We start from the raw sequence: 258,304 nt of genomic DNA on the forward strand, positions 1-258,304 counted from the left end.
AAAGACACAGAAGGGATGGATCCTACTGACCCAGGCCCAAGGCTCCCCTCCCCCAGCAGACGCAAAGATACGCTGCTGGTGGGTGGTTTTATCACGGATTTATTTTCACCTACTTCTTGCCAGCGGCGGCTGACCCACAGAAGCAGCACAGACCGGACCCCTGCTTTGATCCCAAGGCCCAGCCCCTGGGAGGAGACGCGGTCAGACGGAGCAGGGAGCCCATGGGATGGGCCCCTGGGGCCTGAGACACGGTGGCCCTCAGGCACAAGGCAACATGACCGTCTTTCGAGCCAGAGGGCACTGGCTCAGGCTGTCACTAGACATTGATCCTGACCTTGGGCGGCTGCTATTTAGATGCTCCTGGAGGGGCACCTGGGTGGCTCCATTGGTTAAGCCTCTGCCTTCGGCTCAGGTCATGATCTCAGGGTCCTGGGATTGAGCCCCACGTCGGGCTCCTTGCTCAGCGGGGGCTCTGCTTCTCCCTCTCTCTGCTCATGCTCTCTCTGTCTCACAAATAAACAAGTAAAATTTTTTAAAAAAGAAGAAGAAGAAGAAACTGCTGTAGATGCAGGTCCTTGCTCTCTAAGTGAGCATTAGGTGTTCTGTCAATGGCCCTGGAAGTGGCCCTGGAAGCCAGGAGACTGGAGTCTTCCATATGCCCTAAGGTTCTCCGCATTTGGAGGCAGGCGAGCAGAGACGGAGGCTTTGCTCATGATTATATTACACAGTCACATGTATCGACCATATCTGGGCTTCATGCCGCCCGTTCAAGTCTCACACTGGCCCAGGGTCAGCCCACCTTGCAGATGAGGGACCTGAAAGCACAGAGCAGTCAAGTTATTTGCCCAAGATCACACAGTCGGGAGCTGGGAGAGCCGGGCCCTGAACCTGCGTCTGACTCAGAAGCCGGTGCTCTCTCCCACAGCGCATGAGGTTGGAATCCCACGGTGCGGACGGAAGGCAGCCACGGGAGGGCCCCGGGTTGGGGTGTGGGGACTGGTTCCGGAGCCCACCCACCCCGGAGAAGCAGGAGAGCTTAGGACCCTTCTCGGCCTAGGTTGGCCTGACCCCTCATTTATGCAGCAGAAACTTCCCACTCCCCCCGCCGTCCTTGGGGTGACGGGGAAGACACAGACCAGACAGTGGGCCTGAACGCGTTGGGACACGTTGCCTGAGCTAACTTGTGGGAGACATCATGGACCAGTGGCATGGAGGCCGGAAACAATGGGGGGGGGGGTGGCCGCTAGAAAGAGCACCTGTTGCTTCCAGGGACCAGGTGCCCTGAGTTCGCCAAGCCCGTTCCCTCCTTCCGCTCCTGGGCTGCCTGCTCCAGAGCCAACCTCTGCCTCCCTGATGACCCTGACCCTGGCTTTCTGCCTCCATCGCCACTAGCTGCCCATCTTCCCCACCCTGCCACCAGCACCGCTGCCCTGAAAACGGAACCAGGACCTCTCTCTTCCCCGCCTCGGCTCCTTCCGGGATCCCCACTGCCCTGGTCTGAGCTCCATGGTGGGATCGAGAGCCTCCCACTATCCCGGCCCTGCTAGCTCCACGCTCTCTCCTCCAGGGCTCACCCTGAAAACCGCTCATGCTCCCCGAAACCTGTCTCCAGGCCTTTGCTTTCCCTCTGATTGATGCTGTTCCCTCTGCTTATATTAAGCTTCTGGTCCATCCTTCAGGACCATGTCCAGCTTCACCTTTCCTGACCTCCGGGCAGCTGGGCGCTGCCCCCCTCATTCCCCAGGGCGTCCAAGTGCAAACGGTCTGGTGCATGGAAACATCTGTGTGCCCGTGGGCCCTGGCCCAGCAGGCACGGGGCCCTCCTCACCCTCACAGCCCGGTGCCCCCATCAGAGCCCAGCCCAGAGTCGCCATCTGCCAACAAGGGCTGACCACCCGCCCGGCGTGCAGGCTCACGCGACCGCCGGGGTGGAGTTAGGGTGCCAGTGGGAACCGGGCAGGCCAGGCAAGAAGGTGCTTGTCTGAGCCCAAGCCAAGGGCTGACCTCACTGCTGACTCGGCCTCGCAAACACGAGGGTGGGGGCCGCCCTCCCAGGGACGGGCGGCGCCCTTGACAGCTTTAACAGGCAAGGTGCGCGCTTGGGGGCTGGAAAGCAAGGTGATGAGTCAGAGAAGGGGAGACGCCTTGCCCTAAAAAGGGAGCAGCTTCCCTCCCACAAGTCCCTACCGAGCATATTACACTCATTAAAAGAAAAAGAAAAGAAATAGGAGGCGAAAGGCATGAGTCCCATGGCTGGCGCTTTTTCTCGGAGGTAATTAATGATCACTCGTAAAGAATGGATGACAGCATCCCTGGTTTGAGCCAAAAAAACAAGAGCCCCAGGTGTGTGCCAGGTGGAGGGCCCCGAACCCAGCCCGAGCCTCCTGTGCCAAGGACACCGCCCCGCCTTCCGGACGCATCCCTCGCCCCCCATCCCGTCATTTCCCGAACATCTGCCTCCCTCCCGGCCCCCAGGGGGAGGGGTTTGTGAGGCCTCTGTGCGCCCCTCCCAGGCAGACTGCGGCTTTTCTACCAAGACACCTCAAAATGGGATTCAAACTGCTGCCTCTCCCTGAGCCCCTGCCGTGTCGCGGGCTCCGTCCTCTGGGCTGTCTTGGAAGCCCCAGAACCCCTCGGCGGGCCAGGGGGAGAAACAGACCCCCGGGTGGGGGCAGAGAGGGGACTCAGGGTTGGTGGCTGGGCAGTGGCCGCGCAGGAGACAAACCCTCTCTTTCAGCACAACACGGGCCCCACGGCAGCATCCTTTTGGGAAAAGGGACAGTATCTGTTGCCATTCCCGGGCAAGGGCTATTCCCGAGAGCTCCTTACAGGACCCGCCACGGGGAGACGGAGCTGGGTGGGTGCGGGTGGGAGTGGCCGCCCCCTCCCCTCGGAGAGGGTGGGCTATGACATAGCCAGAGGTCAGGGTCTGCATCCCCATCAAAGTCCCACTGGGACTCTAGCCCTCTAGGGACCTGCCGGGCACCACATCCTGAGAACCACTCTGCCTCCTTCTGAAGTTTATGGGGAGGGGGCAGGAAACCCCTCCAGAGCAGCTTCATCTGCCCCTGGACAGAGCCGGGCGCAGACAAGTGTCTCTCAATGTCCCCCAGCTGACCCGGACCGAAGGGAGCCTTTCGGTAGGGCCCGAGTTATGGTTGAACTGAGTCCCCAAAAGGTATGCTGAAGTCCTAACCCCCCCGTATCTCAGAACATGGGCTTCTCTGGAAATAGGGTCTTCATGGAGGTAATCAGGTAAGATGGGGTTGTGAGGATGGGCCCAACCCATCGTGACGGATGGACTTTTAGAAAGAGGATATTTGGACACAGAAGCAGACGTGCTCCGAGGAAAGAGGACGTGAGGGCCTCAGGGAGCAGACGGCCGGGTGCAGGCCGAGACTGGATGCTTCTACAGGCCAAGGGCGCCATGGGCTGTTGCCCACCCCAGCAGCTGGGAGACAGGTCGAGAGCAGAGGGTCCCTCGGAGCGCTGAGAAGCAGCGAGCCCCTGCCGACGACGACGCTTCTAGCCTCCAGAACTGGGAGACACACGCCCCTGTCATTTCAAGCTCCCTGATTTGTTAGAGCAGCCGCTGGGAGTGAGCAAGCCGGCCCGTGGAGGGCGGAGGAGGACCCTGCCTGGGGCCCTGTGCTCCAAAGTGTCTGCTTGGAATAGTGTCTTATGTCCCCCATCCCTAATTCTTAACAACTTCTGAACAAGGGGCGCACATTTCCGTTTCGCATGGGGTGCCCGCTCATTGTCTAGCCGGTCATGTTTTCCGATCTCCCCGGCAGGACCCCACCTGGCACAGATATCCACCCCCTGACCCCCCTACCGTCAAGGCCCGGCTCGGCACCAGGCTGTGACCTTCATGGGACCCATCAGGGCATGGTGGGGGGCCGGGGGTGGGGTGGGGGCCTCCTGACACCTCATTTCTCCAAGGACCTCCTCAGGACGAGATACCTACCTCTGGCCCTTAAATCAAGACCCCTGGGGTCTCTTGCCAAACCGTCCTGGTGGGGAGCCCAAAGCAAGTCAAACATTAGATTTTGCAGAGCAGGTGGTCACCGGGAGCCAAGACTTGGCCACGCATCCTGGCCCCCTTCCTGCGGCACTGCGACTTCCTTCTGCTTTGCGCTAACTCGGGTCCCATCAGCTGGCGTTTCTGGACCCCTCCCCAGAGTTCAGCACAGAATACTCAGTACCTTCTGGGAGCTCGCCATAGGGTGCAGGAGTCCGTTTCGATTTATCGCTTATTTTAAAAGCAAGCAAACCCTCCTGGGAGGCAGGTCACCTCCTAATGGAGGAGGCGGGCTCTGCGGAGAACCGAGGGCTTTGTCCCTCACGGCCCGGGTGAGCTGGATCCGCCCCCTTGACCAGGTGGCCCTGGGGATGCCCCCGTAAGAAGGCCGGGGCGGGGTGGGGGTGAGGGGCGGCATCCAGAAGGGAAAATGGAGGCTGTTTCTCTGGGACGCCTGGTTCCTGCCCAAAGCAATATCATAGATAATCCCATTAACTCCCGCAATAAAGCCAGGAAGAGATAGACAGATAAACTAAAGCCAGGATAATTGAGGCTCCCAGATAATCCCCATAGCTGATTTTGGCTCTGAATTTCACCGCACAGCAGCCTCCCACTGAGTGGCTGGTGAGAATTCCCTTTCTCACCTTGCCCCCACCTGGTGACCGCGTACAGTGGTTCTGGGAGGAGGTGAGGGGCAGGATGGAAGGGCAGGGGAGAGCGTGACCCGGGGGGTGCTGGCAGCCCTGCGGTTCCCTGGCCCAGACTGTCTTTCTCCACTCCCTCCCCAGCCAACTCCTGTGTTGCAAGCATTGCCTCCTCCGGGCAGCCTGCCCTGATAGAGCCATTGCGCACCCCACCCTGTCTGCCCCCCTGCCCCACTCCTTCACTGGACACGGTTCACCGGGATTCTTCCCTTTCCCGTCTTTCTTCCTGACCCAACGATGCATTCTTTCAAGCCAGGGTCTTGCTGATTTAACGTTTGGCCTCTGTGCTCTGTGTGGGGCCAGGCGCAGAGAAGGGGGTGTGCCCTGAAGCGTCCTGGGGGAGAACAGGCCAAGGGGAGGGGAGAGGAGACCAGAAGAGCGGTGAGGAAGGCCAGGCAGGAACATGCAGCCAGCCACTGGGTACCGGGATGGAGAAAGGAACGAATGGGTTGATGACGGAGAGAAAGATCCCAGGGCCCAGTGAAGACACAAGCCTGGAGTTCACAAGGGCGGCAGGTTTTGCAGGCCAGTGACTGTGCCCTCTCCCCTTCATCAGGACCTCAGCACGCGGGCATGATGCAGCCTTCCCTGGAGACCAGCCATCAGAGAGCGACAGGTACTGGGTCAACCCCTGGGGCTCTTTCGGGCCACTTCCTGGCACAGACCCTGTACCAGCGACAGGAAGAGATTCCCCACCCCACCCCTACCAGCACCAGCACCAGCACCACAGCTGGAACAGCTCACACCAACCAGGGCACCCGTGGGCAGCTGTCAGGCCGTGCCTGGAGAACGTTCCAGTGCCTCTCAAGAAATTAAACTAACCCCGAGGGGACAGGCAGAACCATGCTGGGGACCCACCGGGACAGGCTTTGCTCAGGAGTGTGGAAGGATGCAGTAGGCTTTTCATCGAGGCCACACTTGGGGACTGTGGAAATGGCAGAGAAGTGATCATGGGTCCCCTGCTCCCACCGAGACAAGTGTTGTTCTATTTGGGTGCCTTTCCTTCCAGCCCTTTCTACGTGTGGTTTTCCACCCAAGAAAAAGCAGAGGCAAGGGATCCCCCCACAAAGCCACGAAGGGGGGAGCTGTCCCACCCCCCCGCCCCACCCCCACTGTTGGGCCCCACAGGATTCGTGCTGGGAAGGGCTCAGTGTCCCTGTTTGCAGAGTTGTGACCCTTCCCCTGTGGGGCCCCAGGTCTCCACCTGGCCTCCGGGCATATTGTGACAAGGCCAGTGAGTGTCAAGGACCCCAAGGAGAGAAGCAGGAGGGGGTTGAGGCTGTCGGGGACAAATAAGCAGAGAACATTGCTTCTCTGAGGGTCTGCCTGCAACCCCCCTCCCCGACCCGCCCCTGCATCCGTTCACTACGTTGGTCCGTCAGCCAGTCAGTCAGCAAACCTGGGGATCCGGAGAAAACTAACAGAGCCCCTGCCCACTGGGAGTTCTTATCTGAGGGAGGAGACAAGCAACCAGAGACAATTACAATCCGGAGAGCTGGAGGCACCGTGAGCTGCCAACCCCCGTGGTCAGGAGGTTCCCAGGGAACAGGGACTCCGCTTCGGTCCCCTGCCAGGACAGCGGGATCCGGGAGAGCATCAGACCAAGGTCGGACTCGGTCGAGAGCATCAGACTCAGTCGGCAGGTCTGTCGCATCCGCCCAAGGATACCGGAGAGAGGAATTCTACAGAAAGTTCCCCAAGGGGGGAAGGACGACCTACTCAGCTAGTTCCCTGGCAGCTGGGACCACGTCCCTCCTCGCTAGAACCTTTACTTCATGAGGGTGGTGGGTAGAAAAACCCTGGATGAGGCTGGGAGCAGAGACAGGCATTTCCACACTGGCAGCCTCCTGAGGGCAGGGGCTGTGCCTCCACCATCAGACCAGGAACCCCTGAGTCAGGTCCCATCAAACTGGAGATTCCTGTTTCAATTCAGTGGTTCCCAGAGGTTCTGCACCCAAACTGTGCTCTGTGGACCCTCCTGGACACTTACATGGATGCCGATGGCCCCTCCCCTTCAACATAAGGGCTGAGCTGACCCCACTGAACACTTTCTGCTTCTTAGAAAGAATACCCAGCTGGACTCTGCCATCTGAGAGCACTTCGTAAACCATGTATGAAACCGTTTATTCTATCACATCATACAGGAGATAACTTTCCCTTAAATTTACACAAAGTGTCAATGACTTTGATATAGACTCGCGATCTTGGGGTTAGAAGGAAATTTGCTGTTCTGTCCTCAAATGTGGGACCCCCAGATGTTGCAAATACCCACACGCTCTGCCAGCCCCGCCAATCGATTAAGTCCGAATCCACAGGGTTGTGATCCAGGCATCCAGGCTTTATAAGCTCCTGGGGATTCCTCTATGGTGGCCACCATAGTGTGGTTCCCTTCCAATACAAGAATCACGGTTGTTTATTCCACAGCCATGTACAAAGCACCTACTCTGTGCCAGAAACCAGGATTATCTTTTTTTTAAAGATTTTGTTTATTTATTTGATAGAGAGAGATCACAAGTAGGCAAAGAGGCAGGCAGAGAGAGAGGAGGAAGCAGGATCCTTGCTGAGCAGAGAGCCCAATGCAGGGCTCAATCTCAGGACCCTGGGATCATCACCTGAGCCGAAGGCAGCAGCTTAACCCACTGAGCCACCCAGGCGCCCTAAGAAACCAGGATTATCTTAACCTCTTCCAGAACAACTATGTTGGTTCTCCGGTTTTGTTTGTTTGTTTGTTTGTTTGTTTTGGATACTTCCAATAATGGGGAACTCACTGCTTCCCATGGCAGATTTTTTCCCAAGAGCTGGTTTTAGGGAGTATGTAGGGAAGGGAGATGTGTTGGGAAGCGCAGACTCAGATGCTTTGTGTCCCCCTGTGTGGGATACTCTGCACGTACCCTTTCTTTGAAGCCTGACACCCGCACTCCGTGAGGCGAGGAGTACAAGCACGGGATTACAGAGGGGGGATCTTGAGCTCGGAGGAACCAGGGACCAACCCAAGAGCACTCAGTTTGTGTGTGGTGAAGCCAGATCCATACCCCAGAGCATCGCTTCAGTGGGGGGTCAGGGCTGGCTGGCCTGGCAGGGCAGGAGTCAGGAGGAGAGATCAGGCGTTATATCCGGGTGTCCAGAAAGAACATTTCAGGTCTCTCATTCCCACATTTGAGGCACGTCCGTGCCCCCCGTTTTCCTTCCCTCTGTCCCTCAAGGCTGGGAGAGTCTGTGCAAAGTCATGGGGACCTGAGAACTACTACTCCCCAACAAGGTGTACTTACACATCAAAGGACTCAAGTTGGGCAGGGCAATGTTCAAGCCAAAGGAATGACTATCTAATAGTAATACCTGACCACATCCATCCTGGACATCGAGACTTGGCTTCCCAAATCATAGCCCAGAGGTGACGTCCCACCCTGCCCACCCTCCCAACGGGCACATCTGTGCAGCGGGTGCAGCTGTCACCTGCTTCTTGTGCTCCTACTGTGTGCAAGGCGCACCCGCAGATTCCTGCCCAGCCCTTACAACAGTCCCAGACGACGCGGGATGAGCGTGTTCCCTTTCAGACAGAAACCAGCACAGGCAACTCTGTCCCCAGAGCCTGAGTTCTGGCCCACAGAGACCAGTTTTTCAATCTGCAGGTTGTTACCCATTAGTGGGGTGTGAAGTCTATGTGGCAGACTATGAGCAGCATTTAAAAAATAGAGGCAGGAGTGATCCGAAGGGGCATGTGCACAGAATGTTTATAGCAGCAATGTCTACAATAGCCAAACTATGGAAAGAACCTAGATGTCCGTCAACAGATGAATGGATAAAGAAGATGTGGTATATATACACAATGGAATACTATGCAGCCATCAAAAGAAATGAAATCTTGCCATTTGCGACAACATGGATGGAACTAGAGCATATCATGCTTAGCGAAATAAGTCAATCAGAGAAAGACAACTATCATATGATCTCCCTGATATGAGGAAGTGGTGATGCAACATGGGGGCTTAAGTGGGTAGGAGAAGAATCAACAATGAAACAAGATGGGACTGGGAGGGAGACAAACCGTAAGTGACTCTTAATCTCACAAAACACACTGAGGGTTGCTGGGGGGAGGGGGGTTGGGTAGAAGGGGGGTGGGGTTATGGACATTGGGGAGGGTATGTGCTATGGCGAGTGCTGTGAAGTGTGTAAACCTGGCGATTCACAGACCTGTACCCCTGGGGATAAAAATATATTATCTGTTTATAAAAAATATTTAAAAAGATTAAAAATTAAAAAAAATAGAGGCAGGTAGAAAAGAGTTTTAAAAAGTGCGCCTAGTAAGAGACGGCTTGCTTCATAAACAAGGTGTGTATGTACTGTATGCCAGATCATGATGAAAAATATATTTTTTATGGTGAGTTGTGGTCAATTATTCGAAAGTCCATGCCCCCCCGCTTTGGTCTACCTGACGTTACTATCGAGTGGCTTCTGGGAATGGGATGACCATGTGCTCTGGGAACCCAGAGGTGAGGGCTCAGGAGACCCCAGGGAGAGATCAGGCCTGTTGAGTGCTTAGGGATTGCGGGGGATCCAGCAGCCACCATCAGGGAGGTGAGGAGCTGCTCCCTCTGCTAGGAGCTCCCCCATTCCAATGTTCCATGGGGTTCTTTCATGACCCCACCACACCCGTTCTTGAGAAAACCCTCGGAGGCCAGCCTCGGGGGCAGAGGCCCCCACTGTAGCATGAGGGGTATGGGTTAGACACCAGGAAGACTTTGAGGAGACAGAGCTGGAGTCCCGAATGAGCCAAGTCAGTTGGGTGATAGTGCTTCCATCGCAGGACGTCTTTAGAGGCCGAGGTGGGTTTTCCATCTAGAACAGCACAGCGGTGTTTGCCTCCAGCAGACAGGGTTGGTCGCAGAGGCCTCTCAGAAATCACCGGGGGCCTGGGGGGGGAGATCCACAGACGTGGTGGTCTTGGCTATGAGCATGGAGTTGGTGCAGGTGCGGAAGGGGCAGCTGGTGAGCGACAGGCAGAGGCACAGTGGCCTGGAGAAGTCAGCTCTGGGGTCAGTCTCTTTATCACCTGGGGTAGCCCCCCTCCCATCTCCGGAAGCAGCCCGGGGGCGGGACTTGGAGGCTCAGCCCCGCCCATGGGAATCCTGAAATTAAGCAAATCACACCTCTGAGCCTCCCTTGCCTCATCTGTAAAATGGGATAATGGTCTAGATCGGCATGGTCTGGGGGAAATACGGCGTGAGTCACAGATGTCCTGGTGGCCATATAAAGAAGGAAAAATCAACAGGTGGAATTTATTCTAATAATACATGTTATTTAACCCACTATATCCCACATGTTATCAGCCCAACACACAGTCGATATCAAAAAGCAGGAAGGAGATTTTTCATTCTTTGTTTGCACTATAACTTCCGAATCCAGTACCCAGTTTCCACTTTGAGCACAGCTCAACGTCAACAAGCCACAGCCCCAGGGCCCCACGGCCACGTGGTGAGAGGCCACCACACTGGACAGCGCTGGTATGGACAACCTTCAGGGCAGCCCCTAAAGTTACGGGACGGGATTGAAGGCTGGGCTAGAGTCCCTAGACGTTTGCCTCGGGTTGAACCCCAGGGCCCTGGCCGGCCCGGGCCGGTCCCAGCTGCAGAAAGCCATTCAGGTGATGTGCTGAGAGCCATAAAACGCCACTCGAGTGGCAATAAAATGGGTCATTGATTCTGGAATGACACCGACCTGGCTTGCTCAGCAGTGTGCCCTGGGCAAGTTAGCCATCCTTTCTGAGCCTCAGTTTTGCCATCTGTGACACGGGGATCCTCACCATCGCGGACCTTACAGAGCACCGGCCACGGGCCCGGCACTGCCGTTCTAAGCCCTAGATGTGGGTCAGTCAGCTTCTCATGCAAGAGTCCGTCATACGGCATCCCAACTTTGCAGGATCCTGGAGGCACAGAGAGGGGAAGTAACTCGCCCAAGGCCACACAGCAAGCATGTGGCAGTGCTAGGATTTGAGCCCAGGCGCCTGGCTCTGAGTCCCTGTGCCCACACGGCCAGTCCCCCAGGGAGATAGTGTACGTTAAGCCAAGGACTCCCTTGAAAGTCCCTGGCGAGGTGCCTGGCACCCAGTGGGTAGGTAATGAATGGCCGCTGCTACCCTCAACGGGGGCAGAGATTTGTGGGAAGAGCCCCGGGGTGACCTCCAGGCAGCTGCGGCCCAGCCGGGTCATGACCCGCAGGGAGGCAGCCCCTTCTGAGCCTTCCTTGTGCCTCGGGCAGCCAGAGGCTGAGCGGGGAATTCGGCTGGAAAGGCATCTTCCTCATAGCTCAGGTGCAGAGGCCTGGGTGGGTGGATGAGTCAGGGTCTGAAGTGCCTGGGGTTGGGGCTCTGGGGGCGGTGGGTGGGCTAAAGGGGGTGGCCCTGGGGAGAAAGGCAGCCCCACCAGTTCCAAGGGCTGGGCCAGGAGCCCCGTGTGGGCGCCTGCCCGGGTCTCACCGCCAGCACCTTCAGAGGGTGGCTGCTGAAAGCAACCCAGAGAGGCTCAGAAGTCAAAGTGCCAAGAGCCTGGAAGCACCCTGCGGTTGCAGGGGAAGGAGCAGGGTATCCCGCGTGCGCAGGGAGATGCTCTCACCTGCGCTATGGGGTGGCTGAACTAAAGATCTGCCCCAAACAAGAAGCCAAAAGTCAGGCAGCTGCAGGTGAGGCTGGATACAGCTGCTCTGAAAACCACCAGGGACCCACCAGGGACCCACCGACCTTCCCCCTACCCGGTGCTACTCATGGGGGGCTCAGTCCCGCCCCCGAGGCTCCTCCCCATCACCCCCCCACAGCCCTGAAGTTCGCTCTTATTGGTCCTTCTTTGGTCACGTGCCCACCCTTGAGCCAACCCCTGGGACAGAAGAAATGGAGCCCACGGATTGGCTAGTTTGGATGACCCTCTCCCACCCCAGTGCCCCACCTGTAATGCAGAATGGGGGAGATGTGCGCTGGTGGGAGCGGCGAGCTGATCTCTACTCCGTTCGGCTCTGGTGGCGTTTCTGCCACTGCTTGGCCAGTGACCTCGGCAATCCATTCCCCTCTCTAGGCTCAGTGGACTCGAACAGATCTTTTAAAACCTCGTTTTAGTTTAAAAGAAAAAAAAGATTTTTTCCCAAGTCTTATGTAAATCAGATCCAAGTGGAGACGTTGGGGTGGAAGCCAGGGAGGGGGAGGCAGGACCCTCACCCTCCAGTCCCTACCCCTTCCTACAAAGGCCCCAGGAGTCCCCCTTGTTCCCTCCACCTCTGGAAGCCCAAGCCCCCTGAGTCAACATGGTCAAGTTGGTGGACCTGCCCAGGTAGCGTCTGGGGAAGCCTGGACAAGGTCAGGCGTTGGAGTGGGGTCTCGGACTACAAAGGAGAGTTGGGGGAACTGTGAACCCCATCGCTCCCAGCCCCCCCGGCACCCTCAGCACCCTGGGCCCTTTCAGGAAGGCTCTGATATCCACTGTGACTTCACACCAAGGGGGAAATGGTGAGCCAGGAAAAGCACAGAGTCTCCCCCAGCACAGGGCCACTTTTGTCCTCCCAGTGTCCCCTGAAGGATGGCCTCTGCCCCCTTGGCCACTTCCTGGTCCCCAAGAGCAGGTGAGGCCGATGCTGAGTTGCTTCGGAATAACAATAGAGGAGTGACAGCGTTGCCGGCCGCGGCAATTCCGTTTGTAAAGCATTTTCCTACCCCAGGTCCCCTGGATTTCCTCAACAGCCAGGAGCGGAGGCAGGACCCAGGTGCGGCCCTACTGTCTGGGTTGACGCGAGTCCTGGGCCCGTGCCAGGTGCTTCCTGCACACTCCCCCGTGCCAGCCTCACGCAGGGAGAGGAGGTGGGCGCTCCTGTTAATCCCTGTTCTCTACAAGTAGCAGAGCTGGGCCTCGAACCTGGGTCCGCAGCTCAAAGCCACGGGAGGAGCAACCAGAGCTGTTCATCTTACATAAGGGTCAGCTGTGGGGTTCCTGTCGTCACATCCTTGAACAGAGTGGAAGAGAGGGCCTGCCTGGGAATCCCAAGGACAGAATTCCTGTCTGACACAGAGATGCTACAGGGAAGCCGATTGCCATTCGACGTGAGACAGACACTACGTCACTCAGAGGGACAGAGGATAGGACAGCCTGGACAGAGGAAGGGAAATGCCTGACCTATGAGCGTCAGGTCCCAGGCATGGGCAGGCAGAGGCTGACCAGTCACTGGGCACAGGGGGACGGGCATTCCACACTGCTGAGGGTGCGACAGACCCACGTGGCCTCGGGGCTGGGGCTTCAAGGTTCCTCTCATTCACCGACCAAGCGCCCCCCACCTCCTGACCCGGCATCTCCAGTCTCAGCCCTGCCAGCCCACTCCCCACCCCGCAGATCGGGTGAGTTTCCCAGAGCAGCCCCCCCACCCTGTCGGCCCCCTGCATGCATCCTGTGGCCTTTGGCCACCTGTGCCGGTTGCTAGAGCCCAGCAACAAAGCACCGACGACTCAATGCCAGGAAACAACCACGTGACTGCCCTCCGAGTCTGTGGGTCAAGCGCCGACTGGGCAGCACTGGGAATGGCTTAGTTCTGCTCCATGATGTTTGGGGCCTCGGCTGGGGAAGCTGGAAGGCGGGGGTGACTTGAGGGCTGGGCCTGGGAACCATCTGGAGGAGTCTTTGCTCACACGTCTGGCCGTTGATTGGTGCTGGTGGTCAGTGGGACCTCGGGGTGCTGTGGGCCGGACACCCACACATGGTCTGTCCCAAGTGGACTCGTCTGAGCTTCCTCACAGCGTGATGGCCGGGTTCAAAGAGTGAGTATCCCAAGAGGTGAGATGGAAAGGCGTTTCTATGACCTCACCTTGGAGATCACAGAGTGCCAGACTCTAAGTCCCGCCATGTACAAAGCTCCACCCACGTTCAAGGGAAGGGGACGTAGGAGACCCAGCATTGGATGTGAAGAGTGTCAAGGTCGTGTTGGAAGAAGAACAGGAGAGATGGGAAATAGTGCTACAAGCCCGCTCTGGAAAACCAGAGCCTACCTCCCGTCACTCTTCAGCTGGGGTCCAACCCTTCAGCATGGCCACTGAGGCCCTTCTATGTCACCAGCTTCATGGGTCTTTACAACGGCTGTCCCTTCTGCCCAGACCAGCCACCTGCCCAGCCTGCTCCCACCCCCATCTCTTGGACTACCTTCTCTCCCCCTTCAGGGCTCAATGGAGACGTCCTCTCTTCCCAGGAGGCCTGCTCTGATCCAAGCCCCACCTCAACTGAGTTGGGGCCCCTCTTGACCGCTGCCTCCTTTGCCCCTGACTGCACTGGTTTCTCTACTTGTTGGCCTCCAACAGACGGAGCCCCACGGGCCATGGGTGGTGCCCCCGTCCCCATCTATCTACCATTACATCTCCAGTGTGGGGCCACATTCCAGCCCCTTTCTGGATTCTGCCAATGGCCATCTGGCAACCACCTCCTCCAGGAAGGCTCCCCAGATTATCCCAGACGGTGGGAGGCATCGCCCCTGCTCTCCCACAGCCCCCTGAGCAGGTGTTTGGGAATGCCAGGATGAAAGGAGACGGGTCCACCCCCTGTTCCCAAGCCAGAGCTTGTCACTGCAGTAAAAGCAGCAGCAAATTACCAGGCAGCTGGAAGCTGTAATGAGTAAAACAAGGCCATTGTTCTCGGGGCTGCTAATTGCATACCTGAGGAGTGAGGCCCGCTCAGCCCACGGCAGTTAACCCAGACCTCAGCCCTCAGCCGCAATGCCAGACCCAGCCTGGCAGGGAGCCAAACACAGAGGTGACAGGGGCAGGAGGGGGCATCTGGGAGCCAGGTGTCCCCACGGGGGTAACCGCATCCATCTCACCTGGGGCCCTGTTGAAAATTTAGAGTCCCAGGCCCCACCCACAAAGTCTGTGTCTGGTGGGGGTGGGGGTCCCAGGGCCCAAGAACATGGATTATTGGGAAGCTCCAAGCCTGGGGTTTCTAACTTGCCCCACCTTAAAGCCAGACAGAGCCCCACCCTCCCCTGCCCCCACCCACTCTGAGATGGTGGCAAGATTCAGAAAGCGACCTGGGGAGAGAACAGGAGAGGGAAGTTTCCTGGGAGTTCGGGTCAAATCTTCCTTGTGAACTGAGAGACCCAGGACAAGTCACTGCACCTCTCTGAGCACAGGTAAATTCGCTGGGGGACAAGGGGGCATGAGCTCGCAGAGCCCCCAAGGCCGTGATCCCAGCCTCCACAATGGGCTCCACTCGCTTGTGTGTTTGTCTAATTTGCAAAAGCAATATATTAATAAGTATTTTGTGATTTGTCAGACTTTCAATTGATTCTCTTACTGAGTTATAGCAAGAGGGACCCATGGCTGCTTACTGTATTCAACAGCTTACAATCCATTATCACCATTGTTTGTGATCGTAGACATAGCCAGGGCCTGGGGTGACCCCCTTCAGGTGGTTCCTGGGGCACACTGGGGCATGTCTCCATCATTCTCTGAGCATTTCCTTGCTTTCTGCCACAAGATAACCCAGTCGGATCGTATACTTTCTCTTAGAATCAGCCACGTCTCCAAAGAACCCTGGTTCCTATAGTGGAGAATGGTACCTAGAAGCCAACATCTGAGTGCTAGATGTGCTCACTGCGAGTGGGAAGTTGCTGCCCCCGGGCCCTCTCAGCAGACAGAGCAGGGGGCAGGGGCAGGGGCAGGAAATCTATCTGTACAGACACACACACATGTATATACACGTGTGTCTGCGTGAGGAATACCCTGTGCACACATTTTTTTTTAAGATTTTATTTATTTGACAGAGATCACAAGCAGACAGAGAGGTGGGAGTGGGGGTGGGGGAAGCAGGCTCCCCGCTGAGCAGAGAGCCCAACATGGGACTGGATCCCAGAACCCTGAGATCATGACCTGAGCCGAAGGCAGAGGCTTAACCCACTGAGCCACCCAGGCGGCCCCTTATGCCCCCATTTCAGTCTGTATTTATTTCCGTATTCTCCCACTGAAAACCACGCATGCACACAGATACCTAGAATTGCAGTCCGACCGCACAGGGCTCCTGGGAGAGAACTCTGCAGCCCCCTTCTCTGTTGACAAAGTTTGGCTTCCTTTATCCTTACCATATTTACCAACTTGGCTGCTCACCTGTTTCTCACAGCTGTCCCCACCTCACCCCCTGCGTAGCCCCCTGGGCACACACGGGGTGCCCTCCTCACCCCTCTCGGGTTCTGGCACCCTTTGGGGCCATTCCCCCACGTGGGCAACCTTTCACCCCTTTGGGCTCTGGTACCCCCACTGGGCCCGCCCTCCATGGGGTGGGCCTTCTGCCCTTGCGCGGGCTCTGACTGTCCTTGGGGTCACGCTACCCCCGTGGGCGCTCTCTTTACCCAAGCCAGGAAATAGCAAACCGCAGATTCCAAAGCAGATGTCTGGGCTGCAGACCCTGAGCCCACCACTGTGTCCTCCTCCAAGGCCTGAGGAGCGGCACGCTTTGTCTCCAAATGAGGACCCCCCGCTGGAAATTGGAACTGGGGTGGAGGACGCCGTCAGCCTCAGCTGGGACAGGTTCTCCTGGGGAGGGCGGCCGGGCACCCCCACCTCGGGACGCGGAGGAGCTCAGGAATGACAGACCTGCCTAGGGCTGTGATAAAACAGCTCACTATTTTGCTGCCCTTGACAGTGTACAAAGCCCTCGGTAAACTCGCCGAGCCTCCACAGCAGCTCCAGGAGGGCAGGCTCAGCAAACCCGTTGTGTGGTCAGTGAAACCAAGGCTTGGGAAAGAAGCCTGACAGCTGGTGGTGTGAACGCAGCGATCCACCACCAGATCCACCACCGGCCCTTTACCCTCCCCTCCCCCGAAACCCCACCCCTCCACTTCCCTCGGCCCTGAGCCCCTCCCGAGGACCCCCAAGGGTGTGACCACAGCTGGTCACAGCTGGCAGGGCCAGGCAGCTCAGTCCCTCCCCTTCCGAGCTGGTCATCCGATGGCGATGGCGGGGGCTGGAGCCACGCCCGTTCTCCCCAGAAGCCTGGCCTCTGACTTTCTTTAACCAGCCAACTAGAGGGGAGCTGGGTGTTGCGTGGGGTTACTCTTCACTTGCCCCATTTTCCTCTGTGAATGCCAAGAGCACCAAGACAGACGTCCTCCGCCGAGGGCGGACCCAGCCCCGACGCAGGACGAAACCCCAAGTCAGCAGGCCCAGGGCCAAGGCCTGCCGGTGAGTGAGGGCAGCACCCCCAGCCCTGTGCCTGTGACTCCACTCAGGCCTCGTCACAGGCAGGGGAGCCGGGCAGGCAGGTGGCCCACTCCAGCCCGCACGTGTACGGGGCCCCGTGCCACCAGGCTGCCTCGTGGGATCCCCAGGGAGGCCAGGCTCCTGCTGCCGGGGCGACTCCGCGGGGCCCCTGGGAGAGGCACCTGCGTGAGTCAGCCCCACCCTGAGCTCAGCACAGAGCCTCCTCTCTGGCCTGCCAGGGACACCACTCCCCATGGTGGGAACAGCCTTTGTCCCCCAAAAGCCACGGAAGGGGCACTGAGTCTCAGCACGCTCCCCTCCTCACAGCCCCTTCAAAAAGCTAAAGGGACCCCCCCCCACGGGGCATTACCCCCCTCCCCAGGGTATGGAACAAGGCCAAAGCCAGCCCCAGGGGCCATCAGAGGCTGACTTTGCCCCTGAGGGTGCTCCGGTGTCCCAGGAAAAGGCGGGCCACACACAGACGCCCCCCACTGGCGGGCAGGGATACATGGTGGGCGGGGCATGGCAAGGCCAAGGGGAGGGGGCCCGTGCACAGGTCCCGTGGCGCTTCCAGGGCCCGTCCCTCCCGTCAGGCCTCAGCTTCCCCATCTGTAAAACTAGACTGTTATTTCTGCCCAGGGGTAACCATTCTGTTCTGCAGCTGTGGGCCACTATTTGGGGAGGGGGCACGCCAGGCAGGTAGGGCTCCAGCTCCCCCTGGGACAGTGTCCCCAGACCTAGACCTTGGGCTGCTCTTCAGGTACGGGCTAAGGGTGAGTTGGGCACCGGGCTTTCTGTAGGCTTGGGCTAGAGAAGGATAAGGTATGAAAACCACTGACCGGGGAACCTAGGAGCCTCCCACAGCTCACTCCACTCCTGGTTTCCTTCCCTCCTCCTTCGTCTTGAGCTCACTTGGCCCTCAGACTACACAGAGGGGCCCCCGGGAGACACGGCCCCAGCCAGGCACTAGGGCCCATTGGGGCACACCAGCCACCTGGTGCCTGTCCCGGGATAGTCAAGAAAGTACCTGTGAACAGGGAGGGCCAAGCTCAGGTCCGGAAGATGGGGCTGGGGACAGAAATGAGTTGAGAGCTGCCTCAGTTTCCCTTAGGTGCTCGCTTGAAAGGCCAAACTCACGTGAGGCTACTGGTAGAAATACCCCCAGGTGTCCCCAGTTCAATGCCAAGAGCACGGAGAGAACGGGATTGCGCTCCTGCCTCAGCGTCTCGGGTACCGGGGAGCTGATGCTTACCGCTGCAGTCACACCCAAGCCGGAGAGAGCTGCGACCAAGACACAGCCAGACAGGGGCCAGCCATTAACAAAGAACCACGCAGTCCATCTGGCAACTTCAGAATGGGACAGGTGGCACAAAGATAATAAATTAGGGTAGAGAGGATGGGGGACAGCCCTGGACAAGTGCCTGGGAAAGGTCCCTTTGAGGAGATGTCACGTGCACAAGCCTCAAAGGCCATGAAGGAGTCTATGAAACTCAGGAAGGAGTGTTCATCCCAACCAAAGGCCCTGGGGTTGGAAAGGGATTGGCTTGTTGGGGGAACAGAAAGTTCAGTGTGGGTAACAGCTGTTTCCTCACAGGCCAGGCAGTCCCACTGCCTTTGGGGGGCACCTGCCTGACCCCCCACCATCCCTACCCTGGCACTTAGGAACAAGCACCCAGCGAAATCTCGGCTTCCTCCGTCTCCTGAGACTCAGCTACCCTAACTCTAACCTTTGGATGCAGAGTCCTAGACAAGAATTCCTGCACCGTGGAGACCAGGGTCCGGGCCATCAGGAGAGGACCGTGGCCTGCACTCATGAGACTCGAGAGACAGGGACCTCAGGATCCTGGCTGCGTGGCTGCCTCCCTGTCCCCGCAGCCTGCCTGGCTCAGGTGCCCCGACACGTGCCAGCCTCTCCCTGGCGGGAACTCCGCCCTGGCAGATGAAGCTTGCCCAAGAGGAGGTGATGTCACTGCCTTCTGGCCGGGGACCTGCTTGATCGGGAGCAATGGGCAGCCTGTCCTGGTGGCGGGGCAGGAAGAACAGGCTGCCCCCGACTCCAGAGGGAGGCGGGCCGAGATGCATCACATGCTTGTGTCACAGGTCCCAGACCTCTCACCCTTCCCAGGCCTGTCCACACACCGAGGGGCCGTTTCGGGGCTCACGTCCATGTCCGCGAGGAGGCCAGGAGCCAGGAAACCCTCGGGTTTTGCCAGCGAGGCTTTCCGGAAGACGAGGTACAGGGAGGAGGACCCCCTCTGAGCAGGTTTCACGATGCCTGGGCTGGCAGGTGCTCCAGATAGAGATGTCACCGTGGAAGATGTCATCGAGGAGACTCGTGGGAGGCAGCCCCGCAGTTCCCACCCTGGCAGGTGGCTCCTCCCGCAGCTCAGCTCACCGAGGTCTCACAGGGCCCAGCCATGGGCTTTGGGCCCCACGTCCCTCCCGGGGTGGGGGGTGACCCCAGTGCTCCCCGCTCACCTGCAATCCCCCATCACCCCATGCTACTTCCGACCCTGCCCCTTCGGCCTCTGCTGTCTGGCCCCAAATGCCCTTCCCTGGTGCCCCTGCTGCCCCACCCACCCTGGTCTCACTCCTACTAGCTGCTTAGGACTCCGTCCTGGTGTCTCCTCCCTCTGCCCCGCAGTCATCACCCCTTCCTGCCACTAGTGTCTCCTCCATCCCGGCCTCTAGCCTCCAACACAAGCCCTAGCTCCTGTCCACTCCTGCGCTCAGTGGACACCAAGAGGAGCGTGCTACGTGATGCCCTCCTTGACCGACTGACCAACGGCATCCCTAGAGGCCGGGCCCTTGGACCTGAGGGGCTGGCAGTCACCATCCCCAGCCTCAGCTGAGTCTGCCGGCACGTCGTGACGAGACCCCACCCAGCCGCCAGACCTGCCCTCCCCTTCACAGGACAGACAGTGGTGGGAAGCAGCAGCTGAATGAGCTTTCTCGGTGGCAGCCGGACAAACCCAGGTGGGAACAGCCTCCAAGACCACTGGCCTGAAAGCTTCGGAAAGCCATTAGCCGGAGGGCAGAGCTGTCTGGGCCAGGTGGAGAGCTTCTGGAAGAAAAGTGAATTTAAAAAAAAAAAAAACAAAACAAAAAACTGAAGGTTACACGTAAAGAAAAGAAAAAAGCACCCATCAGTCTCTGGAAAGCACTCACTGAGCCCTGCCCTAAAGTTCCCCTATCACCCCTAACTGGGACCTCAATTTTCCCATCTGTAAAATGGGTGAATAAGGCTGCACGAGGCCATGGAAAGAGCAGGCAGAGTGGCAAGAGACAAAGATTGCCCAAAGCAGGGGGCTGGGGCCAGAAGACCCTGGTGGCCGCCCAGGAAGGACTGTGGCACGCAGTAGGGTTGGGCAGCCCCTCAAGCTCACACGGGTGCTGGGGCCTGGGGGCCACCTCCCCCCAGAAGCACAGGAGCCAGGACTCCACTGCAAGCAGTGTTTGCACTTCGAATCTTGTGGCCGCTAGCAGCCCCCGGGGAGGGTCCCTGCCTGAACTGCGGGCGGTGGCCCAGGCCCAGCGCACACGCGGTGAGGGATCACTGCAGTCCGGGGTGTAGCTCCTCCATCACGCTTGTGACGGGCAGGGGCGGCCTTGTCCACCTCTGAACCCCAGGACTCGGGACGAGCCACACATTCACAGAAGAAAGGGTTGTATGATCACTCGCGCTGCGGGACAGTTCCCACAGCCGGCCCGGCACATGAGGGGACAGGGCTGGGGGTGCCCCGGAACCTGCACTGTTGTCCAGCTCCCCTGGCAGTCCTTGGGGAAGGACGGGGGAGCCTCTGGGGGCTGCCAGGAACAGCTGGAGAAAGGGCTGGGCTCATCCAGTCCACCCCCTCCATCAGCTGCTGACCCGCCACCCTTGGGGGCTTGGCCTCTCTCGAGACATCCCCACACAGACATCCCTGGTCCCTCTTGAGGGTCTGTTCCCCTGACCTAGGAACCCCCACCTCGAAGGTTTCCTCCTCCCCCTCGGAGAAATCCTCCCGACGCTGGCACGCCTCCGCCAACCTGTCGGGGTCTCCCTCTCTCTCCCACTTTTCCCTCCGTCCACTGGGACTCTGAGTCCTGGCTTCTGAGGAGCCTCCCCTGGATGCCAGCCCTGCGTCCTGTGAACCAGGAGGGCACCGGCGGCTCCCGGTGACGGCTGCAGGGTGGTTGGTGACAGCACTGCTCAGTGCTCAGTTGTCATCATATCACTTAACCCTGTTGTCCAGGGTCTTATGTCCTCCTGGAGGAAGGGACTCAGGCCGGCTGAGGCTGAAGCCGCCCTCTGATGGGCACTCTCTGTCCCTCCAGGTAACCGCCAGTCTGTCTGAAGTGGACGGCTGTCGTTCTGTCTGGCCTCCTGACTACCTGGCATCTGAGTCTCAGGGGCCCTGCGTCACTGCCCCCGAGGCTGTCCAGGATCTCGCCTTCCCAGCCTCCCTTAGCCACTCGGATGCCCCTGCCCAGACTGAAGCCAAAGCAAATAGAAACAAGATCCTCAGGGGATCGAGTCGGGGACCGGCGGGGATGGCCGTGGCCATGGGGCACAGGCTTGTCCAGGTGGACTGTGGTGGCCGACGTGACCAGTTCTGTTAGCAAGCGCGCAGGAGTGAGGTGAGCCGGGGGGCCCCAGGATGGATGGGGCAGGCACAGTCACTGCCCACCCGACAGCACCCCGCCTTCCCCTTGCTGGGGGAGCCCCAGAGACACGCGGGTTTGTCTGAGCCAAGCTCTTGACCCGAGACCGGAGGGGAAACCTCTGGAGGCTTCCGAGAGAGACGTTTCCCAGGAAGAGGACACAGGAATCACCACAGGCTGACGTGACGCCTGGACCCCGCGGGCAGCCAGCCCGGGGCAGAGCCGACAGACAAGACCGGTAGAGCCCCGGGCCTGACGGGATCTAGCACCCCAGGACCTCCACTCTGGACGTGCTGGTGGGCGAGACAGTGGGGTCCCCTCACTGCTTGGGCTGACTGGCGCTCACCGCGGGAGCCTCTCGGCCACTCCGACTCCCACAGCAAACGCCAACGGCCCATCCCTGGTCACAGGGCTATTTCCCGAGGCCCCGGGCGGACCCAGGGACACACTGGGGAGTCAGCCTGCGGGGGTTTCCCAGCAAGGCGATGCTCAGCAGCGTGACCTCGGGCACAGGATGGCTTAGGGTGTTAGCGACTTGGGATGTGGGGGGTCAGTCCGCAGGCCGCCTCCCTTCTGTAAGCCACCAGACCCTCCATCCGAACCAGGCTGGGCCAACACGTTCTCCAAGGAGACGCATGGTAGTGTTTGGGGCTCGACCAGCCACATACGGTCTGTGTTCCATGTTCTTTGTATTTCTGCCAACCTTTTAGAGACATGTACAAACTATTCTTACGCTCGGGCTATACAAACACGAGCCAGATGTGTCTCGCGCCCTGAAAACCCTTCTTGAACTGATTTGCCACGTTTGGCCTCTGGGACATCGAGAAGCTCTTCCTGACGGACTCCACCCCTCCGGCCGCTCAAGGCCAGACGTCTCCAAGGCCAAGTCCGGCTGGGACGGGCCGGAGGTGAGGTGGCAAAGGGTGAATGACTCTGCACTGAGACCCCAGGTGGACTTGGACTCAGCTCTGCGCTGCCGCTTCTGATCTGACAGGGCGGCCTCAGTTTCCTTCCCTGTGGAAGGGGGATGACTTATCCAGGAACGAGGCACCGGGCGTTGGCTGGCAGGTATGAGGTAGGGATGGGTCCTGTGGCCCCAGAGGTCTGGGGCCTCTGCTCCGCCAGCTTCTTGATGAGGCTGCCTGCCCCACGACGCCGATACCCATGAGCCTGTGCGAGTCCCACCCCTCTCAGGCCTCAGTTTCCCCAAAAGTTGCTAATTGGACATCATTCTGTGCACCTCCACCCTCCAGTTCATAAAACGAAAGCCTTGGCACATGTGTGTGTGTGTCCTGTGCCAGCAGCTCCCCCAGGGCCGGAGCAATCTGGGGCAGCACAGAGCGGCATGGAGGGCAGCCTGGCCCGATGCCCAACCTGCCCGTCAGGCTCACAGCTGCCTCAAACCACGGAGCCCAGACTGGGGCCCCACAACCCTCCCAAGGGTGCTGGGGAGCTCCTGGCGGTAGGCGGGCTCTCTCCTCTGACCTGCCACCTCCCCCAGGTCCCCTTTGGACTCTAAGTACACTTGGGTGACTGTCACTGCAGCCTTGCCCCACCTGCTGGGGGACAGCCAGAGTGACTGGGGAGGGGACATGTGGCTCCTGGCAAAGCCTCCGAAGCCTCCGTTCCCACACTGGGGAGATGCTTCTCAGAACCTACAATTCGTGGGCATCTGTTCTGTGCTGGGCACTTTGCAAACACAGTCACCTTTGCTCTGGGAGGCAGCCCTACTGATCGCTTTCACAGGGGCCTAAACTTGAGCTGCAGGGTGAGGCCAGTAGGGGGCCAAGGTCACACATGGCAGAGGAGGCAGAATTAGAACCCAGCACTGTCTGACCTCAAAGCCCCTGAACTCCTCACCTGCTGCCCAGCCCTTGAGAGTTGGAAATGACCTTCGACAACATCATCCCCCTTATGGCATGTCTGATGCACAGCTCTGGTGGATGCCTCCAATGATAGGAGATTCATTCCCTCCAAATGGCTTGTCACTGCAAGAGCCCTGCCGGCGGCTACATTTTCTTCAGTGGAAGCCAAACCACATCTGCGAAAGCCCCTCACGGAGCTGAGTCATTCACGAGCCCAACACATCATGTTTGCAGAGCCTCCCCTCTGCCAGGTACTGTGCAAGTGCCTTCTTGGTTCACCAGATGAGGCACGTTCATCTTATGTAGGAAGGAACTGAAGCCCGGAGAGAAGGACTGGGTCCTTCAAACATGACCCCAGAGCTGAGCGGCTTTGGTGGGGCAGAGAAGGGGGTGCGTGTGCTGGGGAGGGAGTTGGGGCCAGGCCCTGGGGTCTCCGCAGAGTCCAGGGACAAAAGGCCAGAGCTGAGGCTTCTCACCCCTGCGTCCCCCTGCTCACCACCCTTCAGGCTCCTCCCGGCTCTCAGGAGGAACCTCTTCACCAGCCCCGGTGCCCCCTCCCCTATACTCCAGGCCTGTGGGGCTGCCCAGGCACACCAGGCTCCCTCCAGCTTCCAGGCCAGAGCACCTGATGCTCCCTCAAGCCCACTGTAGGGGTTTGCATCTGGGACTTACCTCAAAGTGGAAGGGGCTCCCTCAAAACCGGGGCCTGGGTTTGTTTCAATTTGTGTTTGACAACCACTGGAATTAGAGTTGCCAGGCCTAGCAAATAAAAATGCAGGCCATGCACTTAAATGTGAATTCCAGATCAATAAATAAATGTTTCAGTATGGTATGAGCATGTCCTAACCGTTGCATGGGATATACTTGTAGTCTTAAAAAATGGTCCTATGCAGTAGTTAGGAGATACTTACACTGCAAGTTTCTCGTCATTGATTTGAAATTCAGATTTGGCTTGGTCCTCAGTGCTTCCTCGGGCGACCCTTACCAGAGGGCCAATTCTGGGTGAGGCACTCCCCCACCCCAGCCTCTAGTCCCTCTTATCAGAGCTGCTCCTGCCCACCTCCACGGGTGCCCGCGTAACAGGCGTGTCGGGCGCGGCAGGCAGGGAAAGCAGAGGAAGGGAAAAGGGAAGGCTGGTGGGCCTGGTCCCTGCAGGCTGGGACCCCCGCCTGCGAGTTCACTGAGGAAGCCGGAGCCCCTCTGGCTTCTGGGAGCGGGAAGGAGGGAAGGATTGGCGTCCGGTGCCATGAATAGAATCAGCCCACCGGCCACCACTTCCAGAGCCAGGAGAGGAAACAAAGGGTCTTTGTCTTGCTGCGTGCAGTCACGTTCCCCAGGGCTGTGACCTCGTCCCCATGAACGCGCAGATTCCTGCCCCACGAAGAGGGGCTGAGGGGCAGCATGTGACTGGGGACCGGGCTGCTGGCCGCTCGCTTGCAGCTCCCAAGCCTGGCGCTCGGGCCCCACCAAACAAAAGCTACCTCCTAATGGCCCTGTTTGCCCTGGCATTAGGGCCAGTGGGGCCCACGGATCCGCCCTATCAGCCCAGCCAGGAGCTTGTTCCCAGGGCCTCGCATCCCGTCTGTCCCGCCCTCTGCACGGTTCCCAGCGTGTGGCCCCCATCTGCCTGTGGGCACTTGGCTGGGCCCTGGCTCCCAGAGCGGTCCCTTGTGTGGGAGCTGGGCGGATGTGACCAATCCATGCCCAGATCAGGTGAATGAGCAGGGGTCCAGCTGGCTGGACCCCCTTACGGGCTGTGCAGCCTTGGGCCAGTGAACTCACCTGAGTGAAAGAACAAGTGACCAAGGCCGAGATCACGTCTGACGCAGTGCTTGGCCCGGAGCAGCTTCCCGGTACATAGGAGTATGGGGGGGCGGTCCCTAAATATCTAAATTGGTGAACAGCCTGAAGGGGTCCAGCAGGAGCCCCTCGTGAAGACCGAGCAGGCTGGGGGACAGGGGGTAGAGGGGATAACAGGGACGCTGGGCAAAGGTGGCAGAGAGACCTGACGCACAGGGTCCGGAGAACCAGCAGCGAGCCCCTCGAGTCCCATCTCCTTCAGCGCTGCCCACACCCAGAGCGCCGAGCCCTGCGCTGGGAGTTCTGGGCCCACTGGCTGATTGCCCTGTGAGCTGGTCACCCCAGGCTAACTCTGGCCCTGTCCCAGCCCCCTGGCATCGCCCAGCTCTTTTCTTGCTTGGGACATCCCAGGCACTCAGCTCTCCTGCTCCTGGGGGGCCGGGCCAACCCCCCACCCCACTTCAGGCAGAAGCACAGGGCCCGTTGCTGATGCTGAAGTTCATGCACTCCATACCCCACTGGCCACTTTCTCTTCCCAAAGAGAACATTCCCTCCTCTGAGCCCATCCCTGGCCCCTCTTTCTTGTTGTCAGCCAGTGTGGAAATCATTCTTCAGGCACTCAGGGTGACAGGCCAGGAGTAGTCCCTGGGCCTAATTGCCCTGGACCCAGGGGCATGGGACGTGGGCCTCAGGCAAGTCCCCCTTCCTCTCTGCGCCCCCAAAGCCAGCAAAGGGGCACAGGTGAGAGGTAGGAGGATGCCAGCCCTGACCAACAGTGGCCGGGCACAGCCCAGGGGTCGTCCGGGACAGTGCAGATGGCAGGCTCCTCCCCTCACCGCCTGGGCCCCTGTGCTCTGCCCCTGGCAGGCCTTACACAGCCGCTCCAGGCTTCTAGGAGGCCAAAGCGGGCGAGCTCCAGGCCGCAAGGCTCCAAGATCCAGCAACAGACAAGGCCGGGCAGGAAAGGGAGCGGCACCCGGGACAGGGAATGCAGAGCGGCAGGGGCAGAAGTAACTCGGGAAGCAAACAGAGTCACCAAAGCAACGGGCTCCGGGGCGGCTGTGGGACGAGTGGGCACGTGCCCACGTGTGTATGCGCGTCCAGGCCGAACATCCGCCCGACAGCCATGACGCGAAGCGGGCACACTCCCAAGCACTCCCGACCTCGGCCGGTCTGCAATCCCTGATGTGACGATCCACTAATATGATCAGCTAAGGGGACCTGTGCCTGGGCCGTGCTCAGTTCTAGGAACTTCTATGGCATCACTTCCCTTCCCGCTCACTCTGAGAGGACACCGGCTGGTGCACAGCACAGCTGAGCCTTCTCCGAGCCCCTGCGCATCCCCATGACATCACACAGCTCACAGCCGGCAGAGTGGAGAACAGCACCACGACCTCGGAGCTCACGCGGCAGACCCCTTCAGCCTAGCTGCCTATGCCAGCAAAGACCGCTGCAGGTTCCCCTGGCCTCGGGGACAGGAGGGAGCAAGCTGCATCCCACCCGCGAGCCCCTCCCCGGAGCCTCCCGCTCGCGTTAGTGTCCCCAGCTCTCTCCCCGCCAGCCCTCTCTGATGAGGGCTTGACAGAGGCGCCGCGGACGAAGAGCCTGGTTCTCGCGGGCACTTAGGAAAGACTCATCCTCATCCTCTTACTTGTCCAGAGGCCGCCCTGCTCCCTCCGCTGCATCTGAGCCTCGATAAACCAGGCTTGAGGCAGAAAGAGGGTCGAGGTGGCCTAGAGAAGTTGGAGGAGTTGGTCCTGGCCTCGCCCCCCATCTGCCATCCCCTTGGTGCTGCTGGGACGGTGAGGGACAGCAAGCGCACAGCAGGGACTCCCCCTGGAGCGGCGGCGGGGGGGGGGGTTGAACAGGCGGCCACGGGCTGGGGGCAGAGCCGAGGCTCCACCGTAGAGGGGAATGCACGAACTGGGAGTCCAAGTAAGGTAGCATCAGCCTGAACTCAGCCCGCTGCACGGGGCGGAGAGGAAGCAGAAACAGCCATGAGGGGTCTCCTAGACAAGGGTGCAGCCATGGTGACCGGTGGCTAGAGGAGGACAGGACAGTCTGTACTCTGAAACCAGAAAATAGAGTGAATCTCCCTATCGGGCTGGGCTCTGAAAGTGCCTACCTGGCCACAGCAGCAGGGACAGCTGGGAGCCGAACACAGACCCGGTGCCCTGCTGGGGTTGGCCCCTTCCAAGTGGGCGAGAGGACATGGCGTGGGTGCGCTAGAGGGGACGCGCTGACCCGACTGCCCCATGTTCATCCTGTGTGGTGGCTGTAGCCCCGTACTGCCACCTGCCTGCCCACCTTTACCTGTTCCTACCTAGTGCCCCTTGCTGGAACCTTGGGCTCTATGGGGACAGAGATGATACGCCGTCACACCCTCAGCACGTGCCTGGTGCCAACTGGATGCAAAGACCTGCGAACAGAAGTCAAGTAGGGGAGGGGAGACCTCTCTGGAGTCCCACCCACAGCTCCTGACCCCCAGCAGGCAAGACACTCCCTCTGGTGGCTGTCACCTCAAGCAAGGTGGGTTAAGACCATAACCTGCAGGGTCCCCGTGGGAACCACGTGCAAAGGACTTGGCCCAGCCCCCTGGTTCTCAGCAAACGTAACTGGGGACAGGGGAGGGGGCCTTGTGAAGACGGGGCCACCCAGCCTCCCAGGTAGCCCCTCACAGCGAACTGAACTCAGAAAGCCAGCCGCCAGGAGAGATATAACGGAGACTGAGGACGCCAGAGGCTTTAGCGACCCCAGGAGGAAAGCGCTAACATGCCATCTACAGACTTCAGGGGCTGACGCACTGCAGGGCCCAAGAAGCAATGAGCCCAGAAGATGGCTCAGGGCAGGAAGGCACAAAGTGGCTTTCTGCCGGGGATCCCTTGACGCTGAGGTCAGGAGGCAAGGGCTCGGAAGGCCGAGTTTGTCCCTGGACCAGTTCCCTCTCCCGCCCAAGCTCTGCCTAAGGCGCCACCTGGGACCAGCACAGGGCCTGTGCGGCCACCACACCAGCTGCCCATCTGGGATGGCGGCAGTCACAGAAAAGCTGCAGCAGTGAAAGCAAGAGGCTGGGGCATTTGGGCTGGAGCCAGAGTTCCCCGAGGCCTCTGCAAGAAATACAAAAATGAAGGGCAGAGAAAAATAAACCAACACCTTACAATGAGCTTTGGCAACTCCGGCCTGCAGGCCAAAGGAACCAGACTGTGGATAAGCGTCTGCAGGTGCCCTGTCCACACTCACGACACCCTAAGGGGTCACTGTGAAGGTGGCTCCACCTCCAGTGGTGCTGAAACAGCAGGCCCAGCACCTGGTAAGCAAGGGTCATCCCAACTGTCGACCCTGGCCCCTTCCCCCACTCTCCCTGCTGGCTTTGCAATCTCTCCCCTGCTGGAAGGTCACCGAACAGCGATCCAGCACATGAGCATGTACCTGGAACAGGCCCTTGGGAGACCAGCAGCCTGTGGGAGGCGAGGGCGAGAGCGGCTGTGAGCTTGCTACAGTCAGTGGTAGCAGCCTGTGTCCCTAAGACCAAGGACCTTCATCCTCCTCTACTAGATCTACTTGGATCTCAGCTGAGACACAGAGCTTTGCCAAAAAAAAAAAAAAAAAAAAAAGGCAAGCTCAGGTAGACTGAAAATTGATTCATTAATAGGAGCAGCCATTTCCTTATTACACGGCAGGCAGCTGAGCCCCCGGCCCCACAGCTGCCCTCCGCTGCCCCTGCCGACAGTCCCATCTTACAGGACAGGCTGTGGAGACATGCGAGGCAGCTGAGCTGGCATCTGAGCAAAGGAGGGAGAGCCCCTCCCCAGCACCCATCAGTGCCCCAGAAAGCTCCTCGCCTAGCACCAACACTGACGTGCTCTTGTGCACGCGGGCACACACGCTCCCGCCTATCTGGGCCACCAGCTGGGCTTTTGCCACCGATCGCCTTTGTGTCTCTGGCAAAGCCCCAAGCAGGACACTCCCGCCTGCCTGTGGCCATCTGGTCAGCAGCTCTGAGGGAGGGACACCAAGTCCTCCTGGATGTGCACATCTTCTAAAGGGGCCCAGAGGGACCTCCTGTCCCAGAAGGTCTGGCCTGAAGAACGAGCCACATAAGCTGGGCATCAGGACAGTGGCAGTGGTCTTCAGAGAAGGCTGGCAGAGTGGCTCGTGGAAAACAAAAGATGGCCATGAGCAAGCTCCTCCTCCCCACGAGGCCACACCTGGCACAGCCCTGCCCTAGAATCTGGAGAGGAGGCCTTATGCATCCTGCTACCTCACTAGCCACAGGGCCGCTGCCCAGGAGCACGGGAAAGTGGCTTTCAAGGCCCCCAGAGGCAGCTGCCACCGTGGTGCGGGACACAGCTTCGGGGGAACAGACCCGCCAACGATGCCCGTCCCCAAGCCCTTTCCTTCAGGGCCACTGGGAAGACCAGAAGTGCACGCGTGCACACACACGCACACACACGCACACACACGCCCCGCAGAGACTGGAGCGCAGCAGAGAGTGGCTCGGGAAAGGGCAGCAATGACCCCGGGCCCTCTCCTAACACAGCAGCCCTGAAGCAAGTCGCCAAAGGCTCTCCGACGCACAGAGAGCAGGAACGTCAAGCGCCCTCACTCCACCGCGCCTGCCTCCGGCCGAGGACTGCAGGCACCCGCTTCGCGAGTCTTTGGGTTCCAGCTCTTAAGGCCAAAAAACTAAGAGAGGCCGAGGGGTCTGTTTTAGGAAAGCTCACACTCCTCAAACACGTTGCCCCGGCTCGCCGGCCAAGAGCAAACGGGCTCCGTCTGGTGCTGACAAGAATGATGACTCGGCTACATCAGTCTTCCTGCGCTCACACCAGAAAGCGCCGCGGGGCCAAGGACAGCGTCCGGCCAGGGGCACTGAGGGCGGGTTTAAGCAGCAGGCGACACCTTCTCTCTCAATGTGTAGTCAGTCAGTCGTTTATTTCTCAAGATGTGCACACTCAGGTGCTGAGTCGGCCAGGCCAGCTCGTGGCTCCTAGGTACGTACGGGTCCTTCCGTGGCTCGGGTTACAGACAACTTCATAGCTAGTGCAACACACACACAAGATAAAACAGGAAGCCTAAAAGCCCCAAGCCACTCCAAGAAGACATGAGAGGGGGAGGGAGGAATGATGCCGCAGCGTCCCGCGGGGGGAGTCAATGCACAGGAGGGAAGAACACGGCGGACGGAAGGCAAGCTAGCTTCGGTCTTTGCCCGCGGCAGCTTCCGTGGGGTGCTCAGGGGACTGAGTTCAACAGGTCCTTCAGGAAGCTCTCGGGATCGGTGACTTCTGATAACAGGCCTGGAAAACGGGAGGGCAGAGGTGGTTAGGCACCGGCACACACAGCCCCCGGCCCCACTGAGTCACGGCTGCCCCATCTGTGCAGAGAACATGGTGTGCCCCGACAAGCTCCGACACGGCCGCTCTCTGGGGAGACAGTCACCAAGAAAGCACTCTCGTCCTGTCAGAAGAGTTAGCTGTGTTCCAGGACTGGGCGCCACTGCGTGTTTAAAGGTGTTAACACAGCAGAGGCCGACCCTAAGGCTGCCCGGAGCAGAGCTCCAAACCCGGGTCCGTGGACCACCGCACAGGGGCAGGAGGTGGGGCGACACCTCCAGTCCGCTGACACCGAGTGCGAAGCAGAGGGGCTGTCTGAGGGGAGCGAGTCCACAGCATTCAGCCCACTCTCGGAGGGGTCAGGGCCAAGGAAAAGCTAACACCGGCGCCCCCCAAGGGCGGGGAGGAGGAGGAGAGCAGGGTAGTAGGCCGCCCCCCGCCGGGCTCAGCTGGGCTTCGTCCCAACCTCTAGTGAGCCGCCAGAGCCCCCCCTCACCAAGCAGGGCGCTCCCGTTTCAGTCCTGAGTGGTCAAGCCCGAGGCCCGGTGCCACTAACACCAAAGTTCTCTCTGCAGCACCACTAGCGGAGTGAAGCCTGGCACCCATCACCCCTTGTTGGCTTTGGAAGCTGTTTTTGCCTTTGCATCGAGTAGGGTGTGTCTGATGTTCTGAAATTTTCTACCAGTTTAAACAAAGCAACAAAATTGTGCTATAAAACCCGGACCTGAGTGAAGCCAACAGAGGCTCCCCGCCCGTCGGGCTCCCGCTCTCCCCGGCTTCAGGCCACGGGCGCTGCCATGAGCTGCAGGGCGGCTGGGAAGCCCCGGAATGAGCTGAACACCTTCCACCCCTGCCACCTCCTCCCCTTTTACTCAGACTCTTCAGTTCCCACTCACAGCCTGGGTTCAGACAGCCCCAGGGCCTTGGTGACGGGCAGAGCGCAGCACTGAGGACACACGTAACCCGGGCCACCTGCTCGTAGGCAGGGACCGCTCCTGGGGCGAAACGTCAAAGCTAACAGTTAAGACACTGAGCTGAGCAGTGCCAACGTGTGACCGCCAGATCCCAGGGTCGGCCCCAGGCCAACAAAGGCACGTGGCTATGCTCAGCTTCCACGGAGGCCACCTCAGAGCATGGCCACACTAGAAGCTCCAGAGCACGTGGGGCACTCCATCAGGTGGCACTGAGCTGGGAGGAAGTGGCATTCCCAAGGAGCATCGCTCTGGACCTCTGAGGGTATGGCTCCCGGTGGACAACAGATAGGAAAATGCTAGTGGAGGCTTTCTCTTCACAGAGAGATCTGAGGAGATTTTTTTTCTAGCTTCTTCACACTTCACAAAAAGCAGGAGTGAGGCAGGTCCTGTCCCCTTGGCCTTGGCTCTGGCAGCTGTCCCCCGGCAAGGCCGGCAGTGACCGGATTCTGCTGCACCAGCGCCCGCAGCCTGACGGGACCTTTACAACCTGCTTGCATTTCCCCAACCACCTCTGCCGCCGTCACTGGGGCTTGCTGATGAGATGCCATGTTTGCAAGGAGGATGACAAGTTTGTAGGCAGCATCTGCAGCCAGGAAAGAACTAGAACTTCCTTCTCACCAGCTGTGGGATGAGGGACTATCTAAGGGTGTCTCGAAAGACAACAGTTCAAAGTGCTGCCGTGCTTTTCCCAAGCAAGAGGCTCTTTGCTCTGTTTTGATATTTACCACTTATTTTTAGAATTCGAGTTGAACACTCCCCTCTTTGCCCCGGGTAGCTGTGACAAGTTTCAGTCCCCAAAAGGCAGGAAGAAGGCAGGTCAGCTCAATGTGAATTCTCTGAACTGTCATAAAAAGCCAGGAATTTAAAAGAGGCGCTACCAATTTTTTAGGTATGTCCCACAGGAAAGAACTAATCCCCAAAGCCTCAGTTACCCCATCTGTAAAGTGGGGGTAACCGTGGTACCGCCTCAAACACGTGAGCAGCCCAGGGCCTGGGAGGCAGGAAGTCCCCACATGCCCCACCCGCTGTGCTTACTACCAGGGCCTGGTGTTTACATCTCCCTCCCAGATCTTGCTTGTGTGTCTGCTGCTGAGAAGATGAAAGCTAAGATCAGCCCCACTAAGATACACGTGGATTCTGCTGGAAAAGATCTTTGATGGATAAATCCTTGACACTGACCAGCCGCATCGAGGAACTCCGAGAAGGTCTCCACTGGCATGAACTCCTCCTGGAAGGTCTTCAGGGCTTTGTCAGCAGCTTCGTGGATGGGCATGTCGTTGTGGCGGATGTATTCCGCTAGAGAGCAGGACCAGCCTCCCTCCGTGTTACTGGTAGGCACCTTCTACAAGAACCAACAGGAGACAGGCCCGGGGCTGGATTACTTAATGCCTCGAGTCAGTCAGGCGCTCTCAGTGCCAAAAAGCAGCCCTCCTCCTTCCCCCCACATCAAAGTTTCCCTGGAGGACGTGTTTTGCTTCTAGGAACAACAAAGTCTCGTGTCATTCCTCTTGTAGCCCCTTAATGATGCACCACATCACGTGACCTCCAAGCTACAAGTGACCGCTCTTCCTGGCACAGGACCCATCTGCATTTCCCCAGGAAAGGGACACTAACCAGGCCTCAACTGAGCGGCACCCCCCCGACCCCAGGGTTCCCTTGAGGCAGAGGGCAGTGTCCGTCCTGTGAGCTGGGCCGGAGTGAGTCACACTCGCACCAGGCAATGCAGGTCACCCAGACAGAGCGGACAAGAATGAACGAGGGCGACGCGGAGGGCAGCGCGGCCTCGGCTGCACTCGTGCATCAGACGGCAGGCTCTCAGTGAGCATGCGGATCCTTCCCAGGTCGGTGGTTTGCCGCCGGTAAGAGGCCGTGGAGGAGCCGCCACCAGGCCACAGAGCACACGTGGCGCCAGCAGCACAGACCTTTCCCACCCTCGCAGAAACCAGCCGAGTTTCCAGCGGCTTCCCTACCTTAAACATGTTGTAAATGAGATCGACGAGGGCCCAAAAGAGAAGGGAAGAGCGGTACGCAGAGTAGTCCTTCACGGCCTTGTCTGTCAGCCTGGAAAAGAAAATCCGATGGCGTGCCCATGAAGACCCTGGCCCGACACGCACGAGGACAGAGCAGAGCAAGACGGCAGCAAGGCCAGGGTGGCATTAATCTGTGTGCCACTCCACTCCTGCCGCCTAGCTTGTCAGAATAAAGCAGCTGTGGGCAAGAACCTCTGAAGCCGGGACAACGATGCATGACATACCCGACACACCCGTTGTACGGACTCTCTTCCAGATCAGGGTGAATCAGAACCGGGGGGACATAAGGTGCACGTGGCAACCCAAGACATGCCAAGGGGTCCCACATGTCCCGGTCTTCAGCCCCCACACAAGCCCTTGGACTTGATGGCCCTCATAAACGAAGTGGGAGACAGGGTTTTTCCTCACTCCTGACATTCCCCCGGGAGAGTTTTCGCACACAGCAGACCCAAGCCTGCCAAGAATAGGGATTCGGCAACCACAGACTGTGTTAGAAAGACAGCAAGCTGGCAGGGGTGGGGGCGCAAGAGTAGTATGTAGGACAGCTCCTCAGTCCTGGTTAATCCCAGAGCTGCCACCACACCCTCTGCCCCTGCCCAGGACCATCTCCACTCAACCCAGTGATTCAGTGTAGGAAGAAAGGCCAGTAGGCCCTCAGAACGCTGGGGGTGGCCTGTGACACCGTCCCCTGCCCTCTCGGCAGACAATGCTGGTGTGAGGAGCAATGACCCTGAATCACAGTGGTAAAGCCACTGTGACAAGACAGCCCTGACCCCCTCTGCACCGGCAGTGAAAGATCAGCGCAAGGGCTCGGTTACTACCAAGGGTTTGGTTTTGTTTGCAAACTGCCTCACATCCGAAGTAAAAGCTAGATGAGCCCTTGTCGTGGGAATCCTGTATCTCAGAACACACTGGAACAAAGCTCATAACTAAAGGGACTAAAATGTAGTATTAAGTGTATGTAAGAATCAGCGAAGTGAGACAGGCAAAGAGATTACCACCGAAGCCGAGACGATCCCGTATGGGCCTCAAGCAGAGACTGCTGAGCGGGGCATGGGCCACCCAAGCCCACACGCAACAAACATAAATTAACTAACAAAAGTAAGGTAAAACAATAACAAAGTGAGACAATTCTGTTTGCTCAATATTCTTCCTGTTCCCTCCCTGCACTCCACTGTCCTCCAAAGCACCCGCTCTCTCCAGCGGCCCTGAATGGGGACCCTGCAGCCTCGAGTGAAGTTGGCTGCTAGACAGGCCAGGGGACCAGGGGGACATCCGCCCCTCTGCAGCTATGCACGCTGCATACAAGCCACCAGATAAGGCTCTGACGGAAGCCTAAGAAGTCCCAGGCCTCACTACTGGCAAGCTGCTGGCAGAGGAGCCCTTCTTCTGTGTAAAACACGTGGAAGGGGCCAGCTTCTCTTGTGCAAATCCCTAGATTTTTCTATCAGCTGCTGCCTCCCACCCCATCATGGACTTACAACAAAGCCTCCTGCCAGGGACACCCTCTGATGTCACCCTCTGAGTGTCCCTCCAGCACAGTCTCTCCTCAGAGGGTGTCCCAATATGGGGCTCACGCCCGGCACCTCCCCGGCTCTGTCTCAGGGGAGTCCGCTCGGGCCTCCGCCCCACGCCAGGTTTGGTGGCTGCCATGCTGTGCTAAGCAGGAATCATGAGTGACCTGCCCAACTTAATTATTTTAGGCTAATTAGCAAAGGTGACTAAACCGCCACAGAGAAAACAGCAGCTTGGGAGCAGAGCCCACACTGGCGTTTCTGCATAAGCTGTGGCCACACGTGCCTCTCCTGAACTGCGTGGGACAGTGATGAATTCTGGTCTCTTCACTGAAAGCAGAAGAGCTCCTGTGGGTTCAGATTCCACACCTGCCACTGACAGCCAGTGCCCCACAAAGAGCCACTTTCTGAGCCCCGGAGACGGGCTGAGGCTGGCTTATCAACAACCTGTTCTCTTCCAGATCGAACTTTTGACTTCTAGCAGCTAGTTCCGCATGAATGCTTTGGACTCCGGGAAACACCAGAAGGTGCTACGTCTGGAATGGGGGAGGGGTGAGGTGGCTGACAAGATTCGCTGCCTCCTCCTCTCCACAGAGCAGCAGGTACCGGCCAGACTCAACAGCAGAACCCCAACCTGGTCTCTCTGAGGGTGGGAGGCACCTGTGGCCAGCAAAGTGGCCTCAATCAGAGCTGGTGGGGGTTGAAGTACCGGATGTGCCAATTCAGGCACACGACTCTCGCCCCCGCCGGTCTGTGCCCCTTGGTCTGTCATTGTTAGGGGCTGGAAAGCTCCTCCTCCGCTCCCTGGTTGGCCTACAGATGTGGAAATGTTTCCTCAGATTCTAGCAAAAGCAGACAGACAAGCCCAGATCTTCCACTCCAGGGAAGTGGCAGAAGCTGACAAACCTACAGCCTACTCTGGACTCCAGGACAGGCAGAGACTGCGCGGGGCCACCACGCACCTAGAGGAGTGCCCACGGAGTCCACGCAATGTGTGGAAATCTGCGGTCATCTCTAAGGGCTTCTTGTTGTTTATAGTCATTTCTCTTAAGATGCCGCCCATCTGACCCAAATCACAGCACCAGGTCATGAAAACAAAGACACTTCCTTCCTGAAATGTCATTCCTTCTTTGGGACACGTCCACATGAACAGGACAAGAAAGGCTCGTGGAACATGGGGCAGACAGGATAGGAAATGTGACCAAGGAGATAATGAGCATTTCGTGATCCAAAGAGAAAATCCCCAGTGCAGCCATGTGGAAGCCTTCCCAATTAAAGGCCAGCCCAGCAGGACTGGGAAAACCCAGTTACCTGCCCCAGCTCCCTGCTGGCCCTAATCCTCCTCATCAGTAGCCTCGCCCTGTGCCAGGCTGGCTGCTTCTCTGCAATCATCCAGACTGGAGCCTAGCTCCACCTTTCTAGTGGCTGAACACGAGACCCAGAGGTGGCCAGGCACCTGCCAGCCACTGGGCCTAGCCTCTCGGCATGACAGACGGAGATGAGAAGGGACAAAAGGCACTGAGTCGAGGGAGCAGGCCCTCACGCAGAACAAAGGGAGTACACAAACCAGACATTAGGAAACCCGGAAGACGGTACCCCCGAAGCAGAGACTGACCTGGTGGCTCCCCCTGGAGCCACTGCCCGGGCGTGAGAGGTCACCAACAGCCTCCGCAGGATTTCCACACGTGTGGCTCTCCACTTCTCGGGGGGAAGGATGTGGAGGGCCAGGACTGTGAAATAGTGGGGCCCATCCACTTCAAAGGCACTCTCTACCCACTTCTCCCTGGGCTGCTCCAGAAAGCCCTGGAGATTCTTCTCTTCTCGCGAAGTTGCTCGGGTTCTGGAACAAATGGGACACAATGAAGCCAGGGTAGAAGCAAGGCCTCAGCAGCAAGAAGAAAGGAAAGTTGGTCAATTTCTCTTCTTCTTTTAAGCTTCTGGAACGCATAGATCATGGAACACAGCCACCCATTTTGACTATCTCTCCCATCCCCGCTCCGAGGGCTGCTGTTTCCTTTCCAAGCCCTTCCCGGTGACACGTTCCTTTCCCTCACCAGCGCCCACCCCCCATTCAGCTCTGGAACAATTTCAAACAACTTACTGGCTCTTGGGCCCCCTTGCACATGGAGGGCACATTCACAAACACTCCCCCATCAAAGGTCTTAACAACTCTGGAAGGTGAGAGTTGGCACCTTTTTACCACAATACCTGAAGCCCAGAGCAGTGAACTGACCTTCCCAAAGCCAGCAGGTCAACAAGTGAAGGAGCCAATGTGAGCCCAGACTAGGACTCTGTGAGCCCGCCTATGTTCTCGCTCAGTCCACGCAGTCCTCACAGCTAGGCTGTCTGTGCTACGTGTACACTGGTCCCCTCTCTGGGCACTTGGGCACTCCATTTCGGTGTTTCCTTATGTGTCTACGACATCTACTTCTGGGAGAGCAATGCCCCCTGTTCTCCCTCTCGCCTGAAGTGTGGCGATGTGATCATGAACCTCACCACCAGGCACCACTCTGGGGAGCATAAAAAGGATCATCTCACCTACTCCTGACAACGGCCCTAGGACAGAGGTAATACCCTGATTCCACAGAAGGGAAACAACAGAGAAGAGGAATTTGCAGAGAAGGTAACTATTTTGCTGGAAGTCACACACTGGGGAGTGGAAGACCTAGGCTTCGAACCCCAGCAGTCCAGATGCCAAGCCGAACCTCCACATTCTCAATCCCCGTGAACCCTGCACACCACCCCCCCCTGCCCCGGCACCAGCTTCAGCGAGTAGCCACAGGAACAGCACGGGGACACCACTAGAGACCTTCCTAATCACATACTCCTGCCTTACAGCCTGAATGGTGCTCTCACAAGGGCACTGATGCTCTATCCCCATCCTGTGGGAGGAAAAGAAAGGAGGTAAGGATGGAAGTCACCAGGCCTGCAGACAGCACTAGCAAACATCGCACTGTGGGGCTGCAGGAGGAGGCCGTGGCCCTGCTTCCTTCCGCTCCCGGAGAACGGACATGGATGACAAAGACGAATGCTCCCAGCTTGACTTTCCACAACTGGGAGTCGGAAGCTCTCTGCCACTACAGTACCTGCCCAACTCTGCTCTGGTTCACAGTGTGACCTCCGTACCTGTGGACACAAATGTGCCACCCAGGCCCTGCTGTGACCAAGCTCACCCTACACTGAAGTGACCAACGAGGGAAGTGCTTGGTGGCTGGGCAACAGCGCCTCTCCACAAAGCTTCTGGTCAGCTTCTAACGGGCCTCTGAGACACAGCGGAATCCCTCCCTGAGCAAGGGACTCGAGCAAGAGTTACTAGTATCTGGCACCTGGAAACCCAGTGCCACCAAGTCGCTGGCTCTCTTCTGCCGGGCGAATCCCACTGCCTCCGTGCCCCCCTTGGAGTGAGAGGTCCACTGGGCCTCACAGCCGCCAAGAGGCAGGTCTCCACAAAGCCACGGGCTCTGTCAGAGGCCCCACGAACACCAGTAATTAGCACCGCTCAGGCCTGCAGCAGTCTGGAGAGTGGGAACATCTGTGCTGTCAATGATGTGGGTGTTTCTTCTGACGGTCTCAACAGCTTAGCAGATGAGGTCACCCACTGACAGAGACCTGCCTATGCAGCTTTTTAACAATGAGGGCTGCGGCTCAAGGTCAGCCTTCTATCTCACCGGGAAATGGGAGGGAAGGGGAAAACAACATTGTTGAAGACAGAAAACCAGAAAGGACAAGAGACAAATTGTCTGCTGCCTCACCTAGCCTGCAGCTGCCTCGGGCAGACGGTACACGGCCTTTCAACAGCCGCTGATTCCCTGCCCTACACAGGTGTCAGACTCTTGTGGGAAAACAAGGCCTAAAGCACGAAACTGTCCAAACTAAGAGCTCAAATATATTAAATCTCCTAATTCACTTTTTAAAAATCTAGGCTGAAATGAATACTATTCTCTCCCCTAATTGCTTCTTTAAAACTATACTTTTCACTATCAGCCTAACTGTTCCATGTGGGACAGCTAAAACAGATATAAACACAGGCCGTCTCTCCTATCACCAGCTAACCTGCTCAATAATCTTCAACACTCCCTGCCCCTCAACTTGCCAGAAGCACTGTTCACCGGACAGGAAACAGGTATGGCAAGTCCAGTCTCCATTTATGAGAAGGGTCTCTGGTTCTGCCGCAGGCCCTGGTCGTGAAACCCTCTCCTGTTACACCTTGTGTGCCCTTGACAGTGACTGTGTCAGCTCTGACCCACGCACCCCCCCCATCCAAGAGCTCCGAGTCCCATGAGGAGAGGAAGCGACAGGGCAGTGGAAGCTAAGGAAGTCTGGTGGTCTGGCCTCGCCCAGTTCCTGCTCCCCTCTGGGTAAGAGACCGTCCAAAGACACAGCCCTCGGCTGTCCAGAAAGTGGAGACCTCGTTGGGCAGAGGGGCACAGGAGGACCGGCTGGCCTCTGCCCATGGGGCTGAGATACTGACGTGTTCAGGACGTAAAGCACAGTGTGAATGATGTAGGGGATCAGGTGGATGTTGCTCTCCCGGCCGCCCCCACCAGTATCCGCGCTGAACGACTGCTCCATGGCGAAGCGCAGGAAGAGCAGCTTGAGGTCGTGGATGTTGAGCTGGTACGTGGGCTCCCGCTGGCCCGTGCACTCCTGGAGGTAAGTGTTGTGCCTGGGGAGCAACAGAGCAAACATCGGTGAGCAAAACAAGTTCCCTGGGGACAGCCTGGCTTGGAAGGCAGAGGCCCCGGCACAGCATGGCCTGATGGCTGCAAAGGCCACGCAGGCAGAGGAGAGAAGGGCCGAGCCGAGGATGGGAACGGGCACCCGCAGGAAAATGGGAACAGAGGACATTTCCTTTTCTGCTAGGATGGAACAGGATGCTCTCCAAGCTCTGAGTGGAGCTCAGCAGTTTTGGGCGGCCCACTTCCTGATGGACAAATGTCACAGACTGTATCATAGCCAAATCTGAAAGTACATTTTGGAAGAAGAAATGTGGAAGGTATTAACTCTGACAAGGTGATCTATCCATAAGTATCTTTCCTCAACTTCCAAACGAAAGGTATTTTTCTACATCAGTGTATGCCATTCATCAGCCTGGGCTCTGTGTGTGTGACCTTGGTGATTTACCTGACCTCTCTGTGCCTCAACTTCTTCATCCAGAGAATGAATGTGTGTAGTTAACAGCACACGGTAAGCATTTCAATACACTGCCCATCATTACTACTGGTAGGTACCTTTCCATCCCTGAGCCTTCTAACAGGACGCGGGGTGGGGCACCACTCCCCAGGGCACCGGCAAGAGCAGGGACCTCATCAAAGCTTTAACGACTCGACTCTGAGGAATGAGAGATGCCTGAAAGGAACCTGATACTCCCATGCCACCCAGCTATTTGCATTAAACCTTAGAGGCACACGCTGCAGAAGAGAAATCTCAGAAATGTCGACTTTGGGGACAAAGTCAGGGTCCCATGTTTTATGCCCTGAGATCGACAAGGGAGAAGAGGGAATGGATAACCAGACGTTTCACGTGGTGTACCAGATGCTGAGGGTGTTGGTCTCTCGCAGCCGAGTTCTTCCCTCTTTCAGACGCAACTTCTCTGCCAGCACGCAGAGAAACCAGGGTTCCCAAGGACAGCGACAGGTCTCCGGACCAAGCTGATCGCTGATCTCCCCCCTTCTCCTGGCAACCCCCTCTTTTCTGCCATGCACACTGCTCAACACTCACCTTGCCAAGCAGGTGGCAAAAGCGGATTCAGGGACATGGGGTCCCCAGACCGGAAGGAGCCCATTGCACTTAGTGTTGGCGTTCTGAAGCGCAGCACTTTCCCACTCTTCCCGGCCACGAGCCAACCTGGATTGGGAGGACAGCAGGGACATGTGACTGCTGGGACTGCTGTGGCAACCTGGGCGAGTGCAGGTGGGGAAAGGCCTGCTACCACTAAGGAGAGAAGCTTGCCCACGCACCCGGCTCCAGAGGGCTCAGCACTCTCCATCGCAGGGCAGTGAGCGCTAACTGCTGCTTCGGGGAGGTGAGGTTGCTTTCTCCAGCCTTAGGCCACAAGCCCAGCAGATTTCCTAGTCTTAAGGCATGGGTGGCTCTTGGGCCTGTGTGGTGTAAGGCATGACACCCTACTTCTGAGACGAAAAGCTCACGGTCAGAATCCTACCTCCTCCCAGTACAGGGCCCTGGGCAAGCTGCCCCCACTCTGACGCAGCACGGGCCTGGCAGAAACAGCTGAGGAAGCAGCCTACAGAGGAGCCCGGGCCTACCTGACAGCAGCTAGGTGGCAATCGTAGTGCACGATGTTGAAGTGAGACACGGTGCTGTAGCCCTGCTGTTTCCGGGGCTTGTTCTCCATCTCTTCCAAGGCTACCCGCTTGGTGAAGGTATAAATGCCCAGGACTTTTGCGGGCTGTAAAGACACCAGGAGAAGGTGAGGTGACTCCCAAGGCAGGCTTTGGGAGGAGGCAAAGCCAAAGAGAGGGACCCGCAGGCTTCCCCCACCAAGAAGGAATGTACTCAGAGCAGCGGTGCTGGGTCAGCACCTAGGTCTCTTGGTTACGCACTTGGCCAGGCACAGCCCTAGGGAGACGAGGAACATGGGGAGCAACCAAAGTAAAGCAGAGGCTATGCGAATGGGAAGGCAGACATGGAAGTCTGCATTGTCCCTCTTTTCTTTTGGCTGCTTTATACAGCTGAAAAGAAAGAACAAAGTGCCTTCTGGGTAAGTCACTTGCTTTACAAAACTTATCAGGCTGTTCCCAGGAGCCTGTGCCATCAGCAGGACTTAGAAAGCTTGCAGTCCTTCAGTAGCATGGACACTAAGCAGGACGTTCGAGCTGGAAGGGACGAGGATGCCTTGTAGGCCTTTAGGGGTATAAATGGGTCACTTGCTGCTCTGCTCCTTTCAGTTGTAAATCTAGTCTGGTAGAAGTCCTGATATCCAGGATACCAGATATCCTGGTTAGAAGCAGAATGATGTATTTTTTTAAAGCCCCAGGTCTGGAGTCAGAGAAGCATGGGCTAGAATTCTGGCTTTGTCACATGACCCTTGTTTTCCCATCCATAATTTAGGGGTTCTGTAGCTTTAAAGACAAAATTACAGAAAACTCTGGGCACTTGGACTAGCATACAGAAGGAATTCAGTGAGTGGTGGTTCCAACGATGATGGTGGTGGTGGTCATGGTGGTGGTGGTGGCGGCAGCGGGGGCAGTGGGGGCGGTGATGATGGTGATGATGGTGGTGGCGGTGGGGATGGTGGCGGCCGTGGGAGCCGTGGGGGCGGTGGGGCGGTGGGGGTGGTGATGATGGCAACGTGGTGGCACTGGTGGTGGTAGCAGTGGTGGTGGTGGTGGTGGGGGCAGCGGTGGTGGTGATGGTGGTGGCGGTGGCAGTGGTGAGGATGGCGATGGTGAAGACTCATGTTCAGAGCAGTCTGCCTTCCTCCTTTTAGAAAGGACAGCTGGCCCGGAGACAAGCCTCGACACCAGCTCATCTAAGAATGAGGAGGTGCACAGGAGAACGATGCCACCGAAGCAAGCAGCCAGGCTGCCCACCAGGCTCAGGCCAAGCACTCTACCTGGAACTTGTACCCTTCCCTGCAGATGCAGCACGTGAGGCCCGGCTCCTCAATCAGCTCCTCCATCTGCTTCAGGAGCGCTGTTTTGGTCACGACCTGTCCCTTCTCGTTTGTCTGTGGGGGAACCCAAGTGGCATGTCAGAAAGTGATTTCCACCCGCCCCCCACCCTAGCTTGGGATGCTCAGGAGCTTCCCTTCCACAGACACTAGAGGGAGGATGCATGGAAAGGAAACCTCTGTAGGTGGCTTCCAATGAGGGTAAAGACCCAGATTCTTCTGCTATTCTCTTCCTGCAGGCTGCCATGCGCCACCAGAAAAGCCCCCTTTCTTTGTGCCAGCACTCCCAAGTCTCAGCCACCAAGGGTTTTAGCACTAGGATTCACTTCACGGTTCCCATGGGAGTTCTCAAGCTGCCGACACCCGACCTGCTGCTCTGGAGAAGGCACTCACAGAACCACTGCTGCTTCCAACGTGGGGCAACAAGAGCAGACTACTGTGTCCAAGAGACGTGCATTCACGCTCTTGTCCACCTCTTACTAAGCATGCGCCTTGGCCTACTTCCTTCAATTCTCAGCCTCTATTACTTCAACCAGAAAACGAATACAGTAATACCACCCTCACAGAACCACAAGAGAGCTTAAATAAAGTCTTACAAGTAAGGTACCTAAGCATAGGGCCTAGCAAACAGTAAATCCTCCATGAGCAAGGGTTATCATCCCCATTTTTAGTGTTTCCCTGAATCTGTTAAGTTATTTAACCTCTGAGTCCGATCTGTGCAGCAGGACCATAGTCACACATCTTGCTGAGGGCTCTCAGGAAGATCACAGGAGGTAAAGAACCTGGCACGGAGCCTAGCACACCTGGTTCCCTCTTACTCCTCGCCAGCCTTCACCTCCACTGTCCCCAACCCAGCTCTGTCCTGAAGCATGGCTATCTCCTCCTCAGCAGCACAGACGAGAACACGGGGACTCCTGGAGAGTGGCTTTACCGTCATGCCCAGGGTGCCCAGAGCCTTCTGCCTCATTGCCATGGCCATGCGTTTCTTCTCAGCACGAGTCTCCCTGCGGGCAGCGTCAATCTTCTTGTTTACATCAGGGTGCTCCCGCAACGCCTCCAGCAGGTTCTCCGCCAGGGTCCCAATGCCCTCATCGCTGGACACCTGCTCCAGTTTATGTAGGTTTGTGATGGAGTCTGTGCCAATCAGAACCTACCAAGCAGAGACCGGGGAGATATATGCTTCCAGTTAGGTAAACAAGTATTCTATCCAGGAGCTTGTAGGTTTAGAAAACTCAACAGACTGTACTCAATCTCATGTCATCTGTTCAGTTTCAATCAGATCCTTTGTGTGCTTCAAAACTTTCAACAAATGGAGGAGGGTTTGACCCTGTCATTGACCTCTGACAGGTCACTCTCCTCTTTGGCTCCAGTGCCCCCATCTATAAAAGGGGATAGTGGGGACACCTGGCTGGCTCAGTTAAGCATCTGCCTTCAGCTCACGTCATGATCCTGGAGTCCTGGGATCGAGTCCCTCATCGGGCTCCATACTTAACAGGGAGTCTGCTTCTCCCTCTCTCTCTGCCTCTCCTCTGGCTTGTCACCCCCTCCCCCCAAATAAACAAAATTTTAAAAAAAGAGGATGGGGCGCCTGGGTGGCTCAGTCATTAAGCGGCTGCTTTTGGCTCAGGTCGTGATCATAGGATCCAGAGATGGAGCCCTGCGTCAGGCTCCCTGCTCAGCAGAAAGCCTGCTTCTTCCTCCCACACTCCCCCTGCTAGTGCTCCTCTTGCTGTGTCTCTGTCAAGTAAGTAAATAAAATCTTTAAACAAATAAAAAAATACAATAAAAAGAATAATGTCATGGTTGCAGTGAAGATTAAGAATTAGTCACAAATATTCAGATGTAAAGCACCCAACACACTGAAAGAGAAGGGGGCTCAGGTAAGATTCCCTACAGCAGCAGCACCCAATGAGGCCTGCGTGGTGGGCTCAGGAACTCGAGTAGAGCAGACCTTGACATTCATAGGGACTATGCTAAGTTCTTCCTCTGGGAGCCCTGTGTCCACACCAAACACAGGAACACAGGATTTTCTCAACCAAGGGATGCTAGAGATACAACTACAAATGGGAGTGGGGATAAGAAAACACTTTTTAAAAAACATCTATCACCAGGGACACCTGGGTAGCTCAATTGGTTAAGCGTCTGCCTTTGGCTCAGGTCATGATTCCAGAGTCCTGGGATTGAGTCCTGCATTTGGCTCCCTGCTCATCGGGGAATCTGTTTCTCCCCCTACCTGCTTCTCTCTCTGCCTACCTCTCTCTCTCCTCCCCTCTCTGACAATATAAATAAAATCTTAAAAACAAATAGTTATCATCCCGAAACCCCCGTGTTTGAGAAAGCTGGCAGTCACTGTATGACTGCATCATGTCACTGACATGGGCGGGAGAACGGAACTCGGAAACCAGGACAGGTTTGACAAAGCTCTCCAGGTGAGTGGAGAAGGAGCCCTGTCCCACCAAAATCCCCCCACCCCCTGCATAAGTATGTTAATGGTAATTACTACCGTATGGATTTGACAATAAATGCCAAACAATAGAACCAACTTGCAGTGTGAAAGCTTAGCACTCAACTGAGATCATTCGCGGCTTATAAACCTGTCCTCATAGCCGGTACGCTTCCAACCTGCACCTCAGCAAAACTACAGGTCACCTCCTGTCTCCTGCTCGTAAATGCTGAGCCCACAGTACAATGTTCCAGGGAACCCGTGCACAAGCACCCCGACAGCCTCTCGCTGGGCGGTCGCTGCATGCGTGCGTGTGCACACATCCACAGGAAGCCGTGCATCAGGTACTGGGGAGACAAAGGCCTGATCCTCCCGAAGCTTACACTCTAACTGGGCGAGCAGACGCACATCAGCAGTCTGACGGAACAAGCCCTCCTGCTTCGAACTTCCTAGGATATCCTTCAGGGGCACCATCACTCCCCTGTCGCCCAACCCCAAACTGAGCAGAGTTCTTGACTCATCCAGCTTCTTCACCCTCATGTGCAACCAATCCCTAAATCCCCTTCATTCTGCCTCCCACACTGCGCTGAGCCCCGCCCACTGTCCACCTCACGCGCTAGCTCAGCTGCCCTCACCTCTTACCTGGATTACGATAAAAGGCAACCAACTGTCTCTCCTATCTGTCATCTCCCCTCCTTCCAGTTCATGCCCTGGGTCACAGCCCTCGGGAGAAAACACATACTCCTCTCTTTGGGGACTGTGCCCTGGTCCCATGCTGCATCAGGGTCGGCTCTCTCCGGCCCCGTCCGCCACCAACTCCCGAGCACTCCCAGCGGCCTTCTGCTCCTGAGCCTTCGCAGATGCCATCCTTTCTTCCAAAGCATCCTCCTTCTTTTGGCCCCTTTCCCACTGTACTCGTCACCGGGTACGTGGCTCTACCTTCCACCAGTGAGCTCCCAGAGGCACAGGCTATGACCACCCTGGTCGCCAGTGTCACCTTGGCCTACCACGTCACAGGTACACAACAAGCGCTGAACAGCATGCCGCTGGTCAAGTGTGAACGCCGACTCCCTAACTAAAGTCTTCGTCTGAAGAAAGTCATCTGACTTAGTAACTCCAAAGGCTGGAAATCAGCAGGCCCGAGCATGGCCACATCACAGCCCCACTCCTGGACTTACCGGCATATAAACAGATGAGACAGAAGCATAGAAACTAAGGTATGTGGCGACTCCCATGCTAGAAGAATCACCTCCACAAAGGTGTGCTAATTATGAACACCCCCATCAAACTGAACAGAAATCTGAAACACCAGAGACTGGGTGAGACGTAAGAATCCTATAGCCAAGCTACCCTACCCTACTTTTGGAATGAGCTATCAGAACCGATCACCAAGTAAGAACATGGGTTTACATTCCATGAAGAACACCATTCATAGAAAAAAAAACCAGCCACGAGGACTTTCAAAACTCAGTATCCAAAAAAAAAAAAAAAAATCCAATTAGGAAATGGGCAAAAGAGGGACGCCTGGGTGGCTCAGCCGGCTGGACGACTGCCTTCGGCTCCGATCATGATCCTGGAGTCCTGGGATTGAGTCCCGCATCAGGCTCCCAGCTCCACGGGGAGTCTGCTTCTCCCTCTGACCTTCTCCTCGCTCATGCTCTCTCTCACTCTCTCTCAAATAAATAAATAAAATCTTAAAAAAAGAAAATGGGCAAAAGATATATGCAGGCAGGTCACTGAAGACATGCAAAGCACATGGAAAGATGTACAGCACCATTAAACATTAGGGAAATACAAATTAAAATCTCCGTGAGACATCACCATCTACCTATCGAAGTGTCTAGGTGCCCCCAAATGCCGGTGACGATGCAGGGCCAGCAGCTCACTCGTACTGCTCGTGAGAACATAAAATGAGGCAGCCACTCTGGAAACCAGATTGGCAGTTTCTAATAAAATTAAATCCGCCACCACCGTACAACCCAGCAACTCCACACGTACGCATTCACCCCAGAGAAATGAAGACTGCTACACATACACAAAACGACTGCATGTGAATGTTCACGGCAGTCTCATTTGTGACTTCCCAAAACTGGCAACAGCCCAGTGTTCTTCAACGGGTGAATGGTGGGGCAGCCTGCGGAACCCACAGCACGGAACGCTACTGAGCAACACAAAGAACAGACTGTCAATACATACACCCCAGGAGGAGCCCCCAGAACGATGCCGAGTGAGAAAAGCCAAGCCCGAAAGGCTCCGTGCTAACTGACATAACACTCCTGAAGGGACAGGATTTTGGCCACGGACAGCAGATCAGGAGCTGCCGGGGATCAGTGGCAGGGTGGATGAGGGTACAAAAGGGAGTTAAGAGGGAATCTCTGCGATGACGACTGCCGTGAATCCTGACTACATCAGTATCAATATCCCAACTGTGATACTGTATGTGGCTTCATACAATGTTATCATCAAGAAATGGGTACATGGGATTTCTCCTTAACCAGTGCAGGTAAACCTACAATTACCTCAAAATGAAGTTTAATTTAGAAAAACTCCAGCCTGACCGCCTGTCTGGGCCGGTGACGATCTGTGAGGGGTACCAGATACTCCCACTCAGTGCAGGGAGATAGATCAGGGATAAGCAGCAGAATGGAATGGTGGGTCTCTCTGAGAACGAAGTTTCCAGCTGCCCGAAGCAGAGCAGGAGAGGGCGGTGATGGTTCTGTAAATGTCCCAAATGACCCCAACGACTACAGCCAGAAATCATGATTGTTTCACACTCCGGCCAGCCACACCTGCAGCTACACCACTGCTTAGCTGACCCATGGGATAATAAAGCCCCATGTAAGAAAGAGTCAAAGATGAAGTCAGTCACTATAGTTACTCCTCTCCACACAGAGCTGAATCAGGAAGATGACCCCTGAGAGGCCCCTCTACTCTAGGGGTCTTACATGCTGGGGGAAGTCACATCCTAAGGCTAATCAAGGTGGTTCTCTTCATTCAGCCACGACAATGAGACCACAGTGTGTGGTTCCTTCAGCATACATGTCCCGCCTCCAGAGTGAGGTCCATGGGCACACTGGCTACTCACTCACCTGGGTGGCAGGGTGCTGGACAGCCAGCCCACGAAGAAGCCTCAAGATGAATGGCAAGGCTGGGCGAGATAAGAACTTTTTCCAGATGTCAGCATCCAGACTGAAAAGGAAAAGCAGCTGATTAGCAGGCCAGAGGAGCAAAACCTACCTAAAAACCAGCTGTTGATTCTATTCCAGCTTCTTTAAAGGGGACCCTTCCAGAAGACCTTCAAGAATCACGAAGCATCACCCAGATAAGCTAGGCAGCCAGACGGAAGTGAGTATTCTAAACAGGAACCACTAGGCTGCCCCCACCCCGTTCCCAGCCCCAAAGGGCTCTGCGGTGGCTGAGTGTGACTTTGATGGTTTCTAGAAGGGGAGGGAGACCCTAAGGAGGGTCAAAGGGGACTGCATGGACCTTTAGGCCACAGCAATGGAGAAAAGGAACCAGAAGAGGAAAGGAAAGTGGTCACCCTGACAGAGCTGTTTCTTACTTCTTGGCGCTGGGAATGTGCTTTTTCATATAGTCCAGCGCACTCTGGGTGATTCCCTTCTGGAGAATCAGATCCTTTAGCTGATGCCCATTGCTGCTGTTTTTGATGCCAGCTGCGATCTTACAGAAGCAGTCCAGGAAGACTTTATCATCGCCACTGTGGTCTTCATCGTACCTGGAGCACAGAGCAGAGCCCCAGGTGTGAAGGAGAGAACACATGTGCATCATGTTGTCCTCCTGGTTAACGATTTTCAATAGTCTACAGGATCGAGTTTAGACTTCTTGGCATGATACAAGAAGCCCGCTGATCTGGTTCCTGTCACTCCTCCTTACCTGCTATGTCTCCCACATGCCCAAGGTTCTCTCGCGTTTTCATGTTGTCGCACACATGACTCTCTCCATCTTGTCATGCCCCTGTCCCATCACACCAGTCCCTTCACCCCCTCTGCTGAGCCAACACAACATACTGACTCCCCACTTACAATGAACCCCTTAAAGGTGGGACAAGCAAACTAAAATCTAACAGAAATCACGATTCCTCTCCTAAGTCTCACAGAACTAGCTCAGGGTGTTGGGGAGGACCTTCACGTGGCCATCTGAAATCCAAGCACATACTTGTCAAAGCTACAGTATGGTTTGAACCGCTCCACCAAGATCTGCATTTTCTCCACCTCGCCGAAGGACAGGTACGGGATGATACGGAGCAGGCCCTGCAGCACACTAGGGTTGGAGCGAACGAAGGTGCTGTTGATCTGGTCCAAGAGCATCACAAGCTGATCTTTGTCACCCGTCAGCAGGAGGTTGCCCTGCAGTAGAAAAGAGGACAAAAGGCTCAGAAACAGGGACAGGGCTTTGGCCAGCCAGTATCTGAACCCCAGATGTCACCTACCTCCATCAGAAGCTGCCTAGAAAAACTGTCTCAGTACTTCCTGGAGATTAATGAACAGTGTGAGTTCTAACTTGATACTAGTTTCTAAGTTTCTGTGTGGCTCTACTCATAGTCTCAGTCAAAAATATTAATACAATCTCCCCTCTCCCAGGAAAACAAAGGCTGCCTCATACTCAACTTGTTCACACCTCTAGCCAAAACACTGAGTACCATCGGGGACAAGAGAAGGTAAGGGTGAAATCAGTGGAGAAACACTGAACTGGGAAGCTGGAGACCCAGGTTCTCGGCCGGACTCTGCCAGCAGCCAACTACAGAACACTGAACAGCTCCCTTTACTTCTCTGGGCTGGGAGTTCCCGCTACTGGACAATGAGGGGCCGGGCTAAGGCCTGATCAGCTGGAACACGCCAGCAGTCTGTTAACGAGCAGCTTGCAAGTCAAAGAATATCCTTAGCGGCGTCGTTTCCTCCAAAGCCACAGACTTCAAGTTTCAATGCCATCACATCACCATTAGTTGAGCTTTGTCATTTCTACGACCAGAGCACGTCCAGTCATTCCTGGGGGACACAGCTGGACACACAAACAAGCCTGTTGCTCGCAACAAGACACAGTATGTACCCCCAGTGTCTGCACACAGATGGACTGGTCCCACGCACCTTGTCCTCATTCAGGGGCTCGGCGTTGGACTCATCCAGAATGATCTCCATGATGCTAAGCACCTGCTCGGCCACAGCTGCACCACCACTGTCCTTGCTTTCTTGCTCAGCTACCAGGGCCTGCAGGAGGAGACTCAGTTACTCTGAGTGTAAGACCACAACCACTCACTGCTGATGGCATTTGCTCCTCACCAATATCCTTCCTGGACTTATTGCCAAAGACGTGTGTGTGTGTGCGCGTATGTGTGTATCTGTGTGTGCGTGTGTCTGTATCTATGTGTCTATGTGTGTGTGTGTGTGTGTTGAGAGATAAGTGTGTGGACTCTTGCAGACAATGAAATCGTAATGTTCCAGATCTCTATCTTGGTTGACCCGAGGACACTGGTATTACTTCTCCAACGCTGTGCAGTCTGGACTGTTTCACAGACTAACTTCCTCTTATCTCTGATCTGAATTCAGGAAAGGGACCAGGAATGGTCTTACATGTCCTGGCAGCAGTACAGGGGTGAGCCAGCAGGAAAAGAGACAATTTAAATGATCCATGCTCTGGGGCAGTCATCCAGATAAAGATAAAGGGTTTGAAAAGGCCACAAACCCATTTCATCTGAGCCCAGAGTTGAGATGCCCCTCCTCCACCCAGGACTTCTGAGGCTCACTCTGTCATCTGCAGCCCATACTCCTTACCAGGTTTAGGGTCCCCAGCATGACATTCAAGGTGTTCATTTCCAGCTTGACCAGCTGCTGTCGGTTGACTTTTACCTTCACGCAGTAACTGAACAATTTCAGAAGCACCTGCCAAGAAAAGCCGGTCAAAACTCAAGAGGCCAACTAAGAGTATAAAACGTGGGGACAAGCAAGAAAAAAATGTCTTAGAGGGATCATGTACAATCAGTAGGCACTCTTCCCGAATTGTAGGAACAGTAAGGAAAAGTGTTTCTTGAGAAGACATATAGTAAGGTGAGGAGGCTCTCCAGCCAGACTGGCATCTTAAATAGCAATGTTCTCTGGCAACAGTCCACGTGGGCTTGGCATGTCTCTACTATCTCTAAAAGTATAACAATGACACCGATTCCCAGCAGAACAGGTGACACTTCTGTTGTCTCGAGGAAATTCCACTACTAACTCAGACTCTAAGAGTAAACAGAAAGTCCCAAAGATCATGGCCTATGGGAACTCAGAACCACATAGGTCATTTATTTTTTTATCAAGTAAGACTTTCCTTTTATCAAAATATGAAAGGTTTTTTTACATTTTCAGATTTTAATTCTTTTAATGCTTTTTAAAAAATCTTCACATAGGTCAGTTAAAACATGATTATAATAACACACATTCTCATGTCTTCCAGACCCGAAAATAATAGTGTGATATTTATGGTGCCTTTGGGATCCTCTACTCCTTAGGAGACAAATGAAAGATCCAAGCAAGATCCTACCAAAAAAATGAAAGAACTACCTAGAACATCAATTTAAAAGGCAACAGCAGAAATAATGGACTCAAGTGCAGTTTGGCGAGGAAAAACAGGCAGGAACTGGCTCCACAGGTGACTGAAGAGACGCAGCTGAAAGCACCAGTGCACTGGCTCTGGTGGGGAGACGAGAGCCAAGAAGCGGGGGACGGTGGGAGACACCGACGACACAGGACACCCAAGGGACCAGAGGGCTCAGGGAGGCTACCAGGCCCTGGGCTGGCTTGCCCCGGCCTGTGGCACCATGCCGCCCTCTAGAGTTACACAGCACAGCGGCCACAAGCTTCTCTCCCTAAGGGCTGCTCTCAAAGCAGAGGGCTGCTCCCACCTTGTTGCCCCCAACTCACGGTGAGAAGGTGGCGTCCCTGCTTGAAATCTTTGATCCCAGCCAGTCTGTTGAGCATGCACTCCAGGCCCCCACACTGGGCCATCACCCCAGCCATCTTATACACTTCTTCTTCATCCTCTTCTTCATCTGAGGGAGAAGGGAAGCCAAACAGAAATGGAAGGGAAGGATGGAAGAAAACAGATAATCCTCTTCCAGGCTGAGAGCTAGTTCCCTCTTTCTTATCTCCAAGAAAAGCAATAGAAAGTAGCAATGGGAAGTATCGAAACTGGATATTAAACTACAAGACTGAAGCCAATTACAACTACTGTATGTGAAAATACAACCACCACAACCACAACCACAACCACCACCACCACCACAAAACAAACACACACACACACACACACAATCTAAACTAAAAATAAATCTGAACTCAAGTGTGTTGCTAACTACACTTTATCCCTAATTTGTTGTTGTTTTAACTCCCGAGGGATCGGAATCGAGTCATAGATGCCTGCACTTTTCTTCAGTTGGAGAAGTAACCTCCCATCAATTCCAGTTGGAGCTAGAGAAGAATGTGTTCAGAATACCCCTAAATCCCAGGTCGGGAACCACTCACTGCCCCAGACCCCCCCCCCCACCCAAGGCGCAGCAGTGTCTGTGGGAAGGGCCTACCTGTAGTGGAATCCAGGGACTCGATAAACTCCTCAGTGGCATCGCCCAACAGCCCTCGCATGCGGTACACAATCCTCATGGGTTCCCCCTGAGCAGAGGCAGTGGACAGAGATGCTTGTAAACAGGTCCAGTAAATGCAGGGGACTCAACATCTGGCCTCATTCTTCTATTTCTCTACAAGACCTTAACCACATCTAGAATCCAAGCGTGTTGCAATTCACGTAGAAGAAAAGCAGCTAATTTTACGTAGTGTCTACTATGGGCCAGGAGTTGTGTGAAACATTTTATAAACACAATCTTGCTTAATTTCATTAAAACTGTACGTAACAACGATAATCACTATCATGTACTGAGTGTTTTACTCTGTGCTAAGTTCTATGCTGACCCAGCACTTCACATCATCCTCTTACACTAGGTGAAGCAGCTTTTTCAGAGTTATCCAATGATAAGCACAGTCTAATTCCAAGCCTGTGCCTCCTTCAGGAGCATGAATTCTAACCAACGGGGACTACTTCCCAAAGAACCAACACAAGCAAGATCAATCAGATCAAAGAGCTTTGATTCAAGACTCAGGAATCAAAAGCAAGAGCATAATCCGATCCTGAGGTCTTCGTGTAACCATGTAACAAGGAAAGAGTTCTTCCCAAGTTACTCAAGGCTTTACTGGAGGATCGTGACAGGTCCCTGTACACTGGGTACTAAGTTAGGCACTCTCCCATCTACATCGTTCTCATTTTGGAGATAAGAAACGGGTCTGAAGTCACCCTGTAAGAAATGAAGTAGAAGAGCAAGCACCACATTAATTCAGTTACCGGCCCCTAAGCCCCATGCTGAGCTTCAGGAGAGGAAACCCTTGTGGGAAAGAACCTCCCAGTCAGAAAGGCTGCTTGTAGAAGTATTCCCAGCTATGGGAGCCCAATGGGAACTTACAGAAAGAACAACAGGAGAACAAAGGCAAAAACAGAGACAGAGAAAACAGAATAGGCTCAGGGCACCTAGCTAGCACAGTCTGTTAAACGTCTGACTCTTGATTTCAACTCAGGCCATGATCTCAGGACCATGAGACTGAATCCCTGTCAGGCTCCCCACTCAGCATGGAGTCTCCTGGAGATCTCTCTCACCTTCCCCCTCTGGCCCTCTCCCCATTGGTGCGCTCTGTCTCTCTCTCTCCCTTGAGCACCTCTCGCTCTCTCAAATAAATGAAATCTTAAAAAAGAAAAGGAAAATGGAACAGGCTCTAGCCAGCAGCTAAGGAGACAGGCTGTTGATCTATGAAACAGAAGAGTGGAGCAAAAAAAGCAAGTTGATGAAGGCCCTGATAAAAAGGTACCACAAACTCTGGACTTTGCCAGAAGAACCCATCGGTGGACTGAGTCCTAATGTGAAAGGCAGGGCCCCCTCAACTTCTTCCTTGCCTCGTGGTTCAAAAGGGGAGCTGCCCATGGATGTTCTTTGGGTTCCGTGCCACCATTTCCAAGGGCAGCCATACAAGCTTGGTCTTTCATTTTTGTGTACCAAGGATCACATCTGTACCATTCTGCACTGATGCTCAAGTGTCAACAACAAGATCACTAGATGGGGCAACCTTCGATGTGGACCTCTGCCAACTGGCAGCAGTACCAACTGACCAGGACTCCCAGCACAGCAGCAGAACAGAAAGGAAACAAGCAAGAGCCTGTGTCAGACTGAAGGCCAAAATATACTAGCAGACATTACCAATGTAGTGTCTTAAACTCTCCAGAAATACTGCGACTAAACACAGAAAAGTTCACCGTGCTTCAGCAGCACACTGGCTCGCCCTACTTTTGGTTCCTTGTTTGACTCACTGACTAAAAATTACCCCACCAAAGGAACGCAAAGAAAACAGAAGGAAGGGAAAGAAACAGAAGAGGAGGAAAGGAAGGAACGGGAAAAAGGGAAGAGAAAGAGGAGGGAGGAGGAAGCGGAGTATCTGAGACCCTTAGGACGGGTCAAATAGGACTGAGGGGCCAAAGGACCAGAGCAGCGAGTGTCCTTCACTTCCCTTCCCCCTCCTCAAGAACAACTGCCTGTTTGCGTCTCAATTCCCCGGCTAGTAACACGGAACCATGCGCGCTCCTTGACGCCGCCACAGGAAAATGTTCTAAGTGACCAGGCCCCTAGAAGCAGAGAGTTCGTCTCAGTCAAGAAGTGTCCGTGTATAAAGGGTATAAAGGGTATAAAGCAAGCACACCCCATCACATGCTTCCTCCAACACTGCCCAGTCCGACCACACACGGTCAGAAACGCTCATCTTTCCCTGAAGTTCTTCTACCTCTAGTCGGGTGCCTCAAAAGGAGAACAAGACGACTGGTTTTATCCACAACCACCAACAGGGAAGGCCAGCTGTGGGAGTGCGGTCACCAGCGGAATAGCGATGATTAACAGTGCCTTCTCCCGGTACAAGTCCACATTAAGTCAGAAAAGTAAAACCCCACATCCACGCAAGGAAACAAGCACATACCTCATTCGTGGTACACCAGACCTTCTTGTAAACCTCGGCCACAGGAAGGTCCAAACTAATGATCTTATTGTTCACTAGAAGCTGAACAGCAGAGGAGATGAGCTGTTATTCCAAATAATTATAAGGCAAGGACATTTCAAGGTCAAAGGACACTTGAAGCAGTGGTTGATAACTCATCGTTTTTGTGTTCTGAACCCATCGACTCCTCATCTCTAAAAACTACACGTGTGTGCACAACACACACAATCTGGGACACAATTTCAGAGGCAGCAAACACCCTTATCCCAAACCACGGACTCGAGGATCCCACCCAGAGACCCCCTCAGGGGAAAAACCATTCTCTATTTTCCCCAACATGCTTTCCACCCCTAGGTGACAAGGCCAGACCCTGAAGGTCGTCTACCACAAGGTATCAGACAAGGGCCAGAAATCTTCACAGGGGCCACTATACTAGTTTTAGGGAGCTTAATTAACTTGGAATCTCTGAAAAGTCTCTGTCGGAGCAGTAAGAATAACAAACTCCTACTCCGTGATAAGCAAGAGCCACTAACCATTTGCTTACTGCATGCTAGGCACTGGGCAGAGCCCTTTATAGGTAATTAACCTTAACACCAGGTAAGGTACGTAGGTGGGACCCACTGGCCCCGTTTATAAAAAGGAAGCTGAAGCAAACTACCTGCCCAGGGTTAATCGGCTACTAAGTAGGGAGGAACCTGGATATGATCCCAGCCCGAGTTCTTAGCCATAGTAGCAACATCCTATGCTTGTTACCTCCATCCCGCTGTCATCCTCCAGGAGAGCCACCAAGTCACAGTCCTGGCAAATCTTGTTCTTTATATCCCTCATAAGTGGCCCAATGCCTGGCTCATTGCTGCTATATGGGTTCCCGGGCATCCTGCCCTGTAAGAAGTCTTCTTGCTGGGGGTCCTTCTCCAAGGTCACGAAGAATTCAGTGACTTCATTCTCCTCCTGAAGGACAGAGAAAAGGACACGCTGGCAGGAACAGCAGAAGACATCACAGAACGACAGGAGAGACCTTTCAGATTTAGACAACGCTACTTCGTTCCAAGGACACTGAGAGAAACACAAACTCTCCCGGCCCCTTACACATTTTAAGATATAATGATAGGAAACTCAGAATGGATTCCAAATGCACTTCAAACAGCCTTCAATATCAAGCATTTCCTCTGAAACTCAAGGGTGGGAGAGGAGAAAGCCTACCACAATGAGCACATGGGCAATGCATCCAAGCCATGGTGCTGAACAAGGGGAGGGGGGCTTCCCTCCTGCTCGCCTCAAGCGATGCTAACCCATCCGCAGCTGGACAACTCTGCCACTGATAATCCCCACGTCGAGAGGAGGGTCCTTCTATTACATAAAGCTCAGGTGCGCCTAACCCCAAAGACCTCTCATCATTAACTGATGACGCTGGTGGTTTTCACCCTTGTCGTTAAACCACACCATGCTCTTGGATAGCTAGGCGAGAGAAACACACACACAAACGTGTGTGTACGTACCAAATACAGGTGTGGTAACAAAGAAGAGTGATTTCTTCTCACTTTAGCTGCATACTGCGTCTTTCATAACATACTGAATGGGTAAAGCAACAGGATCTTAGCAATCGGAGGTTAGACACCATTTTTAAGAAGACTGACCTAGACCTTAAATCTAGGAAGTAAGACCACGAAAGGAAAGCCATCAGATTTCCCATCATTAGGAGGAGGAAAATTAGGAAACTGTGTCATCAGTGGAGCTTTCTAAAATGCCGATTAAATGGCCGACAGCTGATCAGAATGCCCATGACCAAGACGCTTCCCGGCAGAATGGCACACACAGAAACCCTGGAGGCACAGGAAGAAGCCCCGCTTACAGGATAAATGATGCTGCAGAGCCTCTCGAAGATGAAGACAGGCGTCCGGTAGTCATCCAGGTTGTAGCGCTTGGCTGTCTCAATGCACACAGCCATGAAGGCCTTGGTTTCCGATTCTGTACCTGCCAGAAATCAGTGGCCACGTCAGTTAGGAGAGAGCTTCACACACACACCCAATGAGACTTTATAAGTACAGTCACCAACAGGTTCTTTCTTCCTGGTCAGTTTTCAAATGCCCTCCATGGCAGTATCAATATTTCAATTGGAAACTTGAAGCTAACTGACTCGATGCTCAGACCACATTCCATATGAAAGCCCCAGCACCCAAGTCAACACAGTCCATCATAGTTGGCTGTGTACACCTCTTGCTTCCTCTTCAAATGATCACCTCAAGGAAAGGAACTGTGCTTTACTCAGCTAGTATCCCCCTTGCCTAAAACAGGTACTCCAAAATGTCAAATAATAATCCTAATTGTACTCCAGGAAAATCAAAGGCAAGTTATAACTTGAGCTTCAGTCTTAAAACAATTAGGTGGACGGCCTTCTCTACGCCAGAGATAATCTCAAGTCACAGAAGAAGGAAGAGCTGTGCTTCAAAAGGGTCCAACTGTGGGGCGCCTGCGTGGCTCAGCTGGCAGAGCATCCAACCCTTGGTTTCAGCTCAGGTAGTGATCTTAGGGTCCTGGGATCAAGCCCCATGATGGGCTGTGCGTTCAGCATGGCATGATGAAAATACATCAAAAGGGCCTCCGTGTCTGGTAACGTGGCAGACCACACTTCCTGACCTACTCTCACTCCTCATAGCTTAAAAATAATGTAAAATATTAAATAATGTTTATCAGTGAACTGCCATACTAGCAAAGATGAAACAAAAACCAGGTGAAATTCAAAACCTATGCAGGTTAGCAAAACTCTAAAGTTGGTGTCTGAGCTTTGGTTTCCACAACCCGCCAGGATTTGAAAGCTAGATGCAAAGCCCCAGGTTGGCCAATGTGGAGAACCCAATGGGAATGCCTCTCTCACAACAAAAGTATGAGGCCCCAAAAGAACTATACCGTGTCACCAAGGTCAACTAGAAATAACTCTCCATATCCCCCAGGCAGGTCACTGAAACAAAATTTCTTTCCTTACAATGTGGCATTGAGTAGAGGGGGAAAATATCTCCCTTGAGAGAACTAACAGGCTGCCCTTCTCGGGGGTTGGTGGCTCAAAATCCATCCTACCTATGAGGTCTGAGAAAGCTGAAGCTCAGAACCTCCTTTAAGACCACCCTGTGACAGCAGTGCTGGGAGCTGCTTCACAGGAGCAGCCACAAATCCTCACTGGAGAAATCTGTGTTTGGCTTGGCTCCTAAAGAATTTCCACAGAGGGAGCCTGGGAGGCTTAGTCAGTTAAGTGTCCAACTCTTGGTTTCAGCTCAGCTCAGGTCATGATCTCAGGGTCTTGAGATCAAACCCCACATCAGGCTCTGGCACTGACCAGGGAGTCTGCCTCTCTCTCTGCCCCCTTCCCCCGCTCATCCTTCCTAAAATAAAAACAAATTTTTCCGAAAAATTAAAAAAAAAAAATTTCCAGAGATAAACCCCTTGAAACATGAGTTGCATGAGCTCACAGTCAAAAATCACAAAATACAAAAAGATTTAGGCACCAGAAGCAAGAGCTGGAATAAAAAACAGCAGAATCAAATGGATAAGTATTTCAAGCCTTAGAATTACCAGACACAAATATGTTTGCCATTTTTGCAAACTACAAGAGTAATGGGAAGTGTTAGTGAAAAACAGACTATAAAACCTAGAGAGAACCACAAGGACTCAACAGTTTAAGACTAAAGAACACAGTGAAGAAAAAAATTAACAAACTAAATGAAAGAACTGAAGGAACTCTCCAGAGTCAACATAAAGAGACCATGAGATGAGCCCCATAACGGAGCGGTAAAGAGACAGATGCGAGAGCGGCGTCTACAAGGATGACAGAGAGACCGGGACAAAGGCAACAGAGGAAATGATGGCAGAGAATTTTCCAGAACCAGCAAAACACACTAATCTGAGGACACATAGTTCCTTCTGTTCTATAAGCTTATATAAAATGTCTAAATGGGGGATGCCTGGGTGGCTGAGTCAGTTAAGCAACTACCTTCAGCTCAGGTCATGATCACAGGGTCCTGAGACGGAGCCCCACATCGGGCTCCCTCTCCCTCTGCCTACTGCTCTGCCCATTGTCTGCGCATTCCCCCACTCTCATCAAATAAATAAAATGTTAGATAGATACATTAATTCATTAATTAAATGTCCAAACAGACTGAGCCCAGCTCTGGAATTTCACAGCTCTGAGAACCAGAGCTGCTTGCCCTCCCTCCTCAGATGTGGAGAGACGCCTGCCCCCGTCCTCCAGCAGGAACAATGTCCCCGCTCCGGGCCACTGGGCGGTGCTACCTGTCGTCATGTCCTCCAGCATCTCCAGCAGCATGTCCTGGGTCTCGTCGATCAGCTTGGTCCTCTGCACCACCAGCTTTCGCAAGCACAGGTACCCATTCAGCACGGTACCTACCAAGCGACTCTTAAAGTGTCTTTTGATGGACTCCACCTCGACAAAGGAGGAAAGAAGGCCTGTGGGGACAGGAAAAAGCTACTGCGAGGGCTCTGAATGAGAACGAAGGCGAGGAAGGTCCACATCTTCCAAAGGTCATGAGCAATTCCAAGGCAATTTCCGAGCACAGAGTGGGCACTCAAGGAAGTGAACTGCTCAATTGAGAACAGCTGTTCAAAAACATAAACCTACCTAAAGAGGGACACGAAGAGCTTACATGTGTGCTGAGTCAACACAGGAGGACACCGTCAACCTCCGTGCCCTAGGAACTAAGGTCAGCCCCCAAACTAGACCCAGGGTGCCTAAAGGAAGGGCACAGTGGCTATGTCTACCTGTGAGACTTTTGAGGGCATAGCCCTGCTGCAGGTCAGTGCTCAGGGTGGCCTCCTCCAGGGCCAGCAAGCGGGCGATTTCCTACACAGGATGACAAGCAATTAGTGACAGCACTGCTGACGACATCGGCCCCCTCCAGCTGTGGTCCAGGAGCCAACAACAGCAACCGGACACTCCACAGTCACTGTTCTATTCTAAAGACCCCTTGAGCTGAACCCCTGCAGAACTCCTGAGAAGCCGAGGGAAGTGGCAGTGACGTTAAGGGATAGCTTAAAGACTTGGAACAGCCACAATACCCCAGCAGGTTGGTATGACAGAGCCAAAAAGATCGATTTTGTCCAACAAATATTTCTTCTTTGGAAAGAGGAGTAGCCTGAAATCTACATCAGGGTACTATGATGAGAGCAAAGCTGGGGAAGGGCTCTTCAGGGCAGGGGTGGCTACCTTGGTAATGAGGTTGCCCACGTAGGGCAGGACTCCCCGAGCCGCCAGGTAGACTTTCCAGTGGGCCGAAGTGATGAGCTTCTGGTAGAGAGCCAAGTACTCGGCGGCACACTCGCCAGCTATGCTCAGCTCGTCCAGGTAGCTGCCACAGAAGACACAGGGCACAGTGAGAACACAGCTCCGGGACACCAGCTCTTCCCCTCTCCTCCCCCCATCCCATGTCCTCTGCTGTCCTGGGCTCCCCCTTCCTTCTGGGCACCTGAGAAAACCCCAAAGGTCCCCCTCGGGAACTCCCCACAGGTGGGGACAATCCGGAGCACCAAAGACGAACGTGATGCAGTCAGCTATACCCTTCTGGACCGATTGCACAGTGCTTCTCTGGGAGGTGAAACAGAGGTTTTGAGCAGCTCAGAGAGAAGGCAAGAGTGCCAGAGTTTAGTGGCTGATGGCAAGGGCTTTGGAAGACCACTGCCTTCCAATCCTGCCTTCAGCAGACAAGTCCTCCAGCCGCAGCAAACCCAGGCCACCACGAGGGTGGAAGAAGATGGCATGGGCTATGCGTTTATATGCTCGTTAGACCTCCGGCATTGCTGCTCTGTTACCACTCCCAGCGCGACCACTCAGCTTCTAGGCCTCTCCCGTTCCTGCGCTCTTCTACACAGCACGGCATGGGTACGGAGCCCAGGTGTGCCTTCCGCCACCCTGACCTACTGACTCTCCAGGAAACATGGGGAAGGCTGACCCCAGGTGAAGCCTGAGCCGTACCTGGTAAGGAGGTCGAGGACCTGCTGCTTACGGCTGGGAATGGTGGCAAGAGCTTCCACGATGGTGCAGGCCGCCTGCCGCGCGGCCTGCGTCGCCGGAGTGAAGAGCACCTGTGGGACCCGGGAGAGAAGCCCCAGCTCAGGTGACAGCCGGTCTCGCCAGGCCCCCAGCAGAGCACAGTCCACTGCCACCCTTCAGAAGGCCTCTGGGCACCTCTCCAGCGAAAGGTCAAAGGTGACAACCACCAGCTAATGCCAGATGCAACTGTGGCTGCTCAGGAGCCCGAAATTTCACAGAAAGTTTCTCCCTCAAGGAATCTGGAGAACACGCCTAAGATGACTGCGCTAGGGAAAGAAGCCGGCAAGTCCTTTCCTCGGCACAAATTTCTACTAACTGTATTCTGGGGATAGTGATATGCTAACGGCTTAGGCCTAACAGTATCTTTCTCGTTTTATGTATTAATGAACCACAGATGCCCTTAATTACTTTAATCCTTCACAGGGTTCACTAGAAAGAAGAGAGGGAGGGCAGCAGGAGGTAGAGATGAGAGGAGGCGAAAAGGGGGGGACGGCACCAAGGCTTAGTTCTGGAAGGTGGCCGGGGGGGGGGGAGTGGCAAGCCCACCAGCTTGATGAGAACGGCACAGAAAAATCCTGTCTTGGCCAGTCTACCACGCTGGCGGCTGCCGCCAAGAACGTCCCTCTGCTGCAAGCAAAAGCAGAACAGACACGTGGGAGGAGCAGAAATGTGCTGTTTGGCTTCGGGGGCCGGGGCAGCGGGGACAGGGTGGAGGGGGAGGTCACTCACTTGCCGCAGCCAGTTGTTATGGCCCAGCTTGAGATCCAAGGGGGGTGTTCTCTTCCCACGACGACTCAGGAACTGCTTCCACCTCCACACGTACTTCTCAGTCAAATAGAGGTGGCGGAGCTCTGACTTGCTGGGGGACTTCCCATCGCCGTCAACCCCTGGCAGGCACAGGGGTGCAGCGAAGAGTGAGGAAAAGGAAGTGAAAGAAAGGGGGCAAGGCCCGGCTGTCAGGACAGGGCTAAGAGGGTATGTCTTGAAAACACAGACAGACCTCTGATAGGAAGACATTTCTTCCAGGCTTCATAGGACGCTTTGGGGTCTCTCTTGAGCCACAGCTGGGCCTGGGCATGGATCTCATTGCAGTACGGCTTAACTGTGGTGAGGGCCTCGACGGGGACATCCTGCAGTGTGAAAGCCAAACAGGGTGGGGAGCTTCAGAGCACAGATGAAAGCTGGGCTCCAATACAACAACACAGACGCCCCAGAGGGACAAACACAAAAGCAAGAAGATCAGAAGAATCAACATTCATATCAGGCCCCAATATGTGTTCCTGTTAAAGCACTTTGGCCCAGTTTAGTTAGCAGCAGCATCTCCGTGCTGGGCTTATAGTCGCTGCTTTGACTATGCAGGATCAGATGCAGCTGGCTTCCTCCAGACCATCCTATGGCCGCAGACAACAGCTCCTATCCCAAGCCCAACTCAGTTTCCTAAACGTCAACCTTCAAGGAGTCCCCAAGTGGTCTCCAGAATTTTAAGAGCCATTACTGAACAGAACGAACATGCACAATAGAGAGACCCACACAGAACTCTAAGCCAGCCAGCCATTCTCAAGCTTTTTGGCCTCAGGACTTGTTTACACTCTTAAATTACTGAGGACCCTAAACAGCTTTTGTACATGTGGTTCTAGCTATCTACCAATAATTACCATGTTAAAAATTAAGCATGAGAGATCCCAAAATATTTACCAATTCCATCTTAAAATAATAATTCCACTACCTATGTACCTAAATGAGAAGATCATCTAAAGGAATGGAACTACTTTATGTTTTAAAAAATTTGCCTAATGACTGCCTTAATAAGACAACTGGACTCTCCAACCTGCTTCTGTGTTCCAAGTGTTGGAAAATGTTGTTTGGGTTAAAGTCCGCGAAAAACACCCAACTGCACACAAATACATAATTAGAAAAGAGAAGACTGTTTTAATAGCCTTCTCATTTAATTGCAGGTTTCCTTCTTTGATACTACTTTCAGCAAGTTCTAGGTTCTTAAAGAGCAGCTCTTACATGAAGACTGAAATCACCTGATAAACTTCCCATAGTCCTTAACACTAAAACTCAATCTTTTACCCATGCGTGATTCTGCAGCATGTGCTGGTCATTCAGAAAATACTGGCTCACTGAGTTATGTCAATTCCTCTGGACATGACAGGCCCGCTTCTTTCATTTTTCAAGAAAATGTCTCCCAACCACCCAATCCGGAATAACCAAAGCTGGCCTGGCACACATTTTCCCAAGCACACAGGGGCTGTGTAAGAAAAGCATCTGACTCAGCCTGCATCTGAAACAATCAACCATGTGCTTCTCAAGACAAGCGCCGCACTTCGGTGGGCGGAGGAGCACCTCTGTGTCCTTCCACGCTGTCACCTGAGTGTTCAAAACATGAGGACCCCCGAGTCAAGATCTACTAATAGCCACTTGGGCTTCAAGGATGCCCTTGAGCCAAAGTGCACCGCAATGGAAGATCCCAGCTAGGAGGGTAGCTGGGAGCCACTGCCTTTCCCACCAGGGCCCTGGCAGCCTCACCCTCTGGGCACCTCACCCCTCCGGTGACTGTGCACCATCAGTACCAACAGTGCCAGACCACAAGGGGGCAAACAGGGTCATGGGATAACCTCAGAGATTCCTAGATAGTCTGGGGAATACCCAGGCACCTGGGAGCACACATTTTGAGAACTGATGCTTTCCCTAGGCTAAAACTAAGCACAGCACGAACATCAACTCTGGGCTCCAGTGCTTAGAAGGTAAACAACTCTGAAAATCTGTGCCTCATTCAGGAAAAAGGGAGTAAGCGATGTGCGGATGGGGTTCCTCTTTAATCAAGGACTGATTTTATCTGCTGAGAACGAGCTCTGAAGGGAAATAAACCTCATCAAAGAGAAGGAAGGTGGGAACCCTCAAACCTGCCTTTTCCTAGGAAGACGGGAGCCAAGGAAAACGTAGTCAACTCTTCAGGATGCAGCTTCCTCCCTAGTGTTTACCACTCAGAAAGCAGCTTCCCTGAGATGATGAGGACTCTGTTTCTATCAAAGGATTCCATCAGGAAATGGAGGAGTCAAAAGGCCCAAGGACCACAGAGGGGTAAGGGACAGAGAGCCTCAGGCATGGCTGAGAGGAAGAATTATGGCCAGGGTTTTCCACAAACTGGTGCAAGGAGGTCAATCTGGGGCTCAGTTATGGTTATTTTAAAATAAAAACTGGGCTTTTCTCATTCACTTACTGATTCACTGAGTAACTATCATCTGCTAGGGATTACAGTCTGCCCTGGACATAAGAAATACTCCTAAACGGACATCCCTGGATTCAACGAGCTCACACTAGCCAAGGAGAGAACTGGATCTTCTAGAGAGCCAAGCAGCTCACAGAGAGGGCAGGTCCTACATAGAGCAGACTGCACACAGCCACAGCCAGCATTCATTGAGGACTAAGGTGAGCCAGCGTTCAGTGCACGGACCTGCATCAAATAACTGATTCTCTACAACACTTTAATGTGTTGTGTCCTCATTTTAGACCTGGGCAGACTGAGGAGCCTGAGTTAAGAACTTGCCCAAAGTCACAGGCGATTAAACGGGAAGAGCTGAGACGTGAAATCAAGACGTCCACTTCAGAGCCTAGGACCTTCACCACTGCGCAATGCCGCACAGGCAAACACACGGGGACAGAAAAGGACACCGTGCTTTCTGGAAGCTAGGAATCCTTCAACATAACTGGAAAGATAGTCCTCCAGAAAACCACCCTGTTCCAGGCTCTCGTATTTTCACGTTTATCTTACTCCTGACTTTCCTCCGAGAAATCTTCCTTCTAGGGGCGCCTGGGTGGCTCAGTGGGTTAAGCCTCTGCGCCTTCAGCTCAGGTCATGATCTCAGGGTCCTGGGATCGAGCCCCACATCGGGCTCTCTGCTCAGTGGGGAGTCTGCTTCCCCTTCTCTCTCTCTGCCTGCCTCTGCCTACTTGTGATCTCTGCCTGCCAAATAAATAAATAAAATCTTAAAAAGAAAAATCTTCCTTCTAGAAAATCCCAAGTCCTGTCTGCTGAACTATGGTAAAGGAAGCACTGGTGCCCTGCCACGGGCAGGCTGAGTGCAGAGTAAGGCAGACCTTTACGAGGCAGGACACGATGCTGGCCGGGGCGGGAGGGGGCTACCGTCCTGCCCTGCCCTCTGTGATCCCCTGCCCAATACCTTGTTCTTCTTGCTGGTTGGAGCAGGTGGTTTAATCAGCTTCTGCAATATCCGCAGGCACATGAGGGTAATGTTCTCCACAACCACAGGAGTCTTTATGTTCACGGCCATGAGGAAAAGGCTGAGAGCTAGGAATGGGAAGGACAGGCCAAGTTGCGGTCACAGAGCACCCTGCACCTGGCTCCAGCAAGGCTGTGCGTGGCAGCTGTCCCACCTCACCTCCTCTGTAGCTAAGACTATACCCAAAGCCCCCATCCCTCTCTGAAAAGCCCCTAACCAGAGGTGGCCCAAGCTCACCACAGCGTAAGCGGAGTTCCCAGCAGCTGTCCTCCTTCGAGATGGAATCTGTCAGCAACAGCATTTCATATTGAAGGCTGCTTGCCTAGAAGGCCAAGGGAAGGAGACATGAGAAGAGGAAGGTCTGCAGGTGAGAATCAGGACTGGGGCTTATGTCCAAGCTCTGCTCAGGGGACTCGGATTGAAGATGTCTGGTACTTGGTGGCACCGTCAGAAGGAGAAAGGAATTGGGTGTCTGGGTGGCTCAGTCAGTTAAGTGTCTGCCTTCGGCTCAGGTCATGATTCCCAGGGTCTTGGGATCAAGTCTCACATCAGACTCCCACCTTACTGGGGAGTCTGCTTCTCCTTCTACCTACCCTCCCCTGCTTGTGATCTCTCTCTCCCTGTATCTCTCAAATATACAGATCTTTAAAAAAAAAAAAAAAAATCTTATGAAGAAAAAGAGAAAGGAGAAGTGGAGACCCCTGTCCTCCATCTGGCCAACCACCCATTCCTCCTCTCCCTCTGGGGCTGGCTCTGACCTGGGACAGTCATGCTAAGGTGAGAACTCTGCAGACTGCTGCTCCTTCCCTCCCCAAACACCCCAGGGAGACTCCTGGAAAGAAATCAAGGGAATGCAGAAAGAGAAAGAGGAAAGAGTCAAAGAGCCGTTGTCCTGCTCACCAGATCAGGATTGGCCCAGTGGCCCTTCAAGGCAGTGGAGACTTTGCCAATAATCAAGTCATTCATTTGCTGGGTGGCTTCTGGATTGTCTCTGGAGAAGCAAAGAAATAGGAGTCCTGTTATCTACCACTGTCCCACCTTCCCACCTGAAGGAGCACAGAGAAAAGGCATTTAATGCCCAGGGTTACCTGGCCTCCCCAGGGACCTGACCACAAGACTGGCCCCACAAGACATGGGTCTGTAACAGAGTGCCCATCACAGACGCCTTTCCCGCAGCTGTCACTGAGGGGAGAGCAGCACCAGCAGCCAGGAGAGCTCCTCCCTGTGCACAGCCCAGGCTGCAGAGCCCCCAGGTGCTGCCTGGTACACCGAATCCTCCAGCCTCCGCATCTGACGGTGTCTCACCAGGATGGGTCACGACACTTTCCTCATCTTCTCCATCTGCCTCCAATTTATCTCCCACAAGGTACCCACACTTCCCACCAACACCCCACTATAACAACATCTATATTAGTCCTGACAATGTCAACTGTACCAGATCACTCTCTTCCTTCCTACCCCATTTTGAGTAAAATCCCAAGTCCTTACAATGGCCTAGATCGCCCAGGACCTGTCCCCCAGCGACTCCTGGTTCTCCTGCCTATTTCCCGTGCGGGGCCTTCACTCCACCTACATGGGCCTCTGGCAGCTCCTGCTCCTTCCCTGGCAGAGCCCTGCCTCTTGCTTTTGCACATGATGTGCCCTATGTGCATAGCCACAGCTGAGACATCTGCCTGGCTTGTCCCCAATTGCACGCACGCCTCCTCAAGCATCACCCCTCAGAGGTCTTCCCTGATCCTCTTCTCCCAGAAGCAATCCCTGCTGTGGTCAGGGGCACCACCCCAGCTGAGCCTCTCTTCACAAGCCAATCTCCTGACAGACACCAGACTGTGCATGTATGCTTCTGCAGTTCTCCCCAACTGGACTGCAGGCTCCAGGAAGCAGGGACTCCACTCCATTTACTACTGCGCACTCCGAGTCCAGAAAAGCGCCTGGCATTCAGCAGATGCTCAAAAAAGCCCCGCTGTATGAGTGACTAAGACAGCAAGAAATGGTTACCCATCACCTAATGTGTTCCAGAACTTACGCCACACACTCTGTAAATCCAGCTCTGGTGACTGCACTGGCACATGATAAGTACTCAACAATATGAGCCACTGCCCACAGGACTTACTCCATTCCACCCTCACCACAAGCCTTTAAGGCATTTACGACCATCAGTATTTTTCAGTCAAGGAAAATCTCAGCTCAGAGAAGTTAGCTAAGCTGTCCAGGGCACAGAGGATCAGACACTGAACCTAAGCTTCATCTCTAGGCTCCGCCTCTTCCATGTGAATCTGGAGTCCAAGTGCCTGATCACTCCCGTCTCCTCTCTCACCAGAGCCCAGAGACTGTTCAGGGAACCTCACTGGAACCAACAAAGTACAAACCAAATATTCTATTTACAAGGAAACCTGGTCCCAAATGCTCACGGAGTTCACTCACCCAGACCTTGGGCATCTCTCCCTCTCCCTCCCTCATGACAAACCCCCTAAGCTCCTAGGGTCGCTGCAACCACCCACCCCCGAGCTAGCAGGGGTTACTGGGCCCACAATCCTGAGGCAGGCTCTGACCGAGTTAGCAGGCACATGAGCTGGCGGACCTCCTCCCGCATGGCTGCAGAGCCTCGGCGAAGATTGTAATCAAAAAGCTCCCGGATGAGGCCCTGGGAGACGAGGATGTGCCTCAGGGCCGGATTGGTGGCCAGGGCTCGGAGCAGCGTGATACAATGTTCTGTGACAGCTGAGGCGCAGCCATAGCATTTGGTGGAGGATGTGTGGCCACAGCCCAGGACAGATAAGGCGCGGTACTGGCTGGCAGTGAAGGTGGGCTGCACAGAGGTTCGGGACGACTTGGTGGCTGCTTCCCTCTGCTGCAGGTCATATTCCAACAACTCTTTGCGTGAAGCAAAGACTTTCTAACGATTAAAAAAAAAAAAAAGGATAAAAGAAAAACAAATCAGCAATTAAAAGAAGTTAGAAGAGAAAGTGAACTGAAAGTCAGCTTTGGTCTGAAAAACCACTTTATATGCATTATTTAACTTTTCTGATGACCCCACCAATTGGATACTTCATCATCATTTTACAGAGCAGGAAGCTGAGGCTTAAGAGGACTGGTTTGCCTAAGGCAAATGGCAGAGGCAGAAGTCAGCCCCTGATCACAGGCACATGTCCTTAACTCCCACGCAATGCTCTCTCATAGCAAACACAAAGATCAGAGATGCAAGCCCATGCACCAAAGGCAATTCTTGGGGGCAAGGACCCGGCCTGTCTGCGGCCAGCTTCCTGTCCCAGGGAGATTAGGTCGGTAAAACTCCACTGGCTGCCCGGCCCACCCTCATTGACTGGCTTCGGTGTGCCATCCCCTTCCAACCTACAAACATGGCTTATCAGAAAAAGAGGAGGGAACAGAACCCTAACACCCTGTTTTTTTAAAACTAGTAAGCCCTCTACTAAAAGATGGGTTGTGAACGGGTCAAAGAAACCACATGTGTAATAATCTGTTACCCTCAAGTCTCTGCAAGCACCAACCTACAGTGGGAGAGAAGTTATATGGTGCAGCCACCCAGACCCTGCCTTTCCAGCCAGTCGGACAAGGGAAACCCGAGACTCAGCTGCTGGAGCGGGGCAAGAGGACGGCTCTGCAAACAGCATGGGGAATGCTTGACAAAACACTCTAGAGTGGCTCCCATTTCTCTACCTGGATGATTTTGGAGAGCTCATCGAAAGAGTTCTTGCAATCTCCACAGTACTCCTGAGCCAGCTGCAGGATATACCGATTTACGCTGGCTGAAGTGGAGCTGATGCCCCCAGCTGTCCCCGAGTCGTCCTGCAATCCAAGGAGCATGCTGTGAGTCCCCTGCTTCTGACCCAGAGTCCTTTCCACCTGCCCCTCTAGCTTGGGGTTACCTGTGGTTTTTCGGGGGCTGCCTCGTTTACTTTGCAGAGCAGGTTCTCCAGCTGTGGCCGGTGTCCCATCAGCTGGTGATACACTCGGTCAGCTTTGTCCAGAAGCGTATTGATGTTGGAAACCGCCTGGCAGGAAAAGACAGCGGCACATGTGAAGGCTTCTCCTTGAGTGATCCCAATTGCTAACCATTTCCTGAAATACTTCCCACAGGTCAGGCGCTGTATTTCACACATCCATTATTTCTATTCCTCACAATAATCCATGGTGTTTGATGTTATTTGTAACAACTGTATAACGTATATAACGTATATAACTGTGTAACATATTGTATAACAGCATACAACATAAGCATGCAATACTTAGAGAAATCACTGACACTCGGTCATACACCAAAAAAGCACAACCGGAACTGGAACTTTTGTCCTTCTGACTCCACAGCTAAATGCTGTCCTGCTTCCCATGTGCTGCTTCTAGCAACAATCCCAAAAGCTCCCCACTTTTTTTTTCTTTTAAGATTTTATTTATTTGACAGACAGAGTAGGCAGAGAGGCAGGTAGAGAGAGAGAGGAGGAAGCAGGCTCCCCACTGAGGAGAGAGCCCGGCATGGGGCTCGATCCCAGGACCCGGGATCATGACCTAAGCCAAAGGCAGAGGCTTTAACCCACTGAGCCAGCCAGATGCCCCAAAAAGCTCCCCACTTTTGACTGCCACCTAATCCCCAGTCCCACCACACCACGCAAACTGAGAATCAGCCCCCGGATAAGCAGACACCGAGGAAAGGCCAACAGCTGTAACACGAAGACATCTGCGGAACCAATGCAAGGCACTCATCTGACTCCTGCATTTCCAAAGCTAAAGTCATTTGCCCCTGCAGACATCCTAATTCATTCCCAACCAACACTTCTCGGAAGTGCTACACAAAGCACGTGTTCCAATACACTCTCTGCCATTATTTGCTCACCCCCAAAAGCTGGGCCCTGGAGAGAGAGCTGAGCTGAGGAAGACTCAGGAGAGAAGAAAAGCATACTACCCTCCACCAGCCCTGCTGCCCAAAGCTCCCATTAAAGACACTGCCCTGAGTCTAGATCGGACCCAGCCTCACCTTCTTCCTGTCTTCTTCATTCTCAATGGGATCCACTGCGCAGCAAGGCTTCGCATAGAGCATAAAGTCGAAGCGAGCGTATTTACAGAATCCACAGGCATTACAGAGGAAGGGATCCTTTTCATCATAGTTGATAGACCTGAAAAACCGAAGTGTTTGCGTCAGAGGACAGCAGAGGCTGGGGTGGGGGAGGGGGACTATGATTGCCACACACATTCTCTGGAACTGTATCGGGACGACAAGGGGCAAGGGTGACTCATACAACCAGGTAACAAGAAAAGAAGACCTGGATCTAGTCCAAGGGACACCCCCCACTCCTGGACCACCATGGGATGGACGTATGCACCATTCTTCTCGCCCCCGCCTTCCAGGCTTGGACTCCACAGACCCATAACCCTCTAATTATGATGAAGGCAGCAGACACTGAAACTGCCCACACTGAGACTCTTGCAGGAGATACAAGGAACGTACACGGCCCTGGCCGGGGCGCCACTCCCTCCCTCACCTGCACTTGTGACACTGGTAAACATTCTCTCCGCAGTTGCCACAGACCCCCGGGTTGGCAGGGACGGAGGCACTGCAGCGTGGGCACTGTAAGGTCTCTGTGGAGGCCTGGTAGTTCTCATAGAAGTCCGCAAACTCAATCATCAGGTTGGAAGCCACAATGGGCAGGGGCAGGTCGATCTTCACCTCTGTCTGCCCAGGGGTCAGTTGAACCTTCTTGGCCTTATGCCAGCGGGCCGGCCTAGAAGAAACAGTGGCAGCTAGAGGGGCAAGGGCCTGAGAGCCATGCACGTCCCCCCGCGAGGGCAGTCTGAGGAGACAAAGAGCAAGACTGTCCTCATGCGTTCTCCTAAGGCAGTGAAATGATTCCTTTAAGAAAAGGAGATCTGGCAAGTAATAACAACCTGATTTTTAAAATATTCTCTATAAAAAAGGATATAACACAAATGCTTTAAAATGCTATACAAGAGGGCGCCTGGGTGGTTCAGTGGGTTAAGCCACTGCCTTCAGCTCAGGTCCTGATCTCAGGGTCCTGGGATCAAGTCCCGCATCGGGCTCTCTGCTCGGCGGGGAGCCTGCTTCCTCCTCTCTCTCTCTGCCTGCCTCTCTGTCTACTTGTGATCTCTCTCTGTAAAATAAATAAATGAAATCTTAAAAAAATAATAATAAATAATAAAATAAAATGCTATACAAGATAATTTTTCAAATTCTAGAAAAACAAGAAAATCTATATCAAGGGAAGACATTGCTCTGAAAGTATGCCACCCAGACACTTATAATCCTAAGAGGTGCCTTGTACCATGTGCCACGTAGAGGCAGAAAAAGAAAAGGCATGTAATCACTTAGAATAATTATAGTAATTACAAACAACATTTATTGGCCACTTACTGTGTGTAGGTCTGTTCTCAGCACTTTACACACACCAAACTCAATCTAATCCTTAAAAAAATACCCTGAGTGGGCTGATCTCCACTTTACAGTTAAAGAAGCCAAGGCTGCACAGTTTCTCCCATGTCACGAGACATGAGGGGTGCAGAGTCAGTTTTACCAGCTGGGCTGACTCTACATAACAGAAAATTAAATCTTCCTTCTCCTCCAAAAGGGAATGGGTAATCCCAATGGGCAGCTTCTACCTGCAGATCACCAATGTGAACTGCTCTGCAAATGAAAAACGCTCCAGCAGGAAGAATTCCGTTTGCTGATGTGGTGAACTCTAGCTACATTCTGCCTCTCGGAATAATACCAATACTTCCATTCCGTGCAGAACAGCACCTTACTATTCAAGCAGCACCTCCCCACATCCTCTAGCTGACAGCAACACCTGAGATTTCAACAAGAGCACTGTCTCCAGAAGTCAACACTCTACCCCATGCTGGCACCTTCGCTGGCCCACATACAGTGTGCCCCCATTCAGGCACTGGGATACATGAGCTAGAAAGATCCAACACTGGCAGATACAGAGGAAACGTGCCACGCAGAAATGGAAGGACTGTGTGCCAGAGAAGCTTCCTGGTACTGCCTACACTGGGAGCAAACAACATCTTAACCCAAGAAATGACAACTACTCCCAACAAGGTGTTACATAAAACTAGAACTGCCCTAATTAACATGGGTAAGGAAAAGCTTGAAGTCCCCACTCAGCACTCCTGAGACAGGCTGCTGAATTGCTTCCTTAGACCCCATAGGCTCCACTGGACAGGATTTTAAAAGAACCTTTGTCAACACCCTTAGGAACTGTGTTCTGTGAACACCCTTAGGAACAGCCTTCTGTGAATATTCCTTCAACTGAAACAGAAATCAATCAAGACCACATTAAAGCCCAAGGAAAAGTCTTACTGGAAAAGACTTTGGTCTTCTACTGTCTCGCTGATACTGCCCAAGAAGACCCCACCAGGGTCATACAAAGCTGGGCCTAACTCCTACAAGTTTCCACAAGCTCACTTCTGTCCCTTGTCAGGACTCCAGTGGGTAAGAAGACATACCAGTCCTCTCTCTAGGGACATGCTGCTTCACCCAAGTACAACCATCAAAGCCAACAACTGGTGTTAAGCCTGACAAGCTGCCCCTCCCCAAGTCTGAAGAGCCGTACTTGTTTTTCAGCTCGACGATGGCCTGCACGGTTCGGTTGTTGTAATAGAGGTTGATGGTCCGCACCATCTTTGTCCGTTTCAGATCTCCAATCTTCACTGTCACTTTGCTGATGGTGTGGCTGCCGATGAGCTTCACGACCTGCTGGGTGGTGGTGTACCGCGTGTCCACTTTAACGGAAGACAGCTTGATATACTAGACATGGGAGTAACACACAAAACACTCTATCAGTTCAAGGCCACGGGTTCATCCTGCCTCCTTTAAAACTGATCACTGCAGCCCACTCTTCATCCACAGATGAAGTTTCTATTCAAGGTGGTAAGTGTGGCAGGTAAACATTCATACCACTGGTGACTGAATACCTATGCGGCTACACTCAACCTCTGCAAACAAGAAACCCACGGGCCCTCCAAGCCTCACGATCACCCAGGTGAAAGACGGCACTTACACAAAACGGCACCTCTGGATTATTACACACCAGGCAGGGATCGCTCTCCAGGTAATAGCCATCAAATTCCACTAAGCCAGACAAGGTGCTAAAGAAGAAACCAGTCTCAGCATAAGGAAATCTTCATCTTAGAAAGCACTGAGCTTCACAAAGAAGCCGCAAATGAGCCACAATTCAACATTCCCTAAAGCGAGCCCCACCCTAGTAAGAACACAGGAGAAAGTAAGAAATCCCAATAGGGCCTTGAAGTCACAAGAAGAGAATTTCAACCAATCAACCCTTGATGTTTCCTATTTCTGAGCTGTTCTAAGGCCAGAGGAATCCTAAAAAGCAATATTAAAATCTGACTCCAAGAAATTTTATAATTAAATTTACTAAAAATCTTTGAATTGTACACTTAAAATAGGTGAATTCTGTGGTACATAAATGATGCCTCAATGAATTTTAGAGGAAAAAAAAAGAGTCACCATTAAACCAGAGAAATAAGTTTTTTTTTAATATAGCCATTTTCTTTAAGCCTATCTTACCTAACTTAGACTTAGACACTTGAAAATCAGAGGCATTCTCAAATGACTGCATACCAAAACCTAGATCAGCAGTTATATTTTGAGTACCCTGTGTGTGCAACGCCCCAGCTATGAGGGGGGTGATTCAAAGACCAAGCAGAGAGAGGTATATCAATTCTTGGGTAAGAGGAAACTGATGTGGAGAGAGCAACTGGGACTGTTAATGGAGCTTCAAATAGGGACAAAGCAGAACAAGCTCACTTGTAAATGTTGGAGTTGGGATGGTTGGTAAGAATATGGTTCTGGGTCCGCAGAATCTCCACAGCCTTCTGTGAATATTCCTTCAACTGAAACAGAAATCAATCAAGACCGCATTAAAGCCCAAGGAAAAGTCTTACTGGAAAAGACTTTGGTCTTCTACTGTCTCGCTGATACTGCCCAAGACCACCCCACCAGGGTCATACAAAGCTGGGCCTAACTCCTACAAGTTTCCACAATCTTTGCAACAGCCACCTTTTCAGACCCTGTGGATGAAAGTCATTTTTATTCCCATGCAGAAGTAATGAAATGGTTATCCCGTTGCAGAGACATTTTTAGGGATGTCGTCAGGGCTGCCAGGAAAACCAGGGTGACACCTTCTTTCCAAAAGCAATTGTAATGGGTTGTATTATCCTCCCCACCTGATCTCCTGCTGGCTAAGGCAAATTCAGCCTGTACTTAGTTGCATGTGTCATCTGTGTGAGGCAGATGGTGGCTGTGCTTAAGATTCATCTCAAGAGATTTCACATGGGTACCCCCTATGCAGGTTAATCACAATGTCCTTAACTCAAGCGAGAAAAAGGTCAAATACGCAAAGTGAGCCCCTCTAACCACATATCAGCTATTACCTTCTTCTCTGTTTGTGGGGTTTTCAAGGAGAAATAGCCTAGCAGGTCCACAAACTGGGCAGCCTTACGACCATAGGCTGGGAGTTCTGGCCATATGGACCACATCAGATCTAGCAGGAGTTCCTGTTGAGATTTGCTAGAGTTTCTGTAGATAAAGGACAGTTCATGTTACCAAGCAGAAAACCCTGAGGTTCCTTTTATTTATCAACAAGGCCCAGGTATTGCTTCTGTAGATATGTCTATGTCCCCACAGCAAGGGTTTAAGTTTGAGTCATTTTGCACTCTTTCCACAGCAGATCCTAACAGGTGTAGCTCAGTTCCTTTCCTGTCTCTAGAAGGTGGCCTAAAGAGTCAAGCCTGGTCACTTTACAAACTTCTAAACAGTCCTCTCACGGAATAAGTGATCATGTCTTGCTTATGATGTCAGTTTAATGGCTAAAAGCAGATAACCAGATGAAGACATCTGTAAGTCAAGGGGATCCAGGCTGATGTAAATACGGGCACCATGACCATGAGTGTGTAACACAACGCCAGAGAGAACTACATTAACCGCTCATCTCCTGGACCCATGCAGACCATCAAAACTTAGCCCAGGACCTTACCTGTAGATGTGCAGGGTCAGACAGTGGGCCTGCCAGCGCACTGAGGAAGAATTGGACTCTAACAGGAAGCAACGCAGGAACTGAACCAAGGTCTCCTTATCTGCAAATTTGTTCAGCTGGTTCACCAGAGCTGTGCACAGCTGGTCCTCCTGGCTGCCCGAGCTCTCACCTGCAAGATCATGGAAGACCTGAGGACTGGAGAGCAGGAAGCAGGCTCTAGGGTCTTAAAGCCAGTGCTACCAGATGGAGAGGGAGGGAATCTAAGAGTTGAAAGTTTAAGCTTACTCAACGAAATGGTTCTAATTTGAATATAACTTTGACTGGTGTATTGGAAAACCAAAGCCAGCCCCATATGAGACATGCGACAATAATGCTACCAAAAATCACAGGGAAAAGTGCCAACACAGGCCTGACACTGAGTACATGCACAGCCACCCTGAAGGGACACCGAGCACACGCACAGCTAACCTGGAGGAGGCATTTCCTTTCAGAGGTTTGCTACCCAAAACAGCTAGCTGAATAATTTACTGGGAAAAGGTAAGCCACCTCCACTGCTCATCACCCGGATCACCCGTCCTAGGCCTCCAAGGACCATGAAAAGCAGTGAAGCAGAAGAGGCTTTTGTCTTTCTGATAATAAGGAATCAGCTAAAACAACTTCATATATAGAGCATTTAAGAGTTCACAAGGCATGTCTGCAAGCATCATTTGACTCTGACAAACTCTCCACGCAGCCAGTGTCATTTATTATTTCACAGGAAAACAAACTTGGCTTACTAAAACCATTTAGTACACTTTAACCATTCCTTGGGATGGGAAGCCACATGTTCAAGGTGTAACTGACAAGGACACGAAAACTAGACACTGGATAGCATGAGAATTATAGGTCCTAGTAAATCGGAATAAAAGCCCTTTCTGGTGCGCCTGGGTGGCTCAGTGGGTTAAGCCTCTGCCTTTAGCTCAGGTCATGATCTCGGGGTCCTGGGGTGGAGCCCCACATCGGGCTCTCTGCTCTGCAGGGAGCCTGCTTCCCCCTCTCTCTCTGCCTGCCTCTCCGCCTACTTGTGATCTGTCTGCCAAAAAACTTTAAAAAAAAAAAAAAAAAAGCCCTTTCTAAAGAGGAGCATAAGCCATGTGATCCAAGAGAAATCAGAACACCTCGCCCAGGTCACCAAGACAAGAGAGTGATGCTTACCCTCTTTCTCCTTTTCCTTTTCTTCTTTCTTGCTCTTCTTTGTGGAGGACTTGGACTGTGTCGTGGCCTGTCCGGAGCTGGCAGCCACAGGCGCTGCAGAGGAGGAGGCACTCGAAGAGCCGGCTGAGGCCGCCAGGGCGGCAAGGACTTTGCTGCCACATAGGGCACAGGAAAGCAGCTGCAGCAGCACCGGGGACACTCCCTCGTCCACCAGGAAGCTGACTTGGAGGAGGAAGTACAGGACGGCTGCAGGCAGAGGAGATGGGGGCTCAGCTCAGACACAAATGCACTGGACAGACAAGTCGCAGGAGCTGTGTCTGCCCGCGGCCAAGACTGCTCCCCTCCCCACCAGCTTGTACTCCGAGTCCTCTCTGCCAGATGTTGCCCAGAACTCCCGCCCTCTGTAGAAATGAGCTGGTAAACGTCCTAACAGCTACCTAAGGATCGACTCCCAGCCTCCACTTCTTCAACTAAGAGGATTCTCTAGATTCCACAGGTTCCTCTTTAGCTTTCACTCCACAATCTGGAGGTCAGTGACTCCTACTGTACCCCCACAGCACCCCACATTTTATCTATGACCCTTATCACTCTGAAGTTCTGACTTGTCTTCTCAGCTGAACAAGAGTTCTATCTTAAGAACTCGAGAGGTCTTAGGGTCTTAGTGTCTCGCTCATAGCCTCATCTCTGGTCTCCAGTTCAGTGCTTGGCACAGGGCAGTCCTCAACAAACAGTACTCAAAGAGATGAATGAATGAACAACAGCCACCAAAAGTCGTGCACTGCTTACAGTCGTCTTTGATGCAGAATTTCTGCCAGTTGATGGTTCGCTGGGCAGCAATCTCGGCACAAGCCTTCAGGTGCTCCATCTGAAATGGAAACCGACCTCCCCAACTGAGTAGGGCCTCCAAGCAGCCTGCACCTACCACACCTGCTGCCTTGAGGGGTCTGTGCGAGGCTGCTGATCCAGTGCCCTCGGGAACCTGGGACCAAGGCCCACGCACTGTCGCTTTTACTGAGCCTCCTCCATTCAGCTCCTACCACACAAATGCCCTTTGTTTGCAGGGGCCCATCACACCACTCAGTAAAGCAGCAGTAAAGATAGACCACGACGGGAAACTACAATCCAGTTTACTTTTTTCTTTCCTTTCCTTCCTCCCCTCCCAGTTTACTTTTTTCTTGTCAAAGCACAATAGTAAGGACACTAGTTTAGGAGAATACTAAAGATATTCTCACCTAGAGCGACCATGCAATATACTGTTTGCTTCCTCAAAGTCTGAACAATTTACCTTCAGACCCATCATTTCTTTAGTATTCAAGGGCAAAAATCAGAGGTTGGCAAATTCCAGGTCAGTCCTGCCCATATGAGCCAATGACACAGGTAAGAAGCCCAAACCACTCCTCCTCATAATGGAGGTACCACTACCAGGTGGGAGCGGGAATGGTGAGGGGGAAATCACAGACCCTGAAGCCCACTACACTTAATATGCAGCATTATGGACCACCCTGAGCTCAACTGCAGCTGTGACGTTCTCTGAATATATACAAGCCCTGTACTCCTCCAGCCGACTGCCTACCTCCCTGAGCCACATCACATGAGGCTCCCTGCCTCACCGTCCCCCTCGCCACTCGTACCAGGCTGATGAGTGTGTCATACTGCAAGGCAGAGCCTGAGCTGGCTGTAACCACACTTGCCCGGAGGAATATCCCCTGTTCCTCCAGCAGCTTCTTGATCCCACGCACGTGGGAGTCCAGCGTGTGCAAATCCCGGAGCTGGCGGTACTTCTCCTTTGACCCACAGATGAAGAGCAGAAGTTTGCGGACTTGACGGCGCACAAATGGAGTTTGCTGGATCATCAGGTACTTGAGAGGAAAGGCAACACAGAGAGTCAGTGACTCAGGAACTGTGTCAACAGCAGTGCCCTGGGTTTTCTTGAACTTTTGTTAGAAACTTTTAAGAAACACACACCAAGCTATTTCCTCATAGCCAAGATAGACTCTGGTGAATTCAGTACTCCTTACAGAGTGGACAGGAAAAAGAAAACTGTCAAAGAGGGGAAAAGAGCAATATTCCCACTCCCCTCCTGGAAGTCCTTTGGAATCTACAAGGAAGATGACCTCGACTCCAGCCCACCCAGAATGAAATGGTCAGGAAAACCTCTTCAAAATCTTTCAGGTCAAAGAAGTGGGGAAAAGGTTAGGTTGTTGTTCCATCCATACAACCCAGAATGGTCACTGGGGGCTTGCTAACATGTCAGTCTTCCCAGAGTAAATCTTAAGCTCGCTGTGATAACGTGATGGCAGCTAACTGTGAGCTACCGTCCCTCAGCTGCCTCCAACCTCTCCCCACCACCCTGGCTACACACTGCTCTGCTATGGCCAGACCAAAAGTGCACTAACTACACTGCTTCTCTGCCAGCTGGCTCCGCGTCCGGTCCTGCCAAGAGGGAACAAAAAGGGATACCAGAGGGCCCGAGGAAAAAACACTGGCTCCTTCCTGTCTGCCTGCTACCCTGACAGCAGCCCTTCGTTCTGGAAGCCTCCATCAGCTCTCCAGTATTCAAGGACAAACCAACTACAGTTGGTTCTAATCATCGGCTTTTTTCCATACTCCCAGAATCAACCGCGTGACATCCCCTCAGAGTTTCCTGGGGAGCAGTACCCCCTCCTCAGGTCCACCATACCGAATCCTCTTCAGACACAGGTCTGGGGTGGCTGCTGCCTGCAGCTAGAACATTACCTCAACATTCCCTGTTTTTCTTTTCGGTTCCTTAGTGGCCGTTCAGCCAACTCCCTATGTTAAAATCTCTTTGTAATTCAACTAGCACATTTTCTGTTTTCCAGGCAGGATCCAAAATTATTATTATTTTTTTTTTTTAAGATTTATTTATTTATTTGACAGAGAGAGAGAGAGAGATCACAAGTAGACAGAGAGGGAGGCAGAGAGAGAGAGAGAGAAGGAAGCAGGCTCTCTGCTGAGCAGACAGCCCGATGTGGGACTCGATCCCATAAACGTGAGATCATGACCTGAGCCGAAGGCAGCGGCTTAACCCACTGAACCACCCAGGCGCCCCAGGATCCAAAATTAGTAAAAACTCATCCCTTACCATCATACACAGAAACAGTCAAACGTACAGAATCAGAAACTAAAGCCACGGCTTGTTCTGACAGCCATCTTCCCCCGCTTCACCACACAGCTCACCCGGCGCAAGACCGACATGGTGTGAGTGGCGCGGCTAGGGGAAACGCTTCCTGACAGTGAGGACAGGAGGGGGCCATAAAGGCCATCAGAGCCAGGGTGCCTGAGTTGGTTAAGTGTCTGCCTTTGACTCAGGACATAATCCTGGGGTCCTGGGGTCCTGGGATCGAACCCCGCACTGGGCTCCTTGCTCAGCAGGAAGCCCGTTTCTCCCTCTCCTCCTCACCCCACCCCCGGTGCTTGTATCCACATGCGCTCTCAAATAAATAAATAAAATCTTAAATAAAAGAAAAAGAAAAGGAAAAAAAGGCAGTCACAGCAATGTCCTCTCCATGACTGGCGCACTGCCTGGGCTTCACTTACCTCTGAGAGAAAGTAAAACCATGAATGATCAAAGACAGGAGGTGGGATGCGGGCGTTCGTGTCGGCAATCTTCTTGATTTGGTAAGGAAGCCTCAGGACCATCTCTGTCAGAAGCTGCGTATAGGCCTCAAACACATCAGCAGCATGTCCCTGGGGGAAGAACGTCTGTGTAAGAACCTGTGACAGACAGGTGTCCACGACCACGGTCAGGAAAAGGGCGGGCTTACTGCTCATTAGGCACAGCTTACACCAGAGCCGTAAACGGGATCTTTCAAAGCTGGAGCCATCATTGCCCGACAGCTTGGTTTAAACCCAGCAAGGCCCCAGGCTCCAGGACACAGACCCCACTTGTCTCAAAAGTCCCAAAATTACACTCTGGGAAAAACAGTGGCAGTGAAGGATTTCTGACTTCCTGTGAAAGATGCAGTCTATTCCCTAGTACCAAAACCTTCTAGGATATCAAGAGACATTAAATAAACTGGGTGGCTCAGTCAGTTGAGCGGCCAACTCTGGATTTCAGGTCAGGTCAGGATCTGAGGGTCCTGGAATAAAGCCCCACCTCAGACTCTGCGTTCAGCAGGGCGTCTGCTTGAAGATCCTCCCTCTCTCTCTCCCCTCCCCCGCATGCACGCGTGTGCGCACGCATGTGCTCACTCCTGAAATCAATCAATCTTATAAAAAGAAAGAAACCAACCACCCAACCAAGGCGGCCAGGATCACTTAATGCATAGCCCACAGAGGAGGGGAAGCTGAGGGGTGTGAGGACGGTGGAAGCAGCAGCTAACCCACAGGCCACATGGTCCCCCAGGAAGAGCCTACAAGAATTTGGGGCACAATTCAACCACTAGTTACTCATCGGGACTTTGCCAAGCAATTAGGGGTGCAAACAAGGGGAAGATGCCATGTGTGCACGGGGCACTCTGGGGACCGAGGGCAAGACCAACTTGATCTGACCTGCTAGCAGGAAGTGCACGTTGGAGAGGTTTTTCCCAGGACCCAGTGTGTGAGCAGGGTCTTGCAAGACTAGGAATTAACTCAGAGGGGAAGCAAGCAATGCAGAGGAAGAGCAGCTCAGGACAGGAAACAGGAAGGCAGTATGCCGCATCTGGGGCAAGGCACAGGACGGGGGCTGCATGCCGGGGGCAGTAGTGACACAGCTAGAGAGTTAAGTTCATAGCTGGGGTACTCAAAGAACTTTTTGGCCTAAAAGTTCTAGAAAACCAGCAAAGGGTTAAGAAAAGAGAAGAACATGATGCGATTCACATTTTACGCCTGTTCTATCCATGTTGCAGTCAAAGCAGTTGGGAGTGTGCCGCAAGGGGCACTCATACCACTGCCCAGACACAAATGTGCAGAAAAGGCACTGATGATGGACGTGCACAGGCCCTGGCACGCTCAGCGCTGGGCTTTCCTGCGTCAGGTCAGCCAGTGCTCACAACGACCCTACACAGCAAGCCCTCGGTTTCCAGGTGTGCAAACCGAGGCATGCAAAAGCTGCACATAAATTGTCTGAGCTTCCCAGCTGGTAAGCAGGAATGCTTGTTCCCAAACTCACCTGATCAGAAAGCCCATCTTCTAAACTAGCTCCCTCAACGGCTTCTAATGACAGCAGGGGGAGTTCCTGACACACACACACATACACACCTGTGACATTATCCTGCTCCCCTTTCTCTAAGGAACTTAACATGAAAGGCCAGGTCTATCTGATTTCGTTCAGTTCCTCTGCTTTACAGTCAGGAGTCCAAACCCCAGCAGAAGGGCGGGAAAAGTGGTTACTCACTAAACGACACCACGATCAAAGCCTCCGGCAGCCCCTTGCCCTGGCTCCTTCAGCCCTCCTCGCAGAGCGGAAGGAGGAGAGTGCTCTGGAGGAGGGCAGGAGCAGTCCTTCGTCCGGGAAAAGGCCTCACCTTCACATACTGGCGGAGGAAGAATGGGCTCATGTCGGGCGGGGATGAAGTGGTGTGCGGTTTCAGCAGCTGGCTGGTGGCCACGGGCTCGTCGTCGTTCTGCTGGCTCTTCCAGTACTCCAGCAGGGATTTGAGCACGTGCAGGCAGTAGTCCACAGCGCCGGAGCTCAGCAGGGCTGCTGCTGTGGCACTGGAGATGAGGGAAGACGACTGGGGGAAATAGGGAGGGAGGCAGAACGGCCTGTTAAGACAGCGGGGGACAGGGGTAGGAAACCCACCAGTGATCGTCTCAGAGTGGGCCACTGGGGGAGGGAGCTCATCTTTTGAGTTAGAAGTCCCCCAACTAACTCAGACACTCCCCATCTCTTTCCAACAATGACATGTTAGGAACCAACCAACCCCAGGTCCCGGCTCTACTCGCCCACGTGCACATGCTAGAAGCCAAGGGGTCAAGGACTGGATACCTTTCCCCTGGTAGGGGCAGGTTCTCTTCTTCCCTGGGCAACCAGAAAAGAAGCCCATTTCGAGGAGAGAGAAAACTTTCTACTCCAAGCACTTTTTAGCAACCCCACCCTCCAGACAGGGGCTCTCCCCACCAAACCAGCTTCTAAAGGAGATGGGGTAAGTGATCCCATGAATAAAAAAAGTGGGAGAAAAGCCACTGTAAATAAAACCATTAGGAGAGCCTTGCCAATCCCTGCAAACCCCACAGCTCATAAGCTCATTAAGATTGGATGCAGTCCAGCCTCCATTTCTACCTTCTCTGCTTTGTGTTAATCTCCTTTCCACCACACACACACTGCTTTCTCTCTGCTTTATTTCCATACCTTATAGCAACACACAGTAGGGGAATCCTCTTAGCCACCCTGCGCCTGGCAGAACTGTCCCCCCTTTTCAATAATGGAACTTCCAAACCCTGTAACCCCTCCAATGGAGGGATTGCTGGCAAAGATCAGGGCTTGGAAGGGATTCTGGAAAAGGTGGTGGCTCTGCTCTTAAAGAAGTGACAGCTTAGACTCCTTTCTCCTCTACAGCGACAATAGCCTATTCTAACTATCACCTCTGCCCATAGTCCTAGCTGACAATCCTCTTACCTTCCCCCACACCCCCGTGCTCAAAGCGATAGTACCTCACAGATGGAAGACTTGGATCCGGATTTGGTCCGGGACATGAAGACACTCAGGAGTCTCATTACGACCAGATGGACTTCATTCAGGGCACTGCGCTCATTCTTCTTGGAGACGTCCTGTAGGCAGACGCAAAGCCCAGAAGCCCACACTTACTTTAAGCTTGAGGCGTCCACTCAACAAGGTTCCCCTCAGCCTATCAGCACTAACTGTTCCTCACCTGGAATTAAGAGTCAAAACAGGTGCCGGCAGGACTACATTCGGATTACCTAGAGCCCAATACCCTTAAGAGACTGTATTAAGAGACAAACAACTAATTTACTGTTTTCAGCTTAGGGAACTACAAAAGGTCTGTGAGGGCAGCCACTCAGTCTGTTTCTCATTTACATCCAGATCCAACAGGAGGCCTGGGCCGAAGAAGGCACTGCCAACATTTTTGTTCAATCAACAGAACTAGAGCCCTCAGTGGGTGGTTATCCCTGAAACTAAGTGAAGTTCCTCTAAGAGAAGGACCTCAGTCCCTGTTTCTCACATGTCCGGACTCTCCAATCTTACCTTTTTGTCCATGCCCAGTTCAGCAATTAGCTGGGACAGCAGGTTGTCCAGGGCCCCCTTGTCTTTCTCATCTTCTCCATCCAGATCTGTAGTGAGCATCAGGATGACCTGGAAGTCAACAGAGAGAGAAAACATGAGTGCCAGGACCCTAAAGAGGACTCCAAACACACAGGGTTCAGAGGAAATCCCAATCTTCCTGACTATCCAATCAATCATAAATATAATCCCAAGGTATCCAAAGGTCTTTAAGTGTCCAGAGTCAGAAGAGTCAATTTTGGTACATGCCAACCTTGGCATCACAAAAAATGTTTTGCAAAGAGTTTGCAAAACGAATTGACTAAACTACATTATAACCAACCAAAGTGGCTTAACAGAGGGTGAAGGGCTGTGCTCAAAACTAAAGAACTTTCCGCTTAAGGGGAAGGCAGCTAGTGGGAGAACAGCTACCAGGCCACATTCCAACATGGTGTTAATAAAGACTCATTACACACTAAGAATCTTGGGGGCAGACATTTGCTCCTGGATCTGTCAATAACTAGCTGGGTGACTGCAGGCATCTCTTTCAATTCTCTGACCCTCCACCTTTTCATCTACAGCGTTAAGGGCTACAACTTGCAGTTCAAAATTGCATTCCATTATTCTATGACCTAACACCAAACAAAGCCTTATAGAGCCTCTAGAAGAGAGATGTGAGCATGCTGAAGGGTGGTCTGACCACAGTGGGACAGACCCAGGTGAACTGAGGGATACCTGCATGTACGGGATGGCCCGGACACCTCCAACATTTCGTAACTGGGGCAAGGTTTGCAGAAGTCTCTCCAACAGCATCAGACGGACCATGTGCAGTCTAAAAGGCCAAGGAAAATACATGAGATGTGAGCTAGTTCACAATCACGAACTGGCTGAAAACAGTTCTTTCCTCCTGCTACCAAGGTAAACAAAGAGCCTACTGCTTAGAAACAATCCTACCATTAGCAAAGTGTTCAGAAATGCCTATCTGGTAACACCACCAACACAGAAGAAGGAGAAATCTCGCTCTGTTAAAAGGAACGAACTAGTCCAAACTACAACGGATGGCCCTGAAAACCTGTTACAGGGGAAGTTAGCATTTCTCAAGCAATCAGCCCTAGCTATTCTCAGTAGTGCACTCTGTGGCCTTTTCCAACACATGACCCCATCCTGCCTCCCGGCACTATCTTCTGGGACCCCTCCATCTACAAAGTCTGTGTCGTCCAGTTGCAGTGACCCAGTCCTTTTTTTTTCTTGCTTCCCGGAAAGTCTGGCACTGCTTTACCCTCTCAACTCGCCGACCCTTTTTCCTAGTGGAAAATTCAATCTCAACTCTACCCTTTCCACACTGGACCCATGAATTCTCCCATATACTCAGGAGGGCACTAACGTGGCGGGGCTTCCCTACTGTATGTGTGCCTCTGGCGCTCTAGTGAATACGCTGCTTCGAGAGAGGACCGAAATGAAAAGGAATTAAGTACAGTCCTGATGACAATCTGGTTGGCAGTCCCAACTAACACACAATCGTACACAGATGAAAAACATGTTTGCGGCATCAATTAATGCCTTCACTCTCACAGTTCATAAACTGTTCTTGATTCATTTTACTTTACAGACTGTGTATAATAAACCACAGGTGTACATATGCCTAAAAAACTGATTTTCATGTGTAACATATACCCAGGAGATAACTAGATTATTTTCAAAATATTAAAATTTCAATCGAAGTATGGGGTATTGATTGATAAATGACCATGATTCCAAAAATAACTCAAAGGAATGAGCTGTTAAAAGTCCTTCAGGGGCACCTGGGTGGCTCAGTGAGTTAAAGCCTCTGCCTTCAATTCAGGTCATGATCCCGGGGTCCTGGGGTCGAGCCCTGCATGGGGCTCTCTGCTCAGCCAGGAGCCTGCTTCTCCCTCTCTCTCTGCCTGCCTCTCTGCCTATTTGGGATCTCTATCTGTCAAATAAATAAATAAAATTTTTCAAAACATAAATAAATAAATAAATAAATAAAAGTCCTTCAGAATACAGTCACACGTAAAAGTTCACACATACATCCAAAGAATAAAGCAAGCTGTGTAGGGACCAAATGAGTAAGAATTGCTCAGAAATGGGACGCCTGGGTGGCTCAGTGCGTTAAATCCTCTGCCTTCGGCTCGGGTCATGACCCCAGGGTCCTGGGATCGAGCCCCACATTGGGCTCTCTGCTCTGAGGGAAGCCTGCTTCCTCCTCTCTCTGTCTGCATCTCTGCCTACTTGTGATCTCTGTCTGTCAAATAAATAAAATCTTAAAAAAAAAAAAAAAGAATTGTTCAAGAATGTACAAGACACAGCAAAGAAAATAGGACAACGGCAGCTCAAATTTAGCAGTTCAGTTTCTACTTGCAGGATAAAACAGCAAGCTTTGAGATGGATGCAAGTCTTCAGATCGGCAGAACATACTTGTGAATGCACATGTATGAGAGAAAAAGGCAACAAAATGAGCAGAGTCTGGACCTGGACCAAGATGCTGCCAGACTACAGCTTTTTAAACTCTTAGAATCTCACAAAAAAAGTAAACTCTATACCAAAGATTACAAGTTCCATTTGTTTAGTGACTTAAAATAAAAACAAGTTAGTTACTATATTATTTAAAGTAAGTCATTTAACAATTACTCAATTAACTTATCCTTGAAAAATAAAAGTTTAATTATAACCACATTAGGGGCACCTGGGTGGCTCAGTTGGTTGAGTGTCTGCCTTTGACTCAGGTCATGATCGCAGGGTCCTGGGATCGAACCCTGTTGTCAGGCTCCCTGCTCTGCAGGGCAGGGGGGAGCGGGGGAATGCCTGCTTTTCCCTCTCTCCACCACTCCTGCTCTCTCTCGCTAGCTCTGTCACACTGTCTCTCTCTCAAATAAATAAAATCTTAAAAAAAAAAAACACTTTAGACTTCTACTAACATGGGTAGGTTACCTAAAACAATCCTCCTAAAAAACATTAAAATTCCAAAAAAGACAGAATATCATTTTAGAAGCAATGTGGTGTCTCAAGAAACTTGAAAGGATTAAAATCACACAGTATGTTCCCTAACCACAGTAAATTAAATTGGTAACAGAAAAGTAATTAGAAATTCCCCAAAGGTATGGCAATTAAGCCACATACTTCTAAATATCCCATGGGCCAAAGATGAAAATTACAACAGAATTTAGAAAACATTCTTAACTGAATAGCAATAAAAATACAACACATCAAAATATATGAGTCCCAGCCAAAGCAGACTTTAAAGGTAAGTTCAGAGAGAAATACCTAGTTTTAAATACGTATTTAAAATGAAAAGTTTGGGATGCATGGGTCAAATGGATCCTGAACATGCAGTGGGCTCAAAAAGGCTATAGAAGGGCACCTGGGTGGCTCAGTGGGTTAAGCCTCTGCCTTCGGCTCAGGTCATGATCTCAGGGTCCTGGGATCGAGCCCCACATCGGGCTCTCTGCTCAACGGGGAGCCTGCCACCCCCTCTGTCTCTGCCTGCCTCTCTGCCTACTTGTGGTGTCTGTCAAATAAATAAATAAAATCTTAAAAAAAAAAAAAAAGAACCCATTATTTAAAAAATAAATAAATAAAATTTAAAAAATAAAATGAAAGGTTTAAAATCAGTGATTCAAGTTTCTCTTATTAAGCTAAAAAAGAAGAAAAAATTAACTCTCAAAAGGTACCATAAAAGCTTATTAAGCAAAGAAAGGAAATATGAAGAATGGAAATAAAACAGAAGAATGGACATAAAACATAAAAGCAAAAGTTGGTTCCCTCTAAATAAAGTTGGTAACTCCAAGCAAAGCTGACCTTTGAAAAAAGAACATACATATAAGTTACCAACATTAAAAATGAAAAAAGGTACATCGCTACAGACCCTAAAGACATTAAAAGGATGATTAAAAAAAATTATAGGGGCTCTTGGTGGCTCAGCTGATTAAGCATCTGACTCTTGATTTCGACCCAGGTCATGATCTCAGGGTCCTGGGATCAAGACCTGCATCAGGCTCCCTCTCTCTAACTGCCTCTCTGCCTACTTGTGATATATATCTGTGTCAAGTAAAGGAGTAAAATCTTAAAAAAAAAAAAAGTCCAGAACCAGATGACTCCACTGCTGAGTTTTTACAAGAATTTACAGGTGTACTAACAACGACATCACACGAACTCATCAATTTTTTTCTTGCTTCCAAGAGTCAGACACTTAACTAACTGAGCCACCCAGGAGCCCTCTATTTCATGTTTTATGCCTGCTACTCAAATAGATCTTAAGAAGCCAAAAATAATTAAGCACAGTAATTTTTTTTTTTTTAAAGAAAAAAAGATACCATGAGACATGGAAAAAAGACTATGATAGTAAAACTATGTGAATAGAGTCCCAGGAAGAAAAATGATAGAAAATGAGGCAGAAGCAATATCTAAGGAGACTAACAGATGAGCATTTTTTAGAATAAAAGACTCTAACCCAAACATTCCGGAGTCCCTCTTGAAGCAGAATAAATATAAAGAAATCTATCCTGGGGCGCCTGGGTGGCCCCATCGGTTAAGCATCTGCCTTTGGCTCAGGTCATGATCTCAGGGTCCTGGCATCCAGCCCCACACATGGGTCTCTGCTCAGCGGGGAGTCTGCTTTTCCCTCTCCCACCTCCCAATCGTGGGTGCACACATTCTTGCTCACTCTCTCCCTCTCTCTCTCTCAAATAAATAAATAAAATCTTAAAAAGAAAGAAAGAAATCCATCTGAACTATATCCTAAATAAAGATCTTATAAGCAGCAGTAAGGACACTATATTCAAATAAACAGCGGTTATGACAGCAGGTCACTTCTCACTGGCAGTAACAGTGGATATCATTTTCAATTTGTGGGGAGAAAAACTACCGACACAAAACTCTATACCCATCAACAACATGCCCACAAAATGTGAGCTGAATGAAAACATTTCCAGACTAAGAAAACCTGCGATTTTATAAGTAGTGGCCCTTCCCTCATGGAAAATCTAAATGACGCACTTCAAGAAGAAATGATCCTAGACAGAAGGTCTGACACGCACGGGCAAATATTAAGCACAGAAAGTGGTATGCATGTGAGTAAACATGAACAAACACTGACCACACAAACTGTACAAAACAGCAATAGTACCTTGGAAAAGCTTCAAAAGCCTTTTTTGAAAAAGAATTAAAACACACAAAAATAACAGCTTGAATTGATAAGAAGGGATCAAGTCTCCAAGGTCCTCTATATTATGCAGGAAGAAGATGCAACTGTGAGATAAATTTAGTTTTGGTAAGTTAAATGTACATGTTGAATGACCAGGGTAACCACCAAAGACTGGAAACCGTGAACAACCTGCAAATGTAGGAGAGGGGCAGAAAGAAGAAAAGAAAAAGGGAGGAAAACATAGCAAACTGACCCAAAAGAGGACTTCAAAGACAAAAAAACAGAAACAGGCAAAACAAATAAGCAACAGGAAGTAAATGGTAGGCATAAATTTCAATTCATCAGTAATTAACACTTATCACAAATGAACTTAACTGTTTGAATTCGCAAGCAATGGCAGACTGGATTAAAAATGTTTTAAATAAATTTCAAAAAACAAAAAATTGCAAAGACCACATCTCCAAACACATGGAATTAACCTAGGCATCCTGTTAAGAGAAAAAGAAAAAGATTAAGTAAAAACCCCTTTATGGTAAAATGTTAAAAAACAGACTCCATCAAAATATCATCATTTAGTGGAGCCAGAGGTCACCCTCATCCAAGAGATGTTCCAAGAACTGAAGCTGAAGCAGTAGGAAACAGGGAGTATAGGAGACACTCCTTGGAAGTCCTCTGAAAATGTCTTATGCCTGCCAGTTTCAATGACCTTTTATTTGGATAGAAATCATAGAATCCAAAATGCTAGTTATTTCTGCACTGCACTAATGTGAAAATTTGGGGCCTCAACAAATTTAACAAACATTAAATCGCAAATGTGTTTCTCCAGTCTCCCCTTCTCAGTTAACAGCTATGTTCACTCCACCAATCCAGTAGCAACCACCACCAGAACTTCTTGAAGGGGATGGAGCAGGATTTTATAAATTACTTCCAGTTTGCCAAATGCCCTCCCACTGATATTTCTAGACGTAATTGGTCTGCCTTATTTCTCTGTTACCTTGTAGACACACTGAACAAGGAGCCATTTCTAGCATATATGTAATAGCCATCACTGTGGAGCCTAGAAGAGTGCCACTTCTAAAGAGAATGCTACAAAGTGAGTTTATGGGGAATGATGAAACAAGAGAGAGCTAAGCAGGAGGATACAAGTTTTCAAGACAATCACTTTACAGTAATAAGGGATATTGAGGGGCCTTAAGAGAAGGAACATGTTGTATTCTCTCCACAGTTAATTTGATGTAATTCTAATTAGGACAAAGAAGACAGGCCTAGAATGTTTCCTAGGATCTTGAACCGTTTCCTGAGTTTATTACCTGCATATTAAAAAAATAATAATACACTATTAACATCTCTGCACCTCCTGCAACTGCTCCATCACCTTATTCCCGAAACACTCTCCCATAGCCTCCTGACTGCAAATGACCAGGTCCTAACCTGTTGCTAGTGTGGACATCGCCTTCCCCTTCCCCTTCGCCTTCTCCCTCGGAGCCATCTCCCTCCTGGTGTCCGGTGGTGGTGCTGATGGCGCCAGTGCTGGAGCTGACACTGCCTGGTCCAGCTGGGTGCCCCTCCACTGTGGCATCACCATAAGCACTGCTCCGGCCAGATACTAGAGGGAAATGGTTAAAAAAAAGTGTAAATCAAATCCTCAAGCATGATAGAATCCAATACACACTGAAGTCAGCAATAGTTCAGAGACGCCTGTTCAGAGAATTTTTTCTTCTCTGTGAAGAAGAGAATAAACAAGGACTGAATTCAAGATTCTGGCCCCAGAGCACTATGCTACAAGACTCTCAGGGCAGCCCCTCACCCTTCTGTGGTAGGTAAGATCCACCTACAAGAACAACCTCTGCTGTTGATGCATTTCCATCCCCTAACCCAGGGGAAATGTACACTGATTCGGGAATCTAGGAATTATCAGCTACTCTTAATCCCTTCCCTAAAATATTTTGTTATCTGATTTTTAACCACAGGTTGGTTTATAAGATCAAATCAAAACGGCATGCTTCCTCATTCCACAGCCCCACCGTGTCATCCGCAGACAGTGAAGGCAGCCCGCTATGTTAAGAGGAAGACTGCCCGACAGCTTCCCCCAACAGCGGGGACAAAAGCCACAGTATGATGGATTTCAAGGTTATACCATAACTATTTTAGATTACTCCTGATTTGGGATAACACATATCCTTGCTTTCTTCCAATAAGACACAATTAAAATCTGCCTGTAAAATGTTCCAACATTAACCACGTCATGCCTAAGCTCCTATCACTAAACATTTGAAACTCCAGTATTTAGGTCAAGTTAATCCCACCAGACTTTCAGTGAGCCCTCAAAATTTCCCTTTGCTGACATCAATCCCAGGAGCCAGTGAGAGATTCCTAGTGCGTTTCCACCCCTGCCCAAGGAGATCAGGACCTCCAGCCACATTACCGCTGTGCTCGCCAGCCACCGAGTCCACGGCGCTTCCCCCGCTCTCCGAGCCCACGCTACCACCGTGGTCAGCAGGGGAGGTCCGAAGGGTGGAGCCATCAGTCGCTGCCGTGCTGCCCTCGTCATCCGAGGCTGGAGCTGAGAGAGTAACGAGAGCTGTTACAGGTAAAAAACCCCTCCTGGGGGCGACAGCATCAAACCACACAGCGCAGAGGACACGATGCAGTTTATACACCGTGTCATTGAAGGAAAAAGGGAAAGATCTGCTTTGCTGGTTCATCACCAACAGGAACAAACACTACACATGGAGCGTTGCAAACAGTACTGAGACAGAGGGAAACCCCAGCTTGCTGGGCATTTCCTTTGCTGCTACACTATAGTGCAAGCAGCGCAGAGATCCAACGAGAATCTGTGAGTTGGACGCTCAGTTTTAGCTAGAATGCCCCATGGCCACCACTGTCTAGGTGTTACTGACACCTGCTGAGATCAGAAACTACCCATGACCAAAGCATGGGACTCTCAATTTTAATGAGATTTGTTTTGCAAGCAGTTAATTTGTGCTTATGGTAGAAAATCACTTGTCATGAGCTCTTGAATCAACCTTGTTGGTTTGTTGGTTGGTTGGTTTGGTCAGGTGGTCCAGAGGGGAGCTCATGGGGAAATTTCACCCCTCCTCATCATCCTCCTTAGACACTAAGAGTGAAGCAAGGAAATCCCCCAGAGACAGCCACAGCATCCAGGATCAGGGCTGAGCTGAGACAGGAGGAAAATGCTGAATGAAATACATGGGGGAGGAAAGCCAAGACAGCCACAGAGCACAAGAGAACACAATTGGCACAGCATGACAGCCACCTCCAATCCTTCGGGGACAACAGCTAACAAGAAGTGAGGAAAGCGACACGCATGGCAGCAGGTGAGAGGGGACAACCAATGTCTCCCTTTCTCTTCTACCCAGAGTAACACTCCCAAGAGAAGAGAAAGAAAGGGAAGAAAAGAAGAAAGAAACACAGGGAAGCAGCACTCGGGAAAACTCTAACCCAACCCTTCCACTCCTCAGGAGGTGATTTTCTAGGGGATCATTCACGTGTTCCCTCCTCCTCTATTTGGTCCAACTCTCTACTCAGGACATTTTCTTTTCCTTTACCAGATCAGCAAAGAGACTGAGTGCAAAGACAAAACGACATCTGAAGAGTTACTACGCATTTTAACTGTCCACATACCACTACCTCCCAAGCTCACAGCCCTGACGGTGAGCCACGCTGACCTGAGGCAGGACTCGGCTTCCTGCAGCTTCACTTTTACTTGTAAATGAAGAGAAAACAGTGCATGGCACGAGCTCTACTTCTCCCTACTCCTGTTGTCTAAACTGTCCAGACTCTGGTGAAGAGCCCTAAAAGCTGTCACTGCACCCCTACACCCTGCAAGCCGCTCTCTTGGCCTCTCCCTGGGAACCAGCAGGAGCCAGGCAGCATGCAAAGTGTGAGGAAGCAGAGCCATGAGCGCCTTTGCCAAGCTGCAGCACTGTGCCCTCCATGCCCATATTTCTAAAGCAAAGGCAGAAGCAGGAAGTCCAGAATGGCCTGTCAAAGCAGCTGCCCGTTCCACTCTCACAGCACTGGAAACAAGGCTGGAGGGTCCTGGGGCCCTGAGCCGTGCTCCTTGCTGTGGACAGTTACCTGATGCTGTGGTGTCAGAGAGGGTTCCTGCGTCCAGAGAGGAAGAGCTGGGTGCCTGGCCGGACAGCCCCAGGCTCTGCAGGCCCAGGGCACTGCTGCTGCTGCCTGGGAAACAAGTGGAGAGTGAGCACAGCATTCCCTCCAATCCCCCTCCACAGCACTGCTTTGGCCACCTGCTGCCCTCGGGAGCCTAAACTCACCAGCGTGTGACCCCCTCTGGCCTAGAGGAAGTTCATCAACAGCCACCACCGTCTACCCACCAAGTTTGGCTACAGACATGGTGGAAGGCTTCCTTCAGCTCAGGCAAGACACAGGCTGGAGTAATCTAACACATTTGGGAGGAAATAATCCCCAAAGACCAAACTAACAGAAATGAGGAGACGGACTCCCAGATAGCAAATCCCACCACGTCCCTCTCACTCTCCACCTGTGTCTCTGAACAGCTCTCACCCAGATCAACCTCTCCCCAAATCTGGGGACAAGCTAAGTCAGCTGGGTATCAGTAACTGCCAAACCCTCTTTGCTGTGCAAGGCCACCGGGCGGCTCTGTTCCTGGCATGGCCTCTACCTTGCTGGTCCTGCTGCAGGCTCAGGGCAATGGCTAGTTCAACCATGGTCTCGTCATCTGCATCAGGTGGGATGTCCAGCATGGGGGGGAAGCCCTCTGCGCCTGCCAGCAGGGCCTCCAGGGGAGAGGGGTTGCCATTGTTGACATTTTCGGCTGTCTCCAGCACCATCGACTCAGACTGCAGAGAGAGAGCTCTGTCAGTGTCCCATGGTAAACGGCAGCTTTTACAGGTGCACAGAGTGAGAGCCGGAAGAGAGCTGTGAGACTCGTCTTCCCCTCTCCTGCTGCCAGAGACTCACCACCATCTCAAAATCTCCATGGTCCACCTCACTCTGTTCCTGGCTTTCCTGACGGATGTGACCACCATTCGGAATCCCTGATGACTGCATTTTCTCGTCTGCATCATCATCGTCATCATCATCCTTGTCTCCTGAGTCAGAGAAACCCCAGTCACCTGAAGATGCCTGTTCTTTCCTCCCTTGGCATATGGTGCGATAAGTCACAAAGCAACACAAACCCGAGACAAGCTACCAGTGAGAGCCCTATGCTTCAGAGGGAAGCTTCGAGGTCATCCCAGCCTTGTCCTCCCACTTCCTGGACCCAGCAGGATCTGGGAAGATGGGGTTGGCAGTGATAGTTTGTCCCCTTAGGAAAATACCTTCCCATAGCCGATGATGTGACAAAAACAAAAACAAAACAAAACAAACAAACAAACAAAAAACCTTGGATTCCCAAGAGATTTCCAAGGGCAGAGAGATAAAAACCAGGAGACCCCATGAGCTCCTGCCAACTCCCAGGAGACCTTAGGCAAGACCAGGAAAATAATACACCAGAGATGTTTATCTGTGATGTCATGGTAGCTCAGAGTATCATTTTACTCCCATCCAAGATAACTGGGTCAGTGTAGTTGTTTCCACGCTACATAATCCTTACAAGAAGAACAAGAACTGAAATGTAAAACCATCGTGGGGAAGCTGCAGGACACCACTGCAAGTCCTGCCCAAGCTGGCTTCTGTGTGAAGAAAGCCCTCCGCATAAAGGAGAAGTCAGGGCTAGACTCCTAGTTGTCAGGAGAGGGCGGAGCCCTCAACTTCCACTCACTGGGTTGTGCGGATGTGAAAACAGGCGACCGCCACCTGGAAACACCACTCCCTGTACTCGAGCTTCTCGCAGCATACACAGTTGCCTAACTCAAGCTTATGTCAACAAAAGATATTCAAGGAAGATTTATAGAAGACCACCAAGTTGCACACGTTCCTTTAGATCTGCAACTGTACCCCCAGCCACGTGTGGCTAGTCCAAGTGGAGATGTGGTTTTAGTGTAAACTACCCACTAGACTCTAAAAGCAGTGCAAAAAAAATTTATAGAAAGGAAGATTTTTCAGGGAACCTAAGTGGCTCAGTTAAGCGTCTGCCTTCGGCTCAAGTCATGATCCTAGGGTCCTGGGATCGAGTCCTGCATCAGGCTCCTTATTCGACAAGGAAGCCTACTTTTCCCTCTGCCTCTGCTCCTGCTCATGTGCTCTCTTTCTCGTTCACTCTCTCAAATAAATCAGTAAAATCCTTTAAAAAGAAAAGGCAACACTTTTTTTTTTTTTTATTTTATTTATCTGACAGAGAGAGATCATAAGTAGGCAGAGAGGCAGGCAGAGAGAGAGGGAAGCTGGTTCCCCGCTTAGCAGAGAGCCTGATGTGGGGCTCGATCCCAGGACCCTGAGATCATGACCTGAGCTGAAGTACTAGTAGCTTAACCAACTGAGCCACCCAGGTGCCCCCAAAAAAGGGAATCTTTCTCATTAATTTTTCATATTAACTCCCTTAAAATGGTATTTTTTTTATATGCCAAATATATTTCTCTTTGCTCTTTATAATGGGGTTAATAGAAAATTAAAAATTACACATGTGACTTGTGGTGGAAATTTCGTCTGGAGCAAAATCAAACAACACAGAGTTATATAATAATGCTGACATTCAGATACTTTGCAAAACTGCTTTAACTAAAATGTTCAATGTTATGCCCTTGACTTATGTGCAAGTATATCAGGAGGGAAATCTCATGCGATATTTGCTATCAAACCAATTGTAGGTTAAGTTCACTGGGGCTACTACCCCTTACGCAGCAAAGCTGGCCCTTAATGAAGAGTTTTTTTATGCCACAAAAAATATGGTTGTGATTTTTGTGACTATTTTTCTTTTAAAGATTTTATTTATTTATTTAACAGGCAGAGCTCACAAGTAGGCAGAGAGGCTCCCCGCAGAGCAGAAAGCTCGATGTGGGGCTTGATCCTAGGACCCCGGGATCATGAACCGAGCCAAAGGCAGAGGCTTAACCCACCGAGCTACCCAGGCGCCCCTATTTTTGTGACTATTCTTAATTTTGCTATAAGCTCTTGGGACGCTTTCAGTCGAAGAGAAGACCCTCACTTAGCAATAACACGAGACACATCAAGAATCTCATGACAGAGATTTTCTGCACCAGGGACATCTGGGTGGCTCAGCTGCTTAAGTGTCCAAATCTTTTGATTCTGGCTCAGGTAATGACCCCAGGGTCATGAGATGGAGTCCCGAATCAGGCTCCATGCTCAGCCAGGTAGTCTGCTTAAGATTCTCCACCCCCCCGACTTCTGTCCCTCCCGCTGCTCACGTGCATGCACGCACTCTCTAAAATAATTAAATCTTAAAAAATAAAAAAGACATTTTCTGCATCCTTGACTTGCTTTTACTATTACATCTTTATTTTCCTATGGCCTCAATTTTTTTTTTTTATTATACTTACCATATGCATTTTTAAGTGTCACCGTAAATTCTTCATGGAGTAAGGTAGGGTAAAAACAATGGATACATAAACAGAAGTTTCCAGGACCTTGGTCCACATGAGCAATCCCTCCTAAGGCTATACCTCCCTTTCCCCCAGCCCCACCACATGCACACACAAGCCTAAACCCAGACCTCACATTACCCATTGGAGTGTTGCTGCGAGGGGAGGAGGGCAAGGTCACGTGTCTCCGCTTGTTCCTGGGCCTTAGGACTCGAATTAGAGCTTGTTTACAAGAGAAGCTCACAGCAGGATCCTGATGTTAAAAACAAACAAAAACATGCTTACGTTTTACATTTGTAATTCATAAATAGTCTATAAAGGACTTTCTTTTCTGGCCAATCACTGACACACATGTGAAGTATCTCTCTACCTACCCTCACCTGCAACTGTGCTGACCAAGTTCAGTATTAATCCCACTTCCTGATGTGGCATAGGTAAGACCCTTCCCCCATGTCCCCGAATCTCAGTTCCTGGTAAGAGGAAGGTCATTTGCTACTGAGATCACACTGGCTCTCCACAAATGGATTCTGGCTTTTCATGGGATAGCAGATTCATCTTAAGCACTGGGCTAAAGTCAGTACTTCTAACGCTCCACCTCTATGACACCGTCCCTGGAAATGCATCTTGATGATGTTCATTCATAGGCTCATTTAAGTAACACTAACAGCACTAACAACACAGCAACCACCAGTACATTCCCTTGGGATTTAGCACCGAACAAGAAAAACAAAACCCATCTCCATTTCAAACCCTTCCCTTGCATGGAATGAATGAGATCATAAAGCTTTTATCAACACTTAAAAACTTTCTTCACACAACCTTCTACTGTATTTCATTAATTTGACAAACTTGTTTAAAAGAAAAATTTCTAGACACTCCCAGACCAGTACAAAATCATCTGGGATGAATGATACATACAGGACACAGCAGCATCTGCATGTAGATCTTGGCTGCTGTATTAATACAGTCCAGCTCACAAGTACAGTAGCCGTGAACGATGTCTACCAGGGCATTGACGGTAGCTTCGATATGAGTCAGGCCTACAGGGGAGGAAAACATGGTAGGAAAACGTCCAGCTACTTGAGAATCTAGAATAAAGGTGAGTGCCAGTTCTGATCCCCACATAAAGGTCAGACTAACAAAAAATTGAAAGGTGCACACACAGCACACACGTACAGATTGTAGGCTGTCAGCATTATTTGTCACTTGCTATATTAACGCCTCCTCATCTCCGAAACGATCTCAAAAGCCCTTGCAGGTATCCTGCTTCACAGAAATAAGTAACTCTCTACTCTTGGAAATCAAAAGACAGGGCAGGAAAGTGTGAAGAGGTGAGCAGATTGTACTTGTTCCCCACAATCCCCAAACCTTAGGTGATGATAAACTCGGCTTCTGACCTTTTAGGTTAGCCCAAGCAACCTCAAACACAAATGGGCACCAGGACTTGCTCTACTTTCCTAGACTGCTCTTCGGATCCTTACCTTTCCACTTAAGCTTTGGACAGTGAGAAGTCAGATGCCAAACACAGGAGTAGCTGGGAAATAAAACATTCTCAAGGTGATGCTTCACTCTCACCTTCTGAAGTAGCTTTGCCCAAGCTTTCAAAACACTTTTAAAACACTTATAACTACCACTGAGGACACACAGGAACATAAAAATTCCTCTTTATGTGAAATATTCAACCCCACAGGAGGAGCTACAGTACCAGAAAATCCCACTTCTCTGCCATACTGCTATAACTCCTGTGTCTAAAAGAATGCACTGATCTTCCATTAATTCTGGAAGAGACAGATGATGAAGCAAAAAGATAAGGGTTCAGCCTGTTCGAAGACAGAACTCAGACTGGGCTTCAACGACCCCTTTAAATATGGTACCTGGCAGGCAGGCAGGTGCCAAGAAGGCATTCTTGGGTTTGGATGCATGGAGTTTCCAGAAGTGGTTCACCAGCTGGGTGATGAAACTACAGCAGTCTCCTTCCAGCTGCTTCTGAGGTTCTCTCCCCTCATCCACTCCTTCTAATAGAACAGGAGAAAGAAAATGATTAACGATGGTAAATCGGACATGGAATTTAATTTGTTTTAAGGTTAACTCAGGTCAAGGAAGCTTGCCTGGGGAGGGAGTTTCAAGTGGGGCCCCAATCAATATGCCAACTATCCCTAGACTCCAGCAGGCACATCTAGGAAAAAAACAGTCTGGGAAAGGAATATCACAGAAAACATTGTATGTTAGAATTAAGTAGAAAGGGGAGCATTCAGGATCTTTACAGCAGACTCAGGGATTTCAGGTCCAACTGCTCAACTTCTAAAAACTAGGGGAACAGCTGAGATTTTTCTGACATAATTCCTGGATAAGAACATCAGGAGGAGGAACCATACGACAACAGCAAATGGGAGTATGCAAGTAACAGAACTGTAAAGGCATCAATAAGCTCTATGTGATAACGCAAAACAAGTCAGGTACCCAGCCAACATGAGGACAGACAAGGAAACACAATCAAGCACTCAAAAGCCCACAGCAATGGTAAGAAAACACTGGCCAAAGAATAGCACGAAAGCAAGATTTGACCCTATTTTTTTAAAGCAACGGGGCCAAAGCTTAGCTTTGCCCTGAAGATCCCAAAGAGATAGGTAGTTCAGAGACAGATTATATCCGACATGCAGAGCACTAAATAAACTCAAGATTTTCCAAGGGGTAAGCAGTGGGAAAAGTATTTGCTTAAATGGTAAAATCTAAATGTCAAAAGCCCTACAAGGTACAAAGACAAGAGTAAAACCCATCTCACAGCATGCAGTCGGGCAGAGGCCAGAAACAACAAGAAGAGGAGGAGAAGGTATAGAAGATGCATCAAGCAGATTTCAGGACCACGACCATGTAGGCCAAGTTCACCTGTTTCCATTGGGGGCAGCTTGGACTCCGTAAAGTGGACAAGGTTGTTAGGGCGCATGATGGCAATGGAGCGAGCTGTGATCACCAGCCTCTGGAAGACCTCAGGGTCCAAATCCTTGCCTTCTTTGCTGGATGTGTTGAGACACTGCACAGCTTTGCTCAGCAAGGCCTGATCCTATAAGAAAGGATCGCAGGGGATGAACCAAAAGCAAGGGCTGGGTAGAGTTAATACCTAAAACAAAGAGGAAAGGACAGCTGGCAGGTCATCAGGATGGCCACCTCCTCTCAGGAGAACAGGTTAGTTACCGCCAACTACCTGGAACAAGTCTTCAAAGCAGTCCAGTACAGGTAAACTTCTTAAATCATGAAACATTAAAGGCACAAAATTCGAAAGTCATTAAGTACTGAAGTACAATGGGAAAATGTGGAACCGCCTGATTCTCTAGAACTGTAACATCCCAGATGATTCTGCTAGAGTAGAAGAGCCATTTCTCTGTAAGCTCCTATTGCCCAAGGACTCTGTTTCTAAACCTGCCATCCCTCAAGAGGTTCAGCAGGTTAAACTTACATTTCGCAAGCCTCTGGGCTGGAGGCACAAAAGCTCACCGAGGCGCCTGGGCTGCTGGCTTCTTCCTCAAGGAACTGAAACAGTCACCTTTCCCATCTATGGCAACTGGCCCAGTGTACTGCCCTCAGCCCCCACTCTCAGTATAAGTGAGACCCAACCCCCTCCCCCGACCCCAGATCTCCCCCTCAGAATCTCTCCAACAAACATTCAGCAATTTCCTCACAAACGAGGACACCTAAGCGAGAGCTGTGCCACAGCTGGAGGAGGGACCTCAGTGATTCCCCTGCCCTTGCTCTTTTCCAGAGAAACAAGTCTCACTTAGATCTTGTGGCTCCTACTAGTGACAAAAAAAATCAATGCAAACCAGTGGCCCATTAGTTGGCTTGTCCCCAGTTTTGAGGGGGAGCTGTTCATTTCTCAGGAGAGACTTTAGAGAGTGTGGGTATCTCATCTCAATGACTTCACTGTGTCCTCCTCGCTTTCCATATGAAAAGCCAGGTGGCCTGATTCCCTGTCAGTACCAAAACTTCCAAACCTTGCCCTGCTACAGAGGGCATCCAGGGAGGGAACGATTACCTTGTGGCTGTGATAGGCCGAGCGGCTGGTGTGCAAGCTGGCCAGAAGGCTCTTAGACTGCTGCTGAACGCTGGCAGGTGCTGGCAGGGACAGCAGCAGAGTGGCCAGCTCCTGAGCTGCATTCTTGTTTCTCTCCTGATGCAGAAGACAGCAGGGTTAACGCTGACCCCACCAAATCCATGCAGAACTAACTGTGCACACGCTGCCCTTCCCCCTTCCTCTCTTCTAGACCACAAGGGCTAGATTATGCCACATGAACTGCTAAGAGCAAAATGAAAAATTTCAGAAATTACAATCCTCCCACAAGACAAGAGCAGGAATTGAGTCCAAGCCTACGACTCCTGGAAACACTGTTCTTTTTGCCAGCACTCATCCTAGTCCATGAAACACTCTCACAATGGATCCCCCAAAAGTAGGACAGAGGCCTTAAGCTATATACTTCTATGGAGCTTTCTTACAAATCAAGATCATGCTATAAACACTCTTCAGCTGCAAGGCCTCAGGCCTCTGACAACTGCACTGACTTCCTGCCTCTATGGAAAGCTCCCATGCGCTTTGAAAAAGTCACTTGCCTTCTCGATGATTGGGCCAACAGCAAAGCAGCTTTCCAGAGCTTCTAAAGAACTCACAACCAGCCTAGGGAGACAGAAAAGCAGGATTGAGTACAACCACCACCCCTCTCTCTGGTTGTGCTTTAGCCTGTGCAAACTATAGTCAGGGGGACCTTGGGGATAGCTAATGAATGCCAAATACAGAATCAAAGCACAATAAGACCTGCCACAGGCACCATGCATATCGTTTCCTTGTGTTACAGGCCAGAAGAAACCTGGCTCCCACTTGGAGATCAACCTAAGGCCATGTTCATAATCCGTAACTGAAAGACAGGGCTTTTCTTCCTCAAAGCGGATAAGTGTGCTTCCTTCTGCTGCCTGTGGCAGGGATCACTGAGAGGGGCTTAACAGTCTTGATGCAATGGGACCCAAAGCTCAGGTGCCCACAGATCAGAAGGCAAAAGGATATGCAAAGGGAAAGGTTAAAACCATCTGCTTATACTGGGAAGGTACACATTATATTTTACGTATATCTCCAAGAAAATGCACAAAGGCACTTCCCGTAAGTCCGTTAAGTATGGGGAGAAAACAAACTGTTTTCAGGAGCATGCCAATTGCCAACATTCACAGGGCACAACAAAGCATCTTTAGAAAACTGAGCCACTATCTCCTGGGAAAGGAACTGGAAACCCCGCTGTTAAAGGGCACCTAGCAACATGCTCCTCAGGGCTTACTCCTGGGAGTTTACTGTGCCATGGTGAGAAGACCAGCATCCTGAGGTTGCCGAGGCTCCGGGCACAAAGGGAACAGTATGGAGAAGGCAGCTGGAGAGAAAAGGGTCAAGGGGTAGCTGAGAGCAACCAAGAGCAAGGGAAGAGGGGCCTGAGGCATAAAACGAAGTTGGGCAGAACAAGCTCTCCGCTGACTTGTCAGATGCTAGGATTTTCCCATCATCCCACTGCCCACATCCGCCTCCTTCTCACCCACTGTGGAGAGGGAGTGGAGGGACGGGGTATGGAAGAGAGAGCTAGCAGGTTCTGGAGCGGCTACCACCAAGTGTGCACGTACAACCCTCCACACACTCCACTCTTACACAGGATAGCTTTGCAGCCATGCAAGGACCAGAACAGAAAGAAGCAGGAAGACTCTTCCACAGAAGCAGAATCAACGCGAAGCCACACCATTGGTTACATTGCTCTCTGACACACACTCACCCGTGCAGAGAAAAGAAAGAGGGCATACTAACCGGTCCAGCTTGGTTAGGGACTCAGTTTCAGAACTTGGGGGAGAAGCAAAGGAAAAAAAAAAGGAAAAAAATGTGAAGCTCAGAGAAACCTAGAAACACATCCTAAGCAAACAATGTAAGAACAGGGGAGGGGGGGAGAAAAGAAACAGAGAGAGAGAGAGAGAGAAGGGAGGGGGCAGTCTGACGGTAGGAGGAGGCAGTGATTTCAAGCCAGGCTACTCTTCCGACTTAGGATGTAAGAAACTCAGCGTCTTACATCATGAGTTGCCTCATCTATCACGGCAAACCAGCAGACGCCTAGCACAAAGAAGCCAAGCGCAATGCTTCAGAAGGCCACTGGGGGGAGCCCGGGGAGGCTCTGAACTCTGCTGTAGGTGCTGCAGCCAGCATCTGGCCAGCAGTGCCATCACCACCTAAGTGGCCGCTGCAAAGAGAAGATGATGACATCAGAAGGAACAGAAGACTCTCCCCTCTAATTTCAGCAAGACTGGACCCAAATCTCTAGCGGCGACTAGAGCATCTTCTACTCCACAACCTCTGGCTCGTCCAAAGGGTGCCTAAGCATTAAGAGAAGGCACAGACACCCCAGGCCGACTAGGATCCCATGGCTCTCAGCACACCGCCAGGTTCTGTGCTCACAAAGGAGACAGGGTGTTGGGCTGCTGGGGGACGACCTGAAACTCACAGGCTACACTAGGGGTAGTTGCGAGAGGCTACTCTCTCAGAACAGGCTATGCCGGGAGAGGGGTTGCGTAAAGGCGAGGACAAGGGCTGACCCCTGCCAGCACGGGTACCTCTCCAGGACAGTTCCACTGGTGGTGGCAGGGGCTGCGGAGTCACTGTCTCCAGTGCCATTGCTCTGGTTCAAGTTGGAAGGGCAGATGTTGCTGACAGAAGCAGAAGGGAACTCCTCCGGGGGCTCGTCAGGCCAGCCAAACTGCTCCTTGGTCTTGCCGTAAATTTTCACAGCATCAATCATGGTGACGCCAGCCGGATCCACCGAGGCCCCAACTGCAACAAGTGAGAGGAGCTCTAGGAAGCACGTCCCCTACAGGGCCAAAGTGAGCGCCTCCAAAACAGAGACCAGACCAAGAGGGCAAAGTAGCAAATCCCACCAATTTTCATCAGGGAGGAACCTTGTCTCCTGTGACTCAAACAGCACTTGAACCCTGAGGAGACACTGACTATATGTGAAACAGTCCCACTGACCAAAGGCCTAGGAAGTCCAGCTCTCAGAAGAGCCCCTTGTGCCTGGGTAGCTCAGTGGGTTAAGCCTCTGCCTTCAGCTCAGATTATGGTCTCAGGGTCCTGGGACCAAGCCCTGCATTGGGCTCTCTGCTTGGCAGGGAGCCTGCTTCCCACCCCACCCACCCCCTCGCCTACTTGTGATCTCTTTCTCTCTCTCTCTCTGTCAAATAAATAAATAAATAATCTTTAAAAAAAAAAAAAAAAAAAAGAGCCCCTTAGCATCACAGCAGGACTCTTCCAGTGCTGTCGGGGCACTGCATCCCCCAGCTTCCACTCCCCAGAGAGCTCTAAGCTTGGTTCAAAACACAAATCATCATTCATCCTAACAGCAGCTATTTCTAGGAGCAAGAGTATCAGACAGGCGGTCAGTAAATGGCAGAGGAAGACGCCAGGCTATTGATAGGCTCAGGGAGTTGTTCTCCGAGGGTTTAAAGTATTCGACAGTTCACCAAGCCCAGGCGCTACTACACATCCCTCTCGAGGAGGCACGTGAGCAAGGCCCTCATCTGTGCTTTAAGAACACCTGCTGCTTTCATGCACTGCCCTTGCCTCCTCTCTGCCCACCCACGTAGGCAGCCAGGCCGGCAAAGCTGAGCCAGGCCCACCAAAGCAGACGCAGAGGCAGGGTTTGCCCTGTCTTCACCCCTCCCGTTCTTCAGCACGCCCCTCCCCTGGCCATCTCCAGGGAAGTTCAGACGTTGAGGACGGCAGAGACCACTGAGCAGCAGAGAGCAGAGGACTCCCAGAATACCAGACAGCCATGGAGAAATGAGAAGGGGAGGCCATGCCAGGGGGTGGCGACTCACTGAAGAGGTTCAGTTTTTTGTCGGCCTGCAGGGCTTCCTCTCTGGTGAAGGGGAAGTCAAACCAGCGGGAGCGACTCAAGTTGAGCTGCATGGTCCTGCCGAAAATCTCAATGTACGACGGAGCCCGTTCAATGGCCTGGGTCCCGATCTGGATCCGCATGCCTGTCATCACCATAGTGCTGTTGTTGTTGCTGATCTCGATGGTGAAGCCACCGGGCTAGAGGGAGACAGGCACAAGTCAGACAACAAGTTCTTTAGGGTAAACCTGTAACCCTTTGTCTGCTAGCGCCAAAGTGTGTGACCCCAGGCAAGTCCATTACCCTCCTAACTTCTTGGTAAGGATTTCCTTACTTCCAAAGATGGTGGGGGGCGGGGGAAGGCAGGGTGTGGGACAGTCTCCAGTTTCAAGCTACTTTCTCTCCATCACTAACCACCTCCTGCTGCTAATACTCGAACAGGAGCCCTTCCGTGCAGAAGCTGAGAATAGCCATTTATTCCAGGGACCACTTAGGAAGAACGCAAGGGTTAGTGACTCTAAGTATCTATTTCACACCTGCGTTCTAAGAGGACAGGTGTTTTCCAGCCACACTGTCCAGAAGTCCTTCTACCCAGGCACAGCCCCCACACAGCGCAGTCCTCACCTTGGTGTTGGCCACGTACATGCCAGTGGAGTTCAGCCGGTGCTTTATCTGCTGCGCATTGTACACCTGCAGGAGATCATTCCCACCAAACTCCACATCCGTCAGCTGCTGGTTGTGCTCAAAGAAGTCAATGGGGAATGTCACCTGGCTAGATGTGCGGGTTGCTGTGGGGAACAGGACCAGTAGACACAGAGCATCAGTAAGTGCGGCACTCCCACCTCTGCACCCATCCCTCAGGGAAAGCCTCTCCCAGAATGATGCCACACTCCTAACCTCTACCAGGTTAGGACACTCTAACCTCTTCCAGAGGACCGGGATGTGAACGTGTGCATCAGTGTGATGCCTGCACGCGGCCCACAGGCCAACAGTCACCATCCCTAACCACACCCCACCACAGTAGGACAAAGAACTCAGGTGTGGTACTGAGTACAGTTAGTAACAACAGGCTCCCTCCTGACTGGTTGATTGAAAATAAACAACTCAGGGGCGACTGGATGGCACCAACGGTTAAGTGTCTCCCTTCAGCTCAGGTCATGATCCCGGGGTCCTGGAATAGAGCCCCAGGGCAGGCTCCTTGCTTAGCGGGGAGTATGCTCTTCCCTCTCTTGCTCATGCTCTCTCCCTCTAATAAATAATTTAAAATCTTTTAAATAAATAAATAAATAAACAATAGAAACTATTCCTTTACAGGAGAATGAGCTGTATTGTCATCTCAAACATGGACTCTAAAATTTCAGGGGCACCTGCATGGCTCAGTTCGTTCGTTAAGCAACTGCCTTCGGCTGAGGTCATGATCCCAGGGTCCTGGAATCGAATCCCACATCAGGCTCTCTGCTCAGTGGGGAGTCTGCTTCTCCCACTGCAGCTCCCCCTACTTGTGTTCTCTCTCTCTCTCTCCAACAAACAAATTAATAAATAAAGTATAAAACAAACTTCAGTCACGGGACTGAAAAGGTCTCTGCTTAGCCTCCATCACTCATTCCTGAATTCAGGTCTCCACACCCTGAAGCGTCCTCTATCAGACAGGAGCAAGATTCCCAGCTCAGAGATCTATGACAGGTTCTTCACTACTCAGTGGGAAACTGACGAGTGGAAGCAATCTATCCTCCACTGGTTCATTCTCAGACTTCACATCAGGCAAGCTGCATTCCCCAAACCCAGAGAAAAATCTCTCTCACTAGATGCATGAGATCATTCTTTCCTGGGCACCACAGAACTGCAGATCTCAAGTGGAGAGCGAATGAGCGCTTGTCATTTGTACGACGAGTCTCTAAAAGCCACAAGAACACTGCTGGCCTCAGGAAACATGACACTGCTTTGGGGAAATCAGCTAGCATGTATCTCTACCTTTACGAAACAGGCAAGTGGGAGAGTCACCACTTCTTTTTTTTTTTTTTAATTTTATTTATTAAATCTTAAATTAAATTTAAGATTTTATTTATTTATTTGACAGAGATTACAAGTAGGCAGAGAGGCAGGCAGAGAGAGGGGGAAGCAGGCTCCCTGATGAGCAGAGAGCCCGATGTGGGGCTTGATCCCAGGACCCCAAGATCATGACCTGAGCTGAAGGCAGAGGCTTAACCCACTGAGCCACCCAGGCGCCCCGAGTCACTTCTTCACACTTAGCTCCATCTGCTCCATGTCTCGACTAGAAGACTGCCATCGCACCCCCCCACCAGTCTTTGCAGGAGGGCACTTACTGACGGTTGCTGTCTTGCGCTTCCGAACAGGCTTCATTATGCTGATGACACTGCTGGGCTGCAGGGACGGCTGGAGCCAGTAGGAGGTATTCTCCACGTTGGCCATGTAGATGCGCAGGCTGCCATCCTCACACAGGAGGATCATCGTGGTCCGCTGCTGCTCGTTGCAGGCCGTGTGCCGAATGGCAACCATGTCTTGGATCTGACAGAGGGGACAAAGGAGGGTGTTAGTTCCCATAACCAGAGATCAGAAAGAGGCAGAGAAGCAACTGGTTCCACAGTCATTTAGGGGGTGCAGAAGAGTGACAGGGAGAAAACGGGCAAAAGTTCTTTCATAAGCCTCTTCTAACGAAAGGGTCAGGGAAGGGACAAAATATACAAATACAGAAATACAGAATTAGACCAGGTTCACAGCCAAGTGGTGGGATCTCTGGCACGGACCTTTGCTTTTGCAGGCAGAGTCTTAATCTCTTGGATAAGAAAAGTGTCTGGTTTCACCATCACTACCAGTGGCACACCTGTAGTTTGCTGGACACAACACACCAGGCCAGGGTGGTTCATCACCTCGGACCACTGGCAAAGAGCAGGAGACGTCTTACTGCCACCATTGGAACTGCAGACAAGAAAACTGGCCACAGTCAGGGTGTCAATCACCAGCTAGTCATCCTCTTCTCGACTTAAAGGCCATACCTACCAAACACCTGACTCCCAGAGCAATGTATGTGCCCAGGGACTTTAATCACCCACGAGTCTCAGCTCTATTCTGAGCCATGCATACACTCACACCCGCCCCTCCCCTCCCTGTTCCCACGGCAGTAGTCCTGGTTTAGAAATCTCCCCTGCTGGCTCCCACTGTCTGAGGGAAGAGGTGGCCCAATGTGCCTAGAGGTCATCTACTGCATGGAGCTGGCTGAGGCGCATGACCCCTGGGCCCATCAAGCATCTGCAGGCACACCAAGTTCTGTGCGAACGGCACCCCATTTGATTTCATCTCCAACGAGGTAATCTTTCACAACACAGAGGCCAGAGAAACAATGCCTACAGCACTTTTAAGGCTCTTCAGTGGCAGATAGGAGAGACAGGAAGAAAGACTAAGCTGCTTCTCCCTAGCTCCCTAAAACAACTCAGCACCTCAAATGCACCTCTACTATCCGGACACCGATGCAAGCCTCTGTCTGCACCGCCCCCCGCCGACCCCCGACCATACCCTCACTGCTGACACCATGCTGTGTTCTGATCAACTATCCCAGCAGGGAAACTTAAAGGGCACTTTGGCTGCATCAGTGTCTAAGAGCAACTACCATTTCCCTCTCCAAACTCAGTTATCACCCTCAAGTGAGGTATGCTGCCTTGACTAGATATGCTTCTCCTGAGTGACAGCAGTCCCCAGACTACCTCTTACAGCTTGGGGTCTACACGGAGGACAAAACCATGCAGACAGCCAACCTGCCAACACTGGGTGCCTCTTGCCTTCAAAAGGGAGAGGCCTGCTGGGGCAAAGCTTCACCAGATTCCTAACAGACACCAGTGTTGGGCCAGAGGAGCCTCCTGCTGAACGCAGGCACCGTGGGAGCTCGGCCTGAAGCGCGCCTTCCCACCTTTTGATGTTGATGGAGAAAAGCTGCAACACTTCCAGAGTTGTCCTGCTAACGGTGGCTGCAAACGATTTGCCTTGACAATAGCTGAAGAACAACATCTGCAGCACGTGGGAGTAGTAGACGGACACACCGCCACCGGCCACCTGGCTGTTACTGTCCTGTCGGGGCATAGACACAACACTTGCATTAACCTCACCTGCTGCCTCCAGGACCAGCACTCAGTTTTGCAGCTTATTAGTTTTAAATCATGACTGTGGCTCTCATAATCTAAGCCATGTGGGCAATTCTTAGAAAAAGCATGAGAGTCAAGAAACTTCACAGTGAATCAGTTTGGTCCTAAAGGACAAGAGTTTCTACTAATAGAGGACAAGTCAGAGACTGAAGAAAAATGAAAAACAATGGAGGAGCTACCAAGCTAATCCATCAGGAAGAGGAGGAGAAGCGACACCTGCCCGAACCTTCAGGTCCTCGTGGTTGATTTCCAGCACATTAGTGACGTAGAAGGGCCCCTGCTGGGCACTGCTGGCCTCTTCCATGAGCTGGGTGTAGATGTAACCAGCTGAAGACATTATAACAATGATGTTCTTTCCCTCCTCATTGAAGAGGAAGGTAACATCTCTTATCTTTGAGCTTGGCAGAAGAAAGTAGAAGGTCGGGCTCAAGGCATCAACAGACAGGTCGTAAATCTGCAGGACAGAAGGAAAGGAAATCTAGTTCAGTCGCACCACCAAATCACCCTGGCGAATCCGAAGACCTGCCATCGGTGAGTAAGGGATATCAATTCTCACTCCAACAAGTGTCTGCAAGTATCAGGCACAGAGCATACAAAGATGAGTATCTTTTTACTTTCCCTCAAGGAATGACTAGGAGAGAGAAAGGCATCTACATCTTCTGTGACAAGATCCATGCACTTGGTAAAGCAATGTCATACTGCCTACACCCAGAAAGCTCTAGCCCACACCCTGAGAGAAGCTAGTACATAATAATAATAACCAGCCACTCGGGATTTAAAAACAAAACAATTTTAGAACCACAACACCGAAGAGCAGTAACTGTACCTTGACAAAGTCCGCAGTGACAATGGCTAACTCGGTCTGTGACCCGGGTAACCACACAGCCTTGATGATGAAGTTGCCCGTCGCCAACTGTGGGTGCAGAACCAAGTGATCCGAAACAGAGCCGGAGCTACTGAAGGTCAACACGTGGCAGTCCTGGACAGGGTTAAAGGAACAGACTAGTTAAAAGACGGCGGGAAGTACATGAACCCATTTCAGCTCTCTCAAGTCTTCCCTGACATTCCCTGCCTCCGGGTATTATTCACACTGTCCAGTAATGCACTCGGCTTCCAAGAACACACAAAAACCATTTCCAATAGAAGAAAGATCTGCAAGAGCTGGGAGAAATCCAGAGTAAAAATCCTTTTATATTCCAAAGGCTTTTAGATTTTCATCTTAACAATGAGTACGAGAAAGCGGCACCGACAACGGGGGAGAGAAGAGGGTCCACGGCGTGGACCTGCATCAGGTTCTGCATCAGGTTCTTACCTTCAGCCCGCACACAGCCAGGTAGTCTTCCTTGCAGGGGTTCCCAGTGAGGCTCAACACAGTAAACGGGACGGGGGCAGAAGCCAGGCGGGTCAAAGTCAACTTCCTTTTGCTGGAATCTGCTTGCTTCAAGAGCGCAGAGAGCTGCAGAACAGTGATCTGCAAGGGGACAACTGCCAGTTTATTCCAACCCACATCCTCTTAGAGAACACAGAGCCTGACAAAAGCTCCTTCCCTGCGACCCTAGTCCATAGCTAAGTCTCTTAGGAAAACCCTCTCTCCAGGTGGAGAGAGATGGAATGCCTTTCACTTCCTCCATCAGGTGCCCACAAAAGAGAGGAGTAATGAAACCAGCTCTTTATACACAGTTCATGAAAACAATTACCCAGTCCCTATGTACTATCGTCCTTTCTAGTTTTCCGTACAACTTTTTGTTGTACAGATTGCTAACAGATACCAGCGCTGGGCCACAGCAGCACTGCTGTATTGGTTTTTTTTAAAGTACTTTTGTTTTGTTTTTGTTTTGCTTTGCAGTAGTTTAGAGGGATCTTACAGACTTATCAGATTTCTAGTTTGTTTTTCACTTAAACTTAAACAACTTCACTAGTACTAGAGAAGCCAGAATACAGAAAAATGTTAAGACACCTGCCACCCTTCCGACTTTTACTGACTGGCTCTCTAAAATGACATAAGCTTCCCTGTGTCCGCAGCAGGCTGGGAGGGCAGGAAAGAACTAAATAAGGAACACTGTGTCTTCCCATGAAGACTCTCATCTCTTGGCGTGTGCCCTCCCCTCCAGCATAACCAAACCATGCCACGCCTGAGAGCCGTGCTGTCGTCGGTAATCACTAGTCACAAGCCCTTTCTCAAGGGCCTGAAGGATAGGTTTTGAGTAAGAAACTACTCATCACAAACAGCAACTGTTCTAGTCACATTGCTTCTAAGTTTAATCAACCAACTCAGAGTTGGAGTAGAAAAGCTCATTGAGCTCTGTCCTGTAAGGCATTCTTGGAACCCAAAAGACTTTTTCCCAGGGGGCCAGTCTGAGCATAGTCCTCTGTTTTGTTAGCACTTAAGATAAACATGACCTAAAATGAGTAGGAAAGAACTGGAAACCCACCTTCCCTTTCTCATGGCTAACAGCCAAATGCTGGCGGCGCCCATGCGGAGAGGAGAGCACACACATGGCCACACGCCTGAGCACGTGGGCGCTGATAAGCTGTCGAATAGTCTGGCCTTGGTCTCCACTGTAATTCATCCGAACATTCTCAAAGGCGCCTTCCTGGGAGCCTAAGGTGGGAACCTGGCAAAGAAGGAAGCAGAGAATAGGCAGGAGTAAACCAAAGAAAGCCAGTGGATTCATCCACTATTTATGGATAAAGACAACTATGCAGACCAAGATGCTGCACGATGCCGTCATTCGAAAAGTAACAGGTTCCAGTCTCTAATCCAGGGACAGTCAGGTAAGCCTCTCAAAGCAATTTTGTCAATCTGATAAAAACAACGTAGTGAATGTTTCACAAAGCTAAATTTAATTAATACAAAGTACTGGCTTCTTAAAATGCTAAAACACCCTTTTTGGAAGTCGAATGATGGAGGTAACAGATAGGAATGTTTTTCATTGACCCAACCCGGCAAAACTGAGTCGACAACTTTATGAATCACCATCCCAACACTTACTTGCTTCATCTTTAATAGCTCGAGGTCTAAAAGCCACTACTATAAAACTGGGACTCATTTTCACTACAATACCAGAGTATCTGTATGCACGTACATGTGTGTATTTCTGAGGGAATACTTTTCCCTTAGAAACAGTCTCCTTGGGGCACCTGGGTGGCTCAGTGGGTTAAAGCCTCTGCCTTCAGCTCAGGTCATGATCTCAGGGTCCTGGGATCAAGCCCTGAATCAGGCTCTCTGCTCAGCAGGGAGCCTGCTTCCCTACCCTCGCCCCCCACCTGCCTCTCTGCGTACTTGTGATCTCTGTCAAATAAATAAATTAAATTAAATTAAATTAAAATCTTTTTTAAAAAAACAGGCTCCTTGTGATATCTAGTCCTATACCTCGTTCATTTGTACACTTCCCTTTCAGAAGTACAGACACTTTACATGGTTTCTACTATTTTACACTGTTGCTAAACAGGATAGGCAATACACACCAGAACTCCTATTCTTGGTGCTGAGCAATAGGTTTTAAAGTAGATACTGACTTACAACTTCTAAATCATTTCTTCTTTTTTTTTCTTTTTTTTTTAAAGATTTTATTTATTTATTTGAGAGACAGAGAGAGAGATCACAAGTAGGCAGAGGCAAGTGGCGGGGGGGCGGAGGGAGCAGGCTCCCTGCTGAGCAGAGAGCCCGATGTGGGGCTCAATCCCAGGACCCTGAGATCATGACCTGAGCCAAAGGCAGAGGCTTAACCCACTGAGCCACCCAGGTGCCCCTTCTAAGTCATTTCTTATTAAAGAACTAAAGACAGTTGCCCGAAGGGCTATAAGCAGAAGACAACAAACATGATTTCTGCAAGCCACTGAAACCTTAGGTCTCCTACTTTATATACCGAAAAAAACGTCTCACTAGTCTAACTGTCCCCAGATGTTGTTCTTCACATCTTGGGGGTTCGTATATCCTTATGAAATGAAAAGTGGACTTACTCACTGAGTTGGCCCAAATGAGCTCTTGTGTCTTCTGAAGACACACCTCGCATGTGGCTCTCCAGCTGGCTAGCTAGGGAATGGCCATCCTCAGGATATTCCCCAGATGATCCAGTACACCGCGCCATCTCAGCTAATGTGCTGTTCCTGCCACACTCACCATCAGCTGGTCAGTCATCTCAACCACCTTGTCCACTGTGTGCAGCTCCCGGAGGGCTTGCTGAGCCCGGCTGCTGCTCCCCACAGCTGAAGCCTGCTGAAAGTTGGTCTGAATGGCATCCATGAGGAAATTGAGCATGTCTAACACGAGAGGAGCGAAGGAGAAATTGGCCTGAGAAAAATCCAAATACACAAGTGGGGAAAAAAAAAAAAGAAAAGAAAAAAATAATGGATCATACTATGATAATACATCTTGCCAATAACACCCTTCAGAATATAGAAACCCATTTGGGCACTTCCAATTTAATATTCGAGCCACCTCTTCCTCTCAGTAATACTGGATTCGTGCTACTAACTCTAGAGCAATCTTTCTAAACCAGGAGTCCCATGTTGACACCCTAATGCTAGAACACATTCCTCACACAGAATTAGCTGAATTCTCTCCCGTGCATCTAGAATTACTCTAGTTACGTGCCATCTTGAAAAAACTGCAGAAACAATCATGTAAATCACTTTCTGTATTCTGTGCTTTAGATGAGGAACCCTGGCCAAGAAAGGAGATCTGGGGTATTACACAGCTAAAACACACCCTCCCACAACCCCCCCCCAGGGCTCCTCAGTCCCAAATCCCTCCCTATGAGGCAAGAGCTTACAACACACCCTATCAGATCCATCCCGTGAAAATGAGTAAACTCAGAAAGGAGAAAACAACTCTCAGCCCCACCAGGGGCATTGCAAGGAGAACCCTGCACATGGCTTGCTCGGGAACCAACCAACCCGGCTCCGCACTGCCCGCAGCGTCCCCGGCACCACCAGAACCCTCACCTGGTTCTGCAGCTCCTCTCGGCAGCCCTCCACTGTGCGGCACAAGCTGCTCTTCTTGGGCTTCTCCTCATCAGCAACCTTCCCATCGCTGATGGTGACTTTGGCCTTGTCCGCTGGAGAAGTGCTGGTGTGGCGCACCAGACTCTCGGACACCCTGGGTTCACTCTGAAAGGCTGACTCCTTCATGGTGGAGCTCATGCCACTGCTGGGAGTTCGCTTCACCAGCGCCTGGAGACAGAAAATGTCAGAAACCTAAAGCTTGAACCACAAACACAGATTACACACTGCCTAAGATCTTGGTGGGAAATCCAGACCTGGAGGAGAAATTGGCCAACGATCGAAATGATATCCAAACACCTGAATTCTAAGCTTCATGTATACCTCTAGTAACAAAAATACTTCACCACTCACAGCCACAGTTCTTAATTACAACATCTGAAACTGTGGCAGGTCTTAAAAGAAAACTGCAAGGTGCTTTTTTTTTTAAAACTACAAGATTTTTAAAGACCTTGCAAGTTCTAACATTCCAAGCAAAGTGCTTATTAGGCCATGATCAGTGACAGACCCAGAACTTACTCCTAGACCCGGGCCACCATGAAAGTGATATGGCAGTTTCCTAGTTTGGCTTCAGCATTCCCGTGTCACTAACAAGTCACCCCTCCTAACCCAGCAAATGTTCCAAACTCTCACCAAACAGCTGCCATCTTCCTTGGCTCCACAGTCACAGAAGAAGGAGCCATATTTGGCGTAGGAAATCTCATGATCCTTGTGGCACACCTTAGCACAAACTGTGCACACACCTACCCCATCTACCATTTTACAGGTGTGACAGTGGTACCTACAAAGAATAAGAATGAGCAAATGAGCCCAGCAGTGCCAACGGCCCAAGACCCAACAAATACTCAACTGAAAGAAAGAACTTCACTTACCAATGCTGATTCATGAATTCTTTCTGAGTGATTGTGAAAGTGCAGAGTTTATTGCAAAGAGAATCTTCATCCTTCAAAGATAGTAAGTCTTTTTAATCAGAAATAAATCCTTCTACACAACCACCCCCAAAAATACACCCTAGAGAATAAACAGTCGATTCATAAATGACCAATAAGACTTACTCCTGGAAATAATCTGCATCTATAAACGTGCTACAATTCTAGATGAGAGATTAAGGTTTTACGGTTAGAAAAAAAATAAATCTGGGGTGCCAGGGTGGCTCAGTCGATTGAACATCTGACTCTCGGTTTTGGCTCAGGTCATGATCTCAGAATTGTGGGGTTGAGCCCAGCATCCAGCTCCGTGCTCAGCAGGAGTCTGCTTGGGATTCTCGCTCTCTCCCTCTACCCCTCCCCCTGCTCACACATGTTCGCCCTCCCTCTCCCTAATAAATAAATCTTTTAAAAAAATAAATAAATGAGATCTTAACACTTACTCTGTAAAGGAACCCAGACCACTGACATGAAGAAATCATCCCTAAGTCTCCATTTAGGATACAAAAACTGAGTAACTGCAGAGGAAGTGACTCTGGATGGAAGATGCCATATGCTTATTAAACAGTCCCTTCCCTTAGAGATCAGATCCCTACAGCCTGCTCTGCAGACCTGTAAAATCAGTCTGCCATTAGTTACGCAAGCAGGGAGAAAGCAAACAGGAGTGGGAGAGTTTTGAAGCTCACAGGAGCTAGAAAAGAGGGCTAACAGCTTGTTAGCATGAGCTCTGTCACTGCCAGTCAGCCGTTAATAACCCAGCACGGCCGCCTAGATGGCCGTGGTACTTACTGAATCCTCAGCCTGGGAGTCTTCCTCTTCCACTGCCAACTCCTCCACCCAGTCTGAGTCCACCTCAATGGCCCGCTCCTCTCCATCCACCGAGAGGTGACTTGGGCCTTGACCATTACTCTGGCTCAGGGCATTGGTGACATCAGCCAAGTAAGACATAATGTGGCAGGTGCACTCCAAGACTACCACATGCTGGAAGAGAAGACCACCATCACAAACCAAGAAACTTCAATTCTCTATATTTGATTACTGTATACTATGTTTTCTCAAATTCTTCCCAATAAAGCTCAAGATCAGGGAGACATGGTATAAAAGCAGACCAAAAAACAGGCTTTAATTATCTATTTCCTCAGCTCTGAACACTGTGACCGCATGTAGCCAGTCAACACACTGTACTGAATCAATGTGATCCATTCATTCTTAAGCAGGAAGACAACTCTCTACAAAATGTCTTAATAGGAGGTAAAATTGAAATAAGAAAAAGTAAAAAGAAAAAAAGGAAAAACTGGAGGCGAAAATTATTCAAAAAAAGACAACCGGTATAGAGAACAGAATGGTAGTTGCCAGAGACAGGAGTAGGGGGTGGGTGGAGAACAGAGGAAGGACGTTCATAAGACAGAATCTCCCAGTTATGAAATAAACAGTCACAGGGATATAATGCACATACAGGGAGGACCATACTTAACAATATACTGTACTGCATATCTGTGAAGTAAGAGAGTAGATCTTAGAAGTTCTCATTATAAGAAAAAAACATTTCGAGCTATGTATGGATAGAGATGTTAACTAGCCTTATCATGATGATCACTTCACAACCTACACAAACATCGAATCAATATGCTGTACACCTGAAAATAATATAGCATTACATATCAAGGACACCTCAATTTAAAAAAGTCTAGATTAAAAGTATGATTGGGCTCTCATTAGCTTTTTACCTACAAATAACATTTTTTTAACCATTAGTGAAAGACATTTACATTACTGGGTTTTAAATTAATGTAGTAAGGGAAGAACAGCTTCAGAAATCAAGCAAAAAGTTTTCCAACAAACCACAGCCAGTAGCTCATGTTTGCCTAAAATTCCAGCAGCCTGGCATCAAGGCCTCAGATTTCTAAGTCCCTTCCCTCTGCAATCTGACAATTCAGAGCGGAGAGGCAAAAGACTAGCAAGGAAGGAAGGAGACACGAATGGTACAGTGCTGGGTCTCTGAGGCCACTTAGCTGCTCTTAGCCACCTATGTCAAGTTCATGGTGGGGCAAGGTGGGAGAAAAGAATGCCTGTATGCATGATTTCTGTCAGTTTAAAACCTTCCTCGCAGCAGTGACCTGAACTTTCAGGTAAATTAAACGATTCTAGTAAGTGGACTAGAGCTGAGAACGCAGTCAGTGACCTACTCAGATCACACAGTTCCAATGCAGGAGGAGGGAACGATTTTCTACAGCATACCAATGTCTAAAAAATAGCAAGAATTCACTAGGCTTTAAGAAGGATTCAGTGGATGTTTTGTTTACCCTGTTATTTCCGCCCCCCCATCACTCCTCATGATCCAGCAGAGGCAGTTCACGGTACACACACTCCCAAGGCTTTGAAATTGTAGGCAGGCTGGCCAGGGCCAGAAGCCAGTCAAAAGAAGAGCCTTCTACATGACCACAAAGAAAAATCATCACTCCCTAACTGCTGTCACGCTGCACTTCGCTTACCTTTCCATGCATTACATTGGCATTCAGTTTTTCCACCACATTCTTCTGTGATAGGTATTTCTTGCTGTCCCAAAGAAAAAGAAGGAGGGGCAGGGGAGGCACAAAAATCACCCAAGGAACTAAACAAAAGGAAGCAGTTTCATGAATCCTGCATCAATTTGTGACACTGGGATGCAAAGGCATTCTTAGAAAACACCAAGGTGTGGGGTGCTCTGATCTTAGTTGTGGTGGGGCACTCTGGTCTTATCACTGACACTTGATACAATTTTCCTTAGACTTCTCCGAGGAATAATGAAGAGGAATCCCTACTAAGAATGTAGACTGAGTCTCAAATGAACACTTACAAACTACTTCCTCAATCCCCAATGAAAAGGTAGAGACGGGACACCTGGGTGGCTCAGTGGGTTAAGCCTCTACCTTCGGTTTGGGTCATGATCTCAGGGTCCTGGGATCGAGCCCCGCATTACCAGGGAGCCTGCTTCTCCCCCTCCTCCCTTCTGCCTGCTTCTGTGCCTACTTATGATCTCTGTCAAACAAATAAATAAAATCTTTAAAAAAAAAAAACAAAACAGGTAGATACTTAAGTTCTTTCATACTCACTCCAACCTACAAATAACTTGCAATTCGTTATCCCCCTTTTTTCTAAGAGCAATGCTGCACCTATAGATGGGGCCCTCCAATTTCATCATCTTACCATCTACTCAGCCAGTCCACAGCAGCATTGTGAAGCTGAAGATGGCCAGCACCTTGACCTGCACTGGCCAGGGTGGCCATCACAACCATGAGTTCAGGGAAACCAGTCCCATCACCATTGGCCAACATCTCTGTCGCCATGGGGATCAGGGTGCCTAGAAGCACAGCACACACACCTTCCCCAACTTGGCTGGTAGACAAGAAACCGCAGATTAGTAAGTAAACAACAGGAATCTGACTATACTTCTAAATTTATAAAAGAAAGAGATGTTGAAAATTAAACATTCAACACATGAAACTCCCCATCCCCTTCCTCCCCACTCCACATATATGCACCCAGTTTTGGACTTCAGCTATGAGAGCACAGAACAGTCACCCATCTGACAACTAACAGGCCCAGTCACTGCAGAAGTTTTTCCACAGGAGAAATTAAGGAGCTCTACTAGATTCCTTCGTCGACTGCAGGGAGCTCCTGAATTGCTCAAAACGCTAAAGACCAATGCCTGAAGGGAAGAATGCAGCAAATGCTCCCAACATTCACCTGGGGCCCTTAGGGACTTGTGACCCAAATGCATTTGTTCTACCTGTTTTCCCGAACAATGTACGTAGTCAACAGCTGCAACAGCTGCCGGTTCTCCTGAATCACATCCAGCTGGTCAGAGTCTTTGGGGGGCGACGCAGTCATGCGGGTGAGCCAGGCCTGGAGGCGCACTGGCTCCACACAAGCCAGCTGCGCCAGAGAGCCACAGAGATGCAGAAGGCTCGGGTTAGGGCTCTTCTCAGCTAGGGACAGACCAAGAGGCTACGGTCAGTGAAGGAGGGTGAGGGACAGGAGGGAAGGTGCCAACTGGGAGCCAGGAAAGGGGGAAGGAAAGGCTTTGAGCAAGTTTTCAACTTCCTTCCCAACTTCCTTGCAGGGATTCTCTGCACTTGTTACTCGGTAGTTATACTTGGGCAAAAGATATGCACAGTATCAGCTGGACATCAAAGTTCCCATAAGAAGATTAATAAAAGCTGTCACTCACTCAGCTGGAAGAGTTTGGTGAAGAATTTCAGAACTCGGTTACAGAATTTAGCAGAGAGGTTCTCATTGGCTGTCGCCATCATGATCTGCACGAGTTCTCCACTGGGAGGCAGAAGGGGGGAAAAGGGGAGAATCACATTAAGCCTCATAAAAAAGACATCCGCTTCTATTTCTTCACGATGTCATCTCCCCTAGGGGAACTGCTCACTGGTCAGTCAACGACCCTAGTTTTTCATGAAGTCAACTCCTCATCATGACGTCACCCCTTCAACCTGAAGAATGAGCAATTAATCTAAGTCCTCCCCACAGTACAAATACCTAAAGCAGGCTTCAAGTGTTCCCTGAGGAAAAAAATACCTAAGACATTCAAAAAATGTTCACCGAGTAAAACAAAATACAGCTCACCTCTCAGAGAAAAATTCCTCCATAGCTTTACGAGCCTGGCTGCTTTCCAGTTGCTTTTCCAAATACTGGAGACATTCCTCCAAGATGGATTCATCTAGTCCACTGAGCATTAAAAAGAAAAATTAACTACCAGAAATAAGGTCTGTTTCAGTGTCTTCCTAATACTGATTTTTTAAAAAATCCAAACTTTATGACTGAACTTCAAGAGCAATAGTCCCTTTTTTTTTTAAAAAAAAAAAAAAAGCTTAGTGTAAGGGATGTCTGGGTGGCTCAGTCAGTTAAACGTCTGCCTTCGACTCAGGTCATGATCCCAGGGTCCTGGGATCGACCCCCACACCAGTTTCCCTGCTCAGCGGGGAGCCTCCTTCTCCCTCACCCTCTACATGCTGCTCCCCCTGCTTGTGTTCTCCCTCCTCTCTGTCAAATAAGTAAAGAAAATCTCTTTAAAAAAAATTTCAAAGCTTAGCATTAAGCCTGGCTACACAGGAGCTCAGTATACCTAACACATTAAACTATAACAAAACAAAAAAGTTCCTAAAATCTTCAAGAATGTAGTCAACAGCTTAGAATTCAAAGAATCATTGCTACTGTTTCAAATTATAGAAAAAAAAAAGAAAGAAAGAAAAAGAAGTAGAGAGAGAAAAGAGGAAGGAAGGGAGGGGTGTACATTAGTCCAGTTCTCAGTGGGACGAAGCTGCAACTTCCTCCACTGCTCTTGGGGACCCACCCACATCGCTATGGCCTAAACCACCAAAGTCAAACGGTGGTGAGAGACCACCTGCCTAATTCCGCACCACCCATCTCAGAGGTACAGTTCCAAAAGTATTAGAAATTCTATGAAGTAAGAAAGAAAAAGAAATTTTATGAGGCTCCTCTGTACACTTCATTACATCAAGTACAGCGCTTGATAATCATCTGCTCAATTACTTAAAGTTTCCAAATCTGAACTTTAAGGCTTCCGCTTTCTCAGCATTGATTCCTAATAATTAATCATAAAAGCGGATTCCAAATAACCTTTCGTGCGTGGTCACAAGAACATAAAATGCACACAAGTACAGAACTTTCTGTTAAAAAGCACAATAAGCCATTAATTAAAGACACAGAGAAGCCAGTGCTGGGACATTCCGCTGCGAGCAGCAGGAGGTCATGGGAGCCTGACTGTCTCCATCAGGCTCACCTATTGGGATCTGCATGATTGGCCAGGATGTTGTAACAGCCAGTGATCAGCTTCTCATACACTCGAGCCAAGAACTCCTCAGACTCTGCGGGGCCCAGGATGCGCTCCAGGGAGTTGCTACTGATCTCAGCGACACTCTCAGTGCTTGACTCCAAAAGAAGGGGAAGAAGGGTCCGAATTACCTGTGGCGGATTCATCTCATCGGACCAACTTCAGCAAAGAAAACAGAACCATGTTAGTGAATATACTCCCCCCACAAAGGTGCAAAGGCACGGATAGGGCAACTCAATCATTTACTGAGACAGGAGGACTTTTATTCCCGTCTTTTTTCCCCGATAGTTATTTTTTTATATAGGTATAATCATACAACTTCATAATTTCATTTTTCGTGATTATATCAGAAACAAAACCATTTTCACACATAAACCACATTTAATAAAATGTTAAACAATATAAGATGCATTTTCCAGTATTGAGAAAAGAAAATCAACCCCTCCCAGACAACTTTCACAGGACTGCCTGGAACCTGGATCACGGTTAAGGCAATGTGATCAAGGCTTTCACCCAGGCCCTATGTACAGGCAGCCAAAGCAGTACCTCCACTGGCTTGCCCCAGGCCCCATAGGAGGAGAAGCTCACTCCCACGAGGATTCTGGAGATGCAGGATTTGACATACATCACTGCCACCTTAAAACTCCAACCCAAAGCACCTCAAAATTACGGTATGATTTAAAGCCTGCATGGTCTTTCCTGCCAGAGGGAAGGAGGTATTCTGCTACATCACATTCTAGGTCAATGCTCACACTCCACTCAGAAACCAGACTCTCTTTGCTACAGAAGCACGCAGGGAAGCATGATTACTGATGACACACTCCATCTTCATTTAGCTACGAAGGAACACTGGACCAGAGAGCATGCAGGGCTCCATAGTCGCTACTCACACAATAAGATCTCCGGTCAGCCTGACCAGTGAGAGGAGAGTGTGCTTCAGGGAAGCAGCCAGGGGCAGACTTTGGCCACAAAGAGTCCCCAAGTGAGCAGCTTGCACAGCACTGATGTAACTCTCTGAAGGGATGGTGTCATTAGCAAAGGCATTGCGCTGAAAGGAAGCAAAACAGACATGAATGGACAGACCATCTATCTACCCAGGATGAAATTCTCACATGGGGGGAAAAGAACCAACTGGCATAAACTAATACCCCATTGAGGTTTCTAGACAATGGCTCTACTCAGTATACACTATTACTCATCCTGGGAAGGAAAGGGGGATGAAGCAAAGGAAGCAGTTAAACAAATTTTAACTAGTACAAAGGTAACGCAAAATTTAAAAAGTTAAGGGGCACCTGGGTCGCTCAGTCGGTTGAGTGTCCAACAGCTCAGGTCATGATCTCAGGGTCATGAGATCCAGCCCCATGTCAGGCTCTACACTGGGCATGGAACCTGCTTAAGATTCTCTCTCTCGGGCGCGTGGGGTCTCTGTCAGCTGAGCATCAACTCTTGGTTTCAGCTCAGCTCATTAGATCTTATTAGGGTCATGGAATGGAACCGCATCAGGCTCCAAACTCAGCGGGGGAATCTGCTTAAGCTTCTTTCTCTCTCCCTTTGCCCCTCCCCTCCCTCCACCTCTTTAAAAAAAAAAAAGCTAATAAGTGAAAACGTTAGTACAAAGTTAAGATACCCAATACCAGTTTTCAAATAATTATAATATATTCTACTTAACACTAAAACTACTATCTCTAATAATTAAAAAGGATGCATATTTTGCAAAGCATCAGAGCCTCCATTAAAATATCTTCATTATCCTTCTGCTACAGCTCCGGGTGATGTAAATAGAGCTCATGATTATAAAGCAGGGATAACAAGATTATAATACTTGACTCTCCCGAAGAACTATAGCATGGGAATAATCTATTAATAGAGGTAACTTGGGCAGAGCAGACACAAAGGTCAAGTAAACTGACAGGAGACTCCACAGTCTTCTAACAGCCTCCAGAACCTGAAAGCTACCCTAGAAAACTCTGACAAAAGGAGAAGGTTCCTGACATTTTTCCTAAAAAGAAAATGAAAACAGCTCACATTTACTGAGAATTCAGGAGCCAAAGACTGTACCAGGTACCTTAGATTTAATACAATTAATCTTCACATCCCAGTATTAAGAAGAGAAGGAAATGGAGACCCCGAGTAATAAAACAGCTGTCTTACAACGCACTAACACAGATTTCTTAACAAAACAACCACTTAAGTACCATTTGGGTAAATCAAGCCTTTGATTATCGATTCAGCCATAGAAAATACACTGCAGCATACCAAGGCCTCTTGGCAGGTAATTTCAGCCTAAGGAATAAGAACAGAGCACAGAATGGCTAGCGCTCCGCATCTCTACTGTGAGAGCAGACACTCACCCAGGATCCAATGTTGGGAAACTCGTTGGTGTTGATGTTGTTCCAGGATTCACACACAGCCTGCACCCAGGATGGTAAATTCTGAACCAGCGTAGGACCTGGAGGCGACAAGAAGGATGACGAGTCATCACAAGGGAGAAGAATGACACATGCTATTTTTAAGCCAAGCCCAAACACAGAAAGATACACCATTGCCCAAGCTGTCAGCATTCTTACTAAGATCACTTAGATGGATCTTTCAATAGCAGTACTACACATCCAAGAACTAGCTAATTGCTTAATAGCTAACAATGTCAATTATAAGGTTTTCATTTCCTATCATGTTCACTTTCTAATCTTGCAAGTAAAGGCAACAACTGAAAACAGAATGCAAAGTGGGAGCCTGTGACTACAAGTCAAGCTAAGACCGCTACTCAGCATCTCCCACACCCTCCACCCATAGGAAACACTTTGATCTCCTCTCAAGACAAATCTGAGGGCAAGGATTCTTTTTTTTTTTTTTTAAAGGTTTATTTATACATTTTAGAGAAAGGTGAGGGGCAAAGGAGAGGGAGAGAATCTCAAGCAGACTCTCCACTGAGCACGGAGCCTGACACTGGCTGATCCCACAACCCAGAGCCAAAATCAAGAGTCAAGACACTTAACTGACTTTGCCACCAGGTACCCCTGAGGGCAAGGATTCTTTTTGGTTTTTTTTTTAAGATTTTATTTATTTATTTGACAGAGATCACAAGTAGGCAAGGGAGGCAGGCAGCAGAGAGAGAGGAGGAAGCAGGCTCCCCGCTGAGCAGGGAGCCCCATGCAGGGCTCGATCCCAGGACCCCGGGATCAACCTGAGCCGAAGGCAGTGGCTTAACCCACTGAGCCACCCAGGCAGAGGGCATGGATTTTTTTTTTTTTTTAAAGATTTTATTTATTTATTTGACAGAGAGAGATCACAAGTAGGCAGAGAGAGAGAGGAGGAAGCAGGCTCCCTGCTGAGCAGAGAGCCCGATGCGGGACTCGATCCCAGGACCCTGAGATCATGACCTGAGCCGAAGGCAGCGGCTTAACCCACTGAGCCACCCAGGCGCCCCGAGGGCATGGATTCTTAATGCACATCAAGAACAGCATTCTAGGGGCGCCTGAGTGGCTCAGTGGGTTAAAGCCTCTGCCTTCGGCTCAGGTCATGATCCCAGGGTCCTGGGATCGAGCCCCATGTCAGGCTCTCTGCTCAGCAGGGAGCCTACTTCTTCCTCTCTCTCTCTCTCTCTGCCTGCCTCTCTGCCTACTTGTGATCTTTGTCTGTCAAATAAATAAATAAATAAAATCTTTAAAAAAAAAAAGAACAGCATTGTAGGGGCACCTGGGTTGTTCAGTCAGTTAAGCATCTACCTTCAGCTCAGATAATGATCCCTGGGTCCTGGGATTGAGCCCCATGTCAGGCTCCCTGTTCAGCGGGGAGCCTGCTTCACCCTCTCCCTCTGTTGCTCTCCCTGCTTGTGCCCTCTGCCAAATAACTAAATAAAATCTAAAACAAAAACAAAAACAAAAAATGCCAGCATTCCATGAAGTAGGAGAATTTAATTTCTGAAAGTGTGACTACCTGAACACTGAAAGGGCATTTTAACGCTTTCAATTCAGGAAAATACAAACTGTTATAAATCGAGACTATAATGACTGCTCTTAACTCCAGTCTTCCTCAGGCCCTTTTGCTTCCCCATCCTCCATTTCTACCAGATCATTCCTAACACAGGGAAGAGGTTTGCCCAACACAAAGCAGCAGCTCGCCAGTCTTCCTCATCTCCACAAATGAAACGGAGAACACGGGCTAATGCTTTAGAACCAAATGGCTTTGGGTTGGATCCCAGCCGCCACATCCTGCAAGATGTAGGATCTTGGGCAAATTAACTTCTCTAAGACTTTGTCTCCTATGGAGTAAAAAGGGAAAACTAACATTTCATAAAGCTCCCAAGAAGAGTGACAGAGATAAATCTATGTCAACTTTCAACAAACAGAAAGGTTCCAGTAAATGGTAAACGTCAATAGACAGTTAGAGAAGTGGTAGGACTAGTCCTACTAGTGGTAAAGACATTTCAAAAGCACATTCAGGGGCTCAGTGGGTTAAAGTCTCTGCCTTCGGCTCAGGTCATGATCCCAGGGTCCTGGGATCGAGCCCCATGTCGGGCTCTCTGCTCAGCAGGGAGCCTGCTTCCTCCTCCCTCTCTCTCTGCCTACTTGTGATCTCTATCTGTCAAATAAAATAAATAAAATCTTTTATAAAAAAAAAAAAAAAAAAGCACATTCACTTACCCAGAGTGTTCGCCTTGCACCTACTAGAGCCAATAGCCAAAACAGCAGCAAAGCCATGCAGTTTCTCCTGGGAAGGTTTTTCAGTGGATCCTTCTTCATTAAAGTTCTGTAGCAAATAGGCTCTGAGAAAACAAACAGGGGATACATGAAAGCTGAAGAATCTACTCCCATCACAGTTAGAAGAAACTGCCCTAGACAAACTGAAACACCTGCACCTCTATTAAATGTAGCTTACAGTCCCTGCCCCTTTGTGATCTTGTAAAAATTCCAAGGGGCAGCTGTCTTCCAAAGAACATCCCATCCTCTGAAATGTTCCCAAAACATAATTCCAGGACAAATGAGCTTGGCAAACATTGAACACTATCTACCCACCTCCCCCTGGCCCTGAAAGATGGGCTGTGTATATATTGAAGGATCTGAGAAGTACGGTTCACCTTTGAATAACAGGAATTTTAACTGCGCAGATCCACTTACATGCATATTTTTGTCAGTAAATAAAATATAATACTGTGGGGGCACCTGGGTGACACAGTGGGTTAAAGCTTCTGCCTTCGGCTTGGGTCATGATCCCAGGGTCCTGGGATCGAGCCCCACATCGGGCTCCCTGCTCAGCAGGGAACCTGCTTCCTCCTCTCTCTCTCTCTCTCTGCCTACTTGTGATCTACATCAAATAAATAAAGTATATATATAATACTATGAACATATTCTGTCTTCTTTATGATGTTCCTAATAGCATTTTCTTTGCACTGGCGTAATTCTAGGAATACATGATATAATACATAGATATAAAAAATAGGTGCCAACAGACTCTTTGTTATCAGTAAGACAATTACTGCAATTCAGGAAGACACAAACAGCTATAAATTTAGAGGGTAACTACCACCCTTAACTCCAGTTCTAAAGTCCTTTCACTTCCCCATCCGGTCAATAGCAGGCTATCAATAGTATGTTTTGGGGGAAATAAAAGTTCTATGCACATTTCCAACTGCACAGGGGAACTGGTGCCTCCAACCCCATGGTGTTCGAGGTCAATTGTACTATACTTTTTCAAAAGCAGTTCAACCATTACTTACTCAAGACTTCCCAAACTCACTTGCCAGGAATATTTATTCACAGCTTAGTGCACAAAAGAGTTGGCCTAATGGTCCAGATTGGAGCCTAGAAGCTCTCAGAGGGCAGGGACTTGCTCAGCTTTGCTACTGCCATACCCCACCTCCCTGCCCCTGTCGGCACCTAGAGAAGTACTTGACACACAGCAAGCACTCCCATTTGCTCTTCATACCTACTGCTTGTATATCGTCAAGAACTATGCCTCCAACAACAGGCCTCAATCTACTTATTGCAAGACATTCAAACTTAGGCATTAATTAAGCTTCACAAGGATCTAAGTCCCTTTTAGCATAAAAGCTCCACAGAGCAGGAGTGCCTGGATTCAGTGCGTTAAGCCTCTGCCTTCGGTTCAGGGTCATGATCTCAGGGTCCTGGGATCAAGCCCTGAATTGGATCTCTGGACAGCAGGGAGCCTGCTTCACCCTCTCTCTCTGCCTCCCTCTCTGCCTACTTGGGCTCTCTCTGTCAAATAAATAAAATCTTTAAAAAAAAAAAAAAAGGCTCCACAGAGCAGGAGCTGAACGGTGAAACTCTCTTGGGACCAGAGGAAGTAAATGAGTGTAAAGGGACCCAGTAAGAACAGCTACGTGGGGTAGCCACATCTTGACTACGGTGCGCTAATGTCGTGTGGCAAGTCAGACCCAGTTTTACCAGTTCATCCTATGTAAGAAAAGCCAGAAATCTTATTTTGTGAATAAACTCTCTACCTGCATACAGTGAAAGTAGATTAAACATCACGCAGAGCTAGTTCTACAGGGCATGAAATTTGCAACGTGTTATTTTAGAAGACTGGATTTTAAAACACTCCCTGACTCACTACAAAATTTGTTTCTCTACCTATATGAAACTGAAAGAGCATTTAGAGCTTCATCTTAGTGCATGACAAAAATGACATGTTTGGGAAAATTTCATTATCTTTCCTTGTATCCTACAAGTAAAATGCTAGAAAATATTTAAAGGTTCACAGAAATCAAACAACTTCTTGACTCTTTCTGTACTATTTGAAAATTCTCTCATCAGGCATCCCTCTCTTTATATTAGAGAAAAAAACATTTTACTGAGAAGGAAAAAAACCTTAGGCTGACAAAAAGGAAACGTTAAGATTCTGAGTCATTAAGGATCTGCACAGTACATAGAACCACTAAGTTCAAATTGAAGAATTTTCAGGCTTCTAAAGAAAATAAACCCCCCAAGAATCTAAACTCCCCATTTCCGACATCTGTGGTCAGGCAGCCCACCGCACCTAGTGAACGATGCATAGGTGTCAATGAGCTGTAGCGTGGCTGGAAGGAGGTTCTTGGTGATCTCAGATGACTTATGAGGATCTGTCTCGGCAGCCATCTTGGAAAAATGTTCATCCAGGGAGACCTGGACCTTGGAAATGGCAGCATCAAGGGTGTAGATGGACTGCAGACTTGGAATTTCATGGAGTTGCAAAATGGTGGTACAGTCGATGCTACAGAATGATGAGATCTTCAAAAGTACCCAAAATATTAATTAGCTGTGGCAAAGGGCTACGGCAGAAGCTAAATCCTGGCATTATGGACCCAAAACGAACATACCTGTCGAGCGAAGTATTCCTCTACAATTTCAACGTCATATTTCACTGAGCTGCATTTGGTGGATGCAAGTTCTAGGAGAGAACCAGCATGTTCTGCTTTCATTCCCTGTTTGATAAGGTGATCCTGTTTGGACAGCAAGAAAAAGTGCTCAGGAGATTAAAACAGAGAGAGTCTAAAGCTTTCATTACCCTTAAAAACTGACAAGTTCCCACAAGCACAGAACATGGTGGCTTTGGTCACCCCTTAGCAGAAAGCCGTATGTGACACCGTCGTACCTTTATCCAGTTGACATAGGAGCTGATACGGAGGCGGGAAGACCAGCGCAGGGTGTGTAAGATGTCACATTCACTCATCTCAGGTGAATTCATGGCCAGCTGATTCATGTAGGTCTTTGATGGTGGCAAAATCCCCAGGATCCTCCACAGTATCAAGAAGTAACACTGAAGGGCACAGGCCTCCTGGAAGAAGCAAAGAGACCGGTCACAGCAGTGGCACTTGGTATCATGTCATGAGCCTGCAGACAGCAAGAACCGTTCCAAATACACTGCTTAGAGCAGACTGTGTGCAGTCCTGATCTTCAGCTCAGATCTGACTCACAAGTCTGGTCCGCTCGTCTTTGACAGAGAATATATCTAATAACAAAGCAGAAAACAGGGCGCCTGGGTGGTTCAGTGGATTAAGCCTGTGCCTTCACCTCCAGTCACGGTCTCAGGGTGCTGGGATTAAGCCCCGCATCAGGCTCTCTGCTCAGCAGAGACAGTCGTTAACCATCTGCCTTCAGCTCAGGTCATGATCCTGGGATTCTGGGATCAAGCCCCACATCGGGCTCCCTGCTCATCAGGAAGCCTGCTTCTCCCTCCCCACTCCCCGGCTTGTGTTGCCTCTCCCTCTCTCTCTCTCTCTGACATATAAGTAAATATAATCTTAAAAAAATATATATGAAGATGCTAACAGAGACAGGAAGAAGGTGCCCCTACAGCAAAAGTGGAGCCCAGCAAATAACATTTTCCTTCTAGAATAAGTTCAAATCCTAATAAGTTCAAAATCCTAATAATCTCAAATCCTCTCTCTGTGCCTGCCTCTCTGCCTACTTGTGATCTCCCTCTGTCAAATAAAATCTTTAAAAGCGGGGGGGGCAGAAAATAGTAACACACACACATAAGTAACTTGCTCCTCCTGTGCACTTCTCACAGGCCAAAGTCACTGTTCTAAGACAACTCTGGCTCCCCAAGAATTTACCAAGTAACCAAAAGACAGCAGATCATCCTGGCCAGCAACCCCCATCATCAGATGTCCCTTTTTATGGCCTGAACTGCTCTTATGGCTTCTAGAGGTAGAGACATATTCATGGAATCACAGGAAAAAACACCAGTGGAAGACTTTCACTGTCACATATCAACCACCATTCACTGAAGGTCTGATATTTAGGTTGCCATTATCTCTCAAAGTCATATAGGTCCCTCAATGTAACAAAAAGAAAGGCAAAAATGGTTAAATTATCTCCAAAGTGAATATAACTACCCAAACGCATAAAAATACTGAACTATCAGGGCGCCTTGTGTGGCTCAGTTGGCTAAGCAGTCAGCTCAGGGCACAATCCCCAGGTCCTGGGATCAAGCCTCAAATCTGGCTCCCTGCTCAGAGGGGAGCCTATTTCTCATTCTGCCCATTCTGCTCCCTCCCCACTCGTGCTCACTCCCAATCTCTCTCTCACTCTCTCTCGCAAATAAATAAAATCTTTAAAAAAAAAAACAAAAAACCTTAAGCATCTGTCAGTTCTGGAAACAGGTAGTTCAGTAACTGATGAGATCCCAAAAAGATATTTCTGGTAGAACCACTACCCAATTATTACATTCTGAACTCTTTAAAAATCAGCCTGGGTAGGACGTCTGGGTGGCTCAGTCATTTAGTGTCTGCCTTCAGCTCAGATCACGACCCCAGGTCCTGGGATGGAGCCCCACATCAGGCTCCCTGGTCAGCGAGGAGCCTGCTTCTCCCTCTCCCACTCCCCCTGCTTATACTCCCTCTCTTGCTATCTCTCTGTCAAATAAATAAATAAATAAAATCTTAAAAAATAATAGTAATAATAATCAGCCTGGGCTTCAGTGGTCTTACCAGGGCCGTTACGTTCTTGTTTTCCTTTCTCCTGACGGTATCCAGCTGGGATCCAGCTGCAAGCAGGGATGTCAGGGCGGTATAAAGCTCATCATACTTGACAAGCTTAGAGAAAAGAACATCACATGCCTAATATTGAGGGGAAAAAAATATTTTTTCTTACTTTCTGAAATATATTGTCTACTACCCATCCATATCCTATCATTTAACCTCATGACTGGCAAAATACCTCATTCAAATTATAGGTACGAATTTCTCATTGCAGCAAGATTCCCACTCAGGGACCGCTCTCGGTTTATGGGCCATTTTGAGCAAAGAAAGGCAGGCATTAGAATGAGGCAACTATTTTTGTCATTAAAAATATCTAGAAGGTGCCTGGGAGGCTCAGTCATTAACTGTCTACCTTCAGCTCAGGTCACGTTCCTGGGATCCTGGGATCGAGCCCCACACCAGCAGGAAGCCTGGCTCTCCCTCCCCACTCCCCCACTTGTGTTGCCTCTCACCCTTCCTCTCTCTGAAAAATAAATAAAATCTTAAAAAATATATCTACACGTGAAGATGCTAGAGACAGGAAGAAGGTGCCCCTACAGCGAAAGTGGAGCCCGGCAAATAACATATTCCTTCTAGAATAAGTTCAAATCCTAATACAGGCCAAATTCCCTTATTACAAAAACCAAGTCATTCCCTTTTTCCCCAGACAGACTGATTTTGGTGGAAACCATCTGACCCACATGTAAAATGGGGTTTTAAAATTCCTGGTACCACAGAATCGAGTCGGTTCAAATCATCCTCCGAGGCTTCTGGGGACAGGACACAGTAGAATCTGGGTTGTGGGACAGCATCTGAAAAACAATGGGCTCATTAAAAGAATGGTTTCATTCTCAACTCTTCTTAACAAGTCTAAAATGTAAAAACTAAGAAAACACTTTGGACACTTGAAGACACAAACAGCCTTGGCACTACTGACATCCAAGGCCACGTAACTGCTACAGTCCTATGCATGACAGGATGTTTAGCACCCTCCCACTGTGACAACCAAAAAGGTCTCCAGACATTGCCAAGGGTCTGCACTGGGGGAGGGGCCCAATCATCCCTAGTTAAGAACCACTCCTCTTGGGGCGCCTGGGTGGCTCAGTGGGTTAAGCCACTGCCTTCGGCTCAGGTCATGATCTCAAGGTCCTGGGATCGAGTCCCACGTCGGGCTCTCTGCTCAGCGGGGAGCCTGCTTCCTCCTCTCTCTCTCTCTCTCTCTGCCTGCCTCTGCCTACTTGTGATCTCTCTGTCAAATAAATAAATAAAATCTTAAAAAAAAAAAAAAAAAGAACCACTCCTCTAGAAGATAAAAGAAGTGCTCTTATAATCACCAAGTTAATCATTAAAACTGGGTCTTTAACTAACTGCATTAAACTTAAATGCTGTCTCCCCAATATCAAAGGGACTAAGTAATAGATCCCAGTGATAGTAAATTCATACATAGGTTTGATAAGAGTTTCCACAAAATACATTTAACAGCAACAAGCCTATGGATGAGCAAACACACACAAAAAATAAACACAAAAGGCACTTCATGAAAAGAATGGACAACCGCTCCTGAGAGACACCAGAGAGAAGGTCACGGCTCCCATTATTTTCTGAACAGTATCCCACCATGACCCGAAAAGATATTTAGCCTATGGGCAAACCATATTCCTATGGAAAATTAAATGTAATCATTCAGAGTGGCAGGAATCCAAGTACTGTACTCTATGAGTAGACACACGAATTCCTAATTCTTACGCCTCAATGTTGTTTTGCCTTTTGTTTTTAAAGCAATGTGGGATATGTGACAGTCTATTTCTAAAAATGTTTTGAATCCCTTGGTATTTGCCACCTGTAGGGAACAGACTAAATCTTAAATAGTCTGTAAGCACCAAATTCAATCCCCTCAATGAAAACCAATGAGTCAGCATCTTATGGACAATCTTCTTTCTGACCTGATGAAAAATGCTTAGACCAGTTTTCTTCTACTTCTTTGAACCCATGATAGAGAGGGGTTGTTGCCCGGCGGCTGTTGCTGTCCTGGGATCCATTTGCCCACCCAAAAGGAGGACTCAGCAAGTTATGCTGCACCTTTTAAAACACAAATACTCAAATTAAAAAAAGATACATAGCCACATTCCGCATCTCACTGCAGGTGTGTTAACTGATCAATATATCAAAGCGGGGGAAACTCACAAACCAACATAATGTTTTGCTTTTTCTGTGACTTCTTTGGGGAGCATCTTTTTGCCAAAGTATGATGGGAACAGGGCTCAAGCAAACATTTTAGGAAATGCTGAAAAGTCCTTAACTGGCCATCCCATCCTCATGTTGGATCCCTACAACAGAAGAGTTCACTAATCCATAAAACTTACTGCTCAACCATCTTTCAACTGCTAACAAATATTCAAGAAGGGCAGATGCTCAGAGCACTGAGCTGGACACCAGGTAAAGTAGGTTAATTCAAAGGACACCTGTGAACAGAACCTATAATCCAGTTTTCACAAAACCATCAAATCGAATAACCTACATTTACTGCTCCTAGCTAGATACAAAGTGTGAGTGCACATACACAAGTCCAGAGGTCTTCCTAAGGTTAATCATGAACCTACCACAACAAATGCCTAAAACCTAAAGTCAGCAGGTCATTTTGCTTGGGACCATGGCAACTCAAGAAGAAAAACACAAAAACAATGTGTTTGTCTATACCTGCTCAAACAGATACACAGGGGCTTTGGAGTACTGATGAAGCAGATAATCGAAGATCAGAAGGAGACGAGCCAGGATGAGGGGAACGGAGCGCGCCTGAGCATCCATGTTGGCGCTCAGCTCCTGGATGATCTGCACGAAAAGGGTCAGGATGGCCCGCCGGCCTTTCTCAGTGAAGTTGTGGAAAATGAGGAGCAGCAGCTGCAGGTGCTCTACATTCAAGTCTTCCGTCTCGTTGGGCACCACCCCTTGCAGGGCGTTCTGCTTCATTGTCGACAAAAACCTACCACAGAGAAAAGGAGAACGTGTCTGGTGGAGGAAGTTCAGAACATCCCCCAAGAGTTACAATGTCAAGGGCTGGAAGAGTTACCCCTTTTTAAACCCAGGCACTAATACAACAAATCAAGGAAGACAAAAATCTACATGTAAGAGAAGATTAAAAACTCAATCTTGGCTACAAAAAAGGTAAATTTGTGAACCATGAGAGACTATGGACTCTGAAAAACAATCTGAGGGTTTTGAAGGGGCGGGTGGTGGGAGGTTGGGGGAACCAGGTGGTGGGTATTGGAGAGGGCACGAATTCCATGGAGCACTGGGTCTGGTGCAAAAACAATGAATACTGTTATGCTGAAAATAAATTTTTAAAAAATTTTTTTAATTTAAAAAAAAAAAGGTAAATTCGGCCACAGAATAATTTTCCCTTCTCGACTGTGGCAATAGCATAAAAAACCCCTTCTGCCCCTTATAACCACAAAAAGAACCGTAAGCTCCCCCAAAAGGTGTTTCATTTTTTAATTAATAAACCTGGACAGTTTTATAAACTAGAAACTGTTCAATTAACTTTTCTCTGTAATTTGACTTAACAGCTTAATTCTTAATTTGAGAGTTTACACTACAGGTTAAAATCACTGCATGATAGCACTTAAAAATAACTCAATGTACTAAAAAGCAATAAAAAATAAATTACACTCTTCAGAGAATTTGTCAAAAGCTTTTATGCAAAAAAGGAATGAATATAGCCAACTGTTTCCACTGCCTTTGGCTATTAGGAAAGAGATTTGTGTTTTAATACGGGTTTCCCTCACCCCCCTCTTCCTCTCCCCCTCCCCCACTCCCTGGCCTTTTTGCAAGATTCCATCAAGAAAAATACAGTGGGTCTTTGGCATTCAAGGAGGTTTATGATTTCTCAAATCCAGCATTAGAGCTATTTGATCATAGCATGGGGAAGAGAAAAGCAAAGCCTTTTAGGAAAACAAACTGCTTTGAAGACTCTTAACCATGTAAACAAAAATGGCAAATATAGGTCCATCTAAAGAGGATTTAGATGATTAATGTGAGCTTCCCCCAAGTAAAAAAATTCTTTAAAAGTTGTCCAAAAAAGACAAGTCACTCTGAGTGGTTTTCATGTTGAGAGCAAAATAACCAAAGATAGAATTCGCTTCCCTGTTTCGTCTTTCAAAAAATCAGGACAAAATAAAATTGGTTACATTCAGGATTCAGGTTCTGTCTCATAACTGCATCCATATCCCCCATGTGCTAAGGGATGATTTTGTTTCCAGACCACAGTGTAGGTATTTCTGCTTCTTAAACAGCGTATCTTCCCCCAACACCATCAGAAACATACTCCTCCGCCCTCACTACTGTACCACTATCATCACATACCTGTCTCAGAGCCCCGGGCTAACTACAAAGAAGTCAAACAGATTGTAAAAAAAGCACATAACCACCTCTGCAGGGCTTCTCCTGGAATTCTCTTACCTGTCCCAAACTTTAAGGCATTCAGGGACATCAGGATCACCTTGAGCGCCGGCTTTATGTTGCCAGATGAGCAAAAGGCGTGAAAGCACAGAGAGGCTTTGAGGGTGAATGTACAAGGGCCAAGGGCCCTCAGAGAAAGGAGCTACTCCCAGCTGCTGCAACAGTGTGTTCTGCCAAGGAAGACATATAAGAAACCATTAGGAAAAAGAGAATGAGGCCAAAGGTTACCCATGAGCCCTAAATGTTACTCTTTAATGCTGGAAGAGTATTTTATTTTTTTTTTTTAAGATTTTATTTATTTATTTGACAGAGATCACAAGTAGGCAGAGAGGCAGGCAGAGAGAAGAGGAAACAGGCTCCCCGCTGAGTAGAGAGCCTGATGCAGGGCTCGATCCCAGGGCCCTGCAATCATGACCCGAGCCAAAGGCAGAGGCTTTAACCCACTGAGCCACCCAGGCGCCCCTGGAAGAGTATTTTTTTTTTAAGATTTTATTTATTTATTTGACAGACAGAGATCACAAATAGGCAGAGAGGCAGGCAGAGAAATAGAGGAGGAAACAGGCTCCCCGCTGAGCAGAGAGCCTGACGCAGGGCTCCATCCTAAAACCCTGGGATCATGACCTGAGCCAAAGGCAGAGGCTTTAACCCACTGAGCCACCCAGGCGCCCCCTGGAAGAGTATTTGAAAGAGCATGCAGAAATTCAGATTTAGACCTGGTTTGGAGAAAGGTCATTCACTCAACAAAGAAGAAAACTATAAAGGGAAAATTACTAATCTAACCCCGTTCACAACTATAGTTAGTTCAGACATGGGGTCCTAAAAAGGGGCGATGCACTGAGACAGCAGAATCTGGATGACTATCCAAACGGGCTGACAGTTTTTCTTTCACAACCAGTTATATACAAGTAACACTGGAAGTGAGAAGGTCCTGAAACTCACAGGTCCAGCCGCTTATATTCCACAGCAGTATCAGCAGAGAAAGTCTGCCTCTTAAGATGTCAAGGCACCCCAAATTAGTCAGGGTTGTCTTTGCCTCCAGTTGTACCGTGTCTTTCAAATGAGCTTGACTTGCAGCTCAGTTATCTAAGCTGCAACTTATCTTCTCAAACATACACACAAACTGAGCACGATGCCAATGGAAAACCAAAGGCCCGCTTTCTCACTTGGCTTCAGAAGACACAAATCATAGTTACCTCGGGATACAGGATAAATTTCTAAGTCTGTCAAATTAAATTATATTCTTATAAAACATCCCAGAGGACCCCACTCCTTGGAAATAATTATTCAAAATGTCCCAGATATCAAGAGTTCATGGAGCTCCTGGGTGGCTCAGCTGGTTGAGCATCTGCCTCTGGCTCAGGTCATAATCCCAGAGTCTGAGGATCGAGGCCCACATCAGGCTCTCTGCTCAGTGGGAAGTCTGCTTCTCTTGCCCCCCTTAACCTGGCTCATGCACATTCTCCCTCTCTCTCAAATACATAAAATCTTTAAAAAAAAAAAAAAGTAGTTCAAATGTACTGGGTAGCTATCACAGACTAAGCTCTGCACACACACCGTCCCACGAAATGCTCAGTGTCAGGTGGGTACGTGCTCCATTTTACTGATGGGGGAAATAGAGCTCAGGGTGGTTTAAGAACATGACCTAAAACACATGATTCCCAAGTGTCCAAGCCAGGATAATCTCAAAAATCTGCACTCTTAATCATTATACTCCACACAGCCTTAAAGATTTTCTCAACTCCTAACTCAAGGAAATAATTCAAAAAAATTAACATGCCTGAGCTATATAAGAAATATTACCTGAAACACTCCTGTAATAATAATAAAAAAATTTTTTCAGAAAAAAATCTAAGTATTCAAATCAAGAAAAATGCAGCCATAATAGTGGCAACTATAAAGACCAAGGAAAACAATATTTGAAGCAGTAAAATTTTAAAAAGCGGAAAAAATAGATGTATCGATATTCTGACTTTAACTGCGAAACTGCACCTATACAGATAGGGACTAGAAAGAAAACAGAAAAATGTACATCATGAATTTGGTGGAAGGATATGATGTTATAATGTTGATATATTTTTTAAGAGGATTTTTTGTTTTGTGTCAAGTTGTTTCAGGCCTCAGAGCCCTAAGAAATGAGCAAACAGGGGCACCTGGGTGGCTCAGTGGGTTAATGCCTCTGCCTTCGGCTCAGGTCATGATCTCAGCATCCTGGGATCCAGTCCGGCATCAGGCTCTCTGCTCAGCAAGGAGCCTGCTTCCTCCTCTCTCTCTGCCTGCCTCTCTGCCTACTCGTGATCTCTGTCTGTCAAATAAATAAATAAAATCTTTTTTTTTAAAAAAAAAAAAGAAGAAAAGAAATGATCAACCATTCCTCAGAACCTGGTTTTCCCCATCCACTCCAACTCTCAGTAGCCCTAAGAGGAACTGACTTTCTAAGTAAAACTGAGCCATAGCAAACCCACAAAGGCCTGGCTTAAAGCGCTTCCTCCAGCCCTTTGGGTGCCCTGTCCCCACCCCTGCTTCGTGCTGGCATACCAGGGTTTTCTTCCTCCACCCTCCTCATTCAGGTCCCATCTTCCAACCCTCTAACTGTTCTCATTACTTCAACAACTGCCTCTTAGTGCTTAATTCCCAAAACTCCATTGTCAATGTTAATTTTGGGGGGCATTTTTTAATTTATTTGAAAGAGACAATAAGCATGAGTGGGAGGCAGAGACAGAGGGAGGAGAAGCAGACTCCCCGCTGAGCAGGAAGCCCAATGCAGGGCTCCATCCCAGGACCCCAAGACCATTATCTGAGCCAAAGGCAGACGCTTAACCAAATGAATCACCCAAGAGCCCCTCCATCTTAATTTTTTAAGAACTAAATTTCAGATTCACATTTTCAACTACCTTCTAGATGTCTTCAACCCACTGGCACCTCAAAATGCCATCTTACTTAAAATGATTTTTTTAATAGTAGTAGTCATAACTATTTTAACTAAAAACATTGATAAAATGCACAATTCTTATACAAAACTCATATGTAATTCTCGTATACAAGAACATACAAACTGCTTTTCTCACTGGACTAAAAGGGCTATAAAATTCTCCATTCCAACAGAAAACAAGACAATCCCACGGTAACGCCACAGCTCATTGCCTCTAGCTTACTCCTTCATGAAAAGAAAGTTTTGCACTCAAGCTGTACCACACACTGGCTTCCAGGCTGGCCGAACAAGCTGGATCTCCAACTTGTTTTTCAGAACAAGAAAATGACACAATGCATCTCATGTAGCTCAAGAACCCAGAGGATCATTCTGAGCAAACATGCAGTAAATAAGCTATCCATGAGTGAAAAGAACCCGAGAGCTGACTCAAACCTAGGAGAGTGAGCTCCCTGCGAACTCAATATGGCTCCTTCTACCACCAATCCAATTGTTCTTGCTGACATCCCCTTTCTATGAGACAACAGCACCCTTCTGGTCTCATTTGGGTTGAAAAGGCAGTCAGTATCTCAATACCTTCCTATCCATGTCCTTTACCCCATTCAAATAATCTCTCGAGATCTCTACTGCAGGCCCTTTATCCATACCTTATCACCCCCTTTCCTCATGATCCCAAACTAATCCCAGTCATCTGGATTTCGACAATGCCTACAACACTACCTGGTATACAGTAGGTGCTCAATGAATACTCAGTGAATGGATAAGTGAACATATACCACTATGTAATATTAAATCATTATACTCCTATACTCAATAGTAATAAACATTAAGACATTAAATATGTTAATAAATATAACATGAATAACAGTAATAGTAACAAACTAATAAAGACAGCAGCTAATCTCTAGTAGGCACTAGTACTATGTGCCAGGTATGTTTATTTTACTTATGTCATGATAAAATAAAGTAACAAAATTTACCACTTAAATCATTTTTAACTATACAGTTAAAGTGGCATTAAGTACATATACACTATGCAAACATCACTACCATCCATCTCCAGCACTTTATTTTTCCCAACTGAAACCTATGCCCGTTAAACACTAACTCCCTGTGACACTGTGATACAATATTAATATTGTGATACAAGAAGAAATACATATTTGGTCTTTGTCCCACTCCTGGCACAGAGCTCCTAAAATCTTGTCATTTCCTGACAGGGTAAGAACATGTTTTGCTCTTCGTAATAAGCCCCTTTCAATATTACCTGTGTTTATGATAATGAGGCCCCTAAACAGCTTCAGGATGGGGGCTGGTTGCCAGAGGCACCAACCACATAATTAGAGGGCTGGATCCCCAACCTTTCAATTCTATCTCCAACCAGGGCTAGAGTTTGAGCTAATCACCAATGGCCAATAGAGCAAAATGCCAACGGAAAGCCAGACAAAGCCTGCTTTCTCATTTGGCTTCAGAAGACACAAATCATCTTAGTAGACTGCTCTATTAAACAAATTTGAAAGAAAAGAACAGAGAGACCATGCCAACCAAGCACATGGCCTTTTGGCGGAAGGTCCTCTTTCTGCTACATGTTCATAAATTATCTTCAATAAATAGGGTTCAATTTCTTCTGTAAGGAGAGAAAGCCTAGCAGTCTTACTAGCTCAGACCCAGTTTTTTATCACTCTGATGAAGAAAATTTTTATGATGCAACTTACATTTGTTTTCTTTCAAAGACTGGGTGGGGTTCATTTCATTAACCTCCCTTAAAGGACACTGTGTATGTCTTGCAGCACTAGTTAGACACCTTGGGTACATAACTTTGTATGCGGGGTGCAGTTAAGCAGTTAAGCAGTTAAGCGTCCAACTCTTGGTTTCAACTCAGGTCATGATCTCAGGGCTCTGGGCTGTGCATAAGGCTGGCTTAACATTCTCTTGCTACCCCTCCCTTTGCTGCCTCTGCCCCAGTTCCATACACACATGCTCTCTCTTTCTCTCCAAAAAAAAAAAGAACTTTATACACGATTCCAGAGAAACAATATCAATAGCAGGTAGTTAAATTACATTAACCACCCTTCACTTTCTTCCATGACAGCAATGAAATTTCAGGGAAGAATTTAAAGTCCCATGTTTGGAAATGGAATGAAGACGGAGGTTTGGTAACTTGCTCTCCATAAAGTCAGTGATTATGGGAGGCCAAGCTGCACGTCCACACAAAGTCTGGAATTATTTTTTTAAATGCTAAGAGGGCAACATCATTACAGGAATCTTAAGAACTCCTATTCTCTACGGAAAGTATTTCTTCCCCCATGATTTGGACAAGGTTAGGCAGGAAAGGGCCAAGTCCATGAACTTTGAAACTTCCCTAAATAAATTTAGATCTCAGCAAGGAGCTGCTAACTTTGGCCGGACATCTTGACCGTATATAGTCTGAGAAGGTGCAAGAGGCCACATATTAACTAAAGCATTTTGTTCTCTTCATCTCACATAAACAACTTTACCACTCAAGTCATATTCCCTTTCCTGCCAAAAAATCATTTTTTTAACATTTCCTTATTTGTGAGATAGAGAGTTCTAGAATGCACATACGTGCATGCACAGGGGAGAGGGGTGGAAGAAGAAAGAGAGAGAGACTCTCAAACTGACTGCGCTGAGCATGGATCCTGACGTGGGGTTCAATCTCAGAACCCTGAGATCACAACCTGAACTAAAATCAAGAGTCCACTGACTCGAGTGGAGTGGTACACTCCACTGACTGTACCACCCAGGTGCCCCCAACGCAATGTTTGTATAAATAAGTTTTATAATTTTTTTTTTAAGATTTCATTTGTTATTTGACAGAGAGAGACATAGCAAGAGAGGGAACACAAGCAGGGGGAGTGGGAGAGGGAGAAGCAGGCTTCCTACTGAGCAGGGAGCCCGAGGCCAGACTTGAGCCCAGAACCCCAGGATGATGACCTGAGCTGAAGGCAGATGCTTAATGGCTGAGCCACCCAGATGCCCCCAAAGCAGTTTTTTTTCATAACACTAGGTATGTATAAATAGGTTTTATAATTATCTTTTTAAACAATTAAATAAATTTTTAAGAATTTTTCAAATAACTTGGGATGCTAAGAATCATGTTTAACCTTTTGAAATAGATTCCTAGATTTTGTTCCCTTGGGGGAAGTACATACCCCTGAACTGTGTCCTGATTCTGAGAATCCAACAAAATAATCTTAAGAATAATGAAAATTTTTCACAACAATCTTAGGGCAAACTATTAGAGAGATCTACCAAATTTAATTCTTCCAGGGGAAGTGAAGGGTAGCTGCAACAAAAATCTGCATTTATTAAATAAATTCCCCAGGGATCTTTATGCACACTAAGAGATTGAGAATCACTAACTCTGACCACATTAAAAAATTATTCTTAAAATATGACACTGTGGGGGCTACCTGGGTGGCTCAGTTCAGTGTTGGACTCTTAAACTCCGTTCAGGTCTTGATTTCAGGGTCATGAGTTCAAGCCTCGCATTGGGATTGGAGGAAAAAACACCACATTGTCAAATGGTGGGAGAAAAAGTGAATCTATAAATCTGACACATTGCGGGTAATGGTAAAACTTGGTGCTTTTTTTTTTTTTTTTAAGTAATCTCTATACCCAATGTGGGGCTCAAACTTCCAATGCTAACATCAAGAGTCGCCTGTTCTTCCAGACTGAACCAGCCAGGTGCTGCACTGGTGTGGCCACTTGAGGGAGCAGTCTGGCATTACCTGCATACAGTCACATACTCGGTTTCCTACCAGATCTACTCCCAGTTATCTGCCCATGAGAACCCCCGGTTATCCAGGGGACAAGTACAAGATCACAGCAACACCTGGAGTAGCAACAAACCCTGACACAACCAAAAGGTCCATCAGTGGGAGCAGAGGGGAGATGAATAAATTGGTACAGTCACAAACACAATGGCACAGCATATGGCAAAACAAGAACTATAGAATTAGCAATAGCACAGATGAATCTTGGCAATATAATCTTGGAAAATAATACTAAATGAAAAAAGAAAGCCCAACAAGACTATATATAGAGAGGATGGTATCATTTACTATAAAGCTAAAAGCAATCAAGTAATTTGAAAATTTAAAGAATATAAATGTAAAAATAAGCGTATATATAAAACTAATGAAAGGAGGAATTTGAGATACAGGATTCAAGACATCACTTACTAGTGGGGAAAAAAAAACCTAAGATTTTTTAAGGCCTCAATCAAGCTCCCAGGCTTTATTTTGCTGGTGAGTTTGCAAGTAAGCTTGTATCAGAAAGCATCTACCTCCTGTAATTTCAATGACATTTTTAAAACACATTTCCTACATGGATTCCTTGGATTACTGGTGGAGTTAAGCAATTCCTAGGATTGTTAGCCACTGATATGTCCCTTTTTTATAAACTGCCATCTTATCTATTTTGCCCACCTGTCTACTAGGACACTCATTAGGAGCTGGTTTTGTAGTTTTTCCTTTGCTTTAAGCTTACTGAACGACTTGAGGATAAAGAACACATTTTTTTCTGTCTTGAAATGATCCTGACGGGGCAGAGGGACATATTAGAATAATCTCTCAAACTCTTCCCAGTGAAGGTGTTTCCACAACAAGCCATGTTCCTTTGTAATCAGAACACTACAGCCTACTGGGAGCAGACACACAGCACTTGGCCGAAGGTATCGGTGCAGACAAACCTGCAGAATGGGTGACTGAAGGTCAGAAGTTACCAGAGAGTGGTTGAAGTGATAGAGAGCAGCAGCGAACTCTTCATCTGATGAACCTGGAAAGCAAATAAGGACACTCATTATTCAAGCAGCCCCTTGATGCATCACACCTCCCTGCCAACAGCCAAACGTCACTGGGGGAAAAAATCCACCAAGCCCCTATCCTGCCTACTGACCCTTGAGTCCATCTTTGTCCACCTCTTTAATGATGCTGGCCAGGGTAGCCATGTGGTGTTCTGAAAGAGACACGCTCAGGTAGTTTCGGATAAAATTGTTCCGCGAGTTCAGCATGGAAGAAGTGATGAAGTTCAAAATGTTGGAAGCCAGGCCTAAGAACTGAAAAAAAACCATAAAGAACCTTATATCAGGTCCATAGGCCCAGACTGCCTCCAAATCCTGAATATAAAGAGAACTAAACCACGCCCACAGATATGATGCAACAAAAGCCATGAATTAAAGGGTCAGATTTTAAATCCCCTACAGTGGGATAAAATTTATTATAACAATCTTTCTCACATAATTCTACCAGTTACACAAAATGGCACCAATTGAACACAACAGACTTCAGAAAACACTGTGGGAAGACAGAGGTTTCTAGATAGACTTGCTTCTGTCATTCCTCTAAGGCCCTGAATTTCTTCAGCTCAAGGACATTACTGAAATAAGGAATTCTGGGACTCCTGGGTGGCTCAGTCGGTTAAGCAGCTCCCTTCAGTTCAGATCACGATCCCAGAGTCCTGGGATCGAGTCCCGCCTCTGGCTCCCTGCTCAGCGGGGAGCCTTGCTTCTCCCTCTTCCTCTGCCTCCTACACTGCCTGCTTGTGCTCTCTTTCTCTGACAAATAAATAAATAAAACCTTTTAGGAAAAAAAAAAAAGAAGGAATTCTGAGGCCTGTATGATCATTATACACACACAAAATTCTCAGCTCTTTGTTTCTCAAAATGAACTGAATTATTGTGTAAATGTTTTATGTCCACAACCTTGATGAGCTGAAGCTGTATGAAAGTGTGCTCCGTATCTGCCTTATCAATCTAGCTTTAGAACAGCGCTGACACATAGTACATCATCTAGAAACGCTGCCTGAACAAATAATTTAGCAAGCACTTAGGATGGACCACACCTACGCTAAGGGCTCTTTCATTCTTCACAACACCCCTAAAGGCAGATACAATCACTCCCATATGACAGAAGATAAAACTCAGGCTTGGAGAAGTTTTAGACTCTTGCCCAAAGTCTCAGAGCCAGGAGTGGCAGAAGCAGGATTCAAACCCACTTCTAACTCCAAAGGTCATGTTACTAACTCTCAAAGAAACAATACCAAGAATACAACTCAAACACCAGGGGTATACATAAGTCTTAAGAAAAAAATATCTAAATATTACAGTTAATCCAATCTACAAAATGTTTTAGTTCAAACAATCTACTTCTCACACACCTTCTCCCCATCTCTCCCTCCCCTAAACCTCAGAAATTCACTCTTACCAACTCAGGATCTTTGCGACTAGCCAAAATGTTGCCCTTCTCACCAGGGGCCTGTTTACTGGGGCTTTTAACTCGAGGAGAGCTCTCCAGCGGAGGAGGCGGGGGAGGGGGCGGAGGTGCCACTTTCTCTTTACTGGGGGAGATGGTCTCCTCAAACCATTGCCCCAAAATAGGCTCACTGTCATCATCTAAACAGAGAAAGAAATAAGTAATAAAAATCACACATTTTTACAAAGTTTTCAGTACATCTGCTTTGTGAAAGTGTCTACATCAAAAGGAACACAAGGATATCTTGATTTCAGGTGGTAGTTACGTGGCTGCATAAATTTGCCAGTACTCATCCAAATGTACCCATAAAACAGGAGCATTTTACGGATGTATACTGTACTTCAATAAAACTGGTATTTCTTAAAGGAACCCAATGATGTCACTTTACTGGCAACAAGTCAAACATTTTGAAAAACAAATTTTTACTTGTCTATCAGTTGTAATGCCCAAAGTAAGAGCTGTACCTTTCACAATACTATACATTACTCCCACAAACCTGATTATAAAGAACCTGAGACATTTTTCTTATTCAATCTCCAAACTAAGACAAGAGGGAGTGCTCGTTTTGCCCTGTTGCTCACTGCAACAGAGTCTGGAGTTCCTCTCCCTACTCCTCCCCAAGCCACACATCGATGACAACAGCCAAACCAAATCCCTCATACACAACCTCTGGAGATTCACTGGGAAAGCTCAGAACAGAGTTCCCGAAATGCGTCCACACAAAAAGAAAGAGGAATGGAGATGTATTCTGATCTTGGAGGGGAAGGGCTAAAAAGCAATCCGGGCTTCACTGAGAGTAGTTTCTGTCCTTCAGTCTCCACAGTTCAAGTTACTCCTAAATAAGATGTCACCTTTGAGGGCACAGAAAATCAAGACCCACACTAGGCAGGTGAAGACGGCAAACAGAACACTAAAGGAAGCCATGGGGGAACTTCCCGTTGCACTCTGCTGCCTGTCTCCTGAAGACCAAAAAGAGCCCTCTCTACCTTGGCTGCTGTCTTCCTCCGTGCTGCTGAAATCATCCTCATAGTAGGTGTTTGAGTCGGTCGAGGCACTGGCGTCACTACTCATGGAGCCCTTCCTCTGACGCTGCAGGACGCAGGCCTAGGAAAGCAGGAGGCTTTGTAACTGCTGGTCACAAAAATGGAGCCGCCCTAATTCACCTCGTTCACCACATGAGACACTTTCTCTGTGTCTTTTCCTTTCCTCTAAATCTAGGAAGTCCTTCTAATCGCACCTTTCCTTCGAGGCACTTTATCCCACCAAGGCACTCCAAAGCCAAAACTATGGACAAGAATCAGGGGGCGCCTGGGTGGCTCAGTGGGTTAAGCTGCTGCCTTCGGCTCAGGTCATGATCTCAGGGTCCTGGGATCGAGTCCCGCATCGGGCTCTCTGCTCAGCAGGGAGCCTGCTTCCCTCTCTCTCTCTGCCTGCCTCTCCATCTACTTGTGATTTCTCTCTGTCAAATAAATACATAAAATCTTTAAAACAAAAAAACAAAAAAAAGAATTGAATCAGGAGTGCTTCCAGAGTGCCCTCTAAGCTACTGCATCAGCATGACAACCGTCTCAAAGCACCAAGCAATCATATGTATCACAACACTGCAATCAACAACAGATTCAAATGTGCAATCATTTAAGAATTTTGCTCATCTTCAAAACCATAACCACAACTCTTGAGATTATGAAGGTCATGGTATACAATCTTCTCCATCATTTTGAAAGGGTTATGTAAGAGCTTCCAATTCTCAGAAGCACTGACAACACCCACCTTTCTGTAGGAGGTTGAGAGCAATGTCAACAGCAGGTTTGTCAGTGGAACAGAGTCAATTAGCCGCTGGATCCTCTGGATGGAGGTGCTCTGGGCCATAACACTCAGGACCGCAGGAGGACCATCTGTCTCCCAGCCCTTAAGAGAACCGTAGCAAAAGAGAATTCATGTCCTCCAACTGAGCAGGAAGTAACAGGATCGGCCGGCTCATGGGAGCTCCCCAGAAATGAAGCCAGCAATGGAGATGCTGACCCCAAGCACGAGCCCTCACCTTGTGCAGAGCTTCCACTTGTAGGTCTTGAAAGAGAGAGGTTAACAGCTTGACAGCATGGTTTGCCAGTATTACGGAGAGCACCCCAAATCCCTGGTGCCTACACACACACAAAAAAACAAAACAGCAAACAAACAAATTACAACCTCAAAAACAGGCATCTTGCCATTTGGGGCCTTGACCCCTTTCAGAAACTATGGACCTGTCCCCAGAAGAAAAAAAAAATACACACATAATATCTACATGTAATTTCAAAAACTTCATCTCCCTGAAGCCCACTCATAGCCTGCCTCAGGACCCATAGGCTTCAGGTTAAGAACTCCAGGACTACAGAAAGGCTTCCAAACACCAGCATTTTAGAATTCAAACTATCGGTTCAAATTTACAGGGTGATGTGAAAGATGATGACATTCAAAGGTTGATCGAACTTTTTAAAAAGTCATTCTTTTGGGTGCCTGGTGGCTCACTGGGTTAAGCATCTGCCTTCAGCTGAGGTCATGATCTCAGGGTCCCTGCATCAGGCTCTCTGCTCAGTGGACAGCTTGCTTCTCCCTGTCCCTCTGCCTCTGCCTGCAACACCTCCTGCTTGTACTCTCTCTAATAAGTAAAATCTCTAAAAAAAAAACCATAAAATTTAAAAAATAATAATAAAAGTCATTCTTTTCAGGAGCTTCTGGGCTGATAAACAGAGGGAAATAAAAGAGTGGTATGTGTTGGAGGGCAGGGATGCTCTATGCTGTTTCTCCACACCCTGCCCTAGGTATCTCTTCAATCTGTTCCAGGTTGACAGCCTCTTATAAGAAACTGCTCATCAATTAAGAAAAAAAGTCATTCTTCTAAGAAAAAGGGTAAAAATCACCAACTTCTATAAAGTATCTAGTCATAAACTAAAGAGAATAAAAACAAAGTTTTAAACTTTAAATGTGAGTAAAACTTTTTCTTTCTGTTCAAATGACCACAGGACAAAAATTAGTAGACCCAATACACAAAGAGCTCGTGTCCATCAGTAAGAAAAAAGGAGAAATATGAAGAGAAAACGGGGGTAAAAAACACAGTTATGGGGCACCTGGGTGGCTCAGTGGGTTAAGCCTCTGCCTTCGGCTCAGGTCATGATCCCAGAGTCCTGGGATCAAGCCCTGCCTCTGGCTCTCTGCTCAGCAGGGAGCCTGCTTCCCCCCTCTCTCTGCCTGCCTCTCTGCCTACTTGTGATTACTGTCAAATAAATAAAGTCTTAAAAAAAATAAATAAATAAGATTATACAAACATGAAGATTAATGACAGCCACTTTCAAAGATGACCGGGAGAAATGGGCACATGGGCACATACCGATAGTGAGAGTGCCATCAGAACAGTCTAGCAAAACCCTGCAAATTTTTACAGAAGCATGCCATTTTGTTCCAACAATCATACTTCTGGGAATTTACCCCAGGGGGATAATTAAACAAGTTCACAAAGATTTACATTCAGAAAACTTATCAAAGCATAGTTTATCAACACAAGAAATTTAATATAGCCTAAATAAGTGCTTCAATAGGGTAATCAGTTAACAACAGCATGTTTATAGGGTGGAAAACCACCAGCCATTAAACACTCATAGTGAGTCCGAAACAGCACCACTGAAAAGTTATTTACAATTTTTTTTCTTTTTTGAAGATTTTATTTATTTGACAGAAAGAGATCACAAGTAGGCAGAGAGACAGACAGAGATAGAGAGGGGAGGAAGCAGGCTCCCTGCTGAGCAGAGGGCCGGAAGAGGGGCTCGATCCCAGGACCCTGGGATCATGACCTGAGCCGAAGGCAGAGGCTTTAACCCACTGAGCCACCCAGGTGCCCCATCTACGGTATTTCCTAGAGGCAATCCTGTTCTGTAAACATACACATCTTGTGCACATCAGTGCACATCATGTGCAATGAAAAATGTCTGGAGGAGTGTTTAACCAGTTTGGGAGGTAGAATTTAGGATGACTTATTTTCCCCTTTCTTAAGGTTTGTAACTTACATAAGGTATAGATTTTCTTTCTAAATGTCAAGAAACAAGAGCTGTTTTTTAAACATTACTATTACTTTGAAGGATAGACCTTTTGGCGCCCTCCCATTTTCTGCTACAGTGCCAAGTGTAAAGACAAAAATTCAAAAAATCACAAACTACTGTTCTCTCTGGAACATGCTCATCTCCCTTCTTTGCCTGGTATCTAATATTTTTACCATCCCAACGTCTATTTCAAATTTCAGTTCACTTAACACTTCCTCAAGAAAACCTGCCTTGATTTCTCTGCCCAGGCAAAATACCCTGATTAGAATACTCTCCAAATACAATCTGACATGACCTTTTCACGTCTCTTAGAAATGTGTTTTTCTGTTGGGTTTTTTTTTTTTAAATATACATCACAGCATTCCAGAACTGACACAGAGCTCAGGACAGAGAAGATACTCAGTGAATAATCTGTTAAATGAGGTCCAGAATTGGACTTCCTCCTTGAACTCTAGATATCCATACCAATAGCCCATTCACCATCTCACAAAGAGAGGTCTCAAAGTCATCTCAAACTCAGCATGGCAATAACGAAATTCTATACTTCTTCCCCTTCCTGCCACCCAAGCCCTAAGCCAGTGTTCCCTGTCTCCATAAATTATACAACCCAATTGCTTATGTGAAAAAATTCTGATATCCTATCTTTCACACTCACCATCCAAGCCATCACCAAATCCTATCAGCTGTACCTTCCAAACACATGCTGCTTTGACCTCTTCTCTCTACCTTTCCCACAAGCACCCTATTCCAATTCCCGTCCTCTCTCATTTGGAACAACGCATGAGCCTCCCAACTTCTCTCCCTCCTTTCTGCCTTAGTCCCTGCAGTCTTACTCCCACACCAGCTGGGTTCTTGGGTCACTAAGAATTAATAGATCAGATCACTCCCCTAGGGAAAACCCTCTACCACTTACAGATTACACTTGGCCCAGGCAGATCTGGCCCCTGGCTAGATGTCAATCATGGGGTGCCTGGGTGGCTCAGTAGGTTAAAGCCTCTGCCTTTGCCTCGGGTCACAGTCTCAGGGTCCTGGGATTAGGCCCGCTCGATCCCAGGCAGATTAAGCCTCTGCCTTTAGCTCAAGTCATGATCCCGGGGTCCTGGGGTCGAGCCCTGCATCAGGCTCTCTGCTCAGCGGGGAGCCTGCTTCCCCCTCTCTCTCTGCCTGCCTTTCTGCCTACTTGTGATCTGTCAAATAAATATATAAAATCTTTAAAGAAAAACATGTTAATCATACTCCACCTCCAAATCTGAACTATACCCCCAAAATTTGCATGGCTCACTCTGTCACCTCACATATGTTCTCTCCACCTTGTCCTTAGAGCCCATTTCTTATCATCTTAACTTAAATAACACCCCCGTCACTCTCCAGCCCCTCGCTGAGGCCTATTTTTCTTCAAAACACTCCTATAAGAATCAATCATGAACTTACTAGTGTACTTGCGTTCACTGTTGCTCCAATTAGAAAATAAGCTCCATGAAAGCAGACATTTGCTTTGAACAGCACTACATCCTCCATGCCTGGAAGAGCCCAGCACGTGGCAGGGACTCAAAAAATAAATAAAATCCAGAAATGCCTGGGCTTAGAAAATAAAACCTTGAACCACATGGAAGTCCTATCTCTAACTCCTCTCTGAGCAAGCAGGGCTTACTGTCCAGACTGCATAAGGACGGCAGCAAATGTTCTAGGAAGCAAGCCAAGAGGATCTGACAATCCTCCCCTCAAGTCAAACACACAGGTGAGTAATTAACTGCAAGTCACACCAGCCCGTTTTACAAAACAGAGGCATTTTTTTCTGATTTGAACCTCATAAAAACTCTGAAAGTTAAATTACACAGACATTTCCCCCTCTTAGAGATAAACAGACTCAGAAAAAAATGAGCAATTTGTCCAAATTCACACAGCTATGATGTAGAGAGGAGACAATGATCACTACCTTAGTTGTTAAATTTAACCAGGTACAGTGGCAAACAGTTCCACTGATGTGAAGATTAGAGGCTGACCCTAGCTCCCCATCAATACAAAACGGCAGTGACACAAAACACACATGAACAGCCATCGAGTAGACACGTACCCTTTCCCAGGTCCCAGTTTGGGAGAGCCCACTCCCTCTTTTGTTCGAGAAAGGATGTCTCTGACTCGGAGTGCAGCCAGTGGGTCTTTCTCTTTCCCCTTATCGGCCAAGGCAGTGGGACTGAGGTTCAGTATGAGGAAAAGGCTGTTTAACAAGCACCAGGCACCCAGCAGCTGGAAGTTCTGATAGTGCTGTTGAAAAAGTACAAAAGAAAAGGATGACCGCGGAGATCTTACGAGCTATGAGACAGGAATGCAGCAGAGACATACTTCTTACCTCTCCACCAGCCCGCCGGGAGTTGCTGATCGCTTGTCCAATCATGTCATAGATTTCGAGCTGTCCAACATCAAACATACACAGAAAGAAATCTGAGCGAGCTGACTTACTTCATTACAAATTTTAATCCCACCCGAATTAATTTCACTTGGAGAATTTAATATCCTCCAGTCACTTTCTAATGACAGGACTCCATCACACTTTCCTGGACTTTCACATGGTGGTGACTCCTTGTTACACTCAGCTCACGGCTCACCTTCTCAGAGATGTCTCTCCCACACAACCTAAAGCAACACAGCCAGGCCCCCATCAGATCACAGCACCTCACAGGGACGCATCCTACACACCCACCATTCTGGGAGACTATCTCATGTACTGTAGGCCTCCGCTCAAAGTGCAGTGATGCACAGCAAGCCCTCAGCACACGTGCAGACTGAGTGACTCATCTTTCACAAGGTCCACTGCCACCACGATGACGCGGTACCTTCCGCAGAGCCAACCACGTGAATGCCCACCTCTCAGACCTGCTACCGAGGGGAAGGCCATGGAGAGGACTCCACATCCTTTCCTCTCCCCGGAAAGAGGGTAGACCTGGCACTACCTCCTCACTGAACGACGGGGGTCCCCGGTGCGGGGACCCAGCTTACACATTTCTGGACAATGGTAGCCGCATCGCTCTCATAGTCCTCTTCTTTGGAGCTCGTGGACCCCGTCCGCACCTGCTGGGCACTACCCACATGCAGGATGGCCATGCAAGTTGCCACACTCACACCTGGAGGAGGAGGGAAAGATGCACAGATTCCAATCATGGCACAGTCCCAGAAGTCCACCAAAACAGGAACAGAAAATACAACCTACCCCCCAAGCCATTCCATGATCTGACGACTGAGAGTAATGTCCACAAGAGCAAGACTAGACAGCATTACCATCCGGTCCAGCAATCACACTCCAGAGTATTTACCTGAACGAGCTGAACCCTTGCATCCACATCAAAACCTGCACATGAGCACTTCTTAGAGCTTTGACTGTAACTGCCAACAATGAGAAGCAACTGAGATGCTCTACCACGAACTATGGCACACCCACACAGAGAATATTATTCAGCAATAAAAAAGGGTGAGCGATCAAGTCATAAAAAAATCAGGGAGGAAACTTAAATGCGCACTCCAAGCAGAAGAAGCCAGCCTGTAAAGGCAACATAATGTATAACTGATTCCAATTTTAGGGCACTCTGGCAAAGTTAAAACCATGGAGACAGTAAAAAGCTCAGTGGTTTCTGGCAGCGCAGGCAGGAGAGCAGGAGTACTAGGCGGAGCCCGGGGGGACTGCAGAGCAGCGAAACTACACTGTGTCACAGTGATGGTAAGTACAGGACATTACACATTTGTCAAAACCCACAGAACCGCCTAACAAAAGGAAACCCTGACTTAAACAATGGACTTCAGATAATAGTATATCAAATACTGGGTTCATCATTATAACAGTTCATTACCTTAGTAATGCAATGCGTGAATAATTAAGGAAACAGTACTGGGAGAGAGGGTAGATAGGAACTCTGTATAACCTGCTCAACTTCTCTATAAACCTAAAACTGCTTTAAAAATAAAATCTAGGGCGCCCGGGTGGCTCAGTGGGTTAAGCCGCTGCCTTCGGCTCAGGTCATGATCTCAGGGTCCTGGGATCGAGTCCCCCATCGGGCTCTCTGCTCGGCGGGGAGCCTGCTTCTCTCTCTCTCTCTCTCTCTCTCTCTGCCAGCCTCTCTACCTACCTGTGATCTCTCTCTGTCAAATAAATAAATAAAATCTTAAAAAAAAATAAAAATAAAATCTATTGGGGGCGCCTGGGGGCTTAGTGGGTTAAAGCTTCTGCCTTCGGCACAGGTCATGATCTCAGGGTCCTGGGATTGAGCCCCAAGTCAGGCTCTCTGCTCAGCGGGGAGCCTGCCTCCCTTCCTCTCTCTCTGCTTGCCGCTCTGCCTACTTGTGATCTCTGTCAAATAAATAAATAAAATCTTAAAAATAAAATAAAATAAAACCTATTAACTTTAAAACATCACAAAATGAGGGACGCCTGGGTGGCTCAGTTAGTTAAGCAGCTGCCTTCAGCTCAGGTCATGATCCCAGCGTCCTGGGATTGAGTCCCACATCGGGCTCCTTGCTCGGCAGGGAGCCTGCTTCTCCCTCTGCCTCTGCCTGCCATTCTGTCTGCCTGTGCTCGCTCTCCCCCCCCCCTCTGATCAATAAATAAAATCTTTAAAAAAAAAATAAATAAAATATCACAAAATGATTTCCCATTTATCCAAGACTATGTGGAAAAACATTCCATGTCTGGTGTTCCTCAAAGACACAAAGGCCAAATCCTTGTCTTTATGTCAAATCCCAGGCCATCAAATTTCAACAACCCACACCTGGGATCTTTAATCCAACTAAAAAATTTTAAGGACTCTTTAACCAATATTAACTAAGTATACAGATAGCCGTGTGATACTCAAGAAATTTCCTAAAAATTAAATAATCCCAACTTAAAATCTGCAAAAAATCAAGGACAGAGGATGAGGAAACGAGCACTGGAGACGAGCTAGGGGAGAACACATTTCCCATGTACCTTTAGCTTTCCTGTTCCCCTGCTGCTGCCCGAGCTCAGGCTCTTATTGTGTCTTGCCTGAATGACTACAAAAATTCCTCCTAACAAAGCTTCCTGCCTCCAAATTTCCCCACACCAAAATATCCTGCACACTGCTGCTTGAATATAGCTCGCAATTTTCAGTGGTTTCTACTGTTTATAGGACTTGGTCCAAATGACTTAGACTGTGTTTCTAAGACCTCTGTGATTGTGTCCTCCTTCCTCTCTGGCTATACAATAACCACTAATCACATATTCTCTCCCTTCATCCCTTCCCTCCACACACTTATACAATATGTTCCCCCAAACTCTAGGATATTTTGAGTCCTGCTTCGGCCTCTACCTCCGGATAGCCAAGTTGCAATCCCACCTGCCCTACAGAACTCCTTCATTACTACTGCTTTACCCAATTTAAAGTGCCTTTCTCTTTATATCCCTTTTGCATCCAGATGTTCAAAATAAAGCTATTGAAAGAAAGTAGGGAGATGATCAACCTCAGCATTTATTGGTGTCCCCAAGGTCAGGTTGCCAAAGCTGTTCAAATCCTCACTCAAAGAACCAAGTAAACATCAGAAATTGGCATACGTTCTAAGACATACAGGACTACAGTATTTAAAACCAAGGATCAGTGAATTGGATTAAAAAGTCCCTGTCACAGTAACTTAAAAGAGAGCGAACACCAGCTGTCAAACCCCACTCTCAAGGCAGCATGAGCAACAGGAAGAAAGGGAAATTTGGGGGAGCATGAAGGCTAACATCTGCTGTGTTGATCAATATAAACGGATACCACCTGTTCTGTAAAGGCTTCCCGAGACTTGCTCCCACAGCAAGACTCCATCTCTCCCTTCTTTGTGCCCCCAACTACTCTACATTTCTCTTATTGCCTTTATCACCCCCTACTATATATTATTCCATGTGGTCCTAACTGTTCTCGATAAAGGCTCCTTGAAGGCATGATTACATACTGTTTATCTCAAAATCCCAACAGCACTTGGCATTTTGCTTTCCATACAGCAGATATTTACTATCTGCATATACTATGAAAGCAAATATGCACATCACATGCCAACAGTTGTGCAACAGCAGTATCATTCACAGGATTCACATGGAGACCTCCTTTCACCTAGATGAGACAGCAGATGATCCTCAGGGATAAGGCTCAAGGAAAGGGAAGAGAGAAGAGCACGCAGGGTGATCTCACGGCTTCCAGAAAGTATACTTGCACTGAACTAAGAAAATGAGATCAGACATCACAACCCCTCACCTGCATACAGACAACTTAGGCTGAGGACTGTCACATCTTGCAGACGAGAAGGATTGAGAGGTTCCAACACGGGGAGAGAGAGGGTATCCAATGCCATGGTTACATCAATCACCAGTGAATGAAAACTACAACATGACAGAGAAGGAGGTTAACCAAAGTGTCTCCTTGAATCCCTTGCTTCTATAATCTGATAATTAAAGAAAGTTAGCGTGCCATAAACAACTACCCAGTTTCTCTCGAGAGCAGCTTTAGAAGGTAAAGCACACATCCCGGAGCACCTTACCCATTCCGAACAGCAGTGGCATCTGCTACTGTGGCCGGCATGATGAAGAAAGAATTGGCCAACACTGCATCTTGAAACCGATTGATGTAGCGCAGGAAATAGGGCAGGTTCAAACACACGCGCAGGAGCTTCTCGGAGCCACCTGCATTAATGACAAGGCTCGACCTTACAATTCCATTTAACGGAATTTTTGAAAGCAGAGAAACCAGCTTTATGACCACAATTAAGAGTCTTACCAAGCTCTTGAAGACTAGCCACATTCTGAGCTATAAACACATTCTTGGTTTTGATAGCAGAGGCTTGATCTGTGGATGACTGCTCATCATTTTCCCCTTCAGCCTGAAGAGAAACAAAGGATGTGAAAGGCCTATCATGGTATTATCACCTGCTGACAATGGCCCTACAGTTCAGAATCTAAGCAAGAGCCCAAACCAAGCAGAAGGTCTATGGATACTCTTGAGAATTCCCAGTTAATGAGGAGGGGAATCCCTCACTAATGTTAGGGAAAATATTAGTTATTTTCCCAAGAGGAGGAGAAAAATATAGAGCTTGAAGATAGATATATTCTACAATTAATAGAGAGTGTGATGCCTTTTACAGAAAACTATATGTGTCTTTTATATCTGTTTATTTGCATTAAGAAATTTTAGAAGAATGATCATCAAAATAATATCAACAGTAGAGGGGCGCCTGGGTGGCTCAGTGGGTTAAAGCCTCTGCCTTCAGGTCAGGTCATGATCCTAAGGGTTCTGGAATCAAGCCCCGGGTCAGGCTCTCTGCTCAGCGGGGAGCCTGCTTCCTCCTCTCTCTCTGCCTACCTCTCTGCCTGCTTGTGATCTCTGTCAAATAAATAAATAAAATTTTAAAAAAATATATTTACAGTAGAAAGAAAATCACCTCATTTTTTCTTTTTGGTTTGTATTCTTCTATTTCTTTCTACCCTATGCAAATACATCATTTTACATCACAAATATCAGATACAATTGTTACTTTTTTCTAGTATTATCATCTTAAAAGCTCCAAGGGATGAGGATGTTTGGGTAGAGTAACTCACCGGAGTCTGTGGACCCATGGGTGGTGATGCTACAGTTCTAGGGTTGAAAACCGACGTCAACTGATTCAAAAAATTCATCTGTACCTCCTTCTGTCTCAGCTCTGGGCTTACAGGTGAGGCCAGTTCTTTTTGATCTTCCACTGTAAATATAAAACCAAAACCAAGGATGAGCAGAGAGCCACTAGAAGCCAAAGCAGGAAAAGTTGGCCAAGGAAGCAGTCAAAGAACTGGGTCTGGCAAGTGAAGGCTCACCGTCTGAGAGAGTCTTCACCGTTTGTGGCAGCTTGGCTGATTTCATCATTGCTGTGAACGTGATAATTTCAGTCCTGTCTAGTCTACTACAGCCAGTACACAGGCCCTTGATGAGGAGAATCAAGTGTTTCTAAAAAGAAAACAAAGTCAAATATGTCTTTCAGAAGATACTACTCTTTTGGGACTTCTCACTGGCACAGGGCCAAATTCAGGTTCATATCAAGAACTGAAATCAGGGAAAACACTAAAGCGGAGATCACAAGCTGATGGTCCTCAGACCCTATCTGGTTTGCAAATTCGTCGGACTATGCTCACAGTGTGGTTGTTGGATTGTTATTTTTATACTTGAAGTTACATTAACTTTTTAAAACATGGAAGGTTCAACAGACAAATCCAGATTTCTCATCTTTCTCAATAATTCACAAGATACAGCAACTGAGTCTCCACCGCTATCTGGCAACGACTGACTGGAGCTGCAGTGATTGGCCCTTTACAGCTGGGTCGGGCACCCTTCTCAACTGGCACACTTCAGCCGTTTTAGGTTATGTGCCTGACCCCGGGAACATGGAAGTTTGCGATCATTGCAAAATCCTCTGCAGCCTCTATACCAGAGGCTGGTGAACCACAGCTCCAATTCAGCCCACTGTCTGCTTTTGTAAATTAAGTTTACTGAACCACAGCTATGCTTTTTCATTTATGTATTGTCTGTGGCTGCTTTCATACTACAAAGACAGAGTTTAAAAGACAGAGATTAGTTGCAAAAGGGACCAAATGGTCAGCAAATTGTTCACTATCCGGCCTGTTAGAGGAAAAGTTCACCAACCCCTGCTCTATACTACCCTTCTCCATCATGCCACTAGTGTGTCAGAGTCCTACCTCAAAATAAGGGCCACAAATGAACCCATCACTCTCACCTGGGACACGGCACAAGCCTCATCTGGATTCTCCAAACGCAGGAGAGAAAACTCAATCAGGACTTTACAGGCTGCTGCCACCGACTGAAGCTGGTTCCGGGGAACTGAGAAAGAAATGGACTTGACTTAACCTCAGACCGCCACAGCTTGGTCAGCCTCATGGCTAGCACATCAAACCAGACAATTCCCAAGCTCTGTGTCCAGCTTCCCAGCACCATTCCATAACAAAAATCATTCAGAACCAACAATCCAAGGGCCAAACAAAGGCATCCTGGCACTGATACCATCCACTGCTTCTAGATCAATCTATCTCACATTTACTGGAAATTCATTATAAAAGGAAATGCAACACACTAAATACCAAACACTTCACATATATTAACCCACTGAATCCTTAAACCAACATTTTGAGTAGGTACTATTGTTACCCCCTCCCCCTCTTTTTTCATAACAGATAGGGAAATTACACCATAGAGAGGTTAAATGACTTGCCCAAAGTCACAGGGCTAGAATCAAATCCAGGAAGTCTGGTTCTTGAGTTCAAGCTCTTAACTAGTAGAATATACTACTTCCCCTTTCCCATAGGTTCTAAATGTCTTTTACAAGAGGTTTCCTACACAAAATTTCTTCACGCTAAAAGTGATTCCTCCACCAGTAACCAGTGGTGCTAATAAACACCACAGCACACAACAGTTACCCAGCAACCTTTAGCTTCCTTTCATTTTACTTGCTTAGCAAACTATTTAAGTAAATAATTCAAATTCTTCAGAACTCTGTTAGAGGTTTTTTTTTTTTTTAAGGACTTTTTTTAAAATAAGTAAAAATGTAAAAATGCAGAAATAGCAGAAAATAAGAATTAAAAAAAAAAGTTTAAAAGATGGGGAACTGAAATTGAAATCCCTTGACATACTAGAGAATACAAAAGGAGAATTTACTTTCTCACCAAAACCAAATAAATAGTGCCTTCATCAGTGGCATCCGAACCTCAAGCTGGTATCCGCCCATCCCCCCTCAACCCCCAGAAATTAACACACTAGTAATTACATGTGCATGTATGAAACCAATAAAATGCTTTTGATTAAGAAGGTATGGTTTAACTTAATAAATTACAAAGCAGACATCCAAACCAAGTACTCTGCAAATCCCTCTTGGTTGGCCTATGTAAAGGAACTTCCAGAGCCTTATCAGACTGACAGTGGTCTCCACTGCTGGGTGAACAGGTTAGGAGTGTTAAAACAGACTTCGTTAACAACCTGTTCAGAGACCTGCAAAGAGAAGACACAACCGTACCCCACATCCCGAAGCCCTCAGAAGGGAGTGACAAGCATGGAATACTCACTGAGGCTGCAAACTGTTGTGATATAGTGTGTGGAAAGTGCAACAAAAGAGGAGTAGAAGGGCTCGTACTGCTTCTCATGGTGCAGGATTTCCGATTCACTGCAAAGAAAATAATTCAGCTAGTATTTACTTAGTGTTTCCTATCCGCCAGACACCCTACCCCTTCACAGGCATTACGGTCCTTACAGCAGCCCCATCTGGGAGGCACTATTACCATCCCTATGTTCAAGATTGAGAAAGGGAAGCTCAACAAATTGAAAGTAAGCACCTTGTTCAAGGTGCGTCAGGCTTAAGGAGTAGCAAAGGCTAATAGGCAGGAATCATTTTCACACTCACTTAGAATTGAAGAAGTAGAAGTTAAAACATAGCAGGATGCCAATTTGTCTTATATTACTGGTTGCCAAAGACCAAAAGCTAGTAATATTATGTGCTGACCAAAAAGGAGTAGACCAAGAACACTCAAAATACTGCTAATGGGAATACAGGTCATCATAACCCATTTTGAAGACTAAACAAGACCAGTCCATAATGCAAGAATCAACAGTTCAGGGAAAAATCACCTGACTAATGTTAAAACCCAAAACTCACCAGGTACCAGAGCTCCCATGTTTCCCCACGCCCTCCTATCTCCAACCGGGACACAGGTAGATCACAACAAATTCAGGGATTTTAACCATATCCCTTATCCTGAGCTGAGGAAATGCCCTCTTCTATGAAAATCTGGAGCCCGTAAATCTTAAAACTATACATTTATGTAATTCTAGCAAATCAGATGCTAATCCACAACCCATGAAACAAGAAGACAATGAAAACAAAAGAAAACAAAACGTATCTTATTAAACGGAAAGAACGAAAGAACAGAAGGCTGTGGCTAAACAGCTTCTTCAGTGAGTTAATTCTCCAGCCAGTATCAGACTCTGAAGGGAAATGTACACAGTCAGGACTCTATCCCCTTGCCAAATCAACGTAAGAGCCAAAAAGAGAAGTTCAATACTGGGGAGGTGCCGGTGTGAGTGATGAATCACCTCAAATAGCACGTACGAGTCTGGCATTGCAAACACTCTGCTATGTGGGAATTTATCTAGGATAAATGGAGATTTATCAAAGATCAGTTCCTTATCTCAGAATAACTGCTTCACCAAGAAAAAATATTTATGGAGCATCTATGATGTGTAAGGGCTTTCCTGCCCACCAAGGATTTCTACTTGTCAGGTGGACAAAAAAAGAGGAAACAGAAACCTTTAAACACTTGTAATGCTCAACTTCGTGGCCATCATACTGGTAGAGGTCATATCCTACTCAGCAGAAAACTTCTACTAAATCCCCTCTTCTACCTCATACACTTAGCTGTTCTTTCACTTTCGTCCTTGTATTTTCTTAGTCATTGTTCTAAGGTTTCCCCACCCTGTAATTTGAAGTATTTTACTGAGTCATTTACCTTCTGTTTTATTTCAAAAGTTCAGAGCTGCTTATCCCCGTTTTCTTTAGCTGAACAGGCTTACTAGAACTAAGAGAAAAACTACCCACCCAAAGGATGAACTTACTCTGTTGTTTTCATTTCCATTCAGATAATGAAATACATCCATAATACAAGAATAAACTCATTTAACTGGCTGGTTCAATGTTGACCCTTTGTGATTTTCCTGCTCTAGAAATGCACAACTGCCTTATTCCAATTAAAAAAACAACAACAACAACAACAACACAAGAATGTACTTTGAGGAAAGATGGACATTGGCATGCAAAAAACTGGAGCACTCCCAAGCTCCACTTACAGTTTGCTTAGGGCAACTAAGGAGAAACATGGGGAAATTAATTTGAAAAGACTTGAAGGAGGGAGTAGGACATGTGGACATGTGGCCCAAAGGACATTATCATATCTCTTGATTTTAAAGAAACAAGTGTGTATGAGTAGTCTAATAACTTGCTGCCACCCTCATTCCCCAATAATCTGAAAAACACCAAGATACCAGAAGACTCAAAGAAATGGAAAAAATGGGACAAAGGGCAAGAAGTTAGGTAGGAATGGGGAGGAATGAAGAACTGCAGGCAAATATAACAAAGAGAAAGGAAAATAAGACTTATAGGTAAAAATATCTCTCTCCTCTGGGTGGTCGGCTATCTTCCTCAGACATCTGCTTCTTCTAACAAACATTCCAACCACAACACTGCTGGGGTTGAAACACTCCTGAAAAACAGGGAATCTGAAACGCTTATATCCCATACAAAAAAAATGTGAGGCAGAGAACAAAGGGAAACAGCAGCTAGCAGTCTGGTCACAGAAATCTAATTTGACATCTAAGTAAAAAATAACTGGCTCAGGTCTGGAAATCTCTAGCTTTTTTCAGGAAGAGGTGAAATGCCAAGAGGACAAAATAAAAGACCACAGATTCACCTTCCTTCTCCCCCTCAGACACCATACTATCTACATCTTTTTTCTAAACTATGGAAACTCCACACACCCCTTTCCCTTCATCAAAGTCATAAACTCCCAAGAACAGAATCCACTATGCCTGTTTCATGACAGGATCAGGAAACAAGTAAGCATAATGAATACAATTTAAGAATAACAGCATTAAAAAATATATGCTTACTGAACATCTGTATGTATGTCAGAGTACCACACATTTAACCAAAGAACTAAAAGCTTTCCGGCACCTCCTTCCCTCTTGACAAACCTGTGGTGAACGTACAATAAGACATTAGGACTAATCTCACAATTACACGCTATCATTTGGTGGCAAGCTTTTTTTTTCCTGTAGGTCAATCATGAACTTCTGTCCTATAGCCTGGCAGAAGCTTGACACCAGTGTATCCCTTTCTCCCTTTCAAGAGATTTAGGAAACGACAAAACACTATCTAATAGAGATTTTGTAATAGCTTCCACCTTCCCAAGTAGGTCTCTCTGGCCTAAATTTTATCTAATACCTGGGAGGCAGAGACTGAAAGAGACATCATTAAGAGGCCAGGACAGCCTAGGAAGGGCTGGCTCATGGGAAACGGACTTTTTTTTTTTTTTTTTTGGTAACTTATGAAAGGTCAATGACAATCATGGTCACCAACATATCTCACACAGAGTTATGAAAGGAAGACAGGACCTTAAAATACAAGGTTACATTCAACAATTATACTAACTAATCCCAAATATGGCACGTGTTCCACTGAGCTTATTCTAGCTCCATTTCTGGTCTGGAAAAGTAAAAGCACTGTAAAGATTTTCAATCCTTACTATTAAAACAAATGCTAGCAAAAGGCAGTAGAAATGAAAATAAATGTCTTGTTAAGTAAATTCAGGTATGTTTTTCTTTTAAAAATCAAAGGACACTTTTGAAATATGTTTCCCAGTTTACCCATACAAATCTATTCCCCCTTTGTTTCACAGCTGGTTACGAAGTCAAACTTAATTAACAGGATCTAGACCTAGACATTGTTATCTACCTCTTCTTCAAATCCAAAGTTCAATTCCAACTATAAAGGTATGAAAGACTAGAGATGGCAAGTGAAATGGGGGAGCACGGAGGAGTCTCAGGGCAAATCATCGTCTCCAGTGGTTAAATAGGGAGGAATTCAATGGATGAGCGGGCTGTCACACAGGAAGGAAGAACTGGCAAAGATGGAGTCAGGACATCTAAAAGGGAAGCAGAGAATAGCAGATTCCAACAGAAAAACGTGTCTCTGGAGGCAAGGGAGGGAAACATGGATGGCAGTCATGACAACAGAAAGGGGACCCCAAATGAGAGCAGCAATTCCAGAAGGAGCAGCCTAGGCACCTACTAACCCTTTGATTACCTACGAAACAAAGCCCACCACAGCATCTGTACAGTGATGGCTCTGATCTGGCCCTATAATCCATGGCAATAACTTTATATTCAAGAAATACTTCCACAATTCTGACACCTTCATTTCATTTTTTTTTAAAGATTTTATTTATTGGGGCACCTGGGTGGCTTAGTCAGTTAAGTGTCTGTCTTTGGCTCAGGTCAAGATCCCAGGGTCCTGGAATGGAACCCACATCAGGCTCCTGCTTCTCCCTCTCCTAGAGCTGCTCCCCCTGCTTGTGCTCTCTCACTCTCACTGCCAAATAAATAAAATCTTCATTAAAAATTTTTTTTAAATAAAGACTTTATTTATTTATTTAGAGAGTGCAGGTGCAAGCAGGGAGGGCAGAGAGAGAGAATCTCAAGCAGACTCTGCGCTGAACTTCATCTCACCACCAGATCATGACCTGAGCTGAAATCAAGAGTCGGATGTTTAACCAATGGAGATACCACAGCGCCCCTCATTTTTTTTTTTTTTTAAAGGCAAAAACTTATGAGAAACAGAATAGTAGGGTATTAACTTCTGCTCTAAACCAGGGTCTGGCACTGGTTTTGTAACAGACCATATTTAAGAATGGGTTCTTATCTAAGAATGTTTATTTGGCTGAAAAATAACTGTTAAAAACATTTTGTGACATATAAATATATGAAATTCACATTTTAGTGTCTACTAATATGTGAACACAGCCACACCCATTCACTTACATCTTGTGCTAAGGCTGCTTTTGCTATACAATGACTGAGTTGACTAATACACACAGAGAATGTACAGCCTGCAAATATTTACTCTCTGGCCCTTTCAAAAAAAAAAGAAGGCATGCCGACCTCTGCTCTACACCAAACTGAACACTAGTAGGTTTGGTTGTTTTTTACTGTAAACAACTTGTAAACCAAGTATTCTGAAAACTTTTCTTAGGATGATATTCCTCTCAGAGACCCTAAAGAGGACATAGAACCACCTTTCCAAGCAAACTGAGCAACAAAACCGGAAGCAAGACTCCAGGGATCCTGCCTTACAATAAAAGCTTTTGTTAGTAAACATCCATTAGTTATATCTTTCCTAAATTGTGAAGAGAGTTCTTACTTCTGTCTACAAACAGAGAAAACTCTTGATTACCTTAGGGTGCACGAGGGGGCACTGTCACTTGACAAAATTCAATCCTAGTTTGATATATTCGGTTTTGGCTCCTTCTACAAGCTTGACAGAGTTGCTAAACCATTATTGTTTTAAAAAGACAGATCCGGAATACCGGATGAATGGGAGGGTGTCACGTCCATAAAAACATAAAAGCAGGGGCACCTGGGTGGCTCAGTGGGTTAAAGCCTCTGCCTTCAGTTTGGGTTACGATCCCAGGGTCCCAGGATAGAGCCCCACATCGGACTATCTGCTCAGCAGGGAGCGTGCTTCCCCCTTTCTCTCCCCCTGCCTCTCTATTTGTGATCTCTGTCTGTCAAATAAATAAATAAATAAATAAAAATTTTTTTTAAAGCCACACACATAAAAGCAGGGGCAGCTGGCTGGCTTAGTGGGGCATGCAAACATTGATCTTGGGTTTGAGAATTCGAGCCCCACATTGGGTGTGGAAATAACTTAAAAATAAAATCTTTGGGGGCGCCTGGGTGGCTCAGTGGGTTGAGCCGCTGCCTTCGGCTCAGGTCATGACCTCGGGGTCCTGGGATCGAGTCCCGCGTCAGGCTCTCTGCTCAGCAGGGAGCCTGCTTCCTCCTCTCTCTCTGCCTGCCTCTCTGCCTACTTGTGATCTCTGTCAAATCCATAAATAAAATCTTAAAAAAAAAAAATCTTTGAAATAAATAAATAAATAAATACAAATATTTTAGAGTGGTATATCATCCATTACAAGTCACATGATGAGTATAATGTAGGAAAAATACCGCCAAGCCAAATGTTTAAAACAGTTAACAAAGAGGCCACCTAACTTGAATGCAGTATCTTGATACTTGCTTACATCTTTAAAATATTCCGGGCTTAATAATTAGATAGGAAAATCCATCTGTAAAGTTAACAGTAAAATTACCAAACCCGGCCATTATTTTATTATAACTTAAAAAAAAAAAAAAAACTTCATCCAAAGCATCACAAACCTAACAACAGGCACCGCAATAAACAATCTGTCAAGTCATGGGCCTTCCTTAGTAATAAAGAGCAGTTTCTAACCTTCTGGATGACATTAAGATATACCCTTGCTGGCAAGAGGCTAAAATGACCCAATCAGCAACTGCAGATTGTTGAAGGTTTGACTAGCAAAATAAAAGTGAGGCTCCCTTTAAAAGCACGTCTAACCATTAAACCAATGAAAGACTCCTCTGAGGATGTTAAGTCAGGAAAACACGGGCATCCTGATACCATGGCCTTGTTGAACACAACGATCACGATCTAAGAACCCTGGACAAAATGACGAAGCGATTTAATACCAAACCAATAAATGACCCCGTTTTTAAGAGCCTGAAGATGATTTTGAGAGGGAGCGCGCGCGCAAGCGAGGGCACTGTTTCTGTGGGAAAATGACCTCAGACTAACACTGAAATGGTCTCATCAAAGACCGTTACAGTAGCAACATACAGTAAGTGCAACCTGAAAACAAAAGTCCTGAGTGGTCACTAGTGGCTTCAACCACAGAAACAGCACGTGCCCCCAGTGATTACAGCGCCACGGGAAGACCGTTATTAAATTATGCGGCACATCTCCAATTTAAACCCCAGGCTCCGCTCCGGCCCAGGCCAGGGGGATGAGTGCGGGCAAGAAATGCAAACTCATCAGTGCTATGACCTTAACACAGGGGGCAGCCCCGGGGACATTCCCCGAAGAGCGCGAAGCGTCCCGAAGTCACTCCCAAACGGGTCCAGCCACGCCCTCTGAAGACGGCGTCTTCAAAAGTTTTCCTCGGAAGGGAAATCGAGGCACGATAATTTACATGGACCGGAGGAAGGGGCCCTGGACAAGCCCTCGTCCGCCTGGATCGGGGAACCCCGAAGCCGGGGCTGGGGCGGGGGGGCGCCCAGCAGCAGAAGGCAGCCCTGGAAGCGGGGCCAGACTATCCGGCACGACCTCCCCTCCCCCTCTCTGCGCCCGCCTCGCCGGGGCCGCCGCCCGGTACCTCTCGATGACTGAGGCCACCAGCTGCGGCAACTCCTTCATCTCGAAGGCTGAATAGGACGCAGACAGCAGGGGCCGAACCGCCACCTCCCAGCCCGGGGTTGTGTCAGCCCCCGTCGCCGGGGCCCCGGGCGCCGGCGCCGCCGCCTCTTCGCCGCCGCTCGTCGCCATCTTCCGTCGTACTACTGCGGCTCCCTTCGGGGGCTTGCCACCGGCCCAGCGCCGCCTCCCGGGAGGGGGCGGAAGTGACGCAATCCGTGTGTCAGACTGTGCGACGCAGTCGCAGAGCAAAACACGCGACGCTCAGGGCGACCTCCCTCAGCTCTCAGGAGAAAGGCTGCACCGCGCGGAGGCGAGCCGGAGGAACTGCGCCTGCGCAAAATTTACGCCTTAGTAGGAGGCGGGGGTGGAGGGGCCGGGGGCGGTAATGCCCGCGCCTGCGCGCTGGGAGTCGTTCCTGTTAGTAGGAGCGAAGTGGCTCCGGGGCATGGGGGAAAGGTGAGTTGGAGATTTGGTTGAAGTTAGCAAGACCAGGACAGCGGAACAGGCTATGCATCTGCGGATATAGTGGCCCCGACCGGAGACTGCTAAGGACGAGAGTCTGATCACTCACCCGCTTGCTTCCCTCCCGAATGTCCCCCACAAAGTGATACGACAGTGCTACTTAGTCTACTAAACTTTCTGCTCCCCGCGCCACCTCTCGCTGTTACTAGTCCCAAATCCCTGTTGTGTTTTGATTACCCTCACTAATAATATTACCAGCTCGCATGTTACATCGCTCTGTGCATGTAACGGTTATCATTAAAGCCAGGTTTTCCTCCAAGAATAGCCTTGACGGCATTCTTTCCCTAATGCAAAATAGCTCTTTTCTGACTACAAGTGGAAATCGATCATCAGGTACCAATTTATTTATCAGAATTACACGGGTAACAAAAGGAGGTCATCCAAAACTTGGGGAAGAATTTCAGGGCTTCAGGATTTCAAACCATGCACAGTTCTTGCGAAGATGTCTTTATTTAGGCAGACTGGGGGTCACAGGGCCCAGGGCTTGACGTCCTCCACTGACACCTCCCCATCCCCGCCCGCCCAGAATGTCCTCGAAACATGCATAGTTTTCCTTGAGCCAACTGTCAAGGCCAACTGCTTTTACCTCTTAGATCTGGAACTCAGATCGCTATATCGGCAAAAAGCCCGTTATTAAAGCTTACATTCTTTCTTTGCTGGTAGAAAAATGGGGGAAACACAACAAAGGCAGATGCTTTTACCCACGGAGCCACCCAGGCACCCCTCCAGGTTAAGATCTTTATAGGGGTGCCTTGGTGGTTCAGTCCGTTAAGCATCTGCCTTCAGCTCAGGTTATGATCCCAGGGTCCTGGGATTTAGCCCCACATCTTGCTCCCTGCTAGATGGGGAGTCTGCTTCTCCCTCTCCTTCTGCAGCTCCCCCTGATTGTGCTCTGTCTTGCTCTGTCAAATAAATAAATAATTTATTATTTATCTGTCAAATAAATAAATAAAATCTTCAAAACAAAAAAAAAGATCCTTCTTATAAATACCACATCAGTTCCCGTATTGGAGATGTGTTCTTGCGTTGCTGCAAAGATTTGGAATGGCATCCACATTCTAATTTTTTTTTTTTTTTTAATAAACTGTGTACCTACCATAGGGCTTGAATTCAGGACCATGGAATCAAGAGTCACATGCTCTACCAACTGAGCCAGCCCGGTGCCCTTCCACATTCTAAATTTAGATAAGGAACATAATACATAGAGGACTAAAAAAGACTTCTAGACAAAACACAAGCTTCTAATATTCTAGTACAGAAAATAAGATAGAAACCAAAGAATAATAATTTCCGTAAATTAGTAACTGAAGGATTTAAAATATTCGTTTCCTTCTAATCACAAGTGGCTGGGTAAAGAACTAAAATTTTAAAACTTACAAAAGAGAGATATGATATGATATGATCGTATTACAAGAAGTGCAGTGAAAGAAAAAAATTAAGCAGCCATGATGGAATGGTATCAGTGTGGGAACTCAGACTAGAAGGAAGTGTGAAGAAATTCGCAGGGAAGTAAAAACATTCTGTATCTTGACAGGGGTCATGATCACATGGATATGCACACAATATTCATTCAACTATATGCTTATGATGTGTACACCTTAGCAGTTAAAAATTATACTTCAGGGGCGCCTGGGTGGCTCAGTGGGTTAAGCTGCTGCCTTCACCTCAGGTCATGATCTCAGGGTCCTGGGATCGAGTCCCGCATCAGGCTCTCTGCTCAGCAGGGAAGCCTGCTTCCCTCTCTCTCTCTGCCTGCCTCTCCATCTACTTGTGATTTCTCTCTGTCAAATAAATACATAAAAATCTTTAAAAAAATAAAATTAAATTAAATTAAATTAAAAAATTATACTTCAATCTAAAAACAAGGGGGATGTGGGTGGCTTAGTAGCCTAACAGTTCCCCCTTTAAAGATTTTTTTTTTTTACTTGACAGAAAGAGCACAAGTAGGCAGAGTGGCAGGCAGAGGGAGAGGGAAAAGTGGGCTCTCCACTGAGCAGGGAGCCCAGTGCAGTCCTCGATCCCAGGACCCCGGGATCATGACCTGAGCTGAAGGCGGGCACCTAATCAACTGAGCCACCCAGGCGCACCAAACTCTTGATTTCGGCCCAGGTCATGATCTCAGGGTCACGAAATCAAGCCCCCTCCATCAAGCTCTGTACTCAGCATGGAACCTGCTTAAGATTCTGTCACTCTGGAGCACCTGGGTGGCTCAGTGGGTTAAAGCCTCTGCCTTCATCTCAAGTCATGATCCCAGAGCCCTGCATCAGTCTCTCTGCTCAGCAGTGAGCCTGCTTCCTCCTTTCTCTCTGCCTGCCTCTCTGCCTGCTTGTGATCTCTGTCTGTCAAATAAATAAATAAAATCTTTTATGGGGAGTTAGAGAGGAGAAGGGAGTTGCAGCAAATTGGAAGGGGAGGTGAACCATGAGAGACTATGGACTCTGAAAAACAATCTGAGGGGTTTGAAGTGGCGGGGGGGGTGCGGGGGGTGGGAGGTTGGGGTACCAGGTGGTGGGTATTATAGAGGGCACGGATTGCATAGAGCACTGGGTGTGGTGCAAAAATAATGAATACTGTTATGCTGAAAATAAATAATTTTTTTTAAAAAATGAAAAACACATTAAAAAAAGATTCTGTCACTCTCCCCCCCTTAATAAATAAATAAAATTCTTAAACGATCTCTTAACAAAATAAAATGAAAACAACAACAAGAGGTCATTGTCACTCACTCCAGGAACCTCAAAGCCAGAAATATTGGCAGTTTTTATTTCATTTTTTTTTCTTTTTAAAGATTTTATTTATTTATTTGACAGACAGAGATCACAAGTAGGCAGAGAGGCAGGCAGAGAGGCAGGCAGAGAGAGAGGAGGAAGCAGGCTCCCTGCTGAGCAGAGAGCCCGATGCGGGACTCGATCCCAGGACCCTGAGATCATGACCTGAGCCGAAGGCAGCGGCTTAACCCACTGAGCCACCCAGGCGCCCCGGCAGTTTTTATTTCAAAAAAATCCCATCTGATTAAGAGTTGTGCATTATTCGTTACTTAAGTAAATCACAGGTATTAACTCCCAGGGGCAACAGAGATCAGTCTGTTCTCCAGCTTTTACAAAGTTACAAGAACCCACAGTGCATATTTTATGGAAACTCCTAATGCGAAACAGCTACAAATGGAGAGCTGCTCCTTTTTGGTAACTCATTCTGAAGGGAGATTTTCTTTTTTCTTTAATTTCAAGAATATAAGGAATTAGGGACACCCCAGTGGCTCAATCAGTAGGGTGTCTGCCTTCCACTTGGGTCATGATCCCAGAGTCCTGGGATCGAGCCCTGTGTCAGGCTCTGCAGTGAGCCTGCTTCTCCCTCTGCTTGTGCTCGCACTCTCTCTCTCCCTCTCTGATAAATAAATAAATAAACAAAATCTTTTTTTTTTTTTTTAATAATATAAGGAGGGGCGTCTGGGCGGCTCAATGGGTTAAAGCCTCTGCCTTCAGCTCGGGTTATGATCCCAGCGTCCTGGGATCGAGCCCCACATCAGGCTCTCTGCTCAGCGGGGAGCCTCTTCCTCCTTTCTCTGCCTGCCTCTCTGCCTACTTGTGATCTCTGTCTGTCAAATAAATAAAATCTTTAAAATATATATATATATATTTATATATATATAAAATATATATATAAGATTTTATGATTTTAAAGATATTGGAAATAGATCAGAAGCCTAATTCAATTTAGTAATAGTATAGTCATCTGTAATCCACAAGTATTGATTATTTTTCTCATAATACTGCATCTTATATGGTATGAATTTAAAACAAAGAAGAAAATGTGTCTTGCAGCCTTCTTGCAATTCTGGCAATTGTACAAGGACTAGAATAGAATGTCAGTTTTACAGAATAGCAGCAAGCAAGACTTACAGGAAACTGAGGGAGAAAAGAGCACAATTGAAATTACTGAAAGTATAATAAGGTGAACATCCAAATTTGCAATGCTCTTCAGTACCAGCCAATGTGAATTAATTAATTAAAAGCTTGACTGGCAAACTTCTACCAAATGAAGCTTAGATAGATAACACTAATTCAGCTTAACCCAAATAATTTATATGAGGTCGCAAATGTATCAGAAGAGTTTTGTTTTAGGGGCCCCTGGGGGTCTCAGTTGGTCAAGCTAGGTACTTTTGATTTCAGCTCAGGTCACGCTCTCAGGGTCCTGGGATGGAGCCCCATGTAGAGGTCTGCACTCAGCATGGAGTCAGCTTGTCTTCTGTCCCTCTGCTCCTCCCCCTGCTCACTCTCTTTCTAAAAGATTTTATTGATTGGGGCGCCTGGGTGGCTCACTGGGTTAAAGCCTCTGCGTTTGGCTCAGGTCATGATCTCAGGGTCCTGAAATCGAGCCTGGCATCGGACTCTCTGCTCAGTGGGGAGCCTGCTTCCCCATCTCTCTCTCTCTGCCTGCCTCTCTGCCTACTTGTGATCTCTGTCAAATAAATACATAAAATCTTAAAAAAATAAAATAAAAAGATTTTATGTATTTATGTATTTGAGAGCAAGAGCAAGAGCAGAGGGAGAGGCAGCAGGAAACGGAGAAGCAGACTCCCCACTGAGCAGGGAGCCAGCCTGGGGCTCCATTCTAGGACCCTGAGATCATGACCTGAGCCAGAGGCAGGTGTTTAACTGACTGAGCCACTCAGGCACCCCAATAAATAAAGTCTTAAAAAAAAAAAAGTTTTGTTTTGTAAAATGACTTTTGTTTTCCTCAGACCCTCTGTTGCCATTGTTTAGGAATTACAGTCAGCATATTTTGGACCACCAGGTTTAGAGATAGGGAGAAGTATAAAGCAAATGTGGAAAAACATTTAACATTTGGAGAATCTGAGTGGAGGGTATCTGAGAATTCTTTGTACTACTCTTGCAACATACTCTAAGTCTGAAATTACATCAAATTAAAAAGTTTAAAAAACCAGTTTGTAATTACTTTGTTTTATGACTCAAACATGATTCAAACATGATTTGAATGGAATGACATCTGTGACAGGCACTTAGCAGAAGGAAAGTAGTGTACTTAAAAGTCTAGAAAAAGGGGTGCCTGGGTGGCCCAGTGGGTTGGGCCTCTACCTTCAGCTCAGGTCATGATCTCGGGGTCCTGGGATCAAGCCCCGAATCGGCTCTCTGCTCAGCAGAGAGCCTGCTTCCTCCTCTCTCTCTGCCTACTTGTGATCTCTGTCTGTCAAGTAAATAAATAAAAATCTTCAAAAAAAAAAAAGTCTAGAAAGTGGAGTCAAATGATTGTACTGTATCCTTTAGCACTGTTAGGGGACAGGATGGGAGCTGTCTTGGTCAGCAGACGTGGACGTTCTGGCCTCTTAGCAGAAGCATGCCTATCCTAAAAACCATGTGTTGCTATCAAATCTTCTATTCTAAGTCCAGAATAACCAAACAAGCTTATAATAGCATCTTAATTTCTTTTTTTTTTTTTGCATCTTAATTTCTTATACAGGCTTTTTATAGGATGTGCATTCCAACTCCCAGACATAAGTGTTCTCCTTTTCAGAACTATCGTCTTCATTATCATCTGTAAACTGGCATTCTGGCGTGTCAGTCTTCTAATCTGGATTATTGTATGACAGCACATGGAATATACAACATCACCAAAACTGTAGAGAACAGTGGCAATTACGAGTAAATGTGCCCTCGAAATGCTCATTTTTATTTATTTTTATTTATTTTTAAAGATTTTATTTATTTATTTGACAGAGAGAGATCACAAGTAGGCAGAGAGAGAGAGAGGAGGAAGCAGGCTCCCTGCTGAGCAGAGAGCCTGATGCGGGACTCGATCCCAGGACCCTGAGATCATGACCTGAGCTGAAGGCAGCGGCTTAACCCACTGAGCCACCCAGGCACCCGAAGTGCTCATTTTTAGTTGGCTTCATTGACTTTCACTCATTCTGATTGTATGTGACGTGATGGTAGATGAAGAATGCTTCCATATAAATCTGTGACTATTTTGTAAAGACACCCTCCTACATGTCTTCAGTCTGCATAATGGGAAATGTACTTTCTCAGTGTCATGGATCAGAAATTTACATAAGACTCAGTGCTGGGGGAAAAATGGTTTCTTGGTTGGAGGTCAGTCTCAAGGGCAGTAGTGCCTTAAGAGGAGGCGGGTGTGCACACATCCTTTACGTTATTATAAATCTTTACTGGAATGATGGTCTAAATAATACAAAATAGACTTGCCTGAAAGAGCATTCGATTGATCTCATAAAAATCTCTAATGGAATAACACTTAAGAATTTCAACCTTGTGGGGTGCCTGGGTGGCTCAGTGGGTTGAGCCGCTGCCTTCGACTCAGGTCATGATCTCAGGGTCCTGGGATCAAGTCCCACAGCGGGCTCTCTGCTCAGCAGGGAGCCTGCTTCCTCCTCTCTCTCTCTCTATGCCTGCCTCTCTGCCTACTTGTGATCTCTCTCTGTCAAATAAATAAATAAAATCTTTAAAAAAAAAAAAAAAAAAAAAAAAAAAAAAAAAAAAAAAAAAAAAAAGGGGGCGCCTGGGTGGCTCAGTGGGTTAAGCCGCTGCCTTCGGCTCGGGTCATGATCTCAGGGTCCTGGGATCGAGTCCCGCATCGGGCTCTCTGCTCAGCAGGGAGCCTGCTTCCCTCTCTTTCTCTCTCTCTGCCTGCCTATCTACTTGTGATTTCTCTCTGTCAAATAAATAAATAAAATCTTTAAAAAAAAAAAAAAAAAAAAAAAAAAAAAAAAAAAAAAGAATTTCAACCTTGTGACCCAAAGAGAAAGTGTTTAGGAAATCCATATTGCTAATATGGAAAGCTCTCTGTAATACATTAAGTGATAAAATCAAGTTGCAGAATATTATGGGATCTGGAGAGATATATGACAGGTTGTTCAGTGGTAACCTCAGGGAAAGAGAATGGGGAAGGTTTTGAGTAGAGTGTCATCTTAATGCTTTGGGCATAATTTTTTTTTCTTAAATAGTCTTTTTAAATAAAGCACTTGGAAACCAAATTTTGTTGAGGGAACAGAAGGCTAACTGAGGACAAAGTACAAGTTGACCCCCTGCAACCTCCCCCACTACCCGCCCCCCGCTCCTGGGTGGGATTTGTGTGACCCTCCTCCAGGAAATTTCCAACTATCTTAATGCTTTGCTAGAGGGAAAAACAAATTTAGCTTGATAATAACAAGGCCTCCAGTGTCCTGAAGGTCTTCTTCTTCTTTTCTTTTTAAAGATTTTATTTAATTGTCAGACAGAGAGAGAATGCAGACAAGCAGGGAGAGAGGCAGAGGGAGAAGCAGGCTCCCCTCTGAGCAAGGAGCCTGATACAGGACTTGATTCCAGGACCCTGAGATCATGACCTGAGCTGAAGGCGGATGCTTAACTGACTGTGACACCCAGGCCTCCCTCCTGAGGGTTTTCTTTAGGATATAAAAGTCCTTCTGGGGACACCTGGGTGGCTCAGTGGGTTAAGCCTCTGCCCTCAGCTCGGGTCATGGTCCCAGGGTCCTGGGATCGAGCCCCGCATCGGGCTTTCTGCTTGGTGAGGAACATGCTTTCTCTTCTCTCTCTGCCTACTTGTGATCTCTGCCAAATAAATAAAATCTTTTAAAAATAAAATAAAACAGAAGCTATGGTATCATAAAGCTCAATTCCCATATTGATCTTGTGAGCATCCATTTTAGGTATTAGATAGGGTTTGTTGGAGCTTGTATTCCAGAGCCCTCCAGAAAAAGATGAGTAGATCTATCTCTTGGCATCTCAGTAAATACAATTCCTTTTTTTCCCCTTCTTCTTTAAAGATTGTATTTATTTATTTGTATTTATTTATTTATTTATTTAGTATTTATTTATTTGACAGAGATCAGGAGAGCACAGGCAGGGCGGTGGCAGAGGGAAAGGGAGAAGCAGACTCCCTGTTGAGCAGGGAGCCTTATGTGGGGCTCGATCTGCTCCTGGGATCAGGACCAGAGCTTAACCGACTGACCTACCCGGGTGTCCCAGTAAATACAATTTCTTTTTTTTTTTTTTTAAGATTTTATTTATTTATTTGACAGAGAGAGATCACAAGTATGCAGAGAGGCAGGTGGAGAGAGAGGGGGAAGCAGGCTCCCCACTGAGCAGAGCCCGATGTGGGACTCGATCCCAGGACCCTGAGATCATGACCTGAGCCAAAGGCAGAGGCTAAACCCACTGAGCCACCCAGGTGCCTGTAAATACAATTTCTAAGTCACCAAAGGCACTGTAGAAATTTTAAAAACTAGGGACAAATGCCCTAAGGCTTCTTCTATGAAGGAGGTGTAACCACTTGGGGAACTATTTGTTGGGAGCAGTGGGAGCACTATTAAGAGTGTAGGGAGCTGGACACCTGGGTGGCTCATTATTATTTATTTTATTTATAATATTATTTATTAAAGATAAATAAAATCTTTAAATAGTCTCAAACACATACTTCAGGAACTGAGTATTTTTTTCTGTCATACTTTATTCCAGAAAGGATTTAGGTCATCTTTTTATTTATTTTTTTTAAGATTTTATTGATTTATTTGACAGACAGAGATCAAAAGTAGGCAGACAGGCAGGCAGAGAGAGGGGAGGGGGTGAATCAGGCTCCCCGCTGAGCAGAGAGCCCGATGTGGGGCTCGATCCCAGGACCCTAGGATCATGACCTGAGCCGAAGGCAGAGGCTTAACCCATTGAGCCACCCAGGCGCCCTAAAAAATATTTTATTTATTTATTTGACAGAGAGAGATCACAAGTAGGCAGAGAGGAGGGCAGAGAGAGGAGGAAGCAGGCTCCCTGCTGAGCAGAGAGCCCAATGCAGGGCTCGATCCCAGGACCTTAGGATCATGATCTGAACCGAAGGCAGAGTATTTAACCCACTGAGCCACCCAGGTGCCCCAAATAAATAAAATCTTAAAAAAAAAAAAAATTGCACGGTCAGTTGTCTCTTAGAGCCATCCACAGTTTACGACAGGAAAACCATGTTATCTGCATGTCTGCCTACTGGCCTTTCTTTGCTGAAGAGATGGTAATCTCTTCTCAAAGTGCTTTTAAATCAGTAAGACACAATTTTAAGAGGAAGGTGGGTGGGCATAATATATTACTATTTAACCCCCTTCCAAAAGATTAATGTCATCTATCAAAAAATTAAAAAAAAATTTTTTTTTCTAAGTTTTAGTTAAATAATCTCTACACCTACCTTGAGGCTTGAAGTCACAACCCCAAGATCAAGAGTTGCATGCTCTGCCAACTGAGCCAGCCAGGTGCTCATCATCTATCAGAAAAATTTTTTTAAAAGGTTCTTATTGGGACATCTGGGTGACTCAGTCAGTTAAGTTTCCTAGGATCTGTGATCAAGTCCCATATTGGGCTCCTTGCTCAGCGGGGAGCCTGCTTCTCCCTCCCCCTGTTTGTGCTCTCTCTCTGACAAATAAAAAAAATTTTTTTTTAAGATTTTTATTTGTTTATTTGACAGACAGAGATTACAAGTAGACAGAGAGGCAGGCAGAGAGAGAGAGAGGGAAGCAGGCTCCTGGCTGAGCAGAGAGCCCGATGCGGGACTTGATCCCAGGACCCTGGGATCATGACCTGAGCCGAAGGCAGCAGCTTAACCCACTGAGCCACCCAGGCGCCCCCAATTTTTTTTTTTTAAGGTTCTTATTGACCATGAATGTTCTACCTAATTCTGTATTTAATGCATACATGTTCCCCAATAATGGACTGCAGAGTCAAAGGCTGAGGAAAAATTATAACAAAAGCCACAAACCATTTTACATTATTCCCCAAAGGGACTAAGAATCACTAAACACTATTTAGCTGAAAAATTTTATACCAAAAGATCTTAAATATTGACCAACTAATGAAAAAAATGACCTAAAAAATACTAAATAACTTAATTTTTTTTTTAAGGTTTTATCTCTTGATTTGACAGAGAGTGAGATCACAAGTAGGCAGAGCAGCAGGCACGGGGGTGGGGGGAAGCAGGCTCCCTGCTGAGCAGAGAGTCCAATGCAGGGCTCGATCCCAGGACCCTGAGATCATGACCTGAGCTGAAGGCAGAGGCTTAACCCACTGAGCCACCCCGGTGCCCCCAAAGAACTTACTTTTTTAGGTGAAACATTGCAGGGGCCTCCAAGGGAACTTCATTAATGAAGGTGGGGGAAACAGATGGTTCAAGGGAGATGCACAGAAATAGAAGAAAACAGATCAGAGGTAGAGGCTGAGCAAAGCTAGTCAACCAAGTGTGGCTTTAAGACAAGGAGAGGTAGAGAAATGATAAGATGGGACACAGGACCATGCCCTCAGCATTAGCTCTTTCGATCACCTGCTTTGAGAGAATTTTCAGTAAAATGGTAATGATTAAAGCCCAAACCCGGGGCTTTTTACGAAAAGGCAGGTAGCTTCCCTCTGCTCAGCTTGCTCTTTGGATTCTGGCGCATACGTAGGCAAAACCAGCAGCCAGCAGACTGGGGGGCTGTGCCAACGGAGCCCACAGCGGGTGGGCTGCCAATGACGTAGCCTGCTCGTACTTTTGTAGGGCGGTGGGGATTCCAGCTGGGCGTTCTCAAAACTAGGCCAGGATCTTTTCTAACTTGTACGTATTCCCTTCTCCCAGGACACTTTAGAGAAACCATGCTCTGAGTCAGGATGAATCGATGCCTGTTCTTTCTGGAGATACTTAAATGCTCATTGACTCATTCAGATCCACTTCACAATTTTATTACTCAAGTAAAATGACTCCCATTTTTCTTCCTCCCACTAGCATCATCTACCAGCAGCATATGACTACAAAAAGATCTTGAATTTTGTTTTTAAATAACTCAACTCTTGGGGTGCCTGGGTGGCTCAGTCGGTTAAGTGGCTGCCTTCGGCTCACGTCATGATCTCAAGGTCCTGGGATCAAGTCCCTCGTCAGGCTCCCCACTCAACAGGGAGTCTGCTTGTCCCTCCCCCTATGCCCCTCCCCTGCCTCAAATAAATAAAATCTTTTTTTTTTTTAAGATTTTATTTATTTATTTGACAGAGATCACAAGTAGGCAGAGAGACAGGTGGGGGAAGCAGGCTCCCCGCCGAGCAAAGAGCCCGATGCGGAACTCGATCCCAGGACCCTGAGATCATGACCTGAGCTGAAGGCAGAGGCTTTAACCCACTGAGTCACCCAGGCGCCCAAGTAAATAAAATCTTAACAATAATAATAATAAATAACATGACTCTTGTATGATTAAATTGGAATGTTTCCCTATTAAAATACACTGTGTGTCTGCACAGCTTTCGGCCCCATCTAACGCAGAAATCGCCTCCATATCCCACACCAGAAAGAAGGACTGGCCATTCGTTCCATTCCTCATCCACTTTATTCAGACACCTGAGTGAAGCACTGCCCCCCACAGCGCTAGAGATGGTCTCCTCCGCACACGTCATCCTTCACAGGAAAGAAAAACGCCATCGTTCCCCGGATCCAGGCACAAAGGAAACTTTTAGGACTTTTTCCATTTGTCAGAGACAACAGCTCAGCCGACAGGCAAGGCTTCATCCACCACATGCCAGTTTCCTATGCCCACCCCGCCCACCCCGCTTTTAAAGCTGCAAAGGTTGCAGCAGTAATATTTAAAATCTACCCACTTTAGGAGGAATGTGGTGACGCGCTCATGAATTTGTATCTAAAAATAAAAAATAAATAATGAGGTTCTCAAACAGGACGGCTGGCTCTGACTAGGTCAGCGAAGGACGAGGCCAGCCTGGGGGTGAACTGAGAGGTTAGGAGGTACTGTGAAACAGGTGGAGTCTCTCCTCCCTTGAAATCTCTTGCAGTTTCAGGCAATTCAGTAGTATTAAGGCGGCCTTGGCTCGGACACACCTTAGGCGCAAAGCATGGGCAATGACCGACAAAGTAGGACACTATGTCACAGCTGACTTGTGATAAACAGCAACAAGGACTGCATGGCCCCACCGGATGATTGACAGCCCCCAAACCAGAGGCTTGAATTTTGATGCCATATCTAGATTCCTCAGCTCTTGGGAGAGAATCCCTGAGAGGCTGGATCTGTCTTTAAGCCTCAACTAAGCACAGATCTTCTTCCTCCCAACATGAAAGAGTAAAAGCACCTATGAGGCGGAGTTACCAGTAAGAGCTCCCGCCTGACTGGGAAGCATGAGGCAGGGAAACGGTCAGAAGGATTTCTACGTAAGCCTGGGAAACACAAAAGGTGAACCAAAATCTACAGAAGCAGGCCTCCCGAAAGAGAAAAATCTGTCAGGGGGACTTGGCAAAGAAACAACATTCATGGACAGGCAACGGAGGGAAGTGGGGTCATGGCCTTCGGACTGTGAGGGCGAGTCTGTGGAGAGGCTTCGAGATCCCTGGCTGAGAGAGCTCAGCCTCCACCGGCCGCCGACGCTGCAGCAGATGCATCCCAAAAGGAGTCTCCATGAGAGTCCAGCTTCTTTCCCACGACTCAGCTGAGGAGAGCACCCGACCCGCGTCCCCGCCTGGGCCGCCGCACCGCAGCCGGAGCTCCCCGCCTGGCCCCTGCTGCCCCCGGCTCTCTGCTCTCCGGCGCTGGGGTCCTGCACCCTTACCGCCAGGCCCGATTCAGGAGCTTCACCTGTGCCAGCCTCTTGGTGATCATGGTGGCAAACACCAGGCCAAAGAGGACGCTGCTGATCAGCACGTAGTCATAGTCGTCCTTCAGGACGTCAAACTGCTTGGATGGGTAGACTCGAGTTTGGTAAATGTCCAAACCATAGGCCACAACCTGGAAGGCGGAGGGAACGAGAAATACATGAGAGAGGCGGCCAGTGGTCCACCAGGACCTCGAGCTCTGGACAGAAAGGATATGGAATTTCATCAGCTGCTTCCCGAGCATGAACTGAAGGGCCGCCGCTGCGCACGGTAGCAGGCAGCCCCACTCACCAGGCAAGTGGACTCCAGGCCTGAGGGAGCTGTGTAGATGCCTCGCATTCGAGAAACTGTCTGGTTGTAGTTAATGAATCGCTCTGCGTGTATCTGCACATCTGGGGAATATGGGATCAGGTTCTCCTCCCTGCAAAACATCAGCCAGGACCGGCATTCAATACCGCGGCAAGGGGACCTCTCGGCTGCCCTTTCTGAGCCCCAGGAGCTTTCCAGGCCACGTATCTAGCCTCGAATCTTCCTTCAAGGTCTACTTGCATCAAGTAGTTAAAAATGTGGCAGCTGAATGTCAGCAGGGGCTCCAAGAAAGAAACCTGGGTAGAGGGGAGACCCTGTTCTAAATCGAATGACAGCCGGTGCTTCACACCAGAGGAGGTCAGGGCCAGTCTAACCCACACGTGCAGCCTCTTGACTCAGAGAGCCTCGGTCCACGTTCCTCAGAAAAGCCTAGGCTCACCCCATGGGCTAACCACACTCCCCCTTTCCTCCTGTGCAAACACAGGAGGATCTGCTCTCTTCCCACACTGCTCAGTTCCCCACACCCCTAAGTGAACAGAATTCAGGATGGAGGCGAGAAAATATGCAAATGATGGCTGACAATACAGAACTGAATGCTAACGGTGACAAGCTATTCCCCACGTGACCCAGCCCCGTTAGCTCCCCGAACTCACCGCCTCCCATGCCCCACCCCACCGGCTGCTGCAGCCAGTGTGGCCTCCTCCCTGCTTCTGGCTCGCCAGCCACGGTCTCAGGGCACGGGCACAGCCCTCCCCTGACTGAGAAGCCCTCCCCCAGACAGCCACAGGCTTCACTCTGCAGTCACCTTCCCAGCCAGGCACCCCAAGCCACACTCTCAAGTTACGCCCCCTCATAATGCCCTACCCCACCCTTCCATACATAGGCCTGGTCCCATCTTAATTTTTTCTCTGTAGCATATATAAACACGTGACACGGTATTATTTCTCTTGCTTATCTTACGTAACATCCATCCCATTCCCCCACCAGCATGTTATCTCCACGAAGGGAGAGGTCTTCATCAGACTTGCTCCTGCTCTGCCCCCAGCACAGCAAGACAGCACGCGGCAGGCTGAGGACCAGGCATCATCAACAGGTCACGTTCCTGAGGGTCGGAGGCTCCGGTACTCCTGCAAGCGTCTCACCTGCTTTGCTCTGTTGGGATCTCTGGACGCCGGGGATCCAGCAAGGCCTTAGGAAGGGAAAGAATGGCTCCGGAAGGCAGCCCAACTGCGGAGAAACAGGTGCGGTCATGGGAGCCGAGCCCATACGACGCTCTACACTCAAGGGGAGGCTGCTTAAGATTCGCTCTCCCTCCTCCCTTACCCTCTCCCCACCGTCCCCCGTCTTGTGCACATGCGCTCTCTCCCAAACAAACAGAAAGGAGAGAAATGAGAGTCCTGTCAATCTCTTATAGGTGGCTAAGCTAGACTAAGGAACTTTTCCTGCAGCAATAAAGCCCTCCTCTCTAGCCTCCCCTAGTGGTCAAACAGGGCTGTGCCCGTGATGCGCGTCCAGCTGCGATTCTCCTCCGTGTGGCGCCCTACAGAAACCAAAACCGTCACCCTGAGACCCTCCCCTGGTCACTCACTAAGCAGGTGCCGGCTGGTGATGCCCCGCTCGGTGATGGTGGCTTCCATGGCGCTGATGGAGGAAGGGAAGATGTAGGACTGCTGGAGGACCTGGGGCAGCTGGGGGCGGTCCAGGGAACTGAAGGCAGTGGCGTTGTACTGCTCAGTGCCCTCGTAGAGCTCCAGCGCCGTAAACTCATTGCGCCGGGCCTTGGTGTTCCAGTACTGGTACTAGAGAGAGGAGGGGGACAGCTGGGGACTAAGCTGCCACTTGGGCTGGAAAGGGGGATGACGCAAGAAGGCACCTCTCTTTCCACGCATGAGCTACACGTCCAGGAAGGACAGAAACCACCCGGCTACCAAGTTTACTAACTTTCAGGGTACTTTTATCTAGCTTTAGGCAAAGTTCACCTTAAGACAAAGGAGTTCTCAAGATACTCAGAAGTCAGAATAACAATAGCTAGGGTCTGAGTGCTTATCATGTGGCAAGCGTTATTCCAACCCAGACCAGAAGACACTCTCCTAGCCCTCCTTCATGAGTGATGCGACACAGGGAGCTCAATAATCACTTCAAGGTCGCACAGTCGAGGGGCGCCTGGGTGGCTCAGTCGTTAAGCATCTGTCTTCAGCTCAGGTCATGATCCTCAGGTGCTGGGATCCAGCCCCGCAGCGGGCTCCCTGCTCAGTGGGGAGTCCCCTTCTCCCTCTCCCACTCCCCCTGCTTGCGTCCCCTCTCTCGCTCTCTCTGTCGAATAAAATCTTTTAAAAAAAAATTTTAGAAGGTCACACAGTCAAGAAAGGGAAGGGCTGCCATGAGCCCGAGGTCATCTAATTCCTGAGCCAAATTCCCTAAACAGCACCTCAGCTGCCATCCAGGGGTTTGGATTCTATAGAAACACAAAGAGGCTACCAGTTTCTGGAACAAGAGGCACTGAAAGGATTTGAGACACAGGTCTTGGCTGGGTCGTGAACCTGACTGACACCCACACGTCTGGCGCTCTTACCACCACCCAGTTCTCTGCGTGCACGATGTGGACAGGGCCCTTGGCCTTCCTCTGCACGGAGGAGTGGATGACGCGCCCAGTGACGCCATCGACGAGGAAGATGCCCACAAAGGTGCGCTCGTGGTGCGTGTCTGTGCTCTCCGTCACCACGGCCAGCAGGTTGGGGTTCAGGCTCTGGGGAGGAGAGAAGAGTTCCTCCAGAACCGTGATGGCCAATCACAAGCCCTGCTGTGCGGGAGCCCTGGGTGGAAAGGCCGCCCGGAAGCCTGCTGGCGGGCAGAGCAATCGGGCTTCCTGGCCGGAGGAACTCGCTACCAGAGCTTGTCATCACGGCCCCTGGTTAGAGTCCCCGGGTGCCACGTGCCACATCAGGTGCTCCGCCCACATCACCCCTCCAGAATCCCACAAACCACCTTGAAATGGAGCTATTGTCACCCGTACGCGGTCGGTGAGAGAAGGCTGCAGGCCACAACGCAACTTGCTCATGTCACAGACACAGCAAATGGTTAACTTGAGATACAATCCAGCCTGCCCACTCCCTGACCTAAGCCACTGCTCCCCCAGTGCGGTTTCTCTGCGCCGGGGCCCGCCCTACGCCTGAACCAACAGACAAGTCTCAGTCCTCTTCTCACCCGACCTGCTAGAACAATGGGACACAGGTGATCGCCCCTTCTCAACACACTGTCTCAGGGTGCCTGGGTGGCTCAGTGGGTTAAGCATCTGCCTTCAGCTCAGGTCATGATCCCAGCGTCCTAGGATCACGTCCCGCGTTGGCCTCCCTGCTCGGCGGGGAGCCTGCTTCCAACTCTCTCTGCCTGCCTCTCTGCCTGCTTGTGATCTCTGTCTGTCCAATAAATAAATAAAATCTTGAAAAAAACCCCTTTCTCCACTTGGCATCCAGGACGCACGGCCCCGGTTTTCCTCCACCCCACTGGTTGCTCCTTGTCAGTCTACTCTGCAGACTCCTCATCTCCCCGGTCTCCTGAACATTGTCTACACTCGCTCTTGTGGTCACACCACCCAGGGGTGCTGGCAATGGCCAAGGTTACACACCCACACTACACTTTCCCTGAACCCCAGACTCTAAAGGGCTGTTATCTCAGTATCCCTTCTTAAATGTCCCACCTCAAACCTGACATGCCCCAAAGGGTATCCCGTCCTGCCCCTGCCTAAAGCCTGTTCCCCGCAGGCCTCCCCACGTGTCAGGTTTGAGACCCAGGACCTCTGATTCTTTGACTCCCTTCTCTCTCTCCGGCACAGACCGAACACCCCACCCACCAGCATATCCTCCTGGCTCTACCTTCAGAACGCCCTGGAATCTGGTCCCTCCTCCCCACCCCCAACCCCAATCAAGCCACCACCATGTCACCAGGCTTACTGCAACAGCAGGTCTGCCTGCTGTCTCCCTTGGTCCTCTGGGCGAGCCCTTAACCTCGGTCACTTAGGTCACACCCGTGCTCCCAACTTCCCACCGGCACTCCAGCTCACTCAACACCAAGGCCGGGGTGGTGGCCTCATGACATGTCTTGCCACCCTCTGACCTCAGCAGCCTGAACTCTCCCTGCTCACCGCACTCCAGTCATACTGTCTCCCTTGCTGTTTCTGGAACCCTCCAGGTCCACTCCAGCCTTCCTGTCCAGAAGGCTGTTCCCCTGATGTCACGCACTATCCTTCTTCCTTTCCGAGGTGTCACTGTTATGGTGAGATCCTCCTTAACCTATTCTAACTTGCACGCCCTTCCAATCCCAACTTCACCCCCTTCTCGGCTTTGTTCTTCAATAGAACTAGCTGCCCTCTGATACGCTTTACATTTATCGGTGTACTTGCTTTCTGGTCTCTCCTGAATATAGTTAGAGCCTCAACTTTGTCTATTTTGTTCACGGATATATCTCAGAGTCTAAAAGAGTGTCTGACATCCTGCTAGCAACCCCACCAACTCCCCCCAAAAAAAGTACAGCTTCCCCTCTGTGGTGTTCCTTCTAAACCCACAACCATGGTCTAACCACAAGAAAAACGTCAGACAAACCAAAATTCTCTACAAAACACCTGCCTCATACTCTTCAAATCTATCAAGGTGACGAAAAACTAAATAGGGGGCGCCTAGGTGGCTCAGTGGGTTAAAGCCTCTGCCTTCAGCTCAGGTCATGATCCCAGGGTTCTGGGATCGAGCCCCTCATCGGGCTCTCTGCTCAGCGGGAGCCTGCTTCCCTTCCTCTCTCTTTGCCTGCCTCTCTGCCTGCTTGTGATCTCTGACTGTCTAATAAATAAATAAAATCTTTAAAAAAAAACAACAACAAAAAACTAAACAGACCAGAGGAGACTTAGAGAAACGTGGCAAGTCTGTGGAGCATGGGGCTCAGGGCTGGGCCTGCAGCAGAAAGGGACCTTAGCAGGAAAACCGGTGAAACTCTGAGAAAGTCTGGAGTCAACAGTCTTATACCAATGCTGGTTTCTTAGTTCAGACAGATGCACCACAGACCCCAGGGGAAACCAGGTAAGGTGCACATGCGAATTCAATGTACCATCTTTCCAGCTTTCCTGTAAATCTAAAATTAGGCCAAAACAAAAAGAAGTTTATTGAAAAAAAAAAAAAAAAAACTAAAAAGCATGTGTGATGAGTATAAATCCAAAAAAGCCCTACTTTAGAACTACTAATTAAGCCCTAGTTAGAACTACTTAGAAAAATACAAGTACTCTTTGTAAATTCTAACTCATAAATGTAAAATTACATAAAGAATACACTTTTTCTAGCACAATCAAGCATACTCTAGAATTTGTATTATTTTGGCCGTTCTGACTGACTAAAGCAAACTGACTGCAGCCGAAGTCAACCGTCCCTAAAGATTTCTAATCAGGAGCGGTAATAAGGTTAACCACGAGACTGGCACTGTTCTAACCATGTTACGTGTCGTTATGTGTTACCACTTATCTTCACGACAATCCTATAATGTAGGTGCTCTTAGCCCCATTATATTCTTAAAAATGGACATTTGGGAAGCCTCTGCAAACTACCCACGAAGAGCAGCCCGCGTGGGGCAGAGCCAGGTGTGAACCTGGACAGTCCAGCCCACGCCCCGTGAAGCTGCTCCCCCGTCAGCTGCCTTGGCTGCACTCTGGGCTGCATCACGCCTCCTCCTCCAACTCAGCCCGCACTCTGCGGAGGGGGCCACTGATGACCACGCATCGCTACAAGGCTGCCTTCTCTCCCAACAGTTTGGCAGCCCACTAGCCACCTCTCTGTCTCTCTCCTTCACCACTAACTAGTGTGGATCACAGAGATGGAGTTTCTACTGGATCAATGAAGGCTTAAGCCCCCAGCATCCTACCAGCACTACCATGAACAGCAAGAGCTAGCATCTACCGGTAGCAGCCATAGGCCAGGTACTATGCTAGGCGTGAGTGTCACGTGATCATCACGACAGCCCTACAAAGGAGGCACTTGTCAGACTCATTTGACAGACAAGAAATGAAAGCTCAAAGGAATGAAATGACTCCCTCAAGATCAAGTAGCTATCAAACCCCAGAGCCAGAATCCAAACCCTTGCCCTTCTGCCTGGCAGCAGACCGCAGAACCGTACCTTATAGAGCACGCTGCGGTCCCCCATCACGCGGCCCTGGGAATGAACGTGCTCGCTGCTGCGCTTCCCCTTCACCTTGACGATGCGCTGCACTTCTGGGGGAATAGTCAGCTCCCAACTCAGCTCAGTGGTAAGATCCTAGGGCCGGGGCAAGAGAGCCAGCACTTATGATGTGGACAATACACTGAGTCCTGTGACAGCTATAGGCAGAGACGTCCCACATTCCTTTATTTGGGGCCTTTGTGCCCAAAGAAACAGAGATCAGAGCTCCTAGGGAAACAGCAGTAAGGATCTAGTTTGTGCAGATGTTTTGGATCTCTGTTTGATTAGGCAAGACAGTAAAGCCAGTAAGAAAGGAGAGGAATGTTCAGTGGTATCCCATTGTTTTTTTTTTTTTTTTTTTTAAATTTATTTGTCAGAGAGAGAGGGAGAGAGAGCGAGCACAGGCAGACAGAATGGCAGGCAGAGGCAGAGGGAGAAGCAGGCTCCTTGCCAAGCAAGGAGCCCGATGTGGGACTCGATCCCAGGACACTGGGATCATGACCTGAGCCGAAGGCAGCTGCCCAACCAACCGAGCCACCCAGGCGTCCCATCCCATTGTTTATCTGAGTAGGAAATATCCAAGGAAAGTTTACCACTTACTACTACTAACTATGGCTCCAATATCTGAGCTTAGCAGTAAATCACTAAACTGCCAGGGACCTTGAAACATTATAGGAGATGTTCTTCATAGTCAAAGAAAACCAATTCACAAAGTTTTACAGTTAAATATATTATTTTTTTAAAGATGTATTTGTTTGAGAGAGAGAGAGAGCATGGAAGCATGCATGAGCTGGAGGGGCAGAGGGAGAGAATCTCAAGCAGACTCCACACTGCATGGAGCCGGGTGCGGGGCTGGACCTCATGACCCTGAGATCATGACCTGAACCAAAACTGAGAGTCGGACACTTGATGGACAGAGCCACCCAGGCACCCCACAGTTAAAGAAGTTATTATCCATCCACACTGTGTATACACAGAGCTTTGTGTCCTCTGTCTTCCCTTGGCCACGGTTTCTTCCCATGTCCTCAGGATTCGACCAATCGTGATACCCGAGAGCTTGCTCCCCCAACCATGAAGAGCCATCTCTTTCAAGGCCCCTTTTTAATAACTTGAGGGGACAATATTTTTCACCCACAGGGGTAATGAACATGTTTTCTGGGGAGACCATAGACAAGAAAACAGGACGAGGGACGTCATGGGCCCAAGATCACAAAGTTAATAAATCATAGAGCCCGGCTTCCCATCCGGGCAGCTGGGTCCAAGCTCCTAAGCTCTATGTTGCACTGCAAAAGGCCCTGTGGGACAGGATGGAGGGCCGCTGGTGAGTATATGACCCAGATCCCTCCTGTCAGAAGGCCTGCTAATGAGGCCAAGGCCAGCCTTGTGAACCTGTGAACCTGTGAACCTCAGAGCTGGCCCTCAGGGCCGTTGTCTATCAGTCTTTGCTAGCACTGGACTCAAGTACGTCAGCAGAGGAGAAAATCAGCCCCATTTTTAAAAATCAGATTCAGGGGCACCTGGGTGGCTCAGTGGGTTAAAGCCTCTGCCTTCGGCTCAGGTCATAGTCTCAGGGTCCTGGGATCAAGCCCCACATCGGGCTCTCTGCTCAGCGGGGAGCCTGCTTCCCCCCTCTCTCTGCCTGCCTCTCTGCCTACTGTTGGTCTCTGTCAAATAAATAAAATCTTTAAAAAAAAAATCAGATTCAAAGCACACATTCTAACAAGAGTGGGTCAGTAACGGCATCTGCATACAGAAAGTACAACTCTACTCAACCTCAGTTCCACCTCCCACCCTCTCAAGAATGGACAACAACACTCCTTCTCTCTGCTAGAGAAAAGGAACGTGGACTAAAATATCCATGGGTTGCAGGGCGGTGAGGGCGGGTGGGCTGGGTGGGAGGGCGCCTGGGTGGCTCCGTTACTTAAACAGCTGGCTCTTGATTTTGGGATCAAGCCCCACATCGAGCTCCATGCTCAGCAAGGAGTCTGCTTGAGGATTCTCTCCTCCTCCTTCTCCCTCTGCCCCTCCCACTGCTCACATGCTCTCTCTTTCCCCCTCTCTGAAATAAATACATCTTTTAAAAAAAGAAAAAAAAACCCTCCATGGGGGCAAAAATTTTATCTCCTGGGCATTACTCTTTTCACAGTACCTAGAATCTTGTCTGCCATGTAGCAGCTGATCAATATGAAAAGGCCTATGAATCAGACATTAGGACTATGCTGAGCCACATTTTCAACAAAATGAATAGCATAATCCACTTCTTAGCCAAATAGACAAGAAACGCTTATACCCCCCCATAGAAGGTCCCGCCAGGGGGTGCCCTCCCTACCTTTCGAAGTCGATATCCACACAGCCGTCCCTGTTCTGCATCCACCAAATAGAAAAAGATGGAAGGAGCGAGCTCATGTAGCTGTCGCAAGACATTCCGGGTGGCTGGGAACGCCGTGACCTTGAAAACCCCAGAGAGCCCAAAACAGTTAAAGGAAAAGGGTGCTCTGTGCAGTTTCCCAAGATTCATTAAAGTTTGCCATCAAAAAGCCTTAAAAATAACACAATCAATTTTAAAAGAATTAAAGCCCACTGAACCCAAACAGAGCTTAAATCTCCTTTTGCTAAGAGCCTGAGTTTCCACAGGTGCAGGGAAGGAAAAGCCATTGGGTGGCTCAGAGATGCCCTGCTAGCCCACACTCGCGCTGACTGCCAAGTCCCAGCTCTGGCCGCAAGCTGCCACGGGGACCGCCCTCCCCACACTGGACCCCACCCAGTGCTCGCCGGCCACACTCAAGTGTCCTACCTTATACTCATCATCGATCAACAGCAGCACCTTGGCGTAGTCCTGATCCATGATGGGGAGAAGCAGAGACTGCAGGATGGGGCGCTTCGGCACTGGGGGAGCCACCTGACTCCACTTGCCGAAGATGGGATTGAAGACGTACAGAGAACTCATCCCCGATTCCTGAGACGGACAAGCCAATGGTCAGACCAGCGGCAGGAAAAGGATGCAATGCTAAGGAAAGAACTGGAGAGCTAGGACTTCAGCTCAACTGTGACACATTCCCAGGACCGTTCTGTGTGGATGCCCTATTTGTGCAGAATAACGTTTTGCGTGAAGGTAAACTGAGGCTAACGTGTCAGGAGGGAAACGGTCGAACTGCCCCCGTGGCCGAGCACGGGACATGCTGAGGAAGAAACAGAACGGTCAAGTACCAATTCACTAACCTCAGGCAGCCATTCCAGTGGTGCCTACCAAGCCTAGAAAGTGCCCTTTCTCCTTTTTAAAGATTTTACTTTTATTATCTGAGAGTGAGTGAGAGAGACAAAGACTAAGCAGGGGGAGAGGCAGAGGCACTGGGAGAAGCAAACTTCCTGCTGAGCAGGAAACCCAATGTGGGGCTCGATCCCAGGACCCTGGGATTCATGACCTGAACCGAAGGCAGAGGCTTTAACCCACTGAGCCACGCAGACGCCCCTAAGGGTTTATTTTTATTATTTATTTGAGAGAGAATGAGTGAGACAGCACAAGCAGGGAAAGGGGCAGAGAGAGAAGGAGAGAAACTACTTCTTTCTAATGACACTAGAGTGAATCCACAAAAATCCAGCTAATTCTGGGAGGCAGAAATAAATAGCTTTGTGTCCTTCTCTCCCTCATCTAAAGAGAAAGCAGCCGCTCAGCTGCTAACAGCGGCCTGTGTGTGGGAAGGAGGAGGGCTGGCTCGCTCCGGGTCTGGTGACATCACACCTCCTCCAGCGTCAACCCCCATCAGTCCTGGATGGGTCCTGGATGCGTCTTCCATTCCAACAGCTGGAACAAACAGAGCTCTAGCCCCTGACCACCTGTCCCTAGCCCTCCCAGAATTTCAAAGGCCCAGAAGAAATTCAACTTAAAAACATGGAAAAGCCACACCCTCTCTGGCAGCCTCACCTTGTCCTTTACCAGCAGGGTGCACTGTGGGGGGTGGGGGAAATGGGCCGTCGTCCTCTGGACCATCAGTTTAAAGGAGGAATCTGGCTTGACGCTGGGGAGATACTGTTTCCACAGGATGGTGCCAGAGCTGCTCTCAATGCCAAAAAGCTGCAAGATAAACAAACACCTAACTCACTGCTAGGAAGACAAACCGAAGAGCTCTCTCCTTGGAAATCAGCACCAGTACTAGCCTCTACCAAAGGCTTTTTGCTTCCCACACACGGAAAGTCAGAAGGTTTGGTACCTGGGGCTTAAAGCCCTCACCTTGCCCGAGGCCGTCACCATCACCATCATCTTCTGGAGGTTAAATTCATCTCTGGCCAGGGTGTCAATGTTGATCTCATTCTTAATCTGACTTCGGGGCTTCCGAGCGTCGTAAAACATCTTCCAGAGGTGGGAGGTCCACGCCTGCAGCAGGATGAGCTGGGACGACAGGCGTTTCAGGAACATCCCCAGCAGGCCGTCTGGTGTCAAGGAGAACGTACCAGAACTGAGGCTCACCCCTCATCAGACTAGGTGCTTCCAGCAAGGAGCTTTTTCTAACGAGAGGTCTCTCCCGCTCCTGAGGAGCACTTAAGCCACGACATGCCAGGCGGGGATCCCGAAGGGCGGTCCTTTAACTGAAGCTACCACTCTCACCCTTGGGTATAGCCATGCAGGAACTCCAAAACCTATTTTCCTGGCTCCCAGTACGCCCACCTCCTGGCCTCTTGGAAGAGGAGACCAGGAGGTCAGGGATCAGCCATGCTGAGCATGTCTCCACCACAGCCTGCATCCAGAATGGCCAGAAGGAGGTTTCCGGGTGTCATGACAAAACCAGAAGGGGGGAGAGTGTGGGTGTGCAGAGGTAAGTGTGCCATGGACGGGCATTTCCCTTACCCATGGTTCGACTCCCACCCTGTCTATTAAACCGACACCCGACAGTCCTACTTGCCTCCAACCCCCAAACCCTGTCAAGGAGGCCACCACCCTCAAGTCTCCCCCACGGGGTCAATGTGGCAGCACGAGTACAGAGCCTGGTCTCTGGAGTCTGGCAGCCTGGACTCGAACCCCGGCTCTACTGCTGACTAGCTGGGTGACCCAGCTCATGTACATAATCTCTGGCCTCCGGTTCCTCGTGCGTAAGATTGCGTGTAGTCCAAGGGCCACGTGACCTACACACGTGACTTCACACCACGCGGGGTCCACGGTGAGTGCTCACTTAAAAAAAAGTAGTGCCTTTGCGCATCCTACTTGCAAGCAACCTCAGCTCAAGGAAGAGAAGTGAGGGGCAAACGGAACAAGCCACAGGCCCAGGGGTCCGTGCACACACAGTATGTACTTCAAGGATGCGGGTCAGGAAAAACAAACAATTAACCAAAAGCTAGCCACGTGGACAGGCAACAGGCAACAAGGCAGCAAGAAGCACATTTTTACCTTGAATTGCTGGATCCGGGCAGCAGAAATAAACAGTAAAGTCAAATTAATCCTCGGCTCAGAAAACCCGCAATGCCTACCGGGGTGCGCGGCCCAGAGGAGGCCCTCAGTCAACGTGGCCGCGGAGCAAGGTAGAGGGATGGGAGCAAGAGGCCGAGGCAGGACCGACCAGAGCGCAGTGAACCGAGTCCATCCTGGGGCATGGGACTGGGGGGCTCCAGAGCGCACCACGGGCCACCACAACCCCATCAACCCAGTCACACCTCTCCAGAAAGATGCAGCTGGTGCCTGGCGGACAAGGCATGACACAGTGCCTGGCAAATCTGAGGAACTGAGGCAATGGCAGCTATGTGACTATACTAAGTGAAGACCGAGAGGGGTTCCCAAGTGGCTCCTTTCAGAGAAAAGAACGGTTACGTAAGCCACACGGCCATGAGGGCCCCGAAAACTGGTCGCAGAGCAAGTTGCACACACACGGGCAAAAATGACTGTGCCCAGAAAGCCGGGGATGCCGTGAGCAAGCATCTCCTGCGGTCTAACTAGCAGACCCCTTCCCAGAGCAGTGCCCCCCAGCCACGGCGCTGTTCCCAGGGTGCTCTGTGCGTACCTGCCTTCTTGCCGAATTCTCCTTCCAGCTCGGCCTGGGCGCCCGTCAGGGGCAGATCCACCATCTCCAAGCACACCACCTCTGCCAGCGACTCCTCCCGGGCCCACAGCACCACCTTCCCTGCTACAGAAACCCCGGTTATGAAAGCCATGCCTGCCTCCCCCATCGCCTGAAGGCTCTTCTCCATGGTTTGGGGATTCCAGACGCTCTCGTGTCAGGCCGAGAGCAGCAGCGCACAGGGTGGCATGCAACAGTTCAGGTAAGGGAAGGTCCAGATTTCACCTTAGAATGCTAAGGGATTGTTCAAAAGCAGAGAAAAATATGGCTCTACAAACTATTCAGGCTACACTCCACTGGAATCTTTCTCAAAGCCAGTCCACAGACCCCCAAATACAGTCTGACTAGAAATCTGGGCAGGCCTAACAAAAACGGGCTGACTGAGGTGCGCTCACCCAGCTGCTGCAGGAAGAGTAGCAGGTGGTCCTCTGTCTGCACCAGGGCCCGGTAGCCCACCGAGTCGTCCTTCTTCAAGAACACCTGGATGTAGAGCTGTAAGCAGAGCCCGGGCCCCCACAGTCAGCCAGAATCCAAATGCTTCTGCATGCTGGACCCCCCCAAACTCAAGGCATCAGAAGTGGAAAAAGGCCCAGGACTCCGGGTGATTCGCTGTCCAGGCAACACGGCGTCCCCCCCAGACCCCAAGGAGGGAACGTGAACGCATCAGAGCCAGCGCTGCGCCGCCAGGCTGCGGTTCAGACCTCTCCAAGGGGTGGTCTCAGAGTTTCCCGGGCACCGCGTCCGTCCCTCATGCTCCAGTCACTCCCCACGGAGCGAGCAGAAGGCCAAGGTGAGAGTTTCCGTTTTGGAGATACAGAAGCCCCAGCCCAGAGAATCTGAGAACACCCTGAATGCACAGTGGCCACGCAGGCGCCAACCACAAGCGCATGCTGGGGCACCGGCGACGTCTTATGGGCTCGTGACTCTGGACACAGCTCGGGATCTCACAAGGCCCAGTTTCGTCGGTAAAACGAGGGCAGTAATAAGCACTTCGCAAGGTTGGTGAGACAGGTGAGTCAATTCGGGCATAAATGCTGAGCAGCACTGTGCCCGGCACGCTCGCCACTTAGCATAAACGCTACCTGCTTTGACTATTAGTCACGGGGCCTTATAACAAGACAGCTCCTCAGGAAGAACTAGAGCCCGTGTCCAGAGAGCCCTAACCCCAACCCAAGGCTGTGGCCCGGCCTGTGCTGAGAAGCCCCCAGACGGAGCCTGATGCAAAGGCTCTGACTCACCCGCTCTGGCCGAGTGCCATTCTGTTCCAGACTGAAGGTGACGGTGGTGTCAAGCAGCCGCCGACCTGTCTCCACTAAGTAGAGGTTAATGGTGTAGGTCTGGTTGAAGCAGGTCAGCAAGTCCTACGGGGACAGATGACAGGGGTCAACAGAGAGATCCCCCAAAGCCAAGTCCCACAGAGGAAATCCAAGAATTGGGGTTAATGCCCTAGAGAAGGTCCAGGCCAAGAAAGGAAATATATGCAAAGGAAAATAAAAGGAAAAAAGAGGCGCCCGGGTGGCTCCGTTCGTCAGCGACTGGCTCAGGTCATGATCCTGGAGTCCCGGGATCAAGTCCCATATCGGGCTCCCTGCTCAGCAGGGATTCTGTTTCTCCCTCTGACCCTCCCCTTCTCATCCTCTCTCTCTCTCTCTCTCATTTTCTCTCTCAAATAAATAAAATGAAAAGTCTAAAAAAAATTTTTTTGAAGGAAATAGAAAGCTAAATTGCAAGGCAGAAATGAGGTATCCGAGTAAATACACAGAGTAACAACCATGATACTTGTTGCAGAAGGAAGTCAGTATGATGCAGCAGACTTCCCCAAGAGAGGGAAGACCCCCACGAGGAAATCACAAATCTCTTCAGGAAAGCTCAGGAGATGGAAGACACAGCAGAAGCCCCGCCCCAGGGCCCGTGCTCTGCTCCAGTGCAACCACACAGATCGCCATTCAGCAATACCAGCCGGAGGCCCAGAAGACACGGGGAACGGAGCCGGAAGAGAAAGTGGTTAAGAACAGATTCTAGAGATTCTACTTCCGAGTTCCCAACTACAAAGGATCCAGACAAGCACGATTTACATCATGTGGCAAACCCCGCCAGGGTTGAGCGCTCTAGGAGACCTGCTCCCAGCCTCCCTGGAGGCCTAGGTCTGGCACACTGCCCAATGCCACACCGTACCTGAGCCCTGGGCTTCTCTGGGAAGCTCCCCAGGGACCCCTCTTCAGAACTGCTCGGTTTCTGCTGGGGAAAAGAGAGGACAGATGAGAACATTTAACCCACGGGGTTATTCCCCAGTCACCGAACTGAAGGTCTCCCTTCTGTGTCATCTTAGTACCCAGGAGAAAACAAAGGTCCCTCCTCACTCCTGCTCACAGAGCCTACGGAGCTCTTAACAGCCACAGAAGGAAGTGGGGCTGTACTATTAGGCTCCCACTCCCGGGGACAGGGTCACACAAAGCACTACAAAGCAAGTGAGAACTTACTTCTCAATAGCTTCCTGCCCCCAGGTTCAAACTGCCCCGATGTTTGGCTCTCGGGGCTCCTGGGAGACATAAGGAAGGAGAACCCCCAAGTGCCGGCTGGTATCCTTGATACGCACCGTTTCACCGCGACAGGTCATGACTGCAGCCACCGTCTTCTCTCCAGTGGTGGCAAAGCTCACTAGGGCAGCCTGGGAAGAAAGCAAAGTGTCAGTTCCTAAATGGGGCCTATACCACTCATCAGCCTTACAGAGGAGCATCTCTCCAGGGACGTCCCTTGGCCTTGGAGCTGAAAGTGCTCCTGACTTTGAAGTACAGCAGCCAGGGCACCTGAGAACAGAGGGAGGCCTCAGAGGCATCCAGAGCTGAAAACAGGCCTTTCCCCTACCCCCAACACAGTCACCCGCCAGCCCTAAATTTCACAACGTTCTTAGTATCTATAGGGAAGCTCGAATGAATGCCCCCACTCTCCTGTGGACTCAGAACAAGGTGCCAGTTTGACCCTAAATATCCTTTGGAACTCTCAGAAAAACAAAAAGATTCCATTTCTGCTCTAAAGTGAACCCATCTTGGGATGCTTGGGTGGCTCAGTGGGTTAAGCCTCTGCCTTCGGCTCAGGTCATGATCTTGGCGTCCTGGGACTGAGCCCCACGTCAGGCTCTCTGCTCAGCAGGGAGCCTGCTTCCCCCTCTCTCTCTGCCTACTTGCAATCTCTCTCTCTCTCTGTCAGATAAATAAGTAAAAAATCTTTTAAAAACAAATAAATAAATAAAGCAAACCCATCTCAAACCACACATAGAAGAGAAGCCTGGATCCAGAGCAAACATCGACAGATCCTCCTGACTCCTAGCACCACGCTGCCTGCAGTCACCTGTGGGAAGTCTTTGAGCAGACTCAGGGCTCCATGATGGTAGTGCAGCAGAGCATAGTGGCTTGGGGACAACTGCAGGAAGAACTGGGCCCGAGAAGGATCCACTGGGTTAGGCTGCGTGGGCAGGACCCGGGGCTGGAAACCACTTGCAAATTCTAAGTCAAGGGACTGAAGGGCAAGAAAAAAAGAGGATTAGGGCTACAAGCAGGTAAGTCACTGGTCCACTGATCCATCCCAGGCCTCCTTCCTCTAACCCACTTTGCCAGGGGAAGTAATCAGGCCATGGCATGTAGCTCCAGAAGCTCCCATTCAGGTTCTCTAAAGAGAAGAGTGGCCCATTGCTCCTTACACCAGTCCAGCCAGAAGCCTAACCTCCCAACAACTACAGAGGCTCAGGAAGAAAGCCGTGTCACTGGGAGAAAAACTTTTTCTAAGCAGCAAAGGCAAGGCCTCGGGCCAGGGAGCAGCAGTGCCACCTCTTACCTGCAGCGGGATCTGTCTCAACTCCCACTCTGTCTCCAGGGCCAGGGTCTGCAGGGACCGTGAGCTCGGGTCAGGGCACACCAAGACAGCCTCATCCACCACACCACAGGCTCCAGTGAGACTCTGAAGCCAGGGGGTTGACACCCTAACCTATAGGACAGACATTGTAGCGGGACGTTGGTGAGAATGTTTACATTTTATTCTCCACTCATCAGCAAGGTCACAGGGGCTAAGATCGAAGGTTCTTCGTGACTGGTTCCAAAGGACTTCTTCCGGGTGCCTGGGTGGCTCAGTTGGTTAAGCAGCTGCCTTCGGCTCAGGTCATGATCCCAGGGTCCTGGGATCAAGCCCAACATCAGGCTCCCTGCCCAGTGGAGAGCCTGCTTCTCCCTCCCCTTCTGCCTACTGCTCTGCCTACTTGTGCTATCTTTCTGTCAAATAGATAAATAAAATCTTGGAAAAAAAGAAAAAAGGACTTCTTCCCACCCCTTCCAACTTCCCAAGAGCTCCCAAACTGGAGAAAATCAGGATCTGGAAAAACATACCAGGTCATCTTTAAGACCCAATATTTCAGATAAGTGTTTCTTTCCCATATTTGTCATACGTGGTTTCCTATAACTACTACACAGAAGTACCTCCTAAGAAACTTGCAGGCAATGAGAAAAAACCTATGTAACTTCCCATCCACCCCAGGAGAGCACCATGCATGAATGTGAGGGCTTTAAATAAATGCTCGATGAGGAGAAAGCAGCCTCCAAGTGACCAGAATCAGGGACCAGGAACGGCTTCTGCATCTGCCCAGCCAAGTTCCCTGGTCCCTGAGGCAAAGGCGGGCTCCGTCTATTCCCCTTCACAATCCACACGGCACCTCATGCCAGACGCCTGGCCATACCTGCTGAACAATCTCTCCATCTTCCACGTTAAACTTGACGATGTTCACGTGGCTGAAGGGAACAACTCCGAGGGCCCATACCACCCCAGACCCGTAGGAATACGTCATCTGGTAATGGATGCTGTCACTAAGAGAGGGAAGACAAAGCAAGGAGCAACAGCTTCAGCCACAGGTCAGGCCCGTCCTCAGGGGTCCTCTTGTCACAACCTAGCAGGCCCCAAGTAGGATTTGTTTGACTCCCAGTTTTTTTTGTTTTTTGTTTTTTTAATAGTCACCAACATTTAAAACTGAGACTTAACATGTAAAAATCAGATTTCTTTTTTTTTTTTTAAAGATTTTATTTATTTATTTGACAGACAGAGATCACAAGTAGGCAGAGAGGCAGGCAGAGAGAGAGAGAGGAGGAAGCAGGCTCTCCGCTAAGCAGAGAGAGCCCGATGTGGGGCTCGATCCCAGGACCCTGGGATCATGACCCGAGCCGAAGGCAGAGGCTTTAACCCACTGAGCCACCCAGGCGCCCCTAAAAATCAGATTTCTAACTCTTCTTAAAAAGGAGGAGCAGCAATGCTCGGCATGCCTACAGGGTGCCAATCAGCTAAGTAAGGCTGCCCCCTGGAGGTAAGCCAGGCACACTGCAGCTGCCAGAAATCCCCACGGGACCTGTTTTGCTCAGGGGTGCCGAGCACTTGGCCACATCTGAATTTGAGTTTTTACACCCTGAAAATGGCCACAAGTCTGAGCAAATCTTTCCCTTTCTTCCCTCTGTCCTGATCCCTCCCATATTCAATGCTTTCCATGACTAAGACCTCTGGAAACCATCTCAAACCTCACTCAGTCCCGACCCTGGGCTCTTTTTACTTTTTTTTTTTCCTTTAATTTATTATTATTTTTTTTTATAAACATATAATGTATTATTAGCCCCAGGGGTACAGGTCTGTGAACCGCCAGGATTACACACTTCACAGCACTCACCATAGCACATATGCTCCCCAATGTCCATAACCCCACCCCCCTATACCAACCCCTGATCCCCCCAGCAACCCTCAGTTTGTTTTGTGAGATTAAGAATCACTTATAGTTTGTCACCCTGGGCTCTTTTTTTTTTTTTTTTTTTTTATTTGACAGAGAGAGAGAAATCGCAATCAGACAGGGAGGCAGGCAGAGAGAGATGGGGAAGCAGACTCCCTGCTGGGCAGAGAGCCCGATGCAGGGCTTGATCCCAGGACCTGAGATCATGACCTGAGCCGAAGGCAGAGGCTTAACCCACTGAGCCACCCAGGCGCCCCACCCTGGGCTCTTTTTGAGTTGTTCTGATTCATAACATGAACGAAAGGCTCAGTCTGACGTGAAGTGAAGTCAAAAAGCCCAGAGTGCTACAACTGTGAGTGAGGAGCCACTCCCCTTGCTGGGCTGTGTCTAATGCCCAGTTTAAGAATTTCCTCCGCACTATAAACGAAATGCCAGAAGGAGTACAGCCTGTGAGTACAGGCCTACACCCAGTGAGCCCAACACACGATGCCAACATTAAGGGGAGGCTGAGTCAGAACACTTCCAACTCTTGGAGAAAGAGGAGCTTATAGAGAGCAGAACAAGGCGGCTGTCACCCCTTGGGCAGGTGGCCTTACCTTTCAGGGAGGTGTTCCACCCACTTTAGGTGCCCGCTGGAGAGATGATGCAGGGCAAGAGTGGTCTTCTTCAGGACCGCAACGTACCGCACGGAGTCCTGCAGGCCTACCAGCCCGAGTGCCTGGAAACTGAGCATGGGTACAGGGGTGAGAACAGCCTGACACCCCCACGGTCTCAAACTAGAGCAGAGAATCTGGAACGCCACCACTATAGCTTGATAGGTAAGAAAACAGGCCTTGGGGTCAAACGCATCAGGGTCCTAATACCGGCTCTGCTTCTGGTGAGCTGGCTTGAGAGGCTGTGCTCTCAACCCCTCGGCTCTGCTGCTTCCCTGAAGCCCCGTGAATCTCCTCAGGGTTGTTCCCTCCCTCCCCTAGGACTTCCCAGCAAGCAGGCCAACCCTCCTCCATGGTATCCTTCACCCCGGACTGTCATCACAGGCTATGTGCCTGCCTCCCCCAGCTGACCATGAGTTTCTGGACAACAGAAACTTTCTCAGGGTCACGTATGTGTTCCCATGGCCTGGTGGGGGGGCACCAGGTGTTAACCATGTAACCATCAGAAGCAGAGTCCACTACTGCAACCGGCCCTGTGATCACAGCAACCCAGCAAAGATACAGCAGCCTGAGCTGTTCTCTCAACATAAAATTAAATGCTAAAAAGTTCATATCACATTCCTATACCTAGGACATTGCAGAGTTCTCACGTCACGGTAAGATTAGGAGCGGCAATCAAGTGCAAGGATGCGTACTGCACCTAACACGTGCTCGATAAACACTGGCAGAGTCACCACGTGTTCCGTGACCTCAACTCATCAAAACGCATGGCGTTTGACGTTTGGGCTCTTCGGTGGCCCGTGAGGAAAAAACGTCAAAAGACCCTGCATTGCTGTCCATGCAGACCTGTGTTCCAGCAAAGCCTTGAGGCAAGCCTAGATGAAATATAGCTTCTTGCCCTCTACCTGCCACTGTCCAAGGTAATCTCCCAGTTCAGGCCCCCAATGTTAGTCTCCCAGGAACGCATGATCCGGCCTCCATTGGACACAGTTATTGCATCTGGAAGAGAAAAGACCACGGTGAAGTCATCTCCCCAACTGGCACTCTGTGGCCTCCTCTGATGGTCAAGGAGCAATGGCCACACCGCTGAGGTACAGATGTAAATAGAAGTTACTTGCAATACCTGTCCTTTCCTTTTGGGGACACCCCTCTCCTCTCCTTTCCCTAACAGACCCTGTATGGGGAGATGGAGCCAACACCATGATAAAGACCAAGTAGGACTCGCTTACCCTGTCCGTACAGCAGCATGGCATCCACAGCCCCTTCTGCTGTGCCCTTGTCAACATGGCGCCACACTGAGAGACAGGAGAGTGAGACGTTACTATGAACTGGACAGAGGTATCCAAGAAGACAGGTAGGAGAGACTGGAAGAGGTCTTTGTTTGCACAGTGGTATCTAATTTTATTTCAAGGGAGAGAAGGATTACAGCTAACCAGCAATGATCCACTCACTCACTGGGTAATGAGGGGAGGAAGGTTTGAGAGGAGCCATTCCTGTCCCAGTCTGAACTCCTCACTTCCCATACTCCCTACCACCCCAAACATATAAATGAAAGACAAAATTAACAGAATCTCTATGATTCACAAGAAAAACGGTGATCGTAAATCTTATTTCCATAATTTTGGTCCCCAAAAACATCCACAAAAGCAGCATAAGTAACTTAAATGGGGCATCCAAATCTTTACTGCAGAATAGAAAACAGAAATAGAAAAATATTTCAAAATAACATCTTAACTTAAGAACTGTCAGGACTCAGCCTGAGGGTCTAAACTAAAAACACCAGTTATAGGAAAACAGTTCCTGTTCAAAGACAACACAACTGCAAAACCAGTATCAGAATTCAGTAAGAGACATCTTTCAGCCAACCTGCCCCGAACACGTAAGCAGCCAAGAAGACTACACAAGCCACAGTCCATTCTGGATTCACTATGGTCAGTCATTCCATCCCAAGATAAGCGCCCCACACAGGTCACTCACAGATCTCTCCGGTCCGAGAATTTAATGCTGCAATCACGTTCTTCTCTGTAGCCACGACCAGTTTCTTGGATCCAGGGGAAAATTCCAAGGAGGCAAACTTGAGCTTCCCGACATACTGCTGTCTCCTGAGGAAGAGAGGACAGGGAAATGTGAGAATGTGAGGGGCCCAAATCGTCACTGCACAAAACGTCGTGGGAAAAGACCACTGCACCAACACACAATGTTATCACCAAACTACCTATCTTAAGACATGTGAGGAATGTCTGTTAATGAGGAGATCTGACCAAAAGCAAGATTTCTATGCAACATAGTCAGAAGGCAAGGGAACAAGAAGAGAGAATACACCCTAAGAGATAAGAAGCATAAGACTTACTTTTTTGTTTTTTTAAACATTTTATGTATTTATTTATTTGAGAGAGAAAGCAAAAGTGAGCAGGGGGAGGGGTAGAGAGAGATGAACAAGCAGACTCCGTGCTGAGTGCAGAGCTCAACACAGGGCTCCATTCCAGGACCCAGAGTTCATGATCTGAGCTGAAGACAGACACTTAACTGACTGAGCCACCCACGCACCCCCACAAGTCTTACTTCTAAATGCAAGCACATATTATCTCAAGTGCCACCCAAAAGAACACCTGGCCTAAATCCCACTGGAACAAACATTAGACCTCTCTGTATTCATTAATAGTGGGACTATTACGTGAGAGAAGAGGCACAAAGCCTAATGTCCACAAACACACAATCCAACTGCCCTTCTGTTTTCATGGACCCCTGGAGAAAAAAAATCACGCAAATTTTCCAATAAAACTGGGTTAGGCTTCTGTTTTCTACAGTCTTTTCTTTTCTTTCTTTCTTTTTTTTTTTTTTTTACAATTTTATTTATTTATTTGACAGAGAGAGAGATCACAAGTTGGCAGAGAGGCAGGCAGAGAGAAAGAGGGGGAAGCAGGTTCCCTGCCAAGCAGAGAGCCCAATGCGGGGCTTGATCCCAAGACCCTGAGATCATGACCTGAGCCGAAGGCAGAGGCTTAACCCACTGAGCCACCCAGGTGCTCTTCTATAGCCTTTTTGAGCCCACTGCATGTTCAGGATCCATTTGACTCATTACTCAAACTTTCCTTGGAATATATCTCATCAATTTCAGTGCCCTTCTCTAAGCATAAAGGGAATATAATTAGCTTTGCATGGCACACTACCAAGTACACAGGAGTTGCTTGCACATTGCTGTTAAGGAAAAAGTACTCTCATCTCCAGCAAACTAAACACATGTGGCATTTACACAAAATTTCTCTTGTGATGTTGTTTGGTCTGATTAAAAAAAGCGGGGGGGGGGGTGCTCCTGGGTGGCTCAGTGGGTTAAAGCCTCTGCCTTCAGCTCAGGTCATGGTCCCAGAGTCCTGGGATCGAGCCCTGCATCGGGCTCTCTCTGCTTAGCGGAGAGCCTGCTTCTCCCTCTCTCTCTGCCTGCCTCTCTGTCTACTTGTGATCTTTGACTGTCAAATAAATAAATAAAATCTTTAAAAAAAAAAAAAAAGGGAAAAAACTAAGCAGAGAGTAGAGAATAGGCTTATATGACATTCAACAGTTTCTGTCTGTATTTTTGCATACTTAATTCATGCTATATCCACTGAACACTAAGAAATGCATAAGACGAATGTTATTACTTTATTTTACAAGGAAAAATTATCACTCGTTTTACAGGTAAGTAAACTAAGGTCTGGTGGAGTCAAGTAATTATGGTCAGAAATAGAAAACAAGACTAAGACCTTCTGACTCCAAGTCTCATACTCTCTTTTAAAATATTGTTATCTTTCATCGCGACTGTAAAAGTATTGCCTGCTTGGGGTGCTTGGGTGGCTCAGTCAATTAAGCAGCCGACTCCTGATTTGAGCTCAGGTCATGATCTCAGGGTTGTGAGATCAAGCCCTGTGTCACTTAGCATGGAACCTGCTTAGGATTCTCTCTCTCTCTGTCCCTCTCCCTTTGTCCCTTCCCTGCTTGCGTTCTCAAAAAAAAAAAAAAAAAAAAAAAAAAGGAATGGGTCGCCTGGGTGGCTCAGTGAGTGGGTTAAGCCTCTGCCTTCGGCTCGGGTCATGATCTCAGGGTCCTGGGATCGAGTCCCGCGTCAGGCTCTCTTCTTGGTGGGGAGTCTGCTTCCTCTTCTCTCTCTCTCTCTCTGTCTGGCTCTCTGCCTACTTGTGATCTCTGTCAAATAAATAAATAAATTCTTTAAAAAAAAAAAAAGGGGGAAGAAGAATTAAAGTAGTCCCTGCTCATTGTAGAAAATATGAAAAATACACAAAAGTATTTTTTAAAATTTAAAATGCCTAAAATACCACCACCATAAAAATTTTGTAATGATTCAGGATATTTCCCTGTTTGGTTTTCTATTTGTAAATTATATATACGTAGTATTCTGTAAGTTGGAATCATACCACATAGGCATATAGACTGTATATGTGTAATATGCATGTTACATTGTGAGCATTTGCCTAATTAAAAATATGGCTTATGTTGCATTTATCACACTCTCTATCACATACATATTCATCTGCCCCCATTAGACTGAGCTCCTTCTTTTTTTTTTTTTTTTTTTTTTAAAGATTTTATTTATTTATTTGACAGAGAGAGATCACAAGTAGGCAGAGAGGCAGGCAGAGAGAGAGAGAGGAGGAAGCAGGCTCCCCACTGAGCAGAGAGCCTGATGCGGGACTCGATCCCAGGACCCTGAGATCATGACCTGAGCCGAAGGCAGCGGCTTAACCCACTGAGCCACCCAGGCGCCCCAAGCTCCTTCTTATCTATCCACAACACCTAGAACAATTGTTGGCCTACTACAGGCAAGCAACAAATATGTGAATCAATGTATATGACACAGAAAACACTTCACAGAGGAGGAGGTACCTGAGCTAGGCTCTGAAGAATAAACTGTTCTCTGAAAAATAAAAACAATGGGTAACAGTAACTGTACTCAATGAGCCAGACATAGTGCGAACTTAAAAGAATGATCTCATTCAACCTTACAAGTGCTGTAGGGAATAATGAACCATTAATAAACCCATTTTACAGATGAAGAAACCTTGGCACAGAGTGGTTAAGTCACCTTCCCAAGTCACACCAACCCTAAGTGCCAAAATTTAGCCTCCAACGAGAGTACACCTTAATTGCAGGGTCTTAAGGAAGGGGGCGGTAGAGAGGAAAAACGGAGTACGTGAATTAAGTAACTGGCATCTCTATGAACGGCACCTCCCGGCAGATGTGAGATTTCCTGGACTTGTTCTAGGCCCAGGGCCGAGCTGGGCTGAAAGAGGAGAAATGGTACAAGTTTTAGGACCCAGGGTAAGACCCAAACTCCTGTTCACATACCCAAGAGATGCCAATTCGAGGAAGAACGAGAGTTCACTGAGGGGCTGTCGACCCCGACACCCAGCAGATCAGAAACCTGACAGTCACAGAAACAGGCCCTGACGGGAGAGAAGGAACAGTGACCTCTGGCCAGAACCCCAAGCATGCTTGAATGCCGGGGCCCGCTTCACGAACCCGCAACCTGTCACATGGAGACTGGCTTAGGAGCGCCCCTGACGCTTCATTTAATGCCCCGTTGTGGTACCTTAAAACTCTTTAACTTTTGAACCCGGGGTCCCACACTTTCATTTTGCAATGGGCCCCACAAGCTCTGCAGCCGGTTCTGCTGCCTGTCACCCCGTCCTCCCTGTAGCAGGCACAAGGCTGGTACTGAGAAAAAAGCCACACATTTCCCGAACAGGCCCCACACGCACGCACCAATCGAACTTGCCCACTTGGTCTTCGTAGACTGCTGCCGCAAGGACAAGCAGCGCAGCCCAAAGCCAGAACCGAAGAGCCGCCACCGACGCCGCCATGATGGGAGCCTGGGCCGGTCCACCGCCGGCCCGTCATGCACCCGGCCTCAAGCTCCGCCTCCGCAGACCATAGAGGTGGGATCTCACGAGAAGCCCTCGCCGGGGAGCTCTGGACTCGGAGGCCCCCCAGCGGGCGGGGAGTCGCCCTGGAGACGGCCGGGCGGGGAGAGGCGGGCTTCGGCGCGGATTGGATCAGGCACTCAAGGGGGCAGCCCCGGAGGGCCGTCCCAGAAGCCCTCGCGCCGCCGGGGTCCTAGCAGTCAGCACCGCCTTCCGCCGCATGTGCCTGCAACGCGATGCCCAAATCCAAGCGCGACAAGAAAGGTGAGCGAAGGGGCTTCGAGACCCGGTGGGCAGCTCGGCCGGCAGGCTGCCCGCTTCGGTGGGGGCTTGTGGGGTACCGAGTGAGATGCCGGGGCGTCCGCGAGAAGTCCGCGGGCTCTCTGCGAACTGCGAGAGGGCTTCGCGGCCGCCGGCGCACCGGAGGGGGTTGGAACCTGGTCCGGTCAGGGGAGCAGAGAGTTCCGGGCCTCGGTTGCCCTTCCGAGGCTTACTGGGCCGGAAAACAGCTTCTGAGCACCCAGGCCGTGCCCGATCTCGCCTTGGCCCATCATCTTTCCCGCCTCAGCCCCTCCTTCTCAGCTCTCTGCGCTCCCTCCACCGTGGCCGCCTTTCCTTTAGGACAGGCTTAGTCCCGGCTCTGGTCCTTTCGCTTGCAGTGTTTCTGCCTGGCATGCTTATGCTTAGATCTTATGTGGTTGGGTCTGTCTCAGTTGCCAGTTCATAAGGCACTTCGTAAGAGACCATTCCTGAATGCCTTTACTGTGTGGTAGTGTCTCTCTCGCCTAGACTCTTGCTAGTAGTCACTGAACAGATATTTAGGGACCTGGCACCGTAGGCGGTGGCGGTGGGGGGAGGATACAGCAGTTACAGCAAGGAAAGTCTAGAGCTTAATGTTTTAGTCATGGAGAAAATACCCGCCCCCAAACACCAGAAGTCGAATCAAGTCAGATCATAATGAGTTTCATAGACTAAAAGTGAGATAAAGAAGGGGTGTTATTGGGGCGCCTGGGTGGCTCAGTGGGTTAAAGCCTCTGCCTTCGGCTCAGCTCATTATCCCAGGGACCTGGGATCTAGGCCCGCATGGGGCCCTCTGCTCAGCGGGGAGCCTGCTTCCCCTTCCCTCTCTGCCTGTCTCTCTGCCTGCTTGTGATCTCTGACTGTCAAATAAATAAATACAATCTTTAAAAAAAAAAAAAAAGAAGTGGTGTTATTTAGTTTAGTGCAACCAGAGAAGGTATCTGATGAGTTGACAAATAAGCAGAAACCTAAAGAAAGGAAGCGCGCCATCCATGGAGTTACCCCAGACCATAGTGTTCCGAGGAGAGGGAAGATAAAGTGCAAAGGGGCTGTAATGAGAGCACCTTTGACGTGTTCTGGGACAAGAAGCCAGTGTGGCTGGAGCAGAATATGCAAAGAAGGGGGAGTGGTCTGGGCTTTATAAACCTTCCCAAGGACTTGGCTTTCACACCCAGGTGCAATGGGTAGATATCCGAGAGTTTGAGCAGAGAGGTAATGTGGTTTAACTTTTTCTTTTCTTCTTTTTTTTTTTTTAAAGGTTTTATTTATCTGCAGGGCGCTTCATTGGCTCATTTATTAAGTGTCTGCCTTCAGCTCAGGTCATGATCCCAGGGTCCTGGAATTGAGCCCTGAATCAGGCTCCCTGCTTCTCCCTCGCCCATTCCCCCTGCTTGTGTAAGATACTACTTATTTGAGAGAGAGAACAGGAGCAGGGGGAGGAGCAGGGGTGAGAAGGACAAGCAGGTTCCATGCTGGGCAGGGAGCCAGACACAGGGCTCAATCCCAGGACCCTGAGATCATGACCTGAGCCAAAGTCAGATGCTTACCTGACTGACCCCCAACATGGTTTAACTTTTAGGAGATCACCCTAGGGGCAGCTGGACAGCTCAGTCAGTTGAGTGTCAGACTCTTGGTAATGGCTCAGGTCATGATCTTAGGATCCTTGGATTGAGTCCCCCTTCAGGATCTGTGCTTGGGGTGGAGCCTGCTTAAGAGTCTCTCTCCGTGGGGCACCTGGGTGGCTCAGTGGGTTAAGCCTCTGCCTTTGGCTTGGGTCATGATATCAGTGTCCTGGGATCGAGCCCCACATTGAGCTGTCTGCTCAGTAGGGAGCCTGCCCCCCCCACCACCTGCCTCTCTGCCTACTTGTGGTCTCTTTCTTTCTCTGTCAAATAAATTAAAAAGAAATATCTTCTTTAAAATTTTAAAAAAATAGTCTCTCTCCCTTTTATCTGTTCCTGCCCCCACCTCTCCCACTCTGAAAATTTTTTTTAAAAATCACCTTAGTTGTCTTGTTGATAATAGACTAGGGAAGGTGGGGAGAGAAGGCAGAGTTGGAAGGAAGGAGGCCCGCAGTAATCCGAGAGGGTCACGCCCGCGTGGTCCACAGTTGCAGCAGTGGAAGTGGTGGGAAATGGACAAGGACATTTTGTCTCCCTCCCGTGCTGCCCTTGCCCTGACTAGTGAGATTACCATTCCGTATATGTTCCTTGTGAGTGCCAGGCAGGATGAGTAAGAACGGACCCGTGACTGGGGGGCCACGTGGCTTTGCATCCGAAGCTCTGTTAAATGTTTGTGGAATGATTGGGTTCTGTAGAGGAAGCTCTGGTGAGATCTGGCAAATGGGTAAGAGGAAACTGAGTCCCAGCATTGGGTAGAGGTGCTTGCCCTCCCCAGAGGCACTGCTTTATCTGTGAATCCAAACTGTGAAACAGTTTGTGGCAGAAGATGTAGACTCCCCAGATTCATTATTCCACAGCTGAGGCCACCAAAGGTTTTCTCTGTGCACTATGATGGAGAGCAGAAAGGGACCCGCCTGAGCCAGCCACTGAAAGCACTCCCAAGAACAGGAACGAGCCCTGCCCCCATACCTCAGTAGGGATTTTAGTTTAGCCTAAGAGGGGCGCAGGAACACCTGGTTTTCTGAGTAATAGGAAATACGTCAGGGGAGCCCCAGGCTCAGGAACACTAGAGAAGGCGCTCTGAGGACCCTGGGAAGACACAGCCTTGCCTTGCCTCGCCTCACACTGGCTTGGTCCAGCTGAGCTACCGAAGAGGAGGTAGAAACGAGCCTGCAAGGCCCTCTGGCTTTGTCTCTCATCCCCTCTCTTTCTCTTCTTTGTTTCAGTTTCCTTAACCAAAACTGCCAAGAAAGGCTTAGAACTGAAACAGAACCTGATAGAAGAGGTAAGAGCTCATTCTTTTTCTTGTTCCAGACTTTGTATTTGGTTTGTAAAAGGTGGCTAGAGAGCTGACAGGGAAACCGCTGTTTTTAAAAGAAAGAAAAAACCGCCACCATGAGGTGCTGGTTCCGTCCTTTTTCCTCCAGCGGCAGCACCAATAAAAACTCGCATAGTGGGGCGCCTGGGTGGGTGGGTTAAGCCTCTGCCTTCAGCTCGGGTCATGATCCCAGGGTCCTGGTATCGAGCCCTGCATCGGGCTCTCTGTTGGGCAGGGAGTCTGCTTCCCTTCCTCTCCCTGCCTGCCTCTCTGCCTACTTGTGATCTCTGTCAAATAAATAAATAAAATCTTTTTTTAAAAAAAAAAAAAAAAAAAAAAAAAAAACCTCACATAGTAACAGTTTCCAGCTTTGACAGAGCTGTGCACCCCACGAAGTACTCCATGTGCTGTCCCGCTCCATCATTTCAGGGTTCCTGGGAGGAGTTCGCGCTCTTTCGCAGCTAGGTCACGGCCTCTTAGAGAGCTTTGGTGGCCTGGCCAGTGTCAAAAAGCCGTGGAGTTATACGGGGCACCTGGCTGGCTCAGTTGGTAGAGCGTGGGGCTCTTGGTCTCGGGGTCCTAAGTTCAAGTCCCATGTAAAGTAGAGCTTACTTTAAAAAAATAATAGTACGGGTTATCAGATGTGAGTGGGTGCACCAGCCCACTGTCTACACTGCTGCAGGCTGGGTGAGAGGGGAGCCTCCTCCAGCACAATGATGCCTTTTCCTTGAGGCCACGTCTTCATGGCTGCAGCCAGCAGTGTGGGCAGAGCAGGGCAGATGAGCCTCCTCCCCGTCAGTAAAGAATGAGGATTTATATATTTTCATTTGTCGAGCGTTCCAAGCATGGCTCTTCCTGGGTTGTCAGTTAATGGGGAAAGCAAAGAGATCCGTTCCACTACTGGCTGCAGATAAGTCAGAAACCTGAAGGCCATGGGGGTCGCAGCTTACCTGCACCTTGAGATCACACCTGCTTTGCCACAGGGGAGTCCCTGGAGTCCATGATCTTGGCTTCAGTAACAGAAGTAAGGAGGAAACAACCAGATTAGATGCCTCCAGCTCTGATCTTCCACAGCCGTTAGGGACCTAGACCAGATTCGTCCCCATCTGAGGTCCAACCTGTGCTGCCCCTTGAACTCCAGAACTCCATTGAATTGTCCCACAGCTTCGGAAATGTGTGGACACGTACAAGTACCTTTTCCTCTTCTCCGTGGCCAACATGAGGAACAGCAAGCTGAAGGACATCCGGAGCGCCTGGAAGCACAGCCGGTGAGCAGGCCTTCCTGTGCAGAGGAGCCTGGGTGCTCTCAAGCACAGGGGTGGTTACTGACCCTTGGTACCTCGGTCACACAGATACCACTGTAATGAGGACAAAGCATCACACCTTCCAGAGGCATTTTTAAACTATTAAACTGTTCTTGCATTGAGCTCCTTGGGGGCAGGACTGGGTAGTTGCTCAGGAAATGTTTGAGCAATAATCCCTCAGAAGGGGCTCCCTTACCCCTGGAGTCTGGGCCCTTCAGGAACATCCCATCAGTTTTAGAGTGTCGGCGTGTACTCAAAATCCACACAGTGACCCTAGAGCAGGCTGTGTGAGCCGCCTGTCCTTGGGCTGCGCCTGTGATGGTACGAGTAAGGACTGTTGCGGACCGGTGAATGTGCCTCTTCCATACATCCAGATTGGGGGGCCTAGAGGGTCACGTAATGCTCACAGGGGGCCAGTAGATGAAATACTGTGAATGTTGGGGATCTGTAGGCATGGAAGATGTAGGAACCTCTGGCCAAGCCTCCTGCTGCAGAAGAGCCTGGGCCCGAGGTCAGGCTCCCAGGGACTGAGCAGGTCTGCACCTAATGGTGGGCGGGGGGGAGCACTTCCTTCACAGACCTCTTTTCTCTCTAGGATGTTCTTTGGCAAAAACAAGGTGATGATGGTGGCCTTGGGTCGAAGCCCAGCTGACGAGTACAAAGACAACCTACATCAGGTGAGTTTCTGGCCGTCTCACTGGTGGAGGGATCGGGGAGAGCGTAAAGCTTGGTTTAAAGCTTAAAGCTCAGGCCTCCTTTAATCCCCAGGCCCAGAGTAGTGACACCAACCAAAAATATTTGCAGGTTTTGCCAGATGTGTAATGGGACTGGGCCAACCCTCCTTTTGTTCTGTAGGTCAGCAAGAAGTTAAGGGGTGAGGTCGGTCTCCTTTTCACCAACCGCACCAAGGAGGAAGTGAATGAGTAAGTGTTTTTGAGGACTAGGAGGGAAGGAGTAATCCGGGTACACTGTACTATACGGAGGTATCAAGTAAAAATGGGTTCCTGGAACACTGCTCCTGAGTCCTGGTTATCTGCGGCACCGCGCTCCAGGCGGGCTGCCGGTCAGCAGCCCACACGGGCGGGGAGGCGAGGCCGGGGGAGCCTGACTTCGTGCTCTGCGGCTGGGCCAGTCAGGAACCTCCCCTCCTGCCACTTGTCTTTTCCTGAGGTGGTTTACGAAATACGCGGAAATGGACTTCGCTCGAGCCGGAAACAAAGCAACTTTCACTGTGACCCTGGACCCAGGGCCCCTGGAGCAGTTCCCCCACTCCATGGAGCCACAGCTGAGGCAGCTGGGCCTGCCCACCGCCCTCAAGAGAGGTAGGGGGACGTCCCTGGAGCTGAAGGTTCCCAGCTTAGCTGCCGGAAGCACAAGCTCCCACACCCGACTGACCCACTCTGGCCTCTGTGGCTGAGCGGCTTCTTTCTGCCAGCCTGTTTTCTCACGTCCGAGCGAGAGTGGACAGTAACTCGCAGCCAGAACACAGCAGCTAAGGGACTTGAGGGAGGCTGTCGTGTAGGTCTCCCTACCCCACCCCCGCAATCGCAGACCCTCCTGGGCAGCTGAGCACTTGCAGCTTTAGCCTGAATGTGCTGGGGGGGACGGGGGGCCCTAACCAGCTCCCTCCCAGCTCTGGGCAGCAGGCAGAGAGCTGTGCACGGGCCTCTGCAGAAGTCACCGTGTGAGGTCCCTTTCTCTGTAGGTGTGGTGACCCTGCTGTCCGACCACGAGGTGTGCAAGGAGGGCGATGTGCTGACCCCAGAGCAGGCCCGCGTGCTGGTGAGTCTGCCCCCCACCCCTCCCCCAGCCACAGTCTGTGCGCTGTAGCCCTGGGGACCCCCTCACGTCACCCTTGCTCCTCCTGACCATTGGTTCCTTTTATGTGTCCCTTACAGAAGCTTTTCGGGTATGCGATGGCTGAATTCAAGGTCACCATCAAATACATGTGGGATGCACAGTCCGGAAGTTTCCAGCACATGGGAGATGACTTGCCCGAGAGTGCGTCCGAATCAGCAGAAGAATCAGAGGGGGAGGACGACGGCTGACGGACGCTTGGCCGGACTGTGGGACCGCCATCCCGCTGGCCGAACGGCAGGGAGGGCACGAGGGATGGACTGCTTTTTTGTAAGCAATAAAACTGTCTGCGGGGAGCTCCTGTGGACAGCAGAGAGGACTTTTTCTAGGAAAAAAGGCCTTCGCTTTGAGCTTTTGTTTGGATTCCCTGGGTACCTTTCGTTCACTTGGAGCCAGCTTCCAGCACGGCCTCCCACATGATGGCTGGGGACATGGGGGCCACTACTGGAGCTAGGGCTTCTCTATTCTGGCCCTTATGCCCCTCCTGGAAACGGGTTTGTCAAGGAATAGAGGAACCCTGGCTACTCTTCCTACCTCTTTCTTTCTCTCCCTCCATCCCCACCCCATCCCGGGGTCTAATGACAGGGCAGGACACTTTCACTAAGAGTAAAGCCACTGCTGAAACCCAGAGCAGATATGAAAACTGTTCCACAGCATTCTGGGAACTTTTATTCTTGGGAGTGACTCAGTGGTAGTTTTTGCCCAAGTTGTTCTTTGTGAAAGGAGCTCAGAATGAGAGAAAACCTTCAGGGCACCCAGCTTTCTTATGTGTGAGAGTGAGGGCCACTGCCAGCTGCCACATCCAGAGGTCGGGCTGGATTCCGGAGGGAGGCCAGGAAGCCTGTGCTCCTGCCCCCTCCCCGCAAGCCCTTGGGAAGGACGAGCCCAAGGCTGCAGGCAGAGCTGGTGGGTGGTTGGGTCTAGCACCTTCTCTGTCCAGGCAGGACCCCCCTACATGGATCACAGCCCAGCCTTCTCACGTGAAGGCAGCTGGGAGCACTGCAGCAGTGGAGGAAATAAACAGCTCGTGAATGGGGACTGGAGAACAGCACAGGCCAAATAAAGCCATTTAAGGCCCAGGGTGAGAAGGTCAAAGAGTGACAGAGGGAGGAGGCCCTCTGCCATCTCGAGTCGGGACTGGCCCTAGCGGAAGTAGTTGGGACATTCGTGGGCGACCAGGTGCCAGGCTCAGTCGAAGGCCTGCACCACGGCCGGCTCCAGGGGCCCTTCCTCAGTCGCAGCCAAGTTCTGTGCCAGCTGCTCCACGCTGGACATGCCCAGGATGACCGCATCCCCGTGGGCGCCCTGCAAGGGGAGACAGCCAGCTGTGACTCCTGCCCACCCTGCCCCTGCCGGGACCGGGCTCACATGTCTACTTATACCCTACGTTATTCCAGAATTTATATGGCCTTCAAATAGCTTGAAAGCCCAGCCTCTACAGACTCCCCAGCGGGCAACCGTGAGTGCAGAGCCACTCCCCTGTGCCCTTCCGCAGCTGGGTGAACCTGGGGTAGTCACTTGACGTCCCCAAACTGCAAACATCCTTAATTTTGCAGGAATTAAAATTTTGTGTAGTATTTGCATCAGGCCCGGCCCTGAACAGCTGTGGAAAAGGGAGCCCTCAGAAGTCGATCATGCTGGGGCCGGAGGAAGGTGTGGGTGAAGCATAGGACAGCAGAGAGGGAAGCCCTGCCGGGCACAGAGCCCAACTCAGCAAGTGTGTGGCCTGGTGCGGAACAAAGGCTAGTGGTTAAAAAAATGTAAGTTTTTCAGAGTCCACTTGGTGCTGGTGCCCTGTCTGGTGTAGCTGCGGGGCCCTAAGCGCCTCTGAAATCGCTTCCTTATCTGGGAAGTTGGAAAAACCACGCTTCATAGGGCCAGGGCTGTTCCTAACGGGGCCACTGAATGAAACTTCCCTGGGGAATTAGCATGGGGAAATACCAGAAGAAAAGGTGTCCTCTCAGACTATCGAGTAATTGTGTAGCACTCTCCCTTCTTCCATGTTCTCCTTGGCCCCACCACGGGGAAAAGCCCCTCCTCTGGGACGCCGGCTGCACCGGGAGTGGTGGTGCAGCCACCGGAGGGCGGCCGAGGTCATGCTGGGCGCGCTGCCACCTTATGCGGCCTGTAGGGCCTTCTCCACCAGGGCGATGGCTTCAAAGTGCTGCTTCTTCCAGAAGCTGGGCAGGGGGCACTGGAGGTACAGCAGTCAGTGCTATGAGGTCTCTCCAGGGCAGATGTCCCACCCCGGTCCCTGAGGCCCCCCGGAGCCGGCGTCCTCTGAGAATGCAGGTGGATTTCCAGCCCCTCACCCACATTTTCAGTCCAGTGAGGGGGGTCGAGGGGATGCAGTGGGCGAGATGCTTGCAATTCTCACGCTCACCGCATGTGAACAACCAAGGCCCCGAGATCAGGACCCAGGAACAGCCAAAGCACCACACCAGCGTGCCTCCTGTTACTGGACCCGCAACAAATCCTGGCTGAAGCCACCTGCCTCCATCTCTCCTACCGGCTCAGGGAGGACAGCAGATGCCCCAGGCTAGCCCCTTGCAGTGCAAAATGTAAAGGAGATAATGGACCTGATGGCGGGCAAGCCTTGTAAACTATGAAGACTGGTCAAGGTCAAAACCATCAGACCATTCTCCAGGGTGAAGGCAGGCCCCGGTGGTGGTGGTAAGAAATTGAGAATACTGCTTGGGGCAATGGTTCCCAAACCTGGACGCCTGGCCAGGAAGATCAGAAATTGTGGAAGGGATGGGGTGCCGGATTAGGACTGAAATCACAGCAGCGCACGCGAGGTGATCCAAACAGACACCCGCAGACACTACCCTGCTTTAAAATGTCCTTGGCCATTTCAACAAGACTAACATTGGAGACTTGCACAAAACTTGCTTCTCGCCCTCCTCCCAGGCAGGGCGTGGAACAAGGCAAATAAATTACCCACAGAAATTAACTGTGGAGACTCGCCCTCTATAAACTGGTTAGAAGCTTGCCAGGGAGTCCACGGAGGACATCTAAATCTGCAAAAGGAGGGGCGCCGGCTGGCTCAGCTGGAAGAGCCTGTGACTGCATCTCGGGGTTGTGAGTTCCAGCTCCACACTGGGTGGAGATAAGTACAACTTTTTAAAAAATAAAGTTAATAAATGAACAGTGATAAAGTGTGCACTTTGGAGAGCTCGCAGGAGAGCCCAGAGGGAAAGAGCCAGAAGAGTTTAAATCATCACCTCTGACTGTACAACTTGGCAAGAGGTTGCTTTGAGCCACGGGCCCGTATTGTTCTGACGGGAAGGGTCAGCTTTCCAGAGTCCTGATCCAAGGGTACCCCCTCCCATGCCCCCAAGTGCCCAGGGGGTGAGCGCTTCCCCGGAAAGACTCGTGGAGCTCTGAGAAGGCCCAGGGATCCTCATTCCCAATCCAGGCCCCTAAACATTCTCCAGAGACACACAATACTCAGGGTGTGGGGATGTTGGTAAAGCCCTTGGGAAAGCAGGGACCTAAGTCTGAGCACCAAGAGGAGGCGCTGGCTCTCAGAAAACAGCCCCAGAAACCCCCTATTTCAGACTAAGAGGACCTATACCACCTCTTGCCCCAAGGCAGCCCATCCCCGGCTCATCGATTCCTGTAGATCTCAGCCCAGTTATTCCCGAAGAAGCGGCCCACGGGCTGATTCCTGTCCTTGTCCTCGTACTTGCCGGTCAGCAGGCCCCCTGTGGGGAGACCACCATCAGAGCCATGGGCCCACCCTGCTCCCAGAGGCTGTTCTGGACTGGTGGGGGTGTTGGGGAGAACCCAGGAGGGATGGAGGACACAGCCCAGCCTCTCTTCAAAGCCCTCCCTGCTTCCCAGACCCTGGGCCGGGCACCATCTGTGTCAACAAGAGGCAGAGATGGGCCAGGAATGGCCTCCCACCCCAGGGGTAGCCTGCCCGCTGAGCAGCCCCTACCAGCCAAAGGGCTGTAGGCGTAGAACCTCAGTCCGAAGTGCCTGAGGCAGAGGAAGAGCTCCGTTTCCACCTGCCGGGTGGTAGTGTTGTACATTCCCTGTGGGTAGAAGGGCCAGCTGCAGTGTGTACACATTTCAGAAGAAGGGACCCCAAATCTTCCCTTGCAGAGCCTGCAGTTCAGACCCTAACAATCCTAGGACTTGAACAATCAGCATATCCTTAGTGGAAAAGAACATTCATTCATTCAGCCAACGTCTCCGAGCACCAGCCATGGGCTGGACATGAAATTTCCATCCACGTACCAACCGGACAAGTCCCCTGCCCTGAGAGCTTTAATAGCAAGGTAGAGCATCAACAGGTATCATCAAGAAAAGAGGCAATCAGAGTCCACTAGTAAGCTCTGGAGCACTGTCTGGCACCAAGTAGGGGTATAAGCATTTGCTGAATGAATGAGGGGGGTAGAGCCTGAGATAGATCGATCTCAGGCTCCTCTGGGGCATCAGGAAAGGCTTCCAGGGGCCGAGCCCACCAAGTGAGCCCTGAGTACTCACCCCTTCCTGGGAGAAGGGGAAGGCTGGTCCAGGCTCATGCCCACAGCCAGGGAGCAGGAAGGAAGGGCCTGAGCAGCACCTGCGGGCAGGAAGGAGAAGCCAGGCCCAGAGCCAGCAGCTGCCTGCTGGCCAAGCCGAGGAGCTCGTACGTCATCCCCACGGCCCCTGGGAGCCATCCACAGGCTGCCATGGAGAGGGCACAGGAGGCAGTGGGAGGGGCCAGGAGAACCCCGCGGCCCGGGCCCTCACCTGGTACACAGTGGGCAGGATCCAGCCGTTGTTCCTGCAGATGCAGATCTCAGCCACCTCCCAGGAGGCATAGTTGGAGAGGCCAAGCTCCACGAACTTGCCCTGCAGGGGAGAGACCTCGGTCAGAACCCACCGCGGCCCAGGACACTGCAAAGGGGAGATGGGGTGGGAACCCTGTCCCTGGCTCTGCTCTGGGATGACCCTGGTGCCTCCACTCTCCTGAAGGCTGAGGCTGGCCTCACCTCCTGGGGTGCAGCTGGTGGCAGGCACACAGCATCTCCTCCACGTGGGTGTCTGGGTGTCGTGGTCTGGCAGGTGCAGGTAAAAGAGGTCTACCTGGGGGCACTGCAGCCGCCTCAAGGATGTCTCCAGCTGGGCGCGGAGACTGTCAGGCTTCAGTGAATTCTCACCCAATTGTTTGGCCTTGGTGGCGATTTTCACTTTGGTGGGGGGTGTGAAATGAGAGTGCAAGCCAGTTAACCAAACACTGAAAAAAGTCTAGAGTAATGACTTAGAGAAAGACCTGGGTTGGTATCCCAGCTCTGCCACTACTAGCTCTGTGACCTTGACCAAGTTACTCACCCTCTCTGAACCTCAGTCCTCTCAACTATAAATTGGTAGTGCTGTTGGTACCTATTTTGTGGGCTGGTCCCAAGGATTGCTCAGAACTTGAATGGACGTGTTCATTATCATCATTGCTAAGGTCATCACTGTGATGGACTATTTACCCAGCACCAATGACTGGCAGACCCAACAGCCAATCACTGCCCTCGAGGACACACTGTCTTTGCTGCATTACAATAAGCGAGGCAGGGATATGCACCAGGTGCTGGCAGAGCCGGGGACATAGAGGCAGAAGGCCCCCCGCAAGCTCAGGAAAGGCCTTCTCTGGAATCCGAATCTTGGTCTCTGGGAGGAAGTCACAGGCTGCCAGTCCGGGAAGGGTGGGAAGTTCATCCCAGAGGGCGAGGACAAGGGCAAAAGACCATTGGAAAAGAACATGGTGCGAGATGAACCATGCCTGCAGTTCCAGGGATCCAGGGCACCAGGTTCAGGGGGTACACAAGGCAAGAGAAGGGCCACAGACCCAATGTGAAGGGCCTTGAGAGCACCCCGTGAAATCCAGCCCTCCCGGCACACTTGGCCCTTGGCAAGTCACCTGGCTCCTTGAGACTTAGGAGCAGGCTGGAGGACGGCTCACTTAGAATTCTTCCCATTCCTCCCTCTCTTCTTCACGTTAATCAAACTTCGGATCTGAGGTTTAAGGACTTTGACCCCACTAGCTCTGACCAGAAGGAGGGGAGCGAAGGAGGGAAAAAGACATTGAGAAATAAGACCCAGAGTGGTCAGAGAAGCGGCCCGGTGATCTAGAAAGGGCAGGCACTGAGATGCAGGCATATATTGTCTTATTGTTCCAGACCCTGCGTGCTGTGAATCACAGAAGACAAGCGAGACTCTAGCAGAGGAGAGAGAAGAGCCCCGGGGAGACACCGGGCCCGGTGCTAGTGACACTAGGATTACTACTCCAGACTGTAACAGTAACAGCCAACATTGCTAACTCTAGGAACCTGCTAGGTACTGCCGAAGCTTCTCAAATGGCATCAGACTCGTGGTGGAGGTTCGCCTGCCCTTATACAATCCCTTCACTTAGCTGCATCTGTCTGCTCCAACACCTGCGCCTTGCCAAATCTCTCTGCCTTGGCACACCCACTGCCCACGCCCACAGCGCTAACAGCCTGCCCTCCTGGCAAACTAACCAGTTCTTCAATGTCTAACATTCCCTCTTCTGAGGTTTCTTCACTGGCCCCTCCAGAAGTGCACCCTCTTCCCGGCTTCCCCAGCCTTCTCTAGAGTTAGAGCTCCGTGGAGTGGCTTCATGTCAATTTCCCGCGGAGGACCTCAGAGGCCAGCCCAGAGGGCAGTTATATATATACCCCACCGCCCCCACCCCCCGACCCCGCCCACCGAGCTCCTGCGGCTCCCAGGCGCTGCCACCCTCGTGAAGCTTGAGGCCCTGCCCACCGAGCATGGCACCCGGAGCCCCACAGAGCAAAGTCTAGGACCCAGAGCTAGGAGGAAGCAGATCCCCACACAGGTTCCGAAGTCTGATCCGGGGCTGTGCATGGTAATGCCAAGACAGTATGGGCACGGTTCCAGCACATCAGGTCCGCATGGGGCACTTGCGAGGGGCAGGAAAGGAGGTAGGGGCTGTACAGCGCCAGATTCCTGCTTTCAGGGCCCCCTAGAAGACCTAACCAAGTCGTTCCACACTGGACCTGGGGTGGCACGTTGCAGAGGGAGGGTCCTGGGCTACCTTCTGGGAAGGGAAAAGGAGAGGAAAGGAAGTTCAGGACAAATCACTGTCTGGCTGTCTGGAGTGACACGTGCACGGGGCCTGAGGAGCAGGGGTTCCACAGGGCTGCGGGGAGGCCGGCGGCCTGGAGGGGCCGAAGCCATCAGTCCTGCCCGCGGTCGAGAGCCCAGGGGTCTCTGCGGTGAGCGGGAAGCACTAACCAGTGCGACCCCCGCGCCGCTTTAAGGAGGGGCTTCGGGCCCCGCCCACAGGGGCTGGGGGCGGAGCGCCGAGGGGCGGGGCAGTGTGCGCACCTCCCCCTTCGCCCTACTCTCGCTCCCCACCCGGACCCCACTGCGCGCACGCCCCTCGCCGGACTTCGGGGACCCGGCGCTTGCCTGGCAGGTGAGCTGGGGCTCGGCCGCAGGTCGGGAGGGTGCTCCAGTGCGAGCGTTACGAGCGAGCCCCAAAGCTAAGTACTGGGACTCCAGGGGCCTCGCGGCCATGCCTCGCATCTCCCTCGGCCTCGCCCTGAATCGTCCCGAGGTCCCGGAATCATTCCGGGGTCGTCCCAGGGATGGTTTTCCTACCTAAAATGAAGTCTTGGTTGGGACAGAGGCGGGGGCGGGGGGCGGCGGTGCTCGGGCTGTCCTGTCGCCCTGCGGTCCCAGAGGAGACTGCGATGGAACTTGCCGAAGGCTCCAGCGCGCGTCCCAGTGGAATGCCAGGGTCAAGTTTGAAGACAAAGAACCGTCAACTTGGAACACGTATACCCATGCGAAAATACCGTTCAAGGGGCACCTGGGTGGCTCAGTGGGTTAAAGCCTCTGCCTTCGGCTCAGGTCATGATCCCAGGGTCCTGGGATCAAGCCTCGAATTGGGCTTCCTGCTCAGCGGGGAGCCTGTTTCCCCCCCCCTCTCTGCCTCCCTCTCTGCCTACTTGTGATCTCTGTCTGTCAAATAAATAAATAAAATCTTTTAAAAAATTTTTTAAAAAAAGAAAAGAAAATACTGTTCAAACGTGAAGGCAAAATAAAGACTTTGCTCAGACAAGCGGAGGTGTAGAATTCAGAGTAGCAAACTTGCGCTCTGCTGCAAGTCTTTTCAGACGGAAGGAAATTTGATTTACAAATTCAAAAAAGGGAAGCGCTGGGGTGGTCAAGGTGGAGAAATATAAAACACTTTCATTTTCAACCATTGTTTTTAGTCTATTTATTTAAGTAATTTCTACACTGAAGGTGGGGCTGAATTCACAACTCAGACATCCGGAGTCACACGCTCTTGCGACTGAGCCAGGGAGGGGCCCCCATCTTTGACCTTTTAAAAAGATCATTGCGTTTTTATAAAGTTAAACGTAAATTTACCAGGGCGCCAGAGTGGTTCAGTGGGTTAAGCCTCTGCCTTCGACTCAGGTCATGATCCCAGGGTCCTGGGATGGAGCCCTGCATCGGGCTCTCTGTTCAGCGGGGAGCCTGCTACCCCCCCCCTCTGCCTGCCTCGCTGCCTACTTGTGATCTCTGTCAAATAAATAAATAAAATCTTAAAAACAAAAACAAAAACATAAGTTTAGGGGCGCCTGGGTGTCTCAGTGGGTTAAAGCCTCTGCCTGCGACTCAGGTCATGATCCCAGGGTCCTGGGATGGAGCCCTGCATTGGGCTCTCTGCTCAGCAGGGAGCCTGCTTCCCTTCCTCTCTGCCTGCCTCTCTGCCTACTTGTGATCTCTATCAAATAAATAAATTTTAAAAAAAAACACATAAGTTTACTATAGGTCTCAGCAAAAACCTATGTTCACAGCAAAACCTGTTCTTTAGAAGCTTTATTTGTAATAGACAAAAATTGAAAACACCCGAAATGTCCCTCAATGGCAGGATGGATACTGTGCTATATTCATACAGTGGAATGAAGAGATCAGCGGAGTCACAAGGATGAATCTCATCTGCCAAGCTGCATACTGTAGGATTCTACATTCCTGCAGTGTAGACATTGCCGGACATTCCTGCAAAGACAGTACTAGAGAGACGGAAATCTAAGCAGTGGTTACCAGGGGCTGTGCTAGGAGGACAGAAGGACCACTTAGAGTCCGGGGGAGTGAGGGAGCTGTCCTACATCTTAATTGTGCTGGTGCTTACATAACTGTATGCCTTTGTCAAAACTTTCAGAATTGTATCCTTGGGCCACCTGGTTGCCTCAGTCTGGAGAGCATGTGACTGTTGATCAGGGTCCTGAGTTTAAATCTCACATTGGGGGTAGAGATTACTTAAATAAATAAATAAATAAATAAAACTTTAAAAAGAAGAAAGAACTGTACCCTTAAAAGGGTGAACTAGCATATAAATTATATATTAGTAGGAACATAAAAAAAGATACTGTTCAAAGAAAAAAATAACAATGTATTATTTATAATGCAAAGGAAGAAGTTTACTACAAAGTTAGAAGTAAAATACATGAAAACAATAGCACACTGGGCGCCTGGGTGGCTTAGTAGGAGCATCTCCCTTTGGCTCAGGTCAGGATCCCAGGGTCCTGGAATCAAGTCCTACATCAGGCTCCTTGCTCAGCCCTGCCCTCTGCTTCACCTGATTGTGCACTCACACTCTCTCTCTTTCTCTGTGACAAATAAATAAAATCTTAAAAAAAAAAAAAAAAAAACAATAGCACACAGGAAATGGAATGAAAGGCAGTATACTGTTTTAAGTACAAGTGACCTGGTGTACTATGATTAGAAGGCAGATTGTGATAAGTTAAAAATGTAAATCATAAACCTTAGAACACCACTGAAACAATAAAACGAAGAGGAGTGGCTAAGAGGGCAATAGTGGAGGTAAACCCAAATCATAAAAACATACTGAATTAAGCCAAAAGAAGGCCAATAAATATGAAGAAAAGGAAAAAGAACGGATGAAACAAACAGAAAACAAATAGCAAGGTAGGTTTAAGCCCAATCACATCAATAATTACATTAAATACAAATGATATAAATGTTGCCATGAAATAAGCCAGAGATCGTCAGATTGGCTCAAAAAGCAAAACCCAACTATATAGGAAGTAATGAAAAACTGACTGAGATATACAAATAAAAATAGGTTAAAAGTAAAAGGATGGAAAAAGACATACCTTGGGGCGCCTGGGTGGCTCAGTGGGTTAAAGCCTCTGCCTTCAGCTCAGGTCATGATCCCAGGGGTCCTTGCTCAGTGGGGAGCCTGCTTCTCCCTCCCCTTACTTGTGTTCTCTCTCAGTCTCTCTCTTTCTGACAAATTAAACAAATAATAATCTTTTTAAAAAAATAAAATAAATAAGAGCAAAGAAGTCAGTTAATCAAAGGGACATAACAATCCTAAGTGTGTATGCATTTAATATTAGAACATCAAAATACATGAAACAAATTGTTATAATTAAAGAAGAAATAGATAAATATGCAATTTACAGTTGGAGATTTCCATACTCCTCTCAGTAACTGTGAACAGTAATTAATCATCATTGACAGAAATTCAGGAAAGAGGGGCGCCTGGCTGGGTCAGTGGGTTAAGCCTCTGCCTTCAGCTCAGGTCATGATCTCAAGGTCCTGGAATCCAGCCCCACATCGGGATCTCTGCTTGGCAGGGAGCCTGCTTCCCCCCTTCTCTCCACCTGCCTCTCTGCCTACTTCTGATCTCTGTCTGTCAAATAAATAAATAAAATCTTTAAAAGATAAAAAAGAAATTCAGTAAAGACATAAAAGACTTGAACAACACTATTAACTGACTTAAAATAATTAATAGTGAACCCAAAAAGAGAATATTTATTCTCTTCAAGTCCCCATTCACCAAGATATGCCCTTTTGGGGTTCATAAAACAAGTCTTAATAAAAGGATTCAAGCCATAAAAGTATCTCTCTGACTATAATGAAAGTAAACTAGAAGTCAATAACAGAATGATTTGTTTCTGGGGAAAAAAATCTCTAAGTCTTTAGCACTTAAATACCACTTCTAAACAATCCATGGACCAATGAAGTAATCGCCAGGGCAATTAGAATATATTTTGAACCAAATGAAAGTAGAAATATGATGTATCAAATTTTCTGAGATATAAAGTAAAACTAAGATGGAAATTTATAGTAACATAAGGACATATTATAAAAGAAGAAATTTCTCAAATCAATGATCTAAGCTTCCACTTTAAGAGGGCACCTGGGTGGCTCAGATGGTTAAGCATCTGCCTTCAGCTCGGGTCGTGATCTTGGGGCACTGGAATCGAGCCCCACATTGAGAATCCTTGCTCATTGGGGAGTCTAATTCTCCCTCTCCCTCTCCTACTATCTCTGTTTGTGCTCTCTCACTGTCTCTGTCAAATAAATAAATAAAATCTTTAAAAAAAGAAAAAGAAAAAGAAAAGAAACAAGAGAAACAAGAACCAATTAAACCTAAAGTTAGGACAGAAATAATATAGCTAAAAGCCAAAATAAATGGCATGTGAAACAAAATCAAAAAACAAAAACAAAAACAAAACCTGAAGAAAGTTCTTTGACAAGATTAATAAAATTAGTAAACTTCTAGCTAGACTGATCAGGAATAAAAGATACATATTACCTTCATCAGAAACAGAAAAAGAGACGTTGGGGCACCTGGGTGGCTCAGTGGGTTAAAGCCTTTGCCTTAGGCTTAGGTCATGATCCTGGGATTCTGGGATCGAGCCTCGTGTTGGGCTCTCTGTTCAGTGGGGATCCTGCTTCTCCCTCTCTCTGCCTGCCTCTCTGCCTACTTGTGATCTCTGTCTGTCAAATAAATAAATAAAATCTTTAAAAAAAAAAAAAGAAGAAGAGACATCACTACAAATTTTACAATGAGATTGTAACACACAAAGAAAGCTGCACAGTCATGCTAGGTCACACATAAATGACCAATTGAATTACAATTTACCCTATAGTAGACATTTGAACTAGCCTATCACCTTGGTCAGAATTGGCGCCCAAAAGGCAGGGCCCACACTCCTTGGTAGCTAGGGAGACGTATGTGCACTCTACTGATTGGATATCTCCACCTGACCCGACTCATCCCTGTATTTGGGCTGTTATTTCCACCTGATCTGACCCACCCTTGTGTTTGGGCTTTGTCACCTGGGACCGGTTTCCCGGACTTGCTTTTAAGTTCCCCGGGAGGGCCGGGCAGCATCAATTTAAGTTTTACTGCATAAACAACAAAATGGCTGTTCAACCAAGGTGGGGCCACTCTGGCTAAATTGGCCCTTACAATAGCCATTAACCTGAGCAATGAGTGAGGGTTTCTCCTGCATCTATTAGGAAGAACAGTCAGAGAGAGTCAAGAGTCCCCTTCGTCTGGGAGGGCCTGTTTCCTCCAGCAACCTGGGTTTCCTTGGAGGAGGCCTTTTTAGAGAATGAGCATCTGTATGTCAGGAGGTAGTTTTACGAGCCAAACATGTTCTGCAAGAGGCCCTTAGGTCTGGGTCCTGATTTAGAGCCCCGAAAGCCTGGATGGACCTAGGGTGCTTCTATTCGCCCTGTTTCCCGCAGAGAGATCTGACAGATCCCACTGAGGCCGGCAGTGTTACAGGAGATCAGTCCTTTCCTATGTTTTGCAAACTGAATTGTTTCCACTGGGTTAAAAAGCATCCCAAGTCCCTGGGGAGTGAAGAAGCCTACAGAGGCCACGTTCCCACAAAAGTAAAGAAGGTCCATTACCAAAATCCCCTGACTCTGGGATGGGGTCCCATGCAGCCTTTGTCAGTGTTTCTGTGTGTCAAAAGTGACCAGAGGTGTCCCTCAAACAAAAAAATCACTATTGGGACGCCTGGGTGGCTCAGTTGGTTAAGCAGCTGCCTTCGGCTCAGGTCATGATCCCAGCGTCCTGGGATCGAGTCCCACATCGGGCTCCTTGCTCGGCAGGGAGTCTGCTTCTTCCTCTGCCTCTGCCTGCCTCTCTGTCTGCCTGTGTTCACTCGCTCTCTCTGACAAATAAAAAAATCTTAAAAAAAAAAAAATCACTACTGATCACCATCCTGCCTCACCATAAAGACATTCCTGCCATAAAAGTCCCCATAGGAGGGATGCTGGTGGCCCTCCGTTTCCCCATCGCACCCTAGGCTACAGATGGGTGCCTGATAAAGGGACTGAAACACGTGCCATGCTGCCTTATACCCTGGAAACCAGGTTACCCCCTACCATTTTTAACTCATGGAGAGCATTAGGAGAGTTTTACAAGGGAAATTACCCAATTTTGTAATTCAACTAGTTACTAGAGAACAGTGATGGAAAGCAGTAAAGATAGAAATCCACCATGGTTCTTTTTTTTTTTTTTTTAAAGATTTATTTATTTATTTATTTATCAGAGAGAGAGGGGGGGGCAGAGAGCAAGCACAGGCAGACAGAGAGGCAGGCAGAGGCAGAGGGAGAAGCCGGTTCCCTGCCGAGCAAGGAGCCCGATGTGGGACTCGATCCCAGGACGCTGGGATCATGACCTGAGCCGAAGGCAGCCGCTCAACCAACTGAGCCACCCAGGCGTCCCAGAAATCCACCATGGTTCTAAGCAACATTCCAACACACGTGGTCCTTACAGCCAACTTCCCTAGAAAATGGTTCCCAGCTGGGCTTTATTTAGTTCAATTGGGTCCTGGTTTTGGCCAGCTCCCAGTGGAAGTCCTGCAGCCAGAAGTGGCTAGACCAGGGATGTAAAGGGTTGATATTAGATCAATCAGGAGGAAACCTCACATGTTGTCTTAAGATTGGAACCATCCTGGTGATTTAGTTGGCTGTCCTGTGCCCAAGGCTGATGACTCTGTATAAGGACAGGAGTAAAGAGAGAGCATCGAGTTTCTGGATGCTCTGAATGAGCATCTGAAATGCTCATTCTGAAATGAAATTCAGAAATTTCATTTCTGAATGAAACTCGAGTTTCATTCGAGTTTACATGCCAGCCAGGGTACTAACTTCCAGCCGAAAGGCAGGCTTTCTCCTCCCCGCAGAGTAGCCACAGGCTAGAGGGTTGTGGCCTGAGCAGTCGGCATGAAAGTGTCCCAATAAGACCATACTCCTTGGGCGCCTGGGTGGCTCAGTGGTTAAGCCACTGCCTTCGGCTCGGGTCATGATCTCAGGGTCCTGGGATCGAGTCCCGCATCGGGCTCTCTGCTCAGCGGGGAGCCTGCTTTCTCCTCTCTCTCTCTCTCTCTCTGCCTGCCTCTCTGCCTACTTGTGATTTCTCTCTGTCAAATAAATAAATAAATAAAATCTTTAAAAAAAAAAAAAAAAAAAAAGACCATACTCCTTGAAGAGCTCCCGAAATGAGAATAAAGGATGAGGAGAGAAAGTACCCACTAAGTTTGCATTGAAGGTCAGAGTCCAGATGAAAAGACTCAAAGCCCCACATTTGGGCACCATGTGGTGTGGTTTTGGAATATAGGTGAGGTTCAGTGCAGTGAGGTCCAGAACTGATGACCAAGAAAGAATCTTGAGACGTCTTTGGTGCAAAATGGTGGTTTTATTAAAGCATGGGGACAGGACCCGGGGGGGGGGGCAGAAAGAGCTGTTGTCCCAGAGTTGTGAGGGGTGGCTGACTATATACTATGGGGTTGGGGAAGGTAAGGGAAAAGGGAAGTTTTCAAAAGAATTCTCATAGGCTAGGGAGGATCTACAAGATACTGGAGGCCTTGCCATTGTCAAGTCAAGGTTGGTTTCCCCTCCAGGAAAGCCATAATGCTAAGGGAGTTGGGAGCTTTGGAGCACCTGGGTGGTTTAGTCAGTTAAGTGTCTGCCTTCAGCTTGGCTCATGATCCCAGGGTCCTGGGATCGAGCCCTTTGTCTGGCTCCCTACTCAGTGGAGAGTCTGTTTCTCCCTCTTTCCTTCCCCCTGCTTGTGCTCTCTTTCTCTCTCTCTCTCAAATAAATAAATAAATAAATAAATAAATAAAAGACAGTTGGGAGATTCTTGGAAGAATGTCACACGCATCCCTCCTGTGGGGTTGGGGGGAGTGGTGGTTGCAAGTCTTAGTCTGTGCATTGTCCTCAGCTAGCCTTCTGTTCCCTCATCAAAGCAACGAGGGTCGAGCCCCCTGATGTGAACTAATGTCCTAATAAGAAGTACAGGAGACTAGCGCTCTCTCTCCACCGGGTGAGGGTAGACAGCAAACAGGCAGCTGCCTCTACAACACGAAGAGAGTGCTCACAGACACTGAATACACCGCTGGCTCTTGATCTTGGATACTTCAGCCTCCAAAAACTGTGAGAAACAAATATTTGTTGTTTTATTTTTTTTTTTTAAGATTTTATTTATTTATTTATTTGACAGAGAGAAATCACAAGTAGAAGGAGAGGCAGGCAGAGAGAGAGAGAGAAGCAGGCTCCCTGCTGAGCAGAGAGCCCGATGCGGGACTCGATCTCAGGACTCTGAGATCATGACCTGAGCCGAAGGCAGCGGCTTAATGCACTGAGCCACCCAGGCGCCCAATATTTGTTGTTTTAAGCCCCCCAGTCTGTGGTGTTTTGTTACAGCAGCCAGGAGAGACTAAGACAGTCGGCATGAGCGTCTTGAAATGATCGCCATTGTCTGGAGATGATGACTGACCTTGGGCAAAGTAGAAAGTCCAGCTGATTTTTTTTTTTAAAGATTTATTTATTTATGAGAGAGAGAGAGGGACAGAGAGAGAACACAAATGACAGGAGGGGCAGAAGGAGAGAATCTTCAAGTAGATTCCCCACCAAACATGGGCCCAATCTCAGGACTCATGAGACCATGACCAAAGCTGAAACCAAGAGTTGGACACTTACCTGACTGAACCACCTGGGTGACCCCAAAAGGTCCATTTTCTTAGCACTATGACACTTCACTTTTTAAATTTTTTTTAAAAAGATTATATTTATTTATATGTCAGAGAGAGAGAGAGGTCACAAGTAGGCGGGGGGGGGGGAGCAGGCTTCCCGCCGAGCAGAGAGCCCGATTCGGGGCTCGATCCCAGGACCCTGAGATCATGCCCTGAGCTGGAGGCAGAGGCTTAACCCACTGAGCCACCCAGGTGCCCCTTAAATTGGGTTTTCTATCTTTCACCATTGAGTTGTAAGAGTTTTTAATATATTGTAGGTAGAAGTTTCTTATGAGATATGTGATTTGCAAAATATTTTCCCCATTCTGTAGGTCACTTTTTCACTTTTTAAAAAAGATTTTATTTATTTGTCAGAGAGAGAGAGAGCACAAGCAGTGGGAGAAGCAAGCTCCCCACCAAACAAGGAGCCCAATGTGGGACTCAATCCTAGGACCCTGGCTGGCATCAGGACCTAAGCTGAAGGTAGATGCTTAACTGACTGAACCACCCAGGCACCCCTCACCTTTTCACTTTTTTTTTTTTTTTAAGATTTTATTTATTTATTTGACAGACAGAAATCACAAGTAGGCAGAGAGGCAGATAGAGAGAGAGAGGGGGAAGCAGGGTCCCTACTGAGCAGAAAGCCCGATGTGGAACTCGATCCCAGGACCCTGAGATCATGACCTGAGCCGAAGGCAGAGGCTTTAAACCACTGAGCCACCCAGGCACCCCGCCTTTTCACTTTCTTGATGGTATCCGTTAAAGCACACATATTTTAAAATTTGATAATGTCTAATTCTTTTTTGTCTTCTGTTGCTGGTGCTTTTGCTGTCATCAAAGAAATCACTGTCCAACCCAAGTTCATGAAGATTACTCCTGTATTTTCAGAGCTTTACAGTTTTAGCTTTTACATTAGGTCTACCATCCTCAAGTTCATCTTGTGTGAGTGTGGATGGTGTGAGGAAGGGGATCAACTTCATTCTCTTGCATGGGGATATCCAGTGGTCCCAGCTTCGCTTGTTGAAAACTGTTCTTTTCCTATTGAATTGTCTTGACACATTTCTCTAAAATCAACTGAAAGTACTATATGTACTTACTTCTGGACTCTGGGTTCTATTTCATTGATCTTTATGTCTACCTTCATGCCACTACCACACTGCCCTTATTACTGTAGCTTTTGGTAAGTTTTGAAATAAAAAATCAGAGAACTCAGTCCTCTTCTTCAAGATTATATCTATTCTGTGTCCCTTGAATTTCCATATGAATTTTAGGATTTGTTTATGAATTTGTTTTAAAAAAAAAAGATAAAACAAAAAACCAGTTGGACTTTTGATAGGGATTGCATTGAATCTTTAATCTAAATTTGGGGATTCTGTCATTTTAAGCAATTTGGTTTAGGAGAGCTAATTGTACAATGGTACCGATATCCCACCCTGCTGAGGGCATTTTATTGTGGATGAGGACAAGGGAGGGTGACTGTTTTGTAGAGAATACAATTTTGTCTGCAAGGTATCTCCCTCTAGATGGCAAATGGGACATTTGCTAGAAGAAAATAGTGCTGCTGATTGGTGCTTTGGTCTGGCATTTCCAAGCTGAGCCCCCTTCCTCACTTCCAGATAAGCAAGCCCCAAGTACTGACTTCGGCTGCTTGGCCCACACCCTAGCCTCCCACCCAGGGCTAGACGGATTTTTCTGCACTGGGAAGCAACCATCAGACCTGGGATTTTTCTTCCCCAGTGTCGGGTGCCCCTTTTGGAGTAGGGGGTTTGCCAAAGGAAATGGGGACCCTGGCTGCCCGTGCCACACTCCACCTCCAACAGCAGGTGACCCAGGGAAAGGCTGAGAGTCCGATGGACAAGAGGGAGACAGGAATCTCTCACCAGGACAAGAGTAAAGCCACTGCTGAACTGGAGAGTCTGTTAAAAATGTCACGCTGCATCTCAGGAGGTGCCAGGAGCAGCTTAGGAGGTTTTGGCCCCAGGGATTCTAGTTCTAAGTGCCTCTATTTCCTGAGGTGATTCTGAATAAGAAAAAATACACTTCAGGGTGCACAGCCTGCTTGTCTGCCCCTGTGCAGAGCCGAGCAAGGGCCACCTCAGCCCTGCTGTTGACAGCTCAGGCTGGATTCAGGACAGAAGGCGGGAGAGAGCCTCCTGAGGGCAGCGTGTGCTCTACCCTGGCCCTCGGAGACTCCAGCTCATGGTTCTGCCCTGATGGCAGGAAGCCCCCAGGTAGGAAGAAAACAGGCAGCAGAAAGTAAAGGAGACAGGTTTGTGGGGTTTCCTTGGGGCCTAGGCCACAGCCCGGGCAAATGCCTGCTTTATTCAGACAGGAACTGCCCAAGCGGACCACAGCCCCAGCCTTTAGACTGGGAAGCGAAGGCAACTGGGAGCCGGGAGAGGGATCTAGAAAAATATCGCATCAAGTCAGACAATCAAAAAAAGACCATGTTAAATCAACTTAAGGCAGACTGGTCAGGATAGAGGATAGAAGAAGTGATGGAAAAGAGAGAAACCTTTGGCAGCTGGAGTCGGGACTGGCCCTAGCGGAAGTAGTTGGGACATTCGTGGGCGACCAGGTGCCAGGCTCGGTTGAAGGCCTGCACCACGGCCGGCTCCAGGGGCCCTTCCTCGGTCGCAGCCAAGTTCTGTGCCAGCTGCTCCACGCTGGACATGCCCAGGATGACCGCATCCCCGTGGGCGCCCTGCAAGGGGAGACAGCCAGCTGTGACTCCAGCCATATGCCCGCCCTCCCCGCCCTGCCCCTGCCGGGACCCGGGCGCGGATGTTTATTCACACTGAATAGAGTTCCATAAGGAGCCTGACGCGCTTAGTGATTTTTAGGATGTGACCCCAAACCCCGTTGTCTCTCCGCTCATCCTCAGACAGACCTGGGCTCAGAGCCCAGCTCGGCCACTCAGCTGGTACCCTGGGCTCAGTCATTCCGCCTCTCAGTGACTTGGTCTTTTCTATCCTCAGCACGGTTATAGGGAAGAGGAAGGCCAGGCACTGAGCCCAGTTTTGTGGGAAACTACTCTAGGCACGTCAAACGCTGTACGTCAGGCTGATGCAGGAGAAGGGTTTTAGCCAAACAGAGATAGGGAGCTCCAACTCCCGCCAAAGAGTGCGTGAGGATAATGAGGTTGGAGATATTTTCTAGCCCCTGCGCAGCGGTGTGAACCCATTTTCCCATCTGTAAAACTGAGGGAATGGCACTTCGTAGGGCCAGAAGAGTAACTAAGTACACGTATGTGAAGCCCTCATCCGGGGCCTGGCACTCAGACAGCAGCTCAGGACAGCGGAACAGCTGCTCCTCAGCTCTCTCACCGGGAAAAACTGCTTAGGTGGGGCTCCTGGCTGGCTCCTTCGGTGCAGCATATGACTCTCGGTCTCAGGGTTGTGAGTTCGAGCCCCACACTGGGGGTGATTACTTAAAAATAAAATCTTAAAACAAACAAAACAAACAAAAAACGGGCTCCATGCCCAACATGGGGCTTGACCTCACAACCCTGAGATCAAGAATCACATGCCGGGACACCTGGGTGGCTCAGTCAATTAAGTGTCTGCCTTTAGCTCAGGACATGATCCTGGGATCTAGTCCCGCATGGTGGGGTGGAGGGGGGGGGTCCCCTGCTCAGCCTGCTTCTCCCTCTTCCCCCTCCCTCCTGCTCGTGCTCATGCTCTCTCTCTGACAAATAACTAAATAAAGTCTTTTTACATGCTTCACTAACTGAACCAGCCAGGCGCCCCCAAATCAAATCTTGGGGCAGGCAAAAAAAAAAAGAACACATGACTCAGAAATGACCTACAGGTAATTCTGGCTCTGCCACAGGGGCAGCCGGCTCACCTGCAGCAGGGAGTGGTGGTACAGCCACCGGAGGGCGGCCGAGGTCATGCTGGGGGCGCTGCTGCCATATGCGGCCTGTAGGGCCTTCTCCACCAAGGCGATGGCCTCAAAATGATGCTCCTTCCAGAAGCTGGGCAGGTGAAGGGGGTGGCACAAGGGTTAATAACCTGAGGTCACACTAGGTATAGCCACAAAGCCAAGCACAGCAGCCGTGTGTACCCAACACCGCGGAGAGGGGGGCCCGGTGCTCTTCCAGCAGCGGGCTGGCTTGATGGGGCAGCAGAGCCACTGGGCCCAGGAGGCAGCTGCAGGGGCCTCACCAAACACCTCAAAGACATCTTTAGTCTCTTCATGAGTTCTTCAGAACTGCCTGCCCTTACTTTACCTGGTGAAGCAAAGGTAACTAGTATGGGGGGGTGGGGGGTGGGGGCAGGCCTCAGTCCCAGGCCTCCTAAGCATGGATCCAGGGCTCCCTCTTTCCTTCCTGGCAAGGGGTAAGCAGTCCTCAAGGAAGCGCCTGGCCTTGGAAGACCCAGTATAAGACCTAGGGTCGACATTTGCTCACAGAGCTCCCAAGAAAACAAGAAACCCAGCAGAGTTTGGTAATTTCTGCAGGAATCAAGAGACATGGGTCCAGACATCAGGGAAGACTTAGAAGCCCCAGGAAAACCTCCTAGAATTTCTCCAAGTCAGATAAAGGGGACCCTGCACCCCACCCATCCTGATGTAGCCCATCCCCGGCTCACCGATTCCTGTAGGTCTCAGCCCAGTTATTCCCGAAGAAGCGGCCCACGGGCTGTTTCCCGTCCTTGTCCTCATACTTGTACTTGCCGGTCAGCAGGCCCCCTGCGGGGAGACCACCATCAGAGCCATGGGCCCACCCTGCTCCCAGAGGCTGTTCTGGACTGCTGGGGGTGTTGGGGAGAACCCAGGAAGGATGGAGGCCACGGCCCAGCCTCTCTTCAAAGCCCTCCCTGCTGCCCAGACCCTGGGCCGGGCACCTCCCGTGTCAGCAAGAGGCAGAGATGGGCCAGGAATGGCCTCCCACCCCAGGGGGAGCCCCCCCGCCGAGCAGCCCTTACCAGCCAAAGGGTTGTAGGCGTAGAACCTCAGTCCAAAGTGCCTGAGGCAGGGGAAGAGCTCCGTTTCCACCTGCCGGGTGGTAGCGTTGTACATTCCCTGTGGGTAGGAGGTCGCTAGTGTCAAGGGAAGGAACCCCGCAGCTTTTTTTTTTTTAATTTAAATTCGATTAACTTCTAATGTATTACTCATTTCAGAGGTAGAGGTCAGTGACTCACCAGTGTTATATAACACCCAGTGCTCTCGACACCACAAGCCTTCCTTCATGTCCATCCCCCAGTTACCCTGCCCCCTGACCCCCACAACCCTGTTTATTTCCGTGATTAAGAGTCTCTCATGGTTCTCCATCTCTGATTTTGTCCTGTTTTATTTTTTCCTATCTTTCCCTATGATCCTTGTTTTCTTAAATTCCACATGAGTGAGGTGATACGAAATGTCTTTCTCTGATCTATTTCACTTAGCAAAATATCCTCTAGTCCATCCACTTTGTTGCAAATGGCAAGATTCCATTTTTTTTTTCCAATGGCTGCATAGTATTCCGTTGTATATACATCACATCTTCCTTATCCATTCATCTGTTGATGGACATCTGGGCTCTTCCCGTAGTTTGGCTATTGTGGAGATTGTGGCTATAAACATTCAGGCGCACGTGCCCCTTTGGATCACTACATTTGTATCTTTTTTTTTTTTTTAAAGATTTTATTTATTTGACAGAGAGAGATCACAAGTAGGCAGAGAGGCAGGCAGAGAGAGAGGGAGGTAGGCTCCCCGCTGAGCAGAGAGCCCGATGCAGGCCTCGATCCCAGGACTCTGGGATCATGACCTGAGCTGAAGGCAGAGGCTTTAACCCACTGAGCCACCCAGGTGCCCCACTACATTTGTATCTGTGGGGTAAACAGTAGTGCTATTGCTGGGTCGTAGGGTAGCTCTATTTTCAACTTTTTTTTTTTTAAATTTTTAAATTTATTTGACAGACAGAGATCACAGTAGGCAGAGAGGGAGGCAGGGACAAAGAGAGTGGAAGAAGTAGGTTCCCCGCTGAACAGAGATCCCGATGTGGGGCTCGATCCCAGGACCCTGGGATCATGACCTGAGCCGAAGGCAGAGGCTTAACCCACTGAGCCACCCAGGCACCCCTATTTTCAACTTTTTGAGGAACTTCCATGTTGTTTTCCAGAGTGGCTGCACCAGCTTGCATTCCCACCAACAGTGTAGGAGGGTTCCCCTTTCTCCGCATCCTCACCTACACCTATCATTTCCTGAGTTGTTAATTTTAGCCAATCTGACTGGTGTGAGGTGGTATCTCACTGTGGTTTCGATTTGTATTTCTCTGATGGCGAGTGATGGGGAACACTTTTTCATGTGTCTGCTGGCCATCTGGATGTCTTCTTTGCAGAAATGTCTGCTCCTGTCTTCTGCCCATTTCTTGATTGGATTATTTGTTCTTTGGGTGCTGAGTTTGATAAGCTCTTTATAGATTTTGGATACTAGCCCTTTATCTGCTAAGACATTTGCAAATATCTTCTCCCATTCTGTCAGTTGCCTTTTGGTTTTGCTGTTTCCTTTGCTGTGCAAAAGCTTTTTATCTTGACAAAGTCCCAATGGTTCATTTCTGCCTTTGTTTCCCTTGCCTTTGGAGACAGTGTCTACAAAGAAATTGCTGTGGCCAAGGTCACAGAGGTTGCTGCCTGTGTTCTCCTCTAGGATTTGGATAGATTCCTATCTCACATTTGGGTCTTTTATCCATTTGGAGTCTATTTTTGTGTGTGGTGTAAAGAAACGGTCTAGTTTCATTCTTCTGCATGTGGCTATCCTTTTATTTATTTTTTTAAAGATTTATTTATTGGGGCGCCTGGGTGGCTCAGTTGGTTAAGCAGCTGCCTTTGGCTCAGGTCATGATCACAGGGTCCTGGGATCAAGTCCTACATGGGGTTCCTTGCTCAGCAGGGAGCCTGCTTCTCCCAGTTTGTGCTCTCTCTCTCTGACAAATAAATAAATAAAATCTTAAAAAAAAAAAAAAAATCTTATCTATTTATTAGAGAGAAAGAGAGTACATATGTGAGCAGGAGGGTGAAGGGCAGAGGGAGAGGGAGAAACTCAAGCAGACTTCATGCTGAGCGCGGACCTTAATGTCACACCAAAATCAGACCTGAGTCAAAACCAGGAGTTAGGGCGCCTGGGTGGCTCAGGGGGTTAAGCCTCTGCCTTCGGCTCAGTTCATGATCTTAGGGTCCTGGAATCGAGCCCCGCATCGGGCTCCCTGTTCAGTAGGGAGCCTACTTCCCCCTCTCTCTCTGCCTGCCTCTCTACTTATGATCTCTCTCACTCTGTCAAATAAATAAATAAAATCTTAAAAAAAAAAAATAGGAGGAGGCACCTGGGTGGCTCAGTGGGTTAAAGCCGCTGCCTTCGGCTCAGGTCATGATCTCGGGGTCCTGGGATAGAGCCCCACATTGGGCTCTCTGCTTGGCGGGAAGCCTGCTCCCCCCCCGCCCCCCGCTCTCTGCCTGCCTCTCTGCCTACTTGTGATCTCTGTCTGTCAAATAAATAAATAAAATCTTAAATAAAAAAAAAAAAAGGAGGAGATCTTGCCTTTTGTCACGGTAGGGAAGGACCTAGAGTATGCTAAGAGAAATAAGCCAAAGAAAGAAAAATACTGCATGGTTTAACTTACACGTGGAATCTAAAAACAGAACAAATGAAAAAACAAAAAAGCAGAAACAGACCCATATACACAGAGAACAAGCTGCCAGTTGTCGGGAGGAAGGAGTTGGGGGTTGGGCCAAAAGGGAGCACGGGCAGTGGCAGGTACAGGTTTCCAGTTACAGATGGAGTAAGGCGCAGGGGTGAAAGGTAGAGCAGAGGGACCAGAGAAGACGGCATCGGCATCCTAACAGCCTGCATGTTGCCTACGGGTGGCCACACTTGTGGGGAGCAGAGCATCGCACAGACTAATACGTCACACACCTGAAACTAATATAACACTGTGTCACTACACTTCAGTCACAGAGATACACCCGCACAGAAAGAAGACAGCCGATCACGAGAGAGGAGGGTTCTGTGATCACAGCAGGGGCTCAAAAATCCTTGTATCCGTCTGGGTACTGGAGGCTCCTCTGGGACATCGGGAAAGGCTTCCAGGGGACGAGCCCGCTAAGTGAGCCCTGAGCACTCACCCCTTCCCGGGAGAAGGGGAAGGCTGGTCCAGGCTCAGGCCCACAGTCAGGGAGCAGGAAGGAAGGGCCTGAGCAGCACCTGCGGGCAGGAAGGGGAGCCAGGCCCAGAGCCAGCAGCTGCCTGCTGGCCAAGCTGAGGAGCTCGCATGTCATCCCCACGGCCCCTGGGAGCCATCCACAGGCTGCCATGGAGAGGGCACAGGAGGCAGTGAGAGGGGCTGGAGAACCGCGCATCAGCAGCAGCCCCGCAGTCAGGCCCCCGCGGCCAAGGCCCTCACCTGGTACACAGTGGGCAGGATCCAGCCGTTGTTCCTGCAGAGGGTGCAGATCTCGGCCACCTCCCAGGAGGCATAGTTGGAGAGGCCAAGCTCCACGAACTTGCCCTACAGGGGAGAGACCTCAGTCAGAACCCACCGCGGCCCAGGACACTGCAAAGGGGAGACGGGGGTGGGGACCCTGGGAGTGGGTTCTGTCCCCGGCCCTACTCTGGGATTACCCTAGTGCCTCCACTCTCCTGGAGGCTCGGGGGCTGGCCTCACCTCCTGGTGCAGCTGGTGGCAGGCACGCAGCGTCTCCTCCACGGGGGTGTCGTGGTCTGGGGCGTGTAGGTAGAAGAGGTCTACCCGGGGGCACTGCAGCCGTTTCAGGGACGTCTCCAGCTGGGCCCGGACACTGTCAGGCTTCAGCGACTTCCCTTCCCAGGGATTGGCCTTGGTAGCGATTTTCACTTTGAGGGGAGCGTGCAATGGTTAGGAGGCTTATTAGATGACCCTGTCTAAATTATTTCAGTTCTCTGAGCCTCAGTTCTCTCATCTGTAAAATGGGGGTATAGCAACAGAACTGTCCTCACAGGGAGATCATGAGCATTAAATAGGTAAGTTCTCAATGTCCACCGCGGTTACAATCACTAGTAGTAGTTACTGAGCCAGGGCTTGCCGGGAGACACACCTGCTCCCTCCACTCAAGGAGCTCACAGACTAAAGGTGAAGTTGTGTAAAACAGAGGAAGGCCCCCAGTGTTAAAGAAGCCCAGCACAGAGGGTGTGGCCATCTTGGAAAGACCAGGGAAGGCACCCTGTGGGGATACCCTGGGAGCTGAGTCTCTAAGAATGAGACCCTGCCAATAGCGAAGGGTAGGAAGCATATTCCCGAGCCTGGGAAAATGGGCAGAGTCAGAACGGCACACACACAGTATGTGAGGCCCATCTCTGCAATTTGGAGTTTTAAGAGTGTCGACTCCGGGCCTGGGCTGGGAACAGGGGGACAGGTGGCAGACCTAACTGCTAACACTTTTCTCAAATCCCATCAACCAAAGTCAGCTATGTTTCCTGTGTGTGTGTTCAGGAGGGAACTTGAGGGGGCAGGCCTGGGAACAGGGAGGCAAGAGGCTATGGCGAGAATTCTGCTAAGATGCAGCAGCCCCCGAGGGCGCCTCGGGCACAGATCCACCTGAGAGACAGGTACAATGTCAAAGGAGCAGAAGCTGGGCTCCCTACCCTGCCCCTTCTGACTCAGAGAAGCGTGCGCATGCGCACGACCCACCCACAGCCCCCAGGAGAAGGAAACCGTGTTCTGCCAAGCAAGCGGCTCATTTTGTCAGGACTGTGCACTTTTCCCAGGCGGCAAAGGCAACTCAGCAGGTCAGAGGGGAGGCACATGACCCCTTGGGATGCGGGAGAGAACCAGTCCCACGGCTTCTTGTGCACACTTTCTCCATGTTCCCCCAGTTCTCAAATCCTCTGCACTCTGGGTGTGAACTTTGCCTCCAGTCCAACCTGCGGACTTTGGCTCAGTCCGCAGAGAGGGCTGGAGGAGAAAAACCGAGTCAGAAACAAAATCTCCATTATTCAGGAGGGGGGCAGCTGGGTTCACTAGAAAGCATGGGTCTGACAGCTTCCTCCACATCTACCAAGCTCCAAATCTGAGGAGGACCCACAGGTGGGTTCTGCACAAGAGCCGGGAGAGGCGGAAAGGAAGAAGCAGCGGACGGTAGTAACGGTGAACATTTACTGGGCCCACAGATGTGGGAGACAAAAGGCAAAAGAAAAAATAAAATTTCCTGACATGCCCTTGAAACAGGCAGAGGGACATGCCTCTAGGAACTCAGTCGCCTCGATGCTAATACTTTGCTAAAGGCAAGAGGTAATCTTAGTCTGACCACTTCCCTCCTTTCTCCAGGATCCTGTAAGCCTACTTTAACATATAAAAAATCCTTTAGAAACTTCTCCTTTATCTCTACCCCCGCAAGACATGTCGGTAATGATCCTCCAGGCATATGACTGACCGATACACATCTGAAGGGCCTTGTGACTGAGTTTTTACTAACGGTAATAAATGAACTTTTCCTTTTTTTTTTTTTTTTAAGATTTATTTTATTTATTTTAGGGGGAAGAAACTGAGGGAGGAGAGAATCTTAAACAGAATCCGCACTGAGCACAGAGTCCAACATGAGAGCTCAAGGAACCAACCGACTTAACCAACTGTGCCACCCAGGTGCCCCATGACCTCTTCCCAGCAATAGCTAGCCCCCTCAAGGTCCTGGAAACCTTGTTTCCAAAATACCCTGGAGGCTTGTGCTGTCCCAAACACCTTCCCAACTTGAAAGAATATAATCAGTCACCCATCACAACCCCAGTGGTATTCTTTCTGCGCACCAGGCCTGTCCCCAGGCTTTGATAAAAGCATCGTTTTGCATGGAAGAAGTCTCAAGAATCACAAGAATTCTTTCCTTGCCGTTGGCTCCAAACCCCCTTTTCCTATATTGCTACCACGTGCCAGGCATTTCCAAGGGCATCAGGCTAATGAGGGACAGTCCCTGTCCTGCACTGATATCCTCCACTCAAGCTGCACCTGGGTACTGGCGGTCCCTGCACGCACCAGAGGCTGCATTTCCAAACCTGGTCTGCATAGCCCTGCCCTCAGCTTTGATGCAGCTGTCTCCCATTCTCTTCACCGCGAACTTGGTTCTTTAAGGCCCAGCTCCAGTGTTCTCTGAACCTTCTCTCACACCTCTTCCTGATCCCTTAATCCCTCCAAAGTGTTTCCTCTTCTTCCTCGTTAGACTCTAAGCTCCCTGTGGTTGGGGTGGACCCACTCTCCCTCTTAGAGCCCCATAACAAACCTCCCCACTCCATACCACCCCGATCCCCTAGCTCGTTCGTGACCTAGTTGCAGGTCCCTCTGGGAGCCAGGTACTGCCAGCTGAACAGAGCAAAGTCTACGGACTGATGAAAGGCCAGGATGAGAAGAGGGTACTCAGGGAGCCATGGGGAGAGGGGCGATTTGGGGGCACCTGACAGGGTTGGAGGGGGTACTGCATAGCTCTGGGGACCGCTGCCGCAGAGAGGTGCCCCAAGAAGCAAGGCGGGGAGGAAACGAAGGACTAGACCAGCCTCGCGGTAAGACTAGGGGGCGGGGGGCGGTTCCTGACTGCGACTCCCAGAGGAAAGAGAAGGGGAGGGAAAGGAGGTCAGGACAAAGATCTGTCTGTCTGTCCGGGGCGACACGTGCATGGGGCCTGAGGAGCAGGTGGGAGGGGTCCGCGGGGCAGTCAGCGCCCCGCAGGGGCCGAAACCGTTGGTCGTGACGGCGGCCAGGCCACGGCTGGGGTCGGGTGGGCGCCGCACCGTGCAGGGGGAGATAGGGGTTACCTCTGCAGTCGCCGCCGCCCAGCCCGAGGCCCAGGCCGCCCAGAATGCTCTCGGACTGGCCGTCGCAGTACATGAAGGCCGTGTCCAGCTCTGTGTGGCCGCGCTCCAGGAAGGCGCGCACGGCCGCGGCGCTGGCGGGCACGTCCATGCGGCGCCCCATCTCCATGGTGCCCAGCACAGTGGCGGGCCGGACCGGGGCCCCGGAAGCGGCTCGCGGCGGCGACAGCGGCCGGGACATGGTGGCGGCGGCGGTAGCGGCAGCGGCGCGAAGCTCGGGCGCCGGGGAACCGCGGGTGCAGCGCACCGCTGCCCCGGCCACTGCTCGAGACAAGGCGCTTAGCATGAGGTCTGCGCCTGCGCCCTGGGGCGCCTCAAGTCCCGCCCACCCCGCCGCGGGGGTGGAGCCGGGAGGCGAGGAGAGAGCAAGGACTGGCCGCGAGCCGCCCCACCGCGCACGCTCGGTTCGCTCTCGCCGCATTCACCGCCCCCAGGGACTGTCCGCCCTGCGCGCGGCGGAGGAGGCGGAGCCACGTGTCACAGGGACGGGGGCGGGACGGGGGCGGGACGGGGCGGGGCTTCGGGTCAGCTGACCCAGGCGGCGCAGGCAGAGCCCAGAAGCCGGGACCCGCGGCGGAACTTGACACGGTGAGTGGGAATTGAGGTTGGGGGCAAGCCTGAAGGCGCGCGGGTCGGGACTCTGGGGCGTCGCGGCCACATCTTTCCAACTACTTCTTACAGCCCCTGGACTGTTTTGGGGCTTCTGTCCCCTCCTTGCGGCGCGAGATCCGCAGACGAGGCTCTGGGCCGGGATTAGCTGGACCCTCAGAAGCATACGTCCCCCTCCTGAGCATGGTCTCGGACCAGCCTGGCCAGGGTTTGGGGGGTCTGGGTCCTCTTTTCACCTCCTGGTTCCGGCGGACGGGCCCCATCGTTTCCGACGGCTTTGTTTTCCCCAGGGCAGGCAGGGGAGGGGGCCTCGCGGCGTTTGAGCGCTGACCCCAGCAGCTGCCCTGTCATTATCCCTGCCAAACAGGTGGCCCGCGCTGGTCTTAGTCACCAGGTGGCCAAGGACTCGGAGGCCTGGAGGGGGTGGGCCGCCAGTGGGAACTCCCCTCCCCTCCACCTACGAGGTGGTTTTACAGGGATCCCAGATTGCTCTCCCCTGCTCAGGCCTGGGACGAGTTGGGAAGTGTGTACGTGGGGAGGCTGGGTTTGGAAGTGTTGGGACTGGCGCCCGTCTTGTCCCTGCAACCCTTAACCAAAGGCTGGTTTGTCCCATGGTCTCAGGGAAGGTGGTGGGGGGACATGGTACAACCAAAGCAGAGTAATACCCATCCCTGGCTATTTCTACTGAGTGTTTACTCTCTGCCAGGCTCCATTCTAATCCCTTGGCCTGGATCCTGTCATTTAATTCTGCGGTCGGCCTAGGAGGTGGGTACATAGGTTATCCCCCCATTGTATAGACTGGAATTCTGAGGCTGTCACTTGCCCTGGAATTCTATGCTGTGGGCATTAAGCAGGTCAGTTCCCTAGTGCTCTCTCCTCAAACTTGGGTCATCTGAGCTCACAGCTAGTTTGTTTGTTTCCTTCCTTCCTTCCCTGTCTGTCCCTCTTTCTCTGTCCCTCTCCTTCCTTTTCCTGTCTGTCTCCCTCTTTCTCTGTCTCCTCTCTCTTCCTCAGCACTGTCTGAACCTTTACTGTGCAGCTGGTCTTGCTGGCCCTGAGAGTCAGTCATGGCTAGGGTGAAGGGAGGGGTGTGGACTTGAGGAGCCGGAGTAGCTGAGGACTGTGATAAGCATTCTTCAGCTTTGTGAAGGGGGAGGGAAGAGGTGACAGGTGTCTTCCAGCCAGCCTTTGCAAGGCATCTTTGAGATGGCATGTTAGAACTGTGTCTCCTTACCAGGACTTCCAGGGGGAGGACACTCCTAAGGGAAAAGACCACATGTGCAGAAGCCTGGAGGCCTGCTGCTTCCCTGGGAAGCTATCACGGGAAGCATCTCCCTGACTCATCTTGGAATCCGGTAGGAGAGCTTAGGTGTGGCCCGAGATGCCTTCTCCAGTGTAGGTTTTCCCAAAGCATGGCCAAGTGCATCAGAATCAGCTGGGGTTGCCTTTTTTTTTTTAAGGGTTTACTTTTAAGCAATCTCTGTACCCAACTTGGGGCTTGAACTCACAACCCTGAGATCAAGAGTTGCACGGTCTACGAGATAAGCCAGTCAGGCGCCCCTGGGGTTGCTTCTGAAGTCCAGAGGCACTGAGCCTGAATTCTGGGCACGTGCTCTCTGTGGTTCCAAGGCGCCCACTCCTGCTGTGGTCCTTGTCAAATCTCTGGATGCAGTCAAACTTTGTTGCAACCCTGTACATCCATCCTCACAGTGCTGTCTGACCAGGAGTTGGGCCCATTCCCAGAACCCCAGGGAATGGGGTCAGGACCTCCAGATGATGGGCCCTGTGTGCAGCTGCCCCCAGAGGACAGCCCCTTCTGGTTGGGATTCAGGCGTGTCTCAGTGTCCCCAGCTGTGCTTATGCCCTGTGCGAGATCAGGGAGCACCTGCCCTGTGCTCTGGGCCCTGTGAGCCAAGCTACAATCATCCAGGTACCCCCTTCCCTCACTGGGCAGGCGTTCCCTTCATTTCCTCCCTCACCTGGTGGAAAGGGAGTGAGAGCGTGGCCACAGGGTGTTCGAGCTCCTGGCCTCTCATCCTCACGACACCCCCCTGCATGGCTTGGTCAGGCCCGGGGCTGAGAGTCTTCCTTACCTGCATTTCATCTCTACCACCAACCCCAAGGAGCCAGTGTCATCAGCCCCACTTCACAGACAGGCTCAAACAGGTTCCTCGCTTGGGCAGGGCGACCCAACCGTACCTGGAACATGGGGGCAGTCTCCCCCAGCTCGCGGGAAAATTACGAGGGTGTCAATGTATTACAGTGGGGAGAGGGAGCGGCACACTCAGAATCTGTAAAAAAGGGCGTTGGGGGGTGACCGGGGGACAAAAGAACTTGCTTTTTTTTTTTTTTTTTTAAGATTTTAATTATTTATTGACAGAGAGCATGAGCACACAAGCAGGGGGAGCAGTAGGCAGAGGGAGAAATGGAAGGTAGCTGGAGAGGATCCCAGTAAAGCCTCTGAGCATGGGGGGACACACACACACACACACACACACACACACACACACCCGCCTTCTGGCTGCTGGGGTGCTTGGACAGTCAGCCAGACCACAGGCTGGGGAGGGGGGTCCTACCACATCCAGGTAAAGAAACGCCTGAGGCAGCATGGCACGGTGGCTAGGAGTCGGGGTTTGGGGCCCATCCTGGGTTTGGCTCCTGCCTCTGCCGCTTCCTGGCTGGGTGCAAGTCACTTCCCTGGTTCCTTGGATCTATTTGGAGCTCCCCCGCCCCCTTCATGCCCCTTCAGGGCAAAATGAGTAAAATGCCTGCAAGGTATTTAGCCCAGGGCTGGTGAAGAGCTTCGTAATCAGGGGCTGTGGTGAGTCTCGCCTGGTGGAGATGGCGCTGTCTGGCTCCGCTTTCTGTCCCTTCTCTGGGACTGTCGCACAGACAGTGAGTGCTATAGTCACTGTGCAGGCTGCCAGGGCATCGGGAGGGGGACTTTCCTGCCTGCCCTGCAACCAGCCACTTTGGGCTTTGAACGGGGAAGTGGCCCTGGTCGCCTGGTACCCTATCCCGCCCACGCTGCTCCTGGAGAATTCTGCTTGAGTGCCAGCCATCTGTGCAAGCCCTGGACCCACCTGGCTCTTATTCTCCATCTGCCTTCTCTGACCCTCTGTAGGTGACAGTCCTACTTTCTTTTCTTTCTTTTTTAAATTTTTAAAAATTTATTTATTTATTTATTTGACAGAGAGACACAGTGAGAGAGGGAACACAAGTAAGGGAAAGTGGGAACTGAGCAGGGAGCCCGATGTGGGGCTTGATCCCAGGACCCTGGGGTCATGACCTGAGCCGAAGGCAGACACTTAATGACTGAGCCACCCAGGTACCCCAGTCCTACTTTCAGTGAGAAAATACTTAATGGGGGCTGGTCTCTATAGATGTAATTTACAGAACAAGAGATCAGAAACAATGTAAACATTGGAGAGTTGTAACAAAGTGATGCTGTGGGTTCATTGTATGAATTCATATAAGGGGCAGGACTTGAGGGAGACACTGTGAGGACCCCTTTTACAGATGAGGGAACTGAGGCACAGGGAGGCTGAGGCATTTGCCCAGAGTCACAGCACTGACCAGTGCTAAAAAAACTGGCATTTGGACACACTTGTCCCTGACCGCTGATCTAGCACTGTCCCCGCACAGGTGGTGTGTGTACTTGAAGCTGATTGTGCCCTCCGGTTCAGAGGCTCAGTCTGTGCCGGGCAATGAAACTGGGGGTGGGCGTTGCTGGAGGTGGTGCTGACAGGATCCAGACCTGCCGAGGCTAAAGGCCCCCTTTCTTTCTCCCTGTACAGTCCTCCCCACATCCTGCGGCAGCCATGGTCTGGAAGAAACTGGGCCCCGGCAACTTCTCCGACTGCCCCAATGGCTCCCGCCGGTGGATATGGGACGTGTTCGGCGAATGCGCCCAGGACGGCTGGGATGAGGCCAGTGTGGGCCTGGGCTTGATCTCGATTGTCTGTTTTGCAGCATCCACCTTCCCGTGAGTGGTGGCAGGGGGGCGGGACCAGGACAGGGGAGCGGGTTGGGGCCATGGCTTCAGGCATTGCCTGGAGGAGAGGTCTGTCCGACCTGCCTTGGGCCTCTCCAGACTCAAGGCCAAACGGACTCCTTCCTCCACTCCCACTCACTGATTTCCAGCACACCCTGGAGGACCCTACCCTGAAGCCCGGCCTAGGCCCCACCTTGTGCTGGCCAAGGCCAACACACAGGTGACAGTAACAGTATTAACCCTTGCTGTTTGTTCAGTGCACGTTACATACCTCAGTTCTGAGCACTTGTCATGTTTTTACCTCGTTTAAGCCTCATAACCGTGTAACTGTCCCTACTTAGGAGGGAACGGAAAGCCAGAGAGGCTAAGTCACTTGCTCTAGGTTGTACTGCTAAGAGAGAAAGCAGGGGTTGGGAGGGCTGCCATGCCTTGTCCTGTGACAGTCTGGTGATGGGTGGGCGAGCGTGATTACAAGAGAGTGTGACCACTGTTGTGACTGAGGAATAGGGACACGCTGTGACCTGGGGGAGTCACTTTGCTGCTCTGTACCTCAGCTTGCTCATCTGTAAAATGGGCACGGTGTTGATGACCTCCCAGCCTTGCCGTGACGACGGCACGAAGGACCTGGGGCCTTTGCACCATGTGGGCACAGTCCTGTGGCTGGTTGGAGGGGGTGGGCATTAGGGGCCCTGGGGAGAAGGGAGGTCGAAGAGGTCACCGAGGACACTGTGCCGTGAGGCTTCTCCACTGTTAGGAAATGGGTGCTTTATCCTGAGGGAGAAAGATAAGGCTTTAATCAGGAGCTCAGCATTTTCTAAAAATGGCTTTATGGAGAGATAGTCCACATACCATAGAATTAGTCCATTTACATGTATAATTCAGTGTTTTTAGTGTATCCGCAGAGTTGTATAACCAATGCCAAAATCCGTTTTAGAATACTTCCATCACCCTAAAAAGAAACCCCCAAAGAAATGAGTCATCCCTGATTTCCCCCGGAGCTCCTAGCCCTGGGCAACTACCCCTCTTCCTCCTGTTGCTGTAGATTTGCTGACTCTGGACATTTCCTGTAAATGGAATCAGAGAGCATGTGAAAGTCCAGCTTCTTCCCCTTAACAGAACCTCTTCAAGACTTTCCTGTGCAGTCGCTGTAATGTTCCCCGTGCGACAGGCCACCATTTACTCAGCCGGTTGCTGATAAATGTGGCTTTGTCTCTACTGTGAACATTCCTGTGCAAGTTTCTGTGGGCACATATGTTTTGACTTCTCTTGGGTATATGCTTACGTAGTGAAATTGCTGGGTCATGGGGTAATGCTATGTTTAATCTTTCAAAGATGTTTAAAAAAACATTGTTAAGTCCGGTTTCATGATTTGGCCTAGCCCTAGTGATGTCATTTGGGGCCTCTGGTTTTCTTTTTTCCTTTTTCTTTTTTAATGTGTTCAAGGAGCAAGTTTATTTATTTATTTTTTATTATGATCTTTTAAGATTTTATTTATTTATTTATTTGAGAGAGACAGGAGAAAGAGGGAGTATAAACATGGGGAGCTTCAGAGGGAAGGAGAAGCAGATGCTCCCCTGAGCAGGGAGCCCCGTGCGGGACTTGATTCCAGGACCATGGGATCATGACCTGAGGTGAAGGCAGATGCTTCACCAACTGAGCCCCCCAGGCACCCCTGGTTTTCTATGTATGTGTGTGTGTGTGCATGCATATATATATATATATATATTTTTTTTTTTTTTTAAGATTTTATTTTTTTTTGAGATTTTATTTATTTATTTGACAGACAGAAATCACAAGTAGGCAGAGAGGCAGGCAGAGAGAGAAGAGGAAGCAGGCTCCCTGCAGAGCAGAGAGCCTGATGCGGGGCTTGATCCCAGGATGCTGGGATCATGACCCAAGCCGAAGGCAGAGGCTTTAACCCACTGAGCCACCCAGGCGCCCCTTTATTTTATTTTTTTAAGTAATCTTTACATCCAACGTGGGGTTCGAACTCACAACTCCGAGATCAAGAGTCTCGTGCTCCACAGACTCTGCCAGCCAGCCTGGTGCCTTCTGTGGTTTTCTTTCTAACAGGGAACCGTCAGACCGGTTTTCAAAGCGGCTTCACCATTTCCATTCCCTTGCATGTGAGGTTCCAGTGCGTCCATATCCTCATCGAGGCGTACTTTCTGTCTTTTTTTATTATACTTTATTTATTTTTTTGACAGAGATCACAAGTAGGCAAAGAGGCAGGTGGGGGGGGGTGGGGAGCAGGCTCCCCACTGAGCAGAGAGCCCCATGCTGGGCTTGATCCCAGGACCCTGAGACCATGACCTGAGCTAAAGGCAGAGGCTTAACCCATTGAGCCACCCAGGTACCCTATTTTTTTTTTTTTTTAAGATTTTACTTATTTATTTGACAGCGAGAGAGCACAAGCAGGGGCAACAGTACAGGGAGAGGGAGAAGCAGGCTCCCAGTTGAGCCAGGAGCCCCATGTGGGGCTCGATCCCAGGACCCTAGGATCAGGACCTGAGCTGAAGGCAGAGCCTTAACCATGAGCCACGCAGGCGCCCCCATTTGTCTATTTTTCAATTGGATTATTTGCCCTTTTGTTGTTAAATTGTAAGAGTTCTCTCTCTCTCTTTTTTTTTTTTATGATTTTATTTATTTATTTACGAGAGAGAGCGCACGAATGGTGGGGAGGGGCAGAGGGAGAGGGAGAAGCAGGCCCCCAGCTGAGCAAGGAGCCTGATGTGGGGCTCCATCCCAAGACCCCGAGATCATGACCTGAGCTGAAGGCAAACCCTGAACCGACTGAGCCACCCAGGCGACTTCAGTTGCAAACGTTCCTTATATATTCTGGATACAACAGCGTCATGATTTGCAAGTATTTTCTCCCATTCTCTGGTTCTCTTTTCGCTTTCTTGATTGCGTCCTCGGAAGCACAGAAGTTCTGCATTTGGATGATGTCCCGCTTATCTCTTTTTATCTTTTTTGCTTGTGCTTTTGGTGTCATATCTAAAAAAACATCGATGCCTTATCCAAGTGACAGAGATTTACCCTGATTGTAACCGGGGCACAGGGGCACAAGAGCATCTGGCTCTGGCGGGGAGGCGGGTAGCCAGATCCAGTTCAGCCACTCGCCGCCGACCAAATCCAACGGCAGAGACGCGAGTGGTGGTGGAGCGAGAAAGCGGTTTATCTCTGTGAGGCCAACACCAGGAGACCCACAAGCTGGCGTAGACTGTCTCACAAGTGCTGACAGTCCTTCCAGAATTATATAAGGAAAGTTGGGCACGATGGCCGGTCGGTAACATGCAGTGGGGCGGTGAAGTCTGGTCGGTCATGGTCATGGGCTCAGTCACTCCAGATCTCCCAGACACAGGACGGTCCTGGTTGCTTGAGGAGGTAGTTCCACTTCCCTTCCTGGGATCCTTTGCCCACGGGGTCTTCTGCCTGAGTTAAGGAATAAACTAGAAAGAAGAACTTTATCAATTAGAAAGTTCGAGGTCAAGGAGCAGCTGGGTGGTTCACTCAGGTAAGCCTCCGACTCTAGAATTTGACTCAGGTCTTGATGTCAGGGTGGTGAGGTCAAGCCCTGTGCTGGGTGTGAAGTGTACTTAAAAATCAAGTATAGAAAGTTTGAGGTCAGAGTGGGGCTAGTCAAGCCCTCTTGCGTTATCTTTTCCTCGAACAGTTTTATAGATTGACCTGATTTTGATGCCAGTGCCCATGTGTATTTTTTCCCACACCGCCACACAGTGAACACCATTCAGACACTGTATACCCTGGGTCAGCATCAGATCCCACAGGCAAAGGGCTCAGTCTCACAGGACTGCCCCTCCCCCTTCAGAGGTCAGTCACAAGTTCAGGTTGTCACTTCTGCTTCTGACAGGTGTGGACCGGCTATAGACTGGAGGTCCCAACAAATCCCCTGCTTGGGTTTGATTAATTTGCTGGAGCAGCTCATGGAAGTCAGAGAAACTTGACTCAGTAGATCACTGGTGTTTTACGAAGGGATACAGGGAAGAGCCAGATGGGAGAGATGCACCGGGCTGAGGATGCGGGCGGGGCGCCAGGAGCTTTTGGTTCCTCTCCCGGGGCGCCACTCTCCCTGAGCACGTTCACTGACCCAGAAGCTCTCTGAACCTATCCATTTGAGTTCTTCTGGAGGCTTCGCTGCACAGGAATGATGGATGACATCATTGGCCAGTGGTGATTGAACTCCGTCTCCGGCCCCTCTCCGCTCCCCGGAGGTCAGGGGAATGGGACTGAAAGTTCCAAGGGTTTCATCACATCATGGCAGCCAGCCCGCATCTTTAGGGCACACTGAGGCTTTCCAAAAGTCACCTCATTAACTAACAAATGCACCTTTATTGCTCAAATCACTTAGGAAATTCCAAGAGTTTTAGGAACTCTCTGCCAGGGATAGGGTGAAAACCAAATATATTCTTTTCTTTCTTCTTTTCTCTTTTCTTTTCTTTTTTTCTTTTTTCCCTTTTCTTTCTTTCCTTTTCCTTTCTTTCAGCAGAGCGAGAGGGAGAGAGAGAATCGTAAGCAGCTCCAAGCCCAGCATGGAGCCCAAAGTGGGGCTCCATCTCAGAACCCTGAGATCATGACCTGAGCCAAAATCAAGTCTCTGATACTTAACCGACAAAATCCTCCTGACTAAATTTGAAGATACAGTCTGTGTTATCAAGCCATTAAGGAATTGGGCAGCATCCCGTCTAGCAAACAGAGATGTTCCCGAGAGTTTTATAAAATGGAAGGTTTTATAGGAAAGAGGCTGGGCACGAAATGACTGAGGGAGGAAGGATTATATCAGGCAAGTTCACTTTCCTGCAGGGGGTCTTAGTAGATGATCTCATCTTCCTTTGTGGGGGATGGAGAGGGCCCGTGTGATAGATCACCTCATGACTACCGGCCAGAAAATTCCTGACCCATTAAGGCTACATTTCTGTGTGATTAGGTTAGTTATTAAGCCTCTGTTTGTTGATTTGGCCTAAGCGACTCCCATCTTGGGCCTGTGGTTTTCTTTTTCATGGGTTTTTGCTACAGTTTGAGTTATATTTTGTGTATGGTATGGGGTAGGGGTCCAGTCTCATTCTTTTGCATGGAGATGTCTGGTTGTCCCAGTACCCGGTGTTTCAAAGGCGTTCTTTTCCCCATGGAGTTATCCTACTACCTCATTGTGGACTTGACATTTTCATTGAATTAGCTTGTTCCCGGTGCCATAGTAGGTATGTTGCAAGTAAACAAAACAGATGCTTTCCTTGCCTTTGCAGAGTTTCCAATCCAGCCATCCTTAAAAGGCCGTCTGGGAGTCATAGGGAAGGACTGGAGGGACAGGAAGCGAGATTTGAGGCAGGAAGGCCAAATCGCATGTTCTAGAAGGGGCTTTAAGGGCCACAGGCTACACCTTCATTAGGGGCCTCCCTGGTGCCAGACCTGAGCTGGACACTCTTCTTGCCCTAAGGAGGCTTGAGTCCAGGAGAGACTAGGATGTCCCGTGGTACCAAGGAGGAAGTAGGGGACACTGGCGAGCTTGTGTCAAGGCAGGCCTGGGGGAGGAAGTGAGATTTCCTGAGCCATGGAAGACAAAGGGGAAGAGGAGAGGGGAGACTGGCTGCTGGTGAGTCTGGAGAAAGGGAAATAGGTCTCCCTTGGGGGCGGCGGCAGGGGGACAGCTGGCCCTGGGGGCTCCCCGGAAGAGCAGCGGGAGGCTCGAAATGATTGCAGCCAGCCGGGGGCTTTAGAAAGATCCTTGAGAGGGATGACAGATTCAGGGGGAACCAAGCTTGGGTAGGACACAGAGGCACGCAGACTGGGTGGGGGGGGGGGGGAGTGGGGGCGGGAGGGTGTCCACGGGAGGAGGAGGAGGAAGGAGCTTGGCCATGGGAAGGACCAGGGCCATACCCGGCATTCTCAGTTTCTGACTCGGGTCTTGGGGAAGATTAAGTGCCATTTAGTCCCCCTTTAATTAAATACACACAGACGAGGGATGCCCGGGTGGCTCTGTCGGGTAAACAGCTGACTCTTAGTTTCGGCTCAGGTCATATCGGGCCTGGAGCTCAGCCCCTGCTTGGGATTCTCTCCCTCTGCCACGCCCCTCTTGTGCTCTAGCTCGCTCTCTCTCAAATAAATAAATACATCTTTTTTTTTTTTTTTTAAGATTTTATTTATTTATTTATTTGACAGAGAGAGATCACAAGCAGGCAGAGAGGCAAGCAGAGAGAGAGGAGGAAGCAGGCTCCCTGCTAGGCAGAGAGCCCAATGCGGGGCTCGATCCCAGGACCCTGAGATCATGACCTGAGCCGAAGGCAGCGGCTTAACCCACTGAGCCACCCAGGCGCCCCAATAAATACATCTTTATAAAAAAATTTAAAAAGATTTCTTTCTCTCCCTCTGCCTTTCCCTGCTCTCTAATATATGTATATATGTGTGTGTGTGTGTTTGTATATATTATATATATATAAATATATATGTTAAACAGAAAAAGAGTAAATGGCAGTTGCATAGAGGTGCAGAGAGACTGGAGAGGGAGGGCTCAGGGTCTGGCTGTAATCCTGGCTTCTGGCCTCCATGTGCCCTGAGTCTCCCTGCCCCAGGAGGAGCCTCGGGACTAGACCTGCCCTGGGTTGGTGGGGGGGTAGTCTGCAGGACTGAAGGAGTTCATAGTCAGACCTCTGCCTGAAACCCTTTAACACCTGTTGTCAGCCTGGAGCTCGTGCTGACACTTGGCCTTTGAGAAAAACCACCAGGGGTGCCTGGGTGGCTCAATGGGTTAAAACCTCTACCTTCAGCTTGGGTCATGATCCCAAGGTCCTGGGATCGAGCCCTGCATTGGGCTCTCTGCTTAGCAGGGAGCCTGCTTCCCTCTCTCTCTCTGCCTGCCTCTCTGCCTACTTGTGATCTTTGTCTGTCAAATAAATAAATACAATCTTAAAAAAACAAAAAAAACAACCAAAATACAAACTACCAGGTTATCCAAAGCCCTGAGGTCAAACTCAGGCCATCGCCCAGCCCTGCCACATTGCCCTTTGAAGGCCACAGGCTGTGGTTTGGCCCATCTTATCATCAGCCGCTCCTGAAGATAGGGCAGCGCCAGGCCACGGGTCCCTGCCACAGCCACCCCCCTTCCCCTCCATGGAAGAAAGAATGCAGGGTCCCTGTGACGCGTCTCAGGGCCTGACACAAAACGCCAGGTCCCTGCTGGGAGACTCTAGGGTGCTCTGGAGGGGAGTCTCAGGAATGCTATGGATGCTTCTGGAAAGATGCGGCTGCCGCTGAGTTCCCTGGTTGGAAGAGAATCTGCGGGTGAGAATCCCCAAGGGGCACCGAGAGGCTCCCGCAGCTCCCCCTGCCAGCAGGATGGGCTCACAGGTGACGTCCCTGCCTCCCTGGCCCGGGCCCCCTCCTGCCCTGAGCCTGCGTCTCCTTCCTCGGCCGCAGCCAGTACATCAAAGCCTGCAGGACGGGCAACATGGACCAGGCGCTGTCTCTGTGGTTCCTTTTGGGCTGGATTGGAGGGGATTCCTGCAACCTCATCGGCTCCTTCCTCGCTGACCAGCTGCCCCTGCAGGTGGGTCTGACGCGGGGCTGGGGCGGGGCGGGGCGGGGCAGGCCGCCTGGGACAACCATGGCAGAGGGAGGACCCCACCCGGTCCAAACCAGAGCCCTCCCTTGAGCTCCGGAGTCCCACTCTGCCCTGATGAGGAGCGCCGGCCACCTCTCCTCCCTCCGTCCAGGCCGGGCCCTCTGCTGCGGGCTAGACAGAGGAGGAGACAGAAGGTCCGAGAGGTGAAATAGGCCGGTCGGCCCCACAGCCGCTGACGGGCTCCCACTCCTCTTGCAGACCTACACGGCGGTGTACTACGTGCTGGCGGACCTGGTGATGCTGTCCCTCTACTTTCACTACAAGTTTAAGAAGCGCCCCTCTCTGCGTGCGTGTGGGGCGTGGGGCAATGGGAGGGGCGCGAGGCAATGGGAGGGGCGCGGGAGGAAGTGGGCTTCCCCATTGTGCAGTGATCAGCGCAGCAACGGGCCTTATCTGCAAGCAGGTGTCCCAGAGCGCAGAGAGGGAGGCTGGAGGATGGCTCGTGCATCCGGGCGCGACCACAGGGACCTCCCTCCTCTTGAGGCTCATTCCACAAATGGGGCTTCAGCTGCTCCTCCGTACCTGGCCCTGGGCTTGGAGCTAAGGAGACGAGGACGAGGACACCGAGGACGAGGACACCGGTCTCAGCTGCCCTTGAGGATTGAGAGGGGGCGGGAGTGGAGGGCAGATGGAGGCACTTGGGGGTGGGGCTGTCTCACGAGCATTTCTGCTCTGGGTGATCCTCTCCTGCCCTTGTGTCTCCTTTACGACTCGAGGAGAAGGGTGCTACTACACCCATCCTACAGAGGAGGCATTAAAGCTCAGAGAGGTTGGGTTACTTGCCCGGAGTCACACAGCCACGGAAGGGCAAGGCCAGGACTCAAGTCGTGCCCGGTTTGCTGCCTCTGCTACCTGACCTCGGCTTCCCCCACGTCTCCTGTCCAGTGTCTACCCCCATCAATTCTGCGCTGCTGTTCATCTTGGGGATGGCGTGTGCTGCCCCACTGCTGAGGACCACAGGCCCTGTGGCCGCCCGGAGGGAGGTCTTCCGGGGTCGGACGCTCCTGTCAGTGGAGCCGGGCAGTAAGGTGAGGTGTGGGTCAGTGACGGTGGAGTGCGGCCGGGGGGGGGCCGGCGGGCTGGGGGGGACTGGCTCATCCCCAGGGCACTGTCCTCTGGCCCCGCCCGGGCCCTGAGCGGCGCCTGCCCTCTCAGCCCTTCACTCAGCAGGAGATCATCGGCTTCGTCATCGGCTCAGTCTCCAGCATGCTCTACCTGCTTTCCCGGCTGCCTCAGATCCGCACCAACGTGAGCCTGGGGCCGGGGCAGGGGGTCCTCCGGGTCAAGGGGTGGGGTCATGGTGCGGAAGGTCTGGGTTCAAACTCACCGTTGGCTTGGGCAAGTGAATCCAGTTCTCCAGCCCTCAGTTTCGGCCTCTGTGAAGTGGGCACAGGTGAGGCCGGTCTCGAGGGGCACAGGTGCCCTGTGTGTGTCTCAGAGAATCAGGAGTCCGGTGAGGGGGCAGAGGCTCAGCCGACAGTCCCGAGAGGAGGGGAGCAAGGGGCGTGCTGGGGCCGGGGAGGCTGGCGGGGCAGTGAGGGGTGCTGGGGCAGGAGAGGCGGCCGTCGGCGGGGGCCCCGGGCAGGGCGCGGCCGGTCTCCGCGGACCCGGGACAGGTGGTGGGCATGCTCGCCGGGCACATGGTGAGAAACGTGCCCAGACCCTGCTCAGTGGGACGGGGCAGCGCGGCAGGAGCCCCGTCCCAGGCCTCTCGTCCTTGCCCCCCACCCCCAGTTCCTGAGGAAGTCCACGCGGGGTGTCTCCTACTCGCTGTTCGCCTTGGTGATGCTGGGGAACACGCTGTACGGGCTGAGCGTGCTGCTCAAAAACCCGGAGGTGGGCGAGAGCGAGGGCAGCTACGTGGTGCACCACCTGCCCTGGCTCGTGGGCAGCCTGGGCGTGCTGCTGCTCGACACTGTTGTATCCTTTGCGGTGGGGACGGAGGTTGCGGGGTGGGTGGGGTGGGGGCAGGGGAGGAGGCGGGCACAGCATTGCTGCAGGCGGCTTCAGCACCCACCCACCCTGCACCCGTCCACGCGCCCGCCCATCCATCCAGAGTGAACCTCCACGGGCCCAGCACCCCGCTAGGTGCCAGATCCGGCAGCGAGCAAGAACCGAGTGGCCCAGGAAGCTCCCGGCTCGGGGCGGAGGTGGTCCGCACACGCTTCACCGCGGTGGTGCTGGGCACTGCAGGGAAACCTGCCTGGTGTCACCCCAGGGGCTGTCTTAGTTTAGAAGCTCAGCCAGGGACCCTGCAGTGCCGTTTGAAGCGCCTGGAGGAGAAGAGCGGAGTCAGGCAAAGGCAAGGGAGGGGTGCTTCCGACTCAGCCTATGCCAAGGCCCTGAGGAATCTGGGGAAATCAGTCCCTCCAGGCCAGAGGAGTACAAGCTGGACCCTGGAGGAAGCTGTCCCGAGAGCCTCATGGGAGGGGGCTGTAGCTTGAGACCTTGGCGTCTCAGGGAGGGCTGGGGTGAGAGGGAGGGAAGAGCGTGGCCGTCTTAGCCTCTGCTCGGTTTGGCCTTGACTTTGGCCCCCCAGATCTCCATACAGTTCCTGATATACAGGGACACGGCCACCTCCTCGGAGCGCCAGCCCCTCCTCCCCAGTTGACCCGGACCCAGGCCAAGCCCAGGACAACGGGGATCTCCAGACGCTGCTCCCAAGAAGGGACAAGTGCGGGGCAGACATGGTGCTGCTGACCCTGGAGTGGGCCGTGCAGGCAGCCGGGGGTGCCTTAAGGGCCCGGCCCAGGCACCTCCCCCACCTCCGGAACCTGCTGGGTGACTCTTCCAGGAACCCTGACTGATGGACTCTTCAGGGGGGCAGGGCGTGGGGAACGAGGGGGGTGCTGGGGCTCGTCCCCCCCGAGACACACCCCTAGAATCTGAAACTGCTGTCCCTGGGAGCCCCCATGGGGGCTGCAGCTGAGACCTCGGCTCCTCCAAAGGCAGTGGGCGCCCCCCAACTCCCCTCCCTCCGTCTGCCCACGCGCGCACACACACACACACACACCCCTGGAGCGGGTGTGGTTGTCGCCAGTGTCCGCAGACAGCTCAGTAAACTGGCCCCTCCCAGTGAGGCATCTTTCTGGTGCTCCTTCCCTGAGGTGCTGTGGTCTAGGCTGCGCTGGGCAGCCGCGGTGCACAGGGATCCGGGCCCCAGCTTCCAGGTCCCAGGTGGGGGTCTAGAGGCTGAGATGTGGCAGAGCCAAACAGGAGCAGACTGTCCCGCCTCCAGGGGACCTCGGGTTCCGGGACCTGGTTCTCTTTAACAGAATCCACACCCGCGGCTGAGGATCCAGCAGCGAGAATGACGGGGTCCCAGCCCCTCAGTGCTCGGGAAGCAGCAGGGGAAAAAAAAAAAAGTTAAGGTTCAGATCTTGGTTCTGCCTCTTAGCTTCTCTGTGCCTCAGTTACCTCATCTGTGAAATGGGTGTAATTAGCAGAAGTTAGTCCCAAAGTCTGGCATGTAGTAAGCGTACCATAAAGGTTAGCTTTGGTAATTTTCAGTTGGAGGAGAGGCACTTGCAGATCTCCCTGCAGATCAGAGACCTTCCTGGAGGAGGGTGACATGCAGGAGATCACGTACGTGTGTGTGTGTGTGTGTGCGCATGCGCGCACGCGCACACGCGCGTGATAGGCAGAAGGATGGAGGTGCAGCAGCAGTGGGAAGGGAGGAGAGGACAGGGCTCAGGCCTGAGCTCTGGTCCTGGACCCCAACTTCACTCTGTCTCCCAGACCCCGTTCTGAGTCCACTTACTGGCCATGCATCTTTGGGTGCCTGAGGGCTGGTCAGGGAGAGAAGCTGTGGCTCTTCCTGCCCGAGGGACAGGAAGGAGCTCACAGGGGTGGGGGAGGCCCGCAGGCCAGTTTGGTGCCACATAGATCGGCAGAGAGTATCCTCCACCAGGCCCGGCTGTGCTGGGCATCTGTGAGGGGGGCGACTGGGCTCTGGTCCTTGTCAGGGAGCGAAGATGGTCGCCCGAGCCTGGGGGTGAGGGCTTTGACCAGAAGATACAAAGTGCCATCAGAATGAGGAGACTCCGCGAAGAAGGCTTCTCGGAGGAGGGGCCCTGGGGTCAATCCTGAAGACGGAGGGGAGTCAGGAAGGGGGAAGGGCGTGCCCAGGTGTGGAGCTGGGGCCGCTGGAAAGCCAGGCTGGGTCGTGGGGCAGGGGCCGGGGCAGTGGCTTACAGCAGGTTGGGGAAAAGAAGGCAGGAATTGGGATCTGGGGAGACCTCAGAGCTGCCTCTGAGGTTCAGGTGGGCAGTGAGGCCAAGTTGGGCCAGTCTGCCGTGTGCCTGTCCTGGTCGTGCCTGCGGAGCCCTGTGTGTACCCTGGCACCGGGCCGGTCTTTGATGAGTGCTGCTTGTATGCTGGGCGGGGTGATATGGGGTCGGTGCAATTAGGATGGCCAGTTTCCAGATGGAAAACAGGCTTCGAGGGATCAAGCAGCTTGCTCACGGCGGAGCAGCTTTTTGAACCCCATTCTGTCCCTCATCCCACACCTGCCCGGGACTAGGGCTCTCGGAGTCCCCTCCCTGGCTAGGGGTCCAGAGGGCAGGGCTGTGGGCTACACAGCTTCTCCTTGCGGGCAGCCCAACTTTGGGGGCTTAGGCTCCCTTCCTCCTTCCTGGAGCCCCCAGGCCCTCCCAGGCGAAGCTGCCCCCAGGCGCCAGCTGGCTCTCGCTTGGGCCTTCTTGGGGCACCCTCGCCAGCCATCTTCTGGCTCCCCCCAGGGCCAGGACCTTGCTTGATGTGTTACCGGGGACTCCCTCACCATAGCGGTGAGCACCCCAAGTGCGGGCCTCAGTCAGAGCCGCCTGAGAGAGAGGACGGGTCACAGCCCTGTCCGGAGGACCTTGCCTCGTGAAGGTGGCCTCCTCACTTCCTCCCGGGAAGCACCGGTCTGCGGGGCCATAGCTCTTGCTTTTCTGCCATGCCCAGTCGGCGCTGAGCCACGGTTCTTCCTCCCAAAGGAGGCCCGGGTCTGATGGCTGTGGCCCAGGCAGTACCCTGTCCGACAGAGGAGGGAGTGCTGGTGGGGGAGTGTTTAGGCTCCAGCGCCTGCCGCCGCCACCACCACCACCGGGCAAGAGGCAGGTACGGGATGGCGACATGAGTATCGCCGGTGCCCGGACCCCCCAGCTTCTTCCGGCAGCTCCCCTACATGGACGGGGCCAGGTGGGCAGGCCTGGGTGGGGAGCCCGGGGAGACTTCCCTTCCCCCCTCCCCCCCCCCCCCCCCCCCCCCCCCCCCGGGTGCACACCTCTTAGCTCGCTGCAGGCAGGGGGTGGCCGGGAGGGGTGAGCGCTCCCACCTAACCCGCAGGCTCGGCGGCATTCTGCTTCCAGGTTTCAGGCCAGACTCAGCCAAGAGGGGCACCACCTTTGTCACTTGTCGGTTGTCCTTGTCCGGAAGAGAGTCTCTCTCTGGACACTCAGGGGGAGCAGGAGGTTGGACCAGTCACCCTAAAAGAGCCCTCGCTTGGCTCTTGACTCTCCCTTGAATGAGATGCCGTGTGTGCAAAGGCCTCTCACAGCGCCTGGTCCCCGTGTCCCCCGAATCCTGGCGGGGACAGGAAGAGCTGGCAGGCAGGTAGCAGTCTCCTAGGAAACAGAAGGACCCAGCGTGCATGTGGCCCCAGGCCCTTCCAGCCCAGGGTTCTTCAGTGAACTTAATGGGCTTCTTTAAGCCACAATTTGGATATGGCCTTGAGTCCCCAAAGTTGAGAAAGGGGAGCAACCTGCAGCTCACTGCCCTGTTCACCTCTTCTGCTGTTGGACTTGGCTTTCACTGTTGCTGAAAGGAGGGACCGCAGAGGCCGCTGGGTAGACAGCCAGGTGCTGACTTCTGTGACCAGCTGGCCCACCTGCCTCCCTTGAGTGCGCTGAGCGGATCCAGAGGAGGGTTAGCCCCACGGTGTGGGGGGGGATTGCCCTCTGCTGCGGGTTAACTCCACGCACCTGAGTACTACCGCCCAGTCCCCCAGCCCCGTGACAGCCCAAGGACACAGCCACCCACGGGGATCTCTGCGCAGCACACCGGAAGTGCTCTGGGAAGACCAGTTTTTTATCAGTACTTCCCCACGCCCAACAGTGTGGGCAGACGTCTGTCCCGCTCACCCAGCCCACAGTAGGTGCTCAGTAAATGTCTGAGTGAGTGAATGCCCGACACAACGGCCGTCAGGGAGCCTCCGTCTGGTGAAGGTACCAGGCATGGAACCCACGATCGTGGAACTGCTGAGTGTGTGCCCTCGACGTGGGGCGAGAGCGTGCTGTAGGAGCTCTGTCTCAAGACCGCTATTTGAGAAAGGATCAAGTCAGCGATGACTAAATTCGCATGGGAAGTTATGGGTATAGATATACTTCATCTTGCAACATTTCTGCTCACTTGTAGTCATTGCAGATGACCCAGACGCCCAGTATGCGTGAGGAACTGTCAATGGTTTCATTCCCTGGGCGGGTCGAAGATCCGTTGTATGCGACACAGGCTCTTCGTTCTAGGAAGCACTAACGGAGCATTTACTTTGAAAAGTTGCACAAAGTGGGCCGCTGGTTCGGTCGTGGAGCTTGTGACTCCATCTTGGGGTTGGGGGCCTGGGTGGCTGTCAGTGAAGCGTCTGCCTTTGGCTCAGGTCATGATCCCAGGGTCGTGGGATGGAGCCTTGAGACCCTTATGTTGGGCTCCCTGCTCAGAGGGGAGCCTGCTTCTCTGCCTCCCCACTCTATCTCTGTTGCACTCTCTCTAATAAATGAAATCTTAAAAAAAAAAGTTGCATAAAAAAGGTAGAGAACAGTGGTAGGAGAGTCTATGAAGTGATTAAAAAAAAATTATTTGACAGAGTAGGGGGAGCAGGAGAGGGAGAAGCACACTCCCCACTGGGCAGGGAGCCCGATGCAGGACTCCATCCCAAGACCCTGGGATCATGACCTGAGCCAAAGGCAGACACTTAACGGAGTCAGTCAGGTGCCCCAGAAATTTTTAAAAATATTTATTTATTTGAGAGGGAGAGAGGGCGTGCGCAACACACTAGTGTGTGTGGCGGCGGGGCAGAGGGAGAGGGACAAGCAGAAGGACAAGCAGACTCGTTGCTGAGCTCAGAGCCTGATGCAAGGCTCAGTCTCATGGCCTCAGGTCACGGTCAAGATCCTTCAGGATCAGGATCTGAGTCGAAATCAAGAGTCGGATGCTTCACTGACTGAGCCACCCAGGTGCCCCTGAAGTAATATTTTGAAAGACACAAAGTAAGGATAGAAAATTAAAAATAAAACATTAAAAATATTTGTACCACATTTCAATTTTAGAAACTTAAATTCTTTAAATTATGAGCTTATATGTTTATATTCTGAACTTCATCTTTTTAAACAGTGAATTGGAGTGTTGGTCATGCGAATTATAACCAATGTTTTTATGAAACAAAAATAACACCAACTTCTTTGAAAGAAATTACTTTTTTTTTTGAAAGATTTTATTTATTTGACATACAGAGATCGCAAGTAGGCAGAGAGGCAGGCAGAGAGAGAGGGGGAAGCAGGCTTCCTGCTGAGCAGAGAGCCTGATGTGGGGCTCGATCCCAGGACCCTGAGATCATTACATGAACCACCAGGTGCCCCAAGAAATTACCTGTTTAATATATCATCTGCTTCCTAAGGGTGGAAGACAGAATTGCAAACTCAGTGACGAAGCCCTCAGTCCAGACATTTGCAGCAAAGCTGGTCGGTTCTGGTTGAAGGAACAAGCTGACAAGGTATGATTAAGTAATCTGCTTTTCCTGCTGAAAGTTTTACAAATTTTAGTTATATTGAGAAAATAATGATGAAGCATTTTCACTTCTATGATAAATAATTTTTTTTTTTAGATTTTATTTATTTATTTGACAGACAGAGATCACAAGCAGGCAGAGGCAGGCAGAGAGAGAGAGAGAGAGGAAGAAGGCTCCCTGCCGAGCAGAGACCCTGACTCGGGGCTCAATCCCAGGACCCTGGAATCATGGCCTGAGCCGAAGGCAGATGCTTTAACCCACTGAGCCACCCAGGCGCCCCTGTGATAGGTAAATTTTAACATTTATTTAACTTACTGTTTGGAATGAGACATACTTTATTTTTAAAAAATTGGAAGCCAAATAAAATCTTAAAAAAAAAAAAAAAAAAGCGGCACCTGGGTGGCTCAGTGGGTTAAAGCCTCTGCCTTCGGCTCAGGTCATGATCTCAGAGTTCTGGCATCGAGCCAGAAAAAAAAAAAATTTGAAGCCTTGGGCGCCTGGGGGGGCTCAGCTGGTGAAGCAGCCAGCTCTGGGTTTCAGCTCCGGTCACGATCTTGGGGTCACGTGATCGAGCCCCCTGCGCGGGCTCCTGGCTCAGCTTGGAGTCTGCTTGCCCCGCCCACCCTCTTCTCCTCCCTCTCCCCGGCTCATGTTCTCTCTCTCAAATGAAATCAAATCTTTTTTTTTTTTTTTTTTAAGATTTTATTCGTTTATTTGACAGAGATCACAGTAGACAGAGGCAGGCAGAGAGAGGGAAGCAGGCTCCCTGCTGAGCAGAAAGCCCCATGTGGGACTCTATCCAAGGACCCTGAGATCATGACCTGAGCCGAAAGCAGAGGCTTTAACCCACTGAGCCACCCAGGCGCCCTGAAATCAAATCTTTAAAAAGTTTTGCAGCTTTTGCTGTAGATGCTTCATCACCAAGAGAACAGGAGGAAAAGCTGGTCTTCTCTTGGAATTCTAAAACAGGCAGGAGGGGCCAGTGAGGGATAGTGGGGTCAGCGGGGGTGGAGTGCACATCCCGCCCCTCTACCCGGCTTCCTGTGAAGTGGGGGTAGACCTGTCAGCCCCTTGGGCATGTGGTTGGGGGGGGGTGTCAGCGCCCATGCCAGCCCCCAGGAGCCCTTTCTCCTTAGTTCGCTGGTTGCCAGGAGCAGAAGCCCACCTGTTGAGCGAGAACGCCCGCCGCAGAGGATGCATGGGGCTCCCCGCGGAGAGGGAAAGGGAGCCCGTGGCATCTGGAAAGACAGAGGCCAAGTCTGCGCCAGGGATCCTGCGAGCAGGAAACCCTCCCTGTGGGAATGAAACTCGGAGTCTGTCCGGCGAGAGCTCCCTGGTTTGGGCAGGGGTCACATCCGCAGCAGGTAGCACCAGAGGCCCAGCGCACGGTGCCCGCTCCCCGCAGCGGTGGAGGTGCCACACAGTGTCTCCTTAGTCCAGGATGCGAATGAATGACCGTTTGGACACAGCGAATCTTGAAACAGGGTCCCAGAAGGCCCTCTGTGAAGGCTCCAAGGGGCTGACTTGGGGACACTGTGGGGAGGGGTGGAAGGGCCTTGGACAGCCCAGCTTGTCCCCTGAGGCCTCATGCTCTTGAGGCCACCACCCGTCCAGGGGT

General features: G+C 50.1%; 6 protein-coding genes across 24 annotated transcripts; 2 read left to right on the forward strand and 4 right to left on the reverse strand.

Annotated features, from left to right (window-relative positions):
* Window positions 1-30,152: 30,152 nt before the first annotated feature.
* Window positions 30,153-164,850, reverse strand: UBR4 (ubiquitin protein ligase E3 component n-recognin 4). Of its 5 annotated transcripts, none has more exons than XM_004741338.3 (107): window positions 164,607-164,850; window positions 157,674-157,771; window positions 156,335-156,438; window positions 155,421-155,550; window positions 155,169-155,308; window positions 154,351-154,453; window positions 154,115-154,256; window positions 153,832-153,956; window positions 150,593-150,717; window positions 149,946-150,005; window positions 149,670-149,860; window positions 145,564-145,663; window positions 145,293-145,430; window positions 144,509-144,626; window positions 143,475-143,662; window positions 142,168-142,327; window positions 141,962-142,047; window positions 134,322-134,491; window positions 132,564-132,846; window positions 131,810-131,945; window positions 130,599-130,678; window positions 129,837-129,965; window positions 127,997-128,179; window positions 127,722-127,844; window positions 127,403-127,632; window positions 125,050-125,171; window positions 122,758-122,855; window positions 121,297-121,454; window positions 120,356-120,565; window positions 119,179-119,280; window positions 118,775-118,875; window positions 118,334-118,532; window positions 117,751-117,939; window positions 117,057-117,120; window positions 115,354-115,545; window positions 114,511-114,581; window positions 114,272-114,419; window positions 113,582-113,809; window positions 112,758-112,928; window positions 111,067-111,249; window positions 109,947-110,105; window positions 109,461-109,613; window positions 108,861-109,088; window positions 108,403-108,560; window positions 107,246-107,417; window positions 106,805-107,006; window positions 105,105-105,268; window positions 104,464-104,680; window positions 103,204-103,420; window positions 102,410-102,442; window positions 101,185-101,248; window positions 100,613-100,747; window positions 99,469-99,643; window positions 98,457-98,594; window positions 97,501-97,622; window positions 96,724-96,835; window positions 94,064-94,194; window positions 93,765-93,942; window positions 93,197-93,301; window positions 91,521-91,658; window positions 90,527-90,701; window positions 84,667-84,763; window positions 83,917-84,024; window positions 83,364-83,480; window positions 82,235-82,444; window positions 80,325-80,474; window positions 78,398-78,625; window positions 77,553-77,631; window positions 76,767-77,012; window positions 75,573-75,741; window positions 74,971-75,115; window positions 74,345-74,430; window positions 73,578-73,665; window positions 73,131-73,324; window positions 71,043-71,282; window positions 70,538-70,676; window positions 69,435-69,560; window positions 69,226-69,354; window positions 68,100-68,443; window positions 66,448-66,538; window positions 65,785-65,869; window positions 65,488-65,615; window positions 62,301-62,430; window positions 62,030-62,187; window positions 61,223-61,332; window positions 60,458-60,599; window positions 60,013-60,094; window positions 59,527-59,700; window positions 57,095-57,216; window positions 55,996-56,193; window positions 55,225-55,305; window positions 52,743-52,830; window positions 52,087-52,214; window positions 50,959-51,066; window positions 50,275-50,394; window positions 49,346-49,536; window positions 48,732-48,905; window positions 48,259-48,358; window positions 43,658-43,876; window positions 42,670-42,783; window positions 41,360-41,502; window positions 40,815-40,940; window positions 39,565-39,759; window positions 36,709-36,933; window positions 33,520-33,610; window positions 32,729-32,891; window positions 30,153-30,539 (listed from the first exon to the last, which is right to left on the reverse strand). In XM_004741338.3, exons 1-107 carry the CDS (start codon window positions 164,774-164,776, stop codon window positions 30,475-30,477), a joined length of 15,570 nt encoding a protein of 5,189 aa, XP_004741395.1. In that variant the 5' UTR covers window positions 164,777-164,850; the 3' UTR covers window positions 30,153-30,474. The 5 variants fall into 5 exon arrangements, with proteins under 5 accessions (XP_004741395.1, XP_044919784.1, XP_004741394.1 ...); XM_045063849.1 differs by having other exon boundaries at window positions 91,521-91,652; window positions 98,457-98,597; XM_004741337.3 differs by having other exon boundaries at window positions 98,457-98,597.
* Window positions 164,851-176,500: 11,650 nt separating this feature from the next.
* On the reverse strand, window positions 176,501-202,646 carry EMC1 (ER membrane protein complex subunit 1). Of its 7 annotated transcripts, none has more exons than XM_004741325.3 (24): window positions 202,495-202,646; window positions 198,715-198,839; window positions 197,967-198,032; window positions 197,643-197,736; window positions 196,681-196,809; window positions 195,056-195,182; window positions 194,164-194,313; window positions 193,681-193,848; window positions 192,929-193,000; window positions 192,508-192,567; window positions 191,571-191,693; window positions 190,728-190,824; window positions 190,276-190,398; window positions 189,669-189,677; window positions 188,517-188,716; window positions 188,211-188,360; window positions 187,083-187,244; window positions 186,618-186,737; window positions 184,247-184,384; window positions 180,669-180,842; window positions 179,685-179,895; window positions 179,239-179,323; window positions 178,079-178,208; window positions 176,501-177,920 (listed from the first exon to the last, which is right to left on the reverse strand). In XM_004741325.3, exons 1-24 carry the CDS (start codon window positions 202,590-202,592, stop codon window positions 177,741-177,743), a joined length of 2,991 nt encoding a protein of 996 aa, XP_004741382.1. In that variant the 5' UTR covers window positions 202,593-202,646; the 3' UTR covers window positions 176,501-177,740. The 7 variants fall into 7 exon arrangements, with proteins under 7 accessions (XP_004741382.1, XP_004741383.1, XP_004741381.1 ...); XM_004741326.3 differs by having other exon boundaries at window positions 190,276-190,395; window positions 192,508-192,570; XM_004741324.3 differs by having other exon boundaries at window positions 192,508-192,570.
* A 156-nt stretch (window positions 202,647-202,802) lies between these two features.
* MRTO4 (MRT4 homolog, ribosome maturation factor) lies at window positions 202,803-209,580 on the forward strand. The gene is made up of 8 exons (XM_004741332.3): window positions 202,803-202,916; window positions 205,801-205,859; window positions 207,057-207,160; window positions 207,792-207,873; window positions 208,052-208,119; window positions 208,367-208,518; window positions 208,902-208,978; window positions 209,095-209,580. Exons 1-8 carry the CDS (start codon window positions 202,889-202,891, stop codon window positions 209,242-209,244), a joined length of 720 nt encoding a protein of 239 aa, XP_004741389.1. The 5' UTR covers window positions 202,803-202,888; the 3' UTR covers window positions 209,245-209,580.
* Window positions 209,581-209,699: 119 nt separating this feature from the next.
* On the reverse strand, window positions 209,700-216,818 carry LOC101683308 (aflatoxin B1 aldehyde reductase member 2-like). Of its 5 annotated transcripts, XM_013048396.2 has the most exons (7): window positions 216,680-216,818; window positions 214,039-214,236; window positions 213,797-213,898; window positions 213,548-213,626; window positions 212,997-213,093; window positions 212,634-212,760; window positions 209,700-210,358 (listed from the first exon to the last, which is right to left on the reverse strand). In XM_013048396.2, exons 2-6 carry the CDS (start codon window positions 214,071-214,073, stop codon window positions 212,663-212,665), a joined length of 411 nt encoding a protein of 136 aa, XP_012903850.1. In that variant the 5' UTR covers window positions 214,074-214,236; window positions 216,680-216,818; the 3' UTR covers window positions 209,700-210,358; window positions 212,634-212,662. The 5 variants fall into 5 exon arrangements, with proteins under 5 accessions (XP_012903850.1, XP_012903862.1, XP_012903847.1 ...); XM_013048408.2 differs by lacking the exon at window positions 212,634-212,760; XM_013048393.2 differs by having other exon boundaries at window positions 209,700-212,760.
* Window positions 216,819-219,289: 2,471 nt separating this feature from the next.
* Window positions 219,290-237,001, reverse strand: LOC101683013 (aflatoxin B1 aldehyde reductase member 2). Of its 3 annotated transcripts, none has more exons than XM_045063851.1 (7): window positions 236,626-236,996; window positions 233,516-233,703; window positions 233,255-233,359; window positions 229,803-229,899; window positions 229,467-229,566; window positions 228,721-228,850; window positions 219,290-219,337 (listed from the first exon to the last, which is right to left on the reverse strand). In XM_045063851.1, the coding sequence occupies exons 1-7, from the start codon at window positions 236,966-236,968 to the stop codon at window positions 219,323-219,325; spliced, it is 978 nt and encodes a 325-aa protein (XP_044919786.1). In that variant the 5' UTR covers window positions 236,969-236,996; the 3' UTR covers window positions 219,290-219,322. The 3 variants fall into 3 exon arrangements, with proteins under 3 accessions (XP_044919786.1, XP_004741643.2, XP_044919787.1); XM_004741586.2 differs by lacking the exon at window positions 219,290-219,337 and adding an exon at window positions 226,208-227,578 and having other exon boundaries at window positions 236,626-236,995; XM_045063852.1 differs by lacking the exons at window positions 219,290-219,337; window positions 228,721-228,850; window positions 229,467-229,566; window positions 229,803-229,899 and adding an exon at window positions 232,385-232,773 and having other exon boundaries at window positions 236,626-237,001.
* A 164-nt stretch (window positions 237,002-237,165) lies between these two features.
* On the forward strand, window positions 237,166-252,297 carry SLC66A1 (solute carrier family 66 member 1). 3 transcript variants are annotated; one of them, XM_004741320.3, is made up of 9 exons: window positions 237,226-237,270; window positions 238,529-238,646; window positions 241,089-241,276; window positions 248,717-248,846; window positions 249,120-249,207; window positions 249,807-249,949; window positions 250,077-250,169; window positions 250,656-250,841; window positions 251,461-252,297. In XM_004741320.3, the coding sequence occupies exons 3-9, from the start codon at window positions 241,113-241,115 to the stop codon at window positions 251,530-251,532; spliced, it is 876 nt and encodes a 291-aa protein (XP_004741377.3). In that variant the 5' UTR covers window positions 237,226-237,270; window positions 238,529-238,646; window positions 241,089-241,112; the 3' UTR covers window positions 251,533-252,297. The 3 variants fall into 3 exon arrangements, with proteins under 3 accessions (XP_012903817.2, XP_004741377.3, XP_012903819.2); XM_013048363.2 differs by lacking the exon at window positions 238,529-238,646 and having other exon boundaries at window positions 237,166-237,270; XM_013048365.2 differs by lacking the exons at window positions 238,529-238,646; window positions 241,089-241,276 and having other exon boundaries at window positions 237,237-237,270.
* The last annotated feature ends 6,007 nt before the right edge of the window (window positions 252,298-258,304 follow it).

The sequence above is a fragment of the Mustela putorius genome, unplaced genomic scaffold (genome assembly GCF_011764305.1).
Source record: "Mustela putorius furo isolate JIRA1106 unplaced genomic scaffold, ASM1176430v1.1 tig00003853_pilon_pilon_pilon, whole genome shotgun sequence".
NCBI classification, from domain to species: domain Eukaryota; kingdom Metazoa; phylum Chordata; class Mammalia; order Carnivora; family Mustelidae; genus Mustela; species Mustela putorius.

Excerpts from the sequence above, each read along its gene's own strand:
- UBR4 (XM_004741337.3), bottom strand. The coding sequence starts at position 164,776 with ATGGCGACGAGCGGCGGCGAAGAGGCGGCGGCGCCGGCGCCCGGGGCC. Across the intron at positions 119,281-120,355 it reads AATCATGCAGATCCCAATAG|TGGACTAGATGAATCCATCT; the intron begins GTGAGCCTGATG and ends TTTAATGCTCAG. Across the intron at positions 73,666-74,344 it reads CCCAACTCCAACATTTACAA|CACCTTGTCTGGCTTAGTGG; the intron begins GTGAGCTTGTTC and ends TTTCTTCTTTAG.
- LOC101683308 (XM_013048396.2), bottom strand. The coding sequence starts at position 214,073 with ATGCTGTGTGCCTGCCACCAGCTGCACCCCAGGAG. Across the intron at positions 213,899-214,038 it reads CACCAGCTGCACCCCAGGAG|GGCAAGTTCGTGGAGCTTGG; the intron begins GTGAGGCCAGCC and ends TCTCCCCTGCAG. Across the intron at positions 213,627-213,796 it reads TCCTGCCCACTGTGTACCAG|GTGCTGCTCAGGCCCTTCCT; the intron begins GTGAGGGCCCGG and ends TCCTGCCCGCAG.
- LOC101683013 (XM_004741586.2), bottom strand. The coding sequence starts at position 236,968 with ATGCTAAGCGCCTTGTCTCGAGCAGTGGCCGGGGCAGCGGTGCGCTGC. Across the intron at positions 233,704-236,625 it reads GGGCGGCGGCGACTGCAGAG|TGAAAATCGCTACCAAGGCC; the intron begins GTAACCCCTATC and ends CTCCCCTCAAAG. Across the intron at positions 229,900-233,254 it reads TCCTGCCCACTGTGTACCAG|GGAATGTACAACGCTACCAC; the intron begins GTGAGGGCCTTG and ends TCCTACCCACAG.
- MRTO4 (XM_004741332.3), top strand. The coding sequence starts at position 202,889 with ATGCCCAAATCCAAGCGCGACAAGAAAG. Across the intron at positions 202,917-205,800 it reads ATCCAAGCGCGACAAGAAAG|TTTCCTTAACCAAAACTGCC; the intron begins GTGAGCGAAGGG and ends TCTTTGTTTCAG. Across the intron at positions 208,120-208,366 it reads ACCAAGGAGGAAGTGAATGA|GTGGTTTACGAAATACGCGG; the intron begins GTAAGTGTTTTT and ends TCTTTTCCTGAG.
- EMC1 (XM_004741324.3), bottom strand. The coding sequence starts at position 202,592 with ATGGCGGCGTCGGTGGCGGCTCTTCGGTTCTGGCTTTGGGCTGCGCTG. Across the intron at positions 197,737-197,966 it reads CATGCTGCTGTACGGACAGG|ATGCAATAACTGTGTCCAAT; the intron begins GTAAGCGAGTCC and ends TTTCTCTTCCAG. Across the intron at positions 186,738-187,082 it reads TGATCGATGATGAGTATAAG|GTCACGGCGTTCCCAGCCAC; the intron begins GTAGGACACTTG and ends GGGGTTTTCAAG.
- SLC66A1 (XM_013048363.2), top strand. The coding sequence starts at position 241,113 with ATGGTCTGGAAGAAACTGGGCCCCGGCAACTTCTCCGACTGCCCCAAT. Across the intron at positions 248,847-249,119 it reads CTGACCAGCTGCCCCTGCAG|ACCTACACGGCGGTGTACTA; the intron begins GTGGGTCTGACG and ends CTCCTCTTGCAG. Across the intron at positions 250,170-250,655 it reads TGCCTCAGATCCGCACCAAC|TTCCTGAGGAAGTCCACGCG; the intron begins GTGAGCCTGGGG and ends CCCCACCCCCAG.